The sequence below is a fragment of the Echeneis naucrates genome, chromosome 13 (genome assembly GCF_900963305.1).
Source record: "Echeneis naucrates chromosome 13, fEcheNa1.1, whole genome shotgun sequence".
Taxonomy (NCBI): Eukaryota; Metazoa; Chordata; class Actinopteri; order Carangiformes; family Echeneidae; genus Echeneis; species Echeneis naucrates.
In genome coordinates, this window is record NC_042523.1 from 25,135,290 (window position 1) to 25,374,354 (window position 239,065).

Genomic DNA, 239,065 nt, shown 5'->3' on the forward strand with positions numbered 1-239,065 from the left:
TCTTATTGCCTCGCTGTGTGTTTCTGTCACATTGTGTACTTACAAGGTGAGAGTGAGTAAGGATGTTTTTGTTAAGACGTTGTGAGTGTTGATTTTGAACAATCCCTGTGTTTGGTTAGTATGCGTCAGGAGTTGACACCCTGAGTGACACAACTTCTTAATTTTTACACAGTTCATGATCACAAGCAGCTCATCAATCAAAAGTGAACGTGTTTCAGTGGGAGGGTTTGTTTTTGGCGACACGGGGGAGTTGATGGACTTCAGGAAAGGAAAAAGTTCACTGGACCTTTTGAATCCTCTGATGAACTGAGTTTATACCTGAAAGAACAACAGGTTCTGCCTGTTGTGGTAAAATATGAAAAACTGCTGAAATGAAAGTATAAATAAGGACCACACAGTTAAAACAATGCAGGCACATTAAATATCACAATAATTTAGTGCTAATGGTGTTCTCTGTCTACAGCAGCTCCAACAAACAAAGGCATTAGTGACTTAGTGAATATATAGCAGATAAATTACACACATTGTCAAATTGTGTGTGACTGTAAGTCGTCACTGAGTCGGTCTGTCACCTGAACAAACAGCCACAAGAGCCAGAAACTGAAAATCGAATTGAAACAATCACAACTCGTGAGTCAAACAGCTTCTGTGATGTCATCTCTGTTAGCATTTTTCAAAATAAATGACTTTTCACTCGGTGGCACTGTGAGCAAAACACACCAGTCTGGGCCAGAGTCAATCTCCAAATATTTACGTGGTGCGTTACAGCGATGCCATAACAGTAAATGGTTAAAGAGCAGCCGGCTGCTCCCGGAGCTCCCACCGGTCTCTCCGTGCTATCTGGTTTGTTAACGGTCTGTCCCCGGGGACGCTGTACTAGTTTCGGCTCCACTCGTGTCGTGAACGGTGTCTTCATCTGTGGACTCTTGGTTTGTCTCATTAACTTGGCTCCACATTCTTTCAGGGCTTCATTTCAGCAGCAGTAAATCTGTTTGGACAGATTGGCAAAACAAAAGTGAGGAGATGAAGTGAAGGACAAGGGAGCCTGGATGTCTCCAGGTAAGCCGGTCATTTCGGAGAGCTTTGTTGTAAATGGGCAGAATTGGCTTAAAAAACAGATGTCTCTTTATTGCTGCTGACACAACAGGCATCAGGGTAAAACCCAGCAACAGCAACACAAGAAACAGAAACACAACACGCTACCTCATCGCACCAAAGTAGAGAAACAGTGCCCCGGTCTGTCCGCCCACAGGAAGACAAGTGGGACGAGTTGATTCTCTGCAGGGCAGCGTGTCAAGGGTAACAAGGCTTAAAGCCTCAAGCAGGAGGTGGGAGAAGGCCAAGACAGCATGTCTGCAACACCTTCGTGTCACAGAAGAGGGATTATTAGGTTACCCCATGATCAGTGTACACTGATGCACGCACACAAAAATAGAGACGGCCCTATTAACTGGAGACAGAGCTATTACAGGCACAATGGGGGTGCGAGGGGCTTTGTCCCCCCCAAATCTGGGTCATGATTGAAAATCACATTAGGGAAGAAAAAAGGAAACTGCATACAAATTGGTTATAGTGTGTCTGTGTGTGTTTGGGGGGGGCGTTCCTGGTGTCACCTGCCCACCCCCTTTACAGAGGGTTGTGTTTGGCTGCAGTTTCACACAGCTGGGATGAGACGGCCTTAAACCTCCCTTTGTGTTTCTGTCAATAACGCTGTTTGCTCTCTCAGGAGTCTGTGGCTTTAGCTCTGCTCAGATATTTGCTGCTGCAGCTCCACCACCTACACGACTGGCTGCTGCGTCAGGATTACACTTAGCAGTTTCTGACATGTTTTCTTTTCTCTGCTGTCTTTTCATCTCTTGGCTTTGCCTCCCACTTCTACAGAGTTTGAGCAAACAGTGTCTGTAAAGAAACAGGATGACACAAAAACAAAATGCTTGGAAGTTCACATTAGGATAAATACTGACAACATCAGCTCCTCTATTGTTTAATCACAAGACTGTAAAAGTTAGTGTTTATCAGATATAAGCATCAGATTTCCACCTCAGGAGCCTCGACACTTTTTAGATCTGTGTCCACACAGAGACTTCCAACCATCAGCTGGTCTTCAGAGCTCTTATTCCTCCTGTTGGCTCTTCCTGTTTCCTCCTTAAGCAAAATCAGCTGATCTGGATCAGTCCGACTCTCTGACTCCTTCTGTGTGTTTATCCATCCATTCTCATCCTCCATCTTTGATAGTGACATCTGCCAATCAGAGAGTCTCTGGATCAGTCCTGTATGTTTCTGACAGAATAAAGACAATCAGATATTTGGAGCTGATTTTTCATCATTACTAAGCAGAACTCCTGATCAGATAAAGATAAAAACGACCCAAACACATGAGAGGAACTTTTCTGTGGAGAAGGAAACATTCAGGGTGGCTTCTCTGTAGACTTTGTTCCACAGCCTGAACTGAGTCAAACAGAATCAGATGAGTCTGGATCTGAGGCAACTCGGAGACAGCTTAAAAAGGAGAAACGCAAAACAAGACTGAATGTGGCTCTGAAAGATTTTTATATCAGATCTTTCTCTGTTTAGATGTCCATCTTCACAGAAACAAACAATCAAACCTGCTGCAGGCACCTGATATATGTTTAATGTGGGCTCATTTTCCCATAGAATTCAATACAATCAGACCTCTTTTTACAGCCTGTGGAGTCGCTCCTGATGTTCAGTAGATGGAATGAAGGTTTCACGCTTCACTTTGCAGACCCAGAGTCCAGGTCCAGGTTTTTGGACAGTGGACTCCATCCTCCTGGGAGGGTTAGTTGTTACTTGTGGTTGTGACACGATGTGACTGTCCAGCTCACCTGGTGCAGGACCAGCAGACTCTGATGATCTGGATTTTAGAAATCTTCTCATTGGTTCGTTGGAACAACAGATTTTCTGTTTTGGTGTGAAGGTTTGTTTAGTTCTGACTCACTGAAGTTCTGGACTGAATTCAGACGCCGTCTCAGCCTGTCAGGACAGGAGTCAGCTGCAACACCCAAATACTTCAAATACCTTCAGACATATTCACCTGGTCACCACGACGACAGCAGCATCCCACCACAACACCTTTGGATCACCCTCTCCAACAGAAAACACTAATCTTACTCATTATAACTGACCTTCAGTTGAACTTCTGTGACCTCTGGGAGAACCTCTGGCCCCGCCCCCTAACCCCTTCATCTAAAAAAATGAACATCATGTTGTGTTGAAGACTGAGACCATAAACTCATCAGGGAGGGGGAGGGACATTTTCCCATAGACTTCAATATAAGAGAGGAGGAGGGACAGTTTCCCATAGGCTTCAGTCAAGTCAGACATTGATTGTTTCTTCATGCTCTCATGTCGTGATTGGTCTTTTGGCTCGGAGGACTTTTGACAGCTGGCAGAAGATGTTGAGGTGAAATCAGATCTGAGTGAATTCATCTCAGACGTCAGAGGTTTGTCATTTTTCACAGGAAAAATGGTATCCTGCCATAAAAGCAGCAACACAAGCACAGACACACAAACGCACACTTACTAAGCTGCGCTTTTACCACACAAAAGGCTGTGAGGTTTGTTGAGTGCATTTAGAGAAAGTCTCTGACAAAGTCATGAGAGGGAACGTAAAAAGAGATGGCGGGCTTTGGAAGAGAAGAAACAATGAATGAATAAGCACCTTGGAGCAGCACCTGTTGTGGAGCAGGAGGACGAGGGCGGAGGACGGGCGGAGGACGGGCGGACAAAGAGACGGCTTTGTGCTGCCGGGATAAAGAGCAGCCGAGCCTGTTTGCTTTACAGGTGTTGTCCTGCCCGTCCCGGCCGAACGGCACCGCAGGGACGCCTGGCCTTTGTCTTCTGACACGAACAGGCGGCTCCAGAGCGAGCTGCGTACACTGATGCGTGACTGAACTCCTATTGGACAGAAAAAGACACCTGCATCCGCCACGCTCGCCAACAACATGTGTGATGGACGACGTTTTCGTGTCCGACTCCTGCTGCCTTTAAGGTGAGACGACCTTTGACCCCAGGAAGTGGAGAGAAGAAAGAGGCGTACAAAAACATTTTAGATTCTTTATTTCTGCTGCTTTGAGCTGAAAAAGATGATCTGGATAAATTGTGTGAATCACATGAATATATGAGGGTGAATATTTTCTGTGAAGCTGAGAAACAAAGTAAAGATAATACCATAAATAGAGTTCGTTCAGGGAAAAAGTTTCCGTCCTTCTCAAATGTTTTTTTCTTGAAGTGTTTCGTGTCTGATTTGACTGAATCTTGGCGACAGATTGACAGAAAGTCAGAAAATAAAAAACAAACGAGTCCATAAACAGCCAAATGATGTGTTCAGGTGTCGGCTCTTTTCTCTTCGTGACCGTCACACACTGCCTGAGCTTTATTGTTGTGTGTCTGTCCACACCTCCGTTCACAACAACACACATTAATTCCTACATCAAACGGGGGGCGGTGCGTTTGTGTGCTCACTCTAAGTTCGTATTCAACACTTTCGGAGGCCGATTGAAGTCGGAGCTGTTTGTGCTCCGTTTTCAGTCAAAGAGCTGAATGCTGCAGAGAAAGTGGAATTAAGCTGTTCAAACAGAGATGGGCTGAAGTGTCATTCCCACGGCGAGGTGTGGCGGCGGCTGGAGGGCGTGATGAGTCGGGGCAGGCTCCCGCTCAAACACTGACAGTGTCCTGTTTGATTTTAAGAGCCGCTCTTCTTAAATAGTCTCATCTGTCATCACCTCCAGATTCCACTAAGAGGCCCGGACAAAGAAACGTTCCTGTCAGTACTCTGCCGGGATTTTCCTCGATTCTTCCAACACTTGTGTGCGGTGAGAAAAGGTGTGAGGTTCCAGATGTTCTGTCGCCCAACATCTGCAGAGGCCTCTGTTTCACCAGCAGCTCCACCGGTTGTACTTTTCAGAGGTTTTGTTTTCAGAAATAAATCTGCTGAAGCCTTCAGGCCCCACACGTCCAATATTTACACAAGGCCAGACCACCAACAGCTCCGAGTCATGGCTCCGCCCACCGCCGCTCAACACGTCAGGGCCCTGACAGGCAGCGATTAAGGTCTCCCCTTTAACCCAGAGTCTGTCAGAGCAGCAGATCCATCAGCTGCAGGACAGAAAGCAGGAGATGAGTGAGAAGGTTCAGGCTGAGCTCCTCAAATATTGGATTAGGATTCAAACACGCTCCAGTTCTGAGGGACTTTCCCAGCTCTCATTTACTGGACTTCAGGCTCAGTCAGGCACTGAGCTGACTTACAGTCCCAGCCTGTGGTCCTGGTCCTGGTCTGTGCACCTGTGCTCCAGTTTGTTGGTGCACAGAGTGGGCGGGACCTTTCTCACCTGCTCTTCACCGTCACATCAGATCATCAGGCCAAACTTGCAAAACAAAATATATGAATGTAATATAAATATAAAATCTGGTCTGGATGAGTACAGATATGAGCTAGATCAGAGTTAGTGGAGGTCAGGGGTCGTTAGTGGAGGTCAGGGGTCATTAGTGGAGGTCAAGGGGAGTTGATGAAGGTCAGAGGTCGTTAGTGGAGGTCAAGGGGAGTTGATGAAGGTCAGGGGTCGTTAGTGGAGGTCAGGGGAGTTGATGAAGGTCAGGGGTCGTTAGTGGAGGTCAGGGGAGTTGATGAAGGTCAGGGGTCGTTAGTGGAGGTCAGGGGGAGTTGATGAAGGTCAGGGGTCGTTAGTGGAGGTCAGGGGAGTTGATGAAGGTCAGGGGTCGTTAGTGGAGGTCAAGGGGAGTTGATGAAGGTCAGGGGTCGTTAGTGGAGGTCAGGGGAGTTGATGAAGGTCAGGGGTCGTTAGTGGAGGTCTTTTGTCTGATCGGACTGATGATGGTCAGTTTCTGTCACAAAGTGACGGCTCCTCAGCAGCTCTGAACGTTCTGATTTAACTTCAGATGCTCGATCGGTTTCTGTGGCAGAGAAAAAACTCCTGTTTTTTCAGTTTGGGTTAATATTCTGTTAATAAGATCGGCTGTATCAATTCCTCCTGTTTGTGACAACAAACCTGAATCAGAGCTCGACGGATGAAACAAACAGACGACACGACACAAAGACGTTAAGTGGTTTAATGGATCTCCATCAGACTTCCTCATACTTGGCCTGAAGTTGCATAAATGGCTAATTGCCTGCTTAATTCTGTCCCACTGAGACTCCATTTAATATTCACAACAAAAAGGGCATCAGGCTTCTGCTCGACAAACGGCTGCCACAATCACACTTATAGCCTTAACCAGCTTATGGTGTAAGCACACTAAGATGAGCCCAAACAATGGATGTCTATACCAAGATTAGTCCACTTATAAAACCACGGAGGCAGATTAGGTGTCTAATTCCACTGACCCTCTGAAATAAATCTGGGTTTATTAACCGAGGGCTCCAAACTTGAGACTCCAGCCAAGTTCTGACAGCTGCTCCGGCAGACAGATTGTTTAAGACCCTCAGATGATCCGGTCAAACAATCCTGATCGGCCTCCACGCGCTTAAAGAAATCAATTTCATTAGCTTCTCACTGAGAGAGCAGTCAGTCTGCTGGTTTCCCCCCCGAGATCCCCCGACACGTTGAAAACTCCGTCAGATCATCATCATTATTATCGAGTCAAGACTCATTTCATATTCAGCCTGTTAAGTTTGACTGTTCAAAAAAATCAGATTTTTAAATAAAGAATATTTCACCAAAGATTTTAAATTTATATTCAATGTCACTTCACAAACGTTCCAATAAAACACGCAAACGTTAACAGTGTTGAATTCCCTCAGATGGAAACGTAAATCTGTTTAACTATTAATGAATATTTGTTAACTTTGTCTTTTATTTTCTGTGAAACTTTTCAATTTCAGTTTTCTTAATGACTTTATTGCTAACAGATTGTGTTTCTTTTTTATTGGCTGAATATTTATTTTTATATCTATTTCTGTAATTGATATTAACCTTTAAAATGGTCTAATTTAAATCATCGAACCAAGATAAACAGAAAAGCCAGTGTTAATTAAAAATTCATTTGGAAGTCATTTCAAAATAAGAGCTGACTTTCTCTTCATTATTTTTTATTAGATCTTTTTATGGCCTTTTTCTGTCAGTTAAGATATTCAGGCGTTTGTCTTTTCTATTTTTTCTGTGCAGCTGATTCAAAATTGTTTTAAAAGGTAAATAAATAAATAACTTATGAATAATATTATTAGTCCTTCCTCTGTGTCTGAATTAAACTGGCAGAAATAGATTAGTCTGGGTAGTCGAGGGTTATTTAAGTTTATTGGTCATGGAGATGATAATGAAAGGTCAAAGGTCGGATGGTGAAGGTGTTGGATGAAGCTGTCCTGGTGTCAGAACTGAAGTCCCATCGAACCGAGGCAGCAAACCCAGAGTGGGGCGGAGACAAGTCCTGGGCTGGTGGGCCAGGACTGCTACTACTGAGACTCACACTGTGATGCAGATGGTCCAGGTCTACAGACCGGTTCACAAACAAGTCCAGCACAAAACCAAAGGTGACAACGCAGAAGTCATCTTCATCATCTTCATGTCTGCCGATGATCTAAATGTCTTTAAATCAAGTTTGACATCAGGAAGCTTCAAAGCGTCAAAACTAAAGTGATTTTAGTTTCACACGAAGATTTAAAATATCATCTTTCACATCAAAATATATCAACTTTATCTCCAGTCTGCCTTTTTTAATCATTATAGCATCTAAATCTGTTTGTTAATGACATCTCACTAATGCAGTTGTGTGAAGCTGAAAGAAGTGAATTCAGAGTCAACCGAGTTTAATCTTTAAATCTGAGGTCAGTGAGACCGACCAGATTTATTTTCTCTGCAGTTTGTAATTCTTATGCTGCAAAACTGATGAGTTGTACTTTTACATAATAACAAAAATGTTCATTGTAATAATCATAAAACTTTATTAAACTTCTCAGTAAAATGTTATTTCTTCAAACCAAACAATATAAAACGTAAAGGAAAATAGAAAGAGACAACGTAATAAAAGCTTTGTCTTAAAAAAAAACAAAAAAACAAAAACAAAACAGAGGTGAATAAGTTTGAATAAAGTCTGACTAGCTTTCAGAAGTTTGATTCCAACCGAACCAAGACCTTCAACAACAGCAGGTCTGAGTCTGAACCGGATCAGAAAGCAGATTAAGGATTTACTGAACAACCAGACTCCACTGAAACCAGATTAACCAGCCGGAGGGGATCGACTAAAACGCACCTCCTTTGACAAACAGCACGACTGTACCTTCTGAACCAGATCTGAGGTCTCACTCTGGTCCTGGTCCTGAACCGGATTCAGGAAGTTCAGGATAAAAACTGAAGGTTGGACTCTAGCACAGATAAATACAAGTTTCTTTTTTCCCCCACATTAGCTGCAGCAGCTCTTCCTCTTCCCCCATTACAGATATAAATGCTACCCCCCCATGATGATGATGATGATGATGATGATGGGTCGTCATCATCATCATCATCATTATTATCGCTGCTGTTGTTATCGTCAGCGAAATGTTTTGCTGCAGCTTTAATGATCTGATGCTGAATTAGTCTAATGGGGAACGGCCATTATTCCTGATTCTTTTAACGCTGTCCGGCCTCCAGCTCTGTTCTCATGATGTTAACGAGTCGTCATGCATGATTACATATGAGGGGGTCGGGGGGGGGGGGGGGGGGGGGGGGGGGGGGGGCAGAGAAAAGGCTTTGAACGAAACACTTGTCTCTGCTCGTCTGTGGAAACGATGAACTGAAGTTTGAGCCGTAATGAGACGAGTCACGGCGGTAATCAGCTTTAGTCTCGTTTGTCGTCTCGCCTGCTGAAGATTCTGCTTCCATTAAATCACACGAGCCCATCAGACCTGAACCTACAGCAGAGACCAGGTCCACACCAAAACATGAAAAAATGAAGAAACGATGATTGTTGATGTTAAAAACAGTCTGCGCATGACTTTTTCAGTTTTAATGATTCACACATCCTCAATAAAACACCAGAGAAGAAGCTGATTGGACGAGACGGGAGCTACCCGGTCACATGGCCATAACGTGTGTAGGTTGTGTGAGTCCTGGCTATATGAGGACGTGTGTGTATGTGGGGGGGACTCAGACCAGGCTGTCAGTTTCCTGTTGTGGGGGGGTCCGTCAGTCTGGACCTGGAGAGCCGGTGCACTCTGCCCGTCCTCCTCTTCACCTGGACCCCCTGCTGCTCCGCCTCCTCACCTGCCCTCTGTCCTGTGGCACTGTCCTCAGGTGCCTGTGATGGCTCCACCAACTCTGCCCTTATAGAGGGACCCCGATCAGCTGACCTGTCCCCTTGGACCTGGGGGGCCCCCTCTGGTACCAAAACTACCCTAGGGGGGGACTCTGACTTTGTCCCCGTCTGTGGGTGCCATTGGTCTCCTTCGTCATCTTCATTGTTGAAAAGTTCTGGTGTGTAAAAGATGGTCTGGTCTTCTTCCTGTTCGTCTTCCTCTGCTGACGCCGCCTCACTTTCACAGGGGGGAAGGGTCGTGACCACAGACTGCCCCCCTGTGATGTCACTGGACGTCTCTGCGGTCCCATTCTTCTCCTGTGGCGGGTTCTGCTGGTCCCCTCTGTGCTCGGTCTGATCAGGAACGTCCCGCCCCTGTATGGACTCAGTGGGGGCCTTTTCTTTAAAGATGGCCTTCCTGAAGCTGCTGCTGACGGGGATGGGCGTGAAGATGGAGTAGAGAGGCTGAGTTGTCGCCGCTGCCTGGCAGGAGAGCGGCCCTGAGTCAGAGAAACTGGAAGTCAGTGATAAAACTTAAAACAGGAAGACTCCATAGTCGGCGTGACACTTCACAGAGAGACAAGGAGCTTCAGCTCACGACGTTCGAGCTGAGTTAGAAAGAAAGACGAACGGCGGCTCATGCTCATTAAAACCCAAACAAAGGTCAAGAGGATTTAATTAAAAGCAACAGTCCAACATCTGCTCATCAGCTCGCTCCAACGCCACTCAGGCATGCAGAGACCTTACAGTAATGAGGCAAGCCACTCAACTGATCCCAGCCCACCCCCCTGAGTCGGGGAGGGGGTTCCTGCCCTTCGACCACATTTATCCACCACACAGAATCCAACTGAGCAAACAGCTCAACCTCATCGTGACCCCCGCAGACAATGGCTGCTAACCAACACAATGTGCAAACACGTCATCTCGCCATGATGCCACGCTTGTGCAAACAACACACACCTTCTGATGAGCCCGCTTTAAAGAGCGATGCTGTTTGAAATGTCATAACTCATCATTACTGAGGACAGGAAGTGGACCAGGTCCTGGTCTGAGTGCAGCCTTTATTTTTTTCAGTTTTATCATTTTAAGTATTTTAATTATAAGAAAAAGGAATATTTTGGTTTTCAAGAACCAAAATAAAAAAGATATAACGGCTTGAAAACAGACTTTGTCCTTCGTCTCACCTGCTCTTTGTTTTGGCTCAGTCTTCCACTGGGGGGTCGAGGGGGCACCCTGCTGGGGTTCAGGCCTGTTGACACAAGAGTGAGGCGTCTCGGGTTGTAGGGTCTCGAAGGGATGGTGGTCCTCTGCAGCGGCTGGACGGACACCATGGTGAGGTGAGGCCAAGGAGCAGCTTGCTGTCGCCTGCTGCTCCTGGGAGAACGCCACCAGGGAGCGCATGGCGTTGTCGAAGGTGTCGTGATGCTGGACGAGGTTCCGGACCCATTTGGACAGACCTGAAATCAGACAGAGACAAACGCTCAGCTCCAGCTCTGATGGTGGAGACCTACTGCCACCTAGTGTCCAGGCTGCTGCCGGTCAGACCTGTGATGTACTTGTTGGGGTTGTTCCGGTAACGGTCATCCACCAGGATTAGGGCGCCCCAGTCGTTCCGGTGGCGAATACACCTGTGGACAGATGATTGGAGGCTGAATCTCAGAAACCCGAGACCTCTGTCAGACTGGAAGCTGCAGAGAGGGACTCACCTGCCCAGGGCCTGGTTCAGGGCCCTGTAGGCCTGGATCTCATACCAGCGGTGGCCTGATAGGAGGCCTCTGGACTTACAGTGCTGGTCGTTGTACTTCATCTTCAGCTCCACCTGAAAGCAAAAACATTATTCAGTTAGAGCTCATTTCCAGTTTGATGCATCAAGGAATGAAAAAAAAAAACAACAAAAAATAATTTTCCACTCGACAGCTAGAAGCTCTGATTCATGACCTGAACATCACACTGTCTTCACTAATTAGTCATAAGTCCTTTTCATTTTTCACCCATTTTCTTGTATTGTCACACTTTAGTTTTGTTAATGCTTTAATGGAGTAAGGGGCATGGTTACTGTGTGATTGACAGGCGATGCCACCCAATCATTCCTCCAAAGATGATTTCTACCTGTTTTAATAAAACCAAAATGTCTGATGGTCTGATTGGAGTCTTCAAACTGGCGGCTCTCAGACCAGATCTTCTGAAGTATTTGGGTACGCAGCGTTTATCTTTGACCTTCTTACCAAGTTCACTGATTCTGATTCTGGACTACGGACTTGGAGAATCTGTCACCTGATCCGTCCACTCGACTCTGAACAAGTGAAATGACATTTTGACCAACACACTAAAAGGCAGCGGTGTGCGACATCATATGTGAGATGAGCTTCGTGCATGAAGAACTAATTGGATTAATATGGGACACGAAGGGGGGGGACTGAGTGGGTGAGGTATCTGGGACACAGCCAACCAGACAAAGCCTGAAATGCTGAGGTTTGACTGAGATCCGCTGGGGGGGCAACAGAGGCCACATGGAGGTGGGAGGGGGCAGACCAGGTGGGCTACGTGACATGAAGCATCCGTCCATTTGCATCTGTCACTGCTGGTTTTAGCACTAACCTTTCAGAATTGACAAGTGAAAAGTTCAGCTGGCGTCTGACAGAGGCTGCTGGATGGGCTCTAACTGCTTCTGACAGGAACCGTGTGCTCGCCCTGAGCCACCGAACGAGGCTGCGGCAGGTACAGCCCGTTCCTTCTCATGCATCACCTCACTCCACCCCCCAAAAAAAACAACAAACAAACAAGCAGTCACAGGAAGTACCGAAATGTCGCCACAAAGTTGGACTATGACTAATGGCACCTTGCTGAAGAACCAACACCTGTGAGCAGGACCTGCTCCCTGACCCCGGATCAGTCCGGCGGTCTGTGTGACGTGGACCAGGGCCTGTCAGGAGATCTACAGTCACACTCAGGCGGCCATGTCACAGCAGGTCTGATACATGGAGCCGGATTCGTGGTGAGATGTTTGCCAACGTATGAGACACCAGAGCAGTTAAAGAATCCACTTCTAGACGGTCGGCCGGAACAGAAAGGCCAGTAGCCCCGGGTCAGCCATGTCATCCAAATCCAATCACAGTCCACTTCAGCGTTAGAGCCGTCACATCCCCGGTCTGCACCATGTCACCGTCCAATCGGACATGACAGGCTGCATATGTGAAAAAGCCAATTCTGGCTGCTAGCAAATCTCCCAAATGTGCAAGAAAGCAGCAGCTAGAAGGGATTAGTTAAAATGTCAGGAGATCAGTGAGCCGCTCCAGCTCCATCCGCCACCGCTACCTGTTCATCCCGAAAAACAGACATCTGACCAGCAGGCATGAGTCGCAGCTGAGCGCATCTGTCCCAGCTACATTTGACACAGTGTGTGTGTGTGTGTGTGTGTGTGTGTGTGCGCGCGCACGCCTCTGGCTGTCCAGGACATCTTGTGTCTGTCACTGAGATTCTGAGCGCCTCATCTGTCACATGGGGCTGAGGTGACAGCTGAGTGGCTCATCTTGAAGATTGTGAGCGTCTGTGTGTGTCTGTTTGTGTGCTTACACACTCAGAAGGGCATCAGACTATCACACTCCTTTCAAACAGGATCATGGATCAGCTCAGACGGAGCTGCAGTCAAACTTTCTCTTTCTCAGAGCTAAAACTCTGGATTTAACCTGGCAGCATGTTTGTAATTATTATTATTTATTATTCACCCGTTCAGCCATCGGCCTGGACTGAAGTGAGCACAGAGAGGTTAGAATGCGTTACACTGGAGCTTTGGAAGAAGAAGCTGACAAGATCAACACAAAGAGAACAATAATGTGAACATGATAAAGCTCTCTGCTTGGCTTCCATCATTGTCCATTAGAGGTCATGTGGAGCATGAACCAAGGTTAACAGAAGGACAACGGGTCACAGAGGTTCTCCCTGATTGCTGATTGGACGTTATTGTGAGCGATGATCATTTGAGTTGTGTCAGCAGTGAACTGCAGGATGTCCGTCTTTCTCTAACTGTTGTGGTGGAGAGTTTGTGGAGCTCCATGAACTCTTCAACATTCCTCTGAAATCCTGTGTAGCTCAGAGAAACAGTAATGAAGGGCAGGCTGAGTCCGCCGTTAAACTCACAGATGCTGCATCAGTCGTAAGTGTCTTTTTATTGCTCGTTAAAGCCACTTATTGTCAGACTCACTCACGCAGGCCATGACTGCTTACTGTAAAACATGCCATTGGAAAAATCCAAGCTGAATGTAATTCCACCTTCACTGCAGAGAACTTTACGTTCGAACTTTGATCTTGGTCACAATAACACAACAGGCCAGTAAAATGCTACGCTATGCGCTCCGGCTGTGGCGTTCAGGAGTTATGCGTGTCTGGGAATGTGGACCAGGAGGGATCCAGATCACTGGGGACTTTAAACCTCCAGAAGCTGGGTCACCACCATCCTCACAGCAGGGCTGCCTGCTCAGAACCAACCAGACGATTCTCTGGGTCCGTGTTAGCTCATGTTAGCACAACTGGTGCTAATCTCCTCCATCCGTGTGATCTGTCATCACCATCCCTGAACCAGGACCGTCTCAGTCCAGACTGTTCTGGTCTGTGGTTCTGATGAGGAACCAACTCCTTAAGTCCATCACAGCAGGGACGTCCCTCTCTCTTCAGGAAGCTCCTGAAACCCAGAAGGAGCGACTGGATCTGATCCAATCTGATAGATGTAGTGCTGTGGACAGTGAGGCTGGACTGACCCTTCAGTTTTTGACAGATGGGTAAATTAACATAAATATAAGAACACGTGACAGTTACCAACATGATGAGATTGTTATTGAGAACACAAGTTTAAAGAAAAATAAAACTCAATTTAAAACAAGAATTAACACGTCTGCTGGACAGGAAATAACATCATTGATCAAAAACATGTCAAGTTCTGAACGTCCACTGTGACAGTACGCAAAAAGGCAAAGGGTGAAGAAACCACCAATGAAGGAGGAGTCACAGCAAAAGAGTGACTCAGTGAATGAAACCGTTTTCTGCCCTGAGTTTGTCTTTTTCACATGTTGTCCTTTTACTATTTTTAAGTTGTCTCTGCGTTTCGTATTGATTCTTCTATATGTGTGCGTCTGCTCCCTGTAATTATGTTTAGTACATGTTGAATTTAAAGCGTGTGTGTCAGTAGACTGGTTTGATTGCAGATTGATTAGATGGTGATCACAGTGATCAGATCAGGGAGACGCAGCGTCAGTTTGGAGCTGAACTGACTCTGATCAGTAGAAAGCTCAGCCTCGTGGCTCAGTGTCTCTTCTCAGTGCTGTCTAAGAACCTCACCCCCCCCAGCGCTCCCCAGTCCCCCCCAGCCTCTCAAAGGTCGTTCTATGTGAAGAATCAGTTTTTACCTGGAGCTGATTAAAACGGATTAAACACTGACTACAACTGTTAAATTTGAAGCATCGGTGATTCTCTGAAACAGTGCTGAGCTGTCTGAGGACTAAAATCCGTCTAACATCTGTGTTTCTGCAGGTTTTTAAATCACCTCATCATGAGTTTTTATTTTTTTCACTTATTTATTTTACTAAAAATGTGCATATCTGGTTCTTTTTGATTAACAGGCTGTTAAACTGATTTTAATTCAAGAAAAAAGTTGCCCTTCTTCACATTAAGCTACAGATCATCCACCTGCTCAACTTAAAAAATAAATCTGATGAAACGGAAGCAGCGATGCCCTGAGAGCTGACGGAGGTGAAGCTGACAGCCGTAGCTTCACCACCACTGACAGAACAGGTTAGCGGAAGCTTCAGCATCTCTGACAGGAGGATGAGGAGGAATGACGAGGGGGGGCTCAAACTTAAAGGTCAACTTTATCTGCTCGGGACGGAGTCAACACAGCAACATCGCTTTGGGATTTTATTTCACGGATCACCAAAAAGGATGCTCTGATTTAGTGTGTGTTGATGTCTGTGAGTTACATTATTTGTCTCTGTGTTTCGGTCAAAGCCAGTGAAGTAAAGGTTTTCACAGACAGGGTGGACCTACGGTGTGAATTCTGGGATTTAACCAGCAGCAGCTTGTACCTGCTAACAGCCTAACAGGTCCAGCGCTAACAATCCAGTGCTGTTATTGAAGTCATGAAATATTTTCAGAGCAGCGTTTCCAAAGGCCAAGAATTCTCAGCAACAAATATACAAATGCCCCTAAACACCTGACACTCAGGCTGTTGGTTGAAACGTAATTCTAGTGTTAAACACCACACAGTTCATTAATCCAGATCTCTATCACCATCTGCACTGCCTGCTTCTTCACACTGAACATGAAGGCTACTTTCATCTTTCACATAAACAATTTCCATAAAGGGAGCCAATTACTCTTTATGTAGTTTCCTGTAGCCAGTCGTGTATCTGATTGTTTCTTCTACGTACCTGGAGGTCTTTGATGTTTGGGAAGGGGATCCCGATGGTGATCACGGCTCTTGCGTTGTCATCTGTGAAGTCGAGCCCTTCGCTCACTTTTCCCCGACACACAGCAATCAGCAACGCACCATCTATGACGAAAGAATCACAGGAAAAGACGAGTTGATGAACGGCAAATGAAGAATCATCTTTCATCATTAAATCTAATTCAATTGTCTCAGCATTGATGTCGTACCTCGTCCATCACAGATTCTGATGGCGTTGTAATAAGTCTGAAGCAGTTCATCAAAGTCCCCCTTCCCTCCCCCCCGCGGCTCTGTGATGACGGTTTTCTGGTTCTTCAGCTTCTCCCAGATTCCAGTGTTGTTCCACCGATCCCGCAGCTTCTCCAGCATCTGAGTGAATCATAAGAGGCATCATGGTGGAAATGAAAAGTAAAAATCAGATCACACAGACTGAGGTATCGCTGTTTATCATCTCAAAACACAGATCTGATCCGAAGCTGAACTGATGCTCTTCAGCTGAGTCACGAAATGTAAACGTAAAAAGAACCAGCTCTGGAACGGTGTACCAAAACTCATCCTCCACCTCATCATGGAGGAAGAAACAGTCATGTCATCAGTCATGACTGACGCCACCAGCTGATCTGTCACACACGGTTCTGGTTCTCTTCCAGTTCTATTTCTTTGGGCTGCAAACTGACATTTATTGATAATTTCACTGCAGCAGCAGGATGAACAGACACATTCAGCCAAAAGCATCAAACCATCCAACTTATTGGGCGACACCTCATCACCCAGCAGGCCCAAGAGCTCCTCAGGATGAAGAGGTGGAATATTCTGGACTGGCTGAGTCCATCACATGATCTCAGACCAACTACACCCTGAGAATCATCATCAGGGAAGATACAGAGCAGAGTCCAAGACTGAACATCCTCACATGTAACACCGTACCTCAAGTTCTGAAGTGAGAGACATGGTCCAGTGACACATTACAGACACTTTACAAGTCTGAAACAAAAAGCTTGCAACGGGTTAGGGGGTCAGGGTAGGAGGCATTTAACCCAACATGTTTGCTCCTGTGTCCTCAAAGTTGATTTGTTTATTTTGCTTGCACTTAGACAGCTGACGTGTCTGAACCCCCTCCGTAATAAAAATCACCGTTGTTGTGCTATTGTTAGTACAAAAAGTCAGCAGCTCTCAGGAGAGACACATTGATCTAAAAGCCCTCATGCCACCACAGCTCCACTCATGTCTGCGCAGTGCAGATTATATCCTTCAATAAGCATGGCCTCAAATCAAAGAGCTGCTTCACTGGCTTGGAAATGTGTTGGAAGGGTCAAGTAGAAGTTCTTCTCCTGCAGTCAACAGAAAAGTTCACTGCAGTGTGTCGAGCTGAAGAGTTGGAGCCAGATGAAGATGGAGAAGGACGAGGAATGATTTTTTTATCTTCAGCCATAAAAACATAGTGTCGTGAAGACAAAAACACCAAAGTCAGTCTGACATCACAGTAATGAAATTAAATTATGGGAAGGATTTAATCAGGTTGGTGCTTCCTACCACAAGAGGCCAGGAGGTTTGCATCAATAAAACATTAATACATTCACTAAATATGCAGCGTTACATCGTCAAGGACCTCTTCAAATTCAGCAAACTGTCCTGCAATTGCTTTTCAGTCCAATCTTGAGCAAGAGATGAATAATTCATGTGATGTACTTAAGGAAGATCTACCACCAAACAAAACAGCCATTATCTGCCAGGCTGCACTTGGAAAGGAGCTGAGTCCACGAGGAGAAGAGCTAAGAGGGACAACACAACCAATCCCAAGGCGTCAGGGACGACCACAGCATCGTCTTCTCTGAAGAACGGTGACTGACAGAAACATCATGCGCTTACTTTAATGATAAATGGACATGAGGGGATGTTTGCTCGCAATCAAATAACAGTCCAGTCCAGTCAGTCCAGACTGTCCTGGTAGGTAGATAAAAGTGAATATGTAAAATAATCCTGATGATTTCAGACTGTCTTGTTCTGCAGAAGATAAACTCTGAAGGTTTATATCTGGCTCAGTATTGACTTTTGGGCATCAGTGGGACATTTCAGGTGTAACTTTCTCCTTCTTGTGTCGGTTACGATGAGTGAAACTGTGTGGACGTATTGATGTGTAGTGAAGCGTTTGTCTGTGCAGTCAAATGGATCTTTAGCACCTTCAGCAAAGGCTTTCAACCATGTGAGTGTCAGACGCTCAACAAAGAACTTACAGACGCAAAAACTACAGACACAAGCAGCTCGATGAATAATTCAGGGAGAGCATGTGATAGAGAGCTGCTAAGCTCCTACATGAAGCTGCACATCATGCTGCTCTTATCCAATATTTGACCTCGAACTGACCAACAGAACATGGATAAAAGATGACGACAATTTCAAAAACAACAAACTTGTGAAAACAATAATCCTCCTTTTAACGGAATAAAAATCACAATATTGACCATGACAGTTTTACCTGACAAATGTTTTAGATGTGTGTACATGTATGTGTGTTAATCTTTCTCTTATCTCTTTATTTGCTTACAATTCTATTTTAGTTTAGCATTTTTCTGTCTTTTGGGTGTAAACTGTCACACAATGAAAGAGTCTGTCCTTATGACTTTCATTCCTGCAGTCTCTTCAATTCATGTTTCTATTGCTTAAAAACAATCAATTTAAAACGTCCCAATTACTGACAATAAACTGCTGTAAATGATTTAGATCTTTCAAGTTTTGAGGCATCTCTGCAGAGATGATTCGACTGCTCTTAAAGTGAATGTACATGTATTTATTGTTTCAGTCTTTAACAGGGGGCTCAGTTAGAGGCTACATTAACAGGAATGAGCAGCGTTTAGCACAACAAAGTGTGAATAATTCATCGTCCTTTCTGTTGGTGGTGGAACGACGCTCAGCTCTGTCGGTGACATGATAAAATGGGCTAGATCTTTCTGCCAATTGGGACGAGGCGGTGAACAACAGATCGAGGCAGTGAACTGGAGATTCTCTGGCACTTTTACACTTTCCCTTTCTTCCACCCACTTACTATCTCCCCATCTTTCACCTCGTCTGCATCCACCCCCCGCTGCCTCCCCCTGTCCCCGGTGTCAGTGAGCCGTGTGGCGACACATTGCAGCTCCTCTAGTGCCTGCTGAATTATGGAAGTGCTTTGGAGGCGACGGCATTAATGAAACATGGAGCCAGGAGCCACATTTGGTGGTGGCGAGGGGAGGCGTGTTGTTGCGGTGTAAATTATTCAGTCCCAAAATATCACAGCAACCATCACGCCAAGACCGGCGGCAAGAAGCCACCTGCCACCTCCGGCCTGCTGCCCAGCCCTCGTCTCCTGCTCGACACGTTGCTGACACACTGGCGGTGACAACACAACGTGGCTAGAACACTTCCTGCTGCCCAGAGAGGAAAACAGTCGCCTTGTTGATCGCATTTACTTCTCTACAAAGACACAAGTCGTATTTTAAACGGAGCTGAACACACAATCAGTTAGTTACAGTATGTGAGATTAGGTCAGATTAAACATCTAATAACCTCATCACCGTCGGATTATCATGTCAATTTGTTCACTGAAATTAAAGAACAGTCACATTCAGTGAGCAGAGTTAGCACTAGCACAACTGCTAAAACTGTGTCAGCCACCGCTGGATAAAGCTAACAAACAAAGAAATAAGATACGAACAATGCTAACCACTCTTAGCCGCCTGCTGGTCTGACTGTCTCTCACCTGGAGCCAGCAGGTGGTGGGCGGGGCTGAGGCCTGATCCAGGTCTCTGAACCAGGAATCGGCTTCAGATGCTGTTTTTTAACTTTGTTTTCTCTTTTTACAAGGGAACAACTAATACTAATCGTAGCACAGCATTTTTACTTCATGAGAGTTATTTAGATCAAAAAATGAGGTGACGAATAAACAGATGAATCACTGCAGCTCATGTTGCTGCTGTGGATCAGAGAGGAACCTAAACATGGACGTTGTTGAAGCTCCATCTAACCTGTTTTTAAAGTCTCGAAAATGTGAGTCAGCTCAGTGAAACAGCAGTAACCCTCAAGTTTCCACTGTAAAAACTCATAAAACATCACCTCAGCTCGAAGGACGAACCAGGAAGTTTATCCCACACTGAGCAAATTGACCCATGAATCTAATCTGGTCCCAGACGCAGACAGACACAGTCTCGCTCTTAGATAACTGGACCTCTGCAGCTGTTTGATTGGTGCTGAGGCCGGTGGGCGTTCGTCCTGCAGTTTGCTCTGACTTTGATTTGACACACGCTTGGCAGAGGCCAGGCGCCAGCACCGGGTGCGTCTTCACACAGACAGCGAGGCGACACCACCTAATGGCCCTTATCTCAATCTCCTTTAAAAGCATCTTGTAGTTGCTGCCACTTCTGCAAACCTTGCCTTCTTCTTTCTTTCTTTCTTTCTTTCTCTCTCCCTCTCTCTCTCTTTTTTTAATAAACCATCAGCGCAGCCCCCCCTTCCCTCTCCTGGTCCGTTCCTTTGGCGGCTGGGACCAGACGGCAGGTTCCACTGTGGTTTTAATGGGCATCAACCAGGGGGGTATTAAGGCTAAAGTGCTACAAAACCACAGCGTTGGTGCAGTAGAGAGTGTTTGGACACGATTACAGACAGACTGTGTGTGTCCATGTGTCTTAAAAAAAGAAATGTAGTGAGCTGCTGATGCTCTTGAGTTCCCTATCTGCTCCACAAATATTACTACAATTCATTCCTGAACAGCACAGTAACTATGAGGTGGAGCTGAAGCAGCCTGCTGTGCAGAGGGACACCTCCTTGACCCCGATGGCCTTGCTGCTCCCTCGGTCTCACTGAGCCAGTTGCGTGTGAGTGGCTGATAACAATCACCTAGACACAGTTAACAGGGATGTCTGAAGATGACCTATCCTCTGTGCAGCACACGGACAAACACACAGATCACAGAACAGTCGGGACTCAGAGGCACCAACGAGGCCTCCATGGGCTCCAATTAATACCCCAGCCCTTCATATCCCCTCATCTCCTCATCTTTAAGAGCTGACTGCAGATTAAATATTTATGCATCAGCACAGAGAGAGACAGAAGACTCCTACATGGCTATCATTAATAAGAAAACATCTCCGAGCTCGTAGTCGCTCCTCGGCTGGCATCATGGGCTGACAGAGAGGAAGGTAAAACGAGAAAACAGCGAGGCTCGGTTTTAGCATCAACTGTTCGAGAATGCAAATGGATAGTGAGCCAATGAGGGCTGTGGAGAAATCAAACCAGCGATTGCAGTGCACAACACAAGTCGAACACACTGCACACACGTGCCGAAGGCAAAAACCAAATCTGCCAAAGGCAAAACAACTGAAGGTTCCAATGTCCACTGAAACAGCACTGACGCATCACAGCAGTGTGTCGGTGACACACCGCCTGGTCTCCATGACAACAGGTCTTAGCAGCTGGACCAGAATCTCACCTGTCGGGTCCTGAATAAAGTACCTGTATGTTCCCCGACAGCAAAATCAATAAAACTTCATCTCATCTTTCAGAGACAGATTTCAATTGAGTGGGACAATAAAGTCAATCAATGGAAATCTAAATCTAGTTTGTTGAATTAGTGATTTAGTTGAGTAACCCTTGAAGGCATCAACATAAAAAGGAAAAAAATAATAATAATTAAAAATAAATAAATAAATAAATAAAAAAATCGCAATATAGTAAAATATTTAAAATAAGTGAAAAATACTTAATATACAGAAAGAAACAGAGTTTGTTGTTTTAAGTCTGTACATGTGAGTGGCTGCTGATGATTAATACAGCAAATCAGAAACAGACTAAACGAGCCTTAACATTTCGTTTTTTAAACTGCTTTCGTCTCCTGTTAGTTAAAATTTGAAATCAAATGAAAATGATAATATAAATATTTTAATTGATCGGAATGACTAACCAAAAACTGGCCAAAGTCTCATGTGGACAAACACACGATAAATGAAATCCATTCAGGTCTTTGTGAGCTGATGTGACAGGTGAACTGCAGCAGCTATGAATTATTCATGAATAAAAACGCATAACAAACAAAGGGGGACAAAGTGTCTACGAGGACGCTCTCATTAACTGAAAGAGGATCCACTTCTCTGAGGATGACGCCACTTAACAGGAACCCGACAACTGCCGGAATCGATCAGTGTGGATCTGCTGGAACACACGACACCAGACAGCCGTCCTCGTCCTCCTGGAGGGCACTGGAGCCTCTGAGGACGTGACTGTTCTGCACCATCCAACAAATACCTTCAAGCTACACACTCCAGTTTGTGGTCTGCAGCGCCCCCCAGTGATGGCACCCCCGCTTCAACCCGGTGGAGTTACAGAGTCAGTGATAACAAGAAAAAAAGATTTTATATGAAGATCTGATCCCTGCTCCTGAAAAAACTCCAAATAACAAATAAATTCTAAATCAAGTAAATTATATTTCTGTATTTTTACATTTCTTTGTTTATGTCCTGATATATTTCTCTTTGTTCATAAATGTGTTTCTGTAATATCTCTTTATTTCTGCATTTTACATTTATTGATTCCTGTTTCTGTTGTGGTCAACTCATGTCTCTGAATTAGCTGAGATCCAAAAAAGGAATCCATCAAATAAAGATTTACAACATAAAAAAAGAGCTCAATAAAGTGTGTTCATTGATGCTGAGATGTTCTGGGTCCTGTAGGTCCTGCTCTGCCTATCTCATGTTGTATTTACCTTGTAAGAGGGTAAGAAGCAGAGCACTCCTTTGGCCACGACCTGGCAGACCTGGAGCAGCAGAGCTCCCACCTCGTCCTGGAAGGTGAATGTCTCCGTGTGTTGGAAGGTGGCGCAGAGTTTCCTGCCTTGAGGTCCTGCTCCAACAGTTCCCACCCAGACCTGAGGAGAAGGTGCACAATCAGTTTACACCATGGATTAAATATCCTGCTGTTATTAGGATTAAAACTGAGAACAATCATCAGAGTCTGAGTTCTCACATACGCTGGAGTCCAACCCAACAGTTTTTATAGCTACAACATATTTAATGCCATTTTTAATTCAGTGACTAAAGACCGAAGCCTTGAATCATCCATCAGGTCTTCAGTTACTGAACACTGTAACCAGTTATCAATTTCGGATTGTTTTATATCTCCATCCAACCAAACATAATCGGGCTGGTGGATCTGGATCGATCCAGATGACAGAGTGAGGATAGACTCTGGACAGGGACAGTCCATCACAGAGACAACAAGTTCCATAAGTTTTTGGGATGAACTGAACTATCTTGAGGAATCAAGCACTTTGGTGTCTAAAGACTCAACCACTGACCTGGGATTTGTTGATGACGTGATTGGCCTCCAGCTGGATGGAGAACTTCACCCCCAGTTCAGAGGAGAAGGAACTCATGGGTGAAAGGGTTCCAGATGTGAGTACAATGCTGTGAACCGACCCGCTCAAGTCAGAAAATGCCTGAGAGATAAAGAGACAGAAGAACCAGAAAGAGGCTGTAAAGAAGCTTTTCAGTCATTTAACCCTTTTAGAGTGACCTGAAGGCTTTTCTGTTTCTCATTATAAGATTGTTATTTTTAAAAATGTTTCAGCATATTCAGAATGAGCTGATTCTCACTCCGTAAACCAGAATAGCCTCTCGTGTGTTTGGGTTGTTCTAGAGCTGATCTGAAGTTTCTATCTTTATCTGATCATTGTGCTCATTCATTTGAGCAACAATGTGAAGACAGATTGCAGGAGCACTTGAGGCGAGTTCAAGTTCTGTTTTTATATCTTCGAAGGACTTTGCAGCATCTTCCAACCTCTTACCACAGCAGGGTTCAGGCACCAGAAGCTGAGAGTCAGGACTTCGGTCTTGACACGGATGCTCTGCCGCTGTTTGTAACGAGGCCGAACAAAGAAACCCTGAGCATCAGGGACGTCAGGAGGGACCTGGTTGGTCCAGGCGTAGGTCCTCTGCAGAGCAACACGGTAATCTTCAGCAAACCTGCAGATACAAGAAGCACAACAAACCGTTCAGCTCTAACTTGGTCCAAGGCACTAGGATCAGGATCAGTACCCTCTCTGACCTGCAGTTGTCCCTGTAGAGGAAATCCAGAACCATGAAGAGGTTTTTGAGGACTGTGGACGTAGCTGAGCTGATGGTTGGGATCTGCACCGTGTCTTCTTTACCGTTCACCAGACCAACGCGCTCCTCCTTCTCCAGCACTGCAGATAGACATTGCTGTCACACAGGAAGACAGTGGAACAAAGAACATCACAAAAATCACACTTAAGTATTTTAATACACATAAATGAGAGCCACTGAGATGATTTCACACCATTTGCTGTGTCAAATTTGAAAACCTCTTGTAGGAAGTGGAGCAGGAAAGAAGATGGAAAAAAAAAGAAAAGAGATGAAGGAAGAACAATTAAAGAGAAAGAAAAGAAAAAGAAGAAGAATACAGAAGAAATCCAAAACATGAATCAAATAAAAAAGTGTGACAGTGAATCCATGTGAATCAGCGTTGTACCTTCAGAAGAATGAAGGTCCCTGCAGTGATTCCAAGGCCATGAAAGATCCCCAGCACGTCCTTCCCATTCCAGACTTTACCTGCGGTCTCATATCCCCTGTCACTCAGCTGGTTCTGGCTGTCCTGGATCCAGCTGCACAAGAAGACACAGTTTTTCAGCTGAGCAGCAGATGAGGTGAACAGGACTCATACTGAAGGACTGACTTGATCAGGCTGTAGCAGAAGTTCCTGAGCGGCTCATGTTTGGACGCTCTGATATTGTTCTTCACCATGCCGTCCAGCTCATCCTTGGACATCAGCAGATTGTTTTTGTCCAGCGTGAAGCTGGCGCTCTCCCTCGCACAGTCCTCAATATTATGGGCTTCATCCAGGACAAGGATCTGGCCAGCCAGGTTGATTTCCATCTGGAGTGAATAAAGATGGAAAGGGAGGAGTTAATGTCTCTTCATGTCAAATAATCTGGGACTTCTGGGACTGATTTCCTCTGCTGCTCGTTGGAGACTGAACTGACGCTCTCTCGGATCATTGGGTCCAGCAGGTAGTTGTAAGGGCAGAAGACGATGGAGGCACCCTGCATCAGTTCACGGGCGGCATAGTAAGAGCAGGAGCGGAGACGTTTGCCCAGAGACACCAGGTCCTCGATGTCCCAGGCTTCATGCAGTCCATTGAGCCGGAGCGAGGACTGGTCCCGCATCCTGTGGACAGCATGATAGAACCGACATGACCTGCCCTGAAACACACACAAGACAAAGAATAACTATAACCTTTATTTCTGAGGCACCACAGTGTTTGTGGGTTTTACAGAAGAAAGAAAAGATTAAATCAAATCCATACTGAACTTTAAAAAGAGAACAATACAAATAAAAGCAATTAAAACAAGAAAATTTGCTAATAAATGAAGATGAAGGGAAAGATTTTTTTACACCTGACTCTTCAAAACTGATTTTCAGATAGGGAGCTCCAGGTAGATATTTGTATTATGTCTTGTTTTTTGTGATAATGACTTTTTGCACTCTCTCTGACAGTAACTCGACCACAGACCAGCCCTTTGACTTTCTGACTGTAGACTGTAGTGTAACTGCTACCAGACAAATTTCCCTCAATAATGTCGCCCGAGAGCAGCAATTATCCTGCTACAATATCCACAATTGGTCCAGCAGGGTCTTTCTAACACACTGAAATGTCAAGAACATTTGAGCCAGCTTTTCTTTTTCCAGAAACATGAGACACTTGCAGCCCCTCGTACAGTCCTAAAGTCGAGGCGCCGACTGTAATGAGGACAATTAAGCTGTCAGTGGAGGTGTTTGCCTTCGTGGTGATTGTCTAACTTTTGTCACATGAAATAACTGGCCTGTTTGTAACCCCTGACTGGAGAGGGGTGTCAGTGATGCGCAGTCCTCATCACCTCGGGGGGGGGGGGGGGGGTCTGGTCTGTGTCGGGTTACACACAAAGGCATTCATACACAAAAAATATCACACATTGATAGGCTGATGTTGCCTTCAGTCAAAACACCTGCCCTCCATTTCAACTTGACTTTCTCAAACATGGCTGCGCTCCATCAATCAGCCTTTCACTGAGCAGACAAGCTTCAATGTCTGAGTTCAGCGCAGCTCGCTTCATTCAGAAATTATTACTGCCAAAGTCACACAGTGTTTGTGTGGCAGCGTCACCTACAGCTGTGGCCATAAAGAGCAGGGTGGGACGTGAGATGGACGGAGCGCTGACAGAGTAATTGGGTCCCGGTACATGAGATGGAGCTCTTTTACATGTCGTCTTCATTCACTGTGAGAGTGTTGGGACATGGAAGCTATAACAATGGCTGTAACACCTGAGCACAGGTCACCTGTGAGACACCGTCAGCTTTGATAACAGTCAAAGCGGGAACCAATAAAGAGAAGGGTTAGATTCTTTAAGACATGCTTCTCATTGGCCAGTTAGTATTTATAAGAACTGTCACGGTTCTTCTCTCAGCTGCAAAGAAGTTGATGCTGAAGCAGAAAAACAGCAAGTGTGAAGATCAGAGAGACTTTTAGAAAAACCAGACTGTGATGAAGAGCAGAGTCGGCTCTGAGGGATGATTGGGGTCTGTGAGGACCAGGACCAGGTTCAGGTCCACAGGGTCAGGGACCACTGATAGTTCAACAGGAGAGCTGTTGAAGTTCATGCTGGTTCCGATGAAGGCCATTGCCTCAGTGAAGAATGAACGTATACTGCAGAATTTCCTCTCAGTGAGATGACTGGAAAATAAGGACGTTCCCTGTTCCCTGAGTCTGATCACTTCCTGTGAGAAATGTTCCCCATCTTTAAGACTGGTTGAAAGTGTCCTGATGAATCAGTCCAGTGTGGAGGCAGAGCCCAGATTCAGCCTTCACAATAAAATTAAAACCTCATGAGGTTGCCTCTGTTGCCTTGATACCTGCTCGTGGTTTAAATCCATGGTTTAAGTTCAGGCTATACATTTTTTCATATGTTAAACATAATTGACTCTGTGTTTAGTGTTCAGGATTCAGGTTTTCCTCAACTGCCTGTTTGTTGAGATAAAAGGTGAAGCAGGTTGGGTGTAAGCTCATCTGTCCTTTAGGTGACTTTTATTTGAAACTCTTGTGATCGTTGAAACTGCCACCGCTGAGAAAGTAAAATGAAACCTCTAGTTAACCTGGAAAAGCATAAAGATACCAAATATAAGTGTGTATGTGCTCACTTCTTTGGCCTCCAGCAGGTCTTTGCAGCGTTCATTACGGTTGGAATGAGGCGCCACTTCTGGGTTGACGCAGGTGTGATCTCTGCTGGACAAGATGGTCATGGCCACATCGGAGTACACGGTGCGCTTGAGCTCGTGGGCGATCTGTGTGATCTGTTTGTGAGTCCGAGTTCCAAAGAAGATCTTTGGCACCGTGTTTTTACTGTCTTTGTCCTTCACACCCTCTTTGATGGATGCACATGGGCATAGGGAGCAGGGCTGTGGGGTCTGGATGGAACAGAAACAAAAATTAGTGCAACATCTGAAGGAACAGTAAAAAGCTCACAATCCAGGAGAACGGAAACAGCTCTGCTACACAACAAGCTGCCAATCAGGCCGATTTACAGAACAAAAGAAATCTGATTTATTCGCTGCTTTCTTAGTCGGTTTTATTAGCTCAGTAAATGTTTTAATAAGGAGTTTATGGTCTGTCTCCAGTTTCAGGTCTTTTGGTCGGTGGTTTTACACGGTTTGTGCGAAAGTGGAGATCTGAGGTTTCCCAGAATCCTTCACACAGAAAATGAGACAAGGGGCCACAGAGGAAGATGGTTTTACACTTCCAATCTTTTTAAAATGCTCATGACTTCACATTCTTGGATATACTACACTTAAACTGCAGATCTTACAATATGGCCGACAGCGTCTCAGTATGACGACACCAGACGTTTCCAACTCGTCCTCATTATCTGCAGTGTCAACAGACTCTTTGACATTCGTTTGCTTTCTTGAAGAGACACAAAGAATTAGTGTCCATACATCAGGTGTCCCGTCTTTCTCTGCACCAGGTGACCTTTTCTACGCCTGAAAGTTGATAGGCTGCCATTGTGGTGGCTGGGAAAATGTAGCTGCTTCATAATTAGCCATCCAGTGACAAGGTGCCCCCCCTCCCACAGGTTAAGTGTAGCCGGCACCATTTATGAAACTGATCCTGCTTATGTGTTGAACTCTTTTAAGTGGTGTACTCTTTTCCCGCTCACTGACTCACATACATCATCACAGGATCCTCAGTCCAGGTCCAGAACATTATTATTATTATTCACATTTCATTCAAGGTCTCAAGGACTCTTATAACTTTAATTCTTTACTTATTTATGTGATCTTTTTTACTTACAGGTGACCTAAAAACAGCATTTCAACCCAGACCTGCAGCCAATTAAACCAGAGCTGACAGTTCATTCACCTCGACCACCTTCTCCATTTTCCATCAACCCCTCCCTTATATATTGTGTGTATGTATATGTAAATATGTGTATGTTGAGTGGTTTGATGATTAAAGTCTGTGCCAATGAGCAGGATGATTCCCTGTAAGAATGAACGGTATGTGCCGTCATGCACCGTGACTTCCAAAGGGGATCAGAAGGTAGCACTTCTGACGACAGACAAGTCGCTCAGGTTACCCGCCAGCTCAGATTTTCCAAGCATGTTTGTCCATCAAATATTACAATGTGTGATGGAGTACGGGCCGGAGAGGGCCCTCAGAGAGCCATCTCTCAGAGTTAAGAGGGATAACGAGCCCTGAGCCCATGTGAAAAATAAACAGAGGTGCTGCAGGGCCCCAACACCAGTTCAGGTTACCTTTCTCTTCTGAACAGTTATGCTTCACAGCCTGGGCCTGGGCCCGATCACCTTACCTGCTCCTGCCACATTAAACAGAGCCATCCAAATATCCTGCCCTAAGATGGCCAATAATTACTTATTCATTGGCAGGAGGGGGAGCGAGAAGGGGGCTGGGGCAGAAGAGAAGGGCCACTTGATGAATAGGGGCCCTTGTCAAAAGCTGCAGCAGGAAACAGCTGAAACAAGAGTATCTTTTTACGCGGCTGCCTCCCGAGATGCCAGGACAGCAAGGTTTCAGGCTTGGCCCCGCAACCCAGACCAGACACCCCCTGGACAGGAATGCACAGAACTGGCAAAAGGGGCAATTGGGACACCAGCAATGAGAACATATTGGTTTCAGTAGAACAGCTTCACTTGTAGTGGACAATGTCCTCCGTTTTGGCTGCCAGACAGCACAAGATGTCAAGGAACTGTTCCCTGATTAACAAGGCCAGAGGAGGCATGAAGCTGTACAGGTAGCCCTGCTGACAGAGCTCATGTGGGAGAGCTACTGGGCCAGGTGTGAGGGGGAACAGTGGAACAGGTCAGTGGTGTTACTGAACACCTCCCAGCGTTCACAGGTAGGCTTCTGTTGCCGCGCTGCCTGCCAACACCTGATAGATGGAAATCTCACACTCGGGGGGGGCCAGTCTAAGGGCACAGAGGGGCCGCAGGCAGCCGATCACTTCGTATCACTGGCGCCTCTCGCTGGATGCCAATTTGCTCCTCATTCCGCAGCTTTCAGGGGCCTGGAATTCACTCCAATAAGGGTGGGCTTCAATAACCAGGACCTCAGAAGACATGACACCAAACACCCCCCCTCCAGTGAGGGACGGTGGCAAATATCTGCCCTCCAAAGCACCTGTTTATCCCTTGGGCGCAGTAACCAGCGGGTGAACCCCATTCAATATTTATCCCTGTGGCTTTCACAGATCAGCGGGCCGGGCGAGGCAAACCCTCTTAATTAAAACTGGAGCTTGCTTCAAAGGGCCCCATTCAGGCCGTCAGTCAGCACTCCCCGGACAAAGGAGCCCGGGTCATGTAGCTGCAGGGAAACCAGAGACGGATGCGCTTTTTCGACTTCACTTTCCCTCCTCCTCTTTTTCCACCTCCCGTCATCCGCCGCTCTAAACCCAAACCACACACCTGCAGCTTCAGAGCAGAGTTCGACCACAATGCTGCAACACGGCATCTTGTGTTTGGGCACATGTGATGATGGTCTCCCCAGGAACATGGATTATACAGCAGAAACAGCTTTTTCTACCTTTAAGAACTCAGGGATACTTGATGCACCCGATTTGGTTGCTTCTTACTGAGACAATGAGTTGACACAAGATCCTTCACACTTCATCATTAAGATCAAAAACTGACAATTTACACAAGAAATTATTCATTATCAATGTTCTTGGTGAACAAATAATCAACACCTGAGTGAACGATGAAGACTTTGGCCCTTTAAAACAAAGTTTCTTAGCTGAAACGGTCTCAAATCATTGGTTAATCCAATGCTTCTCAATGATTTTCTGTTACGCCCCCCCAGGAAGAAGAAAATATTTCCCGCCCCCAACGCCTAGTACCATTTGTCTATAAAATTGTGAGAAGTACACCTCTGCATTGTACTCTTCTTATCATTAACGAAAACACAAAAAAAGAAAAGAAAAGAAAGGAATATAGATCACACCTTATTCTAGTACAGCAAAAAAAGTATGATCCGCGGGGGAACATGTGCCCCACTATTTGAGAAGCACTGGGTTAATCAGGTCATAGCCTGGTTAGTTACCTGGATGGTTTTTTCATCACAGAAGGAGAAATAAGTCAGTTTTTAGGTGTTCAGACAGTGAGAAGGTAAGAAAGTACTGAAGTTATCAACTTCCATATACAGATTTATTGATGGAAACAAACCAAAAAAAAAAAAAAAAAAAAAAAAAACTTCACTGTGGCTTCACAGTGAACATATCACTGAATTCTTTTTATTATTTTGTATAAATTAACATGAGATTAAAACAAACCTTCGGGTTTGAGACTGAACGTGAATAAAGACAGAAATGTGGAGCTGTAACACTGAGCTTTGGAATCTATTCTTGATTTATCAAAAATAAATTAAACTGATAAATAAGAACCCTCATTTTACTTTTAAATGAGGGATCCACTAAATAAAACATGAAGTCAGGGACAGTTTTGTTTTTTTAACTATGTTTCCAACTCTCTTTCCAGTGACCTTCAGTGTCACAAACGTGTTGTGGCTCACTTTTCCCTTCATGTGACTCAACTGGTGTAAATATGTTTCAAGATTATTTGTTAGAAAAGATAATCTGTGGATAAAAAGTTCTACTAATATATAGAATTATATTATCCAGGAAAACTGATGATCATGTTTTCAATGATTATTTATTTGCTCACACAAAGAAACTTGCCTCCATAACGAATACACACTTTGTTCCCTGTTTAACAAACAAACTCCATGTTTTTAAATTTAAACCACGACCTCAGTTTGGTGGAGTCTAACGCCATCTGGTGGTGAAGTTGAGTGATGCTCAAAGTGCAGCTGACACAGTGAAACTATCGACTTGAATTGACTTTGGATTGATAGCATTTAGAATGTAAAACATTAACTAAAGTGTCATTATTGTGCATCATATACTCACACCACATGATGATGACGAGAAACCAGGTGCTGAGTTCTTCGTCTCCCATTTTGGATTTGGAGGCTCATTTTCCACTTCATCATGATCATCATCGATGAAAATGACTCCCTGCTCCAGACGCTGCCTTTTCCTTCCCTGAGGAACAAACACAGAAACTTTACAAACTGCACATTTTTCCACATTTGTATTACAGCCAACGCTGAACAATTAATCCCCCCGTGCTGGACAATTTATGTGCACTATCTCAAAGCTGCCATGTGCAATATCTATCCAATATCCAGTTGGGACCAAATCCAGTTCTGTGTGTACATATTTCTTTTCATTACTGTCTTTAGTCATTAGTGCTGTTTTATTGCTTTATTTATAATGTGTAGTTTAATTATGTTTCATTATAATGTTTACCTTATGCACCATGTCTCGAATGCACTATTTGCCTGTTTGTTTGTTACTCCATTCAGGGACATGCAGAATTCCAATATACCTGTTTTTAACTTGTACAAATGGCAATAAACTTTATACATTCGCTACAGTAAATTACAGCAGTGTGTACAAAGTGTCTGTGCCTACCTTCTGCTCAGCAGTACGGATGCGCTTCCTGTCTGGTTGGAAGTCATCATCAACAGAGTGGACAGAAGATTGAAAGTTCTCACATAGTCGAGAAGCGATGGACTTTTTCTTGGGCTGCGATTCCTCCAGTGACGACACTAAGACAAAAATAACGGACATGCTCAGGAAAAATAGCCTGTGACACCACAAACATGTGAAGGGCTCGTGTCCTCACCTTGTTCGTGGGCTCCAGGCACCTGTTGTGCTGTTTCTTTACATGGCAATACAGTGACGTCCACAACATCAAGTTCAGCCCCTGAAGCCCTGCAGGTTTTACTGTGACACACACACTGACAGAAGCTGCTGGTGTCACACTTCTTCCAGCCAGCTGTGTGTTTATCTGGCTGGCTCTTGTCCTCTTCTGGGCTCCCTCCTTGCTGCAGTTTGGCTGTCATCACATAGGAAACACAGATTGAACAAAGACACTCTCAGTCTGTTTGTAGAGTTAATACATTTTAGTGTTAAATAAGTTCTCTCTCCTTGATACAAATCCTCTTTGATCATTGGATGAGATTCTGACTATTTGGAACTGACTGCCAACTGGAATCAGTTCTATGAGTTAGAACATATCAACCAAAGTAAAATATGTTTTCATACAAAAAAAAAAAATGTGGGAAAGAAAAACAAGGTCTTGGGCTGGCAGCAGGCTCACCCAGCCGAGCCTGCTGCCAGCCCAACGCAGAGCAGAGCAAGGCCAAGCTCTTCCCACTTCCTGTGGGACTCTCCAGGAGACAGTGCTGCCCGGAGTTCAGTCCTCGAATGATCTGCAGACGAGACAAACACACAACTATATCAGGCACTTAACCACAGTCACAGACACACAAACTGGGCAACTTCACAACAATGGGAAGATAAAGATCATATTTGTGAGTTTTCTGTGGAGAACTCTTTGTTGAGACAATTCTCCAACTGAAGCTTTCCATCAGTATCCAGTTTCATACAAACCAACTCTGATCTAAAGTCAAGTGAAGGATATTAAACTAAAATCCTGTAAGTCAAAGCAGGCCGATGAGCTGGTGAAGTGGTGACTGTTACTCACTGAATTCATCATGGACAGCTGGGAGGGGTAGGCCTTACAGGGGAACTGGACCTTCACCCCCCCGATGGTGTATTCCACCGGAGAAGCAGCCATGATGACCCCCGAGTCTTTATTCTTCCTCCTGCCTCACAGAGAACACATCTGACGGTCGGTCAAAGGTCAGCAGGCCGAGTTGACCTGTCTCTCGTAGCTAGCTTAGTTTCAATGACACCGAGCTAACGCGAACGGCTAATTTTTCCCGCGTTACTCCGGCTCGTGTCGTTTCTTCTTCCCGGTTTAAACCGGAAACACCGGACACGGAGACCTCCCTCTGAGTTTAACACCGACGCTGACGGACAGATGTTGTTTGTTGTTGTGGTTCTCTTTCACTTTCCTATCTTCTTTCCCGCCCTCAAAAATCACATTTACGCAATTGACAGGAAGCGACACAATTTCCTGCCGCCGCTTTCAGAATAAAATCCTTATTGTTAAACATTGCTGAAGAGGGAAGCAACCTCCGCGTTTTTAATTTAGAAAATCATTCAAAAATAAAGTTTTTACTCACAAATATTTTATCATCCATGTCACCAATGTTTACAAAACGTGAAAACGTTTACGCGTATATTTTGGCGGAAAAAAATAACGGAAATGACGTTAAAAAACGAGCCTTCAAAGGGCCAGTCTGTCTGTTTTGGGTTAATGATGAGGAATGGCTATATGTCGGCAGAACTTTAACAAGATAAACCAAACATTTTAAATCATGAGAAAGGATGCACAGACTATGATGCTGTAAAACTGGCAGCACTACAATTAAGCAACATTCTCAAAAATATAAATGCAGTTAAACTATCAAGTGAAAGGGAAACACATTTAGTGAGTTGAGATATATCCAGCCCTCAGTTCACTGAGCTAATATTTCATATTATTTATTATTTCAAAGCAACAAGCAGAAGGTGTCATTAATTAGAAACCATCTTCTCGCACAGGAACTTTTAATTTCTGAGATCTTTTTATTTAAATATGTTTATTTCCAGATGAGCATCTTTCACATTTGTACTGTACACATGCACTGCTGTTAGTACAGCCATTTGAATTGGGTATTATTCAACAGAGTAAATTAATATTCTCAAAAATAGCATATAAAAACCATACAGGGACCCAAACTAAAGTGAGAGACTGTATTAGCAGAGAGAACATGTCACACATGGGGATTACTGTTCCTCACACACTGTTAATCAATAATGTACAATATTTTTGAAGCAATCCATAATGCTACAAATTCGTATGAGAAATTGCACTTAGCTCAATGTAAATACATTATCACATAAGATTTTACAAGATTAAGACATGTCTGTGTTTGCATGTGTCTTTACACTCTCGTGGTGAATGTTTATTATAAGAATCATACAGTCAAATGTAACAAAAACATCCGAGGTAAAAGAGGACACTCTACTCAGATTAATAAAGATTCCCTTCTTATGGTTGAAGTTAAAATACTCTGATTATTTGTCCTGAAACTTTTCCCATTTACTGTATTTAAGTTTTAGGCTCAAATTTGATTCTCACTACAAGAGAAAAAAAAATCCTATAGTCACACAATAGTGCAAAAATATTCTCTTAAAAAATCCGTGCAGAGTGTATTTACCCACTAAGGAGCCTTGTGCATACATCAGAAACAATACAACTGCAGCTTGGAGGGACAATGGCTTGTAAAAGGACACTCGAGAAGTGGCAGGATAGACTGGTGATGTAAAACAGTCCTGTCGTTAGAGACCTACACACTCATGATGGAGCGTTTCTCTAATTGCCGTGTGGTTGACACACGTGACATCACCAAAACCCCCAGTGCCATTACAAAGGAAGTCAGGGCACAGAAAATAATCAGAATCAGAAACATCTGATCTACAAGAAGTCCTTGTTTCAGAGCTGCCAAACGTTCAGCAAACTCATATGTGTGGAGACAGACTTACAAACTCCTGAGAGGCATTCTCAGGAGAAAGGGGAAAAAAAAAACAAAAAACAAAAAAAACTGATGTGAGCGTGTGTGGAGGAGGCTGACAGGAGGCCATGAAAAAATAACATCAATGTAAAATGTGGATTAATCCCTTCAAACCTCACAGGGGCATTTTTGTACTCTCAGAAATAAGAAAAATGAAAAAAAAAAAAGTAATAATAATAATAATAAATAATTAAAAAAATAATCCAACCAAAAACGACATGCTACTGACACTTATTACATATATTCATTAATAAATATACACAATGTAGTAGCTTTCTGGTTTGTGACTGTAGCAGCACCTTCATATTCAAGACAAAAATCTACAGTGATTAAATAGGATGATAGTTAAAATATGCTTCAATACAGGGTGTGCACACAAAGGTATCTGGAGAGAGTGAGATGACAGCTGTGGTGGAGCTCATCTAAAAGACATTTTCATCTTTAATTATTTTACAGCAAAATAATATATAAAAAATATATATTTTGTTTTAAATGAACAGATCGACTTAATCCTTAATACTCAACTATAAAATGCATAATATTTACGCCAGCATCATTACATACTTATTACAACTGTAACCACAAAAAGGTGAAACAAACCTTAATTTATTTCCGTGACACGTGGAGCAGAGAAGGTTTGAGTTGTGAGGAGAAACATACGGAAGAGGGATGCCACTGGACACGAGGATGAATGTGAGAGGCAGCAGGCTGGTGTGTGTGTGTGTGTGTGTGTGTGTGTGTGTGTGTTTGTTTCAGTACACACACACTGTGGTCTTATTATGCTGCTGTAGAATCGGCGACACATTACTGGACTCCTTCTGTTTTTTCTCTGCGTTGTGTTGGGCCAGCGGCAGTCTGTCGGCAGTCCTGCGCCGGGCTTTCTTAGCCAAGTGACCCGACAACTGTGACGACGATCCGTCAATAGTTCTTTTGCTGTTGGGTGTCCTGCCACTGGGACCAGACTGACCGGGCAGCTCGGTACCGCTGTTCGGACACAGTGGAGTCAGAGTGAACGGGTCAGACAGATTCGTGTGATACAGGCTGTTGCTTCCTGATAGTCCATCCCGTCGCTCCAGGGCAGGGAGGAGCTCGCACACTGAGGAGGGAGAGTCCTCCTCTGAGGACTGCTGCAGGAGGACGGAGCAAAAGAAACAGGGATCAACAACACTGATTTAATCTCGTTCATGCCAGCAACACACTGGATCATTTTTTAAACCTGTCATGTTAGCAAGGCTGTACGGATAAAAGACAACAGTTATTTTGACCTCACAGCATCACTGACTTTAAGTGTCCAACCGACTGTGTCTCTCTGGCATTAAATCTTTAGTTTTAAAAGTGTAACATTAGACTGTGCATACAAGCTGGAAGTTAATTGCTGATTTATCAACAGCACCAAATTAATAAGCTTTTAATACTAATATTATAATTATGGTCAAACAGATTCAAACTGCGACAGTCATGACAAAGGATATTTCCAAAATTTGTCAAACAAATTAAGTCTGATTGATAATAAAGCCTTAAGAAACTGTATGTCTCAGTAGTTGATGTCTCAAAAGTCATTGACAGCCCTCACCTGCAGCAGAGGAGTGTTAGCACGGGACATTGAGGTGGGGGGACCCTGGGACACCTTGGCGAGGTCAAGCAGCACTTCCTCGTGGTGCAGGGTGTCCTGGGAGGTCCCAGGCTCCTGCAGCGCGATCACAATGGCACTGGTGTTATCGGCACGCAACATCCGCTGGCGCCACCTCAGCAGAGCATGGCTGACAAGCTGCCGGGCACTTGAGACGCCACACGATGCCTGGAACAAAGAGGAGTGTCATTACCGTGACGCCACATCATGAGCGCACAACGATGCAGACAGGAAGTTGTCTATCTGTGATGGTCAGATATAAAGATCAAGAAAGGAGTGACTCTCACCATCATCTCGTCGTTGTTCTGACACATGGAGATGGCCTCTTGAGGTGGCACCATGTTCCACAGACCGTCGCTGCCAAGGATGATGTAGCGGTGTTTTTTGGGGTCGAGGGTAACAACACTTGTGTCTGGCTCAGGTGAAACCACAAACTCCCCGCTGTAGAAGTCATAACTCCACAAGTCACCTGATGCAGAGAAGAGAAACTTGGCTGAATGGATCCAAACAATAATTCATTTCCTTTTTCTTTCTGATAATTCTGCAGAAACATCTGCAGAGTTTGATAAAATATCCCAAAGGATTTGATGAAAGACACAAAACAGCTCTGACCAGATTCGTTAAGAATTAAACAAATCACAAATTAATTATAACAAATGTGCGATTTTAATGATCTCAGTCCGTTTCCCCGAGCAAGTTAGTCTTTAGAATTATTCTGTGACTAAACCAGCCATGGATCAGTGCTGCCATGTTAACAGTTGAGCCCTTGAGTGAGCGTCATGATCGTTTTTCTCACCTAGAGCTCTGGCCACTGCCAAGAACGGTATCTGGTCGATGACGGTGCTGCGGCGGACTGGGCCGTTATGACTCAACCGTGGCCTCTTCCAGACGACCCGGTTCACTCCAGACTTCTTAATCACGCTGTTCACGGACACAGAGACAAGAGTTGCTGGTTGAACTGTTTATATTGATATTTTACAGAAAAGGTTAAATTATACCAGTTTAGTTAAAATGAGTTTGATTTAAGGCTTATAGATCCTGCACTTAATGCCCGCTCAGAGGTTACAGGGTCACATGACATATTCCCCAACAATCAGCCATCAGGTTGTGTTTTGTTTTTCTCAGATACAGATAAAGGCACACTGCTATTAATCATCTTTGTTTTCATTCTCTGTCCCTTAATAATATGCAGACTTTAGATGTAACTAACAGGAAGAACCATCTGACAAGTTGGTGCAGCACCTGATACCATTTTGGTCTTTACCACTTTAAATTACCTACGGAATTACAATGACAAAATCAGTGAGTGTCAGTTCTTTGTAACAGTTGATGGAATCATGACAGAACACACGTTTCAACTTGTCAGTCTTTGTGCTAAATCGTGTGTCACAAGGAGAGTTGACGACTTAATTCACTTTGCATTCTCCCAAACACTGAAGAATAATAATCAGTCAACGGCTCATAACATTTTGCATCATGTGATCTGCAAGTTCCACTTGTGTGTAGTTCACAATTCCATCATGCAAGCCTGAACCAAATGCATCCTCTTTATATTTTGTCCTGTTCTCATTCCACAGCTGTAAACCTTACATCTGTGGAGTTTACTCTGTCATGTAAACATAAAAGCTCAGTCGCTGTCAAGCCAATCACTGCGACATCTTATCAGTAAACATGCCACAGACAGTTGAGAGACAATGCCCCTTAATGCAGATAACATTTTGAGCTTTGTAGAAAACAGACACTGGCAGTGCAGGTGAAGAAATATCTTCACATTTACCCAAAACTTCCAACATCTGCCACCCTGTAGTACAGCTGTCACAGTCAATTTACTGTCAGTCTGTGAAACACATTCAACACAGGACCCTGTGGCAGAGAATTCAATTGAAAAGTGCTGCCACATCAGAAAGCACAGCTAATATTAATTTAATAAAATGGAGGGGCAGGGTGTTTTATGCTTTAAGTCCTACCTTCCTCCCAGACCTTCAATACGCTCCCTCTCTCTAGGTAGCTCAGGTTTGTGGTCTTGTGTGACTTCCACTGCTCTGATGAATGGAACTGTGGGGTCGTCCTGGATCCCGAGAACCACCGCAGAATCCCCAACGTGGGCCACATACATGCGGTTTCCTCTGATCACCACCACACTGGCTGTGGTGCCTGATGTGCTGGGAAGGCCCGTCAGAGTCTTTGGCCACTCAGCTGATAACATTAAAGACAAAACCGGTTTAATGTAGTGATCAACAGCCACTTATTCTTTAATATCAGTACCATTGAGTAAATTCAACAACATATATTTGATAGTACAGTAAAATATTGGGTGGAAAATAAAAGCTCCTAAAAAATACCAACAAATTCTCTTTAAAGACTGATAGACTGAGCCCATATCAAGCCTGTGACCTTTGGTCCAGTTCACAGGACCCGGTCTGTCGTGGACCTGGACTTTCCAGTCTTATCAGAGTCACATATGTCCTTTTAAACTGAGTGTTGGCTCCAGCTGTTAGACAGGAGACCTGCCCGGACACATCCTGACACACACATACATACCTGAACGTACGCACGCACGCACACACCTGAACGGACACACAAATGCTGAACGATCGGTTTAATAGTGAGTAAAACACACATATGTATGAACACAAACAAAGAGTGAGTGGCGTTAATGTGATATATTATATTACAATCCCACAGACAATAAGTTCTTTGTTGATGCAGAAATCATTTGCTGTATTATGATTTACTGTGCAGGAGGACGAACAGAATCTGGAGATTCTTCTGGTCAATGCTAACCCGTTAGCCGTAAGCTAACGGAGTGTGAACTTCGGCTGCGGGCCGCAGACTCGACAAAGAGCGACATTTCCCCGCAAACTTCAGATAAAAGTGGAACTCACGGAGTTTTTTCCACATGGCGTGGTGACAGGCGACGAAGCCTTTCCGGATGGCGGCGCAGACGTCCCGGTCGCAGCGGGACCAGAAGCCGCGCTGCTTCTTCATGAAGTCCCACAGATACTCCCGGGCGAACTGCGCCGCTTCTCGCCCTCCGTGGCCGTCGAACACGGCGAAGAACGCCACGGAGCGGCGGGAGTGGCCGGCCGCCGGCGGGCTCTGACCTTCCGGCGGAGACGTTTCCGCCGACGGTCTTCGATCCTCCTCCGGCGGCTCGTGGGTCTCGGTTGGAGGATCCACCGCCGGTCCGGTCCGCCGAGGACCCGGGGAGTCGACTCCCGCCGCAGCGCTCTCCTCCGGCTCCTCACCCGCCGGCGGCTCGCCTTCCTCCGGCTCGGGCTCGACTACGATTTCGGTCACGTCCTCCATGTACTTCCTCCCCCCCTGGTCAGTAAACACGCTCACTCGCAGCAGTAACGCGGTCTCCATCGCTCCAGAAGCAGCTGGCCCCTCGAAGTCCGGATCAGGATCATATAAGAGGACAGCGGAGTCCAGACGGTCCGGATCGGCGTCCGTCTTTGTTTATGTTCGAGCAGAGTAGGCATGCTCCGACTGACGTCACCGCCATCTTCTTCTACGGACGTACGGATGTTTCCGCGTCTGCGCAGCTGCTGCCCCCTACCGGATACCATTATTATTACTAACTTTTATTATGAAATCATGAATGATAACACGTGTTCAATTGTGTCACACTGTAGATAATCATGTTAAAAGAACAGAGCACAGAAGAAACATCAAACATTCAACTTCAGAGTTTGGCTGAATCATTTCTATGAGTATGATGTGTTGGCTTTCAAATACTGAATGTAATGGTAAGATATCTCTGTCAGGCAATCCACAAGAGAGATTCCATCCAAAGTAACAGCTGTGTAAAAATTAAATAAAAGGAAGGGATGCACTAGTGAGGGCGGTGGCATAGTGGTTAGTTCTGTTTCCCCACAACAAGGAGGCCCTGGGTTCAGTTCCCTGCCTGGGGCCTTTCTGTGTGGAGTCTCCAAAGACATCCTGTTTGGGTTTATTGGTGTCTCTAAACTGTCCGTAGGTCTGAGTGGTTGTTGGTCTTTCTCTGTCTCTGTGATGGACTGGAGACCTGTCCAGGGTGACCCCGCCCACGCCCAGAGTGAGCTGGGATTGGCTCCAGAACCCCCCCGTGACCCGGAAACAGATAAGGAGTAGAAGATGAATAAATTAATTATGCACTGATGAGCATTATCAAACCCCTGAAGACTACTGCTGTGGTTGATGGCAAACAGGATATAAAGAAAAACTTAGAAAAACCTGGGTGTTGATGTAACAATGGTTTCTACAAACACCTCCTTGATCCTGCCAAGGACATCATGACATTAAGCAAAGCAATAATGAAGCTATGCAAACAACCAAAATATTCTTTAAAACCAAATCAAATAAACCAACGATTGCACAATGAAATGGCATGTTTCTTTTTTTCCTTTTTTTTTTTTTTGAGTGGTCTTAGTTGAGCAACGAGAAAACTAATACCAAATACAAAACGATAAACAATAAACCAATACAGTTGCTAATTACATAGATGAGCACAATACATTTTAAGATTGTCACACTTTTGGTTTATGAATAGTAAACAATCAGCTATAATGTGAGTATAGTTGCATGCAAATATATTCATCTTTTCCCATAAACTCCCATTGTCAGGAAACATTCAGTGTACATAAAGTAAAACCAAGTCATTTAGACTACACAGGAAATCTTAAATGTATTGACTGTGTAGTCTAAATTACTACATAATAATGTAGTCATAATGACTAAATAATTACACATTGAAGACAATGTTTTGTTTCCTTGTATATATGTTTTAAAATGTAACATCTCGAACCTTAAAAAAGTGAAAAGTGAAAAGTTAAAAAAGAGTGACTGAAGTATGATGTGTATTTATTTAAGTTAGTCAACGGTGAATTTAAAGGTAACCTTAACGGTATTTTGTTGTTTTTAACTTTATTTTATTTTTTTTTTTTTAACTGCACCATGACGTCAGCACGTCAGCGGCAGGGACGTGCGTCGGGACGGACCTGCCGTCGGGTCGACGGATAACCCGAGATGGAGGAGAAAGATGGATATTAAACGGTGAATGTGGAGGATCGGCGGTAACTCGGTGACTGTTCGGGGGTTCGTGTGCTCGGCCCGGGAGTGAATGCTGTTCGCGGACCCGGGGAGGACGGGCTTTAGTCGCGGTGAGGCGGACCCGGGGAGGGCTGTTAGCTGCGGGGTTTTTTCGGAGAGGGAAAACAACATGGCTGCGGTGGAGCTCGAATGGATCCCGGAGACGCTGTACAACACGGCTATCTCGGCCGTGGTGGACAACTACAGCCGATCCAGGAGGGACATACGCTCGCTGCCAGAAAACATCCAGTTCGATGTGTACTACAAGGTAAGAGCCGCCGGTCCGGAGGCTCGGTGCGGGGCTTCCAGCTCCCGGACCGGACCGGTCCGAGCCAGCTGCTAACGCTGACTGTTAGCCGAACAATTTTCCGTCCTGGAGACCAAAAACTGGCTCCTCCGGGGGAGCTAACTTCTGCTAGCCGTTAGCATGCCCTGTCAACCTTCACTGAAACTGAACACAGCTCGACCTTCTGGATAATTTCATCGATGTAAATGAATTGTGTTGTTGTCATCACTCATCCAGCTGTCAGACAGAGCTAAATCAGAAATAGAAGTTCTGACTTTGTTTTTGTTCCAACGACATTAATGGGGTTAATGCCACACTGAAATCAGATGAGAAAACTGTTCTAATTCTGAGCCATAAGCTGTTCCAGGGATTTAGAAACTCTGGCCTTATGAACACAGGTTGTTCTGCAGATGTAGAATCTGTTTCTTCAGTCACAGGAAACGCTAACCTGTCACTAAAAGTTCATTTTGGATTCAACACAGATCTTGGATTCACACATCAATACACATTTATTGTTTTCACAGATTCATGGTACATGTCCAAATTTAGACATAGTGTATTGATGTATAATAAAATTAAACACAGTAAATTGCCTCAGTTATTAACAATATTCATCTGCTCAGGTATAATTAGTCATGCATTTCTGTAGTAAACATTTAGAGCCTTTTGAAAAGTGCAATCGTTTGACAATCATCATGGACCTACACCTGGCGCTGAAGTGTGATGGTCCTGATCCACAAGGTTAGATTTTGACAGCAGACACAGAAAAGAACTATGTTTTTAATACAGTTGATGGAAGAACTTCTTTCATGTCTCAGTAAGCGAGAGAGCAGCATTAGATACTCCTCTTCACACACCTTTACAGATGTCATGGAGAGATTCACATGTCATTGTGAAGCACTGACAAGTCAAATTACAAACTGTAAACTTCCCTTCAGAGGGACAAAATGCCCAGAGAGAAACCGCATGGCATCTATCTGGCCGTGGGGATTCGTGTGATGTAAATTCTGTCATCTGTCCAGGACCACATGGCCTCCTGTGCAGCCTGAAACTTGAGACCATTCACCAACTCTTGCTGAGAATTAAAGTGGACACTTGTTTCATGTGGGTCGACTGGGATGTATGTATGTAAGATTCTGAAATAGCTTTGTGTGTTGAAGGATGGGGGGTCAATTCTTGGATGAATCATGATTCATCCAAAAATTATTTCTTGATGGAGAAAAAACAATAATTGGAAATTTTAAACTCAATTCTCATTTATAACAGCTTTGTGAGAGGAGCCCTACAAATGTGAATGGCAGTGATTAAAACGCTCCTCCCAGCTCCTGCCATGCTTTTGGAATCTTTTTTAGCTTCTGTGAAGCCAAAGGTGGGGACCCAGACAAATAGCTGCTATATTTTAAAAGCAGCAAATTGTTGCAGTTTGAAAAATTAAATCAAGGATCAACATAAAACAAAAAAAAAGAATTTCTTTTATTGTATTTGAAGTTTTTAGTCTCATAGTTTTTATACCCTGCACTGAAGGCCTACACCTTATTTGTCATTGTACTTGTGGGACATTACACGTTGATGCACATTGATATGTAAACATGCTGGATTCTAGCTACAGCTGGTTTCCATCTGTACTCCCTTGGCAGATTAAAGATTCATTTAAAATTTGATGCAACAATAATAATTTTATCATAAAATCAGAGCCCTCTGAATCAAAATTGAATCCAATCATGGAGCACCAACAAAACATTCCATAACTACCTTACAGTGGTATAAATGGGTTTATATTAACTGAGATCTTAATTATAAAGTAAATTTTTAAATGTAACTGTAAAGCACCTGACCTTTGAACTTTCACCTCTGGATTTCCTGCTTCTCCAACAGAACTAATTTAATTAATCTTCTGGGAATCATTTAGTAAAACAGCACCATGATCAAACAATTTCAACATGTTACCATTGTGCTGTAAAAGAGTAGTAAGTTATAAAACCACCATCAAATAATGCGCTAATGACTAATTGAAATGAGACGTAGTAACAACAGCAGCGGCAGCTGGCTACACTCACTGCTGGCAGGTAAAATAAAGCGGTTGGTGTTTGTCCTCGGGTCAGTAGTTGTGCTTTGAGCTAAACACAAACAGTTTCTATCATGCTGATATTACATCTGGAATTGATGTTTTTACAGATTTATTTGTATGAGTGATTGTACAAGGCCAAATAATGATGGACCTTGCAGACTTAAACTATAGTTTTAAATGTCAACATACAATAAAGAAGAAATAGTTCTCTGTTGCCTGACAGTTCAGTTAGTTCACCACAGCTGTCTGATAAATTAGCTCCCTATGAGTGAGTGTAACTTGTGTACAAAGAGCTGAAGTTAAACTTGCCCAAACCAAGTAAAATCATGTCACTGCTCATCTCAGCCCTGAAAAAAAGGAGCTGATCCACCTCAAACTGTCACATTGCACTGACATTAAGGTAGACTTAACCCAGTAACTGCAGCTGGGAGGGAGAGACTGCCATTGTCTCCTATAGACCTGCCATAGAGAGCCATTCAGTGTGACAACTTCCAGCTCAGTGCATTTTGATGACAGACTAGACATCAGCAAATGTATTTGTTTAAACTCCAGAACAGCAGACAGCATTTTCAAAAGCATCACTTAAAACACCCGTAATAGAACCTAGGACAAAAAAAATGACAGATCCACCTCTGAGGCCACAGCTGGGAAATGTTGCCCCCACTTGAATGTTATTAATCTGGAAAGTTAGTACCTCCAGACTCCAGACTCAATATTGTATCTCTAGTAGAAGCATTGACTTCAGTATTGTTGTCAGCTCATCGTTCTCTCCATCTGTGTCTCTTTCAGCTTTACCAGCAGGGCCGGCTCTGCCAGCTGGGAGGAGAGTTCTGTGAGCTGGAAGTGTTTGCTAAAGTCCTGCGGGCTTCAGACAAAAGGTAAAAACATTAATGGGACTGAGCTGCCTGAGAACATCCTGGACACTGTCCACCACAAATGTATCTTCTTATGGATATCAACACTTCAAGTCAAGACTGGAGAAATGAAAATGTGGACCTTTAAAATCAAACTCCATTAAGCCCAAAGAAGAGCCGTATGCTCCCAACCATCAGCTGGTCTTCAGAGCTTTTATTCCTCCTGATGGTTCCTCCTGTTTTCTCCTTAAACCGAAACAGCTGATCCGTCCAATCTGAAACTGATCAGATCTGGATCAGTCTGACTCTCTGACTGGAGCTCTGCTGCTTTTGTTGCCTCGTTTTCTGAGCTATCCTCCCCTATTACGGTGAGCAGAGTCTTTATTGAGTCACATATAGGTTCACCTGATTCTGATTATCTGGAAACTTGGAGACATTTTTTAAAAATTCCAACTGAACACAGAAAAGCCTCAGCGTGGTTCAAAAGAAACAGGAGGGTGAATGTAAACTTGATGGCAAACATTAAAGCCTTGTCCAACCTGAATGTTAAGGTACATTATTGACCCCCTGCCTAGAGTGTTATCAGTGAGCTGTATGTTTTGTCATTGATGAGCTCAGTGTGATGAGAAAGTCTTATCACCTCAGGCAGATAAGCTGCAGCCAGGATCGTTAATTCACTGATCCTCTAAACTGATGTGATCCATGTCGCTGTCCTCGCAGACACCTCCTGCACCATTGTTTCCAAGCCCTGATGGACCACGGTGTGAAAGTTGCCTCAGTTTTGGCAAACTCCTTCAGCCGCCGCTGCTCCTACATCGCAGAGTCTGATGCCCACGTCAAAGAGAAGGCCATCCAGTTCGGCTTTGTGCTGGGTCAGTGCTCGGGGTGGGGGAGGGATGAAAAGTTGAACACAGAAACTATGTGTGAATAATGGGACGTGTTCATCCCAGTGATGTTATCTCGTGTGAGCTGATAGGAAAACAACCTCAGAAAGCAGACACTGAGTCTGTAATGATTTTAGAAATGTTACCTTTAAAAAATTCAAATCTCCCCCAGGCAAATAATTATCTCTAAGTACACCAATCCTAAGTGCCAGGGTGGGGGAGAGGTGATGCTGATCCCCACCGCCTCTGATTTGGAGACAGGTGCAGTAATCAGATGTGTTTTGCCACCAGGTGGATTCCTGTCTGATGCGGGTTGGTATGGAGATGCAGAAAAAGTGTTTCTGTCGTGCCTGCAGCTTTGCACGCTCCACAGTGAGGTCCTCCACTGCTACCGGGCTGTGGAATGCTGCGTCAGGTCAGTCCCATCAGTGAGTCTGGAGCTGACGCCTCCCACTGATAACTGCTAAATTTACATGAGAAATGTTTGTGGAGTAAATTTATAGCCGCTGTGAATGTGTTCTGTATTTGCATCAGATCAGAACCACATTGTTCTGGAGATGAAACAAAAATCACAGACTGATACAGGTTTTTGATTTGATTTGATTTTTTTTTTTTTTTTAAGCTGGGCAGTGCAGAAAATCAGTGATTAGCACTGTCGGTTCACAGTTGTGGGTTTGAACCTCTCTGAACCTCTCTCTTATCAAGGGGTTTCTAAATTCTCCATAGTTATGAATTGTTGTCTCCGTGTGTCAGCTATGCCCAGACTGTGACCCTCACCCAAAAACAGCTGGAATCAGCCCCCCATCAGCCTGCACTGATCAAACATCAGACAGCTCCAGTTCATGGAGCGTATGTATTGAGATTTGTTGTGCTGACTTGAATAACACACTGTTTGTAACACTGACTGTAGATGAATATCTCATACAGGGAGGGGTTGTAGTGGGAGGGGGCATTTGGCTCTTACCCACTTGGAGCTTATTTTGTAGAAATTCATGTTTGGTGTCTCCCTAACCCTTTTCATGCAAAACACCATTGGCCAACAACAGCACAACTGAAACAGAACGACAACTACAACCACTACAGCAGCAGCACAGAAATCCATTAATACAAATATTATTTCACGGCAAAAGCTCACATTAAGGCTAAAACATTGCGCAACACCGTGCACATGTCCAACCGCCCCCAGCACACAGAATAAAGAATGTACGTTTTTCAACAAACGCTCGTCATCCCTCGAAGAACATGGAGACATAAATGGCTCTGTATTAAAAATTAAAATCACATTGTTAAACTGTAAATTGTTTTCCATTTCCATAATGTGAAGGAGACCTGAGACCTGCAGACTTCAAAATAAAAGCACCATAACTTTTCTAAAAGAGCTCATTTCTAACTTATAGAAACAAAATAAACAATTAATTAGTAAAATCTGATAAAATAAATCAGCAGTTTCTATATTTCGGCAAAAAAACCAAGTAAAGCAAGTACAGCCAATGGTAGGTGATGGAGAGCATCCCCCTCCCTGTAACCCACCATGTGCTCATACAACCCCACGTTAAGTCACACAAACTGTCACTTTAATGTGACAGCAAATCAGACAAGGTTTATCTCTGTAGATTCACCTGAGACTTTTCCTCTGTCTTGTGCCTACAGGCTGCTTCATGTCCGTAATGGAAACTGTAAGTACCACCTGGGGGAGGAGACTTTCAAGCTCGCTCAGTCTTACATGGACAAATTAGCCAAACATGGCCACCAGGCCAACAAGGCAGCGCTGTATGGTGAGCTCTGCGCCTTGCTCTTCGCCAAAAGCCACTATGATGAGGTACGGGAGCAGGTTTAATTAAGACAATGTGTCTTTGTTGTACAGCGCAGCAGGTTGTGTTGTCTCATCTTTTGGTGTGTCATCTTGTAGGCATATAAGTGGTGTATAGAAGCTATGAAGGAAATAACTCCAGGGCTGCCTGTCAAAGTAGTGGTTGATGTCCTCCGGCAAGCCTCCAAGGTAACGCTCAGACCGGTGCAGCTTGTTATTTATGACGGACAGTGTTGTAATGTCAGACCTGTTGTGTGAAGACCTTGTCTTTGTGTCGCAGGCCTGTGTGGTGAAGAGAGAGTTCAGAAAAGCAGAGCAGCTGATCAAACATGCAGTGTTTCTAGCAAGGTAACCTGCTGTGTCCCATGAGTCCTGATATCCCTGTTGTCCCTTCATGTCGCTGACTCCAAGTGTGTCTTTGTCTTACAGAGAACATTTTGGTCACAAGCATCCCAAGTACTCTGACACGCTGCTAGATTATGGATTTTACTTATTAAATGTAGACAACATATGCCAATCAGTGGCTATTTATCAGGTGAGGAGCATAATTGTGTGTGAGTTATTTATTCTGTTGTTTCTTTAGGAGCTGTATTGATTCATTCTAAAAATTTGCCCTAATTCCAGACGGCGCTGGACATCAGACAGTCTGTGTTTGGGGGGAAGAACATCCACGTGGCCACGGCCCATGAAGACCTGGCCTACTCCTCATATGTTCACCAGTACAGCTCTGGGAAATTTGACAATGCTCTGTGAGTGCAATGAATCTTACAAACTAATTGCTCCTCCTCAACCAACTGGCTAATTACATTAGACATGAGCTCCTTTATAGATGAAGCACATGATGACTCACTGATGGTGTGCTGTGTTACTCGCTCTACTTGTATTCATGTTACGTAGCCACGTGCCGAGGCATGTGTTTAAAGGCTCTGATGGATTTAACCCTCTTAAATCCACAGAAGTGCACCCACTCCCGAAAATCACTCTGCTCAGAACATTTCTCCACACTGATCTTTGATCTTGAGAAAACCAGAGATTCGAGTCTTTCTATCAAGGCCCAATTTGTTTGTGTAGCTGTCAGCTGCTTGTATACCCAAAGTCTCTGGATCAGTCCTGTATGTTTCTGAGTTTATTGTGTTGACAGAATAAAGACAATCAGATATTTGCAGCTGATTTTTTTTTTTCATTACTACTCCAAAGAATGAGCAGAACTCCTGTTCAGATAAAGATAGAAACAACCCAAACACACAAGAAGAACTTTTCTGTTTTACTAAATGTTTCTGAATATGTGGAGACTTGGAGACATTTTTAATCAGGAAAGCTTAAATGAGACTCTGAAGGGTTAAAAATGACTTTCAGTCAAGTTTAAGATGTTTTTATATTTTGACTCATCTCCTCTAAGCACAAAGGCCCTCATTGAGCATTGGGTAACACTCCAACCTCTTTAGACTCTCATCCACTTTTGCAATGTATGTGCTTGAAAACAACTGTGCTTCTGGAAACACTTGACTTTCTCAGAAGTGTTTATTCTGAGCAGGACCAAGAATGTGTTGCCAAGTTTGAGTCAGTCACTGTGTCTGTCCCTCAGATTCCACGCAGAACGTGCCATAGACATCATAACTCACATTCTTCCTGAGGACCATCTGCTGCTGGCCTCCTCCAAAAGGGTCAAAGGTAAGGCTGTTTTCTGGGACACGCTGGACTGCTGCCCACTGTGTGCAGGGCAGCATCTCACAGGAATTGTGGGAAATTCCACCAACCTCTGTGTCTCAAACTCTGCTCAACATAAAAATGCAGACAAACAGACTGGTGTTGACATATTTCAGAACTGTTACTAATCTATAAAGACGCTGAAAAACCATCATCACACCATTCATCAATAGATTACTGCTTTGTTCACTGAATCAGTTCAGAAGCTGTTTGACTTGAATAAATCAGGGAGAGATGTCCCTGATGTCTCTTTGACTACTTCATAAATATCTTCATGATTTAGGACCAGCTGATGTTACACATGCAGTTTGTTGTTGTTATTATTATTATTATTATTATTATTATTATTATTATTATTATTGTTATTGTTGTTATTATTATTAATAAGACTCAGCTGTTTATCATTTGAAGATGAAGAGTCAACAGTTAATAATCTCTGATTTCCCCATTAGTCATTTATCAGACAGATGACAGACACTTACATATTTAATATTATATATTTGGTTTAATGATAATTAACCATGATACAGTTGTGTTAGCAGTGATCAATCTCTGTTCCCATCAGCCCTCATTTTGGAGGAAATAGCCATCGACTGCCACAACAAAGAGACGGAAGAACGCCTCCTGCAGGAAGCTCATGACCTGCACCTCTCCTCGCTGCAGCTCGCCAAGAAAGCCTTTGGAGAGTTCAACGTCCAGACGGCCAAACACTATGGCAATTTAGGACGACTGTACCAGTCCATGAGGAAGTTCAAGGTGAACCGTCTGTCTGTGTTTGTCCATGTGTGTGTGTTGGGTGTTAATATCTCTGGTAACCAGCTGTGTGTGTGTTTGTTCCCCAGGAGGCCGAGGAGATGCACATAAAAGCCATCCAGATCAAGGAGCAGCTTCTGGGCCACGAGGACTACGAGGTTGCTCTGTCTGTGGGTCACCTGGCATCACTCTACAACTATGACATGAACCAGTATGATGATGCAGAGCGGCTCTACCTGCGCTCCATCGCTATAGGTCAGAGGGGGGGTTGGTGGTGTGAGAGTGGAGTCAACACGATGAGTTTAATATTGTGATGGCAAAGGGGCACTGTGATTGGTTGTTGAACCTCAAGTTTGTTCCAACTGTCAGCCGAGGAGCAGCCATGTTGTGTGTGGCTGTGATGGGAGTTGTGTAACTGTTAACTGTTGTGCGTCACAGGTAAGAAGCTGTTCGGGGAGGGCTACAGTGGCCTGGAGTACGACTACCGAGGCCTCATCAAGCTGTACAACTCTGTGGGAAACTACGAGAAGGTGTTTGAGTACCACAATGTGCTGTCCAACTGGAACCGACTGAGGGACCGGCAGTTCGCTGTGGCCGACGCCCTGGAGGACGTCAACACGACGCCGCAGCAGACGCAGGAGGTGGTGCAAGCTTTCCTATTGGCTCAGAGCTTGGGCCCCACCCGCCCCTGTCTCGGCTGATTTTTTTTTTTTTTTTATGAGGGATTGGGGGAAGAAAGAGACACGTGGGCATCCACCTGATGAGGACAAGAGACGAGCCAGGATGTGATGCTTCAGTTGCGCGTGCACACACACACACACACACATACATTTAGTCATGGAAAAACAGTAGCGAGGACACCATTATCAAACCTCATTGACTCCCACAAAAACCACCGGGATGCAACTTGAGAGTGAAGCGTCACCACAGAAGAAGAGGAAGAAACCCTCAGATGTCCTGTGAGGACGAGGGACCAGCTGTCCTCCTCTGAGTCTCACTTGCCTTTTCTCTTTCAGTTTGGAGCTACAGGACGTATTTTTGTTTTTGTATTCGAGCTGGTGTTTCTCTGAACGCCATGAGACTCGACCATGTTCTCCAGGTCACAGCATCATAATCATCAGTCTGGATCACACATGGACACTGTGGAGTATTTTTGACACTTGTACAGTTAAATGATTGTGCAGATTGTAGACCCCCCCCCCCCCAGGACAGGCCTGTTAGTGAACTACTTGGTGGAATGTGTTGAACCAGTGGGTTTGTTGTTACACAGATCAGACTTCAGTGCTGTTGTGTTCACTGTCTATTCTTTGTTTTTCAACCTACTCCTGATAATAGCATCATTAAAATGCCAATAACTTATATACCAATGTGTATGTTCATGTAGCCCCCCCAGCCTGCCTCCCTTTGATAATGCTTTTCCCCATTGAGCCCTGAATGCAACTCAACACTTAAAAGATAGATATGAAGAGGAGGGAAAAAAGAAAGCTGCTACATGAACAGAGGCTCAGAGCCCCGCCCCTTTGTGTGATTGTGTGTGTCTGTCTGTGTGTGTGTCCACTGATAGAACTCTGGGTCCTCCACTTTTGACAACCAGCCTTACACCAGCTCACAGGTATCTGCCTGTAGACGGACTTCAAAGTGCTAAATAACCTAATATACCCTGAAGGGCACTGTGGTGGGGACCAACAGTCTATATTGGTGTGTGTCTGTGTGTGTTGCCTGCCTGTCTACCTGTATGTCTGGCCTTTCCTCTCCTCTCTGTCCTGTCATATTCCCATCAATTCAAAGTCCCTGTTTTTTTTTTCCCCGTCAGTTGCTCCTGACAGAGCTGAACTGTCCTGGTGCTCACAACAGACTGAACAATCCTGGAAACAACCAGTGAAGTGACATTTAAAGGGCCATTTCACTAAATTCACAGAAACAGGAGCTGGTCCTCAGTGGTTCCCAGAAGCTGGAAGGTTTGATGTTTCAGAGTGCAGGTGAACCTGTTGGCGCTCTCTGGAGGACACACTGTGTAACAGCAGCCTCCACGTCCAAATGACCTCATCAGCATTCATTCTCTGGAATATCATGAACTGCTGACCTCTAACCAACCCAGAGCAGGTCAGGTGGATCCAACCTGCTCTGGACTTTCTCCTGATTGGATGGTACAGTCTGTCAGTCACACAGTAACTCCGCCCCCTAACCTCTCCCCTCCTTCCTGCTCTGTTTCCCTCTAAGTGGAGCATCATTTAAAAAAATTAACATCATGTTGTATTTCAGACTGAGACCATAAACTTATCAGGAAAATGTTTACTGAGGAGGAGGAGGGACATTTTGCCATAGACTTCAATACAGTCTGACTTCTTTTACCAGTGGAGCCGCCCCCTGATGGTCAATAGATAGAATGAAGGTCTAAGGCTCTTAAGAACCGGGGTCCTGGTCCAGGTTTACAATTTGGTCTTTGAATTTGTGTGTGTTCATGTCTGAGATAAGACCAGCAGTTTCAGAAGCCCAGTTGTGTGTTTGTTTGTGGGGACCCTTAGTTATGGAACCACTGATCCAGAACAAAAAAGAAGTCTGAACTTGCCCTTTAAAGTCATTTGGTGTAACCATAGAGATGAAATCTGCTGAGAATGTGATGCCTTCAAGAACCCACTGTCTTTTTAATGAATGAAGAAAAGAAGCTTTGCCTTGCTGTCGCTTCAGTGTCGGACGTCTTCCTCCCCAAAGGTGGAGTGAGGGAGGGGTTCCAGCCTTAGCCACGCCCCCTAAAAGGATGCCTAGCTACACCCTTTACCCCCCCCATATATATCTTCTTCTTGGGTTAGACCTGACTGCTTTCACTGAGGATCACATGCCAGCTTCTTCCTGTGATATCACATTTCCTGTTTGGGGAAAAAGTGTCTAAACAGATCCTGAGGAGCCTGAAGGCAGGATGAAGGAGACATCCACTAACATCTGAAAGGAAGTCAGGTGGCTTAGAGCTGGAGGTCGGGGGTCAGGGGTCAGGGGGTGGGGCCTGAGAGATGGACATTAAAGCTGTGACGTCTCCTTTCCCCTCTAGGGGACGTTTGTCTGTTGACTTGTTACTGCTTCACCATTTAGCTGCGAAAACATTAAAACTTGTACCATTGATCACGAACACCATTGTGCTCTTTTCTCTTGTGGTCACACTCAGACAAAAACAAGACAGTTTGGGACCCCTGAGGGCCCTTTTCCTGATCCCTTGGGGGCCTCATACTGGAACATTCTGTGGTTAAAACAATAAACCCTGTCAACCCCCCCCCCCACAAAGACTGAACAGTGTCTGAGTGTCTGAATGTGAGCCATTCAAGGAAAACCTGTACATTCACCACGGACTAAGTCTGCGTGCTGGGGATTTCAGGGAAGACTGTGAAATACAGCATCGAGGACCTGAATCTAAAATGAATTCACATCCCAGTAAAATGAAACAGGTCACCTATTCAGGTTCATGGTAGATTCAGTGACCTCACTTCCTGTTAAAAGCTGTTCAGACATTGTGTTGAATAATGAACAACAACTCACACCACACATGCTTTCTGTGTTGGACATTTTATTTTGAAGCACCAGTCCTGAACTGAGAATAAACTGGATTATTTCCTGTCATCATTAGAGACTTCTTGTTTGTGCTGATGTGATGATGCCTTTTATTCCTTTCATGAGTTTAAACATTTTACTGACTCTCTTCTGTTTGTTAGATCCTTAATGTGATAGTAAATTATTGATATTGGGGGTTCTCCTTTGGGCTCATCAGTTAACACATTAAAGCTATTGTGTAGTCTAAAGACAGGAGGTTAGCTCCACCCCTTACTCTTCCTCAGCTACACCTCCTATTCCAAATATGGTTCAGAAACCAAGATGGCAGAGGTCCAGGTGACGGGGCCGATCCTGGTTTTCAGTCGTCTCTGTCCTCTGTCAGGTAATCGATGTGCGTCCATATGCACCACATCTGCAGAGAGGAGGAGACCACACTAACAGCTGCTCCGTCAGCAGCGAGGTCATCACAGGTGATCAGGCATTACCTCAGCGGTCAGAGCCAGCAGGCGTCCCCCAGCCAGCAGCGCCGTCCCCCCAGTCTGGACCCAGAGCGGCAGACAGAGCCAGCCGGACAGCAGACCCCAGCGCAGCCCATACAGCCACAGGGGGAGGCAGTGCAGGCCGCTCACCACCCACAGGCCCAGAAGAGTCCGGAACCCTGACGGACAGAGCTTGGTGAACTGGGATTCTTCATCCTCACCACCATCCTCAGCATCTGTGTCATCGTCAGACAGGCTCCTTACCGTTCGCCATAATGGCCTGGATTATTGGCGGGCTGTTGGTGAAGCTGTTCTTCCACTTGCTGCCTCTATTGCCATGGTTACACACAAACACACACCACTCCAGAGCAGACACCAGCCAACCCCACTTCATCACAGCACACAACATCAGTCAGTCACACACAAGCTGACAATCTGTTTACTGACAACACCAAAGATGGAGGAGTGTGTCTGCGTGTGCGCCACCTCATACAGCTGGCTCCACAACATGCCTCTTCCCAGATTGTCCACTACAACATCCATCCAGGCTCCAAACCTGGAGGTCTGGTCCAGCTTCCGGGCCAACCAGCCATCCACTCCTTTGGAAACACATAATGACGTCAAGGACTATAATTGTGACGTGTCAACGTCATAAGCTGACGTCACTTTACCATCCAGAGCCACAGAGGCCGCGTACAGCGGCACGAAGACGGCGGGAGTCCGGAAGGTGCTCCAGGCCGCCAACACCAGAGCGACCCGGAAGAACCCTGAGGGGGCAAATACAGCTGAGCTGTGACACACACGTGACGTACAAAACCACATAACTCTCTACTTTATTCTCACCGACAATATTCGGCCAGTACAGAAAAACGTCAAATTTCATTTCAGCTCAGTGACTCAGTGACGATCCGGAAAAAAGTTCCTGTCCGATCAAAGTCCTCTTTTTGAGGATTTAGTGTGACGTCACGCGGGCGTGTCTTGATTTCGTCACACCCCCGGGTGACGTTTAAAAATGAAACGTCTCGCCAGACTCCAGAAACCAGTCACGGCTCCGTAGAGTTAATCAAACAGCTTTTAAAAGCGGAAGCTATAAACACGGTAAACAGCAGCAGAATGTTGTTCCTGTGTGTCGATGAGATAATAAAGTTTTGAAATTTAACGAAATTAAATTAAACTCCCTTTCTCAGACCGTTATGAGTCAGCGGAAGCGCCACAAGATGGCGCCGCTCCGCCTTCTCCCCAACCGCCACTCCGACACGCGCAGCTCGACGTGCCCGCGCACATCGAGTCCAGGCGGTGTTTTGTGTAATTCTAAAAACTCATTAAAAGTCTTAATGAGTCTTAATGAGCCGGAGTCGAGACTGACGGTTCCCGTCGGTGCTGTCCGTCTGCTGTGACGGGCCGATCAACTGACCTGTGGAGCCGGATCATGTGACAGAATGGAGGCGTCGCTGAAAACATTCACCCGTTCACCGCAGACACAACACCAGGAACCTGCTGCTCCGTAAATGGATTCGGCCGGACCGCTCCGGCTCCGCTCCCCACACCGCCTTCACTTCCTCAGGACAATGAAATGAGGGGAACATGGGGGCCAAAGAGTCGAGGATCGGATTCCTGTCGTACGACGAGGCCGTGAAGAGAGGTAAGCCGACGGCCAGTCGCTAACCCCGCCGCTAGCTTAGCCGGATGTCTGCTACAGGCTAGCCCGGTCCGCAGGGGCAGGACGGCCGGACTGCACGCTGCGGTCTGGGGCTTTAAGTGTCCCCGGTGACCGAGGAGCCGGGACGGCTGTCAAAACAACAACACACGGCCTCTGCCGCTCCGCTGGGGTCCTTTACTGAGTTCGGCCCAGAAACTCTTCAATAAACTGCCTGGATTTTAATTAGCTGTTCAGGTTAATGTTGAGCTAAGCTTGCAATTCAGACCGTCGCCCCCGAAATAGACTCAGTTTGGCTGCGTTGCGAAGCGTTTCCTTATCTTTGAACCTGAAATTAAATGGAGATAAAGGTCGATATGTGGATTAATCCCGGCCCGAAGGGAAGTTTTCTTCATTAAGAAATCGAAACAGGACTGACAAGTATTTTCTGAAGCGTGTGTGTTTACTCATCAGGAATGACACCGTAAATTAGCAGATTTTTAAACGGAGTATGGTGTGACGTTTTCTATATATCTGTCAAAGCAGACGGGGGGGGGCTGTCATTTGTCACAGCTGTTGTTCAAATGGCCTGCAGTGTGTTAAATTTGTGTTGTGTTTGTCTGACAGCTCGGTGCTGCCGTTAGCTCGTTTCACCGCAGCTAGCTTCCTGACAACTAGCTGGTTCCTCCGGAGGGGAAAGCCTTGTTCGTTTTCTCTGTTTGTCTCTTTCTGCTCGTTTCGGCTCAAGCTAATGTCAGTGTGTGTGTGTGTGTGTGTGTGTGTGTGTGTGTGTGTGTGTGTGTGTGTGTGGTTTGCCCGTTTGTGCACTCTAACATGGTGTTGTGAACGGTGTTTGCATGTCTGCCTCCTCAGCGGCCTCTGAGCTGCAGCTCCAGACTCTTGTTGCTCTCCAGGCTGAAGGAGGGAAAGCTGATGTTTATGCACTTATGCAAGCTGTGGGTGAGCCTTTATCAGGAAGCACATACACATCTTATCCCTAATGGCCTTCTTGTTGCACTTTACTCCCCGGGCTGGCAGCAGCTGACCTCTGTCAGTCCGGCTGTTACACATTGATCCAGGACGCTGTCCCCTCTGTGGCTCCACTCATTCACATCGGCTGAACCATGATGGTGGTGGTGTCACACAGACAGCAGGTCCATGCATGGCTAACTATGACCTGCTGTGTGCGTATTCTCACCTTCAGGCCCATTTTCAGGGTGGTGGCCTTTTTTTTCAAACATTCCTCAGTCTAATTGCCGTTCCCACACTCATGATCACGTGTAACCACTTAAACTCAGGGTGGTGGAATTATTCAGCCATCCAGTCTTATCTGACCCGTCACATGGCAGTACTCCTAATTGCCACAGTGGCCAGACTGTAGCCATTACTGGGTCAGTTTTCAGGGAGTCTCGCCCCATTAGGATGATGGTCAGAAAGCATCCTACTGGAAGAGCTTTGACGTGTTCCTGTCGTTAGCTGAGATCCTCTCAGCATCGAGTTATGAGATTGAGTGTATCTTATCTGTTCACTTTTACGGTTTCTGTCTATAAGTACTGGAACACAGTGAAACTACAGTGAAATTTGCATTATTTTTTTTCTCAAAGGTTCCTCAAGTGACAAATGCTGCTAATGCTCAGATATTAGCCTCAACAAGTCTTAGATTAATGTTTTCTGATATATTCTAATAAACCTGGATCTGTGCTAGATAGGTTTGTGCAGTATAAAAGTGATGAAATCAGTTACAATAAAGATTTTATTGTGATGGATAAGAAATGAAAAAGTTTCCATGTTGATCAGCGATTCAACTGTTGTTGCTGGTGTTTGAACACTATACATTCTTTAGCCTGGGCCAATAAATACTCACATAAAACTGAGAGCAGAATGAAGATGACACATTTCTAATGTTGTGAAATTATCCAGAATGTGAAGTTTGATTCTGTATTGAGTAACTTTGAGGTTAATGTTCACAGTCGTCTCCTTCTTAAATGGTAATTCACAGAGATGTGATTGTCCCTGCAGCAGATAATACCTAATGATAATGTTCAATTACCAAAACCTGTCTGACCTTGCCAGAAGTGTTCCTGCTTCGTTTTGTAACAGCCTTCCACAGATGCACACTCACAGAAACAGTGGTGACGAAATAAATAAGTTGATCCATCTGTTAATATTTCAGAAGTACTCTGTAATTCAGATGTAGACTGATTGTGGTGTTGTTTTACTACAGTGTAGGGATACACACAAACGTGTTCACAGCATTGTGATCAAGTTTGAGCCTTCCAGTCTGTAATTTGTCTCTTGGCTGTCTCTTTGAAACAAGTAGAAACCATATTTGGAGGAGAAGGTGGAGCTGAGGAGGACTGGGGGACATTTTCCCATAGACTTCAATACAATCTTCCTTCGATTTACAGCCAGTGGAGTTGCTCCCTGATTGTCATTAAATAGAATGGAGGTGTAAGACTCTTCAGCTTTGGCTTCACTTTACAGACCTAGAGTCCAGATCCAGGTCTATGGACATTCTGTGGTTGGAATGAATCAGCTGACCTCTGTTTTTCCCAGAAAGCCTCTGGAGGAGCGCTCCAGGGCATCAGACCCTTTGTGGTCCACCACTTTGTAGTGTAATCATGCAGCTCCCGTGGTCAGTGCTCTGACAGTCACCTGAAGCTGCCTGTCCTCCTGTTTGTTTAATGGTGGATGTCAGCAGCCTCATCAGCCTGCTGATGGACCGCTGATTTGCATTCTGGCTCTGTGTCCTGGATTTGGATGTAGATTTGACTGCTGCTGCCACAGAGGCACCCAGAGTGGTGTTTGCTATGGAAACATGGGCAGGTTATTGTTGAGATTGTTACACGGCAGCGTATCACTGTGGTGCATTTTCAGTTTGGCTGCAGATAGAGAGATTATCTGGATGGAGTTAAACACTGTGTGTGACCTGCAGGGTGTGTATGTGACTTGAGTTATTCAAAACCTCAAATAAAAATATCAGAGCTTTTTTGAGACTGCTGGAATATCTTTTTCTTTGACAAAGGACTCTATTGGTAAGTCATCAATGCTGGTAGAGTCACAATAAGGATTTTCTTTTTTTACATTTCTTTGTATTTTATGTTTAAAACTCTCCCAGAATCATCTGATTTTCTGATTAGTTCAGACTCTGTTCTCTGGAATCAGGGAGAGAAGCTCAGAACACAAGGACTAACTAAAACACACACTGAATGTTTTTTTTTTTATTATTATTATCATTATTATTATTATTTATTTTCCAAATAAAACTGTGTAAAGCAGAATAACCAAAGAAAAGTTCCTCTGATGTGTTTGGGTCATTCTACAGCTGAGCTGAAGTTTCTATCTTTATCTGATCAGGAGTTCTCATTCTTGGGAGTAGTAATGATAATAAATAAGCTCCAAATATCTGATTGTCTTTATTCTGCTGATCCAGGACTGATTGGCTGTGGCATCACCCACCTGAGCCGAATGACAGTTTCACTATATATCATGACAATCGGTAAAATATTACATGAACTCTAAAACAAACTGAAATCACAAAACTAATTTATTTTTATTTATTCTTTTGGTGAAAACAATAAAAACTGATTTAGCTAAAGTAATTGCACACCATAAGATCCTCCTGGATCAATAATTGGTCAATATTATACTCTTTCCTACTCAATACGTTTTGTTTTTTTTTTCTCTGGTTTCTGAGCTGACAGAAACTCAGCTGTATTATGATAAAACTTTGATCTTCCACTTTTAACTATTATGATCTGCACAAACACACATCTTATAGTGGACTCTTATCTCAGTGTGAACAAAGAGCTTTTAATGACATTTGAATATTTACCAGCTGGTTTCGTTCACACCTTGTGAAACAAACAGCAGATTATATGAGAACAACCAGGCAACAGGTTTTCAGATGTCTGCTAGAGTTTCAGCTCCTGTAGAGTCTCCATTTCCCGTCTCTGGCCCAAAAATCTACTTTTAAACAAAACTATTTACATTTACTCATTTGGCAGAAGTTTTAGCCATTTACATTTTTCTTCACATCTGTTGTTTTTGAAAATCAAGTCAAACCAGAGCAGTTTATCTTAAGAAGGGGTGAAATGACTTGTCAGTGATTAAAATTAATGCTGGTTGATTTTCTGTTGTTGGATTCATCAGTTTCAGATGTTTTGTGTAGCTCAGAGGATGGATGGGTGGATAAACAGGAACAAATCGTGTAATGTCAAACCTAAATATGTAAAATGTAAATATGAAGAGCAGTGATGTGGCTGAAGTGTTCAGTTAGCAGCATAGCAGGCTAGCTGCTGCAGCAACAACATGAACCTCAGAGGTCAAACTACAAACAAACACAACCACCACAAAGTTGCATCCAGGAATTAGTTCACACAACAACAGAGTCTCTGTTGCAGCATCTGACCACACAAGCTTATATGAACTTCACTGACGCACAACATAATGAGAACAACGCACAATTGCATTAGAAAGCTGCACAGTGAAGCTTGAACCAAAACAGAGTTCAGGTCAGAACCTACACTGATGTGAAGGATGAGTGACGACCCCGACACTTAATTATTTCCACCTGTGATTCAGGTGCAGCTGAAGTGTCACTCTGAAGGTTTGTGGATTTGGTTCATTTTTTTCTCTGTTCATATAAATCCATGAGGACGTTGGTGGTGGTGGTGAATGTTTGGTTCGTGGTCGCAGGTGAAATGAGCTTTTCAGGAACAGGGCAGTCAGTGTGTTTGTGCTTGCAGGTCTTTCTAGTGCAGCGTGACTGAAAGGTCAGCAGGACTCATGTGAGTCCAGGAATTGCATTCTGCTCCAGAAGCCTCTGGACTGGATGTTTCCAGTGTCGCTGATGACAACGACAGCAAGTGTGGAGTCACAGATCAGGGTTGGCCTGTCACTGCGCGGCTGCCATGTTGATTTACAGAAGTGGTCGCATGGAGGGAACCTGCCGGTACTGTGTGTGTGTCTTAGACCACAGGTGTGTTGCAAAAAAGCTCAGCATGCTACTGTAAGTTGTGGTCCCAGGCCTGTTCTGGGGAGGACTGCAGTAATCAGAGCTATTGTCCCCTGAGTTGAATGGTAACCAGTGCAGTTAATGCAGCCCAGTGTCCACCCATCGTATCACAGCTCTACAATGCACAGAGTGTTCTCCATCATTTGGATTCCTTTGTTTTCATCCTCCATCTAACTGGGACAGTTTTGTCGTCATCCCTCAGTGCTATCTGTCTTTAGCTCAGCTCACTAGTACAGTACAACAGTTATCTCTAATTCACCAGCTTCACGTGTTCTTTATTTACTGTGGAGGTCTGAAGGGGAGAATTCTGATCCAGAGCTCATCAGCTGAGTCTCAGATGTATCATGAGTGATTGGTTGGTTGGTTGGTTGGTTGGTCGATAGAATATCTGTCTGAACATCCTGCTGAGCTGAAAACTCTGATTGTGTTTTTGCTAATTTTCCCTCTGAGGACTCAGATCACCGTTTTCTCCTAAAGATAATAATAATCGATGGTGAAAATGATGAATTTATGTCTGATATTTGTGTCTTTGTGCAACTTTTGACCAGATCAGGATCTGGATCTTTCTTCCATCCTCTGACTCTGTGACCTTTTGACTGAACCGTTACTGTTTCACTTCTGTATGCTGTCCTGATCAGATAAAGATAGTTGGACAGTCAGGACAGAATTGGCTGAGGTGGAGATGATTCTGAACGTGAGGAGACTTGGAGACATTTCTTAAAAATCGCATCTGCGGAAGGAAAAGCAGGAACACCTTCTGGATCCGCCTCTCAAACCCCTGATGACCTTGTCATCTCTTATTTTTGTAAAGTAAATTTGCAGAAAGGACATGTGTTTATGTGCTTGACTGTTTGTTCCCAACAGTCACCAGCAGAAACTCCAGAAAGTCAATGAACTGCTGCTTTACATAACCAATAAAACCATGACATGGTTTAAAATGTCTGCTCCTGTGCCCGGAACTAAGTAGAATTCTTCCTTTAATGTAATTCCAAAAAAGCCCTGACTGACATCACACAGTCCCAGAGCTGGTATTCCCAGCTGGTTTTAAGGTTCAGTTTCTGAAACCAGACTGTGAACATTTCTCTGAGGACTGAGACCTTTGAGACTTTTACTGGATTAATGTAGAACCTGGACCTGGTTTAGAATCAGAGACCACATGGAAGTCTACCTTTAGACCAGATGTACAAGGGCAACTGTAGTTAGTGTGTTTGTGTGTGTCTTGCCTCAGTCATATAGATAAAGTTGTTTTTATTCTCAGCTGATTATAGAGGTCATTTGTGCTCTTATCTGTCCGTGTTAAAATCACATCAGCTTTGGTTTCTCCATCCATGTTGTTTAATATGATTGATTATTTTTCCACTTCAGTCTCTTGGTTCCTTTTCCATCCCTTTTCTGACCGTTTGTGGGTTTTTACACTTCAAGAGCTGTTTTGTGTTTGAGCTCAATAAACTGACGTTAGGAAATCAGCCTGTGAGAAGTTAAAGTGGCAACAAAGACAGAGAATTACAGGTTATTTCCATAATCATGTATGAAGTGTAGGTGTAGAGTCTGTTTATGCTGCTCAGGAAAAATCACTGAAAAAAAATTGGAATTTCCTATTTTCTTTCTGAACCACGAAGGAAGCACAGTCATTTCTCTTCCCGTGTAAAACAGACCCCTGGACTCTGCTGCCCTCTACAGGCTGGAGTCAGAACTGTTCATTCCAGCTGTTACTGATCTGTGTTTATTATAACATAGTTTATTCATCTGCAGTTTTTGTCAGTATAACATTAATATGATGGATTCACTGTCAGCTCAGTCCATCATCATCGTCACTGTCACATCCCTGTCAGAGAGACAAAGACATTCCGATATCAGACACTGTCCCCTCTGTCATCTGGTCTCTGCAGTCACTGATGTGGAACTGAAGCGGCTGAAGGATGCTTTCAAAAGGACCAGCGGTCTGTCCTACTACATGACCCAGCAGTGCTTCTACAGGGAGGTACTGGGAGATGGAGTCCCCCCCAAAGTGGGTGAGGTGAGTCACACCAGTGAGAGGGAAATCTGATTGCTCGTTCAACAGGACTGGATTTGTTGTCCGTCTCTCCTCTGGAGCCTCATGGTCAATCAAAACCATGTTTTTAATTTCTTGGGTACAGGACAAACTCAGACTTCCTGTTTGGGTTTTTTTGTTTGTTTGTTTGTTTGTTTTGTTTTTTGGGTCTTTTGTTTGTTGCTTTTGGTTTTTTGTTTGTTGCTTTGGGGTTTTTTGTTTGTTGCTTTGGGGTTTTTTGTTTGTTGTTTTTGGGTTTTTTGGGGTGTGTTGTGTGTGTGTGTTTGTTTTTTCCCCCTCAGAATAAAAGTGGGCCCTCATACTGACTCACACTTGCCTAAGTCAGTATTAGTTCAGCACTCTGTCTCTGGGCTTCCCCCACGGTTTCAGGATGAATTCAGGTTTCGGATTAAATGAACACATGTGAAGACCACAACATCTGGGCCAACAGTAGCAACTCAAACAATGCTGACTGAGTTTTTCGTTACAGGGTTTTTATCTTTGGACTTTTCAGGCCTGACTTTTTTATTTCAGTAAAGTGACAAGTGTGTAGTACTTCTCATTAAAGCATCATCGGTTTATTTCCACCAGAGGACGGACTTTCCCTTCACAGACACACTCAGTGAGACAGGCAGCTTCTCTACCAACAAATCTACATATATGAAGAATGACATCCTCATAAAATAGATCCATTTTGAAGCTGAAGTTTTGTCTCTTCATTAGTATTTCATTTTCATTCAGTCTTCAGTTTTCATTGACTCAAAAACAACTGTTTTTTCTGAGAATTAAATATGAACTGTCACCTTTCTGTGGGCGTTACCCATCAGACTGTGAGCCCTCCTTTTTAAGTTGCATCAGACCTCTATCATGTTTTATTGAAATCTTGAAACTAGAGACTGAGACCATAAATTCGTCACATCTTACATTTTCCCATAGACTTAAATGCAATTTGACTTCTGACATCATGGAAGGTTGACAGTTGGTTAAATTGAATAAAAATCTTACAGGATCAATATTTCTGAAAATGTTATAATAGTAACACTAATAATTTGAATAATTGTAGTTTTCTCACATCATGCCACCCATGAGTCATTTTTAAAAACAGAATATTTTTTACATAATTAAAGGAGGAAGAAGACTTTTTTTTTTTCAGTGGCAGTCAATGATCTGCAACAGAGGCTATTTTGTGGAAAAAAGCATCCTATGACTCACTTCCTTTCCTTTCCTTGTTAGTTTTCACCACACGTGGACTTCAGTTGCAACTTCATCAGTTCTCAGACTGCAGACTCACCTCGTGTGTTCCGTCTATTCAAGTCTATTGAGTCTGTTGTCGGTCCTGGTTCTTATCCTGTTCTAGATCCAGATCCAGGAGTCTGCAACTCCTCTTTGTTTGACAGAGAATCTGCTTCAACCAAAAACACTATTCTGAAGCAGAAACATGAAACCAAAGTGATGTTGCGATTTGATATCTCACGTTTTACTTTTTGGACACGGAGCTCCTCACACTGCCACAGGTCACCTCTGATGGAGGACTACAGGAGATCTACAGTAAACTACAGATTGTACACATAGTCCGTCATAAAAGATCATTTTTATTCAGATAAAAATGTTGAAACGCTGGAATCAGAATCATAGCTGAGCAGTCGATTCTGTCGCTACTCTGAAGATTAATAGACTAACAGTAAAGTGAGACTTTGCCTACATTTCTGACTCGTGTGTGTGTGTGTTTTGTGTTTGTTTTTTGTTCTTTTTTTTCAGGTTATCTACAACTCATTCGGTGGCTCATCTAAAGGGCTGCACTTCAACAATCTGATTGTGGGTCTGGTACTTCTGACCAGAGGAAGAGATGAGGAGAAAGCCAAATGTAAGTTTGTTTATTTGGTGGCTTTTTATTGACCTCTGATCGTGTGACAGGATGAACTCTGGACGGACGAACACATCTCCTTTAAAGAAGGTCCCCACAGGTTCAGGAAGTTATAAACTGAATATCTGATTGTTTGAGGGCAGAGACAGGACAAAATGTGAAGTGTGGCAGATTACAGGGGGGACAGTGAGACATGGATCAGGACTCGCATGCTCACTGGACCAGTATTTTAGGCAGAACCTGGTCTTCTTCCTCTTTCTCATTCTAATTCTGGTACTGCATGAAGTCTGATCCATCAGGATGTTATCAACACTAAAGCTTCCATTGTCCACTGGAGGCCTGACTTCCTGTGATAAGGCTGTTCTGACTGTGTGTGTGTGTTCACAGACCTCTTCAGCCTGTTTGTCAGTGATCTGGGAGGATACGCTGCCAGAGAAGACATAGAGGCTCTTCTTCAAGGCCTAGATGGAGAAGTACCAACATCCCTGAAGAAATGTTTCAGTGAGGTCAGTGAACGTCACATCCTGTCTGTCGCCACAGAGACACTTATGGGAACAAACACATAAAAAAAGTGGTAATTACAATAACTTCAGTTTGAGCATCACTAATCAGCATAACTTTTACTTCGTATTTAAAAACACAACTCATCATGTTTGTTTTGTTTCCTAGTTTTTTAGTTTGAAGCAGGAGAAAATTGTGATATTCAGTCAGAACAGTGAACAGACTGATCTGTGACATCCAGCCTTTTGATTTATTGATGCATTTTCATTGTTATAAATACTCCACCTATCAGAAGATGTCATGATCGGTCACTACAGAGTCACAGACCTCCCCCCAGGCGCAGCAGGGGTCTGGGAGCCGGTCTGGTACACCAGGGGATCAACAGTGGAGGAAAACCTCTATTGTTACATCTCTACATGAATTTATTTTTCTCATATATTCATATAGATTGAGCTATCACAGTTAAACAGACTTTACTGATATACAATAGTTTTCACACATTATTCAGTTCACGCCAAAATTAACCAACAGTAAATGTTCACTTTTCAAGTCCAAGTCAGATTCTTCCCTCAGAAAAGACTCAATTAATTAATCAATGAATTGTGTGTCTGTGTGTTACCAGGGCGATAAGGTGAACTATGAGCGCTTCAGGAACTGGCTCCTGCAGAACAAGGAGGCCTTCACTTTGTCCAGGTGGCTTCTGTCCGGGGGGGTGTGTGTCACGCTCACTGATGACAGCGACACGCCCACTTTCTACCAGACGCTGGCAGGCGTCACTCACCGTGAGTCCTCCCACAGAGAGTCTGTAAAGAGAAGGAAGTTCATACTTCCTGACAAAGACAGAAACACACCTTTACTGTCATGACTCTTTAAACATTATTAAACCGTCACCATCACTCTGACTGACATCAGCAGTTAAACTAAGATTTCCCAGTTTTTGTCCCTTTTCAGCTCTGCCCACTTCAACCAATTAACACTGCATTTTGGGGATCTGTGTTTACACTTCAGGCTTAAAATGCTAAGAGAGAATGTAGCAGTTCGTAAGATGATAGGTCAAACAGATAAACCCCCCTAAACCACTGAAACCCATGTTTTGTTTTGTTTTTTTATAATCGTCCTCATTTATAATACAAATGTTTGCCTGTTTATACCAGAAAAACAAAAACAACTTGTGTATCTCATCGACCGCAGGAAACTGAATACACCATGTTTGACAAACTCCATTAAAGTCCAGTTTTCAAAAACACAACTTTATCAGTAATTCAACAATGTTTATGTTCAAGGTATTAAAAAACATGCTGAAACATTTTTAAGATCACTGCCCCCCACCCCCCCACCCCCCCCAAACTCAAAAAATCCAAAAAAAAAACCAGAAAGCTTAAAGTTCAGGGCCAGTCACATTTTACAGTGACCACACAAAGAATAAAAACATACAGTGACTCTTTTACAGTTTCAGACCAAGTAAATTTAGCCGGCTTTATTTTGCCAATTAAGGACAGAGAGCTGGAAAGAGCCTGAGATGGACACTGCCCTTTAATCTTCTCCAGGTTATCCTCTTAAGTAAGAGTGTGTGTGTGTCTGTGTGTGTCTGTGTGAGAGAGTGATTGACACACTCCTGGTTCATGACACTGTCCAGAACGAGAGCGTTCAGATTAACTCGTGACAGAGCTGATAGCGCCGCAAAACGTGTTTGCCTCCGACTGCAACACATTATCAGTTGGAATAAACTCTGTCCGGATGGGATAGCGTAGCCTTTGGCTTGCGGCCGCCGCAAGACATAATTTCCCATGACTCCTGGCAGCTGTGGCGACACCTCTACAAGGATGTTCCCTGGATGATGGTATGGTATCTCTGCTGTCACTCGGACAGAGTCGCCCCTCTAGGTGCGTACAAGGAAACCAAAATTGAGCTGACGGACTTTCAGATGTGACCAACTTTAATGTTCAGTGTTTGTTGGTGGTGTTATGTTCAACCTCCAACTGGCATTATTGAACCAGCAGCCTTTTATGTAATAAGTTCTTTGGTTTAAAGAGAAACACGGTTTAAACCTGAAATGATGTGATTCAACTAGTGTTAAACTGTCAGAGAGTTGTGCTTTCTTTCTCACACACTCTCCCTCTATGACCTGGATCTAATATTCCCTGATTTATATCCACCTCTTTCAAAATGACAAAAAGCTGTTTTGTTTTGTTTTTTTTTTTAAGATGTTTGCCCTCAGTGTAAGACATACCCAGACAAAAAACAGTTTTCATTCTTCTACCTCTGATCCGTTTCTGGGTCACAGGGGGTTCTGGTGCCAATCCCAGCTCACTCTGGGCGAGGGGGCAGGGTCACCCTGGACAGGTCTGCAGACAGAGACCAACAACCACTCAGACCTAGAGACAGTTTAGAGTCACAGATGAACCCAAACAGGATGTCTTTGGAGGCTCCAGGCTGGGAACCAAACCAGGACCTCCTTGTTGTGGAGCAGCAGAGATAACCGCTATGCTGCCATGCCACCCTCATTTTGACTTTTTGGGGATAAATTAAGTGTTGGGATGGTATCTCTGCGTCAGGTGTGTCAGAAAGTATATCTCTGAAGATCTCTGAACGTCTCTGTATGTCTGCAGACTCCTGCAGCACCAACCCTGTTACGATTCCGACAAGATTCTGAGGAGTTGATCAATAGCAACGTGACCTCAATTCCTGAACCATCTTTTCTAGAAGCAGGAGATTAAGCCTCAACCTCTGGGTCTGAACCACGAACTGAACCTTCAGGCCCTGTCCAGACGACTAAAGTCCAGCTCCAGCAGGGAGCCAGCCCCACAGACTGCCATATTAAAAATCCAACAGCAGAAATCAGCCTCTTTCTGGTCTCTGGAGATCGTTTTGTTTCTTCCTTCCTTCTCAGCTGTTTCCTGTTTTTTAAGGTTAAAGTGATGGAGGATAGGGGGCGTAGCCTTTTTGATTGACAGCTGGATAAGCATATGATAGCCACAAACAAACATGAACTCAGGTTCAATGTCTTCTCTTTGATTAGCTGTGAGTTAGTCGCGGGGCTGTCAATGCCAAGATGGCGGTGGTGCATCAGCTCAGTCTGAGGGTGGCATCACAGAGGCGGCGTCCATCTGACGACCACAGAATCAAAATGAAGCTGCTGCCGTGTGTGTCCATGTGTCCATGTGTCCATCCTATGATGTATCTGTTGCATCAGCTCCAATGACCTGAATGCAATCTCTGCTGCCCGCTTCAGTCCATCAGCATCAATAATTGATCAGTTATTTCCTGCTGAGGATCCATTCCGTCCCTTTACGTCCTGAATCATTCATCTGCTGCTCCGAGCTTCCTTTTAGTCCGTTAAACTTCTGTGGCAGATAGCCGTGAAGACGGGACTGAATGCTTGCTGGTCAGAGGACACCTCCCTGAGTGACCCAGACCCTGGAGAAGACCCTCTCTCAGATTACCTCCCTCCTCAGAGAGTCAGCTTCTAAGCAGGTCCAGGACCCAATGGAGCTGGTGGATCTGTCAGGCATCAAGGGACCTGTCTGTTTTGACACCTGTCTTATGAATCGGCTCCATGCCCGTGGCTAGCTGGTTAACCACTGAATCCTATTAGCTTAATCTCTGGATTAGCCTGTTGGAGGGAGGAGGCCAGTTCATCGACCCTGCCAGTGTCATCTGCTATATTGGTCTGATCGGCATTCAATACAAGATGAGTCAGACGGCGTCCACCTGGTGGTCACCATTACATCACCATCATAACCACAAACATGTAATGCACCAATGAAAGAAAATTATTTCATTTTTATCGGAAGTAGGTTCAGAAGATGGAGCCAGAAATTATCAGCTGACTCTTTTAATTATCACCTATCAAAAGACTTATTGGTTTATTGATTTTCAGCTTCTACCTCATCACATGATCCAGAAAGAAACAAATGGAAATTATCATTGAAACATGACAAAAATAACAAAAGATGTCAGCAGTGAAACATAATGGAGGTTGAATGATTTGAGTTTTATTAAAAAAGGTGAAGCAGATCATTCCATTTGAGAGGACTCGTGCTGTATTGCATTTTATTTACCTAAAGCATCTGAATTGATCAAACCAGACTGTCTATAAATGTGGATGTGGACACCAGGAGCAGGCCTTAGTGCTGTCCAATGCCTTCTGGCTCCAGATAGGTGACCCAACGGACTAAAATCAGTCTATATCTAATTAATTTCCATGAACAAACAACTTCAATAAACTCCACCTGGTTTTCCTCTGACTCTTCTTCTTTTTTTTTTTTCCTGCAGTGGAAGAGTCGGACATTATTGACTTGGAGAAACGCTACTGGCTGCTGAAGGCCCAGTCCAGAACCGGCCGCTTTGACTTGGAAACGTTTGTCCCTCTGGTCTCTCCTCCAATCCACGCCTCACTGAGTGAAGGTGAGGCGTCACCCATAACGTTATGACCCTGACAGGTGACGTCAGTAACGTGAATTATTTGGTTGCTATCGCACCTGTCAGGGGGAGGGCTATATTCGCAACTTTGGGATGAGCTGGACCTTCAAGTCCAGATCCAACAGCTCAGCTTCAGAGGTCTAGAGGAGTCCAGATCTGCAGGGTCAACCGGGCATAATGTTCTGGGTGATCTGTATAGACAAACATGGTGTTTCTTCCTTTAATTCTCAACCTCATCGGTCAACGCAGCCTTGTAAAAAGACTAAAAGATATCACCTGTGTGTTTGTTTTCCAGGTCTGTTTCACGCCTTTGATGAAAATCGTGACAACCACATCGACTTTAAGGAGATCTCCTGTGGACTCTCAGCCTGCTGCAGAGGGCCCGTCGCTGAAAGACAGAAATGTAAGCTGCACATTGGCTCTGAATCATTACAGATAAATAAAACCCAGAAGCTTTGGATAATTACAGCGACATGTTTTATCACAAGAAGCCAAGTCTCATCTCTGCAGCGGTGAACATATTGGATTTCCTGCCAATAGACTGAGCTGCAGAGGTTTGTGTTGTGTTTCATAACCATGTTTTACTTTCTTTTTCTGCCAGTTTGCTTCAAAGTGTTTGATGTGGACCGTGACAGTGTTCTGTCCCGAGATGAACTCCATGAAATGGTTGTGGCCTTGCTGGAGGTGTGGAAGGACAATCGCACAGACACACTCCCCGTAAGTTTAGCTCCAGATCAGCTTCAGTGAAGCTCTGAGGCCCCCAGAGATCAGGGTTGGACCTGCACGTTGAAGACATATGACATCAAAGAACCAGACTCAGCACAAAGTCGATGATGATGTTAAAATATGCTGTTCCCGTTTAGGAGCTGCACAGCAGCGTGTCGGACATAGTGGATGACATCTTAAAGATGCACGACACAACCAAGGTGACTCTGTAGTCTGCATTCTGTCTGTCTGATTTCCTCCTTTGTGGCGTCTATTATTTTTCATCACAGTTTTATTTGTAATATGATTATATTTATAACTTTGAGTAGTTCCAGTCTCACAAAAAATGTGCTGATGTTTCCCTCCACAGATGGGTCACCTGACCCTGGAGGACTACCAGATATGGAGCGTGAAGAGCGCTTTGGCCAATGAGTTCCTGAACCTGCTCTTCCAGGTGTGTGCACCCCCAGGTGTTCAGGCTTGATTCCTGGTGAACATGAAATGAGGTTTTTATTCTTCATCTTTTCCAATTCCAGGTCTGTCACATCGTCCTGGGCCTGAGACCAGCCACTCCTGAGGAGGAGGGGCAAATCATCCGGTATGTGCCTGTCCTCGTTACCTGTGCAAGCCTCAGGGGATCAGTGGTTGGGCCTAATGGTCTGTGTGTGTGTGTGTGTGTGTGTGTGTGTGTGTGTGTGTGTGTGTGTGTGTGTGTGTGTGTGTGTGTGTGTGTGTGTGTGTGTGTGTGTGTGTGTGTGTGTGTGTGTGTGTCCGTGGGTGCGTGGGTGCGTGTGTGTGTGTGTGTGCGTGTCCGTGGGTGCGTGTGTGTGTGTGTGCAGGGGCTGGTTAGAGAGGGAGAGCAGACATGGGCTGCAGCAGGGCCAGAACTGGTTCCTCATATCAATGCTGTGGTGGCAGCAGTGGAAGGACTACGTCAAATATGTAAGTTTAAGAATAGATTTAATGATGTTGCAAGCCGTCACCGTTCACAGCTGAAGCTCCCTGTCATGTAGCCAGGAAGTTGAATATGATGCTTTTAATTTTGTGCCTTTATGTTGTCAACACTTTGGTTTATGATTCTTGTAGACTTTGTGTTTACTAAGTTTATTTCACTGACTGGCAGTCGTGTTTCCGCTGAGCTTCCTGATATTAACATTTATCTGAAAGTGATTCTGCATGTGTCAGTAGTGCTTTGGTTTAATCTATGTTTGTGTTTTTTCTTTTATTTTAACATTTGAAGCACAACATGAGCATTTTGGCGACCAAGTTTTGATTGTGGTCACAGTTAACTTCCCGCTGTGACTCCAACTGAGACGACGCCTTATTAATCCTGATGTCACTTTAAACAATGACAGGGAAGTCCCTGCTGTTGTCTTCCTATCCAGGAGCACAAGGGCATCGTGGTGGAGCAGCCGTCCATCCTCAGCTCACTGCGGAGTCCGATGGCCACGGCCACCATCGAGCCCGCCCCCCCGGACAGACTGGGAGGACTGGGAACCTTTGACCTGGTAAGCCCCACCGAGGAGAGGTCACCGGACGCTGTGTCCAGCGCATCTGAGGCTACAGAGACAGGTCAGTCAAACACACTTCGCAGCAGAGGACGACTCACAAAAGCAAAAATGGAAAAGAATTATTTTACTCATCTTAACCTAGTTCAATTCAAAAGTGGGAAGGGAAAATATAGTGGTCTTTATCCATCCATCCATCCATCCATCCATGTCCCAGCAGCCCTGAGCCCCCAGGCCGCCCCCTCTGCCACAGAGAGCTGTTTCGCCCGTCAGCACAACGTGTCGGACAACAACAACCAGTGTTTCTCAGCAGCCAACGGCCACTTCCCCTCCCAACTGATGGCACAGAGACCTGGAGCCATCGACAACCAGCCACTGGTCACCACCGACCCCATGAAGGTGTGTGTGTGTGTGTGTCTATGTGTGTCTGTGTATGTCTTTGTGTGTTCCCCCTCCTCTTCCTCCTCAGTCTTATCTCTTTATTTAACTGTAATGGTCTCAGTCCAGCAGCCTTCCATAAGGACACTGCCTGTCTATCATCAGTTCCTGGAGCTGAGTCCTACGTGTTGAGGTTCTGATGTTTGTGTTGTGCCCCCTCCAGGCCCCCACACTGACCATGGAAGGCGGCAGACTGAAGCGCTCCCTGCAGCTGGTGCCCAGCAGAGACTTTGAGATGGTGCCAGAGCCGGTGTGGCGGGCGCTCTATCACTGGTATGGCGCCAACCTGAGCCTGCCGCGGCCGGTGAGTGAACACAGCATGAGCACAGTTCATTCACACAGCAGCTTTCAGGCACAGACATTAAAACTGCTTGGACATGCTTAAAACAGAGCAGTAAGACAGTGTTAAAGTGTAATTTAACTGCTGCAAAAACAAATAAAATGTTAAAGCCATTTGCGGCCGGTTCTAACCATTAAGAGAGACAGTAGGATTCCAGCCAATGAAATGAGCTCAAACTCTGTTATGGCTACCTCTGTCATCAGGTGAAATTCTGTCCACCTGAGTTTGAGCAGTTAGCAGTAGTTGTGGTATTTGTGTATTTGTTCTCCTCATCACAACCCGGACATGATGATTGTTCAGACTTAATGAGTAATGACCGACTGAACTGCTAGAAATTTGTGTTTCAATCCAACAGGCTGTATGCAACCTAAAGATTTAAAAAAGTTTATTAATTTTACTGTTTTACTACTTAAGCTGTTTTTAAACCCCCCCAGGTGATCCTGGAGAGCAAGACGGGCCAAGCCGAGCTGGAGCTCTTCCCCCGCTATGTCCTTTTCCTCCGCCAGCAGCCGGCGACACGCTCCCCCCAGTCCAACATCTGGGTTAATATGGGTATGACCAGCCTGCGAATGTTCCCACCGTATTTACCCCCAGCAAGAGGTAATGTAAGCCGGCAGCAAGACTAGAGCAAACCGCCGACAAGCGCTTCATTGAGCAAACCTGCACCCCCTCAATTTAATCCTCCTTTTGTGGACTGATTCAGCTCATTCGGGGCTCCGGAGTGGGTGGTGACATGAACCAGTTCATAAGGGAAATGACTGCTGTCACAGAATAATTCAAACTGTCCATCTTCACAGACTTTGTTCCTTCTCCACATAAAGAAGGAAACTTTAAAATGTCCAGAGACAAGACATTTAAAAAAATCTTAAGAAAAACTAGAAAACAAACAAAATGAAAGAACAACAGCAAAACCAAAAAAGGAATATTATAATTAGATCGCACAGGAAGACTTTACTAATAAATAAGTCTAAATAATACCTGAACATGAGCTATATCTGCTTTATGTAGCTCGTTAGATATTTGGGATATTAATGTGGTTAAATATCAGCAACAACAACAAGTAAAGCTTCCCTTCTTTAATTTTACAATGCACAGCAGTTCACAAAGTTACAAAAATAAACCGTAGTTCCGGAGTAATCAGGTTGGAGACGTCATCATCTCATCACATCAGAGCAGAAGGAGACTTAATTCCGGTCCACAGAACGCCGTGCTGATCAGCTCTTCATGTTGTGGTGGAGCTGAACTACCGGTCTGTGTGGATGGACGAGTCTGCAGAGCAGAGATTTACACTTGAAAATCAGATATTAAAACGAATAATTTTCTCAATAATCGTCAGCGAATTCCAGCTTTGTGTTGATTTAACAGGACTAATGTTGGTTGGTTTGTATAATCAAAACCTTGTTCACTAAGTTGATTGAACAATCACGTTTGCACGGACTGACAGAATACGCCCTTTTCTTGCTGCTTCCTTACAACTAATCCTCAGTCGACACCCTGCTGTTGTACATTCCTGTGATTGTTTTACATCTTTAAACTCATGATGATTTCAATCAAGGCTGTTATTTTGAAACACTTCAGATGGAGATAGCTGATCAGTGATTGGTCCTCTCTGTGTCCTCACAGGTAATGTGCCGTCCCCCAATGCCCCCCTGAAGAGGGTGTTGGCCTACACAGGCTGCTTCAGCCGCATGGCCACCATCAAGGACATCCACCTGTACCTGTCCCAGAGACTCCGCATCAAGGAGGAGGACATGAGGCTGTGGCTGTACAACAGTGAGGTCAGCCCCCTGACTTTGGCCGTTCGACCCCTGCTTGTTCAAGGGGTGTGTGCAGGCTTTGCCTGATTGATAATTCAGCCTCGGCTCTTTAACGCTGGTTACTCAGCCAAAAGGAAAGTTTCCGATGATTGACTGTTCTTCATTAGTCATCTGATCATCTGGACCAAAAAAATTAACTCCAGAGGCTCCAAAAGGATTTTATGAGTTATCTGGTTTGTGTTCACTGAGGGTTAGGGTTAACCTAACCCGAGTATAAACTGCAGCGTCCTCCTGTCACAGTCTAAATTTATGATCCTCTTGGTCTTGTTCTCATAAGTTAAATGAAACCAGGATCTTATTGCTGTTGGCAGCTTTAATCTTCTAAGTGTTAATAAAATAAGTTTGTCCTCATTCTACAGAACTATCTCACCCTCCTGGACGATGAAGACCACACCCTGGAAAGTCTGAAGATCCACGATGAGCAGCAGTTAGTCATTGAAGGTTTGAGATCCCCCCATCAATCTGCCCCCCCACCTCCCCTCCCAAGATAAAATGAGCAAACTCTGATTGATGGCTTTCCCTCCACAGTCAGAAACAAAGACATGAGCTGGCCTGAGGAAATGTCCTTCATCGCCAACAGCAGTAAGATGGACAGACACAAAGGTAAGTGAGCAGGTGATCACCAGGTGTGACCTTTGACCTTTGGGATGTGCTCTGATTGGTGGATTGCTCACACATGAGGTAGATGATTGGTAATGGAGGAGGACTTCTTGACTTTATGTTCCTATGTTTAATATTTACAATTTTTATTTCTTTTTTTCAAATTCCTTACATGTATAAAAATGTATGAGAAATGAAACCTGGATCTGGTTCCAGGTCTAATTCTGTTATGACTGCTGTGTCCTTGTCTTTTCGTACAGTTCCTACAGAGAAAGGAGCCACCGGTCTCAGTAATCTCGGCAACACCTGCTTCATGAACTCCAGTATTCAGTGTGTGAGCAACACCAAGCCGCTGACAGACTACTTCATCTCAGGGAGACATCTGTACGAGCTGAACAGGTGCTGCCCCGCCCCCTGCCCGTCTGCATCCCTGCTGCTCTGAGCGCCGTCTCTAACCGAATGCTGTTGTTTCACAGGACCAACCCCATCGGGATGCGAGGTCACATGGCCAAGTGTTACGGCGACCTGGTGATGGAGCTGTGGAGCGGCACGCAGAAGAACGTGGCTCCGCTCAAACTCAGAGTGAGAACTGGACCGCCTAAATCCTGTTAATGTTTTTACCTGTTTTTACGAGCAGCCGTTTAAATCCTGTTTGTGATGTCATCACTTCCTCTCCAGTGGACGATAGCAAAGTACGCTCCGCGCTTCAACGGCTTCCAGCAGCAGGACTCCCAGGAGCTGCTGGCCTTCCTGCTGGACGGTCTTCATGAAGACCTGAACCGCGTCCACGAGAAACCCTATGTGGAGCTGAAGGACAGTGACGGCCGGCCTGACTGGGAGGTGGCATCTGAGGTCTGAGAGCATTCTCTTCTTCTACTGTTTAGTCTGTTAAAAATTAAAATCATCTTTGGCTGAATTGTGTCACTACTGACCACCGGCTCCGCCTGCTCACAGACGATGAGGAGTCAGTTGAGCTGATTCTCTTTTACCTGGTGGTTTGTTTGTCAACGGTGTGCGTGTGTGCGTGTGCGTGTGCGTGTGCGTGTGCGTGTGCGTGTGCGTGTGCGTGTGTGTGTGTGCGTGTGTGTGTGTGTGTGTGTGTGCGCAGGCCTGGGAGAACCACCTCCGTAGGAACCGCTCCATTGTGGTGGATCTGTTCCATGGTCAGTTGAAGTCCCAGGTGAAGTGTAAGACCTGCGGCCACATCAGTGCTCGCTTCGATCCCTTCAACTTCCTGTCTCTGCCCCTCCCCATGGACAGCTCCATGCACCTGGAGATCACAGGTGAGGCCGGAGCAGGACTGTGAGTTCCGGTCTGTCCTGACGCAGCCTAAAGCCTGTGTGGTGTGTTTTCAGTCATTAAGCTGGACGGCTCCACGCCAGTTCGCTTCGGCCTGAGGCTCAACATGGACGAGAAGTACACGGGGCTGAAGAAACAGCTGAGTGAGCTGTGCGGCCTGAAGCCGGAGCAGATCCTTTTGGCCGAGGTCCACACCTCCAACATCAAGGTACTGCGAGACTGACAGAAGACGTCACTGAGGGTGGACTGTTAGGGCTTTCACCTTCACCTTCCTCTTCCTGTGTTCCTGACCAAGCTGCTGTCTCTGTGTTCAGAACTTCCCCCTGGACAACCAGAAGGTGCGTCTGTCTGTCAACGGCTTCCTGTGTGCATTTGAGGTCCCGGTACCGGGTTCACCGACATCGCTGAGCTCCCCCACCCTGACAGGTGAGCTGCCCCCTCCCCTCGTGTTCAGGTCAAAGGTCAGTCTAAGCGGCAACACTCACCATGGTCACGCCTCCTCTTTCCGCCCTCAGACGTCACTCCAATAGCCAATGGCTCCACTGCCAACGGTCACCTGAGCAACAAGCCCATCCTCATCCCAAATGGCGGGCCCAGCGCTCTGATGCCCAGCACGCCAGAGACACTGCTGGCCAATGGGGTCAGCAATGGACACATCACCCCGGTGCTGGACAGCCCCTTCATTGGCTACATCATCGCCATGCACAGGAAGATGGTGAGAGCAGGAACAGTCTCAGCTCCTGACCCTGACCTGTCTCTGGAATGACCTCCATATTTCTTTGTCCACCTCCAGATGCGTACCGAGCTGTACTTCCTGTCGGCTCAGAAGAACCGGCCCAGCCTGTTCGGGATGCCCCTGATAGTTCCCTGCACCGTCCACACCAGTAAGAAAGACCTTTATGACGCCGTCTGGATCCAGGTGTCCCGACTCGCCAGCCCGCTGCCCCCACAGGAAGCCAGTAACCATGCTCAGGACTGGTAGGTCCAATCTGATGCCGGGGGCAATTGGTCTCTTTTCAAACGTACGTGATCTGAACCTGAATCTCCTCCGCAGCGACGACAGTATGGGCTACCAGTATCCCTTCACTCTACGGGTGGTGGGGAAGGACGGGAACTCCTGTGCCTGGTGTCCCTGGTACAGGTAAGACTGCACACACACACACACACACACACACACACACACTTACATTTGACAGTGATGTGTGTGCGTGTTTGTGTGTGTGTCCAGGTTCTGTCGGGGCTGCACAATCGACTGTACTGAGGACAGAGCGTCTGTTGGAAACGCCTACATCGCTGTGGACTGGGACCCAACTGCCCTGCATCTTCGCTACCAGACCTCCCAGGAGAGGGTGAGAGACACACACCTGCCTCATTGATAAAGTCAGTGTCATTTCAACACTCAGTGTGTCCGTCCCATCAGGCTGTGAATGAGGTGATGATGAGATCAGACCTTCATCACCAGGCCCCTTTAACAGGTCCTGTGGGTTCACATCTGACCACACGGTGTCGCTGATTTGCTCAGTTAAATCTGTGAGATCCAGCAGATCTCCTCATCTCCAGGTTGTCCTGGTCTTCTGCTCTCCTGGTCTTTTTCAGATAGTGGAGGAGCACTGCAGTGTGGAACAGTCCCGCCGGGCCCAGGCAGAACCCATCAGCCTGGACAGCTGCCTGAAGGCCTTCACCAGCGAGGAGGAGCTGGGTGAAGATGAGCTCTACTACTGCTCCAAGTGCAAGACCCACCGGCTCGCCACCAAGAAGCTGGACCTGTGGAGGCTGCCGCCCATCCTGGTCAGTGGACTCGGACTGTGTGGGACCAGAGCTCTGGTCTTGTGGGGTATGCATGTCTGTGAGTGTGACATTGGCTCTTCTCTTCAGATTGTCCACCTGAAGCGCTTCCAGTTTGTCAACGGTCGCTGGATCAAATCCCAGAAGATCGTCAAATTTCCGCGGGAGAGTTTTGACCCCAGTGCCTTCCTGGCGCCACGGGACCTGGAGCAGCACTGTCTCCACTCCCGCAGCGAGAGCGAGGACCTGCTGAGGGTCGGAGAGGACAACCTGTCCTCCATTTCTGCCCCCGCTGGCTTCTGCAACCTCAATAAAGGTACCACCTGTTCGACGTGACAGTGAACTGAAATGAGACGAGCTGAGCGGCACCTTTGACTGTCTGTTTTCCCAACAGCCTCCCCCGCCTCCAGCAGGAAGTCGGCACCGTCCCTCAGCCGGACCAGCAGCCCCTCTGGCAGCCCGAAGAGCAGCGGAGGCCGTCGGCCTGGCCGACTCCGTCTGCCTCAGCTGGGCAGCAGACACCGTCTCTCCAACAGCAAGGAGAACCTGGATGGAGCCGTCCATGCTGAGGCAGAGCCACAGGAGAACGCCACACAGGCTGACACAGATGGAGGCGAGGGGGTGGGCCTTCCTGCATCAGGAGACACGGTGACATCGGAGTCATCGTCCAGCACCGAGGCATCCAGCAGCCACTGTGACGTGGTCCTGGTGAACGGAGACAGTAACGGGCTGAGCTCAGACTGCAGCATGGAGAGCACCATGGACCCCGATGGCTCACTGCTGCAGCACAGAGAGATGTGTCTGGACGCCATCTACAACCTCTATGCAATATCAGTGAGTCACAGTGACCTTTGACCTCAACAGCTTCTGTCTGAAACACGTGTGAACCGTTTCTGTTCTTCTGCTCAGTGTCATTCAGGAATCATGGGAGGAGGCCATTACGTGACGTACGCCAAGAACCCCAATAACAAGTGGTACTGTTACAACGACAGCAGCTGTAAGGTGAGACCGCACGCCACAATGCACACCTGCCTTCATTTACAGAACTTGCGAGACGAGGCGGCAACAGTGTTTTGCTGTTGTTTTTCCTGAAAGTCAGTGAACACTTCGTGTCTGAGAAAAGCTACTCTGTGGCAGAACAGTGTTCTCATATTATGTTTGTTTACAAACAGGAAGTGCACTCTGAGGAGGTGGACGCCGACTCCGCCTATATCCTCTTCTACGAACAGCAAGGCGTCGACTACACCCAGTTCCTGCCAAAGATCGATGGCAAGAAGATGGCCGACACCAGTAGCATGGACGAGGACTTTGAGTCCGACTATAAGAAGTACTGCGTCCTCCAGTGATGTCACGTCGTCTTCCATTAGCCAGCAGGACGCCTGCTCCGCCTCCTCGCCAACCCCACCCCGCTCCTGCTGCTCTGGGCGGAGCGCACCAGACGCTCAGAGCCGGATGGCACTCTGTCTCTTTTGCAGCACTTTCTACACAAACTTTTAGATTAGTGCAAAGGTTGCCATGATGACGGCGACCTGGTGAAAGCACTAAGTTGGTGCACTTTGATGAGCCCAATAAAACAACCCCTCTCCCCCGCCCCCCGTGTGAATACCCTTCACCATCACATACATGCGACATACAAACATCTCTGAATGTATGGCAGGAAGTGATGTCACTTTGTTGTTGTCCGTTTGTCACAAAAACACATTCACACCTGGAGGTGACGTGAGACCAAATGATGAGGTCCAGGTCTGAACACACGGATCCAGATTCAGCTTTGGACTAAATGAGCGCTTGTGTCCTGAGGTCGAATTCGCTGCAGCTCCACGCCGAGTTGAAATCTTTAAAGAAGGTCTTCTCAGCGTTGCTGAGGAAAACAGGTCGCAGGCTACCTCATCACTTCCTGCAGTCGATCAGCCAAAAGCCCTGCCTCCCTCTGACAGTATTAAAAATAACAATAATAATAATGATAATAATGAAATGCCTCCTTCCTGAGTAGGAGACATGGTACACATTTCAGGAACCTTCCCCTCAAAATAGGCCCCACCCCCTCATACATCCTGACGTCCACAGGAAATGAGGCGCTGTCTGCCAAAACTTCTGCCAAATATCAGCTGTGATTGGTGCAATGATCTGTGTCCACAGTTAGCTTAGCACAGGTGCCATGAGTTTAGCAGAAACACAGTGAACATTCTTCTTCCTGTTTTTATAAGATTGATTTTATTGTTTTAAGCCCCCCCCCCCCCCCCCCCCCCCCCCACAGTGAGGAACCAGCAAGTATCAGGAGAATTAGACCGAAGTCTGTACAAGTCAGGTCGCCACAGCAGAACCAAAGATACCGTTTGGCTCCTACATTACCGAGAATGCAACTGACGACATTCAGTAGCATCTAATGTAGTCTGACCCTTGAGTGGAGATTGGGGCGGGGGGGGGGGTCTGCTGAGGTCACGCCATACCCACAGACACAGAGGGAAGTCCGGTAATCCTTCATTAAAGTCCAGGACCTGCAGAGACCTGATGTGGGAAGTCGGTCTGGTTCAGTTAATGTTGGCAGCTCCCCAGTTGGCGGTTCCTCTTCCTGTTTTAGCCCCGCCCTTTTGAACCCCCACTGAGCTTTCACTCAAAGCAGATGACGACATCATTAGACAAGGCCATGTGATTCCTGGCTACCAGAGAAATGGAGACTGTCTGAATGCACTTTTAGCTGATTCGTCTGAACTAAAGAGGGAGTCGCGTTTCAAAGTTTAGCATTTCCAATATGAAGCCAATAACTGATGCATTTTGATTAGATGTAGAATTGAATCCTGTTTGATCAGAACGCCAGTCAGATCTGAGCTCCATCTCACTTCCTGTTTTCCTCTGAAGGTTTTCTGACTTGAGGTCAGTCGAGGCAGACGTCTAATCACTGTGAACAGACGACTCCAGCTTGCCCCACCCCTTTTAGCTGCTGTATTTATGAAGGTGGTGTCGTGACGGAGAGACGTCTGTCACTGAGTGAAACTTTATTTTCACTTTGCAAAGAGTACGTTTGTTGAACAAATGGAAATGTACATATGAGTGATATTTATGTTGACCCCACCCCCCCGAGCTGCACACGACCACGTCCAGTTTGTGTCCGTGTTCGTCATCACGTGGCTCAAAGGGAAACTCCACCTCTTCAGAACCTGACTGGTATCGTTTGCTTTGTTTAAAGGTGCAATAGCTGTCAGCTTCTTTTCTTCTTTGGCTGTGAATGTGCCGTCAAGCAGCAGCTGGTGTAATGCTAAGCTAACCGCAGCTGTGGCTGAAACTCTTTTTAAATTTGGGGTTAATTTCAGCACAATTTCCAAAATCCAGGAACAACACAACTGTAAATCCAACACCTGAAGCCCCTCCCCCTGGCTCCAGAAGCCCCGCCCCCACCGCCAGAGGAATAGTTCAGTGTTGCAGGTGATGTCTACTACTACATCTACTACTGAGCTGCCTGTCAGTGTCTGTAGCCTTTTATTTAAGTTCAGATCTGAACCAGACGTGTTTATTTAAAGAACTTTTTTGTAAAGTGTTTGCTGAGAGAACGTGACGTTGCACTGACATGAAAACATGTACATAAACTGTGTTTTGTAAATAAGCCAATGAAAACCATGTATTTGAATATGAACTGTACAAAATGCTGTACCTGTAGTTGTATATGGAGTGATAATGTTGATCTGTAACTAAATACCCAAGCAAACAAATTAAATTCTGCAGACAAAACGACGAGTCACCTGTTTGTGTCCTGATGCAGATTTCAGCTCCAGTTGGTTCAGGATCAGGATCAGTTCATCAGCTGCTGTGTCTCCAAATAAAAACACTGAAACATTTAAGAAAAGAAATCTGCCCTGTTTCTGTTTGTCCAGCTGCTGCTTCCAGAAAAAGGTCAGACTGTGGTGAAGTCAATGGGAAAATGTCTCCCCTCCTCTCTGATGAGTTTCTGGTCTCAGTCACTAGTTTACAGTCTTCAGTACAACATGATGTTCATTTTTTAAATGAAGCTCCATTTAGAGGGAAACAGACCAGGAAGGAGGGGAGGGGTTAGGGGGCGGGGCTACTGTGTGACTGACAGGCATTTGAGTAATTTAAACTTCAATTTAAACAAAATTCTATTAATCATAATATTATCTTCACTTGATCTTCTCTTTCATACGTATTCTGGGCAGCTGCTCAGTCTGAAGATGCTTCTTGTCGTTTCCTGTCGGGAAACGACAAGAAGCCTAACCCTTCTGCTCGTCTGCAGAGAGGAAACCACACTCAGGGTCTCTGAGGCCACTTCCTGTCTGTGTCCTATGCACCATCTGAGCCGGCTTTTCTTCTGATCCAGACCAACTCACTTCAATCAACAAGAAGCAGTTTGTCTGTTTGGCAGATCTGACTGATCCTGATCCAGACCAGCACCAGTGTGGCCTGTGTTTGAAATCACTGAGCTTTGTGGATTATTTCATTTTTTATCTGTTTCTTCTTTTATTCACATTAATGTTAATTTATTGTTCAAAATGAAAACCTGAAAACGTTGACTGTTGTGGATTTGTTGAGTCTGACTGTGGCTCAGGAGGCCCAGCAGGTTGAATTAAAGGCATTAAATGGTTCGATCCCCAGAACCTGCAGTGGCCGTTGATTAGTTTATTATTATTTCCATTGAAACCACCTTGAATGACGAGACCAGAGAAGTTCTGTCGTTCAGGACTGAAGGTCTGGCTCTTGTCTGTCAGACCCGAGGTGAGTCCTCAGGCGGCGACACTGAGCTTCAGGCTGCAGCTCAAACTCACTGCTGCTTCTGTACATTTCCCCTTCGTCTGTTGTGGTTGACAGACAACAAACGCTGCTGACAACAAGGCAAAGGTTAGAGCTTTCACACAACTCAGGTCCAACTGTGGAGGGTTTCAGCTTTTCAGAAGAGCCAAGTGAAATAAACCAGATTGGACCAGGACCGAAGAGCCAGCTGGTCTCTGATGGACTGAGAACAGGTGAGAATCAGGTGTGAGTCTGGAAAGTCCATGTGTGTTGTTGTGGTTCGGCGTTGACGGTATCTTACTGATGGTCTCATCCAGGCTGACCTTCCTGCTGTCGACCTCAGCTAACCTCCCATGATGCCACAGAACTCCACCTGTCCAGGTGAGCTCCAGGTGACAGCTGACAGTCACATCCAGCTGCTGGCAGAGCTGAAGGTTTGTGTCTCTTTCAGGTGAGGTTATCGTCTTCATCCTGACTGGACTCCTCTCCTTCAGCCTCCTCATCTTCCTTCTGCTGGGCATCGTCATCTTCTCAAAGTAAGATCCCGAATCTGTCATCTGAACCGTTTGAAATCTGAGAAGAAAAACTAAAGATGAAGATCTGAGACTTCATTTATAAAACTGTGTGTAGGATCGTTCTTAAAAGTGTACGTACGCCCAAAAGCCATGGGTCAGTGTTTGCTTCGGGGGGCCCACACTCTCCTTTCAAGTTATAGATCACAACCTTTGCGTGGAAAGTGGCGTATGCCAGTTTCAGTTTTTTGTGCGCATGCCATATTTATATTAGGCCCCAGAACATTTTTAAAGAGATTATAAAACTGGTCAGTCTCATTTTCTGGGGGGAGTTGTTTTAAAGACCTGAGGGGCCCGGTCTCCTCGATGAACTCACTGAGGCGTTCAGGATGACAAATGAGGTGTCAGTGAACCTGAGATGTACGAAAGTGAAAGTCCAAAGTCTTCACTGTCACAAATAGATGCCATTAGCTGCAACTGTGGTTTTCCTGTTGTGTTACACTGAAAACCAAAGACCCAAATACAAGCCTGCTGTTTAAAGGTCCATCTGGTCTAAAGGTAGACCTGATTGTGGTCTCTGATTCTAAGTCCGGTCCAGGTCCTAGTATTAGTCCAGTTAAAGTCTCAAAGACCTCGGTTCCTCAGTTAAATTCTCAGCCTAGATTTAGAAACTGAACCTTCAAACCTGTCAGCACTTGTGATGTCACAACAAAGCAGTCACACAAGGCCCGCCCAACCTGGCAGAATTTAGGATTTTTGTGTAAAATCTTTATTCCTGTAATATTTTAAGCAGTCTCAGGCTCGGATGCTCTCTCCTGATTGGCTGACTGAGCTGTTGTTCCTGGACACAACGCTAGAAAACTAAACTGAGATAGATTTTGGTTCTTAAAACCAGAAACTGATCCTCTTATGGATCTCAACACTTCAAAATAAAAGGCTGGAGAACTTAAAACATGGGCCTTTAATATGAAATGTGTTCGTGTCCAGGTATCGTTCTCTGCTCCGGACTCTTCGGGAGGTGAGGGGGAAGCTGGTGCAGCGTTCTGTCCCTCAGCTGGAAACACCCATCATTCCTGAGAGGTTGACCGTGGCGGTGCAGCAGGGGATGGAGGCGGAGCAGGACGAGGAGGCGGAGCTTCCTCTGGGGACTCTCCTGCAGAACAGCAGCACAGTCAGGTCCTCGTCCAGGAAGCTGTGGAGAGGCCTGCAGCAGGTACAGACGTCCCAGGGGCTAAATCCTGGAGGTGTCGGGTGGAGCTGAGCAGCAGTGGTGGGTGTTGGTATTGTTAGATGTTCTCCTCCGTGTTTCCTCTTCAGGGTCCTAATTTCTCCAAGTCAGACCTGAACCTGCTGCAGCTGATCAAAGCGGGAAAGGAGGGCGTCTTCTATCAGGCCCGAATGAACAGGGGGACCTGCAAAGGACACAACATGCTCACATGCAAGATCAGCAAAGAAGGTAGATCTTCAAACTTCAGTCTGTTCAGCCTGAAACTGACTTCGATGTCGACTTCACCAAAAACGACCTTCTCTGAGTTTTCAATCCCATCACAGAAAAGTTTTAACGTTGGTTAGAGGTGACAGCTGAAACCCCCGTCCTGTCCTGGACGCAGACTCTTTTCCACCCCTGAAGCTGGAGATGCTTTAACAGACCGCTGACCTCAGACACTTTACACTTCAAAACAGAATATTTTCATTTTATTAAATGTGACTTTGCATTCCTCTGCTCAGGAGTCCGTCCCAAACATGTGGATATGGAAGTTTCCATCATGAGGAAACTGGCGCACCACAAGAACATCCTCCAGCTGCTGGACTGGAACACCACGGAGGGTGAGCAGTCCGTTCCCGTCTGATCTGTCAGAGTTTCCCTGAGACACACCGTCAGCTGTTTCCTGTCCGCAGAGCCGTATGTCCTGATCATGGAGTACGTGAGCTACGGCACCCTGAGGACCTTCCTGCAGACCAACAGAGGGAACCTGTGCACCAACTCGGAGCTGCAGAGTCTCCTCACCATCGCCTGCTACCACATCGCTCTGGCCATGCAGCACCTGCGCTCCAAAATGGTGATGTAGAGTTTTGTATCTCACCCACCGTGATCCGACACTCACACTTGACGCTGATTGGTCCGTGTGGTCCTGGTGCAGATCGTCCACTGTGACCTGGCTCTCAGGAACATCATGGTGAACCGGTTCCCCTGGGAAGTCAAAGTGGCTGAGTTTGGTTTGGCCCGCGACTTCACACGTCTGACGAGCCGCCACAGCAGTCGGTGGAAAAGTCCACGGGTGAGCCGCCGTAAGCTGGGACTGACCTCAGACCACTGACCAGGAAAGCCTCAGGTCCTGGTTCTGGCTCAGGTCCTGCTCCTATTATTATCCTATATTATTGAAAGCATCTCAGTGTTGTGAGTCTGAGGCATTGTGTTGCTCACCTGGAGCAGCAGCGGGTTCCTCTGCGTTGGTATCCACCTGAATACTTCAAGAACAACCACTACGGCTTCAAAGGAGACGTCTGGGCCTTCGGCATCGTGCTGTGGGAGATGCAGACGTTTGGTGAGCCTCACAACACTTTCAGTACAGTGTTGTTGGTGTATTTTATTTTGAAATGCCGTCCACAGGAACCTTACCGTACCCGGACTTGGAGACGTCGGAGGCCGTCATCTACCACATCTGTATCGGTCATAAGAACTCCAACCCCGACGGCTGCAGGCCGGAGATGTGAGTCCACCTGATCAGCCATCAGCCTAGATACAGTTCAGTTGGTGATGTAGTTTTCATCGCTTTTCAAAAATCAGTTCAGGCAAAGATGTCAAATCAACCGTCTGTGATTTTCAAATCAGTGGATGTTTCATCTCAGGTCTGTCTCTCAGGTGTCTCAGGTCTGTCTCTCAGGTCTGTCTCTCAGGTCTCTCAGGTCTCTCAGGTCTCTCAGGTGTCTCAGGTCTGTGTCTCAGGTCTCTCTTTCAGGTGTCTCGCTTCTCTCAGGTGTCTCAGGTCTCTCAGGTCTCTCAGGTCTCTCTCTCAGGTGTCTCAGGTCTCTCTCATGTCTCTCAGGTCTCTCAGGTCTCTCAGGTCTGTCTTTCAGGTGTCTCAGGTGTCTCAGGTCTCTCAGGTCTCTCAGGTGTCTCTCAGGTCTCTCAGGTGTCTCTCAGGTCTCTCAGGTCTCTCTTTCGGGTGTCTCAGGTCTCTCAGGTCTCTCTCTCAGGTGTGTCAGGTGTCTCAGGTCTCTCAGGTCTCTCTTTCAGGTGTGTCAGGTGTCTCAGGTCTCTCAGGTCTCTCAGGTCTCTCAGGTGTCTCTCTCAGGTCTCTCAGGTGTCTCTCAGGTCTCTCAGGTCTCTCTTTCGGGTGTCTCAGGTCTCTCAGGTCTCTCTCTCAGGTGTGTCAGGTGTCTCAGGTCTCTCAGGTCTCTCAGGTCTCTCTTTCAGGTGTGTCAGGTGTCTCAGGTCTCTCAGGTCTCTCAGGTCTCTCAGGTGTCTCTCTCAGGTCTCTCAGGTGTCTCTCAGGTCTCTCAGGTCTCTCAGGTGTCTCTCTCAGGTCTCTCAGGTGTCTCTCAGGTCTCTCAGGTCTCTCAGGTCTCTCAGGTCTCTCTTTCAGGTGTGTCAGGTGTCTCAGGTCTCTCAGGTCTCTCAGGTGTCTCTCTCAGGTCTCTCAGATGTCTCTCAGGTCTCTCAGGTCTCTCTTTCGGGTGTCTCAGGTCTCTCAGGTCTCTCTCTCAGGTGTCTCTCTCAGGTCTCTCAGGTGTCTCTCAGGTCTCTCAGGTGTCTCTCAGGTCTCTCAGGTCTCTCTTTCGGGTGTCTCAGGTCTCTCAGGTCTCTCTCTCAGGTGTCTCAGGTCTCTCTCATGTCTCTCAGGTCTCTCAGGTCTCTCAGGTCTCTCTTTCAGGTGTCTCAGGTGTCTCAGGTCTCTCAGGTCTCTCAGGTGTCTCTCAGGTCTCTCAGGTGTCTCTCAGGTCTCTCAGGTCTCTCTTTCGGGTGTCTCAGGTCTCTCAGGTCTCTCAGGTCTCTCTTTCGGGTGTCTCAGGTCTCTCAGGTCTCTCAGGTGTCTCTTTCGGGTGTCTCAGGTCTCTCAGGTCTCTCAGGTGTCTCTCAGGTCTCTCAGGTCTCTCAGGTCTCTCTTTCAGGTGTGTCAGGTGTCTCAGGTCTCTCAGGTCTCTCAGGTCTCTCAGGTGTCTCTCTCAGGTCTCTCAGGTGTCTCTCTCAGGTCTCTCAGGTGTCTCTCAGGTGTCTCAGGTCTCTCAGGTCTCTCAGGTCTCTCAGGTGTCTCTCTCAGGTCTCTCAGGTGTCTCTCTCAGGTCTCTCAGGTCTCTCTCTCAGGTGTCTCTCTCAGGTCTCTCAGGTGTCTCTCAGGTGTCTCAGGTCTGTCTCTCAGGTCTTGATGAGTCCTCTGACTCCACAGACTCCACATCATGCAGGACTGCTGGAGGGAGCCGCACACGCTGAGACCTTCATTCAGCGACATCATCCACATGTTGGAGGACGTGATGGAGAGCGACGCAGTAAGAACCATCAGATCTGAGGGGGGGTCGGGGGTCTCTGTGCTCTTCAGGCTGGTCCTTGTTTTTCAGGACTATGTGGACGTGTTGAGCCCGGAGCTGCTGGTCAAAGACGGGGCCGAATATCACGAAGCTAAAAGTCTCCGAGCTGCCAGCATCACTGTGGAGGATCAAAGCCCCATCTGAGCAGCTGGGGGGTAACAAGGGGGGGTAATGTCCTGTAATAAAGAATATCATATAAGAAGAAGAAGAAGAAGAATTGTCACTTCATTTTACTCCTATTTTGTTAAGTGTATATTTTGGTATCGATGTTCATTTTGACTTAGTGCTTTATCTTTTATTTGCGATATTTACTCATTAATGATCGAATGAACGGAGACTCTCCAGGGTGAGCCATAAAGAGGATGAATGAATGAATGAATGAATGAATGAATGAATGAATGGTTCTTCCCCTTCTCTGGTTTCCTAAAACCAAGTTGGCTGACACACAAATGACAAACTTCAGATTCATTATTTTGTTCATGTGTTCCAAAGAGAAAACGTGTTTGTCAGAAGACAAAGGACAGAGAATGAACTCGTTCCGTTCTGTGATTGGATGAAGTTTCTGTTGTTCTTCTTAACGATAAAAACATTAAAGGTCTCATTTGTTGATGGAATTATGTTTTCTAACCCTAACCCTTACAAAAAATATCTGTGCGCGCTCTCGTGACGGGCATGCAGGACATGTCCCGCCCCGTGTGAGGAGGGGCAGTGCGGCTCCTGGCCCCGCCCCTCGCCACCCTGTCAGCCAATGGGCGTCGTATTTTAGGAAAACATGCGTTTTTACGCCACAGCGGAGCTCGAACCCGGACCCTGGACCCTGGACCGTGATCCGGGTCAGACCAGGACCTGATACCATGGCGCTGCGCGCTCTGGAGCTGCTGTTCTTCTTCTACTTCTCCTCTCACATCCCGATCACCGCCATGATCGACCTGCAGGCGCTGCTGCCCGCACACCTGTTCCCGCAGCAGGTGAGTGCCGCGGTCCGCCTCTCCGACCGACCGTGAACGCCTCTGACTGTTTGTCTTGCAGCTCCGGGATCTGCTGGCCTGGTACGGTGAGGCGTTCAGGGACCCGCTGGTCCTGGACCCTCCGGGGTGGTACCGGTCCCTGGTCCTGTGTGAGGCGGTTTTCCAGACTCCCTTCTTTCCCGTCGCTGCTTACGCTTTCTTCAAAGGTCAGTGTGTTTCCGCCAGACTCCGCTTTAAAACGGCCCGTTTTAAAATGTTTCCGCCGCCCCGCCGGAACTGTGTGTGAAAGTCTGAATGAATGACTAATCTGAATGTAACAGGACCAGCTGTCAATTCGGTAGTTTGTTTGAATTTGTATTGGCATTAAAAAGGCCCATTTTAGGGTTGATTACTGGCATTGACTCTTAACCAAGCCGCCACTAAAATTGAGTTTTTTTAAACGGAGTTTGGTGCAGTTTAATTCTGCCCCCTGCTGGAGATTAGTTACACTTACATCGAAAATCAGAGGGAGGATTTCAGGAAGCTGCAGTTTGCAACTTTTTTCATTTGAGATATTTTAACAAAATTTATCTGACTGTGCAAACCAGGACCCAGACTTGGGTTTGTGTCCTGGGTTTTTGTTCAGTGTCATCAGAGAACTTGGACAACACCTTGATGCTGACTTTTATATTCCATCTTTATTTTCATGTTGTTGAGATAATTCAGGCTGTGATTGGATCAGATCTGTCACGTGAGCAGTAGACCCAACAGGCTGCTGTAGTTTAATCTACGGTTTGACATTCATTTAAATTATTAAGAATCATTAAGACTGTTGTTATTGGATCGACTTTTTACCAGCCTTTTCTGCTGCCTGGATCTCTGTGTTTCCTGTCAGGTGGCTGTAAGTGGATCAGGACTCCGGCCATCATCTACTCCACGCATGTGGCCACCACGCTGGTCCCCATCCTGGCACACATCCTGCTCCATGAGTTCCCCATGACGCCCCACCCTGGCCCCCAGACCATGCAGGAGCGCTGGCTGCTCGTCTCCGTATACGCCCCCTACCTTCTGGTTCCTGTGCTGCTGCTGCTCACCATGCTTCTGTCCTCCACCTACAACTCCACCGCCGGACCCCCGCAGGCCAAGAGCAAGAAGAAGAACTGAGATGTCTCTGGACTGAAGACATTTTTCTTATTGAACACGTTTGATCACTCGTTCATGTATGTTTTTATCAGTTCAGTGTATTTATGAATGAGTCTAATAAATGTCAGTCACCCACATCTGCCCGTTAATATTTGATGCATGAATGTGCTCTGTATTCATTAATGTTCATTTGATGTTGTTGAATTTAACTTAAGAAAAATAATCTGAACTGACATTAATGAAACTTAATCAAATGCTGATATCATTTAATTAATTCATCACTGCTGTCACAGACTGCCTGTAAACCTGGACCTGGACTCTGAGTCTGAAAAGTGAAGCCAATCCTGAAGGGCCTTAAACCTGCATTCTATCAAATAACTATAAGACTGTATTAAAGTCTATGGGAAAAGCCCCCCCGTCTCCCTCCTCTTCAGTAAACATTTTCCTGCTGAGTTCATGGTCTCAGTCTCGAGTTTAAAGTCTTCAATACAACATGATGCTTCATTTAGAGGTAAACAGAAGGGTGGGATAAACCCAGATAATAAACCTTGTGACACCTTCCAGGTTCTCAACACCTATTCACACCCAGCTAGTCTTAGATATCAGCAATATACAACAGAACACAGAGTAACACACTGAGCTCTGGTTAGTTCATCATCATAATCGGATCCAATACAACATTAACAGGTTGAATTTGAACACTAACACCGTTAACATCAAAGTAACTGGTTGTAAGTGATGAAACAAGATATTATCAGTTCATCTTTCACTCGATAAGCTGGCGTCTCACAAAACCTTTGTCTAGAGACACATCAGTCCGGCTTGGCAGGTCTTAGTGTCAGCATCATGTTCTACATCTATCAGATCAGACCAGATCAGATCCAGTTGGTCCTTCAGGGTTTCAGGAGATGGACAGAGGGACATCCCTGGTTCTTCATCAGAACAGTCTGAACTCAGACCAGAAGAGGATAACCAAGACCTGGACCAGCAGCTTGGTGATGGACTGAATCAGGTAAACTCACTGGTTTAAGAAGGAGGTAATAGATGACTGAACCAGCTCAGTGGACTGGACTGGGAGGTGGTCTCTTGACTATCAGCCCTGTTGGCTAAGCATCAGTCACCTTTGTTCACTGTAGACTTTGGAACAGACTGCAGCAGCTGTAAAGATTTGTCAGAGAAATCCTCTGGACTCAGAAGGTTAAAGCTCAGGACCCGAAGGAGGTCCTGGTCCTGGTCCTGGTGCAGAGAGGCCTTCAGCCTGGACAACCCTAACCCTACCAGAGGGGAAGTACTGCAGCGGCTGTAGGAAGAAATGTCTGAAAATGGTCTGTGTGTCTTATTCACAGTGGTACAGTGTGATGTTCACCCAGCAGCTCCTTCTGGCAGACAGCCGTTAGGTTGTTGTTGTGTTGTTGTGTTGTCTTCACACAGCATCTTTGTGATTCCTGTCTTGTATCTGCTGTATCTTCATCAGCTTGTGATGTTTTTAACCAGTAGGAGGCATCAGATCTAAAGAGCGAACACACAAACTGCAGTCCAACAATAAACTCTCCTACAATTTACACTTTATCAGCATTGTTTGGCCACAGCTGAATATTGTGATAACATACACACCGTCTGTGATTAAATAATTTATATATTTTTATTTTCAGGTTCCTGCTGCTTTTCATCAACTCCTGGAGCTTCAGTCAAAAACCTCTGGACATCCAACAAACACATGAGCATATTTTAAACTGTATGCTCAGCTTTCAATACAAAGGACAAAAACAAGACACACCTGCAAATAATTACATAAAGACATACATTCAAAATAAACAAATGCACTGATGCATAAATAAATAACCCTGGTCCTTCTGTCACTTTCAGAGTTTATTCATTTTGTTTTTTTAATGATCCACCTTGTGCCTTTAACGTCTGACAACTTTCTACCTATGCATCGATTACGAATTGAAAAGGGTTTTATTAGTAATTATTATTCTCCTACTATTAATTATTAAATTCTTAAAAGCATCAGTAAATAGATATTTGATACAGAAATACTTAGAATGAATAAATAAATGTAGAAATACTTTAATAATAAATAATGTGAATCTGATATTTTATTCCTCATTAATGATTTCTCCTCCTGCAGGCGGACTAACTGCTGCTGCGGAAGGAGCGGACTACAGCCGTGCCAGGCGGAGGGATCGTGTTTAAAAACGGCTCGGAGTGCGCGTTCTCGTTATTGTTCCCGCGAGCAGCCAGAGGAGCTGCTTGGTGATGACGTCACAGACCGGGCTGACATCACGGCAGAACCGGCGGTGTTAACGGGCTAACGTTCAGCGGAACTCGGGGATTACGGCGGACAGCTGACCCAGTCCGACCGAGGACCGGACCAGGACCGGCCGCAGCCCGGTGTTGGATGCTAACGCTGACGGGTGTGAACGGGAGCGGGTTGAATCCGGTACCACCGGACCGGGCCTCGATCTTGTCGGTAACATGTCGGCGGCCGGAGGCGGCCATGGCTCCGGGACCAGCCCCGCGGATCAGCCCCGGTCCGCCTGACGGAGAGTCGGTGTCTGCAGCCGCTCCGGGTTTCTGGTCCGGTCCAGAAGGCTCGGCATCATGTAGACCGTCCCTCCGAGCTGGTTCGGTGACCGGGGACACACAGTGTTCGTGAGGCGGGACTGCGGCTCTCCGACCGGGACGGCCGGACAGCCCGGCCCGCTTCAGCTCAGCTCTGACGTTACAAACATCCCGACACACACTCGACACCTGAACGCACCATGTGCCCACAGCATCTCCGCTCGATGCGTTAAAGTCCGTCAGGAAAATACAGCTGCAGCGCACAGAGCAGCATCATCGGTGGATTATTTGTTTCCGGGGAGGAGACGGCGGTCAGGCCGAGCAGCAGAGCCCAGACCCGGCTGGACCAGCGGCACAGCACGATGGAGACGGTGGGGGACTTTGAGTACAGCAGGAAAGACCTGGTCGGTCATGGAGCGTTTGCTGTGGTGTTCAAAGGGAGACACAGGAAGGTAATATCGGCTCATGTTTTCCTCCTCAGCAGCTCCATCTGAAAATCTGGGTCAGTGCAGAATGCAGAATGCAGTCCTGCAGCCCCAGGTGTTTCTCTTTCTGTCTGGATGCAGCTGATGTTGTGCAGCAATGCTGTAACAGCTGATTGATTGTTATCAAACCTGCATGGCGTCGGTTGTATAAGTGTGTTTATGGGTTTGGTTCATTCATGAATGGGATGAGTCAGGCAGCATTGAATGACTTGCTGACGTACTGGGGGGGGGGGCTGTTTTAAGGATACAGGTCTTATGTAACAGCTGCACCAACATCATCCACTCATTCAGTCCGAGCCCTGAACATTTTTGTCCTTCATCTAATACTCAGAAATTCAGTAAATCCATTAGATGAGGTGTGTTTCTGTCGGGACACCAAGATAGTCAGTTTGTGTTTGTTTGTGTGACTGAATGAAAGTCACATCAGAGCCCCCCCACCCCCATCAACAGCTTCTGTCTGTAAATGAAAACAACGCCTGCTAGCCACATCCATGCGTTCCTCAGATATTAAAACTCACTTGGCATGTGATCGATATTGAAGTCTGATCATCCGATGCCATTTAGCCTATTTATAGAATTATTTCCACCCGGGAGGTGCAGGAAGGCTGGAGCCACCTGCAGCTCCTGTTTCACTGTCATATCAGGTTTTTGTGGGCGGCAGGACAATCAGCTAATTGTTTTAGAAGTTACGTTTCATATTTAACACCACCGAACAGAAAAGAAAGCCTACTAGTTCAAATTAAATAATTCACTTCGCAAATTGTGTGGATCCATCAGGAGATTTGAGGAGTGTCCGTGTGAAAGACAGAATGAGTCATGGTCAACTGACCCAGATCATCACATCACTCCAGCAGCTCGTTCACTAGTCAGACGGTCTCTGGTTCGATCCCTGGCTCCTCCCACCTACATATTTGCTTAGTGTATGAGTTACTCCTTATCCATCCATCCTCGTCCTCCATCTTTGATTAGTGATGTCTTGAGTCATGTCTCTGCATTGGACACTCCTATTGGCTCTGGTAGGTGATGTCACAGCCAATCAGAGTGTCTTATTCTGTGTTAAACCTTTCTTTGGCTATTCTGCTTTACACAGTTTTTATCAGGAAAAGAAGGAAACATTCAGAGTGTGTTTTTAGTTAGTTCTCGTTTTCTGAGCTTCTCTCCCTGATAAGCAGATTCATTTGTGTTTAGGTCTGTCACAGTCACAGCAGATGCTAATCTCTCTGTAGCTCACACTCCTGTAATCAGCTGTGATTCATTAATGGGATCATCCTTTATTCTGGAAAATGAGTGTCAGGGCACCAGCGGAGCCATCTTGTTGGTCTGATAGTGCCCCCCCATCCCCCTTTACATGACAGTCCAATCGGGGTCACTTATTCTTTGTTGACTCCGTTTCTGGGTGAAGAGTCGCCTGCTCTGTCACACTTGGCCGAACAGATCGTCAGTGAGCTGGTGATGGACAGTTAGCTGTGTCATCCTCAGAACAAGAACATCTCGTATTAACCCAGATCCATTTGGAGAGCCTGTCCTTTTATACCCAGAATTCCTTCCTTTCCTTCCTGTCTAACTGACAATGTCGACTTCAGGGGTCACACTGTCTGTGTTTGTGTCCTCAAGGGCAGAGAAGCCGTCCAACTCTGCTGGCTTGATTTCTGTTTCCTCAGTCTCTTTGCATGTCCTCAGGCTGTGCAGCTCACGTGAGCTCCAGCAGTCTTTTTATACCCCTTGCAGGAGCTCATCGGGAAATATTATATCAGTGCCCCCCCCCCTTTGGCTTTTAGTGTAAATGGGTTGGCTGCTGTTGGAGCTGCCATCCGGGTGCCTCATCATTCAGCACAGAATAAACTCAACTGACCCAGCGTTACAGGGACGGCTACAGTTTCCTTCATCTTTCCAGACATCCCTCACAGTGATGCTTACAGTGCAGTTAATGAGACTCACACACACACACACACACTCATATATATATGTATATATTGTCCTTGTCACATTGTATAAATCTCAGCTGGTCTAAGTATTGGGGTTCACGCCCATTGGCTGAGAAAGACCAAGTGCATGTGTGATGAATCACTAAAATCAGACTTTCAGATGGCTTTCATTTAAATCAAATTGTTTCATAATTCTATTCAATAAAAACGTATTCAGCCGAAAACTGATCGTCAGCTTTTATTTTGACAGTTTGTGTTTCGACCTCAAGGTTTAAAAAAACAAAATGTCTCACATGGATGTAAGTAGAAGCTACAATTTACATAAACCCTGAAGGCCTCATGTTCTGCAGTGACAGTGTCTTTATGGGAGGTGTAAAAGGGTTTATTCCAATATGAGGGCCCTTCCCCACTTGGGGAATCCTCACGTTTATCCTGTTTAGCTCTCGTACCTCATATTTAATAATCGTACCTGCAGATGAAGCAGACGGCGGTCTTCACTGTTGACTGTATCTGAACCTTCTGCCCTGTTCTCCACAGAAGACCGACTGGGAGGTGGCCATCAAGTGCATCAACAAGAAGAACCTGTCCAAGTCCCAGATCCTACTGGGAAAGGAAATCAAAATCCTGAAGGTGAGCACCATCCCTCTCTGTCTCTGACTCCCCTCCTTAATGACTGACCCTGTGAGGGGGGTGTCATCTCTGAAGGAAGTGAGCCATCGCCTGCTGTCCTGAATAAATGCTTCTTGTTTCTGTTTGAACTCAGGAGCTGCAGCATGAAAACATCGTGGCACTTTATGATGTGCAGGTAAATCTTTATAAATCTTTGCTAAGGTAAAATGGTTGGATGATTGATGATCTGCTCTGCTGCTTTAATAAAATGTTGAGCCAGTTCTTGTGGGCCGTGATTTCTCAAAACAGACTCCATCAAAATACTGAGCTGGAACTGAAACTGCACTTTTCTTGCATTTCTAAGAATAGACTTTACAAGATGACGTCACTCGGACCAAACAGTTGCGATGCTGTGAGTGTTGGAAGGGAGGATCTGGTGGATCAGGGTGCACAGATGCATTACACTGGTCAATGCTCTGATGTTAAATCACTTAAATAAATCAAACCAAAGAAGTGTTTTGGAATTGAATGCTCCCAGAGGCAGAATATGAGCACATACTTCTCAGAGCTTCCTGTTGTTGCTGGTATTTGATGTTGTTCTGTTCTCTGTACTCAGTTGGGGTGGCTTGTTTCTGACTGACGGTGTGCGTTCTGAGAGGCTGCGTTTATGTGGTTGTTTGCAGCCACACAGTAGAAGCAGATGTTGGTGTTTGTGCTGAGCAAGGACTGACTTCATGTCTCAGCGGAGTCTGATCCAGTCTTCAAGCTGCTTTTCAGTTCTGTTCACCAGCAGACTTAAGGGCTGTGTCACCTGGTCCTGAACTGGATTTGCAAAGGCAGGACGGAGGCAGAAAGTGTTAAAGTGATGATGCAGCACTTCCCACATAGTCCTGCTACTTCCTGTGTTTGCGTAAGTCCTCCTACAAGGACCAGTCCACTCGTCTCCTATTCCCTCCATCAATCCTGCTGATGTAATAACCTGATCCAGAAGAGTCCAATCTGGACTCAGTGAGCAGGGCAGCGTTTCCAAATGTGTTAGAGCTGATCTTTATGTCTATACTCAACACAATTTGCTGAAAACTCAAAGAAAAGTGACATTTATTTATATAGAGGGACACTTTCTGCACACACAAGCAACAATCTTCACATCTTCTTCTTCGGCTGATCATGTTTTGCTGTTGGAAGTGTTAACTGCTGTTAATAACTGTTTACTCAACACAACAGGAAACGTAACCGGGGCTGTTGGTGTGACTGTCCAGTCTTGTCTGGCCTCTATTTTTAATTAGAAAATACAGAGATCTCCACGTGTGACTGCCAGGTGACTTTGATTTTCCAAGAACTGACTAGACAGTCAGTCCAGTTTAATAACTGAGCATCTGTGTGTTAACCCTCTCTATACAGCTGGTCTTCAGAGCTCTTATTCCTCCTTTTGGCTCTTCCTGTTTCCTCCTCAAACAGAATCAGCTGATCTGGATCAGTCTGACTCTCTGACTCTTTCTGTGTGTTTATCCGTCCATTCTCATCCTCCATCTTTGATAGTGACGTTTAGAGTCACGTCTCTACATCGGACGCTCCAATTGGCTCTGGTGGGTGATGTCACAGCCAATCAGAGAGTCTCTGGATCAGTCCTGTATGTTTGAGTTTATTTTGTTGACAGTCAGATATTTGGAGCTGATTTTTCATCATTACTGCTCCAAAGAACTCCTGATCAGATAAAGACAGAAACTTCAGATCAGCTGTAGAATGACCCAAACACACGAGAGGAACTTTTCTTTGGAAAAGAAGGAAACATTCAGAGTCTGACGGAAACAGTTGAAGCTGAGCTGATTTTAAATATGTGGAGACATTTTTAAAAATAACTTTATAAAGAAAAATACAAAGACATGAAAAAGCAGAAAAGCCTTAATGTAGCTCTAAGATTTAAAGCAGTTATAAAGGGAACAGTTGTCTGTGTTGTAAAGAGTTTAATTAAAAACAGTGGAAAGACATTCAGACTCTGATCTGGTGTGAGTCTGCAGATGTTCCTCCCTCAGCCAGCAGGTAGTTTACCTATTTGAAGCCTGATAATAATGACCTTTCTGATGTGAGTGTTGGAGACACTGAGGGTGGATACTGATACTCACCTGCATCAGGTGTTGACTGATTTCATGTCTGGCTCATAAAGGGTGAGACCTTTTAATAAGAGGGTTGATACGGAGGGTCGTCTCTGGGTCACATACTGACACAACCACCTCCGCTTTAGTGTCAAGTCAACGTCAAAGGCCCTTGTTTGAACACACACCAGGAATTTTTCCTCCTGTTTCTTTAACAGCAATGTAATCTCAAAAATGCCCATTTATATTCACCATGAAAACCGAGAACAATTCATGTTAACTCGAAGACAGCTGTGTTATTGCATATAATGATCTAAAGGGACAACTGTCAACAACTGTTTTTTTTTTTTTTTTTTTTTTTTTGGACAATTTGTAGAAAAGCAAACAAAAAAACCCAAAATTTTTCTCATACCATGAGATTAATGATCATTTCTTTTTAAATCCACAATTCTCCTTTTTTTTTTTATTTCATAACTTATCATTTTTAATTTTTCATGAAACAGTTTATTCTCTGTTTGTGTTCAGTTGGCTGTGAAATTGGGAAGTTGTTAATGTGGGAATACAATCTCCTGAGTCATAATGTGGGTGTTACACGCTTAAATAAAATCCAACACACCTTCTGTTATCTCTGCTGCCAGTTCATGAGGTGAAGCTGAAGAGAGAGAACAGACTGACACAGGACACCTTATAATTATCTCCATCTACCTCACGCTGCTGCAGCTTGTTTAACATTAACGGCGCTCAGCCTCGTGCTGAAGACCGTCATTAAGCTCCCACAAAACTTCAGCGCTGCGACTCAGGCGCCGCCTGTCACTCCCGCCTCCAGCTCTGCAGGATTTAATCGATGCACTCGTCTATTCTGAGCAGCAGGTAGTTCACTGCTGATTCACAACCTGCATTCATAAAGACTGGAGGAGCTATAAAATAACCACACACTTCAGCTTGTTCAAAGGTTCATGTCATTGGATGGGAAACACTGCATGAAGTAATTTAACCAAACTAAATATAATTTTCCAATAATTATACTGAACACCGTTGAACATGTTGAAGTTTGAACTGTTGAACAAAGTGGTGAGAGTGCAGCTGGGTGCGAAAATTGTAGTAAACAAATCAAATGTACAAAAGGACATAAGTAGATCTATTTCCTCAGTTTCCTCCACACACACACACAATGAAAGGCTCAAAATCTTTATTCAGAAACAGAGCCTTAAAACCAGTCGTCAGGACTTCCTCAACTTTGTGATGTCACAACATAGCAGTTAGTGTGTTCAACGGTGCTCCTAAGTCCCTCCCCACGAACGTTCCTGATTGGCTGACTGACCTGTTGTTTATCGACTTCTGCAGTGAAGCCTGAGAGAAGACGATTTTCGATTTCGTAAAGATGCATATCTGTTTTCTTCTGGACATCGACCCTCTGACCATGATCATTCATGTAATCTGAAATTATCATCTGCCAGATGTTGCTAATTGTCCCTTTAGATCATTATATGTAATAACAACAACACAAGCATCTTTGAGTTGTAACAGGAAGTATTTGTTATTGGTTTTCTTGGTGAATACAAACAGGAACATTAGAGTTGGTGTTAAAGATAAACAGGAGGAATAATTCTCAGGAACACTGTGTTCCCTCTGCGAGCCCCCAGCTCTGTGTGTGTGTGTGTGTGTGTCTGTCCTAATTACACAAGGTATAGGTATGACATGTCAGGCTGAGAGGAGGTGCTTCATGTTCATACTTTCAAGAGCTGAATGAGTTTTCCTAGAAAAAGCTGCGGTTTGACTCTCGCTGGCCTCCGTCCACATTCCTTCACACAGCTTTGCTTTCCAAACATTTCAGCTCAGAGAGAAAGAGTGATTGCTCATAAGGCACAGTGGGAACATGAACCTGGTGCGTTACATGTTTGATCCCCTCAGCTCACGTGTCTGCTAAACCTGATGACATCATGATTCTATAACTGAGTTCAAGTGAAAGAGTATTAAAGCTGCAGCTTCACTTACACAGATAACACACAGTCTGTGTGTTATGAGGCCATATCAGCAAATCTGTCCCCTGACGAATTGTACACCTGCAAAATAATCAACATCCCTCTGTACTCAAGACTGAGTCACTGAAAACAAGCAGCCCGACCTTTTGTCCTCGGCACATGATCATTGTTTACATGTTGTGTGTCACAGTCATGTGTTGGAGTGTGTTGCTCTCAAACAGACTGCAGTTTACACAGAACAGTCTGGATTATGTTTATTGCTTGGGTGACAAAAGTGTCAGCTCTCCACAAATACACACCCCCCTTCCCAGAGCAGACACTCACACACACACAAACATACACATCCCCATCCCCCATATTGTTACATAAGTGTGAGCTCCTGGAGTTGGAGAGTGACGCAAAAACTGAACGATGAACCAGACACTGTTGTTGTGGTTCACATGCTGACTCCTGGCACCATTGAGTGTGTTTGTTTTTGTGCTACCTTGTGTAGTGTTGTTCCATTTCACGAACCCTCTTGTGTGGCTTAAGATTTAGTCTATAAACACCACAACAGAGTGACAGAGGTTCATTGTTTTGCTGTCGTTTCAGTGCCCAACTGCATGTCAAACAGTTACAGTGAACTCCTAAACCCTAAACCCTAGACATTTGTGTTCTGTGATTGGATGATAATGTGTCTCTCTCTTCCTGGTCTCACTACTCTCCCCCTCCCCCACTCCGCGCCAGACTGCAGGAAACATCCTGATTACGTAACTCCCCCGCCCCCCCCAGATCAGATACTGGTTGCCCATCCCCCACCACCACCTGCCCCAGTTGGAAGTCCCAGTACAGGATTGGAAAAGGCTGAGCTGCTTCACTAACCAACCAGACGAGCCCATGATCATGATGCCCAATGAGGGAGCGAATGTGGGGTCGACATCATTGTTTCTGTCTATCTAGACTCGAACACAACCTGCAGTTTTCAAAATAAAATGTCCAGACTCCATCCCTGCAGTTTTCAAAATAAAATGTCCAGACTCCATCCCTGCAGTATTTAAAATAGAATATTTAGAATTTAACACATGAACCGCTCCTTCTGGTCCACGTTGGTGTCTTTTATACAGAGTCCCTGTCCTGTCTACGAGGCTCAAAAGGGCTTTTATTTGAAAAGGGCTCGAGCCTCAGAGAAATAGTGGGTTACTTTGATTTTTGTTGCCAGTCAGTGACTGAATCTTCAGTGACTCTGAGAGAAAAATCCGGTTGTTAAACTGAAACTGCAGGATGTTCAGGGCACAGCTGATCAAAATAAATTTAATTTTTTTTTTAAACCACAGACACAGAACCTGTTGTCAGATGATGTGGAAACATGAGCCTGCTGTGTGTAGAATAGCTAACATAGTGATGGCAATCATCACTGATTTAGTGGCATGAACGCTTTCTTGCTCTTTTATTTCTTTCACATTGAACTTTAGCTCAGTCTGCAGCTTTAATTCTCTCACGTGGAGCAGATAACTGATTTAACTCCAGCCAACAAGTTCTGGTCCATGTTCATGTGGGGGGGGTTGCTTATGTGTGAGGTGATGCTGACAGCTGCCTCGGGATAAACAGATTCTCTAACTGATTCTGTGTCTGCTCTGTTCCAGGAAACACCCAACTCTGTTTTCCTGGTGATGGAGGTGAGTCATGAAACTGAGCTGTCAGTTCTGTTTCTTTGGATAATTGGACATAATTAAGTAAATTAGTTTCTTTACCAAGTGATGACAATGTGTTAAACATCTTACACAATTACACTGAAAGGTTGCCCCACACCCCACATCCTTTTGTGTTTGGTGACGCCCTCCCCACCAGTGTCGCCCCACCTTTCTCCACTTGTAACACAATTTGGCTTCAGGGAGGAAAACAAACAAATTCAAATTCAAGTTACTCACTTAAAACAGAAAACTGTTTTGATGCCTCCATCTTCACAACTGACTGAGTTAATGAGCCTGCTTACACAGATACTCATGAACTCATTGAATCATGCTCTTGTCTGTTGATGAGTGTGGATCTAACTGCTCCAATTGTTTGTGTCTCCACACACACAGTACTGTAACGGAGGAGATCTTGCCGACTACCTCCAAGGTGAGCATTACACTAATCTGTGACGCTAATCACATGCAGACAAACTCATGCTGCAGCTGCTGTGATGGTGCGTTAAGGGTGGTTAGTTTGAAGAATAATGTAACTCTTTATTGTGTGCGTGTGTGTGTGTGTGTGTGTCTCCATGTTTTCCATGTGGGGGATGTGTATGTGTGGGAAACACAGCAGCTTTGTACAAAGAGTCCCTTCTCTAGTTCAGAGTCAGTCAGCACACTGTTTATCACTGTGATAGTTAATGACAAAGGTCAGTTTAACATGAAGTGGTGCATGATGGGAAATTCAGTCCCAGAAAATTAAACCCTAACCCTAACACAAATCAAATGAGTCCTCCTCTCTGCCTTTGTTTGGTTTATTAGCTTATCTAAACTCTCTCACATGGTGCTGATTGTGTTGCTGCCTCAACACTGTGCTTTTACATAAAACTCCTGTCCTACATGTGCACATATGGGTCATGGTCAGGGCGATCTGAGGGAGGACCTCAGTGACACAGCCGATTATGAACCCAGAACAGAGTGTATTAGTGATCAGCTGGTTCTCCATCCTGACCTTTAATCTCAGAGGTCGTGTTGTTATCAGAGGAGAGCTGAACAACCACTTTTCATTACTTTTCACTACGTAAGAGGTCCTTCTGCTGGTCTTTATAAAACCTCTGTGGTGGGCTGAGAGCGGCTCACCCTCAAATCCCAGATTAATGTTGATAAGCTGCTGGTTTGATCTGTATCCTGTAAACACAAAGGAGAGGGGGGAAGATTAGGTTCATTTCACTCTTTAACTCAGGATTATTATTCTGCTGATTATCATCTCTAATCAAGAGAAGTTAACAAAGAAGCAAGAGCATAAAAGGTTTTCATTAAAGCCACCATGATGTCACCTGTCGGACTGGAGTTGCTGTTTAAACCTCCACTTTGTAATTTATCAGTCATCCAACTTTGGTTTTGAAACCAGTAATCAGGATAGAAACCAGTACCTGGACTCTCTCACACAGTCACACAGTAGCCCCGCCACCGAACCCCTCCCCTCCCTCTAAATGGAACATCATTTAAAAAATCAACATCATGTATTTCAGACTGAGACCGTAAACTGATCAGGAAAACGTTTACTGAGGAGGAGGAGGGGTATTTTCCCATAGACTTCAATACAGTCTGACTTCTCTCTACAATCAGCGTACTCTGCTCTTACAGACAGGAAGCTGGCGTCTCACTTTTGATTTGTTACTGATGGATTTTATCTGCTCTTCCTGTAGCGAAGGGAACTCTGAGGGAAGAGACTCTGAAGGTTTTCCTGCAGCAGATTGCTGCTGCCATGCGAATCCTCAACAGCAAAGGAATCATCCACCGGGACCTGAAGCCCCAGAACATCCTGCTGTCGTACTCGGGTCGCAAGAAGTCCAACATCAGTGGCATCCGCATCAAAATAGGTAAAAGAACCAGATTGAAAAGGTCAAACGGAAAGGAGGTCATTTGTCATAATCATTATGGAGCTCAGATTTCTACATTCAAATATAAATATGAAGACAGGGAAGCCCCTGTTACGTTAGCTGAGGACATGCTGGTTGTGAAACTTGATTGGTGCCTCAGAGACTCTGAGGTGATGGATCAGCTCCCTGCAGGTCGTAGCTGAGACATGTGGAGCAGAATAAACTGTCCCCACTCAGGACATCTTGTTCTGGAGGGTTGTGATTAAAATGAGTCTGGCCACACTGTTGGTGGTGATAACAAGCTGACTGCTGTGTTTCCATCCCACAGCTGACTTTGGCTTCGCCCGGTACCTGCAGAGCAACATGATGGCTGCCACACTATGTGGGTCCCCCATGTACATGGTCAGTGTCTAAAATAACAGCAGATTTCAGCCATCTTTAAATTCACCCCTCAGCCTTCTCAGCAGTTTTCTGCATTACACTGAAGCCCATGTGGCTGTGACTTGTGACCTCTTTGCCCTTAGGCACCGGAGGTCATCATGTCCCAGAACTACGACGCCAAGGCTGACCTGTGGAGCATCGGGACAGTCATCTACCAGTGTCTGGTCGGGAAGCCGCCATTCCAGGTTAATGCTGTGCTCCACAAACCATTGATGAGTGTGTTTCTAGATGTGTGTGTCTAATCTCTGGACTCATCTTTCCAGGCCAACAGTCCTCAAGACCTGAGAATGTTCTATGAGAAGAATAAGAACTTACAACCAATGTGAGTCACCATGAGTCAGCCATGACGCATCAAATTTATCATGATTGGTTGAAGTTTTAAATCAGAGCCTTGAACAGACATTTAGATCAGGGTCCTCAGAGAATCAGGACATTGACATTCACATGTTCTCATTTCCCAGCATCCCAAGGGAGACTTCCCCGCAGCTCAGTGACCTCCTGCTGGGGCTGCTGCAGAGAAATCAGAAAGACCGGATGGACTTTGGTGAGTGCTGACATCACAGTGACATCACAATGCATGTTGTTTTTCCATGTATCCTGAAGTCTGTGAGTAAAATCTCTCTCTCTCTCTCTTTCTCTGCAGACACATTTTTCAGCCACCCGTTCCTGGAGCCATCATCCACCATTAAAAAATGTGAGATCACTTCCTGATCAGGAAACGTTGATTCTGCTCGTTGTCAGTCTGAACCTGACAACATGATTGTTGTGTTTCTCGTCCTCAGCGTGTCCGGTGCCGGTGCCCAGCGCCTCCAACACAGTGACGGATTGTTCCTGTGGCAGCTCCCCATGTATCCGATACAACTCACCCCCTGTGAGTTTCTGTGACGCCAAACACTCATTCAGGGTTCATCTTTCTCATTTTCCTCTTGCAAAGTCAAACTAAATAATAAAATATATATATGGAAAATATAAATATATGACACATAAGTATATACTTGGGCCTGGCTCAATCGGGAGCTTATTTCAAAGAAATTATTTTGGTAAAAAATGTCTAATGGTAATAAAACATGAATCCACTGCTTCACACAGACTGATGTCCAGGCAGGGAAAATTAACTGAACCTGTTTCCTGCAGCCTGATCTTCCTCCACAGACACACAGCTCATCTCAGAGCAGGGAGGATCCATTTCCCACGATGCCAGTGTTTTTCTGTAACCATTTGATGACATCAGTTTGACATTCAGCTCTGCTGTCTGATCGTATAAATCAGGAACTACAGCTCCTCCCTCTCCTCCCTCTATCTCAGTCTCTCCCCGACATGCAGACTCTGGCAGAGGACGGCCTGTCGTCCCCTCCACTCGGCCCGCCCAACTTCCTGCAGCTGTCCAAAGAGTCGGCAGGAAGCACCAGCAGCAAGAACTCGTCCTGCGACACTGACGACTTTGTCCTGGTGCCTCACATCTCCACCGACAGCTGTGAGTGCTGATACACTCAGGTGTTCTTCCCTGTCGGTCCCTGACATGGACCAGTGTCTCAGTCTCAGGGATGTTGGCTTCCTTTAAGGCCCTTAGACTTCTCCAGGCCAGGAAATGAAGATGGTCAGTAATCTTCTCAGTTGGACAAATGGGCAGAAGTCACGCGACATCATACATCTATGTTGAAACTCCATCGATACGAATGTGTTCACTAATGGGTTTGCGCATTTAAATTAATAATTTTTCTGCTGTTCTGCTTTTTAACTCTGTCTTATGACAGCTGTGTGTTTCTGAACCACAATGAGCAACATCTGCTCTGCGTGAGCTGCATGATGAATAGACAACATGTCAGACACATTTACTATGTGACACAGACACACACAGCTGGCCCTTCACTCAGACAAAGGACTAAGTGTGTATGTTCTGGTTGTGAGACCTGCTCCACCTTCATCATTTTCTGTCCTTCATTCCTTCAGATGACCAGCCAATGGGAGCAGGCCGCCGACTGTCCAGTGAGTTCCTGATGTGTGGAGGGTGAGTACTCTGCCTCTATTGGGGGCTGACAGCCCCTGTTGGACCAAATCTGTAGGGGAGTCTCAGTTTGGGATATAGTATTGTAGCATTGAACTAATGTGAGAAGTTCTGTGGAGGATTCAGTTTCACATCTCTAGTTTTTCCCGCCGTTACACCTTCATTGTACAATGCAGCTCCTGCTGCCTAGCAACGCTGACAACACCACATAATCAAAATCATCAAAAAGAGTCGTCTCTGTCAGCCATTTTTATTATCAATGTGCTGAATCATGGGATATGTTTGGACTGTGGAGGATCCACCTGTTGGAGCCTCTGCGATGGCCAGACTTACACATGAAGGAGCGCTTTGAAATGCGACAGTTGGCCAATGTGACACCATATTGTTGTTTATTACCCAAATGGCTGATTAAATTGGGCTGTTTAAAGGTGAGAAGTCTGTTTTTCTGATGTTGGCACCTTAAATTTTTCATATGTGAGGTCAAAGTGTGTAAAGCTTCTGTGGATGATGTCATTGAGTCTGACTGATGCTCGGTCACTGCCTTTATGTGTTTTCATGTCAGTAAGACACACACACACACACACACACACACACACCTCTGTCCCCTGTCTGAATTAGCCTCTGAGCCAACAACAACAGGGAGGTGCTGAGCTAAATAAAGCTGCTGACCCACCGGCCTCAGGATAAGAATAGGCTCTCACACTTCGCCAACACACTGACTGTTATTATGGAGCTTCGGCTTCACAGATGAAAACATGTTCCTCTTCCTGCTCTGGTTGAAACCCCATCAGCACTTCCCTCATACTCCTATAATACCTATAAATCAGATCTTTTGCATCTCACAGAAAGATTAAAACCATGAGCTGGTCAGTATCTCAGTACTCTGACCTGAGCTGAACTGCACTGAGTTTTTGGTTTTTGGTTCTTAAAACCTTAACATATCAACACTAACATACACAACAGAAACACAACAAGTTCAAATACAAACCTTTAATTTAAACTGTGGTCCTTCAATTCTTTAAATATGAACTAAATGCTTCATTTACAAAACTGACTTTTTTCAGCAGCAAAATGAGACATAATCGGGGAAAAGATATTTTTCTTTAATTCCTGAAATATCTTGATACCAGGTCTGTTTTTATTCATTTTATGACCTGATTAGCACTAAAGTTGCTGTTCTACTTCTAGGCAGCTTGACATTTGCTGTTTTGTGTAAATTCTGTTCGTTACAGTATTTTTTGTAAACAACTCTGGTCACCATGGTGAAGCCACCACTTGAGCTCGTGTCCATGTGTATGTTCGATGTACAGGGACAGATCAGATCTAACTGTCACTGTCTTCTCATGAGTAAACAGCCTGAAGCTGTACCGTCCTTTTTTTCCCCCCTTTGTTTCTGTTCTGCCCCCCCAACCACCCACCCCGTTCCTCCGGTCTGCTGCTCACTTATTCATTACAGGAGTTCTGTTTCACAGGGGGTGGACTCATCAAAAGAAAATTCTAAAAAGACAAAAACTGAAATTGGACCTGATTAAATGTTGAAACAGTGGCTGTTGGGGAAAAATCAGGTCTGTGAGTTTCTCTTTGTCAGTTTGCCTCTAAGAGGCAGCATCTCCTCTCTCCATGTGAAGCCTCTTTGTGATCAATAGTTCTTCTTCCTGCCCATTAGGACGACGCTGCTCATTCAGGTTTCTGGATCAGGATCTGGATCTGGATCCGGTTCTTTGTCTGGACTTGTCTCAGTCTCACGTGTCCTCTCTCCCTCACTAGCTGTACATCGTTACATAATACTGGTTTCTAACTGGTGCTGTTCTAACTGCCACTTCCCCCTCCCTCCTAACTCTATATGTAGCATATATTGGGGGTGGGGGGAATCTGTGACTCTGTCATGACTTTATGTTCCAGAACATTTTGTCTCCTCTGGAATAACAAAAGAATGTAAATCAGCTTCCTGAGCTCTGTACACACTGAGCACGGACTAACACGTGCCATTGGCTGGCCCCGCCTCCAGCCCTGCCCCCAGCAGGGTAAGCTCGAAGTCGATTGGTCCTCCCTTTGTGTTTACATGAAACGCCGGCCCCCCCTTTTTTTTCTCCTACTGACTGAGCAGCCAGACTTAGCTTTAGTTCCTGAACTCGCTCGTGCTCTGAGGTAAACAAAGGAATCAGACTCCACATTCAGATCCTGATCCCAGACACCCCCCCCCACTTGACCTGGACAGCCTGAAGATGTTCTGCAGAGATGGACGGATCAGCCTCGGGTGGACAGGCTAACTCTCCTCTCCTTGCTCGTCCCTTTCAGGCAGCCGCAGTCCGTGCCGGGACAAACCCCCATGGTGTCCCCACGGGCAGAGACCACCCCCATCCCCGTCCCCACCCAGGTCCGCAACTACCAGCGAATCAAGCAAAACCTCTCCAGCAGCCCGACCACCACGCTCTACAGCTCCCCCAGGTAAGAGCTGTCTGCTGTCAGGGAAGTCCAGGTGAAGGTGATGAAAGGACAGGAAGTCATTTCATCAGCTAAAGTTACATCAGACACACACACACTGCCCCGATCTGGTGTTGGGAGGATTTGATATGAAGACAAGGTGGTGGTGGTGGTGGGGGGGTGGGGGGGTTTGAACAGGTTACTGTGGACATTAATCAGCTGGTTTATGTTGTTAATGTGCGTGTTGTGTTGACTACAGCTGTGCCCTTTGTTTTTTTTTTTATGTTGGTGAAAATCAGGATCAGTTTAGTTCAGTACAGAACTACAGAACAGTAAGCCTTTTTTAACAGGAATTTTTTGTGTCTTCCATTTTGTGGGTTTATTTTGACGGGATAGTATAGATACAGGAAATGGGACAAAGATTGTGGGGGGGGGATACCTGCATCAGGCCAACATGGGGTTGTGATGATGACCTGCCACAGACGTCATGACGTTTTACAACCCCTGACTTTTCCATTTTCCTTTTTTGTCATGATGGAAGATGGACGGGTTGATTTATTCCATTTAGTCTTTTTTGTGCGCTCAGTAACTGAATTTGTTTTCCAGGTCTGGCACTGTGAGGCGCTCTAACACCAGCCCTATGGGGTTTCCCAAAGTGGGCTCAGGATCCCCCATCTCTGCTGACATCCCTCAGACGGTTGGCCGGCGTCTGTCCACCGGCAGCTCCCGGCCCTATTCCCCCTCCCCCCTCGGTAAGGACGAGACATGACATGTCTTTTACAGACTGTTGACTGATGCTGATGATGATTGTGTGTTGCAGTGGGGACCATCCCGGAGCAGCTGGGTCACTGCTGCTGTCACCAGCAGAGCCACGAGCCCCGCAGCCGGAGCTCCTCAGGAGGTCAGTTCACAGCTGAACTACACCTGGTTGCCACGGTAACACTAACATTAATGTCTAAACAACACCAGCAGGAACTAATTTCAGACTGTGGAATCGCCCTTCAGGTTCCCCCGTCCCATCCTCTCAGCTCCTGGGGGCTCGGCTCCACAGCGCCCCCACCCTGACTGAGGTTTACCAGACCAGGCAGAAGCTTCACAAGCAGTTGTCGGACCCCGTCCAGCCTTCATCCTCCTGCAGTCACTCCCCTCAGCTCGGCCGACCTGCCAACCTCGGCTCCTCCCCCACCAAGCTGCTGGGGTCCTCCCCCCGGACATCTGACTGGCTGCAGAAGTCCCCGCTGCCCACCATCATCGGCTCCCCCACCAAAGTGAGTGGCACTTAGTCATTCTACTGTTGCTCTCCAGACAGTCCCGTCACTAAACTCAAATTATTTCCTGTCAGATCACTTCGGCACCGTTTAAGATCCCCAAGACGCAGGCGTCCTGTAACCTGATGGCGCTGGCTGACAGCCCTGTGCCCACCAAGACGCTGGCAGATGTTCGGGATGTGTGCGCTCACCATTGCAGCCCGTATGCCGGTGGGCGTCCAGCGGCCCCCGAGGCCAGTCGCACCTTTGGGAGGTAAGACTATGAACCGGATCGTCTGTCTGAAATGTGACACATGATGTTTATCAACCAGAACCAGATCTGATCAGACTCTTCAATTTAATAAGAATTTACAGTAAAATTAGTCTATTAATGAGAAGGAGAAGGATGGAAGCCCAGAAGGCTCATACAGTCTGATGTACATGAGAAAATAATATATATGAAACATTCACATTAATATATTGATATATATGTAACACATTAATTTAATATTAGTTTTATAAATGTCCAGAAATAGATGTCGCTGGTCACCATGTGACATCAGGTTTTTTCTTGTTTGGCCCCTCAGATCTGTGAGCACAGGTCGTTTGTCCGAACAGCCAATCAGAATCACTCTGGGTGGTCAGGCCTATCAGGGCAGCACAGACAGCCTGAACACGGAACGGCCCATGGACACGGGTAAGAGCACGCCATCGATCAGCTCATCATGTGGCCTCAGGTTGGCTGGTTCAGATTATCATTAACACTTTTTGCTGCAGCCCCTGCTGGACCTGTTGGGCTGCCTCAGGGGGCGTCAGCGAGTCCCCGCACTGTTCTCTTCACTGTGGGTTCACCGCCCAACAGCAGCACCCCCCCAACCTGCAGCCACCCGTGCACCCGGCCTCGCACCACCTCAGGTGAGCGTGAGCAGTCAGATGCAGGAAGATGGGGTGGGGTCAGTGTCGGTGTCACAGGTTTGATAACAGCTCTGTCTCTGTGGCTCAGTGGGTTCCAACAGCTCGGCTGGCTCACTGTGCTCCACCAGTGGGCGCAACTACGTGGGGTCTCCCCCAGGAATGGCCATGGGCTCCTCACCCCCAGGGGGTTTTGGCGGTGGACAGCTGGTCCCGGGGGCAGATGGGGCACCCAGCAGCCTGCGCTACGTCCCCTACGGCACCTCCCCTCCGAGCCTTGAAGGATTCATCACCTTCGAGGCGCCTGAGCTGCCAGAGGAAACGCTCATGGAGGTAGAGTCACATGGTTCAATCTCATTGTGTCGTGGCATTGTTTCTTTTTGTGTGTGTGTTTTGTTTTTGTTTTTGTTTTTTTTTAACCTGAACTGACTCCGTTGCAGCGGGAACACACCGACACACTGATGCACCTGCGCATGATGCTGTCCTTCACTGACTGCGTCCTGGAGATGGCAGCAGTTCGAGCCAGTGGGACAGAGCTTGGGGCCTCGGCGGCGTCGCTCTACCCACCCCAGGACAGCGTGGTCGTGGACCAGATAAGCCAGCTCAGCAAAGAGTGGGGGTAAGGAGCTCAGAGGGATTGTGTGTGTGTGTGTGTGTGTGTGTATGTGTGTGTGTGTGTGTGTGTGTGTGTGTGTGTGTGTGTGTGTGTGTGTGTGTGTGTGTGTGTGTGTGTGTGTGTGTGTGCGCACACTGTGCCCACTGTGCCTGTGCTGCCCCCTACAGGCAGGTGGAGCAGCTGGTTCTCTACATGAAGGCGGCCCAGCTGTTGGCCTCCTCCCTCCACCTCGCCAAGGCTGAGATCAAAGCTGCCAAGCTCAACCCATCTACCGCCGTCAAACAGGGTGAGCCACATCACTGGGACCGAGGAGGTAAACAGTCTGTTAGTGATAAAGACTAAACTCCTCCTCTTCCTCTCAGTGGTGAAGAATCTGAATGAACGATACAAAAGCTGCATCTCTCTGTGCCGACGGCTGACCGACAAACTCAACCACTTCTTCTCCGACAAGCAGCGATTTGTGGACGAGATCAACAGCGTCACCGCGGAGAAGCTCATTTACAGCCACGCTGTGGAGATGGTGAGCCTCACAACAGACACGCAAACACCTTCAAAGCTCAGAGACTAGATGGTTCTAGATTCTCATCACATGTTGCTGTCCTGATGTGGTGTGTGTGTTATTTGTGTTGTTTTTGTTGTGTAGGTTCAGTCAGCAGCTCTGGATGAGATGTTCAAACAGACTGAGGACATCGCCTACCGGTACAGTAAAGCTGCCATGCTGCTGGACGGTCTGTCCAAGATCCTCCAGGACCCGACGGATGTGGAGAACGTGGTCAAATGTGAGAGCACAATTCCTGTTTGTAGCTTCACACTAATTCTTCTGGAGCGATGACCTGGAGATCAGACATGATGCACTGAGCAAACTGTCCTCCGTTGTCTGTTGTTGTCCGTCTCTGTCCAAAAGGGTTTGTGTTGCTGCTGCGCCTTCAATCGGAGTACATTTTTCCATTCTAATGAAAAGCGGGGAAAGTGAGCAGAGTCTGAATGTTCCTGTTTGAGCTGCAGTCGGCTGTTTCTTATCCATTGACTCTTGTGTGTTTTTGTGCCCTTTCCCTGCAGACAAGGCGAGCGTGGACCGCAGGATCTCAGCCCTCTGCTACTGCACAGTCACACTGTACGAGTAGACAGTCACGGACAGGCCCGGACGCCATCACAGGGACCACGTCCTCAGACTGTTGCCTGCCGTTTCCCTCTGTAGCAGTTCGAGCACTTTCCATCTGTATTTATCATCGTTTTTATTTCCTGCATCACACACAGATGCAAAAAGTCACAACCAAAGACGGACCCACAGACTGAAGGCTGAAAATAGATGTGGACCGGATTCATGCACTTTCACGTGCATTCCTTTTTGTATGGGTTATGAACCAATGTTCCTCCATGATTTTAGAGTATTGTTTGTTTTTTACCAGAGGAGGAGACGAGTGAACTGAGACTCCAGCCGTCCATCTACTTTAAAATATGGTGTATGATGATATCAGCAATTATTTACTCTGTTTAAGTTGTTCTTATTTATTGGTCCAGAAGAACAAGGATGTTTGAGTCTCCTGCTGGTCATGATAACCTGAAGTATTGGAGCTGAGGAGGAAGACCAGGAAGAATGAAGGGACGCTCACTGAAACAGAAACACAAAAACAGCCACAAGAGCAAACCGGCCTGTACAGGTTCTTCATTTTCATGTGTTGTCCGCTCAAGCACTTTACAGCAGGCTGAGAAATGTGAAGGAGGAAGGGGGTCGAGGGGGTGGGGGGGTGGGAGGGGGGGTCACCTTCAACACTCAGCTGCTTAATGTTCCCAATCAGCAAGTTCCCTGCATACATTTCCCATAAGGCAGAGTGAGCAGGGGAAAGTCAGGAAATGAAATGGATGCCCACTGAGGAGCTTAGACCCAGTTCAAAGTCCACATTCTGCAGGATCTGGTCTGCCATAGAGACCGTCATAGACCATGAAGGCTTAACTGAAGTGACAGGGCCTGGCCCATGCTAGTGTCAGAGGGCAGCTCCTGTTGCTTAGCAACCCAAAATCTTAAAGGTCTGCCAGAACAATCAGCTGTTGGAGCTGTCGTGGTCCAGCACCAGGACTCATCTGAACCGGGACACCGCTAAAGATACCTGATAATATCATCAAAGTCGCCCCAGCTCACATGAACCAGTGTTATGCTCAAGGATATTTGGTGGACTGTCCCTTTTAATTCCAGCCGCATCAGTTGGAGCTGAAGCCTTTCTGCTCTTAAATGTCCCATGATCGTGTTGCATATTGAATGCAGCACAGCCCAACTGTCCCTGCTTCTTCTTCTCTGTAGAAGTCAGACCACACACAGTGGCCGGTTGAGAACGACGGGGGGTGTCACATGGTCTGTAGGTCCCATCACCTGGGCAGGTGTTCACCTCAAACTGATCACTCAAATAACCATTTTGGTTTTATTGAATAACTACAGCTTTCTAAGTTCAGTTGTTTCTGTAGCTGTTTTTTAACAGAACTTGATGTGTGCAGACTTGTATATATTTGTATGTTCATGCCAGAATTCATGCTCATGTTTTTGGGACTGCGAGTGTGCGTGTGTTCATGATTTGAGTTTTGGGGGTCGTTGCGAGCACAAATCTTTATATGTACATAGATGAATTTGATACATTTTCTTCAGGCCTGCTGAGGCTCCGTCAGGAAGCTGTCGCAGCAGTTTGAGTCAAATAAAAAATCTGTGGCAGCTCTGAGAACTTTCTACCAGGACTGTTCGTGGTCCAGATCAACACCCTTTTGTTCAGTTTTTCTGACATCAGTGATGACGTCTGATTTTCTGCTCCTTTCCCAAAATGCAGTGACTTGACTTGTCACAATCTGCACTGCCCAACCCCCCAGTCTGTCTGCTGTCCCCCCAACGCTCTATGTACTGTATGCACGTAAGAGTGTGTGTGTGTATATATACGAACACATATATATGTATATACACACATACACATGCACTTGCCAGGTGTGCATTAAGGCCAGTGGAGTACAGTGAAGGTAGAAAGGAGGTGCCTTCTTCTTGTTAACCAGACAGACCTGCTCCTGTGTACAGGTGTGAATACGTTCTTTCTCCGTGTGAAAAGGTAAACTGGTTCCCAGTGGACTCTGGGTCGGGTCTTGGGACGTACTGTTGTTTTTTTTCTACACATATCTGGCTCTTGGTTTCCGTCAGCCACGTGAAGCCTTTCAATGCACAGACTGAAGAGCGAGATTAAAGCTGAGAGAAACCCACTGGAGTCTGTGTTCTGCATTGCTGTAACTGAAGACAGACTGGTCTTAGGTAAAGCATGGGTACCCAGTCTGTATATTAGAACCCGTAGAACCCATAGAGTCTTGAATGTACCATATCCTGTTGTTCCTCCAGCTTGACCTGAATGCATCTTGAAGAACCCTCACTGTCAGTCACAACCCTGAAAATGCAACTTTCCAAGCAACAAATTTTTCAAAGAGAAATGTCAATGTTCTCCTTGTGTCTCACCGATGGGTCTCTGTTCTTTATGGAACTCAAATAATCTTTGTTATTAAAAGGATGAAAAAGGAAGACATGCTGCTGTGTGTCAGCATTTTTCTTTTGTCTGCACATTTACCAGAAAATTTATTCCATGATTAACTGACAGTTATGCTGAATGATAATGGTAAAAGTAACAACCTATATTTGTAAAGTAGCTTTATAGAAGAAATTAGGCTCAAAGTAGTTCACATCAAAGCAATAATCTGCTTTGCATATGCATTCTAGTTTTGTGGAAAAGTGTAAAATTACTGGAATCATCCGAAGCTGAAAGGATCTTCAACTCTGAGACAGACCGGAGTCATGGGACGGATATTTTATCAGGTGAGCTTCACTGAATAAGTAATTAATAACTAATGTGAGGCAGAGAAGTAAAACAATGTGTTTACTCAATAGGACTCGTTAAATGTTATTCATTAGAACCTAACTTTATTGGTTCTTTAGGACAAACTTCAGTTTTTAATCCTTTATTCTCCTGTTGTTCTTCTTACGGTGGGAGGGGTCTGTGTCACTGTGCGGTGATCTGATTGGTTCTGTTCTTCACTGACAGGCCCACCGACCAATCGGTCGTTATGACGGTGTGACAAGGCGGAAGTGGCCTCAAAGCTTTGGAGGACTACCTGAGCGGTGAAACTCAGCTATTAGCTGAACACTTAGCTCCGGCGGTCAGTGCGACCCGCTAACCACCGAGCTAAAGTGAAGCCACAGTTATATGACTTTATATTATATGAGCTTTTAGCATCAGTTACATGTCTGAACAGCTCTGTCTCTCCAGGATGTCCCGGGAACAGCTGGTCGTCCAGCGGGCCAGGACGATTACCCCCAATGTGCTCCAGTGGGTGGTGGAAGTCAAACAAGAGGTACTGCTCTGTGTGGGCTTCTGGTCGATGCTGAGGTTCCATCCTCACCAACTGAACTGAACTTGGGACGGAGCTGTATGAGACTCTGGGCCTGGAGGGGGAGATCAAGCTCGCCATAGAGAAGCTGGCAGAGTGGGCAGCTCCTCAGCCGGTGGAGAAGAACCTCCTGACCATATCAGATGAGGTGTACATCCAGCCGGAGCCCCTGGGGGTGGTGCTCATCATCGGGGCCTGGAACTACCCCTGGGCCCTCATGCTCCTGCCCCTGGTCGGGTTAGGGTTAGGTACAGGTACCACAGACCCACACTTGTATGTCACTTTATTAGGAACAACTGGACATGGTCTGTTAATGTGTAACATATCGATGACCTATCTGACGTCACTTTTCAGGTAATGCAGCAGCAATAAAACCATCTGAGGTCAGCTCCCACTCTGCCAAGGTTATGGAGGACCTTCTCCCTCAGTATCCGGACAAAGTGAGCTTTAGTGCAGTCTTTTCCCTCCTTCACATTCAGTGTGAACGCTCAGTCTTAATGACCAATCAACCTTGGCCCGGGATCTGTTCCCGGTGGTCACAGGGGGCGTATCAGAGACCCAGGAGCTGCTGAAGCAGAGATTTGACCACATTTTCTACACAGGAAGCAGTGCGGTTGGTAAACTGGTGATGGAGGCCGCAGCTCGCCATCTCACCCCGTTGACCCTGGAGCTGGGCGGGAAGAGTCCCTGCTACATCGACAGCAACTGTGACATCACCATTGCATGTCGGTCAGTATGTTTTTAAAGTGTATCCCGTTCGGACTGAATTCAGCTCTGTGGTTCTGTGTCTGACGTCATGATGACGTTCAGGGCTGCTGGTCTGACAAAGACATTTGTCAGTAAGTTGTTTTTGTTTTTTTTGTTGTTTTTTTTTCAACAGTCGCATCACTTGGGGAAAGTTCGTCAACTGTGGTCAGACCTGCATCGCTCCAGACTACATCCTGTGTGAACCCTCCATCCAGAACAGAGCCGTGGAGGAGATCAAGCAGAGCATCAAGGTTGGGCTCCAAGACTTTAATCCCCGACCAAAGTCAAGAAGACCTGGACCTTGAAGTATTTTTGATCTGAAGATGGTGTGATGTGTTCAACAGGAGTTTTACACAGATGATCCGAAGGCCTTTAAGGATTATGGACACATCAATCAACCAGCAACACTTCCGGAGGGTTCTGGGTCTGATGGAAGGAAGCACAGTCGCTGTGGGTGGACACAGTGACGAGTCTCAGTGCTACATCGGTGAGTCCAGTTTCTGAAGTTCTGGAAGAAGAATCCAGCTCTGTGACTCTGACTGGCCAATCTTGTGAAGACACTTTAGATTCTTCACATTTACACCTTTAATTAGTTTTCTTAAAAAAAAAAAAAAACAGGATGACTTTCTTCTTCTGAGTTTATATCATCATATAAAAATTTTTGATGTTTAAAGAACAAAACTGATGAATGGAGAAAATAGTTTCAGGAGAAAATTGATTGATAATATTTATGTCATGAAACTCTTCTGTGTTGTTAGTTGAACCGTTGACGGATGGTGTGTGGTTACATATTTGTCCCAACTCTCCCGCAGCTCCCACAGTGCTGAAGGATGTGAAGAGGGAATCCAAAGTGATGAAGGAGGAAATCTTTGGCCCGCTGCTGCCCATCATCACAATGAGTGGTGTCAACGAAGCCATCCAGTTTATCAACGAGAGGGAGAAGCCACTGGTCGTCTATGTCTTCTCCAATAACAATAAGGTAAAGAAGTCTCCAGCAGCTGTGAGTTTGTGTCACTCTGCTCTGATGTTTCCTGTCTGACCATCAGCTAATTAAGAGGGTCATCGCTGAGACCTCCAGTGGTGCTCTGCTGGCAAATGACTGTCTGGTCCACTACACCATCAGCGAGCTGCCATTTGGAGGCGTTGGTGAGTAAACATACCTTTAGCTCCACCCCCTCATCAACCAAGGACTAACTCCTCCCCCTCCCTCTCAGGTAATAGTGGTATGGGCTGCTACCGTGGCCGCCACAGCTTCAACCAGCTCAGTCACCTACGCAGCTGCCTGATCAGGCAGCTGAAGATGGAGGTGGTGAACAGAATGCGTTACCCCCCTCACACCGACAAGAAGCTGAGCTGGGCCCGATTCTTCCTGCTCAAGCAGCTCAATGTGGGCCGGCTGTTCCAGCGGCGTTTGTGGTTCAGGTAACTACAGTAAACATAAACAGGAATGTTTCCTGGACAATAAATCTGTTTTCATACAAAGAGCTTCAACAGACTGAATGATAAACCTTATCAGAGTCAAACGGTAGACCTCCTGCCGTCTGCTCAGAAACACAGTATGAAATAGAAAATACAGCAGGTGTCCCATAAACAGGACGCTACAGCGACACGGGTTTGATTTCCACCATGGCATTCCCCTCTCATCTTTCCTTCTCATCCATTCTATTGAATGAAGCCAGAAACGCCTAAAAATAGAAACACTTTGGGCCTTTAAACAATCTGACTCCATCTGACTTCACTTTATCAAATCTTACTGAGATGAGCACCATTCAGTTCATAATTCCAACAGAACCTGCTGTGGATCTGATTTGGGGTGTTTCCTGAGTCCTGATCAGTGACAGGAGCCTGATGGGACAGCGTTCACTTCACATGTTTTTGGAACAGCACTGTGCGTTTGTGTTATAACAGCAGCTCGTTTGTGTAATGACTGTTTAAATGACGGAACACGTTTTCCCATGAAGAGCCGACATGAGGACTTTGCTCCACATACCCACAATCCCACAGGCCGGTCCCCCCACACAACAATGGCTTTTTGACCGTCAGACAATGTGTCCTCTTGTCCAGGAAGTCCTCGCCACAGAACGCCCCTTCATCTACCCTCCCTTTAATTACCCAGCATGCTCTACTGTGCTCTGTAAAATGCCCCCTTTTGTTTTAACGCCCCCCCTCTGTGTTGACTGCTGCTGTTAACAGTCAAACTGTCTGTTTCTGTGTCCCTGCAGAGGTTCCTGCTGCGAAGCTGAGGACCGGACTCTGGTGGTCTGAGCTGGACCGAGGGGATCCTGAGACCACCAGCTGGATGAAATGGACCTTATTATTTCACGTAGACACGTTTGGCATACTGATTCTGTTACATTAAATGTTCTGTCTGAGTTTTATTGTTGAACATCATTTTTATTTAAATAAATCCTTCAATGTTTTCATTTAAGCTGATGAATGAAATCATCACTGGACCAGCAATGCCAGTTAGACCTTTATTCCTGATCATATTTATTATATCTGCCATTAAACATCAACTAAAACATTGATCATAATTAATTGTCTTATTATCTTAACAGTGGAATATTATTTACAGCTCAAGGCCACCAAGTTTATCCTGCTGAGCTCAGAGACATTGACCTGAACTACAGGCTGTAAAAGAGTGTGTGTGTGTGTGTGTGTGTGTGTGGGGAGGCGGATCTTGGGGGGGGGGGGGGGTTGGGGGGGGGGGGGGTCTTATGTTATGAAGTGTCCCAGTGTTCCCGGTCACAGTGACTGAGCCTCCTGTAAACTGACCCCAGATCTGCAGCAGGACCGAGTTGGACACCTGAACCGGTCTGGGATCAGATCAGTCCTGGATCAGCCGCTGCTGGATGTGTTTCACCTGAGCTGCTCCAGACTGGTGAGTTTCCCTCCTGTCTCTCTTTGTTTGACTATTTCTGTTTGTTCGGTTGAAAACTGCTGATTTAAAGCGACGGGAGACTAAATTGACTCAAATTATTCAGCATCTAAAATAAAAACAATTGTTCTAAGTCAGATGACGTAAGATAGAAAACAAATGGACTATAGATCTGTGTTTATTCTCTGACAGCTGACACTGTTTAATTAGTTTAAACAAATTCTGTGTTTGACTCATGTCAACTCACTTTGAAAATAAGTAACATTTTCACAACACATCCTAATTAAAGTTCTGTATAAATGTTTTGAAATACAAGTTAGAAAATCTATGACAGCATTAATTCTGCCTTCACTTAAAGTCAGCAGAGGTTTGATGTTGATTCTAAATCAGGTCAAGGTTCTGTATTAATCCAGTCAAAGACTCAGAGGTCTCCGTCCTCAGAGAAACTCTCACAGTCTGGATTCAGGACTTCTTGGACTTTGTGATGTCACAATGAAGCAGCTGTAAAACTACAGAAATATGTCTTTAATATGAAATATGAGCCTGGACTATAATCTCAATTCACCTTCACAGTTTAAACTGTTTTGAAAATTTTGTGTTTAAAAACACGACCATACTGCTGCTTTGTGGGTCAGTTGTGTTATCAGTAAACTCCAATTTGCTGTAGAATAAGACAATGATTGACTTGGTCTTGTGTGTCTGTTGTGTGATAATAATATAGTTTATGGAATATACATGAGTTGTGTTACGACAGCAGAAGGAAATCCAGCAAGGTTATTTCTGGATATTTTGGTTATTTGTTTTAATGACATCTACTGGTGATGTCACAGACTGAAACCTTTTTGACCCCCCCCCCCCCCCTTCTGAATGTGTAGGAGAATCTATGGTGGGCTGAAGGTAACATGAAATCCTGAAGGTCTTCTGTAGCGCTGGACTTTGACCGTTCTGGACTCCTGCAGGAACATGTTGCTCATGCCACGTCTCCTGTATTGGCCCTTTAAGTCTGTAGTAAGTGTTTAAAAGTGTTTACCTGGTTTGATTCCCTCAGGTGCCACTTCCTGTTGTCACACCTGAGCAAATGGAGAGGCAGGCAGTGCTGCGGGCCCGAGAGGCCTTCCTGAGCGGCCGGACTCGGACTCTGGAGTTCAGGCTACAGCAGCTTCAGGCCCTGCTGACGATGATCACAGAGAAAGAGGCGGAGATCTCCACGGCCCTCAAACAGGACATGAACAGGGTGAGTTCAATGGTTGCCGAGCATTCCACGTGTGGTGCCGTGTGACTGAAAGGAGCTTTGGTTTCCTGCAGAGCCAGTACGACACACCGCTCCTGGAGCTGATCAGCATTGAGAATGAGATCAAGCTCGCCATAGAGAAGCTGGCAGAGTGGGCAGCTCCTCGGCCGGTGGAGAAGAACCTCCTGACCATATCAGATGAGGTGTACATCCAACCGGAGCCCCTGGGGGTGGTGCTCATCATCGGGGCCTGGAACTACCCCTGGGCCCTCACGCTCCTGCCCCTGGTCGGCGCCATCGCTGCAGGTAGAGCGCCAACCTGAGTCCAGTCTGTCAAGATGGAGCTCAGTGAGATGTTCCCTCCGATTAGAAGGCTGAGAAATGAAGAATGGAGACATAAAGAGAGTTCATCAAAGTCCAGGCACTAATAAAGATGATGAAGGTGTGAGTCAGCCAATCACAGCTGATTCCACCTGCGAACAATACATGCAGGTAGAGGACAGACGTCTGCTCCAGACACCAGTCTCACTGTCTGGACCTTTAAGGTTCTCTTGTGTGTAGACAGATAAAAAGATGCCAGTTTTCAGTCGTTTGGTAAAATAATGTGATAAATATTTTGGAAAACAGCCTTGTGCGTTTTGGTTGTTGTATGTTTCTCAGCAGAAGTCTGAGCTGAGTGAATGTGGTTTGACTTCTCGCCTTATCTCTGTGTTCCCGCCTCTGCATGTCCGTCCTCTGTCCCTTCATGACGAACCTCCCATTCTCTGCAGGAAACGCAGCTGTGGTGAAGCCGTCGGAGCTGAGCGAGTACTCTTCCCTCCTCCTGAGGGCGCTGTTGCCTCGCTACCTGGACAAGGTCTGAACTCTTGATGTGAATGTTGTGATGTCATACAGGGACACCAGGAGACGGGACATGTCCCACATGGACTGTCAGATGTGGTGTTTGTGGAACTTCTGCCTCTCCTAGTTTAGTCTTGTGCAGTTTGTTTGTTAAAACTTGTTCATCAGATTTTGGGCCTCCGGTTTGTCACAGACAAAGACATTCACTTAAAGCTCATGATGTTTCTCTGCTGACAAACTTTTCTTGGAGTCAGGGTGAAGGTCCTCTGAGCAGCTGTGTCCAGGACGGACAGGGACCTCTGGGTGTCCTGATCTCCAGGTCGATCCAGCACCGTCACTAAAGCAGGTCATGGTTTTCTGGTCTCCAGGATCTGTACCCAGTCGTCACCGGAGGAGCGTCAGAGACCCAGGAGCTGCTGAGACAGAGGTTTGATCACGTCTTCTACACAGGAAGCAGCTCAGTTGGAAGACTGGTGATGGAGGCCGCAGCTCGCCATCTGACCCCAGTGACCCTGGAGCTGGGCGGGAAAAGTCCCTGCTACATCGACAGGAACTGCAACATCAGAACGGCCTGCCGGTAAAACACAGATGAACATGCCGTCACTTTAACCTCCCACTGCAGCAGCTCCTCCTTCGCCTCAGCATGAACATCATCATAAAGATGAATCTGAGTCTGTATTTCAATTACCGTATGTAGCGGACTGTTATATCAATGAACAGGTCTATTTTCATACACAAAGCTCATGATAAAACAAAGTGAAGACAGTACGTACCATATTACAAAAAGTGACGGAGGTAAGCGTTCTGTTCTCTGATTGGTTTATCGTTGCCATAGCAAACACCTGAAGTTAGTGTGACGTTGGGACAACGTTGTCTCCCAACATTTGATGATAATTGGATGATTATATGGATTTGAAAATTGGGTTTAGGTTAAAAACCTAACGTTGGCTTGACGTCTGATTATAGTAAGGTAACACTGAATAAATGATGGCTGGTGGTTGGTTGTCAGCACAACATAATTAGTTATCTAACGTTGAAAAAAAAACACAAAATTGGTTCGAGGTCAGTAAGCACAACAAGAATCCATACATAAGGCACACTGTCGATTTTTGAGAAAATGTAAGGATTTTAAGTGCGCCTTATAGTGCAAAAAATATGGTATTTATTTCTTTTTATTTCAATTTAAAAGTAAAAAGAAACCGACACCTTTGTTAAAAATTGTTGTTTGTACATCTACCTGGTTTGTGTGCAGACGGATCACTTGGGGAAAGTTCGTCAACTGTGGTCAGACGTGCATCGCTCCAGACTACATCCTGTGTGAACCCTCCGTCCAGGGCCAGGTGGTGGACCGGATCCGCCGAACCCTCCTGGTAACCTTCAACACCTGGACGCTTTAATTCTGCATTCAGGCTCCAGCTTGATCTCCACCTTTTGGTCCACCACAGGAGTTTTACGGAGCCGATCCGAAGTGTTCCCCAGACTACGGCCGAATCATCAACCAGCGTCACTTCAGCAGAATTCTGAGCCTGATGGAGGGCTACACCCCCGTGGTGGGCGGGCAGAGCGACGCCTCTCAGTGCTACATCGGTAAGAAACGTGCTCACAACCCGTCACTTCAGATGCAGGACTCCACAGTAAGGACTGGTCCATGTCTGTGTTTGAAAAGCCCCAACAGTGCTGAAGGACGTTCCCCCCCACTCCAGACTGATGCAGGAGGAGATCTTCGGCCCCCTGCTGCCCATCGTGACGGTCAGCGACATGGACGACGCCATTCGCTTCATCAACGAGAGAGAGAAACCTCTGGCTCTCTACATCTTCTGCTCCGACAAGAAGGTGATTATATCCCTCCAATTTTAAATCTTCACCGTGTTTCCCAGACCGACGGATGTAGGTGGCACTGTTTCTAGCTGTTTCTAGCTGACAGGATGTGATGCAACAGAAAGACCTGGACTTAAACCCCCACCTCTTTTTAGGCTGTGAGGAGGATGATGGAGGAGACGACAAGTGGAGGAGTGACGGTCAACGATGTGATGATGCACTACACACTCAGCTCGCTGCCATTTGGAGGCGTTGGTAAGAACTGGCCTATAGGACTCAACATACTGTCACAGAAACACAGAAATACACACAATAAACCTGGACCTGGACTCTGGCCCGGCCTGTCGTCTCCTCAGGTCACAGTGGGATTGGTCGTTACCACGGCAGGCACAGCTTCGATCAGCTGAGCCATCAGAGGGCATGTCTGGTCCGCACCCTGGGCATGGAGAGCGTGAACTTGGCCCGGTATCCTCCTCAGGACCGGCGGCGGGCGCGCAGGGCTCGGATGGCGCTCAGGTCGCCCCTGATCGACACGTCAAAGAGGACTCTGGTCTGGGCCGTGGTCGCCACTGTCATCGGCCTCGGCCTGCTCATCACCCTCGTGGTCATCCTGCTCATCGCTGCTGGTCTCAACTGCACCTGCTGGTACTGGAGAGGCTTTTATAACTAGAGACACCGTGTGTTCCAGGTGATGGACACAAGAATCCTGTTTTCTTTAACAACGTTTGGATCTAACTTTATTTGCTGTGTTTCTTGTCTTTGATCTGCAACCAAGAGACAAAGTTTCAGATTCAAGTTTCAGATGTGTTTCAAAGCTGCAGATTCAACTTTGATCGCAAAGTGAATTTTAAGAAAGAAGTTTGTTTTGTTCTCAATAAAATGATTGTTGATATAACTCCACATGTTTTCAAAGATTATCATGAAAGGGTCTTTTGCTCCATCCCTTTTGTTGAACTTCTGTAGAAAACTGGTGTTCTTTAACTTAACTGGCTAAAAGTTGGTAAGAAACAGAAGATTAGAAATTAATGTCAACAGGAATCGAACCTGGTTCTCCTAATTACGAGGTGTCTCAAGTGTTAGTTGATCAGTTGTTGAGTTCAAGTCCTGCTGATGACATCACAGTAAGACTTCCCACTTCCTGGCCCATCCGTTGTGTTGGACCAGGACAGGATTCAGTTCCTGTGATTCAATTTACACACAAGTTGATTTAATGTTGAAAAGCACTGATATCACTTCCTGTGAAACACTGAACCATCTGGACTTGGACTCCAGGTGAAGCCAGTGCTGAAGAGCGTTAAAGCTGCGTTGTATCTACTGGCCACCAGGGGGCGACTCTGGTTGAACTGGAGACACACAGGAAGTGAAACCAACAAAGGAAACAGGAAATATTTCAAAATAAAACAGGAAAAGACAAATGTCCATGCTAAGAATATCCCTGTGTTTTACAGAATATTCCCCTCTCACTTTAAAATGTTGCTATGGCAACAGCTTTGTTTTATTTTTCTGTTAACGCAGACTTCATGACCAGCAGGTGGCAGCAAAGAGCTTCAGATCGGAAACATCTCATGAGCTTTTCTGAGAAGCATTTAAAACGTTCTCTTTAAGCTGCATTCCAACAGAAGTGAGATGATTTTGAGGGCGTGGCCTTGAAACACCTGTAGACTCAGAGTCACCTAAGAACTTCAGCATCAGATTGATTTCATGTTTTTTCATGTTCATTAACTCACCTGTTAACTGATTAATAAACCCTTTCACTGACGGGTCCTCATGGCTTCAGTTTGTTCTGGCTGTGACTGACTCATCAGTGAAGGACCTGCAGCTGTGAGATCAACACGTGTGAAGAAGGATTGAGATGATGAGGGGGCGGGGTCTTGTCCTTTATCTGCCCGGTTCTTCAGCGCATGATTCAATCATGGACTCTAGGAAGTTGTTGGTGTGTGGTGTCGTGCTTCTTTGTGTGAGGTTTAGTGACACTCGAGTCATCAGTGGGAGAAAGCCAACCCACTGGGGGGTGGAGGTACGTAAGCCTGCACAAGTGGAGGCACCAGCAGAGCCTGAGAGAAGACACTCCAGGCTGTCTGATCTGCACGCCGGTGGGTTCCAGGTGAAACTCTGGCCCAGTGCTGAGCCCCTTTCCTGGAGGTTTCCTGAGGATCCAGTAGATTCAGTGAAGAAACTTCCTGTGAGGTTTGAACGGCGGCAGCCGGACACAACCAACCGTGTTGCCGTGCGATGTGGAGAGAGCAGAATCCAGGTGGAGGTGAGCCAGGACCTGCTGGGCCTGGGTTGGCTGGTGGAGCCGAATCAGGTCACTCTGGGTGGCTGTCCAGTCACAGATGTTGACGGTTGGGCCCACGTGCTCGTCTTTGAGTCTGAGCTGCACAACTGCAACAGCATGTTTGCGGTATGAGGTTTTACTTCCTGTGGTTGAATCATGTCTGATGTTGGTGTCCATAAAAGTTGTGTTTTTTTTTTTTTTTTTTTTTTTTTTACCCCCCCCAGATGACAGAGACTGCTTTCATTTATGGCTTCGCTCTGGTCTACAACCCAAAAGTGCTGACAGGAAGTCCCATCACCCGGAACCAGAGAGTCGTGATCGGAGTGGAGTGCCACTATCCGAGGTGAACTCGAGTCTGAATCAGACTCTGAGTCCCTGTGGGACCAAATCAACTCAATTTTGTTTAAGACCAATAAAAGTTTTAACCTTCAAGTTTAAACAGTTGCGTTTTAATCGTTGGTGCTAAAGTCAAAGGTCAAGTTGCATCAATAACAAAGAACAGCTTCCAGACTGATGGTGCTGAGGTTGGGTGTGTGTTTGTGGTGTGTGTGTGTGTGTGTGTTGTTGTTGTTGTTGTTGTTTTTTTTTTTTTTTTTTTTTTTTTTTTTTTTTTTTTTTTTTTTTAAACAAGTATGGTGAAACTGAAGTTTCAGAGTCTTGTGTCAAACCAGGATGTCCTTGAACTGCCTGCTGCTAATAACTAGACAACATTAAGGTCAACAGCTCAGTGACATTAGAGTTATTTAAAAAAAAAAAAAAACTCTCCAGTTTCATTGTTGGTGACAAAATGACCTTTGACCTACAGTTTTTTTTTTTTTTGTTTTTTTTGTTTTTTTTTGCACTTGAGTGAATAACATTTAGCTTTGTTTACAAGAGAAAATACACTGCAGCTTGTGTGATGCAAAGATGAAACTGATCAACAGGTGTCTTCTAGAAACTACAGAAGACGAAGCCCAGTTTTCATCAAAACCTAATAAAATGAGTGAGGAAAAGGAAGTGATCTGCTGAAACAACCAATCACAGATCAGTCAATGAGCCTGAACTTGGAGAACCTTCAGGCTCCAAGTTTTATGCCTGGGAATCAAACCCAGAATCATCCTGCTGTGAGGAAACCACTGCACTGCTGTCTGACCTTCAGTCCACATCAGGTTTGATTCCTTCACTTCCTGGCCGGTAGGTTGAGGCGGTGCAAGCTGGGTAATGGAGCTGATGACAGAGTCCAGTTGTCTGGGCCTGCAGTCGGACCTGAATGGAGACAGAACGCAGATCCAGCAGAGATCAATCAGACTGTTTGTGGGTCACAAAGTAAACATCACAGAAACAGCTGTTTCTGAAATTGGCTGTTTATATTTAACCATGAAAGACTGAAGCTGGGTCACATGATCCATTTACCTTTGGGTGCATATGTGTGTGCATCTGTTGTGAGTCATTGTGTGTATAAAAGATTAACACATCAGTGGACTGCTGTCAGATGTTGTGTGGACATCGACCAGTTTGGATGTCCACCGTTTGACCATCTGTCAGGCAGTTCATCCACAGACAGACCAAGCCTCTGATGGTCATTAGTGCATTGATCCAGCAAACAGAGACACACGATTTCCTGTGGCGGGAATTTTCCGTGAGCTGCTCTGACGTCAGTCTGTAAACAGATGTGACATTTTGTCTTTTGTCCAGAAAAAAAAACACAAAGATAACGATTTGTGATATTTACAGATCTGAGTCATTTCAATTAAATCTATAAAAAAGAAACTGTTACCCCCCCCAACACACACAGTGCTGTACATGTAGTTGTCATAGTTACAACCATGTACTTTCCTTCATCACCACAGTTACCATAGTAACAGTTGTGTCTTCATTATGGAAAAAACGTGATGTGCTGTTTAAAACATAACTTTAAGGTGTGATGACATCACACAGGTATGATGTTCAGTCACAGGAGACTGTTGTCATGGCAACAATCTGTGACAGATCCACAGGCTCATAATTCTGTTCACAGTCTGTGCTGAGAGTCATGAGAGTTTATTTCTGGAAAGCAGGACACACACTGTCCAGAGAATGTCTTAAAGGTCCACCCGGTCGGAAGGTAGACCTTCATCTATATTCTGAATCAGGTCCATGTTCTATATGAATACAGTAGCAGTATCAAAGTGCTCAGTCTTCATCCAACTGCTAACGCCACACAAGTGTCTTCCTATTTCTGTGATCAGACGGCAGGAAGAGATCAATCAGGTCCAAAATAGATTCACTTCTCATCAACTTTCTCCAGAAGAGTCAATCATCTTTATATTTTGTGTGAACAGATCGGATCCTGTCCTGTCCATCCTCTCACTTCACTGACTTCCTGTCAGAGACAGTTATGACAGTTAACAAAGACTCTAATCCCCGACAGTCTCAGTGTCAGCAGCAGTTCAGTCAAAGTTCACTTGTGGACTCAACATGTCCTCTGTCTTCTCTCCTGTGGTTGTAATCCTCACTGTTGGCGAGGACTCGTGGATGTCTCTGTCTGGACCTCCGTTACCCGAAGATCTGAGTCAGTATTCAGCTGATCAGAGGACTTTAGTTCTGCTCCTCATTTAGAAGAATCAGAACCAAACAGATGAGTCAGCAGCTCCTTTCAGTTAATGAATGAAGGCCATCCTGCTAATGCTTGATGGGAAACCTGAGGATGATGATGGACGTCGACAGGAAGATCAGTCTGACTGTGAGGGACCTCCGTGGGAGGTGGACACTTGGAGACAGAGACGTTAAAAAGATATAAAGACACAAAATAATTATATTAAAGACATTTAGGACAGCGCTTTGTATTTTCAAATAGTAAGGACTTGTCCAGTGGACAGCCATCTTGTCTCCGTTAGGATCTTGAGGATCTTCACTGTCCACTATTTGTCCTCTGCCGATGACGCCGTGATGAAGAGGAGGAGGAAGAACAGCAGTAAAACCCTGCAGGATCAGTTTCTGTGTCGCCTGAAGCTGATTAGGACCTAATGAACATGTTTCGTCCGCTCGGAGACTGGACTTGGAGACAGAATCTCTGACACTGCACAATCATCAGGTCCTGATTGGATGAGTTCCTGTCCTGATTGAGCTCAGGTTTCAGCGTTGAGGCTGCAGAGCTCCCAGGAGCTTCGGCAGGACGGGGGGGGGGGCAGCAAATACAATAAAGTGTCAGGGCCAATTAAACTGAAAATGCATTCAGTGCAGCTCCATGTTTGGTGGCTTTTTTGCTGCAAAAGGATTCTGGGAAAGTTGATGCCGATCATTTTGCATAATGTAAAAATGTAGCTGTCTGGGTCAACATAAATTCTGGAGCATCAGACTCCACCCGGGCCATTATGGCCATTAATCCGACTCTGAAGGTCCGAGCCGTGGAGGGCTGAGTGACGTTTTAATGGAGGGCAGCGCTTAGTGATCCATCACATCAGCCATTAGCCATTAGCTCCACATTTTAAGGTTTTAACACAAAGAGATCGCAGCCACGTCACAGCTGACAGTCCTAAACATTAATATGAGTTAGAGGCCTCCAGCGTTAATGCTCTGAGTAAGTGAGAACGAGACCAGAGACTGAGAGCAGAGACTCAGACCGAGAAACTGTCTGTCCTGGACCTGTCAGTCTCTCAGGGGACAGAACAAGTCTCTTCATCTTCCTCTTTAGTCCCTCGGCTCATATGCCAGCCTCACCACCTTGCTGTCTGAATTGTTGGATATTTAGGCCAAAGCTCCTTCTCGACTGGTGATGGATCAGAGCAGGTGCAGAACTTCAGATAACACTGAATGGCCTTCCTGCTGCTGTTTGAATTGTTGACTCAAGAGGAAGTGAAACCATCGCTGGAAGTTGGCATTCATTTAGAAACACATTTAGAAACATATTGAGAAAGACATATTTAGAAACAGGTAAGTTTGTGTGACATCCTCTTTGGGGGGGGGGTATGTGTGTCTGTTTTGACTTTTTTTTATGCTTATTTGATTTGTCATCAGACAAATGTTTCTTCACTGATTCATTCAAACTGAACTAACTTCTGGTCTTTATATGATCTCTGACCTCAGCACCTCGACCCTCCCAGGGAAGATGGTCATTGTTGGACACCTACAGGTTTCCTCTCATTTTCTCATGGCCTCTGTAAATGTCTCCAAGGACAGTATTGTCCAAAACTCAATGGTGTCAGAATGAAGTTGGTTCCTGCTGTAGATGAATCACAGCTGCCTCATCAAACTGCTGCATGTTGTTCCGGTCGACACTGAGCTGACTGTGTGTTTAGAGACATTAAAGTGTCCACTCTCCACTGACTGTCCAGATATTTGCTCAGGACAAATCCAAACTAATATCAGATGTCAAATCCAGAGGGTCCTGAGGAGCAGGATTCTGAATTTGATCACATTTTAATTATGATCATTGTATAGAAAACGGCAGTATATCTGAGAAGCAGCCCGAGGATGAATCGAACTGACCAGTGTCAGTATCAGCTGAAGATCTTTGACTCACTTGTCTCTGTTGATGTTTCGCTGTAACTGGAAGCAGAATGTCCACTTTAATGGCATCATTGATCACTGGCCATCTTCTCTCTGTCGCTGACTTTCATCACCACCAGAAATATTTCTGAAAACAGAAAAGCAATCTGTTGTTGGGAGGTTTCATGTGGCCGTTGGTTCTCCTCTCCTCAGAGACAGTGCCGCTAAAAGCACATCAGGCCTCAGTTTGACCTCCTGAGCTTGTCGGAGAAACCAGCCTGAAAAAGCTGTCAAATCCATTTATGAGTGAGTTTATTATTGGCTGAAAAATCTGATTTAGAGAGCCACACAATCAGGATGAATCAGTGACGTCATCCGCCGCTCTACAAGCACCTCACTGTCTGCCATCTGGGTTTTTGTTAATCCAAAAGAAACCAAGTTTGGAGGGAAAGTTCAGTCTGACTTGCTCTGTGCTCTGTCCTGATTGGGTTATTCAGTCTGTCAATCACACAGTAGCCCCTCCCCTCCTTCCTGGTCTCTAAATGGAGCATCATTTAAAAAATAAACATATTGTACTAAAGACTGAGACCTCAAACTCATCAGGAGTCATTATGAAAACAGCTAAGTGACGAACGAAGTTTCTAAAAATGAATTAAAACATATAAATAGCCAACAGGTTCTTTTATTATGTAGTAAAACGTGTTTTATCTGACATTGAATATTTAAACTGGCAAACTTCTACATGTTAAAGAAGAAACAGTTTTAGGATTATTTCTATCAAATAAAGTCATTTCAAGAATGAAAAATAAAAATCCCCGTCCTGTACTGTTAAATCCACGTTAGTCCCGCCCAGCGGCCAGGACCAATCAGCAGCTCCGACACAGTGTCCGCCCTGAGGCCCGGACCAATCAGAGCCCGTGTTACAGCAGTGAGCAGTGAGTTGTAGCGGTCTGGTCCGGATCTCCTTCAGTCCACCGAGCCGTCCCGGAGCTCCCGGAGCGGCCCGACCGCTACAAAATGTCCGGAAGGTGAGCGTGGAGGCCGGCCACGACTGTCCCGACTCGGTGCTGGATCCAGCGGAAGTTTGGAGGCCGAAGCCCCGGGTCCCCCGAGCCGTGTCCGCGGCGGTAGGTAGGTGTTCGGCCCGAGTCCAACGTCCGGGTCCTCCGATCCGGAGCTGCGACATTTACAGGCGGTCCGTCAGCGGGCGGTTCGACCGGAGCTCCCGTTACATAACCCCGAACCCCCGGTATGTAAGAGGAAAGAGCCACATTACCGGGAACAAACACCCGGAGCTCCGATACCTGACCAGCGGGGACATTTTAGGACCGAGCCCGGTCCGGCTCTGGGTGTGGACCCGGTCCAAGTCCCGGGCTCAGGTTTCCCTTTCATTGAGTAAAAAGACGTTATTAAAGCACGAATGCGGAGACTGAGACGGACCAGCCGAACCGGACTGAGGATCCAGGACCCGCTTTAATGCAGTTTGGGGTCAGAACATAAAACGGTCTGGCCTGTGACTGATCTTCAGCAGCCAGACGGACAGAACCGGTCCAGCACCTCCAGGGCAGGGGGGGGGGGGTGACCCCCCCACGCCGTCGGTTTCCGTGGTGACCTGATGTGTGTCACAGTGGTAAAGTGGGAGGGGCTTCCTCATCCTGCATTAATATTCACTCACCAGGTTTGGCCGACGGGTCCAAATCCTACAATTCCCATAAGCCTCAGGTGTCGTTGCTATGGAGACGTTGGGAGCTCTGTTGGTGCTGTTAAATGTTAGCTTTAGCCCCTTAGCTTAACAGAATTTTATGCTCCATGGTTGGCTGTGTTTTGGTAAAATGCATCTTGGGAGTCGTAGTAAATGTTTACTCCAAAAGACGATACTCAGTCGTTCCCGGCTACTTTGAGACCGGCCTCCAACTTTCTGATGAACGCTAGAGTGGCCTTAATTAAATCAGGAGGGTCCTCAGTTTCATTCACCTGAAGGAGGAGGGACATGTCCATACTTTGGACAAGGATGGACAGGAGGCTGAAGGAGGTCGTCTACACCCTCCCTCACGCAGCACCGTCCTTTCATCCCTCCCCAGGGTTAAGTTCCTGAACTGGGACTGAAGGAGCCTGCTGAGTGACGGGGGGGAGCCTCTTCCTGTTTCAGGCCTTCTTTGGGGCAAGACACCACACTTCAGCAGATACTTCTGCAACACACACACTATGTAAAATAAAACACTAACAAGCTTCTTTACCATCAGTTTGGTCTCCAGAGCAACAGTCCTACACTGATTGACTGTGTCACACGCTTTACAAATTGTATTCATGCTGGTTGACTAAAGCCTGCTCTTGTGCGCACACACACACACACACACACACACACAAAGAGGCAGATTTACTCCCCCGTCTTCTCAGTCGACCACTTTACTGATTAGTGCTGTCGTTGTTATTTACAGCCCCTGTGTTGTGCTGCTGAGTGTTCCCTTGCAGAGTTGTCGGCCTCACCAGGTGAAGTTGATTTATCTGAGTGTTGTGTAGCTTAAACTGAGGATATTAAAATCGATTGTGCCTCAGTGCACTGAGCATGTTCAGATACACATCTGCTGTGGTCTGGAGTGTGAACAACTTCCTGTTTGAGCAACAAGTGAACTAAGGCTTTAGTTCATTGGAGGAAATAATATAGATCCTGTTTGAAATGATAAAGTCTGACTTTCCTCTCTAAAGGAGAAATTGATGGCTAACGATGATGATGATGATGATGGAGCTTGTTAACCCTCTTCGTTCCACGGGAAGTGTCTCCTCCTCCATCAGCTGGTCTTCAGAGCCTTTATTGCTCCCTGATGGTTCAATCTGTTTTTTCTAGATAATCACTGCTTCCTGACAAGCTCTGGTTTTACCGCCATCTTTGGCAGTGATGTCTAGAGTCTCATCGCTATGTCGGACACTGCCATTGACTCCAGTGAGTGATGTCTTATCCAATCAGAGACCTTGCTTTCAGCTGCTTGTTAGCCAAAGTCTTTGTGGCTCATGTATGACCACATAGTTCATTTTCTGTGTCATTTTAGTGGAAGCACTACTGACATGATGTGAAGTGTTTACAGACAAGCAGCAGACCAACATATGATGTTTGTTTACATCGTTATAAAGAGGTCTCAGACTTTTGGACCTGTGTGTTGAACAGAAAAGAGCTGAGGAGGAGGAAAACTCGATGATGATGATCATCAGCAGTTGTCATGGCGAAGAGGGCAGTGGCTCTCTGGACTCATTATGAACTCACTTCCTTCAGTCCACCAGTGAAGCTACAGGTGTGGCCATGTGATTGATGATGGGGTCTGAGGGTCAGAGGTCAGAGGCCTACAGGAGAAGAAGTTACCAGACCAGTCCTCAGCTGGCTTCCTGAGCAGGCCTTGGTTTAGCTTTGAGAAATGGGGAACACAGCTCAGGTCTGATCCACCAGAGTCTGCATCTGAAGACTGACCCAGAGCCACAAAGAGTCCTTCAGCTCCTCAATCATGATGCACCTGCCGGCACTTTTCATGCCCATCATATCCCATAGTGCACTGCTCTGATAGCAAGCACAGAGCGAGCATGATGACGAGTGTGTCTGTGTTTCAGCACAGTTCAACAGTGAAACGACCTGAAAACACCATGTCAAGTGTCCTAGTGTTGCTAGGCAACAGGAGTGCTTTGTAATGCAACTGTAAAGGCAGGAGGCTCCTGCAGACCAATGTCACGGTTGATAGCACCATCAAAACAAAGAGCTGTTTTTTTTTGTCATTTTTGCGCCATGGTCAACCAGTCACAGAGCTTTTGTCATTGAGTCATTGTGATGTCACAGTGATTTGTTGTGAGGTCAGAGTGGACCCTCTTTCAGTGTGATGTCACAGTGGACCCAGAGTAAACTGGTTTATGTGGTGAACCTGATGTTGATGAGAACTGTATTTGCTGATGTCATGGTGACAGGAACGTGGGGGTGGGGAGTCCGGGCTCCACCCCCTCTAGGTGACAGGCTGAGCTCAGTGATTGGCTTATCTCAGCTGATTTGTGTGTTAGACGCAGCTTCATTCATCATTCATCAGTGCTTCAGAGAATTATATCCTGGCTGAAAGGAAGACCAGCATAATCCTGGTTCTTGTTTTTCTCTATTGGACCAGGTTTGTCTCCTGATTAAGTGCTGATGTGGTCTGGTTTCACCGTCGGTCCGTGGAGAGCAGCTGTCTCCTCCTCTGCTTCCCCTAATAGATCAATGGGGAGCTATCCTGTGAGGATCCAGTGTCGGTAACAGGAGCGAGGAGCCGCAATTAATTTAACACAAACACGTTTCAGCTTTGGTGTGGGAGGAAACGTTAGCTGGCCCAGATCTCTGACTGAGGAGCCTGTAGTTTCTTTTATTCTGAAACACATAGAAACACCCAAAGTGCCGCTCCTCCTGGACTAACAGTGGTTCATGTTTCTCACTGTACATGTTGAAACGAGCCTCAGAGACAACCTGATGTCTTGTTCCAGACATTTTCAGCCGTCAGCAGCACCGTGCGCCAAAAGAGGAGGAGACTGTTACTTTCAGGTGCCTAACTATTTGTTACTGTAATAACACTGGTATCAAACAGACTAGGTGTAGACGCAACCTCTGGGTCTGTAAAGTGAAGCCAAGACTCCACTACTGTGTTCGCTGTGAGGCCTCCCCACAGATGGATGTTATTCACTGAGCCAAACATGCTCAGACAGAAAAACATTTCTAAACATAGCTCGGCCTTCACAGACCCTCAGACTCCTACATTCTGTCAGGACATTGAACACAACTCAGCAGTTTTTGAAGGGAAGGAACAAAGTCTGCTTAAAACATGATCATCATGTGCTGTTCAGGGTTTATGAAGTACAAACAAATAAGATCAGCCAGTCTTAAAGGAGGGAAACAGAAACAGTGGCGTTAGCAGCAGCTAACCTTTCATCACCCCCGTTGCTATAGTAACACTTATGTTTATGTGAAGGTAAATGTGGTGATTTGTTCAGGATGAAGAAGAGGAAGGACGGAGGTGGAACCTCCAAACGGATTCTTGAGGCTCTGAGTCTTGTTGGTCAAAGAATCCCTATTTTCAACATTTCCATGGCTTTGCCATCCTTCACAGATGGAAAAGTCTTTTCCTGTTGAAGAAAATCTAGTTTCTTTAAACTGCCGCAGATCAGAAAATCCAGGTCAAAGGTCGCAGACTGCCAACATTCCTTCTCCTGGTCCGGTTGAACTGAGAATAAACTCAAACCAGACCCAACATGTGGTTTTTGAGTGACGCTGCGGTGAACTGACCAGCCATGGCTTATCAGCCTCTCCTCAACAAGGCCATCTAGCCAGCGAGGGGTCACCATGCACTCACCAACCCACAAACAGCAGCTTTGACTTCCCAACAACAGAAGAACAGATCTGTCTTCTCTGTCTGTGGACGTTGAATCTTTTCTGCAACACTTTAGTGTCGGCTCTAATTCAAGTCACACAGAACTAAATTACACAGTGATGCTGGCTCAGCATCAGAAGGTCTGTTTGTTAACAAGTCACCAAGTTTTGTCCTCAACAAATGTTTTCCCTGTGGATCTGCAACATTTTCAGTAATTACAGAGTGTCATTTCAGCTCAACCTCAGCTGACTCAATAAAGACTATTCACTGTAAAAGTGGGGTTGTTCCTTGTAGAGACGTGACTCAAGACATCACTATCAAAGATGGAGGACAAATTAGGACTTGTTAGAAAGAGTCGAAGGTTGAAGTCTGGATTGGATCAGTTTTTGTTGTTGACTAACTGTCTTTTTTGTCTCCAGGCCTCATGGAGCTGAGAATTCCCCACCTGCTGTGCCCCAGGGAGCTCAAACCGTGCCCGGGTCCCAGTAAACAACCATAAACGGTGGGAACCTCAATTACCCGTCAGTCCCTTTTCCCACCCCTCCCCCTAAATTACCCCAGTAGTGATATTGTCCTCGACTGTCTGTGGCCTTCATCATGATTGGCAAGCTGAAACAGAACTTGCTGGTGGCCTGTCTGGTCATCAGCTCAGTCACGGTCTTCTACCTGGGCCGCCACGCCATGGAGTGCCACCATCGTATCGAGGAGCGCAGTCAGCCTGGCGGCATCCTGCCTCTGTCAGCCCTGGGAGGCAGCATGCGGACGACCTTGCGAACGGGCCAGAATCTGAGCACGCCTTTCATCTATAACAAAGACATGCCACTCATCTTCATTGGTGGTGTGCCCCGCAGTGGGACCACACTGATGCGGGCGATGTTGGACGCCCATCCAGAAGTACGTTGTGGTGAGGAAACCCGGGTGATCCCACGTATCTTGGCCATGAAACAGATGTGGAGCCGCTCGGGTCGGGAAAAGATGCGTCTGGACGAGGCGGGCGTGACAGATGAGGTGCTGGACGCCGCCATGCAGGCCTTCCTGCTGGAAATCATTGTCAAACATGGTGAGCCTGCCAACTTCCTGTGCAACAAGGACCCTTTTGCGCTGAAGTCACTCACCTATCTGGCCAAAATCTTTCCTCATGCCAAGTTTGTGCTCATGATCCGTGACGGGCGGGCGTCGGTCCACTCCATGATCTCACGGAAAGTGACTATCGCTGGCTTTGATCTGGGCAGCTACCGGGACTGCCTGACCAAGTGGAACCGTGCCATAGAGACCATGTACACCCAGTGCCTGGACGCGGCAGATAAATGTCTGCCAGTGCACTACGAACAGCTGGTTCTGCATCCGGAGAAATGGATGAGGACGCTACTGAAATTCCTTGATGTTCCTTGGGATGATGCTGTTCTCCACCACGAGGAGCTCATTGGGAAAGCTGGAGGAGTTTCCCTCTCCAAGTGAGTAACCCAGATAATGCCTTCATTTCCTTTTTCCTTTCCCTCCCCCTCCTCCAAACCTTCAGGACCAAAGATGTGATTAATCAGTCAATATACCTTCAGAGTTTTCAAAATAAAATGTCTCAACTTCAGTACAACCCTGGAAACAAGTTGAAATAAAAAAATAGAAGAAAAACCAAGTTAAAAATTAAATAGTGGAAGAGTTTAACATTTAAAAACAAAAGGGCTTCTTAAACATGGCCTTGTGGGAAACTTTCCCTTCACTCTCTCTTGAACTCATTTCCTGCCACTCTTCAAGCTGTCCTATGAAATAAAACCAGAAAGGTAAAAGAAACTCCCATCCCCCCAAAAACATAAATAAAGTATTTTGGTGATTGAACTGTTTAAAAATGTAAGTTTCATGGTAATGTCTTGTGTCATGGTGAGTCGTTGGCGGCCATGTTTAATTAGATGGAATCTGAGTTCGGTTAAACTTTCTTCTGTTGGCTCCTTTTGTTGTCACAGGAAAACCGGATTGTTGTGTTTTGTGGTTGTGTGTCTGCAGCTCTGCGCTGACACTGATTGATGTTGCAGCTCTTTAATTTGACAGTAATTACAACATGTGACATCTTCAGGAATAGATCCGGTCTGTTGCTGGCCTCATGATGTGGATCTGTCAGCAGCTGTTCAAACTGTGAGGTCACACGGTCCACAGGTCCTTTAATATTAAAGGACAGTCTTCAGCAAATGGTTAGCTATCTGCTAACTGTTGCTGGAGACTGTCCTGGTCCTGGTCCCTGATCCTGGAACCAGTTGGGAGCTGAGCCACCATCACCAGCTTCAGACTGATGATGATGATGGGCGGAATCACATTTGGAGGACCTGCAGGGAGACAGGAGGAGGAGCTAGCTGGTCAGCTGAGACATCACTTCTGTGTAGTGTCTCCTGAATAAATGAACTAAACAAAATATGAATATTCAGACGCAGTTCCTCTGCTTGTAGCCAGATTGTATTGAAGTCTATGGGAAAGTGTAAAAGAGCAGCAAGTTGACAGATTTCTGAAGTAGGCACCAAAATGGCAGAAATTCTCACAACTTGGCATCAAGACTTTCAGAATAAAATCAGAGTAGAAATGAGGCCCAGATCATCAGGCGTCTCCTTCCCTTTAAACTGCATGCCAAATGACTGATGAGTAGGTGATAATTTGGCCGAAACTGTTTGGTGTCTGTGCTGATTTTCTGCAGAGCTGCAAAGTCAGGAAGCAGTTCAGCACTGCCTCGGTTCCTCAGATCTGCAATAGAGAGGTGCTGATTCGTGCCAGGCCCACAAGCTCCACGTGGTGAACAGGAACCAGTATACATCACATTCCCGCAGCAGGAAGAATGAGCTTGGACATGTTCCCATCTCCTGAGTAGTTGCTCAGCCTGGGGGGTCGAGTGTTAGCAGCGTGTCAGGCCTGAACACACAAACCTCTGGCCTTGAAACACCGTCCTGTTTTCACTCCATCTAGAGTTTGAACCTCCTGCGGTGATGAGCCGACTCATTGGACCAGCTGAAGTCTGCTCCGTGTCAGCTGACTCTCCTAATGGCCAGGCCTGGTATCAGAGTTGTTTTGGTTTCAGTGATTTGGAAGGCTGGCCTCTGGAAACTGTTTAGAGGGGTGCAATCCTCCTCCTCTGTCTGAGCCCCCCCCCAGCCTGTTCCTGCCACGTAGAGCTCCTTTCAGATTCAGTTTGTTGTGGTCCACTCATGGTTTTTATTAAAATGCTCCATTGAGCCGTTTCTCTCCTGCTCATGACCCTGCCTTCTTCCTGAAGTTTCCAGGAGGACTCAGATTTTTTCTTTCCCTTTGGTTTCCTCTGACTGAGAAGAATCTGAGAACAAACAGGGAGCAGAGATGATGTGGATTAAGATGTAGAAAAGGAGTCTCCTCCTCCATCAGCAGATCTGGATCAGTCTGACTCTCTGACTCCGTCTGTGTGTTTATCCGCCCATTCTCATCCTCCATCTTTGATAGTGACGTCCAGAGTCACATCTCTACAGATGTCAGGATGCTCCGGTGGGTGATGTCAAAGCCAATCCGATTCTCTGGATCAGTCCTGTATGTTTCTGACTCAAATATGCTCAAAGTTATAAAATGTTGGTTTGTTGGAAACATTGAAAGTACAATCAGATCAAACTGTGATGGAAGCTGGTTGGTTTAGATGTCGTGACACCACTGACTCTCAGTTGTGCTTTTGCTGCCTGACATTTGACAGGAGTCTCGTGTTAAGGATTAGTTTGGACAGGGTCTTACTCCAGAGGGTTAAAGTAACTCAGCTGTCAGGGCTCATGCTTTAACCACAGCTTCAAAATAAAACTCAACCATAAACTCAAAACAGCTTCCTCCCAAAAGAAACCACAACCAGCATATTCAGTTCTGGTTCTGACGTATCCTGGTCTGGGACTTCTGAGGAAACACAGTTCATCCAAAATATTTGAGCAGGTAGCTCACTTGGTGGAGCAGATACCTTCAAGCTGGTTCCTCAGGGACCAGAACTTGATCTCAGCCCAGATGCTGTCTTTCTCAATGTCACAATAAAATATAAATTCATGTAAAGAAATTTCTGTTCTTCATTGAGCCTTTGTCTGCTGTTCTGGCACAAATTGATTTAAAATCAGATTCAGGAAAATTTGCAGCTCCTTTGATGTGTATCTGTTTTTTCTCTTCTGGTTTTAGTTCAGGAGGTTAGAAAAACAGTTTGTGGGTCAGACTGAGATTCTTGAGTCCTCAGCTCGGAGATGAGGACAGAGTCCTGAACTTTTCATCATCATGGTCATTGGTTTGTGTGCAGCCTCCTTCAGTCATCATTCATTCAACGTGTGTGTTTAACAGTTTGAAATGGAAAAACAAACACTAGGCCCAAACAGACTACAAGTCTGCACAGGGGAGGGGAGTTAAGAGCTGCTTGTAATCCAGATCCAGACCTCGGCCATTTAGTGTAGGAGGCACCGCTCCACAAATCAATCCATCAGATCAAATATTAATGATTGGAGACCTGAACCAGAGCCTGCTGAGCCCGCTTGGTGGAGACTCAGTTCTGTATCTGACAGCCCGGACAGGACCAGATGAGGTGGAGCTGAGACTTCTGGACATGTCAGTCAGCAGCAAGGAAACTGTCACGCACCTGTCATGCAAAGAAGCCGCACCCAGAGTCATACAGTTTAAAGACACCTGAAACCTTCATTTTATCTGTGGACCATCAGGGGGCGACTCTGTGGGGGAGTGACAGGGCTCAGGGGTATTGTCCCTGTTCGGGTGTCACCGTGAGAGCCAGGTCGACATGACCCTGGTAAAAGCAGTCAGACTGTATTGGAGTCGATGGGAAAATGTCCCTCCTCCTCCTCAGTAAACTTTTTCCTGATGAGTTTATGGTCTCAGTCTCTAGTTTAGTCTTCAACAACATGGCAGGGCTACTGTGTGATTGACAGACTGTAATACCCAATCAGGAGAGAGTCCAGAGCAGGTTGGAGACCACCACCTCCACCACCTCCCAAGCTTCACCCTTTCTTCCAAATTTGGTTTAATCATTGTCACATTAAAAGCTGGAGGTTATTAAACAGTGTGATTGGTGAGTTGTTGAGGTTGTTTGTTGTTGATCAGTAGAGCAGACTGTAAAAATAAAAGATGACTACTGCCCGCTGCAACCACTGCCCCTCGTCTCTATCCACATGAACATCTCCATCAGCCCCGGGGCAGGACTTCGTCTCACCATTAACATCAATTTTGATTGAGTGGAGGCTCTCACTCCATTACCCCCCCCCACTGTTTTCAGCTGGGGGTGATAGTGAACACCACCTCGGGTAGAGGAGGCTCTGCATGAATAATTAAAGAGCTGGAGGCCATAAGGCCTCATCCTGAAGGGAAGTGGTCATGTGATGAAATGATGGATGAAAAGGTTTTTTTTTTTTTTTATCACATCGATATTAAAGAGGAGAAGAGTCAGTGCAGTGAAGCTGCCAATGAAGATGATGATGATGACAGGAAACGGACGTTTATGAGCAGCTTTTATTGCTTCTGTATCTGCTCTTCAAAACAAACATGGAGTCGATACAAACTGAATCTATAAATCATGTGAATTAAACAAAATCTGTCTGAGACGAAAATGTTAAAACTGGATTTGGTTTTGAATTAAATATCAACAGTGTCCTTGATTGACTGATTTGATTTAATAATTTCAGCTCAAACTGGACAGTGATCCATTTAACAGCTCTGGACTCAGGGACCCCCTGACCCGGTTCAGGATCTTTCTTGTCATCATTTTTACCTTGGGACCTGTTAAAGGACTCAGTCAAACTTAAAACCAGGGTCCAGTCAGGACCAGTATGGCTCAGACCACAACCCTTCTGTCCACTGATGGTGATAATTGAACTAATTATTGGCCATAATCCAATGATTAGTCTCCTCTGTTTGTTAATTATGCAATTTGAACTTTATTGAGATGAATTTAAATGAGATGACCTGTCACTTTAGCTCCTCCCACATATTTAAATCAGATTTAAAGTGACAGTGACAGTTTCCAGCCTGCTGAACTGCAGCTCATCTGGCACAAACACACTGAAGCTGTTTCCTTAGCCACTCAGTTGACAGTGAAATGACTTGTGATTGTTTGTTTGTGTGTCGGTGTGCACTACCTCTAACATAGTAGTGATGCTGATCATCTTTGTCTTTATCACTTTACTCTCAGTGTAAACCTCTCAGGTCTTGATGGGTTCACCTTAAGTGATTCCCTCCCCATTTGAGGCAGAGTGCATGTTTGGACCGTGGCCCGTCTCTCAGAAACTTTCTCCACCGTCCTCTTGAGAGGACAAAACCAGCTCAGTCTATTAATCATGCAGGAGACTCTACCCGGACAGTGTAAAGATTCAATTGCAAAGTAAATGGATTAGAAGAAAGTGAATGGGCTGATAGAGGTATGGACTCGGACAGCAAACACAGGAGCCTGCAGATAGTAAACAGCGAGTGTGAGAATATCCTCCATCCATCTGACCTCTTCACAAAATGTATTGGTTTAAAATCATTAAAGGTAGATCTCCAGGTGGTCTCTGATTCTAAATCTGGTCCAAGCTCTATACTAATCCAGTTAAAGTCTAAAAGGTCGCAATTCAGAGAAACCCTTACAGTCTGGATTCAGAAACTGAACCTTAAAACTGGCCGTCAGGACTTCTGCGACTTTGTGATGTCACAACAAGCCCTGCCTACCTGATGTGTATTCCTTAAAGACTTAATAGTTGTTTGTTGACAGAATCAAACGTTTGTTTGTGGCAGGAGGTTCGATGCTATAAAGTGTTGTGGAGAAAAGCTGAGCCCTTCAAGTCGGCTTCACTGTTTTTTTTTTTTAAACATCATGACCTCCATGACGGTCCAGGAGATGGAGGACAGGCTGTTCAGACTTCAGACCTCGGTGTGTTGTGAATCAGACACTGAGTACTGATTATTGATCACTGCCTGTCAAAATTGATTGATGTGGTTGAAAGGTCAGGAGATCAAACCTGAGACCTCCTCAGGAGACTTCCTGTTTCAGAAGCGTCTGTCTGTCTCCTCAGGGTGGAGCGCTCCACAGACCAGGTTATCAAACCTGTCAACATGGAGGCCCTGTCCAAATGGGTGGGGAAGATCCCAGCGGACGTGGTGAGGGACATGGCTGTCATCGCCCCGATGCTGTCCAGACTGGGCTACGACCCCCACGCCAACCCCCCCAACTACGGACGGCCTGACCCCAAAGTCCTGGACAACACCAGAAGGGTGAGTACTGTGTTTCCTAATTAACTGCAGGCTCCAGATCCTGAGACCACATTCACAAGAAAGGTAGATTTTACAACCTCCTCATGTAAGAGACACAGAAGAGGAAGATGAGACGTAGATCTGCTCTGGAACGTGGATCAAACATAATCCACATCCCCTCAGTGAAACCAACAGAAACCCTGCTGGTTTAAATCTTCAGTCTGCTCTGTCAGCCATTTTGTTTTTTTGACACCTGCTCTGCTCTCTCTTGATTGGGTGCTGCAGTCTGTCAGTCATTCAGTGGCCCTACCCCCCTAACCCCTCCCCTTTCTGTCTTGCATCATTTAAAAAATGAACATGTATTTCACAGTGAGACCATAAGCTCATCAGGAAAATGTTTACTGAGGAGGAGGGACATTTTCCCATAGACTTCAATACCACCTGGCGGTTTTATGTTAAGAATTGTCACTCCCTGATGGCCAGCAGATAGAATGAAAGGTGTAAGCTCTTCAGAGTTGACTTCACTTTCCAGGTCGACAGTCTGTGGTCGTATGAAATCTTCTGATGACATCACTACAGCATCATCAGGGCCAGCTTCAGCTTGAGCTCTGTTCCTGTTCAGGGTTCAATCCTCCAGAGAATTTAAACATGGTGGTCTGCCGTGGAGCCGTCCTGTTTAGTCTGATTGGTCGATGCTGTGTGTGAGTTGTTGAACCGATTGAATATTCTGGACAGAAGGTTGAAGTGTGTTTTCTTTTGTTAACCATTCACCTTTTTTGACCACCTTCATGTTTCATCCTCCAATCAGCTTCTTCTCTTCGGCGCTGATGTCAAGCCCTCATATCTTGTGGAAGCATCTGCTATTTTTGGAGCGGACATGTTTTATTAAATTCTGCTCCTGCAGCCGAGCAATCAGGTGACGAGCTTCAGGACACAGCTCCCTCATTTCCTCTTATCTGTCATTCTTTTAAAGCAGCCTGCTGCTCAGATCCCAAAACCGTCAAAGTGTTGAAAGTCTCAATGAAAGCTCCGAGGTCTGCAGAGGTCCGTTTATGTTTTAACTAGTTTTCCGTCTGCTCTCTGGAGGAACAACAGTTCAGTCAGCCAATCAGAAGAGAACATCTGATCCAGGTCCAGGTCTATATTCTCAGCTGCACGGATCCAGAACTTTCAGTAGGGTTGGGGTTGGTCCTGGACCTGGAAGACCTTTGAGTCTGGACTTGATTAAGGACCAGACTTTTGTCTGGAACCCAGTTTGAGCTGATCCAGTTTTGGACAGTTTTTTCCATAGGGGGGTTGTGACTCTGATGGAAAACATTCAGAGATGGGAATGAGGGAGGTCTGACCACAAACGGAGGGGAACTGGAGACTGGGAGGCGGAGCTTCAGACCTTAAAGGGGAAGAAACTTTAAATTACTTAACAGGATGTTGGTCAGAACCGGATCATGTGATCATCCTTTATGTTCACCTTATTGGTCCATTTTCAGCTACTGTTGAACAGGAAACAACTGGGCTCTGTCCTCAGAGAGGACCAATCAGCTTTCACTTCGGGGTCACATGACAGAAGGAGCCAGTTACATACAGACTGTGACAGGGTGCTGGTGAGAGGGTGAAGATGATCTGAGTCTGTCTGATGTTGTCACCTGGAGCCAGCTGCTGGTGGGCGGAGCTAAGGCCTGATCTATGTCTGGGTGAGGAGGTGAAGCAAGAAAATCAAAAGATTTAAAACAGGAAGCTAATTTAGAGAACTACAGGAGGTGACGAGGGTCAAACTTCCACTAGGGCGAGACACTGAGACACAGTCTATTTTCTGACATTTTGTCCTCTGGTATGGACACAGTAGATCATTTACAGTGAGGAGCCCCCCCAGCTTTATTTCCGATCAGCAGCAGGAGACAGACATGTCCTGCTCTTTCCAACATGTCTGTGCTGTTTGCATTTGCATTGCATTTAAGAGGCAGCAAACATCCATCTGTATGTCTGTGTGTGTTTGTGTGTGTTGGCTCCTCCTCTGCTCTCTGACACAGTTAACTCTCTCCAGATATGGAAACATTGTGTAGATTTATGTTGTGTACATCTGCAGAGTGTTATTGTGATTTGTGGCTTCAAAGTTTACTATACTGTTGCGCCTCCCCTCCCCGGCTTGGTTTTCTGTTTTTTCTTCTTCTGTGGTCTCTGAGTTCTGAGCAGCTAAAGGCTCTGGTGTGTTGATGTGTCGTGACTGTGCTTCATGAGTTCAATGCTCAGTATCAGTATCCTGTCAAAAATGGAGTTTTACTTGTGAAAACCGCCCAGTTAACTTGTTTTTGGCCTGTGACATGACGCTTCACCCTCCTCCTCTGGCTGCTCCAGGTCTCAATGAAGCTTCAGCAGCTTCTTTTGCCTTGGAACAACATTTCCCATGTGTCATCAGTTCTGCAGACGTTTCCATTCCATGGTTATGATGCTACAACGTGTATTTCTTGTTTCCATGGTGATGACTGTACATGTGACTGACGCTCAAAAACCAATACTGGATTTGTGTGAACCCACGAACCCAAACAGCTGCTTCGAGTCATTGCTCAGTCTTCATTTTCTTACTGTTACTTGGTGTTTGGCCATTCAAGTTCATCTGAGATGGCCACACATGTGGCAGCCAGCCGACAGCAGCTGCCTGATTAAGACACACGTAGAAACACTCCTCTGCAGCCGGGCGATGGAGGCTCAGACTGAAGTGCTGTGTGGATTAAAATGAATCCTGCTGAGCAGCTGCTTCTCATTGCTTCAGTGGACAAATGTTTGTTTGTTTGTTTGTTTTTTGGACAAAGAGCAGTCTGAGAAAAGGCTCATATTGATAAGATCATTGATTAATATCTGAAGTACTGGTCCTGATCAGAAAATGGCTGCCTTTCAGTCTGTACATCACTTTTCACACAAACTGGATAGATTATCATCGTTATTGTTGCAGACTTTTATTTGACTGAATCCCATTGAGATACCAATCTAATTTTCAAAGATTCAAACAGACAAAAATTATCAGTCAACTTCAATAAATTTCATTTCGTGTTCAGGTTTAAAATGAGGAGAATTCTGTAGCTTGAATGTTATAAGCCTGAAATCCAGAGGCTGTTTACACTTTAGCTTTCTTTAGATATATAAATCTGAGTCAGTGTGAACAAACTGATCAAGGCTGGTTTATTTATAGAGCGCATTTCATACACAAAGGCAATTCAATGTGCTTCACACACACAGAGAACATCCAGAGAAACGAACATTAACACACATAAAATAATTCAATTAATTGATTAGAAGAATGTGTAGCAGTTTGGATGAGTTAAGAGAAGTGCAGAGAGGCTTTCATTAAAAAGAACATGAAATCAAATGTTTTCAGAACATTTCTCTCCTCATGAGAGAAAGTATCCACATTTGGTGGTGATTTCACCTCCACCGGCTCTTTGTTCCACTTTTTGCAGCATAAAAGCTAAATGCTGCTTCTCCATGTTCAGTCTGGACTCTGGTCTGGACAGCTGATCCTCAGCTCCTGGTCTGGGTCTCGGAGGCTGTAAATGAGGCTCACCGGTCTCTCAAAACCACAATCAATATGTTTTAAGTGGCGTTTCACTTGTTCTGATCCCTGGTGAGAGATTGAGGATCAATAAGTTCTCAGATTCTGCACACGAACAATGATAATGAGTGTGTGGACAGATGAGGGGCGTCTGCACTTCTTAAAACCACAGATATATGGATAAATGTATCTCCACACAGTGAAAAGTCCAGATGTGGACCTTTTAATGTTGGCTAAACTCAAGCAGCCAAACAAGAATTGAGCAGAAGTGAACCTGAATAAAGTTCTGATGTTTTAAGCTCAGCGCAGCCAGTCCAGCAGAGAGGGGGGAGGCTGTCTGGCTGTCAGCTGACACCCCCCCTCAAAGACTGTGGCTCCACACTGGCAGTTTTTCAAACACACTGAGCTGTTACGGTGCCCGGTAATACTGAGACCTGGACCCCCCCATCCGACTGCAAGGGGGCCGCCTGAGGTCGGCTCTCAGCGCTCAGGAAATATTTAACATTATATTTAATACCCTTCCGCCCGTTCAGACCTTTCAGGATTTTCTGTAATATTCTGTTTTACTGTACAAACAAAGCTTCGTCAGGTTCAGCTAACCCTGTTCAGCTCTGATGAGTAGACATTCTTCTGGGAGTCTGACAGGAAACAGCTGGTCCAGGTCCTGGTCCTGGTCAGAGCAGCCTGGTTCTTGTGCCCCAGCTGAAGGCTGTGAGGTTTCCCGCCCTCCTGAGGAGGTGGATCCTGGTACAGAACCAGAAGGTGTCTGCTCCCTCTGTCCTTTGATTGTCCTGCTTTTTGCATGTGACCTGGAGGTCTGGTCCAGATCTGGTCTGGATCTGGTTCATGTGAATCAGAAACATGTGCCGGCCTCCCGTCACTGCTGCTGGAATTGATTTCAGATTACGTTCAGTTTTTGGCGCCGAGTCGGCAGCGACCAAACACGTGAAGTAGCATGAAGACACGCAGGCGCTCAGAGAGTCCAAGTCTTAAACACTGGAGCCTGGGAGACCTGGATCTGGTCCTGCTGGTCTGTGGGGATCCAGGGATCACTCAGACATTTAACAGTTTCAGTTTGATACTGAATGTTTCCATCTGTGAATGTCTGCTCTGTTTCCTGAACACACACTTCAGTTTTTCATGTGTTCGTCTGAAGTTGATAAATTTGTGGCAGAAACAGATTCTTTTTAAAAACGTCAGCTTCCTGTCCTCTCTGTCGGGTGAATTCCTCTGATATTCAGTTTCCCTCCATCACAGCGCCACATTCTTCTTCTCTGACCTTTAAACCAGCAGCCAGTAAACCCCTCCCGTTTTTTCCAAACCTCCTCAACAAACCAAACGCTCCTGAGAACTTCACTGTCAGCTGATCATGTCATTTTTTTACATGAAATATGCTTTCATCTTATTTACCAAGTGATTAATGACTAAGATCCTGAAAGTGCTGATCAGTAAACGTTCTCCGCGGTCCTGATCCAGATGATGAGTTCTAAACCTGGTCTCTGTTTTCCAGGTCTTTAAAGGTGAATTTCAGCTCCCAGATTTCCTTAAAGAGCAGCCGCAGGTACAGTAACTTTCCTGCCTGTTGTCGAGCTTTTCTTTTCTGGAGCATCTGACAGTTCAGAGTTTCAGGTTCCTGCTCACAGTTCCTTTTTGTTTTCACCTGATTTCTCACCATCTATGGCGGCCTGTTGTTTTTGGTCTTCAGGGTGTTTTGTGTGTTTCTTTGTGTTGTTTTTGTGTGTCGGTTCAGCCTGTTGGCTGAAGAGCCACTCTGCCCTCTGCTGGTAGTCAGAAGCATTTCCATCTGTTTTCTTCATGTTTTTGTTTAACGCCTCTGATGAGCTTTTTATTTGCTTTCACTGATTGGTTCACTGAATGGGGGGGTGGGGAACTTGAATGTTGTGATGTTTCCTGTCAGACTCTGCTGATGCTGTAACGTCCATCTGATCCTCCACAGATCCAGAAGTCTGCAGACAGACCCAATCCCAGTTAGGATCAGAGTGGCACCCAGGTACGTTTCAGAGACTCATTGAGTTGATTCATTAGTTTGAGCTGTGCAGCTATTTTGGAGACTGAATCAGGTCTCTGACATGAATCTGATTGTTTGGGACCTGACAGGATCCTGAAACCAGACCAGGTCCCGACAGGATCCTTAATTTGTGTGTCATTAGCAAAAACCAAAGTTCGATTCACATTTTCAAAAAATTAAACGTATTCGATACTTTGAATGTGCCATTAGAACAAACACAAATGAACCTAAAAAGAGTTTTTCATCCACTTCATCATGGTGTCCATGTTTCAGGACAAGCTGCAGCAGAAGAACCATCATGAACATCATCCGAGCATCGATAGTTTAGAGGTCACATGACCACACTGACGGGCCATCTCCTTGATCAATAATCATCTCCGGAGAACTTCCAGCCTTCATTGTTGTTCTGAAGTTCTGCTGGTTCTCCACCACAGAATGCCTGCTGATTGTTATTTGGTGTCACATCCACTCATTGATTTTTAGAAACTCTGGCTATTTAGAAATCAACTTTGATCTTGATCCTATAAAAAAGCTGCTGAGCTGAAATCACAAGTATTTATGAATGAAAAATTAGCTTTTGGAAGATGCAATACCTATTTTAATGTTTAATGTTTTTTTCATGCCTTTGTATTGTGCAATGTCATGGGTACTGATCAGTTTAAGTATCAACCGTGATAAATACTGCTTTTTTTTATACCTTCTGTCGATCGCTGTCTTTTCTGGTTGAGGAAGGAATCAAGGAAACAGTTGCGGGTATGAAAGACACAGATGGTTGACACGAAGGGGAAATGATGGAATTTCTGTGCTTCTTAATGATCACCTTATAGAGTTGGTACATCACTGTGAATAAAGGATGTATAGTCATCAGGTGGATCTAAATTCTAAAGGAAAACAAACACCAACTCAATAGTTTTCTCTGGGAGGGATAAAAAAACAAAAAAAGAGCTAATGAGTGAAACGCCACAGAGCAGAGATCAGAAAAATATTAACATGAATCATCTGATGAATGAAATGACAAGTATCATAGTTCTGCAGCAGCAAAAGGAACTACAGCAACACAGCACTGAACAACCCCGTATTTAATAATACGTTACATTCAAGGCAAATAATACATCCTCACTGACACATGCTCAGCAATGCAATCAGCGACTCTCCACATAAATAGAAATCTGAAATCTTTGTCAGTGCACAACATTGAGAAAGAGGAACACTTAACAGTCAACGTGTAACATCGTCTGCAACATTCTGCATTTCTGCAAGAACACATGTCCAACTACTGCTGCTAAAACCAACATAAAAATAGATCTCAAAATAAGTTATATACACAAACACACACACATATATATATATATATATATATGTGTGTGTGTGTATGTCCTGGTGGTTTTCATAGAAATATTGGGTTTTCAGTTCATATTTACAGTAATATAGACTTTGATGGATTTTCTCAAACGACAGAAATTGCACAGTAGTTAAAGAATCCAAGGTCACCATTTCCAAAAATAGTTTACATACTTAGTAAACAGTCAGTCTTCAAGATGCAGTATGAAATCGCACATCGTCATCATCATGCCACAGAGGGGGCTGTTTCAAGGCTTTGGTACACAATGTCCTGATTGGAAGAAGAAAGCTCTGCTTCGCCCCCCCTCCACCAACCCTCCACCATCACTGTGGCAGCAGAGCGGGGGAGGGGGAGCGTCTGCAGTGAAGTACATCCACACCGCTGCCCAATCCCGGCATCGAACCAGTCAATCGGAGAGCCTGATGACCACAGAAAGCTTCAGGATTGGGGAAGACTCTTGGCACTTGAATCACAGGTGCAGGTCCGTGTTGGACAACCAATCATATGCAGCCATGTTGGAGATTTTACAGTTTCACAGAGGCGGTGAGGGCGCAGATAAAGGGTTGCTGGGAGGGGATGGGGGTCGGGGTGAGTATCAAAAATGTCCCAGAATCCTTCATTACATCCTTTCAATGTTCTCTGTGCTGTTACTGTGAAGCCAAAACTGACAAACACTGATCCACTGAAGAATGTTTGGTAACACAACTTCATTTTCAAGTGACCTCAAGTCCTGGACCAAGCCCAACCAGGTCCACACTGACCTGGTCAAGACTGGAGGAGAAGATTCAGTTTCCTTATGGACCGCTGCAAAACGCTTTTCCTGGCATCCCTAAACGCACCAGCAGCTTTCACATAAGTAAGTGTTTGTGTGAAAAATAGATGATCTTATGATCAACACACACTTCATGAAAAGACCATAACCAACACACAACATGTGACTGGTGTGTCTGCCAATCCAGAGACTAACACTGATCCACAAAGTTGCTGCTTCACCATCAACACAAAGAAATCCAATCTGAGCTGGAAACGTTTAAGATTCACTGAATAAAATCATGACAAATGAAAACTGACCCAACAATAACTAAAAGATCACTCCATCCTGAAACTGACAGTTTTCTGCCTTTCTTTAATTTTTACATAAAACAATAAAAAGGATAAAAATGTCTCCAAGTTTCGACAGATCCAGAATCAGCTGATTCTGTCTCATCAGTTTCCTTCTTCTCCACAGAAAAGTTCCTCTCATGTGTTTGGGTCCTTTCTGTCTTTATCTGATCAGAAGTTCTGCTCATTAATGATGAAAAAATCAGCTCCAAATATCTGATTGTCTTTATTCTGTCAACACAATAAATTCAGAAACATACAGGACTGATCCAGAGACTCTCTGATTGGCTGTGACATCACCCACCGGAGCCAATAGGAGCGTCTGATGTAGAGACGTGACTCTAGACGTCACTATCAAAGATGGAGGATGAGAATGGACGGATAAACACACAGAAAGAGTCAGAGAGTCGGACTGAATCAGATCAGCTGATTCTGTTTAAGGAGGAAACAGGAAGAACCAATAAAAGCTCCAAACTGGATCTTGATGGTCTCAACATTTTAGATCTGAGGAGTCCGATTCAGGAAATGTTGGTTTTGGTCTTTTCAATGGATCGTTTAACAAAAGTAAAAAATTTTCTAACACCAGCAGATTCAGGTGAAGTCTGAAACATCATCAAATTAAAATTTTCATTTATCTTCAAATCAAATTGACTTTGTCTTTATTTATAAAACAGAGCTGAGTGAAGATTCAAGCTGCTTCACAGCAATAAAAAGAAATCAGTGAATGATCTACTGAAGTTGGTTTCACACTGCAGGTGATACAATGTAAACAAGTTAAGGTTAAATAATTTAGGGTTCATCCGCAGACGATACCAAGTCCAGATTTAAACCTGTTCAGGTGAGAAAGGACAAAGATGAAAAGCTGAAGAGCTTTAAACCTTCATTCTCGCTATTGACCATCAGGGGGAGACTCCACTGGTTGGAACAGAAGGCAGATCGTATTGAAGTCTATGAGAAAATGTCCCTCCTCCTCCTCAGTAAACATTTTCCTTATGAGTTTATGGTCTCAGTCTCTAGTTTACTGTCTTCAATCCAACATGTTCATGATGCCCCCCCCCCCGAAGGCCTGTGTGCTTTTGTCATCAGTGTTGTGCTCTTTCGTGGAACAAGTGTTAAACTGCTGTGACCTCTGACCTCAGAGAAGGCAGCTGCAGTTGGTCCTGACAGTTTGGCCCCTGGTGGCCCCCACTGAAAGTCACAGGCACCACCTCAGAAAAAGTGCAACTCAGGCTGGGACTGATAAAGGCAACATCTGTGTGATAATAAATTTCTGGAGCTAAAGGGGGGTGGGAAGTGGGGAGGGGGGGGTAAAAACACACATGCTAGTTGTAGAAAACACTCATGAAAAGGTAGTTGGCACAGTTCATTTGGTCACTAATGGAAACGTCTTCGTGGCAAAGTCTTCTGCTCTGTACCGTCCCAACAAGAAACTGACAGAGCTGATGTGTGTGTGTGTGTGTGTGTGTGTGTGTGTGTGTGTGTGTGTTTGTGTGTGTTTTCATGCACGCACACAAGACTCACAGTGTGATCAGACTCACAAGCATGCAGACAAATCCACATGTCTGGACAGACACCATAATCAATGTAAACAGATCCAGACCAAGACCTTCACCTGGACCCCTGGACCTGGTCTGGAGAAGTGGAGGTCCGAAAAACTGAACGAGGAAGAGCTCCTCCTCCTCCTCGTCACTTGTTGTCCATCAGAGACTGAACTCGGTGCACTAGCTCTCGTGCTACCTTCAGGATGTGTTGGACATCGTGACGCTCGGCCATCTCTGTGGAGTTTACATCACAGACAGGAAGTGATGTTTGTACAGCCACAACTACACACACAGCAACATACAACCACAGACTCTCCATTTTAGAAAAATTACAAACAGATAAATTAGTAAGTAAAACAATCTTTAATTTAAGATCAAGATTTTATTTTTTTAGAAATATTAAGCTTTTAATTTAAAATGAATATTTTAGGGGACTTTTATTTTGAATTTCTCATGAAGGATTTATTTATTCTGCGTTAACACTCCCTGAACACTAATGATCTCATCCCTTCCTGATTGGCGGTCAATGAACTGGATAAAGATCCTCTAATCCAGAAGATAACTCATTACGACCCGTGACGAAAACAGGAGCCCTCCTTAGCCTAACAGTCTCCATGACAACCAGCTTCATTTCAAAGTCAAATGCCAGTGACTGTGTGTTTGACAAATGAGCTAATTAATCGGATGATTTCCTTTTTCTGGAGCAGACAAAGTTTAATAGGATGATTCATCCTTGTGACACACAGCGAGCGGCGGCGTCTCACCATTAAAGAACTTGATGATGTCGGTGAAGTCCATGTTGTTGTCCATGATGATGTCACGGTAAACTGTGACCAGGGCCAGAGCCAGGAAGAGGACGAAGTGCTGCGAGGAAATCCTGGGCGCCACCCAGATGACCTCCCACACGGCGAACACGTCGTCATACAGGAGCTCTGAACACACACACACACACACACACACACACACACACAGTATAACCATGAGCTCTAAGCACCGTCTCACCCGTCTCCAGGTGAACGTGTTGAGAGCCACCAACACTGATAGACTGACAGGAGTGGGAGGTCGCAGGTGTACTAGACCTTGGTTGCCATGGTTACAATAATGAACCCATGGAGTACAACATGATTGTTACTCCCTCCGTTACAATGGTTACTATAGCAACAGTCATGTCTTCAATTCAGTTCAGGAAAAGATCAGGTGATTTGGGTAAAAAAAGCTCTTCACCGTCACCATGACAACAGAGGTCGTCATGGTGACATCATGGTGGTACGACCTGCAGCAAATGGTCATGGATCGCAGAAACAACATAAACTGCTCATCTCACACAGGAATTTAACGCAGCTCTCCTCCTGATCTGGACTCTTTCCCTTCAGTACTGTCACCATCACTACGACCACCAGGTGTCGCCTAGCAACAGAAACTGACGATGAGGTCATAATAACCTGCTGACGACTTAGGATGCACTTGGACACATAATGAGGAGGACACAGGCGAGGAGACAGGTGAGGAGACAGGAGAGGAGAAAGGAGAGAGGAGAAAGGAGAGAGGAGAAAGGAAAGGAGGCAGGAGAGGAGAAAGGAGAGGAGAAAGGAAAGGAGGCAGGAGAGGAGGCAGGAGAGGAGAAAGGAAAGGAGAAAGGAAAGGAGAAAGGAAAGGAGACAGGAGAGGAGACAAGAGAGGAGAAATGAGAGGAGACAGGAGAAAGGAGAGGAGACAGGAGAGGAGACAGGAAAGGAGGCAGGAGAGGAGACAGGCGAGGAGAAAGGAAAGGAGAAAGGAAAGGAGGCAGGAAAGGAACGAGGAGAGGAGACAGGAGAGGAGAATGGAGAGGAGACAGGTGAGGAGAAAGGAGAGGAGAAAGGAGAGGAGGCAGGAAAGGAGGCAGGAGAGGAGGCAGGAAAGGAGAAAGGAAAGGAGAAAGGAAAGGAGACAAGAGAGGAGAAAGGAGAAAGGAGAGGAGATAGGAGAGGAGACAGGTGAGGAGAAAGGAGAGGAGAAAGGAAAGGAGGCAGGAGAGGAGACAGGAGAGGAGACAGGAAAGGAGGCAGGAGAGGAGAAAGGAAAGGAGGCAGGAGAGGAGACAGGAGAGGAGAAAGGAGAGGAGACAGGTGAGGAGAAAGGAGAGGAGACAGGAGAGGAGAAAGGAGAGGAGACAGGAGAGGAGAAAGGAGAGAGGAGAAAGGAAAGGAGGCAGGAGAGGAGAAAGGAGAGGAGAAAGGAAAGGAGGCAGGAGAGGAGGCAGGAGAGGAGAAAGGAAAGGAGAAAGGAAAGGAGACAGGAGAGGAGACAAGAGAGGAGAAATGAGAGGAGACAGGAGAGGAGACAGGAAAGGAGGCAGGAGAGGAGACAGGCGAGGAGAAAGGAAAGGAGAAAGGAGGCAGGAAAGGAACGAGGAGAGGAGACAGGAGAGGAGAATGGAGAGGAGACAGGTGAGGAGAAAGGAGAGGAGAAAGGAGAGGAGAAAGGAAAGGAGGCAGGAGAGGAGGCAGGAGAGGAGAAAGGAAAGGAGAAAGGAAAGGAGAAAGGAAAGGAGACAAGAGAGGAGAAAGGAGAAAGGAGAGGAGAGGAGAAAGGAGAAAGGAGAGGAGATAGGAGAGGAGACAGGTGAGGAGAAAGGAGAGGAGAAAGGAAAGGAGGCAGGAGAGGAGACAGGAGAGGAGACAGGAAAGGAGGCAGGAGAGGAGACAGGCGAGGAGAAAGGAAAGGAGAAAGGAAAGGAGGCAGGAGAGGAGACAGGAGAGGAGAAAGGAGAGGAGACAGGTGAGGAGAAAGGAGAGGAGACAGGAGAGGAGGAAAGAAGGAGAGAGGAGAAAGGAGAGAGGAGAAAGGAAAGGAGGCAGGAGAGGAGAAAGGAGAGGAGAAAGGAAAGGAGGCAGGAGAGGAGGCAGGAGAGGAGAAAGGAAAGGAGAAAGGAAAGGAGAAAGGAGAGGAGAAAGGAAAGGAGGCAGGAGAGGAGGCAGGCGAGGAGAAAGGAAAGGAGAAAGGAAAGGAGAAAGGAAGAGGAGAAAGGAGAGGAGAAAGGAAAGGAGGCAGGAGAGGAGGCAGGAGAGGAGACAGGAGAGGAGACAGGAGAGGAGAAAGGAGAGGAGAAAGGAGAGAGGAGAAAGGAAAGGAGGCAGGAGAGGAGAAAGGAGAGGAGAAAGGAAAGGAGAAAGGAAAGGAGAAAGGAGAGGAGAAAGGAAAGGAGGCAGGAGAGGAGGCAGGAGAGGAGAAAGGAAAGGAGAAAGGAAAGGAGGCAGGAGAGGAGACAGGAGAGGAGAAAGGAGAGGAGACAGGTGAGGAGAAAGGAGAGGAGACAGGAGAGGAGAAAGGAAAGGAGAAAGGAAAGGAGAAAGGAAAGGAGAAAGGAAAGGAGACAAGAGAGGAGAAAGGAGAGGAGAGGAGAAAGGAGAAAGGAGAGGAGATAGGAGAGGAGACAGGTGAGGAGAAAGGAGAGGAGAAAGGAAAGGAGGCAGGAGAGGAGAAAGGAGAGGAGAAAGGAAAGGAGGCAGGAGAGGAGGCAGGAGAGGAGAAAGGAAAGGAGAAAGGAAAGGAGAAAGGAAAGGAGAAAGGAAAGGAGACAAGAGAGGAGAAAGGAGAAAGGAGAGGAGAGGAGAAAGGAGAAAGGAGAGGAGATAGGAGAGGAGAAAGGAAAGGAGGCAGGAGAGGAGACAGGAGAGGAGACAGGAAAGGAGGCAGGAGAGGAGACAGGCGAGGAGAAAGGAAAGGAGAAAGGAAAGGAGGCAGGAGAGGAGACAGGAGAGGAGAAAGGAGAGGAGACAGGTGAGGAGAAAGGAGAGGAGACAGGAGAGGAGAAAGGAGAGAGGAGAAAGGAGAGAGGAGAAAGGAAAGGAGGCAGGAGAGGAGAAAGGAGAGGAGAAAGGAAAGGAGAAAGGAAAGGAGAAAGGAGAGGAGAAAGGAAAGGAGGCAGGAGAGGAGGCAGGAGAGGAGAAAGGAAAGGAGAAAGGAAAGGAGAAAGGAAAGGAGAAAGGAGAGGAGAAAGGAAAGGAGGCAGGAGAGGAGGCAGGAGAGGAGACAGGAGAGGAGAAAGGAGAGAGGAGAAAGGAGAGAGGAGAAAGGAAAGGAGGCAGGAGAGGAGAAAGGAGAGGAGAAAGGAAAGGAGAAAGGAAAGGAGACAGGAGAGGAGACAAGAGAGGAGAAATGAGAGGAGACAGGAGAAAGGAGAGGAGACAGGAGAGGAGACAGGAAAGGAGGCAGGAGAGGAGACAGGCGAGGAGAAAGGAAAGGAGAAAGGAAAGGAGGCAGGAAAGGAACGAGGAGAGGAGACAGGAGAGGAGAATGGAGAGGAGACAGGTGAGGAGAAAGGAGAGGAGAAAGGAGAGGAGAAAGGAAAGGAGGCAGGAGAGGAGGCAGGAGAGGAGAAAGGAAAGGAGAAAGGAAAGGAGACAAGAGAGGAGAAAGGAGAAAGGAGAGGAGATAGGAGAGGAGACAGGTGAGGAGAAAGGAGAGGAGAAAGGAAAGGAGGCAGGAGAGGAGACAGGAGAGGAGGCAGGAGAGGAGAAAGGAAAGGAGAAAGGAAAGGAGAAAGGAAAGGAGAAAGGAAAGGAACGAGGAGAGGAGACAGGAGAGGAGAAAGGAAAGGAACGAGGAGAGGAGACAGGAGAGGAGAAAGGAAAGGAGGCAGGAGGGGAGAAAGGAGAGGAGAAAGGAAAGGAGAAAGGAAAGGAGGCAGGAGAGGAGAAATGAGAGGAGAAAGGAAAGGAGGCAGGAGAGGAGAAAGGAAAGGAGAAAGGAAAGGAGAGAGGAAAAAGGAAAGGAGAGGAGAGAGGAGAGGAGAGAGGAAAAAGGAAAGGAGAGGAGACAGGAAAGGAGGCAGGCGAGGAGGCAGGAAAGGAGGCAGGCGAGGAGACAGGCGAGGAGAAAGGAGAGGAGAAAGGAGACAGGAAAGGAGACAGGAGAGGAGAAAGGAAAGGAGGCAGGAGAGGAGGCAGGAGAGGACTCACCTCTCTTGAAGTCCAGCAGGAACCAGCGGTAGCAGAAGTAGAAGTGTGTGTAGTCCCCGTTCTGCTGCATCAACTCAAAGAGCTCTGAGTCCAGAATCTGACAGAGAGGATACATTACACAACTGACACACAACTGAACACAATAAGCAGACAATAATCAGTCACCTGGATCAGTGACCTCATGTTGGCGAAGTGTGTGTCCATGGCGCCACCATTTGGGAAGTTCTGACTCATCCTCTTCATCAGCTGAGTGAAGCAGCTGTAGGCCAGACACTCTGACACACACAGACACACACAGATAGATGAACATTACGTTCAGCTGTTGTCTGTGTGTGTCCATTGTGTAGTGGACGTTTCCTCACCGTCATCCATGATGACCATGAGTGGAGCCAGCAAGTCACACATCCCCTGGACGTATCCCATCTCCAGATGCTCCCACACATAACTGCATAGAAACAGACACACAAAGACCCACAACAGCTTCACACTCTGCTCAGTGCTGATGACTGACAGTGTGTGTAACTGCAACTGTTTGTGTATCACTCAGGAATAAACAATGTCCCAACCTACACATGGTGTTCTGCTGTTGTGTTTCAATGTTTATTTCTGTGTGTTGCATGACTTTGGATCTGAAAGCTCAACAAACACACAACATACGCAGGTTTAATGTCCATTGTGTGGGAGCAGATAAAGACAGGTGGGGACAGATAAAGACAGGTGGGGACAGATAAAGACAGATAGGAGCAGATAAAGACAGGTGGGGCAGATAAAGGCAGATAGGAGCAGATAAAGACAGGTGGGGACAGATAAAGACAGATAGGAGCAGATAAAGACAGGTGGGGACAGATAAAGACAGATAGGAGCAGATAAAGACAGGTGGGGCAGATAAAGACAGGTGGGGACAGATAAAGACAGGTAGGGACAGATAAAGACAGGTGGGGACAGATAAAGGCAGATAGGAGCAGATAAAGACAGATAAAGACAGGTGGGGACAGATAAAGACAGGTGGGGACAGATAAAGGCAGATAGGAGCAGATAAAGACAGGTGGGGACAGATAAAGACAGATAGGAGCAGATAAAGACAGGTGGGGACAGATGAAGACAGGTGGGGACAGATAAAGACAGGAGGGGACAGATAAAGACAGGAGGGGACAGATGAAGACAGGTGGGGACAGATGAAGACAGGTGGGGACAGATGAAGACAGGTAGGAGCAGATAAAGACAGATAAAGAAAGGTGGGGGCAGATAAAGACAGGTGGGGACAGATAAAGACAGGTAGGAGCAGATAAAGACAGATAAAGAAAGGTGGGGGCAGATGAAGACAGATAAAGAAAGGTGGGGGCAGATAAAGACAGGAGGGGGGTGATGAAGACAGGAGGGGGGTGATGAAGACAGGAGGGGGCAGATGAAGACAGATGAAGAAAGGTGGGGGCAGATGAAGACAGATAAAGACAGGTGGGGGCAGATAAAGACAGGTGGGACAGATGAAGACAGGTGGGGGCAGATAAAGACAGGTGGGGACAGATAAAGATAGATGAAGACAGGAGGGGGCAGATAAAGAGAGGTGGGGACAGATAAAGATAGATGAAGACAGGTGGGGGCAGATAAAGACAGGAGGGGGGTGATGAAGACATAAAGACAGGTGGGGGCAGATGAAGACAGATGAAGACAGGTGGGGGCAGATGAAGACAGGAGGGGGGTGATAAAGACAGGAGGGGGGTGATGAAGACATAAAGACAGGTGGGGGCAGATGAAGACAGATGAAGAAAGGTGGGGGCAGATAAAGACAGGTGGGGGCAGATGAAGACAGGAGGGGGGTGATAAAGACAGGAGGGGGGTGATGAAGACATAAAGACAGGTGGGGGCAGATGAAGACAGATGAAGACAGGTGGGGGCAGATAAAGACAGGTGGGGGGTGATGAAGACAGGAGGGGGGCGATGAAGACAGATGAAGACAGGTGGGGGCAGATAAAGACAGGTGGGGGCAGATGAAGACAGGTGGGGGCAGATGAAGACAGGTGGGGGCAGGGACGTCGCACCTGCACATGATGTTACGCAGCTTTTCCAGGTTCGCAGTGGTGAAGTAATAATAGTTGCGGTCACATCGTTGGACGTCTTTGTCGATCCGGTGGAGGTTCAAGGCGACTGTGTCCAACAGCTCGATCTGTTCAGAGGACAAACCAAAGAAAAGGTTCATGTCCCCCAGGAGACACAGATCTGGTCCGATCCGGTCCGGTGAAAGTTTACATACTGTGTAGGATGACAGAGACGGTGAGCTTCCATCCGTATACATTCCATTGGTCACCATTTGGTCCAACTGAGCACAGAGCTGGTCCTCGCTCAGAGAGTCCCGCCCCCTGCGGACAGGCAGAGTCCCGCCCTCGTCTCCGCCCCCCCCCTCCTCCTCCATGCTCTGGCTGTCATCGATGCTTGACAGGATTTGGGAGTGAGCTGAGGTCACCGAATAGTTCCTGGAGGAGGGCAGACCCGAGTCGGGGGAGTCGAACTCCACCAGAGGACGCTCCTCCTGAGGGGCAGCAGGAGGGACCACAGTGATCATGGTTGGGGTGCTGTCCCCTCCGCTGGGGGTCTCCTGGCTCCCAGCGTCCGGCTCGTCCACCGACATGAACACCTGAGGATGACGCAGGACAGTCAGACAGCGGAGGGACAGATCGTCCACCTGGTCTGACGGCGTACTCACCTCGTTGCTCAGGGTGGAGTCTCTGTGGACCAGACGCAGGACGTGGCTGTCGATGCTGCTGCCTGATGACAGCTTAGCAAAGATGGCCGACTGCATCTCCTTCTCCCGCTGTTTGACAATGACCTCACAGGCCTTCCACTCCCGCATCACCTGCTGGTAACGTTCAGACACCTTTGCATCGATCTGCAAGAGACCAGAGTGTGTGTGTGACTGTGTGTGACTGTGTGTGTCTGTCTGTCTGTCTGTGCGCGTGCGTGCATGCGTGCGTGTGTATCTTGGACCTGGCTCATGTCCTTTTTGCTCATGCCGAATTTGTAGTGTCCCAGCAGAAAAGGCCACACCTCCTTCCTGATGTCATGCTGTACGCCGCCATAATAAACCAGCCGGATCAGCTCCAGCTCCTTATAGTTCTACACACACACAGAAGAGGAAGAGGGTTAAGAATCGAGGGGAAAGTGACGAAGTGACGAAGATGCTGAAGAACAATTATGACTTAATGAGACTCATCAGAGGAGCCATCTGACCTCACTGTGAGGTCACTGTGAGGTCACAGGTGTCCTCTGAAACATTCTTCCTTCATTGAGTCCTAATTCAGAGGAAACAGCGTCATGATGACGAGCCTCCACTTTAACTGAAGATCTGAACTGTCCTGATGTGTTTTTTTTTTTGTTATCGCTTCACGCAGCAGTTGTGTAACTGTCAAGCCTGATGTGTGCAACACACAACACACGGGCTGTATTGTGTTGTGCTTCGTTTCATCCTGGCCACGCCCACCTTACAGTCCTTCTGGTATTTGCTCCAAACGTCTCTGCTGAGGCCTCCGGATGCCTCGCAGGGAGGAACCATGCTGTGATTGACCAGAGCGGACAGGTGAGTCCGCACGGTGGACAGGTGACGACAGTAGGCCAGCCCTGATGGACACACAGACACACACACTGTTTTATAATTTGTCTACAGCTATAATTTTATTGTTCTGTCAAACAAACACATTTCTGTAAAGGAACTGTTTCTTAATAACACTGTAAATTCATTCTGTTGTTATTGCAGCTCATTTTTATGTAACATTATTCAGACAATGTTTTATTAATGTTCTGTTTGTGTGTTCCACCTTTTTATTGTGTTGAGATAAAAAGAGTGTGAAAGCACACAATAATTAGTCCATCCATGTATTAATTAGCATAAAACAGCTGTGATGAATGACATGGACGGACTTACATCCATAAAACGCTCTGGAGACGATCTGTTTCTTCATGTTCTGACACAGCATCTTCAGAGGAACCCTGGAAGGAAGAAATGGTCTCAGTTATCACCATGGCAACCAGCAATATGGCTGCTCCTTTGATTGTAGCTGGACAGAAACTGGCGACATAAAATGTTATTAAAAAAACTCAAATGCAAATGCTGATTCTGTCTGAATAGACCTGAAGGGACCCAAAGGGATCTGAAGGGACCTGGACAGGAATCTCAAACTGATACTGAGACATTGAGACACAGGGACACGTTCAGGGTTCAAGTGCCTACGTGTGAATGTCTGACGGGTTGTGTGTGCAGGTACAGCCAGACGGGTCATCCAACGACATGTTGACATCAGCTATGGTGCAGGATGGACACAGGGACTCGTGAGCGGTGACTGCCGTGTGTTGCCATGACGACGGGCTCCCTCCAAAACCCTGCATCTCCATCATGTCCCCGTGGTCTAAACCGAAGAGAAGGAGAGTGAGAAGACAGAGAGGATGCCTCAATGGACGAAGCTGGTTGTCTCTGTGGTTAAATCCGCTTCACTGACTCTGCCTGTCTTACATATTATGACGTTGTCCCTCAGCTCAACCAAAAGACATCTGTCCTTCATCTGACCGCTGATTCATGACATCAAGAGATGAAGTGATGTACATTTTACACGTTACATGTGAGAGCTGGAAAAAAGTGGGAGAGGAAACCAAAAGCGAAGGGGACATTTGAGGAAGCAGGAAGTGTGTGGTGGGAGAGACAGGCAGAGAGGATGCTGGGAGGCCATGCTGGTCAGACCATTCAGAGGGAGAGCAGAGAGGAAGGGTCCAGACAAACGGGAGACAGGAAGAGACAGAAAATCAGCTGAGAGGACGGGGGGCGGGGCTGACGCTCAGGCCATGCAGGACGCATCAAGCCAGAACAAGGGACAGACAGAAACAACCACACAAATGGACACCAGGACACGGACACAAGGGAGGACAAATCATAAAAGTTATTAAATAATGCTCTTCACCTTAATTCTTCAGGTTGGAGCTGATGACCTGTCATAAATATGAAGCTGGCTGTCGTTGTTCAATAACCCCCAAAAAAATTATATTGAGAACAGAAAAAACAAGCAGAAAGAGCGTCGGAGTCAGACCGCCATTCGCCGCCCCCCGCCTGCTATTTTAGGACTAAATGTGATCAGCAGTAACTCCGCCTACATCAAGATGCCACGTCTCTACTACTGCGGAACCCCACAGCACCATAATGAGAGGGGGCGGGGCATGGGGCGGGAGGGGGAGGGGTTAGTGAAGAATTACAGTGAACAGCATTGCAGCAAACGACAAACAGAGAAACAACCAACCAAGGTGAGAGAGAGAGAGAGAGAGAGAGAGAGAGAGAGAGAGAGAGAGAGAGAGAGAGAGAGAGAGAGAGGTCAGAACAAACAGGACTGAGGTTCCATCACAGAGATGCAGAAACACAGAAGGTTCTCCAGAAAACAACAAACAAGCCAGAGTTCTCATGCAGAACCGTCAGGCACAGAGAGCAACACACATGAATCAGGTCAAACTAAAGAAGTGCCAAAAAAAAACAAAAAAAAAAAAACAAGCAAATTATCAAAGCGATTTTCAGCCATGACAGCGTGAACCCAACAGTGCTGAGGCATGCTGGACAACCCCTAACTGGACGTGGACGCCCTCAACTCCCACAATGCACTGGGGCATGAGAGGCCTGGATCTAGATGGACACCTAAGGAGGTTTGAGCCTGTAGACGAGTTCTGTAAACACACATTAAGTGGGAGGAGTCACCACTTGGCACTGTTAGATGTCAAAGTCCAGAAACTCCTGAATTCCTGCAAAAGGATCTGACGGGAAGCTAAAGTGTGTTAAACTGTTAAAGCTGTGGAGGGTCAGACTGGACTGTGAGGAAGGGTTAGCCCAGTCAACCCTGACTGGATTAACCCTGAGCCCCCCCCCCCCCCCAGCGTGATGTCATCAGTCTGCTTCTGTTTGAACCTCCACTTTAGAATTTCCAACTTGGTCGGCCAACTTGGATGTTAGAAACCAGTAGAAACCTTCTTTGGAGGAGAAGGTGATGTGACCTGCTCTGTACTAACCCTGACCCTAATAAACCTGATAGGTTGGTACAGTCTGTCAATCAGCAGCTCCATCCTCTAATCATCCCGGCTCCATCACCGGTTCAGATGTTCTGTTAACCCCCCCCACAGACTGCCCCCCCCTCAGACTGTCGGACTCAGCGTCAGGCAGTGAACACACAGGCAGACGCAGCTAGTGGTGAGGGAGGTTGAAGCTGGGGAGAGTCAGGTGGTGTTTTCAGGTGAGGGGTTCAGTAAAAAGGGGGGGGGGGGGGGGGGGGGGGATCAGGTGGTGTGTTCAGGTGATAAAAACCTTTCAGGACATTTGGGTCTGTGAGGTTCCGCGAGCAGATCATTGAGATCATAGCATGGAGTCTATCTTCCTCTTCCTCGTCATCGTCCAGCGACGGTGCGCGGCTGCCCGTGGAGTGGTGGTAGTTTATGGTGACTGCTCGCACCAGCGGGAACAGAGAACACAGTTAGAGCAGAGCCACCCATGCCCCTCCGCAGGTGCATCGTGGGAAAGACCGCACAACACAACCACATGGTGATGACAAGCTCCAACAGAAACACTCACTGAGTCAAAACTCGTTCTGCTACTCACTGGCGTCGTAGCGGTATCCGGGATACACAATCCGGAACACGTAGTCAGCTGCTGTCTGCTCCTCGCCATTCCTGTCCTGGTCAATGAGGCGGGCGGCGCTGCTCCGCTTCCTCAGTTTAGGGAAGACCTTCCCCTGAAGGACGCACATCAGAGCAGACTGAGTCCACCACAAAACTGTCCAGCTGAGCTATTATCTGATCTCTGAGTCTAAAATCCTGTCCCAGTCCTGGCCGTGTCAAACCCACCTTCCCTTTCTGGGACCAGAGGGGGGGCTCTAGCTGCCCCCGGGGGGAGAGACCGGTCTCCAAGCAGGACAGGAAGGCCAGGAGGTGACCCCCAGGGGGGAAGTGGAGCGGCGGCCGCTGGATCCCATCCTGACTAACAAGAACCAACGTCCCACCACAGTCCGCTGAAAAAACATCAAAGAAGAAGAGCAAGATGGAGGACACACGCTGGTAGACAGAGCAGGACCTCATCTGGACCTGACAGCAGCTGGACTGATGATGATGATGATGATGAAGCAGACTCACGTCGTTGGTGACAGTGAATACAGACGATCTGCCGCAGAGGAACCGTCAGGGCGTAGTCCCAGTAGATACTAAGAGAAGAAGACAAGGAGGAACCTCTGTGATATCACTGTCAGACAGGGAGGGGGGGGGGGGGGGGTTCTGGGGGCAGGGTCTACCTCTTCTCCAGGTCACAGTCTCCCAGAGTGCCATTGATGAGCTGGTTGGGCGTCCACTTCAAGGTCAGGTTGTCGCCAGCCTGGTGGAGCGACAGGTAGCCCCGTAACACCTCCATGTCCTTCTTCTACCAAGGAGGAAGAGGAAGAAGAGGACGTTCAGACTTTTAGACTGAGTGGACCGTTAAGACATTTTTTATAAAATAATATATAAAAAACATTATTTTATCTGCTCAGGACAGAGATTTAGACGCTTCCAATACCGTCTCCATGGCAACATAAAAACAGGTTCAATGAGATATTATGAAACATCTCTAAAACAAGGCTCATATTTGATCATATAGGCAGTTCTCTCTGTGTGTGTGTGGCATTGTGGGAGGTAAATATGTTATTTGTTCTCAGACTCAAACATATTGGAGCTATTTGGCAGCACAGAGAACATCAATGGCAGAAACACATAGTATACTGTGTGTGTGTGTGCGCGCGCAGATAGATAAAAATGAGCATCATTGCAGTTTGTCTTGGCACCAACAGAAAGCAGATCTCAGCAGCTTCAGGGACAAACAGTGTCACTGATCTTCAGTCTGACTGAATTAGACTAAAATATGATGGAAAACAGGATCACATGATACACACTGCCTGTATTCATTAAAAATTAACCTTTATTGGATCCAACAATTAACTTAGTTTATGAATATTTATGAATGTTCTTCTCATTAATGTTTCCTGAACATCTCCTCTCATATATATATATATATATATATATATATATATATATCTTAGGATGCTCCTTTGTAATATTCTCCCGTACCGGCTGCACCAAGACGTTGTTTTTTCCGTAGAGAAGGTGAGTTCTGGAGTTCTGGTGCAGAGACTCCACGTATTCCCGGGCTGAGGCAGCAAACCGGTCCTCTGCCATGCTGCCACTCGACTGCCTCTTACGGATCTGAAGCAGAAAAGATTTCTGACCAACTTGTACAACCAACAACTTCTGCAATAACTTCCGTCCCACAGGCCCTCAGTGATCACCCACCACCGAACACCAATACCAGCAGGACTGAAGCTGCACACTCACCCCCAGAGCGGGCCGGTGGCCGGCGGCGACGTCCTGACTCCGATAGGCTCCGTGGATCCGGTGTCGCTGAACCAGCTCATTGGCTGAGGGGTCAGTCCAGAGATGGTCTGAGGTCTTCAGTTTGGTGTACTCCAGAGCACAGGGGCCCACTGGAGACACAACAATACACCTTCAGCTGTTTGTGTGCGGATATCCCCCCCCACCCCCAGGTCGACAGGCCAAGTTTAGCACTTCCTGTTCACTCATTTATCAAATAAAGGTCCATATTTCAACTTCTCCAGTTAAAAACCATCTCAGGGTAATTTGACATCCCCTCTCCGGAGGAACAACAGGTCACTGAGCCAATCACAGAAGAGCATCTGATGACATCACATCATCGACCTTTAGTTTGTATGGACCTTTATGGACTACATCAGCAGATGTGAGATGACACCTGGTCCTCTCTTTCAGAGCTGTTGGAGTTTTTATTATTTCCACAGACTTTTTTAGATTGTTAGTGATTAAAGAAGAAACCTGACGCCAATTAGATGTTATCATTTTTGACAGGGATGGTCTGATGGGGACGGTCTGATGAGGACGGTCTTACGGGGACGGTCTTACGGGGACGGTCTTACGGGGACGGTCTTACGGGGACTCACCCAGCAGAGCAGCCAGGATTGGTCCAAACACGGAGTCGTGCATCAGAGCGTCTCTCTCGTAATATTTACTGCAGAGAAAAGTCAACACAGCTGAATTGTGGAGTTGGAAACTTCTGGCTGGTGGATTTATGAGGAAATGTGAATTTGAAATCAATGAGGTGAAGGTGGATCTGTGACAACTTTCTGAAGCTGCTGCATCTGCATCTAATTTATATGCCCGGGGGCTTATAAATCCACAAATAACTTAAATAATGTTCACAACCAAGCAGATCCTGTTCAGTTTATCCAAAACAACAGCAGACTCTTATCAAGCAGGTTTCAGATAAACCTGTTGGATGTTTTTTTGCAGATCTAGATCAGATATGTATATACATATAAATATACATTATATCATGATTTGATATCTTGCGGTTCAAATCAATCAGATTTATTTATATACCGTCAAATCAAATAAAGTTATGGTTGAGTCTGAGCATCGGATACCTGCAGTTGTCAACGATGTGCTGTACAATCTGGTCCAGGACTTTCTCAAACAGAGCCGTACGGACCCAGATATGTTTAATGGCCTGAGGCGAGAGCGGCTGGGGGGCGCGGCTGGTGGTGGACGAGCCCTGTCTCCTCAGAGATTCGTGTCCCAGACTCTGAGTCCTCCTGCAGGACAGAGACCACATCAGTCTGACATCAACAACACAGAGCAGCTGAGAGAAAGTGACATCATCACACCTGGAGCAGCAAGCATGAATCACAAAAAAAAATCTTTATTTTCATTGGCTCAGATCCTGGGATCAGTGCGGGACAGAGTCCAGTTCAGTCCAGTCCAGATCAGACTCTGATCTGCCACGCATGTTTCTGTTCTAGTGCCTGCTGATTCCTGTTTGTGCAGAACACGGAAGGAGATGCCTGATTTCACTCATTCGGTCTGGGGCTAAACACACACACTGTAGCCTCCAAGAAGTCACGATGTTAGATTCCCTTGGCAGTGAAACAGGGAAAGAGAGATTTCTGCATTAGCCTCCATTTGGGGAGAGAGAGAGAGAGTGTGTGGTGAGCAGCAGCATCAGGATGATTCAAAGAGAAGGTATTTATTCAACCTGTACATTAAATTCACTTCTTTTTGTGTCTTGTCTTGTTTTGATGAGATTTTCTCCTAATTGTGAAACTGCTGTTTTAAAATGATTAAAATTGAAACTAATATAGTAGATTATTGTACCTTCAGTCTGTTAGCTGATGTATCGACTTCGTAAACATTCTGATTGTCACAATTGAATAAACCAACTTATCTTAAGTTAAAAATTTAAGTTGATATAAAGTGGACCAGTGGATCAACAGCTGCACGCTGATTCAGCTTATCTGATTTATCTTGCTGACCTCTGACCTCTTTGGTCACATTTTCAAGGAGGTGACGGTAAAGTCCTCCAGAACATGGTGACATGTTAGGATTATGGTGTAAATCTGGTTGTAACCATGACAACATGGATCGCCCAATGGTGATGAAACCCAGATCACAGCCTTCACCTCAACCATGACACGACTGTTACCGTGGTAACCATAATAATTGTGATAAAACCGCAAACTCAAACATCTGAGCACAGAGACCTTCTCTCCCCTCATTCATAGTTGGGGGGGGGCTTGAAATAGGAGGGAAGAGAACACACACACACTCACACAAACGTACAAGTAGTCCAGTCCTGCTCCATCACTTTGGCTCTCTCTCTCTTTGTTTCCCATCATGCTCTCCGTCTCCACCACCAGAGGCACAATACACGTTGCCATGCCAACCACGGTAAATGAGAACTGGAGCCCTGAGGTGAGATGACAGTGAGAGACGAGTGGGGGGAGGGAACATCCCTGAGTGTGTGTGGTGTATCTGGGGAAATAAAGGCCAATGAGATGTGACAGGTGGTATGAAGACTGTCGAATGGTGGTGTGATTTACATCACAAAATGCAGCCACCATGTGAGGTCCTGCTACACATTCTGTCAGCGTTTTATTGTTTGTGCATCAGCTATGCAGAAGCGTGCATGTGTGTGTTCCTGTTGCTCTGAGTTTTCCCTCCTCCATTTCCAACCATACTCAGACAGACTGGTCCTCGTGTCTCAGGCTAATGGACAATTAATGGGGCTGTAAACGGCTGCAGACAGCAGTTCACACACACACCACCCCCCTCAGGCTCATCATGGTGTGTACACAGATCACTCAGCTTCAGTCAGCACTCGACTGAGTTGTATCTGTTGCAGATAAAGGTCCAGGAACACAAAGGTTCAACATTCACGGACTATAAAAGATGAAAATCGTGTCAGAGAAGCAGCAGGAACCTTGACCCTGATTAGATCTGGACCTGGACTCTGACCTCAGAATCTGGAACAGATAAAGTTCTGACCTGGTGATCTCAGCCTGCTGCTGCAGCTGCTCCTGGACTTTGCGACACACCTCTCCAGCCAGGTCGTACACTTTACCGACTTTGGTGAAAAGGGCGGCGATCTTGTCACTGCGGAGGAATCCGGCAGCTCGTCTCTTCAGGAGGTGACTGAGACAGGACTCTATAGCCGCTGGAGAGAGAGAGAGAGAGAGAGAGAGAGAGAGAGAGAGAGAGAGAGAGAGAGAGAGAGAGAGAGAGAGAGAGAGAGAGAGAGAGAGAGAGAGAGGGGGACAAAGGTAAATAAAAAAAATGAAGAGTCAGATTCCACATTAGATCAGAACTGGACCTGATTTCTACATGATGATGATCGTCAACCAAACAAATGACAGAAAACAGATTATCAATTACTGTATTTTAACACCGAACACCAAATATTCGCTGACAGTTGACAGTCTAATGTCAGAAACACTGGTTGGACTGGTCTCAGTGGTCTTAATCTGCCTGTGTAGTGACAGTATACATTGACCAATGAGCAGCTGCCTCTGTCATCGTTGCATAAATGTTTGGCTTTAATGAGTTTTTGAGGTTGACTCTGTGATAAGTCAGAGTCCAGCTCCTCGGCCTCTAAACAGCTTTAATCATCCGACTTAGAGAGGACTGTGCATGAGATGAGTCTCCAACAGAGCATGAAGCTCCACAGAGAAGATATGAATCCTCTGGGTGTTGTCCTCTACGAGTCTGAGCTGGAATTGCCAGAAAATAATGACCAACAAAAACAACAATTCTTTGTGATCCTGGAACTCTGCTGCTTTATGAGAGTAATAGCTTGCTTTTATTGCTGGGAAGAAGAAGAACTGAGAGGCTGGAAGGCCTGAACACGACCAACCTCCTCCTCAATCTGCTGTTCTCCACAAGGAAACTTCTTCTTATCTCTGATGAATCATCACAGCCTAACCATTATCTCCATAATTGATTTCATATTAGAATTAAGGAAAATGCGCAGAAATCAAAATAAATGTTTCAATTTAGGCTCAGCTTGAGGAGGAATACAACCAGATCCGGTGCTGATCCGAATCCTGGTCTGAATCCTGAACCTCAGAACTGACACTCCTGAACCAACAAGAATCTCTGAGAATCCCAAACTGAGCTCAGATCAACAAGACGAGTCTTTAAATCCAGGTCATGACAGAAGGCGGCTGCTCAGGGGTCACCTGAGGTCCCCTGAATTTAACGACAAACATTTTACATGAATAAAATTGAATTAATAAATTGAACTAATTCATATGTTTATCAGCTGATATCTAAATATGTGATATATTGATTTGATTATTGACTGATCAACTTTTAAAGGAAGAAGACCAAATGTTTGTGAATTTCAGAAAATAAAATGAGTCTGACTTGATTTAATGATAAAATGAGTGATAGATGATGTTGGAGGACTCTGACTGACAGTCAGCACAGATTATTATGATTTTGAATGTTGAGTCTGATTGTGCTGACAGAGAGGGAAAGTGTGTTTGAGTCTGTTAGCTGATCTAATGAACACTGAGCTACTCAGGCAGCATGACTCATCTCACTTGTCTCTCAAGTTTATTATGTGTCTCAGATTTGGACATTTGTGTCCCTTCACAACTTGTCTTCAGAGATAGAGAGAATCTATTTTCACCAGATCATTCAAAAACAGTTGGCCAATCTGAAGAGAGGTAAAATTACACAGAGATGCTTTTGGGGTCTTAAAACCACAAATACAAGTTCTTGTATGGTCTCTTCAAAATAAAAGTTGAAATATGGATGTTTAATTCCTTCTCAGTTAATCATGGAATAAATCTTGAGTTATGTAATATTAATATAAAGATCCTTCACACAGTGTGTGATATAAATACACTCTGGATTATTTTCGTCCACATCCTCAGGTCTGGATGAGTCATGGTTTCAGGTCCAGACTCCGAAAGACGACAGCAAAACGAGACAGAGGACAGATACTTTAGGTGAGAAGCAGCGGCCACATAGAAATTACAAAAAAGCTGCAGAACAGGTGACGATGCTATGGAAGCCCAGAGACACAATTGGGTTTCTTTTGCCTAGAAAACTTTTCTTTTTATATTCAAGTAAGGAAGGAAGAAAGCAATCTGTAGCTTCTGGGTTTTTGCAGATTAAAAGAAAATCTTATTTTTCTTCTATTTTCTCTTTCTCCTACCAAAAAAGGCAACAAGGAAAAAAAAAAAAAAAAACAGCTGGATGATCGACCAGGTCGCATGATCCACTGAGCAGGAAACAGAAAAAGAGTCGAAATAAAACCAGATTCATTACAGTCATTTCTCCTGAAATTAAAACATAGAGCACAAATAGAATCATGATTCTCACCAACAACAAACTGAGCTAAATTTAAACTCACTGCTGAATGAAAAATCTGATTCATTCCCAGAAATGCGTGAAGCAGAACAGAAGACTCAGATCCATCAAAGATCCAACCTGATGTCCGTCATCCATCCATCAATCTAAATCTAAAAAGTGTTTCAGTGATGGACGTCAAGTTGAGTCTAAACTGAATCAATGAATCAGACAAACAGACAAAGTAACAGGAGTGTGTGTTATCAGAGTCCTCTGATGGACTTGGTGTAAATGGACTCGGCCAACTCGGTCTCTGGGGGGGTGGTCATGGGGTCAGACAGGTTGGCATGGCAACTGTTTTGCATCTGCTTTCAGTTGCCAGAGGGGATGTGCAGAGAAGTGAAGAGCTCAACATTGTCTTTCTTGAGCTGATGGAGAGAAGCTACCCCCTCATCACATGACCAAGGAAGGGGGCAGGAAAAACATAATTATAACTGAGATGACTCAGAGGAAAGTGGGAAAGAGACAGGAAGGCTGGACGAGGGAGGAAAGGAAGATGAGAGACATGAAATTATCCCTGAGGTTGGTGTGTTCAGGGTCCAACAGTGTGTCAGGGTCCATCAGCTGTTAAATGATTCTTCTGATGCAGCATCATGTCACATCAGAGACTCAATCTGTCCTGTGCTGTCCTCCGTGTCAGGAAGATCAAGTTTTTGCACAGCAAATTTCATTTTCCCCTGTAAATCACCGTCTCAACCATCACATTGTCACAGAAAACATCTATCCATCCATCCGTCCCTCCGTCCGTTCATCCATCCGATTTGAGATGAGGAGGCTGTTTCTGTCTGTAGTGATCGAAGACCCGTCCGTCGTTCGTAGCAGCTCATTATGTCACCACAACTTCTATAATGAGCCCATTAGCCTGCCCCCCCCCCCTTAATCTAATCACATTCTTTTCAAAGCCACAATCACTGTTTCCTTTAGTCCTCTTCATTCAAATGAGGATTTCTGTGGTTAGCAAAAATGCTATGCTAACTCACAGTTTAGTGTAAACATGGAGTTTTCAAAATAAAACGTTCCAACCTGTATAGATGGAGGGAGCAGGGCGCTCAGAGGTCTGACATCATCCCACAGTAATTTTTACTTCCTGGTTCATTTGGAGACTGATGTTATTTCTGTCATTTTATGATCTGCAGGTCTTCGATTTGAGACATTAAAGTTCAGAGAACACACACACACCTTGACTCCCCTGTCCATGAAGTTAATGAGGTGAGTTAAGTTCTCTGTTTAAATGTAGTGGAAAAGTTTTGGACTCCTACACACACAGTTACACAACAGTTGGAGCACACACTCAGACACACACAGGCCAACAGCCAGATAACGGCAACAACCACCCACTCTGATTGGGGGGGGACAGGAAGTGAAAAAGAGCCTTAGCCACTTTACAATTTCTCAGACAACAAAGGCTTTTAAACTGACACTTCCTGTAGAGATGCGTTCAAACTGACACGACCTGGTCCTGGTCCTGGTCCATTAAGGGTCAGTGGAAACCGAACTGAGCCAAGCTGAAGTTCTCAGTTTGTCATTTATCTGTCGGCTATCTTGCCTATGGTAATAGACGTCACGTGACCCCATCTATGATTGTAGAAACCTGGGCCAGGACTCTGAGGACACGGACAGGACAGACTGACAGACACTGTCTTTGTCCTCAACTGACTCTAGAGTCACCACCACCATAACAGTCTAAAAAGTTATAAGCTTGAGCAGCCAATGAACCAGCCCATGTTACAGCGACAACCTACGGGGCGTGGAGCCAGCCACAGGTCTGATCACATGACTCCACAGACATGAGGGCGTTCAGAGAGGTGAGCTCAGAAGGGTCAGAAACATGAAGTCAACAGTTCATTCACTGGTCAGTTAAATGTTTCTGGATTTATAATCAACAACATTTGGCTTGAAAGAGTTTAGATTCTATATAATTCAACGATGTTTGAAAGGAAGTCAGAAAAATGAATAAAATCACCATTAAAGTTTAAATATCTGTTCAGGAAAGACAAACAACCTTGTTTATTTTGAATTCAGAATAGTCAAAACTAAGATTAGGTGAACAGAGCTGATTGTTATCACCCTCACACACACAGACACAGACACACACAGGGCTGTGAAAGCCTTTCCATTAGCTTCACTGTGATTATTAACTTTCCACTGAAGCAGAACAGTCAGACTCAATGACGTCAACAAGTGTCCTTCATGGAGAAGCAGCAACAAGTCACCTGCTGAGGAGCTCAACACGTGTCTGTGTGTGTGTGTGCGTGTGCATACTCACTGCACAGAGCGATGATGTGGCTGCTGTCTTCGTGGACAAACTTCTTTGTCACTGCTTCCTCCATAATCTGCTTCACCTGAACACAGAAGAGTCCATTAATGCATCATCATCGCCCCCACCACCATCGCAGGGAGACAGGAAGTGAGACAGGACTAGGCAGGGACTTTCAAATTAAAATAATACTAAATTGTTGAATTTAAAAGAGAAGAGTTCATCCTCAGAGATAATTAAACTGATCTCTGTGTTCTGACAGCTTTCTGTCAGACCAGCATGAACTTCTTCAGCAGCTCTCCTGTTGGACCATCAGTGGGCCTTGACCCCTGAGCCTGTGGACCAGGTCCTGGTTCTGGTCCTGGTCCCTGCAGACCCAGATCATCCCTCAGAGCCGACTCTGCTCCTCATCACAGTCTGGTTTTTCTCAAAGTCTCTCTGATCTTTACACTGGACCGTTTTTCTGCTTCAGCATCAACTAAATGATCACCTGATAGGCCCCGCCTACCAACAGGTATCCATGGTAACCTGATATAGGCCAGCAACTGATTAGTATCCATGGTAACCAGACACTAAACTTTAACCCCTGGCTCGTTGGTGGATCCAGATGACTCAGAACTTTTTGTCCATTGATGTGGGCAAACTGCATTTTTATCAATCGAGTCAGATTTCCAGATCTTCAGGATCTCCGTTTGCGGAAGTCTGATAACGAGGAAGTGTCAGAGCATTTAAAGGTCAAAGGTTAAAAGGGTTTAGTGGGAATGTGGTCTAACAGGTCGGGGTCCAGAACCTCTGGTCAGGACACCAGTTCGGTTGGTGTTGAACCAAGAGGCTGAGTTACCTGTTGTCACAGCTGCTAAGCCTACAGAAGGGGCGGGAACAGCTGGAGGTGAAAACCCTCGTAGACCAGACTGTCACTGATTTGAACCAATGACCGTCCTGCTGTCACTCAAACCTCTGTCCCCTGGTGCACACCTGTGCTGAATTCCAACACAGAACTTCCTGTGTTTTCTGAACATCTAAACCAGGATCAGGACTCTTTGAGGTTCAGACCTCAGAGACGATAATCCTGAGAAACCAGGGACCAGAGACCAGAACCCCTCTGCTCAGACTGACACTGGACCAGATGAGAAGGTTCAGGTGAGTCCGACTGATTGATTGACCAGACCAAAGAGGGGGGTGAAGATGGGAACAGAAAACTGATGCTCATTCAAACTTCGATATTTTCCAATTTTAAATCTCAGCAGCTCGTTCAGGTTTATCTGACATTTTATCATAAAATCAGTTCTTCGCACAATCAGAGCAGCGTAACATGACACACAGTGGACATGTCGCTTCCTGGAGACAGACGGGGACAGGATGCGGTCCTACCTCCCGTTTGACTGTCCACAGCAGCTTCTCCTTGTGCTCCTCGTCGGTCTGTCCGTCCATGTCTCCGTCCGTCGGTGAGCCCGAGGCGGTTGCGTGAGTCCGGAGCTCTGAGTCCTCTGATCCGGCTCCTCTGGTGCGTCCTCGCTTCCTCGCTCCTTCCTCGTCTCCTTCTTCCTCGCCCGGATTGACGCAGCCTGACGATGACGTCAGAGTATCCGCCTTCCTCCCGCCGGCGGATCAAAGGAGGAGCAAATCAGCGCAGCTCACTCTGACCCCGCCCACTCCGCAGCCTCCAACACACCTGGAGCTTCCGTTTTTTTATTTATTCCCCCCTCAATTATTTATAGACCGAGCCTTGCAAGGGCGGGAAAGCTGTGCGCACACACAGGGTCTTCCTCAATGATGATGATGCTGGCGTGCTACACAATAGATGACGTCACAGTGTCGTTATTACGCTTACTGCTTGCGCCACCATGTGGCCTGAAGCTGCAACAACAAGTGGACCTGGACCTGATCTTTCACTGGAGGTAGTGAAGGACTTCCTGAGTCCAGGTCCCGATCCGACTTCAGAGACTCCAGAAGCAGCTGAAGCTAAAAAAAAAAAACGGAGCTTAGTTTAATGATGTTGAAGTTGAGATTAATCCAGGTTTTGTTCTAGATCAGAGGTTTCCAGTCAGTAACTCTTAAATTGGATGCTAACCTCTGACCTTTAGTACAGTGGCCTAGAGGAGACAAAACGCAGACATATTCAGAAAAACAAAAAAAACACACACACGCTTACTTCACAATTAATTTATCATAATCATGTATTATACACATTAGAAAACTGGTGCACTCTAATAACTTGTGTAATAAAAGCATATAAATTACATAATTCATGTTGGCTTCGAATAATTAATTTTGAACATTATTAAAATCACCATATGAGCAGGGTTAATATCTAAATCATAGATACTGTTTTTCTGTAAATTTTTTTTGGATGAATCACAGTCTGAAGGAACAAAATTCAAAATTCAGTTAATATGTTTTTAAATTCACTCACTGAAAATCAAACAGCTAAAACTGCCTACACATTCACCTGATGATTTTGTTTTAATGTCATTCAGCTCTGATTTCTTCTAAAAATTGAGAAGACAAACAGTTTTATAACATTTTTTTATCTTCACAGCTGGAAAAAAGGCATTAAGGTCAAACTGAAATCGGTTCATCTTTGGCAAACAAAGGCTGTTGAAATGTAGATAAAGGGAAATCCTCCTCTGCTACGGTTGGAAGACCATCTCATTTCAGAAATATTAGTGAGGATTGTGATGTCATCTGAAAAGCTGCTCTGATGATTATTATTAAATCATGATGGACAGACTTCAGATAGTTGTGGCGTCACTAGGATGATAAAAAGTGTAGAATCTGAACATCAACAGACTCCATGTTTGAATGTTCATCATCTAACGTCAGTCTGGAGTTTTGGGGTTTCAGCCTCAGTGTCCCAGGGGCCGGTCATCATACGTGCTGTACCGCTTCACATGGATTCGCCGAACACGCTCACGAAGCTCGCTCCCTCCTGGCCCCTCTTCCTCCTCGCTGTGGGAGCCACAGTTGTTGTAGCTGCGACGCGTGGCCTCCAGCAGCGAGTTGTCGGGCAGCGGCATCGTCTCATACAGTAGCGTGTTCAAGGTCTCCTCGTAGATGCGAGCCTCAGGAAACTCCACCTAACAGAAACAGGAAGTCTATTCAGCTGTTTGACCTGGTTCACATGATTGAACCAATGAGCGACACAAACCTCAGGATCAGTCCTGTGGGGACAGGTTGACAAGTTTGTTTGCACAGAGAGCAAGAGTTAGCATCAGCACAATCCCGAACACTTTCAGCCACTACCGGTTACTAGCTAACAAACAACATTAAGACTAACTATGACTGAGCCATCTGATGGTCTCTGGTTCTGGTCTCAGAGTCCAACAGAGGCAGTCCTTCAGAGGACGTGTTTGGGTCTTCAGTGCGGCATTGTCCACTATGCTAAAAGAATGTGACCACGTGGTCCAGACCACCTCTGAATATGAACTGGACTGATCACCTGAGATAGATGTTACCTGGTCTGATTAGGATCTTCAGGAAGATCCGGGACCCTGGACATTCACATACATACAAATAAATCTGAATCTAACTGAAAACAACTTCAAAAAAAAAAAAAAAAAAACATCACAAACATTAGGATGACTTCCTTTCTGCTGACCTTGGTCTGCTTTTTTTCTGTAGCATAGACGATGGAGGTGCAGCAAACCTCAGCCAGTTTGCGGCTCTGACCGTAAAAGGACCAGCAGCAGATCTCGTCTCCAATCACATCTTTGATGAAGAGGACGCGGCTGTTAAAGCTGAGAGACAGCCGGTCAAACAGCTCAATGTTCTTCAGCAGGTTGTCATCAGAGTTGCTGTGAACACACATTGGAGTAAAGTGATGCGATGGGGGAGTATTAGTGGAGGCAGCTGCCCGAGGTGGACCTTTAAGTGGAGCAGGACTCACCTGGTGTAGGAATATTTGTTGTTGCTTCTGTTATAAACCAGCTTCACCACAGGCTGACAGAGAAACAAGAGATTAAACTCAGGTTGCCACTGCTTTAATATCTAAATGTAACAAATATGAATTAACTATATTGACTACATAGACATCAGAGTCCAAAGTCCCAGTTTAGGGTCTGAACCCTTCATTTAAAGACTAAGTGTCAGCTCACAGTGATGTCACTATTGGTCTTTGAGGATTCTTTATAAATCATCCATTTACACCCAGTGGAGTCACCCCATGATGTTTATTTCAGGGGGCGGGTAAAGTTTCTGGATCTTCAGATCAGAGTCCAGGCCCAAGTTAGAAAAGTCTTTGTTTCAAGGCCAACTGAGTCACAGACACACTTCGTGGTGCCACTTTAACCACATTTGTTGGACAACACAAGCAAATGTTAATGTTAACTTTATCTTGGACACGCCGCTAAATGAAAAGCATTTTAATGATGAAGAACAAACAGAAGACAGGTCACTCAGCGTTCACCTTGGTGGAAGACTGGATGAGTCTCTCCTCTTCCTTACTAGATGTCACCACAGGTATAACACACAGAGGATGCTCTTTGTTTCCCTGTCAATAACAAATCAACAGAAACTGCATGTTAATGGCTTCATGGGTAATTTAAACTTCTTCACCCTCATTAATTTTACTTTTATTCTGGTTTAAACCAGACAGAATAAACCTACAAAGAATATAACACTGTAACAAAACCGCTGCTGTTGTGCTGACAACAAAAATAAACACGCTTAAAATAATAACCAACACCTTGAATGATCAAAATTAACATGGATCGCTTTAACACTTTAAAAAGTTTAAACACAGTTGGATAAAAGCCTGAGAAGCATCAACATGACGCCAGTGTGGAGAAGCTGAAACTCATTAATTTCAGTTGATATGTGATATGATGATGGTGTGTGTTAGCAGATCAGACACCAGATGATAAACAAGACCAGAACAAACTGATCTAATGCGAGACTGCTGTGAACACAGTGGGGTATTGGACCTGTTTATTTGTTAGTGTCAGTAACTTCTCAAGTACCAGTCAGTGTGTGTGACTGACCTGCAGGCTGTTCTGACAAATTTCCACCAGACCATAGAGGAGGTAGTACTTTGCCTCAGCCAGCAGCTCCAGGACAGCTTGGCGTCCTTTGGGTAAGATGACTGTGCCATCACGCAGGTAGCACAGGATGGTGCCAAAGTGTTTCCCACTGCGATCAATCAGGATCCAACCTGAATACAAACACAGCACCATGTTGGGAAATGTACACAGTCAGGAGCCAAACAAGACTCTGACTGGCCATGACTTTTTAATTTAATTTCTGTTAATATGTTTTATTATGTATTTAATCTTAATGCCAGTGATAATGTTCACAGATATTTTCTGGGGGGAGGGGCAGAGTCACAGCATTATCCGGATTTTAGCCACGACATACAGAACGTTTTGCCTCATTTAAGAGATGGATTACCTTCTTTATCTGTGAACACTTCCTTCTGTCCACTGAACATGGCCTTCAACATGGACTCCTGCCTGGTCAGTATCTGCAGTGTGGTGTAAAACAGGGTCCCCCCAACATTAAGCTGGACATACTTGTTGCCAAGGCCAACCGCTCCTTGATAACTGCAGGTCTTGGTCTTGGGAGAAGCCAGAGGAAAAGCTGTGGAGGCGTGGTGCTGGGGCAGGCAGCTGTCCCCGGACATGACCTTGCGAAGGTAGATGACCACCCTACAGACGGAGGTTCGGAGGTCCCCCGCCGTGGTGACAGCTACTGAAGAGGTTGCACCAACCTCTCAATGCTACAGATCATTCCTGAGAATAAATAAATAACTAGAGCCATGACATGAAGCTGAGGTTGTCAGTGGAGCCACACAGGTCTGGGATCGGAGTGTTTAACTGGAACAGCAGGAACCTCCATGAAGATGTGAACCTCAGAGTGAAACACCTACTGTGTTTCCCTTAACATTACACTGAGAGAAGTTGAACAGGAGGCATCAATGAAGTAATGGACAAGTTATTACAAAAGCTACAGTGACAGGACGTTTACTGAGATGAACTTGACCTATTAGTAGGTTTCCAACCTCCAGCAGATCGGCTGACAGAAGTGGAACATTGTTGTCTGAATGAACACATTCTGTTGACAGAATTACATGATGAAATTATTTTGGAGTGTCAGGTACAATGATGTCAAGTACTCTGGTTCGCTGAGGGATCTGATAGTTAAACACCAAACAGAATGTGAACCAACTGTAAACTCGACATGTTGTTCAGACTGAACTCCCTTTAAAAACTTGGCCTTTTAAATGTTTTGTGTGTGGAGTCACAAAATCCAACTTTGTATCAAGTTGTTGAGTAACTACCAAATATGTACAAAGTTCTGGTAAGTCCGGTCACTTCTGTTGTTCACCAGGACATACTGAGGGACAATCATCAGTTAGTGCAACTTTGCTGCTTCCTTCGGAGGGCGGTTATGCTAACGAAGCTAACGAAGCTAAAGATGAATAAAGTCTCCAAATTTCATTTAAACTACGCAAACTAACAGCCAACAGTTTCAACATGTCGTAAAATCTCTGCTCAGATTTTCACTGATTATGAATGAAGCTAGTAACAAGCTAAACTAACATTTGTAAAAGGCTCAAAGTTGTCAAACCATCTAACTGTTTCCAGGGGGGGTCAAAAGAAAGCTGACGCCGCCCGGAAGTCAATACCTACCGGCCTCTCCGAGCTGTTTCTGCCCGCAGACATAGACCAACCGCCGGGTCTGCGACGGGACCTCAGACCACAGCCGAAAAACGGAGGGACAGAAAATGATTAAAAACTTCTCCAACGTCTTCTTCTCCACCACCTCCTCCGCCTCCGCCTCCTCCCTCTTCTTCTTCTTCGTCTTCGTCTTCTTCCGTCAGACTGCAGGTGTGGAGGGGAACTGCTGCCCCCCCTAGTCAGTGACGCGCATCAACCGAATAACCGCCAGCCTGGTATTGTCATATCTAATATCTAATTTCAATGTATATATGTATATGTATTTATGTATCTATTTCGTTTTTATTTTTATCTTTTATTTCTGCCTTTCCCTTGTCCTTGTTGAAACACTGGAGTCAAACTCATAGTATGCTCACATTGCGATAAAACAATTTATGATTCTGAAACAAACCAGAAAGGAGAGGGGTTGGGGGCGGGACTTTTTTTGATTGACAGGTGGCACCACAGACTCCGGTCTTCCTGTTCAGTGCTTTCATATACTTCAGAAAAACAGTTTCACACTCACAGCGTGTGTGTCCTTGCTCCTCAGGGCAGTTTGATGGTCCAGGTCCAGTTCTCTGTCCGGTGTGGAGGAGCTCTGCCCCCCCTCTTCCCCCCACGACTGTCCGCTGTGGTTGTTCATCCATTGTCGGAGCTCCGTGTCAGGTTAAAAAGGTAAAGTCCTCCATTTTGTGTCCGATGTTCGTCTGAATGCTTTAAACACGGAACGCTAGCTTCAAGGGCTAGCGACTTGGAGCTAACTAGCTGAGTTCATTTCGCTGTTTCAGTTCAGAAAGCTAAGTCTGCCGGACAAACGGAGAGAATTGGCTTCTCTGCAGGATTCTGAGCCTCCAACGGTGTCCACGTTTAGATTATCAGCTTTATTCACTCAGGGAAGTTCCGTTGAAGCTTTTCATCTCCACACAGTCAAACGTCTGGTAACGCTAATGCTGACATTATCAGAAAATTCCCGACGTTAGCATTCTGCCAAAGGTCCAGTTGATAAAGTTTTAACATTCAAAAGGAGTCAGCGGCGCATTGCCATATGGAGCAGTCCAAACAAACTGGCCTCGGCTGACGTCACGGACACGTAGACACGTTTGATCCGTTATTCAGATGGGGCTAACTTTATTTACACTGAATATTGGCCCCCTTCGGTGTCTCCTCAGGGGCCAGGGGCCATGGCTAAAGACCCGTTAGCAGAGGGAGGCTTTTATTTTGATGAGCTCAACAAGCTTAGGGTTCTGGAGCCAGATGTGAGCCAGAAGACCTCAGAGCTGAAGGAGGAGTGCAAAGACTTTGTGGACAGTAAGTCCCCCCCCCCCGGCACACACACACAGTAGCACAGGAAGTCAGAAGCATAATCTTCTTCTATTTTACAGAGATCGGCCAGTTTCAGAAGATTGTTGGAAGCCTCATTGAACTGGTTGATGAACTGGCAAAAGAAGCAGAGACAGAGAAGATGAAGGTGAGTCTTAATGGTGGAAGCTCGTTGGGGGGTGACCTTTGATCCGGACTGGTTGGAACCGGGTTCACCTGAGCCCAGTCAGTCTCAGATTCATCCCGTTCTTATCCTTTAGGCCATTGGAGCCAGGAACCTGCTGAAGTCAGTGGCTAAACAGAGAGAAGCTCAGCAGCAGCAGCTTCAGGCTCTAATCACAGAGAAGAAGATGCAGCTCGAGAGGTGAACTAATACTTTTCTGAAGTAATGTCTGAACAGTTTAAATGAATGAACACTGGGATAACATCTTTAATTATAACAGACAGTCAAACTTTGGTCAGCTCATTAAGCTCATTAAGTCAGTAGGTGCCTCTTTAAATGGCCACTTATTGCTTAGTTTTATTACAAAACACTGGTGAGATTGTGTGTGTTTCCTATCTTAGGTATCGTATCGAGTACGAAGCGTTGTCCAAAGTAGAGTCTGAGCAGAATGAGTTCATTGACCAGTTCATCCTGCAGAAGTGAAGGCGTGACCTCCCACTGAGGCAATGGTGTTTCAAGAGTGCCTGTCCTGTTTCCAGAGGGTTCCTCTGCTGCTTCCACTCCGCTCAGCAGCTGGAACTTCCACAAACCTGGAACATTAAGTTTTGTTCACACTAAATATCTCAGATCAGCATTAAAGGCAGTGGAGCTCTTCATACAAAGGAATATTATTTATACTATTTATACTGAAGAATGGCTGTATATCTAGTTTTTATTACTTTTATATCAATTGAAATACTGCATGTGCATGCATTTGTAAATACATTTTGGTTTAAATGACACAGGAAATAATAACTTCCCAATCTGATCATCTGTTTTGTTTTGTTTTTTTTTTTTCCATCTGTTTGAATCTCATTATCTGTCATGTTAGTTTATGACAAATTCTTATACTAGAAAAAAAATACAGTAAATTGCACAATAAAATGTTCCAACTTCTGCTGTGAGGAGCATTTATCAGTCTGTCTTTAGTTATAATTAACTTTATATGTATCCACAAATGATTAACAATAAAAAAAAAATAAAAAATTACATTTCACAGAAAATAAGTCTGAGTAGAGACTTAAGAGCAGTATCCGATTAAACTAAAACTGAACAGGAAGCCCTTAGACTGTGATGCTGTCTGCCAATGACACAGTAGCACCGCCCCCTAATCAATCCCCTGCTTGGTGCCAAACAGCCCTGACCTGCTGAGGCCTGGACTGAGCCAGACCAATTCGGCCCTTGTCATTAAGATTTCCCATTTCTCCCGCTTCTTACATCAACATTGACGACAAACCCTAACCACCCCCCCCTCCACACTAACAGGAGCCATGATGAAGATGAAATAGTCGTCATAATGTTTTGCCTGAGTTGTCTTCATCTAACTAGGGACTTGTCCTTCACTCAGTCAATAAGAAGCTGGTCTGTAATTCTTCTGTAACTACTTTTATTACAAACAAATACAATCAAACTAAACAGTATTTATTGAACTGACTTTGGACTTTTGGCGTCTCTGTGGCTGTTTCCTTTACTGCGTCCATGCTCACAGTAACAGCAGGGATGATGGCGAGAGGTCCAGCCTGTCCATAGCCTGTCACCTGTTTTGCTCCTCACTTCTTCTTTGTGTACTGCAAACACAAGAAAAATAAATGTAACCATTCCTGTCTTAACACTATATAAATGTTTTTGTTTATTAAATATTTTACTAAATATCAACATATAAAAGTTTGCATGATGTCCATTTTTATGACCAATCACCAAGACAAACATCCAACACGGCTCTCGCTGTGTTGCAGTTCCTCCTGTTCAGCCTCAGCAGGATATTTTGTGAGGGTCTGATTCAAATGCTCGTCATCCGTACTTTATCTAGGATCCAGTCAGCGTCTGTAATTGCTCTTTGGATTATCATTTGTATCCTCTCTGGGTCATCTTCATCTGAGTGACTCCTGTAACCCTGGAGACATTGAGAAAAGCGTCAGTATCTTAATCGGTTTACTGTGAAAAGCTTGGTTTAGATGAGTCAAATAAAATGTTTCATGAAGTGAACTCAAAAACAATCAGTAATTACCACACTCTACTAGATCTAGCTTTTCCACTTTGCAGATTTGTTGTAAATAAAAGATTTATAAGTCTCAAAGATAAATGATAAAATAGGTCATAATGTTATGGCTGCTCAGTGTAGATATTTTGATGTGAGCAGAAACTGAAACATAACATTTAATGTTTATATTTGATTTCTGGAAACATGCAAACTGTGCAGAAAGGCCTTTGGGGTGTTTCAAACAAAAGGCCACAACATTAACCACAGACTATTCTGACAGCAGAACTGACTTTAAAGCAAAATCCTGCTCTACAGCTGCAGATGTATTCAGCAGCTGTGTGGATCTCATTGTCCACAAACTGTCAATAGGCAACCCAGAAAATGTCACGTGACAATACACAAGTTCCTACAGAACTGTATCATTAGCATTCAGTCTTGGGCTTGGGGTTTAACAAAAGATTCTCCATAGTAAAACGTTCATGATGTGACCAGATAAGCATTTTTCCTTTTAACAATGGATGCCTCCGAAGACGTCACCTGTCTGATGGCGTGGCGATAGTGATGCTGCATTGCTGGAGTTGGCAAAAGTTTGCAGCACCTGAGCAGGTACCGATACAGCTGGACTGGTGTATGGATCAGCTGGGCTCCAGCCAAAGGCGACATCCCGACGAGGTAACTGCTGTCAGAGAAAACATTCGGATTAGAGACACCATTATCTCTAGTAGCAGTAGTAGTAAGGAAGTATTTCTTTGCCACTGTCGCCAAGTGCTTGCTCATCGGGGGATCTGTTGGGTCTCTATAAATAACTTTATAAAGAGTTTGGTCTAGACCTGCTCTATATTTTAAGTGCCTTGATGTAATTTTGTTATGATTTGGCGCTATACAAATAAATCTCATTTGATTTGATTTGATTTGGCTTTGTATTTTTCCTGCCACAGATGTCTCAGGTACGACAAAGTAATGCAAGTCTGCACCAGTTTCAGAGGCAGTGACCTCTGTGTTTTTGCACCTGACACTTACAGGTAATAACACGGCACTGTTGAGTCAGCAGATGTGGAAAAGCAACAAATTCACATAAAACAAATTAATCACACAGAGTAACTTCAACTGGACACTTTCATTTAAAAGTAGAAACATGTAAATTTTCTCAAACAAATAGCCTAAATTACTTCAAGTCTGTTTTTTTTTTCGCAACGACCTGATTAATAGGATTTTAATGTCTGAACCTGCTGCGGTCTCTGTGTATTAAAAGGTATGAGACCTCCATTAGCAGCCGGTGCTAACATTAGCTTCTGTCTTGTTAGCAGACGGGGCTAACATTAGCTTCTGTCTTTTTAGCAGCCGGTGCTAACATTAGCTTCTGTCTTGTTAGCAGACCGGGCTAACATTAGCTTCTGTCTTTTTAGCAGCCGGTGCTAACATTAGCTTCTGTCTTGTTAGCAGACCGGGCTAACATTAGCTTCTGTCTTGTTAGCAGACGGTGCTAACATTAGCGCCTGTCTTGTTAGCAGACGGTGCTTACATTAGTTTCTGTCTTGTTAGCAGACGGTGCTAACATTAGTTTCTGTCTTGTTAGCAGACGGTGCTAACATTAGCGCCTGTCTTGTTAGCAGAATGTGCTAACATTGGTTTCTGTCTTGTTAGCAGACGGTGCTAATATTAGCGCCTGTCTTGTTAGTAGTGTGGCGGGAGATAAATGATGTTTTTATCGGACAAAGAAAAAAAGAAAAAACACCAACCAACGAAGAAGATGTGAACTGTGGTCAGGCTGACGTCATCATCCTTCAGGTCACCTGATCAGCCTCCACCAACATGGATGTGTCGTCACTTCTTCCTGCTCTTTGTTTTGTTAACTATTTATCATATTTTAATCGTCTTTCTGGCTCACAGTCATCTTTTGGCAGATGCGCGTCGGTAAAGTGTTTGAACCATATCAAACGGATGAAGTATAGCAAAGATCAGGAGGTCTGCTGAATGTTTCTGTTGAAGGGTCTGTCACCGATAAACATCCCCTGATATGCCAGACATTAAATACATTTATTCTATATTTTTGTGCTATTCTTTCTCATTCCATTTCAAGAATTTGACTGTTTCTGTGACATTGTTTGATGTGTAAATCATTAATTAGGAAGATTCACAGCACTTTATAATCTGCAGCATCAGCAATGATCATTAAGATAACCTGACAGACTGAACATCATCAATATCGAGGAGCCTAACCCTTCACTGCAGGATGCTTTTAATTGTTTTTTTACCCCAACCCCAACATCTGGAATGAGTAAATTAAAAAACAAAACAAAATTTTGCACCTCAGTCGCCATTCGTGTCTCATTAGGATCCTACAAGTGAGCTGTGAGTGGAAGTTGGTGTGGGACAGACCAGCACCAGGTCTGAATCCAAACTCCAGGTCTCAGGTCCTGTTGGAGAACAGAATCAGCTGCCTTGTTGAGACTTTAGCTAAGTGAAGTCCTTATCCTTATTGCTCAGTGTTGATCTGCCCTTTGACCCAATAAATAATGTAAAATACCTGAACAGGAATAAGGCAGCATAAATATGCAGAACATGGCAGATACTGTATGGGAGGATCATCACAAAGCAACAACACAGAACCAAGTGACTAAAATGATAATTTTATTGGCTCAGGTCAAAGGTATTTTTTTTTGCGTTGAGCATCTACATCTGATTTGCATCTTCAATAATGTAAAGAAACATGTTCATGTAACCAAATATTATCCCTTGACCCTCTATTACAGTTTGTTTCCTGTGTGTCAAGATGGGCAAACTGGTTTCACTTTCTGATCAGAAACAGGATCTGACGATCAGAACATTTGGAGGTTGGCTAATCAAGTTTATCGTGAACCTGCATCAGCTATGTCAGTTTTTTTCACCTTCTATCTTCACTTTTATAATGATACTGATATTCAGGCCCTTGAAGGTTTCTCAGCAGGAGAGAAGACCGGAGGTCTATTCAGGTGAAAAGTGTTGTTTCTGAAATGTTGGATTTGAAGACACTTCCAGATGTAAATAATCGAAACGCCTTCCTGAACCAGCTGTAGAAAAATGCGTATATCAACGGGTTGACGGTTGAATTCAAGTATCCCACCCACACAAACGTCATGAACAACAAGGGGGGGGTTGAGTAACCGAGGAAAGGGTCAATGATGTTACAAACAAAAAATGGGGTCCAGAAAGAAAGAAATGCGCCCATTATGACGGCGAGTGTTTTGGTGGCCTTGGTCTGACTCGGGGTTGATGCGCCGGTGGTCCTGATGCTGCGCAGCTGTTTCTGCGCCACCAGGAAGATCTTCAGGTAAATGCCGAGCATCATCACACCTGGAATGTAAAAGGAGAGAACTGATGAGACTGTGCTCGACAGGCCACTCTGGAGCAGGACACACCCCCCCTCACACGCCACATGGTTGTAATAAAACTCCTCCACCCCCCAAATATTTAGTTTCAGGAAAACCATCCCGAAGCCAATGAGAACTGAGACAGACCAGCTGACCCCGATCATGCTCAACACAACGTTCACCGTGATTCTCTTGCCGTACAGCAGAGGCTGACAGACAGCGTAGTGTCGGTCCAGTGATATGAAGGACAGATTCAAGATGGACGCTGTACACAGAGTGACATCTGAGCTCAAGTAGAAGTTGCAGAAAAGGTTGCCGAAATACCAGCAGCTCTCGACACTTTGGATCATACTGGGAAACATGACCAGCAACCCGAGAAGCAGGTCGGACACCGCCAGCGACGCCACCAGGCAGTTGGTGGGACTGTGGAGCTGTTTGAAATAAGCAACAGAGACAGTGACCAGCAGGTTTCCACAGACGGTCAGGACCACCGTGGCACCCAGAACCAGGTAGAGCGTGATGCGGACAGGTAAAGGATAAATGGTCCGCGGACACGAGAGGTTTCTGGACTCGTAGCATAAAACTGGCTCCATCTGAGATGAGAAGAAATGAAGTTTAGGTTCATCATTTAAAACATCACCTGAGCTGAGATTAACGGACTTCACCTGTTTGTTGCGGAGCCAGTCCCAGTTTATTAGGATGAAGGTGGGGTCACAAGCTGGACAGGCCACCAATCTGTCACAGGGACACAAACCAATCAGTTCAGACTCACCAAGCTGCTGATCTGTGGGGCTCAATGGAGCCGCTTTTTGATGGTCCAGGTCGAAAGACGGTGTGTGTGACTCCACTGCAGTCAGTGTTTTGGAGGTTTGATTATTTTCTGTGTTTAAATCTTTAACAGAGATCAATTAACTTTTTTTTCCCTAATCACATTCATCGCGTTGTGCTGTTTGAGCCTTGTTGCACCCTTGTCGTCAGCAGCTTCTTACTTCATGATGCTGTTACTTTAAGGAAGTGAAGGACATGATTCGTCTCTGAACAGTTAATTCGTTAAAAGCCATTTTCTTCACAGTCATTAAATTCCTAATCAAAATAATTCAGTAAAAGCTGATGTAACAATTGTGTGTTGATGTAACCGAGTTGTGTCTTTTAGTCTAATAACGTCATGGCTGACAAGCTGTTTTTTCAAAATGGACAAAATTTGCACCAAGTTTCACATTGAATTATACTTTAATGGGAAATAAAAAGATTTTTCCTGTAACAACTTTATAATTAATTTGACCCTTATAAATATAATTTATAGTAATAAATTCTGAGTGTTGGTGCTATGTTCTATGCTAAATACAACTTATTAACTTTGATTAAATATTATATCATAAATAAATAGTTTTATAATATTACAACCAGACCATACTCAGAATACTATGTTAGTGACACAAAAATATAAATGTAATAGTGAAAATTTACATATTTCAGATCTCAGTGTTCTCAAATTCAGTCCGAATTTTTACATTCAAATATATATTATGAAAGAAAAGTTTTTATCATCTTTAATGTTCTCGGTTAATCAGATGCAGGAAGTTTAAAATAGATCAGTTTGGAGAAACTGAGGTCTCCAAAACATCAATCTTCTGAAAAATCTCAGGATAAAATAACTTCAAATTTTGATAATATGTAATCATCCACATGAATGAAATATTTTGGATTAAGGAGCAGAGACAGATTCTCCACCTCAAAGCAGCTTCATGATTCAATAGATGATTTTATTCTTGACTGCAAACCTGAACCTGATCATGTTTTTTACATGCTTCAGTAAAAGATGATAAAAAGAAGAATAGTCATGTGAGGATCAACAATAAATTTCCAGTCAGGTCAACATTAACATCGTCATGAGGACTCACCTTCAACCAGCTGGACACACAGCAGTCTGTCCAGGTGACGACAGGCAGGTAGAGGCTAAATACAGGAAGGGGGGTAAGATGGGGGATTGGGTTGTCCCACTGGACGATGTCCAGCAGGAGATCAGTCCAGGAGGAGTGAGGGAAAGTTTGGGGAAACTCTCTGCATCCTCATGAGTTTCAAACGTCACATTGACAGAAAAACAGTTTTGAATTTTATTTTCTATAAAATCTTTCTGTGGTTTCTGTTGACCTGACTCCACCAGATGTGAACATCCTGTCCTCATCTGTCTCACCTTCTGAATCTTCAGCTGACTGTCTCAGGACATACTGGCTCATTTACAGCAACTACGAAGACAAAAGTTTAGAAATATTTTCATTCATCCTTCATATTGTTTCTATAAAATAAGATGACTACAAAACCCCAGAGTTTTCAAAATAAAATGTAGAGTAGTGATCAGCAAACAGAGAAGAGGCCAGTTTAAAATGAAGACAGTGGAAAAGGATGTCACTGTGAGTGTGTCTGGGCCCAGTAAACACCAAATGACTCACACCAGGATTCTGGACTCTGAAGGTCTGGAGATCGAAAAGGAAGCCCAGTGTCAGCCGGTGAAAGCTCCACCAGCAGCTTCTTTCTGAAGAAGGCTTCTGATTTAGAGACATTTTTCAGCTGATCCAGCAGATTCAGACTTGTTTCCCTCAACAAGTAACATGAACGTTTCTTCACCTCCAGAAGGTCAATGGTTTGTTAAGAGACGGGACTATATCTCTGACACGTAGTCCAGAATTTGATCCAACTCAGTGTCTCCTGGGATGTTTTGGACTCAAGGTCTTGACTCTTTACTGAACAAACAAAATTATGTCTCAATTTGAGAAGTTCCTCAGAAGAAACAGCTCATTAAAAAGTTCTAGTTGTGTTGATGGATCTGACACAAACACCAATTAAATGTGTGAATGATGTCTGGAGGGGACACAGTCATGTGTCCATGTCCTGTCTCAGCTGTTCACACCTCCGACGACCGGGAATTTGTTCCCGCCATCAGCTCTTCATCCAGGGAGCTCATTAGTCATCAGTCAGTGACCTCATTAAACACAAACATCAACATTCACGAAAGTTTGATATTTATGAAGCAGTTTTTGGTTTTAGTTTCATTGTTAGTGAAGAAATCCAAAGTTCCTTAAGAATAACTACAAACATTCACAATAATAAAGTGATATTCTATTATAGTACCAGTCAAAAGTTTGGACATTCTTTTCGATTCAGATGAATACCTATACTGTAGATTATGTTATATCACAGTTTAAAGTTTGTACGTCTGGCCAACAAAACAAAGCTTCAACCCTACTTTTAGTTGCTAACCGTTTCACTAACCCTGGCATGACATCACGTCTGTGCTGATGCTGTTTAAATACAATCAGAATTTTGTTTTGTGTTGTTGTTGCTGTTGTTCCCCATCTTAGAACATGCTGGAATGCTAAGGTTCCTCCACCAGGAAACTTCTAATAATTAGTTCAGAGAAAATATCCCATTAAACTTTTGAGATGATCGTGTGACCTGAGAGCAGGTCAGCAGTTATAAATGTAATAGACAATGTAGATGAAACCTTCTTTACCTCTGAATGAGCTTTTGGACGGAGCAGTCCGGTTCAACAGGTGGCACCAGAGACACATGACACATTAGAGCTGGATAAACAGGAAAAGAAGGGAAACCAGCAGGAGGATCCGATGATGATGGTTCAGAGAACATTTGGAGTTGAAATAGACACAGGAACTGTTTGATAAAGTTATCACATTGTGGTTATGGCACCACTTACAAATTGGTTCTGTTGTCATGGAAACAGAAAAAGAAAACCTTGAGATGAGGGGAAAAGAAGATCCAGCAGGTCAGACATAAATCTGATTAATAGTTTTTTTTATGAACAATAATTTACATCTTACAAAATGAAATAATTATTTAGGAATTAAAGTGAACATCAAGTGTTTACTGTACACAGACTTTACAATCATGCTGATCTAGAGTTGATACATTCATTACATTTACCACAGTTATTTGGCTTGAGATTGTTAATCCAGGGTATATTCTGTGTGTGTGTGTATGTGTGTCCCCATTTAGCCTTACTTATATGTACTGGTGATTCTCATCCAATGATGTTTGCGACAGCAGTTCAGACATTTCCTACTAGCTTGAGCTAACAAGGCTAACAAATCCATCATTCAGTTTCCAGGTCACGGGGGTTCTGGAGCCAATCCCAGCTCACCCTGGGCGAGGGACAGGGTCACCCTGGACAGGTCTGCAGTCCATCACAGAGACAGACAGAGACCAACAACCACTCAGACCAATGAACCCAAACAGGATGTCTTTCGAGCCCCAGGCCGGGAACTGAACCAGGACCTTCAGAGAGAACCACCGTGACACCGTGCTGCCTATATATCCAATAATGCAACAAAAATCTGCCTGTTGTGTTGTTGTGAGTGCTTGTGTATGAGGTTGTGTTGTATTTCCTCTGTTGTCAGACTGATGGTCTTTTCCAGGTTCAATGCTTTAAGCTCTCAAGGCCATCATAGTTCAGCAATGTGTTGTGTTGTGTTGTGTTGCAGTGTTGTGCAGTGAAATGAACACATTAAAACTTGCCCATGCAGCTGTTACAGTACGTGTTACCTTTAGACTGGTTTCCCAAAGCTCCTAACCAATCAGAGAGCTTTGCTCCTTGCGTTACACACCAGGTGTGTGGCCAATGACAAAATGTCACTACAAATTAATGAGACATGCAGCATCGAGTTCACGAACGAGTACTTTGATCACTGAGACCAGAACATCCAGGTCTACATGACAAGGTGTGGCGTCCTGGTTGTTCTCAGAGCATTTAGGTCCTCCTGACTCACTGCCTCCCTTCGCCGCTCTCCCCCATCTGATCGTTCCAGTTATTGGATGAGCTGGACATCTTCGGGGTGGGACGTCTCCCGGTCCTCAGACCGACCCTGGCTCCAGACACCAGACCCCCTCCACCCTCCTGGGCTTGTTGGATCCTGAAGACCTCTCTCAGGTTCTGGGCTCGGATCTCCTTGCTGTGGATCTCCTCCACCACTCGACTGGGGAACCAGCCCCGCTCACCGTCATGGAGCCGCTCGCCCATCATCCACCCTGAGACAGAGGGGACACAACACCTGAGCTTCAGCCAGACAGAGACAGAAAAACAGGAAACATAATATCTCAAGTAGGAAGTACTTGTTCTGTATTTTTTTTTAAACTAATTTTCAGAAGATAAAGACAGATTAACGTTCACACCATCGTCTGTTCTCTCCAGCAAGTTCAGGATGTCAGCCATCTCAATGGAGAGTTCATCAGGCTCCTGAGACGAGTACGACTGGATACACTGCACCTGAGGAGAGTCTGAACAGCACACACACCCTGAGTTCATGTCTATGTGGAGGCTGCATGCGTCCAGGACGTTGCCTCACCTGGTTGATGAGCGCTGGTGGACATGAAGCGTGTGCGTCGGTTCGGAGTGAGCGCGCACATCCACCGAAGTTTATCACTCCTGTTCACACATTGACATTGTGATCAATAACCAGATCAAGTTTTCAATTTTTAAATAATCAAAACTGTCAAATTGATCAGGCAAATAAATATAGAAATGTGGTTTCTGAACTAACCCAAACCGGACTAATGGTTCTGAGAATCCTGATCTGACTCTGATACTCACATGCTGGCAGTCTTCAGCATGTAGCTCACTGGACGTTCTTCTTGGTTCTCCAGCAGCTTCAGAACAAAGATATTGGCTAGAAGTTGACCCTGGTCCTCATTGTCTTCAGTCCTCAACATGGCCCGAGTGCATGAGTCCAGGACCTGGAACTTGTCCCCACTGACAACAATTTGGTATAAAGTTCAGTGATTGGCTTTATCATGTCCACCTGATGTATCTTGCAGGATCACAATGTTTAGTCACACATGAAACTGTTCAGGTACAAATCCAGATATAACCCAGTGTCCCTAATAAACTGACCTAGAGCTGCGTTTGGTGACCAGCAGCAGGTTGTTGAACAGGAGGAGGTAAACCGGCTGACAGAGCTTTCGGCTCTTCATGGTCCTGGTGGTCTTCGGTCCAGACATCAGCTGCACTTCCCCTTTCTTCAGCAACCAGCGTGAGTGAGAGATGATGGGCACCGACTGCAGGGGTCAAAGGTCACATCAGTAGAAAGAACTATTGTATTTTTTGCACTATAAGGCGCACTGTTGGAGGCTCCTCTTCTATGGAACCAACTACCAGTATTTAGTAATTTTCAAGACCAGGCTTAAAACTTTCCTGTATGACAGAGCTTAAAGTTAAAAAGTTAAAGTCCTCTACTCTTTAGCTATGCTGCTGTAGGCCTAGGCTGCTGGGGGAAGGACTGAGCTTCTCTGTCTCCCCCTCTCCCTCCCTCTCCCTCCCTCTCGCTCGCTCGCTCTCCTTTCCTCCCCCCTTGCATGCTCTGATGAGAATCATGCTTCTTTAAAATCCATGTTTCTCCCAGTTCTATACATTCATACTGCATTTACTAACCATGTTCTGCCAAAGTCTCTGTCTCTCCCAGTTCCTCTCCTCTCTCTCCCTGTCCTCATCCTGCAGGTGGTGACTCATCACCATCCCATGTTCCTGCAACACCTGCTGGTCCCATATTTCATGAATTCTGTACTACAGCTCAACTCCATGAACTTCATGCAGCAACATGTTCCTGCCTACACCCCCCCCCCCCCCCCCCTCCAATGCCTGTCTCTCTCTCTCTCTCTCTCTCTCCCACTCTCAACCCAACCGGTCAAGGCAGATGGCCGCCCCCCCTGAGCCTGGTTCTGCTCGAGGTTTCTGCCTCTTAAAGGAAGTTTTTCTTTGCCACTGTCACCATGTGCTTGCTCATCGGGGGATCTGTTGGGTCTCTTTAAATAAATTTATAAAGAGTTTGGTCTAGACCTGCTCTATATGTAAAGTGCCTTGATGTAACTTTGTTATGATTTGGCGCTATACAAATAAATCTGATTTGATTTAACTTAATTTTCTCAAAAATTGACAAGTTTTCTTTTCTCAAAAATCGACAGTGTGCCTTATGTATGGATTCTTGTTGTGCTTACTGACCTTGAACCAATTTTGTGTGGTACACTGCGCTCAAAAATCTGTCCGAATGTTTTAGTGCGACTTTGGTAAGCGACAAAGTCGCTCTGCTTGACAGATTGTTGGAGCATTCCCAGCTGACACAGGGACGTTGTGTTAACGCTGGTCCCTGGTTGGATATGAGTTGTAACATCAGTCAGCGTTAGATAACTAATTATGTTGTGCTGACAACCAACCACCAGCCATCATTTATTCAGTGTTATTTATTCAGTGTTATTTATTCAGCGATGCGCCTTATGGTCTGCAAAATACGGTACACATTTCCTTCCCACAGTCCAGGAAAGGCTGAGACCTTTGATACTACTACATTAATGTAGAACCTGGACCTGATTTAGAATCAGAGACCACATGGAGGTCTACGTTTAGGAAAACACAGGAACAAAAAGAGGTCACCTTGGATTTAAACTCCAGAGTTTTCTCAATGCTGATCAGCTCCTCGGTCCGGCTCATCTTCCTCACTCCTTCATTACACTCTTTAACAATCTGAGGACGACACAACCATCATAGTCGTCACGTCCTAACGAGAAATGACCATTTTCCAGAATCTGATAAACTGTATGAAGTAAACATGTCATATAATAAGTTGTCCTCTCTGAACAGCTTCTGCATCAAAAGGTGAATTAACAAGATTAGCTGTGTAATGAGATCATTTCCTGTTTGCAGTGATGACATGGATGTTTCCTGCCAGGTGACTGGTCAACGTAGTGTTCTCTTCTCACAATCACTGCCTGTCGGACCCCAAACATGACCCCTGGCCTGACCTCTTGCCCCTAGCTGGCCCCCCACTCACCTGCTCCAGCTGCTGATGGGCCTTGATGGCGTTGGCCTCCCTCGGTGAACGTTCCTCAGCTTTCTTTAGGATGTTCTGTTGGACAAAAAAAAGCAAAAGTGTCAGCAGTTTATCAACTTGTCCTTTATACCCTGCGTATCTGACTTTTGTTGACACCAACTTGGACAAGTAGCTTCAGCCTGGTGATTCTCTGGAAGGGCAGGATGAGGAAGGAGGTGAAGGACAAGCCCCTGACTCGAGGACTTTTCTCCAGAGCGGCCATGGCTTCTCTGAACGCCTGGTTTCCCTCCCTGGACAGAGACACAGAGACAACACTGTTAGTCCATCCCATGGACTAATGGTGACTAACTGCTGTCTCAGTTTTCCTGAAGGACGACACTCGACATCAAAATACACAAACACATTAACTAAAATAATGGAATAATCCATCCCAGTGGAGGAGGAACCTGAAGTTCAGCTCCACCAGTTCAACCAGTTCATCAGAGTCTGGAGGCTGCAGCTCGCTCCACATCCTGGAAGACTCCTGGTGAGCGCACAATTTCCTGTTTCACCTGTTTCCTGTTGCTCAGGTCATATGTGGGACAGGTAAGGCCTCGCCCGTTTGGCTCATTAGACTGTCGGACATGACCAAGCTGATAAATGTCACATAAAACAAATTGCTGCTGACAGGACAGATATGGGTGAGTTTCTGCTTCCTTCAATGGTTAATGAACAACCACAGATGGAGGGAAACATGATTAACAGGACTCACTTTGGTGTTTGAATCTTTCTGATCTGAACAGCAGACAGTCTACTCCTAAAGTTTTTCTTTTCTTGTGTGTTTCATAAAAGTTTTTGACAGTAATGACTGTCACACCCTGCGATGCGGCTGCATTAGGCCATACCCCCGGCATGTGTGGGAACCTCAGGCTCAGGTATGTGAAGTTAATAAAGACAACATGAGCATAACATTCAGAGTGACCACACCCCGACAGAAATAAACCTGTTGGTTGAAGACATTAAAACAACATCCATGAATGAAGGAGACTTTTATTCTCTCATTTCCTGCCCGTCTAAAGGTTGACATTTATCCACCAAATATAAATGTAAAAACTAAATTTCCTAATATATATTATTTTTTATGTTATTCCCTTTTAATTATTCACTTAAATCTGAAGTGACTGTGATTAATCAATTACATAAATAAAATGACATATTTCTCAATTTTCTTTATTTGGGGTAGATTGTTTATTCATATATTTCTTCATTTAGTTGTTTATTTACATCAAACATTTTTATGTCTACGTCTTTCAATTAATTTATTTCTGTATGTTAATTAGGTCCTAACTCAGTCTAAAATCTAATTGGTCATTATAGTGTGAGTGTTGAATGTTGAAAACATTCAGTAAGTGATTGCACGTCAGTGAATAACTGATTTCTTCACCTATTTAAATGTTTGCTTGCTACATTACAAAACAAACAAAAACAAAGTTTTTTCTCACTCATTGTATTTGTTGATGTGTTTCAGGTTATCTGATTGAAGCAGCTACTCACAGGATGCGTCTGTAGTTCTTCTCCTGATAAACCTGGTTGATGACGTATTTGATGAAGACGCTGAAATGCTCGACTGCGTGATGGTGAACGATGTCACACACGTCAGAAATCTGGATAGACTCCTCGATCCGGTGCTCCAGGTCCATCAGGAACCTGCAAACATTCAGAGTCAGGAATCATCAGGAGATGAAGGAGATGTTGAGATGTTTGGTCTTCGTCCTACCGTTCACTGGCCTTCATCACCTCCTCGATGTTGGAGAACAGGAAGTGCATGTCTGATTGGCTGAGGGTGTTGAACAGCAGAGGGTTTCGGAGGAAGTGTGTCTCTAAAATCTCCAAACTTTTGTAGTACGATGCTTCAGATGTCACCAGCTCAAACATAGCCTGCAGACAGGAACCAATCAGGAGGCCCCATCAGTACAGAGCAGTGACATCATATCCTGTGTTAATAACACACAGTCTGACCAAACAACATATTTGTATACTGATGTGTGTGTGTTTGTGTACACATTGTGGTATTTGATGAGATTTAAAATTACTTGATTTTCTTCTTTTATTTTTACAGTAGTTGGTCTTTTTACTGATGTCGTGAACATCCCTGCTCACCCTGACGTCACCCTGACCCCAGAGTGACCCCAGAGTGACCTCAGAGTGGCCCCTGAGGATCCTTGGGTGACCCCTGGAGAGTGACTGACCTCCTGCATGATGATCTCTTTGGGAGATAACTGTGTCAGGAGGCCGCTGGTCTGGACTGCCTCCAGGTTCTGCCACAGGTTTAGAGAGTGAGTGCTGTTCCTCAGCTGGAGCTGCAGTGCTGGGGGGGACGAGACGCCGGACTCTCGCACCACAGTCCCTGATGTGTCCCTGGGGGAGACGCTGTCTTGCTGTCGCCGCTGTTCAATCTCCTGCTGTTTGGAGGTGTCGCGGTACTCCTGGTACAGGAACGCTGGAGAGTCAAAAGATAACGAATGGTGAGTTTGACACAGGCCTGCTGTTGCATCAGGGGTCAGAGGTCACAGAGGGAAGCCTCTAATCCAACACAAAATAAGGTTTTAGCAGAAGAAAGTAGCCAGCTCAGAAGTGGGCAGGACTAAGATCTGGCCTAGGTTGCCAAGTTTTAGGTGGGTTGAATGTTTGCAGATAAGAACAGATGCTGTATGAAGAGGGAAGGTGACTGAACAACAGGAGCCAGTTACATAATCTGCCTCAGTCAGATCCTGCAGTTTGCTTTGGTGGGCGTAGAGCTGGACTGAATTATATAAGAGCTGAAGAAATGTACAGAACTAACATGATGCTGTTGATCTGTTTGTTCTCCTGCAGGTAAAGTACAGTCTGCAGTAAATTTGGAAGAATAAGCATCTTCCTAGCATGTCCGTGCTGAGCTGCGCTGTGGTGGTCGGCCTGTCGACACTCAGAGATTTGCAGCTGAAGCTAGTTAATAGATCATAGATCTGTGTTTGTGCAGGCTGTAGGGGCTCTTTCAGCTCTGGGGGCTGCAGGTGGGTGGAATATCTCTGCTGCTTTCCTCACCAATGTTTTTGACGATGTTGAGGCCGTGGCAGATCGTCTGGGAGCTTCCTCCATTGCTCAGCAACCTGTAAAGGAACCACAAAAGGAAATCCATGTTTTGGCAGATGGAGGGATCTTTTCTTTTATCCTTCATGATCATGCAGCAGAGATTCTCTGCTTGTCTTCTCCAACACCCATATTCAGTGATTTTATATATTTCATGAAAATCTATCATAAAATAAAAAAAAGCCTTCTCTCCTCCACAGTCGCACTGAGTCTTCAAGCAGTCCACCATCTCCAGCCAACATTGTGTCAATGTTCAGTCTGTTTGTTGCTAATCAAGTGAAAGTCCTGACCGTCTGTCACAAACAAACCCTCAGTCTGAGTGTTCGGTGTTATCTGACCTGATGTTGGCGTTCTCCTGGTCCGCTCCATCACATCTGGGCTGCTGTGTGCTCATGGCCGTCCCTCTGACCTCCTGCACAGTACACGCTGCAGCAGTTTGCTCAGACAGCTTCTTGATGTCTCCGCTGTGAACGCCGTGAGTCCGGTAAATGATCATGTCAGCTGGAGAATCTCTGAGCTGGCTGCTGGAGGATCCGTCCACGCTCCCTCCTCCCACTCCTCCTCTTCTCTTCTCCACAGCATCCCTGTTGAACAGAGCATGTCTGCTGCTGGGCTCCCCATCGCTTGGCAACACAGCTCTGGAATGATGGAACTGTGGGGAAGGCTGAAGTCTGCATTTGACAGAAGAACAAACCTTTTAGTGTGTTTTTGTGTGTTAAACCTCAGCTGCTTCTTGTGCTTTTGTTTTCCATTTATTCAGTTTTAGCATGTAGTTCAGCATCCTCCTCATCTTCATCTTCATCATCATCAGAGGGACAATCTTTCCATGCAGAAGGTCATTGAACATCAGGATATACAGTCTGAAGCTAAAACCTCCATCAAACTTATGGAACTTTGTGACATCACAACAAAGCAGGAACTGCATTTAAGTCCAACTCACCTGAACACATTACCCAGTCTGGTAGGATTTAATTTCTCTGAAATCTGCTCTATTTTTATTGAATCAGTCAGAAAACCTTCAGCCAATCAGAAGAGATGATAAATCCTCAGAACTCCTGAGCTTCAGTTTCACCAATAAGCTTCTGATTCCTGTTGAGATGTTTGGCTTCTGTTCTTCAGAGCACAGATAAATCAGGCTGATTTCATGACTGTGGGACTTCCTGCTCAGACCTGGTCCTGACAGCTAGAACCAGGTTGTGTTAGACCTGCACTGAAGCTATTACAGCCCCCCCAAAACTGAGTAAAGCAGAATAACCACAGAAAAGGTCCTCTCATGTCGTTTCTGTCTTTATCTGATCAGCAGTTCTGTTCATTAATGATGAAAAATCAGCTCCAAATATCTGATTGTCTTTATTCTGTCAACACAATAAACTCAGAAACATTCAGGACTGATCCAGAGACTCTCTGATTGGCTGTGACATCACCCACCGGAGCCAATAGGAGCGTCTGATGTAGAGACCTGACTCTAGACGTCACTATCAAAGATGGAGGATGAGGATGGACGGATAAACACACAGAAGGAGTTGGAGAGTCAGACTGAATCAGATCAGCTGATTCTGTTTAAGGAGGAAACAAGAAGAGCCACCAGAGAGCAGCTGATGGAGGAGGAGACTCCTCCTGTGGGACATTTAACGAACTAACAAGGTCCCAGTCTTTCTCTGGTTGGATGAAAAATGCCTAAATGTCTCTCAAGAAGAATGTTTGTTCCGGTTGAGTCTGGAACAGGTGAGTTCACCTTCAGGTGTGTCTTTATCATGGCCATGATAAGCCTGACGAATCAAAGTGTGAGCTGCTTTAAACAAACACTGAGCTGGTTTGTTTTCTGGGTGGGAGTCATTCGGACACTGAAGGAACCAAAACTCACCGTCTGTCCCCAGGAAGCAACGGAGACTTCTGAGGTACAGGTGGTCTGCTGGACAGACTGTGGTCCACATCAGGTCTGGGAGAACCTGGAGACAGAGACAGAGAAATGATTTGTTTTTACGATCCATAATGAGGAACAGGAGAACTACAGCTCTTATCTTTCTGCTTCAGTCACTGCGACACTCTCCGTCTCTATGATGAATATAACTCATGATGAGACTCAGTGGATTTTCTGTCTAACTGAATACAGTCATTAAATACACATGTATAGAAAAGAAAAGTCAGAGGAGAGAAAACTTCTTCGCATCAAGAAAGCATCTTATCAAAGATTAAAATCAGATTTGACATGATAATGAATTGCTGTTAGTTAAAGGTAAGTAATATATGACAATGACAACACACATATATTCAAAAGAGATAATCAGTTATTTATAATTATAATGACACAAATCATTATCATAATAATAATCATGCTTATCCTTATCCTGAGTGATCTGATTGGAGCTGATTTTTCATCATTAATGAGCAGAACTCCTGATCAGATAACGACCCAAAACGAGAGGAACTTTTCTTTGGAAAAGAAGGAAACATTCAGGGTGTGATTTTAGTTAGTTGTGGTTTCCAGAGAACAGAGTCTGAACAGAGTCAAATAGAATCAGATGAATCTGGATTTTTGGAGATTTAACTGGAAAAATTTGGATGAAAAAAATTCATGTGAATATGCTTCTTTTTCACGAAGAAAAAGTCTCTATGACAGACTAAAATTTTTTTTTCTAGTTTTAACAAATATTCAATAAGCAGCCTCCGACTGCAGCTTCTGTAGAAAATACTTAACTGTTGAATGTGCGTCAGCTGTCAAAAGCTTCAGTTAAATATGATCTACAAACAGCCAGACTGACAGAAAACACTTTAAACTGTCTCAGCTGTGAATGAAACAACAGAACGTTTTCTCTCATCTGATTTCATGTTTCCTTTGGGATCTTTCAAATCGGAAAAAAAGGCAAAACCCGTTTTCTTTTCAATCACTAAAACAAATCTCTTCATACGTGAATGTTGTGTGAGAGCCAACAGTCACCACTGTAGAGTTTCCTGATTCCAATTATTGTGTATACACAATTACATAACGTGAATAAGACAACGCTCAATCATCCTGAACTCACAAACGGATCATTTCACCTTTCACCTCCTCCTGCTTACAAAGAAACCTCATTTCAGATTATCACATTATTACAGATGCACTTTATCAGCACAAGATTATCAGAGCTGATCACAAAATCTGCATCAGTAATCAGGATTTATGTTGGTGTCAATCCTCACGTTCTTCAGCTTCCTTTAACTTCAGATGCTGCTTAGCTGATGGCTCTTTATGGCTGAGGTTGTTTATTAAGGAATGACTTTGATCAAAGTCTGAACTCAGACACTTCGAGGCGAAACTTCATGTAAGTTTCCTGTTGCTCTACAGGAAGCTGAGCTCTGCAGAACTCAGAGGGTGTCTCAGTCCTGGTCTGTGTACTAAGAGGCCTCATCCAATAAACAGACTCATTATTTCAGCCAAATTCAGGGATATGGACATGGTCAAAGAGTGCGTGTGGAGGCTCCGCCCCCTGATTTACTGATCACTGGGGCTAAATTAATTGATGAGGTCACTGACTCTTGACCTATGAGGTGCATATTTCGCTCCAGTTAGAGACAGCGGGTGTTAGCTTGAACCAAGTGAAGCATTTACTTTTTCATCCATTTTCTTCAATGTCTTTAGAGGAAAACGAGACAGAGGACACGTTGACAAACCATGTCCAAATATCACAAAGGGACAAAAGTCTAAATCCTATGACTCAGCGTCATACTCAGCCAACAGCTCTAGAGCGGTCGGGAGGAGACTCGACTCAGACCAACCAGAATCGAACCAGAAAACAAAGTGAAACCACGACAGAAACTGTGTGCAGTTTTCAATGTTGGTAAAGTTCATATTTAGTTGTTAATAGTTAGTTGTTAATATTTATTTGCTGCAGTGACACGAAGTCTCTGTTTTCACCTGGAGGTCAGAGGTCGCGCTGCAGGGCGCTCAGGTATCACACAGACTATTGTTCCGTTCAATATAGAACCAGTTTCTCAGGTTATTTTCTGTATTCTGCTGATGGAGAGAACTACTGAGCCTTTGTTCCGCTTTCAAAAAAGACAGCATCTGAAAGGTTTGACAACAACAACACGACTCCATCAACAGTGACGAAGCCTAAATGTAGAGGACAGATGGGGCCGTCCAGGCCTGGGGGGTTCTTACTGTCACGCTGCTCAGAGGCCAGCCTCTTCTTTCTCATCGAGCGGTAGAAGCGGGAGTTCCTGCGGATCGTCTGTCTGCTGAATGAGACTTTGGAGTCGTCATCATCGTCTTCGTCGTCATGGCTGGAGTGCACCACGGCCACCTGATGCTTCTCTGGGGTTTCCTGTGACTTCTGCCCCCACTTCCCCCTGAACAGGGCAGTCACAGACATGGTGCTGCTGTTGTCCAGTGTCACTGATGAAGTTTGGAAAATTCAGTTGGACTTTGAGGAAAGAAAGAAAGAAATCTTTTATAATCAGCCAGAATCCAGGAGCAAATCCATGTCTGAAACTGAGAACTGAGAAAATAAATCCAGGATCCAGTCAGCTCCAAGCTGGGACCTGGAGGCTGTGCTGCTTATTTCTGCCTAAGCTGTAATTATTGCATTTATGATTCTCTCCTGCTCTTTGTCCGTCCCTCCCTCTGTCCTCCACCCTGTGACGTGCAGACATTCCTGAAGTCAACCTGGTCTCACCAGCCTTCTCTGCTCAGAGTCTGTGGTGGAACCTGAAAAGTCACCTGATGACAAATCACAGCTTGTCTCTCGTTCAGGCTCATATCCACATTCAGGAAACCGTATTAAAAAATATAACATTGTACAGTTGGAGGCTGTTTCTGTGTGTTAGAGGATTGTGGTTAATGTTTGTGGCACAGTTGAGCCACGACGTACAGAGTTTTATCTCCAGTCAGCTGACAAGGAGAGTTTAAAGTTCACTTTCTTTTTTTTTTCTGTAGTAAAGCAGTAAACCAGCCTTTCAACCACAGAAAGGAACGACCACATGAGACTGAACTTCTCCTTGTTGCCCTCTGTTGAGGGATGAATGAGCTTTTGTGTGGACTTTGTTAATGCATAGTTATGTCACTATAAAACCCCTTAAACCACAATCCCCCCTTAATTTGCTCTTAAAGGAAAAGACTGTTTTCTCTGTTTCTTTATTTCATTCATTGGTCCATTTCAACCTCACTTTAACCTTTCACAATCAAATCAGATTGGTTCTAAATCAGGTCCAGGTTCTACATGAATCCAGTGAAAGTGTCAAAGGTCTCAGTCCTCAGAGTCTGGATTCAGAAACTGAATCTTAAAACCAGCCGTCAGGAGCTCTGTGACTTTGAGATGTCACAACAAAGCAGTCACTGCCCCCAAGCTCCGCCTGCCTGGACCTGCTGTCCAACCTAGCGGGATTTGATATTTTATTAATTTTTGTTTTGGTGTTAGCGATAGCCACAGTACCATATATCTGAGGTTAGGCGAGCTGAGGCAACAACCTTTACAAGCAAATACTCGTCTAAAGAAAAGAATCTGATTGGCTGATTTGAAGAATGAAGGATTGTGGGTAAATTCAAGAAATAAACAAAGAAAATAAATGATAAATTCTACATTTGGATTCTTCTGTTCAGGACTTTCACAATAAAATCAGAGCAGCGACTAAAGGCAGATGGGGGACTGGCTCCACCTGAGCAGGTTATTCAGATGTTTTCATGAAGTCTCGTCAGTTTACCTTCCTCTGAAAAACTGACTTTCTTAATAAAATTAAAGTTAATGATACCAGAGTCCATTACACATCCACCGTAGTAAAATATTCACAACTACGCATCAAATCAAGGAGTTGGGAACAGTTTCATTCATTCAACCATTCATCCTCAACTGCTCATCTGCCTTCGTGTCGCGGTGGTGCAATCCCAGCCACTGGGCAAGGGGTGACAATTTAGAGTTCATTAATGGATTTTTTGTTTTTTGTCTTTCTACACCTGATGCTCGTCCCTCCATCGTCTTTCTGGGTGGGTCAGTACAGTTTACAGCGTAACAAACTGAATATTTATTTCTGATGGACACAACAGGATGTTTTCATCTGAACTGCCTGTTAAACTGTTAATTTGTACAAACTTTTTGTTGTATCTGATTTACTGACAAAGGCTCATTCCAGATGTTGATGACATCACCAGAGAAGCAACTCCCCTCTGAACTGCTTGTGATTGGATGAAACAGTGTGCTTTATGTGAAGGTGGAGCTTCTGCTGTGTCTTCAGTGCTCTCCTCCTCAGCTCAGTCTGTGGTTCTGTCCTGATGGGGGGCCTGTCTCAGGACCAGTCCTGTTTTCCAGACTCTAATACCTCCTGTGTTGTGGCTCAGTTCAGTGTGGTGACCAGGATCGGCCTCTATCTGCTGTTTGCTTCAGGTATCCTGGTCACCACTTTAGGGAACTGCATTGTCATTGTGTCCATCAGTCATTTTAAGCAGCTGCAGAATCCCACCAATGTGCTGGTTTTGTCTCTGGCTCTGGCAGACCTTCTGGTGGGTGTTATTGTGATGCCCTTCAGTGCCGTTCGGACCGTTCGTGGCTGCTGGTTCTACAGCGATGACTTCTGTCTGCTGCATTCTAGTTTTGATATGTTTCTGACCAGTGTCTCCATCTTCCACCTTGTTTGCATCGCTGTGGACAGACAACAGGCGATCTGTGATCCTCTGCATTATTCCAGGAAAATAACCATGTCCGTGGCCTGGATTATGGTCTGTGTGAGTTGGGCGCTGGCTGCTGTTTACTCCTACGGACTTCTGTACTCGAAGGCCAATGTAGCAGGTTTAGAGGAGTATATGGCTTCAATAAACTGCCTGGGCAGCTGTAACCTCCTGTTTAACTCTCTCTGTGGAATATTGGACAGTGTTGTCTGTTTCTTCTTTCCCTGTGCTGTAATGGTTTGTCTGTACACTAAAATCTTTATTGTGGCCAAAGAGCATGTGAGAAAGATTGGAGGTACGGTGATCACCAGTGACGGAGGACGAGCTGGGCTGGTTAGACAGTCTGAGCACAAGGCAGCAAAGACTCTGGCTGTTGTTCTCGGGGCGTTCATCTTATGTTGGCTGCCTTTCTTTACAAATTCTATATTTGATGCCTACACAGGCTTCATCACACCTGTTGCCATCTTTGAAGCCTTTGTGTGGTTGGGTTACTTCAATTCCACCTTAAATCCAGTTATTTATGCCTTTTTTTATCCCTGGTTTAAAAATTGTTTTTATCTGATTGTCAGTCTGAAAATATTTGACCCCTACTCTTCAACGGTGACGGTGAATGCACAGACACACTGAGGACAGAACTGTTATTGGATTAAGAGCAGCTTTTCTGTTCCCCCCTCCGACATCTTTTTATTTTAATTTCAGATCGTACCTGACTGCATGTTAGAGTAACTGTCCCTTTATAGCATTACTGTGGCACCACTTTATTGCTTACAGGTAATTACCGTCCTTCTTGTAATAACAGTGATCATTATTATATCATTATTAATATGTTATTAGTTTTATTACAATATGATATATTATTATTATTGAATGTGTTATCACAGTACATTCATGTTATAGATTAATCATCATGCACCAACATATTATTAATTCCAATATAAATGGAAGCTTAATGAAGCTTGACAGTCATATGTATTACATAAGACCAACGAGGTGCTGAGTCAGCCTGCAGTGAATCCTCCTCTGACTGCAGGAACAGAATTTTGAGTGGATCTGACTGTTTCAACGGTTCTCCCAGCAGGTGGTGTCTTTTCCATCATGTTGATGTTTGTGACATGAAACTGGAATAATCCGGAAATATGAATGATTTTCTCCCTCAAGTCACCAAAGAGTAGCCCAGTTTATTGTACAATTGTTTTAAAAATAGAATCATTTAAAATGTCATGTATGCTTTTACATGCCATGATATAAAATTAAATGTTTTCAATAAAGATTTTTTTAAAAGAATAGGGAAAAAAAAGCTATGCTGCAATGAAAGTTATTGGAAGTGAGTCAAAAATCTGTCAAAGCAATAAAGTAAGCTTCATTAATCTTCAAAAACACAATGAAAACATGCTGCCATGATCCTTTATAGAAGCATTTATATCATCTCCAGTGTTGGGTAAGTTACTCAGCAACTCAGTTACAAATTAAACAAAGTGGAGTTTACAAAGTAAAGTAACTAGTTACTTTACTTTCAAGTAAATGTTTAAATGCTTAGATGTGTCTGAATTTGGAGCTGGTTGGAGCTGCCTCCATCCCTCTTTAATGGAATTTAAAATACATGTGGATGTTCAATTATAAGATGTTTGAGTAAGTTTGAATTACTTGACACCGACCTGGAGGCTCTTCTGTCCAGCATAATGTGCATTTTAAACAATTCCAATCATTCTGTTAATTTCTTGGAGGGAAAAGTAATTACTATACTCTTATTTAAAGAAAGCCACTTTTGGATTATTTGGGCCATTCCTGTTTCTCGTTTACTGACTCACTTGTGTCGTTCGTTGTGTGGCCGACTAGTGATGTGTCATTCGTGAACGATGCGTTCATTTTGAACTAGACTTTTGTATGACTCAGGAGTAACAAGAAGTCATCTCAGTGAGTGATTCGTTCTTTTCCCCTGGTCCACGCATGCCACAGATTTGTTCATGAACAGGTCTTTCTGCCGCATATCCTCAGTGTAGCAGGGAGTGAGTCGTTCATGACTCATATTTACGGGTCTTCGGGTCTTTCATTCATTATTCATGTGGTTACAGCAGTGACATGACAATCCTGTTATTACTGGTGAGGAGAGCTATCTGACATTAGCACAAAAGTTAACGTTAGCTATGTAGCTATGGGATGGAAGTTAAATATGCATTTTTGTTGGAACAAATTAATACATTACGGGTCTTTAGTGACCAGGTAGGCTAAAGCAGCGGTTCCCAAATGGTCTGCTGTGAGAGGAGTCCAGGTGTGCCGTGGGATTTTTATGAAAGCTGTAATCAGTTGCGTCATTAGGCCTATTTTAGGGGGGCTGAAGCCTCCCTGGAAAGGTGATTGAGACTGATTGAGTCAGGAATCCTCCGAAGAAAAACTCACTTTGAAAGAGGGCAGAACGAACAGAGCTATGAATGGACTACACAGTGAGCTCCCTCAGTTTTGGTTGGCTTCTGTGTCAGAGTATCCAAACATCTCCCTACACGCTCCTGAGAAATGTCTTCTTTTCCCCACCAATTATCTGTGTGAGCTGGCATTCTCTGCTCTGGTTTACATTAAGAGCAAGAGGAGATCAAGTCTCTGTTGAGCAGGATCTATGAGTGGCCCTCTCCTCAATACCACAGAGGATTTAAAAAATCTGTGCACACGGCAGGCACATGTGCCTCATTAGTTTGCAAGTAAAATGTTAACTACAATTTTGTGTTCAGCTAAATGTTAAATGCACTGATATGGTTGCAAGACATTTTGCACAACAAATAGTTTTAGTTCTCATTGCATTCCTTTTGCTTAGAATTCTAGAACAAATGTTTGTTTTTCTAAAATGCATACGCTGTTGATATGCACAGCATTTACTGAAAATCAATTCTCAATCAAAGAGCACCCCTTTCAACATATCCACAAAGATTAAGTGTTTCCTTTGTATTACACAATTTTTACCTTTTCTAATCAAACCTGTGGTTTTGAATGCATGTTCTATTGACTTGAAGAGAAGTAATTTTTGATTGATATTAATATTTAGTCAGTAAATGATGAATGACCATCATAGTTTGTCAAGTTTTATTTAGCATAACTAAATTAAGATAGTGCTGACAGTGATAATGTGTGTGATCAAAGCTATTTTGCATGGATATGTATGCAGGTGTGCCTGTATAAACCACTGGGCTAAAGTCAACAGCCATCATAGAATGAGAATTTTTTAATGATCGGTGGAGCACTTTCCTTCTGGCAAATTAAGTAATCAGTCATTTCACCTTCACCAGGCTATGCCCCAAAAGGGTGTTGAATAGTTTAATAAAAGCAAACTTCTGTATTATATGCCAAGTGAAGCAAACCATGCTGCTCTTCAGTGTTTGAAAGCCGCACTTTTTCAGTCATTTCTCAAAAAACCGCTGCAGCGCCTCACTGGTTCCAATGAACGAATGAACAAATGATTCGTTCAAATTATCGAGCAAGATTAAAAGACTTGAGTCAGTGAAAAGATCCGAACTTCCCACCACTATGTCTGCCATTGCGTGCTATCGAATTTCTGGCAAATACACCCGCCCACCTCGACCTCTGATTGGCTCACTGTGAAATTTTACTCCACCTCCGCCAATCGTCATCTACGTGATTGTCTCGTGCCCACTAACCAAAGAACAGTAAAACAGTCTCTGGTTGGTCTGATGAAAAATAAAACTACTTCAGTAACAGTAACCAATTAGATTACTCATTACTGTGACCCTAACCCTCCATATCATCAAATATTTCTTAGATACTTTGTTTGGTCGTTGTTGAAGACAATGTATAAATACATGTCAGGACCAACTTGCAGCATCAGTCAGGTATTTTTGTATCTCTGTGTATTTAAATTAAATTTGTATTCTTTCTTCGATTAAACTGCTGATTTTATTAAAACCTTCATACGTGCCAGCAAGCTCATGCTTTTATTCTGAAAGGGCGTACCGGATATCTCTGTGTTTGTGAAAGGACGGGCGGTCCTGATTCTGATTCTGATCCTGGTCGGTGAAAAGGAAGTCCAATGGCGGGCAGCAGACTGGAGAAGTTCGGGACCGTTTTCAGCCGGTGAGGCCGAGTCGATGTTAGCTTCGCGGAGGCTAAAGGAGTTAGCATGCCTGAATGAAGGACGTTAGCCGGAGCCGGTTAGCATAGCACGTGTAACTGAACACAGGACAGAAACTGCTGCTAATGTTAGCATTGTTAGCATGCTAACGTAAGAACGTAAGGAAAATTTCAATTGTGGAGCAAATGAAGCGACAATGACAGGGGATATACCGAGACAGCTAATGAAACACCCAAGTTAAACCAGCTCTTGTGGTGGTGATGATGAGACAACAGAACTGATTATACTGACTTTATGGTCTTGTTTCTCCTCCACTTCCCTTTTGATGAAGTCTATGGGAAAATGTCCCTCCTGCTCCTCAGCTACACCTTCACCTCCAAACGTGGCCTCTACTGGTTCTGAGAAACCAAAATGGCCGACAGGTCTGAAGCTGACGGTGGGCTGATATTTGCAGTCAGGAAGCTTTATAAGAAGCAGGTCTGGTTTGATGTAGATGCTTCTGTTATGTGAATAATCATCTAGGCAATAATCTGATCAACAGGATTAGAGACCTGGTGCGTTCTGGGGTCATCAAACCTTCAGAGAGACCCGTCTGGTACGATGTTTACGAGGCTTTTCCGCCAAAGAGGGAGCCGCTTTACGTGAAGCCGCATTTCAGACTGAGCTCCAGGAAACAGGAGTCGGTACCTGAGATCTTCTACAGGGAGGATGATGTCAGAGCGTGAGTTGGCCGCTCACGGCCTGACACGTTGACCTGAGCTCACCTGGACTGTTGTCGTCAGTTCCACTTACCCAGAATTCTCTCTGTCTTTCAGGAAGTTCTATGAGCTGTATGGGACGGGGCCACGGCCCCTGGATCTCTCCAAAGCAAACTTTGTTTCTACGTGCCAGAGGTTTGTGTCATTAAAACAAACTTAAGTTGAATGGATGCTTCGAGGAATATTCTATTCTAATATTTTATTCTGCCTCTGCAGGTTTGTAGAAAAATTCTCAGAGCTGAAGAGCAGCAGTGATCTGGACGATTCTGCTCTGTTTGAGGAGACGGGGAAGATTTTACTCTCTGAGGGCGTCATCCTGAGGAGGAGAGGAGCTCCTCCTGTAAGACTCATCAGACATCACATAGACCAGGGCTGCTGAGCCACGCTTATCTCTGTGCTAACAGCAGCTCCATTGCTAACTTCGGGGGAGCGGGGGGTGGCACAGGGGGAACAGTAGAGCAGGTGATGAAGCTTTACAAAGCATGCTTGTCTCAGACAATAAACCAGCTCTGCCCGGATGCCATTATCTCCTTTAAGGTTCCAGACGGTGTTGAAGTTCAGAGCTTTGCTTTCACTGTTAGAATCCCAGTATTATCCTCAGTGACCTCCATGTTTGTGTCTGTGAGAAGTTGAAGTTTCAGATTTTCTAATTCAAGACATTTTGGTCCATTGTCATTACTCCAAAGATTCCTGATTTGAGCTGCAGTAGTCCAGTTGGATCAGTGTGTTGATTTATGGCCTCAACATTTACCCCATTAAACCCTCAGACCGAGTCAGAGGATGTGGAGACATTTTAAAAATGCTCCAGTTTGTATCCAGCAGATTTGTTTCCTAACACTTTGAAAGAGGGCAGAAGGACCCTTCAAATAATAATGAATGATTAATACAAAAGAATAAGTGACGAAACGGCAGCTCTTCACCTTCTGCTAAAACACAACTAAGATTTAGCAGAGGCAGAAACTCTGAATCCTGACAGACTCTGGTCTGGTTTCCCACAATGCTCTGGCAGAGGACCCCCTCTGACCCAGGAGAGACGTTCCGGTTCTGCTGTGCACGGAGGGAGCTGCATTATCTGTAGCTGGTTTGCTCCAGACATCTCATAACTACTGCATTTGTCCTGCAGGTGGCACCAGAGTCCAGGGACCAGGTCTTGGACCTGAAGTTGACCGACATGTTGGCTGAGCAGCAGATGGTGGACAGCACGCAAACACGATAGACTTCGGAAACTGCACAACCAATTGACATGATGTGATCCCTAACAGAGCCTGGTCCCGGTCCTCCTGTAGAAAAAAATATTTAACTGTGACCATGTCAGAACCAGTCCATCAGGATGTGAACCAACTTTGGAAACTTTCTGGAACTGGACTCTGTGAAGACCAGCTTCGTGTTTGATGCAGCATCTGCTCACAGGATAAGCTAGGGGGCCGTGAACTGATGACAATGAGCCCAGGTCATCCTGCGGGCTTAAGGAGAGTTGTTATAGAACAACTGATAATGTGAAATTAAATATATGATTTAAAACAACAGGTGGTTTTTGTCTTTCTGAGCGAGAGGCAGGATCCTCACTCCAAATCGTGCTGCGACCCTAACCACAGTCGGGCTCATGCGTAGGATCAGTTTATTCTGTGGCCCTGCCCACACACTAGGTTGTAACAGGAAGTGTGTCCGGTGTGAAAACAGCAGCCAAATCAACCGTCAAGAGTCACAGAGCTGACTTGTGGCAAAGGATGCGACTAGATCCTGGCCCACCTCAGTCAGGGACCTGGTCCAGGACTACCAATGCCACTCAGGACCATCGTCAACACATCACATCCATGTTGACTTCCTCATGACATCAGTTGGCTCTCACCGGCAGCAGAGAATAAGAATTAAGGCAGTAATAATGAAAATAATGTGAAGGCAGAGCTCGTTTGTGGTAAAAAGAAAAGTTTTTCTTCATTCTGTAAATTGGAGAATTAAGGAAAACAATTAAAAGCTGCAGCTCTTTCTGTTTGTTTCGACTGCAGTTTTCCCACAATGCAATGCTTCAACAAAATAGCTTCAAACTGCAGATGTTGTAAATATTCATCTTCTCTAAATGTCCACCTTTTGACTGAACCTCATGGTCTTCAGAATATTCTGAACAGATTTGGATGTAAAACTAATTGAGTTTTTGGTTCTTTACATCTCTTCATATGCATATGAGCCCATCAAAATATAAGTTGGTTGACTTCCTGCTCCAGCCCAAACGCTTTCACCTTATTAAAGAAAGAAAAGCACTTTTTGTCATGTCCAAACTCTCAAGTAGTCCACACCACCCTGGGGACATGAAACCAAGCAGAGCCCCCCCAGCATTGTCCATCCACAATCATGTTTTATCATTTTCTTTTATTTAGACAAACCCAAATAAAAGGCACATAAAACATCGCTCATGTGTTTACATAATTATTCTGAATGGACATACATTTAAAAAAATGTAGGAATGTTTTACCTTTCTGCTAATCAGAAAGCCTAACCTGTATATACAAAATTACCATTGTTAATGTTCTAATACAAAAAGATTTATAAAAGGTTATTTTTCTTGCATGTGTCTGTCATAACTAACATCTTCTGAACTAATGGTTTGTACAAAGATATACATTCATTTGCCTTCACATCTGCCAAAATCAAACCAACTTCACAGAAATGAATCTTCAGGTCAAATCAACTGTTTTCACATTAGGATTCAAATTAAAAGCTCAAAGATCAATTCATATCCGAAGGTCGTTCCTGAAGCACAACGACAACTTCTTAATCATTACTTAAAAAACCCAAGCTAATCACAACATGGTTTGGTTGCCAGATCTATCTGGCCCCAAGGGGCCGTCTGAACTGATGAAGGCTCCTTCAAAAAACCATTCCAGCACAGCAGATCTGGAGGAGGAAGCATCAATGTGAGGAAAAGTCTTGTGAAGTATTTCAGGCACACTTGTTTACGGCCACTGGAGAAGGACAAATGACGCCACACTTCCTGCCATCCTAATTTTTTTAGTGTTTTGTTTCATTAAAGTCTCTAAAAGGCTCTAACTTGGACCTACACGCTTTGTTGTCCACATGCAACGCCACAAAAGTAGAAAACAAAGATGGGACACAAATCCAGTTCCACGATCATAATGCCACTCCACATCTAAGCGTTTCCCTTGGTGGATGTGCAGACGACAGGCGAACATCTGGACGTGTGTCCAGCTGTAACAGACACCGTCGCCACATCCCTCCAGACTGAAATGCCCTTAAGTACCAATGCTCTGTAGTGTGCTCATCCTACAGTTTGCTCAAGTGCTCCAGTTCCTGCACTGAGAGAGGACCCTGAACTACACACAGGCCTCACATTTACACAACTGCAGACTAACTGACACAAACACACACTACGGGACTGTGGGACAGTGTGTGAGTCTGGACCTATCAGGACTGAGATCACAAAAAGACTAACACATATCCTCTAGACCCAAATGTCCTGTAAACCTGTTCAGTATGTGACCACATTTGTGTGTGTGTGTGTGTGTGTGTGTGTGGAGGGTGTGTCAGTCTGTCGTGATGTCAGATTAGAGCCCCACCCCTGAGATCACAGAGGCTGTGACTGCTGACCTTGGTGGCTTCATGATCTCAGCCTCCATTTTCCAGTACAGACAACTCAAAACGACTGAACAGGTGAGACAGATCCAGATCACTGAGGACCGGATCCCTGAACCAGGTCTGACAACAATACAGGCTGCTGACACACAACTGCTGCTCCACGTTCATGGCAACGCAAGAGCTGCAGGAAACCCATCAGGAGGGCATGGACTAGACTGGATCAAGTTAGATCCAGTCCAGTCCCATCTGGTCCAGCCAGGTCCTGATGGTACAGCTGCTGCCTGTGGTTACAGCCTGACCCTCCACAGGTCAGACGCAGTAAACTAGTGTCTGGTGTTGACAGTAATGTCAGTGTGACATCACTGCGTCGCTCCATAACCTTCCTGAGTCGCCCACAGTGACAGATCCTACTGAAGGAAACATCATCCGCTCCACGCAGGAAACTTTGGGACCGAGCCTCACTGCAGCTCTTTGACCTCTACAGGTACAAAATGTAATCATGTGACTTGTGGTAATACTGCCATAAAAGGGTAAAACCTGGGACACACCCCCTCAGCTGTACCTTCGCCCATCACGTCCTGTATAAATACATTAAAAAAAAGTCACAAACATCCAGCAGTGAGGAGTGACTGGTTTCCAGCAATTTAAAAATACAGACGCCAGAGGAGGGGTAGCTCCACAGTATCACTCACCCCTCCAGAATGGAAGCTTTGTTTGTTTTTGTGAACTTTAAAATACACAAACTATTAAATACTGATAAGTCCTCTAAAATAACGAGAAAAAGAACATGAAACTAAACACGTCCACTTCAGGAGCCCAGGTATAGTCAGGTCACACGATGCTCAGCTGAGGACATCACCTGCACATGACCCATTCATCTTTCAGTGGCTGAACAGGTAAAGAAGAAGCTCTACCAGCCGTCGCTGTCCACAGCAAGTGATGCGTTCACCGCTGCAGTGAGCTAACCGTCAGGAGGGTAAATACAAACTCCATGCAGCCACTGAACGCATCATAACTGCCCAAGGACTGAACACGTTCACATCAGCGGAATCAAACTGTTCACCAGTAAACTCTGTTATCTGTTCATTTCAGGGCTCATGGGAAATTGAACTGCATCAGCAGCAGTGCATGCTGGTTATATACCCCCTCCCCCCCATGAGGAAAACGGTTCTCTAATTTCATTTTTCAGTGTAAAAGTTTGAGTTCAGGTGTGAGATCCTCATGTCTTTGGTATAAAGGCTCAGTGACACCAAACAGGTGCGTCAACAGGTAAAAAAATCTGTTAACTGAGAGTACAGGCCAATCAGGTGAAGCCCCGCCCCTCCCCAGATAATCACCTGTTGTCACATGACCACAGTTCCACCCGATGGTCAATTTTCACTTCCTCTAACATGACGCAGACACAGGCCTGACTCTGTTATTGGGCAGTTAAGACATCACCTGATGTGGATGTGTGGTAGAGGGGAGGGGTGGTGTGGGGCAGTTCTACCAGGGGGGGGAGGAAGGCAGGACTTGGGATAGAAAAGGCATGCTCTCCATGGGCCTCATGGCGATGTTGAGGGGCCCGGTGATATTCATGGGCATTGGAGTGGTGATGGCGACGGGGTGAGCGATATTCATGTGCGCCGTCGTGGGGATGTTGACAGAGGCCAGGTTCACGGGGCCTGTGATGGTGACGGGGTGCTGCAGATTGACTGGCGACGTGATGTTGACGGTGCTGGTGGCGATGTTCATCTGAGCGGCGATGGTGACGGGGTTGCTGGTGTTGCCACCGCGGTTCATGGCCGAGGTGATGGCTGCCGAGTTGGTGACTGGCGTTGTGGCGGCCGAGTTGCTGTGCACGCTGTTGGCATCTGTTAAAAACAGACATGCATGAATTTATGGTGGGCTGGCTCGGTGAACAAATTTCCCTCCAACACAGGACGGCAGTCTTTGGCCAATAGGCTGCTCACTGAAAACATCAACATGTTATGAAAACATGATGTTACTGTGGGAGAAGGTGAAGAAACCAACCTACCTTTGAGACTGTTGTCAATTAGGACTTGGAAGGAGTTATTTAAAATCTCTCCTACCGTCAACTCACCTGAGGGGTAAATTCAAAAAGCAGGATCAATAGACCAACCAGCTGACTGATTCAACAGTGACATCATCAACCACATCTGAGCCTCAGTGTCTGAGCTGGACTCGCACCACTGCAGGACCAACTGAGTCCAAAAACCACTGAGTCCAGGACCAGGGAACAGGTGCACAGAACACCTTGAGTATAAAAGTAAAAGCAGATTTAAGGTTTTACTTTTGCTTGACTGAGGGAATTTCCTCATGTTGTTGCACAGAATCTCTTGAAAATATTTCTTTAGCTAAGAAAAAAAAATAAAAAATAAGTGATTTGCCACGGTAAAATTTGGTTGTTTCCATGGAGAGTCTTATCTGGCAATAACATGTTATCACTTTAGTGAAGTCGGTCAGGCTGCTCTCTGAACTTCACACTGTTCAGGCAGTCAGCATTTGACCTCTGACCTGAGGACAGGAAACACCTATACCTGAGCAGAGGTCATGTGACATCAAACTGCCCAGTTTCATTCATGATGGAGGGTGGAGGATGAAGTGGACTGTTCCAGATCAGATAGGTCCACATCATTCAGGATCCATGAAGTCCTGAATTTACTGATTTTTAAGTAAGACACTAAGATCAAGGAAAACCCCTACATACTTAAGTGAACATTTAAGGTAAAACAGTGAAGAGAAGCCGTAAGGGTGTTTTGTGCAACTACTTATACTTCATAGAGATCTTAGTCACATCTTCATGAATTCAAGGTGATTTGTGCAACAGACCCCAGAACGTCACGGCTCAGTCTGGCTTGCAGTCATTACATGTTTTTATTATTTTTGACTAAACTGTGCATGAAAGATCTGAGTTATGAATCGGTCTCAGTCTGGCCTCTGAGGCTCATGGTGGACCCAGTCTGAGTGTCATGGTCCAGTTTGTGGTGAATTTTAATGATCTACTGATCCTGCTTCATGAACTTTGACCTGACGTTAGCAGAAGGCTGAACTACACCGGTCCTCACAGAACAGGAGAGCTGCCGCTACAACGTGAACAAAAACTGGCCACTTGTATTTTGCTGGTTTGCAGGTCATATTTGAGTGTTAAGGGGTTTCTGCTACTAGCTACTGGATTACCTTTTCTTGGCCCTGAGTGGTTCCACTGCCAGTCACTTAGGCCTATTCAGAAATACAGACACATGGGGTTACAATAGCACAGGGCAGCAGTGCTGTCATGTGGGAGTCATCTTCAACTGGGTGTTCAATATTCAACATTTATTGTGGGCTTGACTGTTGTAGTTCGGAAAAACAAAAGTTGATCCACCTGAAGATCAAACAAATAATACTAATAATAATCGCTGTGAATCAGAGTTTTTCAATGATTCAGGTTATTAAAAAGGGCTTAACTGTATAAAAGCAGAGCAGCTGAGTCTGTTACAGACTAAATGAATCGTTTTACATTACTAATAACATTAATGCAAACCTTCATGTTGTGAGGATTTAGAGCTATATATCTATATATAGATATATAGATATATATATCTGTGTGTGTGTGGAGGATTCACATAAAAACAAACACAAAGAAAGGAGCGAGATACTCTGACTCATCTTTTGTTGTCATCTGCTGGAGAACATTAACACACCAACATTTATACAGCTGCTCTCAGCGGCTCCAGAGGGCGGTGGGTTTTAATCTTACAGACTATTTTTGCTGTGCTGGTTGCAGACTCCTCACTGCAGACAAACTAAACTTGTCTTTATTCTCACTGTCAGACTTTGTGTTCATCATCCATCCATTTAATTACCTCTGTCATGTCCTGAGACTGAGATGATGTCTGCAACTGATTTATCTGTGACTCTTTTAAATATTCATTCACAGGAAAGTTTAAAACTAAAAGGTAAAAAAGACAAATGAAGCAGCTTCATATTGAGATCAATGTTTCTCCATCAGTGCTGTGTGGATGCAGGAGGAGTTAGCTGCTAATGTTAGCACAGCCCGTTTCTCTCATGACTGAATGTGGAGCAGTTGAACTGGTTTATGTGTAGAACTGAAAGCAGATGTGTGTCCTACCTTTATTGTTACAGGGGTTGCTGAAACTGGCCTGGCCATGTGTCTTGAGGTGACTCGTGATGTAGGCAGCACTTAGCATTTTGCCACAGATGTTGCAGGTCACTTTGCCTTCGTGCCTGATCATGTGGGAGCGCAGACGGTCTTTGGTAGCGAAGGCGGAGGTGCAGGCCTGAGAAAGACAAATCGGTGAACCTTCTGATGAGAATTCTAACACTAACACTAACACACACACACACACGGCAGAAAGTAGTGAGTTGTAACCTACAGTAACTGCACTGGTCTGGTTTAACCTCAGTGATGGCACTGTGGGCATCAATAAAACAAAGCAGAGGACTCTTACCGTGACTTGGCACTTGAATGGCCTCTCTGAGGAATGGACATGTTTAACGTGACAGCTGAGGTGATCAGGTCTGTGAGGAGATGAGAAAAATATTAGTGCTGGATCTTCAGAATCATTCACATAACTAATTAGAGTGTTTTATATCATGAAGCAAAAGATTACAGCTCAGCCTAGTCACTATTCCACGAGACGGGTTCACATACCTGGAGAAGCCCTTCCCACACACAGAACAGATGTAAGGCTTGTGGACGCCGCCGTCGTGAGAGCGGACATGGTAAGTCATGCGGTCCTTCCTCTTGAACCTCTGCTGACAAATAGGACACTCAAACGGCTTCTCGTCAGAATGCGACAGCTTGTGGCGGTTGAGGTGATACACGTCTCTGAAGGCTTTCCCACACATGTCGCAGCCGTGGTTCTTCTTCACTGGCTTCGGGGGCTTTTTGGGGATGCTCTGCTGCTGTTGGTGCTGCATTGGAGTCATGATACTGGTGCCTGTGGATGTTGATGTGGTGGCTGTAGTGAGGATACCAGCTACAGTGGTGATGTATGAGGCGTTTCCACTGTTCTCACGTGGTACAGTGGATATAAGCGGGACCATGGTGGGGGCTGTCTGCGTCTTCTTGGGCCGTGAAACCATCTTGATTCCAGTGTGGCAGGACTCATGCCGCCGCAGGTGGTAGCTGTCTCGGAAAGCTTTGTTGCAGTAACCGCAGATGAAGGGCGTCTTTGTCTTAGGCTCCTTTTTGACCACTGCAACAGGAGGCCCGCCGCCTCCCCCCGCCCCACTGGCCACATTGTCCTTAAGAAGTTCCGCAGCACTAACGGGGGGTTTCTGGTCCAGAGGAATTGGCAGCACTGGTTTCTGATCAGGAGGCTCCGTCCCAGAGTTGAGCAAAGGCAGGAGGCTGTTCCCGGCGACCTGGTGCTGGTGATGCAAAGCCTCATTGGCCTGCTGCAGAGACAGAGAGATAAACCACATGGAGCACCAAGAGGTCAAAGGTCACGGGACAGATCAACTGAATGAAGACAACAAATAGTAGAATGTGCTAATAAACCCAAGCTGTTTGATGTTGCAGTTAACCAGAGTTGAACCTGCAGTTTTTCTATAACCCCATGAAGAATGTGTCTAACGTCTGAGCCAAAATCTACAGAAGAAAGTTAAGGTGAGGAAGAGGCTGGGTGTGTGTGTTAGGTTCTTGGACCTAATAAAACTATTGACTCTTTATAGGTTTTAAGCTATTAAACATGAAATCTTCAACATCTAGTTACGTCACATAAGACTCCAGCATGATTTTAACAACTCCAGACAGCTGGAGACAGGAGCAGGTGTGTGTGTGTGTGTGTGTGTGTGTGTGTGTGTGGGCATTACAACATGAAAAAAATTTGAGAAGCCAAAATAACAAAAATTATGTAGATAACCGAAATGTTCTAGTGAAATAAATAAAGCAGTGACAGGCTCAGAAAATTCAACAGCAGTTTAAAGAAAATGGAGGGAGGACATCTTAAGTCTGCAGCTGCAGGCAGGCATTGTCTGATTGGTCACGGTAGATCCCCCATGGGATCGGTGTGGGGCCGGTGGGGGGGGGGGGGGGGGGGTGTTATATGAATATTTTGTCCAGAGAGAGAAAGCCGAGATTCACATTGTAACCAGCAACTTAACAACAGGTCGGCTTGGAGGCTTGTGATTCAGGCGCCTTGTTCCTCTCTGTAATCACCACTGGGCCGGGTTAAAGACCTGACCCAGGGCCTTTCAGGTTCAGCCAAGCATCCCAACCCAGTCACTCACTGGGTGGGGGTCTGAGGGGGCAGGATCCCAAGTGCTGCTTCTTCCCCCACTGTGTTCTTTTATGGATGACACAAATCCAAGTGCTGATGCACTTATGGCCCTCGGGGGTGGTGGGGAGTTGGAGGGGGTTCAGCTGCCGACCATCCCGTCTTGGTGCGGGCAGCCAGTGTTTTAGCATGGTGGAGAGAGCCAGGGGCCGTCACAGGTTGTCGACTCGTTTTTGTATCCTCCACACTGTAGCAGCTCAGACAAGAATCATTACTGCAATTAGCATTTGTGAGCGTTTGAGAGTGTGTGCACGGAGCCAGAGACGCTGTTCTCAGCCACATAACGACCGGCTGCGCCATCACGCCGCTCCGATGAGTTTGATATAAATTGGCTGTGAAGGCTGAGGTCCCTCCAACATAATAGCACTGACAGACAGTTAGGAGCATGCAAATCAACAACAAACAGCACAAATGGAGCTACTCAGGTTTGTTTCCACCCGTCTGCCGGGAGGGAGAGGGATCTACCACCAGAGATCAGTGTGGACCGATGAATCTGCTGTCTCTGAACGAACCCCAGGCTTTAAGGCTTCCCGGAAAAATACCGCTCAGCTGCAAATGATGCTGCCACTGATGAGCCGTGTAAAAAGAAGAGGGAAATGGGAAAACGTCACAGCTCTGTGCAAATATCTTATTAATCAGAACACAGCAGCAGTTTAGATGTAAACAGCAACCCCAAACAACCTTCATTAGATGTTTATCAATCAGGACGAAGCGGAGCCTTGGTCAAACGTCTGTTTGTCTTACGTCAGCTGCAGGGATGATGGACATTAAAGCATTAACGTAGCAAAGGACCACGGCAACTGGGCTGAAGATTCAGTTTTAACCTAAAGGTCAAAGGAGACGAGTCCTTAACAGGCAAATCTGGGACTCAGAGACATCATGTCCCATCATATGATGTGCTAAAACTGGTCATACGACTGGATGACGCTGGTGGTTGATAGTTGGTGATGACAAGTTAAAACTCAGTGTCAGTTTGTTTGTTTTTCTTCTGAGCAGCTGTTCTTCAGATGTGTGATCAGAAGCTTTTATGCCGCTAAAATCAGGACGCTGCGCCATCATCAGACAGAAACAGAAGCTCTATGTCCCGACAGACTCAAATGTCCAGCAGCTTTGAATCAGACTGGGCTCACTCAACATTTGACACCACCAGAAGAAACCTGGACCCTGGGTCTGTAAAGAGAAGTCAGCGATTCAGTGCCTTAAACCTTCATTCTATCTCCTGACCATTGGGGGTGACTCCATTGGATGTTAAAAGCAGTCAGATTGTATTGAAGTCTATGGGAAAATGTCCCTCTTCCTCCTCAGTAAACGGTCTCAGTCTCTAGTTTACATTACAACATGATGTTCATTTTTGAAATGATGCTCCATTTAGAGGAAGGAGGGGAGGGGTGTTGTTGATGTGGAAACATCCAAGTGTGAAACTACCTGGGGTGTTTCTGTGCCTCCCATCAGAGACTGTGAAAGAAGTGATGGGATTAAAAACAGCAAAATGGGCTCCTGCCACAATGAACCCCCGCATGAATGACCACAGACAGGAGCAGCTCTGGTCCAACACAACAGAAGCACAGAGATATTAGAAAGCTGGAGATTTCTCTGGTTATAATTTACATCATTTAACACATCAGAAAGGAAAAATGATTCAGGCGGTGAGCAGTGATAGTTTCTGAGGTCAGGTCTGCAGAAGTGTGGGTTCGGCTGGGTTCTCTCTGACAGACTCACTCACATGATCTGGATTATTTCTGATTCCTTACAGATATCGGCTGTGAGCGTCACCTGCTCACCTGAGCAGATTGATCCAGAGAGTTTCCACAGTGCAGAAAAGTTGACAAGAAACTGCACATGTTCGATGAAGTTCCTCTAAATGAAGTTGACGGTGACGGTCCGTTCGGGTCCGGGTGCAGGTCTCCGGGTTTAATCCGGTTCACACGGTAAAGTTTGGAGGACTCCCCGTGTCCGCGTGCTGGGAAGCCCCGGGTCACGGCGTTAGCCACCGCTAACTTCCCGGTAACGAGCATCTCCCGTCCCGTCTGTTAAACGAATCCGGCCTGCCGGTTCACAAACGGACTCGGTGGTAGGACTAACGGATCTGGTGGTCCACAAAAATCACCGACTAACGGATCGTTATCTGCGGGCGGACGAACAGAGCGCTTCGGTTAGCTAACCCGTTAGCTACTTAGCTTAGCATAGCTACACGTATGAGCTCGACCTTCTGCTCAACATGCTAACGCGCGCAGCAGCAGCAGCAGCAGCTCCGTTGATCCCCTTCACGGTTATTTCGGAGCGAACCGTCACAGATCCCAAACGGTGAATCAATAGCGAGTAACGAGTGTGTAACCCCGTCCCGAAGGGCCCCGGGAGACCCTCCATGGAGCTCCCAGCCGGAGAGCTCGGCTTCGATAGAACGTCTTAGCTGTTGGCTACAGCGGAGCTAGCAGCGTTAGGCTAACGCTAACACCTTTGTTTTGCTTGGCTAACTCTAATTCGTTTAAAAAGTGATCTGAAATATTCGGACAACAACATTTACATTATCTGGAAAACACTCATGCAGTTTGTCAGATGCTGGTAAACTATGCCACTTACCTGAAACAGAAACGTACTCCAGCTCGGCTCCATCGCAGCACTTTGGCTAAAATCTGCAGGAAACCTCCAACGAACCTACAACAAAGCAGCTGAACATGGCAGCTACAACTTCCTGTCCCCCCGGGGCTGGACCGAGACCGGGGCAATCCAACTTTACACACAATTAATACAAAGAATTAGGCGTTTCCATAAAATATCAAATCATGACAAAAACAGAAAATCTTTCACTAATAACTTTATTTTTGACTGAAATCCGGTTCTCTGTAATTCTGTCTGAAGAAAGAGATGAAACAAAAATAAATAAAAAGCTGAGACTTATTTTTTAACAATAAATTGCGCATGTATTTATAATTCTTAATGAGCAACAATGCAATATTTGAATAACACCTTTCATACAGAACATGCCTCTTCACAATGACAGAATGGCAGAATTTATATATATATAATAAAACAATTTAAAATGGATTACAGTGGAAAAATAAAAACAAGTCACAACAACAGAACCTCTTTGTCCTGACGGACACAAACGCACCACAGGTTTGGCTGTGTCTATCAAACAGAGTTTGTCTTAGCTGACAACAAAACAACATCAGATATCTGTTATTCCAACCACAAGGACCTTCCTGACAGAGTTTAAGTTTTTATGAGAAAAGACACTTGAAAGCAAATCTGATTCTGAATCGCCACGTTGGAGTCATTAATGAGAAAGTTAAATTTATAGACACTGAACAGGAATAACCACCAACACCGACCTGATGATGGCGCCAGAGGAGTCTTTATTCCTGGATAAACTGTTTTCTGAGGTCTCAGAAAAGACCAGAACAGAAGCATGAGTTCAGGTCAAAACCAGAACAGCTAATCCAGACTCAGTCTGGATGAGATCCGGGTCTGACATAAGTAGTTCAGTGTTGTTCTAACATGCCGAGCCTCATCCAGCCTTTTACTCAGGTGATGGAGCATTATCCCAAGGGTCACAGGTCACATGGTTCACATGGTCCCTATCCGGCACAAAGACGTGGAAGAGGTTTAGGACCTGGACTGGACTGGTCTGATGGGATTGTGAGGGATGTTGAGGAGCGATGATGTTTCATCTGGAAACAGAAGGAGAGCTGTTCTTCTCTAACTTCAGCTTTTCAGTCTGCCTAATACTGAAGTTCAACAGGAGCCTGTATTGTGTCGTCATTCCAGTTGGTTCCATATGTTCTTTGTCAGGATTTTCGCGGCCGTTCAGAAAAGGATCCCCCCATTCTGTTTTGAAATCTTTGTTGGACTGTACATTGGTGGCCTTTGTATCGGCGCAGCACAATGACAGTTCAGATGGATCTGTCTGGTCAGCCTGCTGACCCTAACCCAGGCTCCACAGGGTCCATGTCATCCACGCTGTCACATTAAAAATAGTCATGGCAGAGGATTTATTCTGGAGAACTTAAGGCTGAATTCAGGTGAGTTAAAGCTTCTTCTGTCTGAAGGTTGTAGTCACTCATGTGTCAGTGACATCATGTCCTGTAACCATCTGACTCAGGTGCCAACAGTAATGTTCCTGTTGATGCTCAATAACAGAACTGCTGTTCTCACAGTGCGTTCTGGCCCGCCAGAGCCTTTGGGACTGGGAGGTCCCAGCAAAAAGGAGAATTGTTTATTTCAATATAATTTAATCAATGAGGAACATATAGACAGAATATGATGGAGAAAATCTGATCAGAGAGTTTCACGAAGAAAGAAATTGATTTTTTAGAAGGAAATACATCTTTTAAAATATTGAAACACTCAGCATTTTATTTGAGCTTTAATATTGACATGGCGGTTTTATTTGCTCTTTGTTCACACAGTAAAAGTGTCACCAAAATTGGAGGAATGGTAGTGCGAATTAATTTTTGATTTTCTCTAAAATACTGTTGATCTCTTGAGATTCACAAATCTAATTTGAAGCTTTACATTTTATCTTTCTAAGGAGCTTTAATGATTTCCCAAATACTGTCGATGATCAATAACATTTCATATGACTTTGTACAGTGTGAAGAAAGAAAACTCTCCCTGGTATTGTGACTGAACCTCTGCTCTGTCTCCAAGGTTAAGCCATGGGGGACTGGTCCATCCTCGGCCGCTTCCTGTCTGAGGTCCAGAACCACTCCACGGTCATTGGCAAGATCTGGCTGACCATGCTGCTCATTTTTCGGATCCTGCTGGTGGCCCTGGTGGGCGATGCCGTCTACAGCGATGAGCAGTCCAAGTTCACCTGTAACACCCAGCAGCCCGGATGCAGCAATGTTTGTTACGACACCTTTGCTCCTGTGTCACATTTGAGGTTCTGGGTCTTCCAGATCGTACTGGTCTCCACCCCGTCCATCTTCTATATTGTCTTTGTTCTGCATAAGATTGCCAAAGATGAGAAGTTGGACAGCCAAACAGTTCAGGATACACAGAGGCCACCCAGTCAAAGCCAAGGCCACATGAGAGAGCACGGCATGGAAGCCCTGAGAGTCAGCATGCCCTCCTACTGTCCTCCATACAGGGAGGGGTGGGATGTGGGGGAGAGGGACATTGTAGAAGAAAGCTTCCTGCAGGAGGATTACAGCGAGGTAGGGGAGGACCCCACTCAGCAGTCCAACCAGGTTCTGCTCATCTACATCCTTCATGTTTTGCTACGATCCATCATGGAGATCACCTTCCTGGTGGGCCAGTACTTCCTTTTTGGGTTTGAGGTACCTCACCTGTATCGCTGTGAGACCTACCCTTGTCCTACTCGCACAGATTGCTTCGTATCACGTGCCACAGAGAAGACCATCTTCCTGAACTTCATGTTCAGCATCAGCCTGGGCTGCTTCGTGCTCAATGTTGCAGAGCTGCACTACCTGGGCTGGGTCTACATTTTCCGCATCCTGTGCTCCGCCTGTTCAACCTGCTGCAGCCCGGAGAGGGATGTGGTCCAACTCTATTCCAAACACAATCCCCTTCTGCTGCAGCTCAGACACTCTCTGAGGAGCCAGCTGGTCCTGCAGACCCCAGCAGCCATGGCCCTGGAGAAGACTGGAGGTCTGCTCACTCGCGCACCCGCCATCTCCTTTGAGACCGACTCCACCGTAGAATGCACCTCCAGGAGAAATCCAGACAGCAGAGACAAGGTGAAGCTGAAGCTGGCCAACATGGCCCGGCTGGGACGGACCAAGAAGTCTTGGCTGTGAGATGGGTCCCTGAGGGGACATTACCTCAGTTGTGTAACTATCACATTCTTTTGGACAACAGATCGAATTCTTAATGCAACGATGTGGCAGCGGAGACACAGCAGACACCAGGATGGAGCTGGTGGTCCCTGATGGTGAATGAAGCACATCTGACTATCCTGTGCAGGACCCACAACTTTTTGTAATCTATTTTTTTTTTTTTTTTTACCATAAAATCAACCTTAAGGTTTAACCCACAAAACTTCTTCATAGTTCAGTTAAACACTTTTCTGACTGAGTTTAATAAAAACATTAATTCTTTAAGGTCCATATTGTAACTTCTCCTGTCTTTTATTTTGAAGGGCTGACCTAGATTTCTGGTTTCAGGAACCAAAAACTATCTCAGTGTAGTTTTCCATCTGCTCTCTCAGTCAGAAGCTGTAGAATAAGGTCGATCAGTTCACACATTAATGATTTTATTATTATATAGATTTGACCTATTTTCCTATTTTCCTCCAAAGTATTATATTCACTCTGACGTTCCTCTTTTGTTTTAAAGAAATAAGACAAACAACCAAATCTTTCTGTAAAAAGTTTGGGGCAGCAAAAGAGCTGTCACCAGGGGCGCTGTCCATCTAGCTGTCTGGGATTGGTTTATAATAAAACTCAAACATAAACAGTGTTATTTAGTTCAGTATATAATGCAAACAAAATGTTTTAAAAGAGTATAAAAAGTATAAAAAGAAATAGAAGAAATTAAGTATAAACATATTATTTGTAAAAACTCTCAGGTGAGACATCAGCCACCCCTAAATTGGACTGTACTACTTCTTCACCCTGATGTTTGTTGGCTTACCTGGACTGAACCGCTGTAGGTCTGATTCAGTTTGGATGCCTCCTTGAATTTCCTGTTTTTTTCTCGGTGTCTGTCAAAGTAAAAGCCTGCTCAGGTGAGCCAAGTGTTGGAACTCCTCTGACCCATCTGCTGGTCTCTGATTCTGGTCCGAGTCTCTGTTGTTTCCTCTTCCGACCATCTTCAGTCTCTCTCTGACACTCAGAGCCAGGAGCTTGTGGGCTGTCTAAGGGCTGAACCAGGAAGTCAATGATCTTCAGAAACATGTTAAAGGAAAGTGGAATCAGAGGATCTATTTTCTTTCGACTGCAGGAAGTTGAAGGTTTGTGAAGATATTACTGAAAAATTTGTCAGAAAAGATTATGAAGAAAAATGATCTTTTAAAAACAAACCAGTCCTTTTGCATTTTCAGAAGAAATATTTAATATAACAATTCATAGATATTATGATCATCATCATCGTTTCAGCAGCGGTGTATCACAGTTGTTGTCCAACCCAAAGAAAAGAGGTAATGAAAGATAATCAGTCATAAAAATGCATGCACATTCCTCAGCAGTGTGAAGCAGCAGGTCCGACCTGGACTTGGTCCTACTGGTCCACCCAGTTTACTAAGATTCACTAGATAAAAAGTGAGTGGTTTTATTCACAGGTTGTGAGGAAGCTTCTTCGGCTGTCATATGGTATGAAACATGAAATGCAAATGCATAGAGAGAGTGAAGATTCTTATCTTTACTAAGATTCAACTTTACTAAGATTTACTCTGTAAACTGTATAAATACTCTGTGACCCAGCGTCAGGTTATTGTGCTTTTACACCTTCAGGGTGTGACGTCATAGACCTGATGACGACATCACAGGATCTTTATGTAACTGTTGACAAAGCTACAACATCATAAATTGTTGAATTGTGCCATCTGAAGACACAGAGTTGGACATGTTGAGTCCGGGCTCAGGTCTGAACATATCCCCGTATTCATTGCTCTACTATTGGAATCTAGAGCCATCTGTTAATGTGTGTGTTTCAGCTCGGTTTAACTGTTCAACAAGTTCCTGTGGAGAAAGTTATGTTTGTCTTGGTTGCTGGGCAATGGGAACCATGCTTTTTGGCAAAAGGAAAGCTGGAAACAGCTGGTGACATCTCCGGGATCTTGGTATCCCCTGAGTGATGAACCTGAACTAGGACACTTGTCTCATGTCCCTCACATTCATGATTGTGGTTTGAAGGGTTAGGGATATTGGGGTTGAATCACTTATGGTCTTAGGAAGTGATGAAATCACAGGAAGTTGGTTGTTCCCTCAGCAGTTGAGGGTGAATATTTAAGCAGTTCTTAAGATGCCAGATTTTCACTGAGTAAAGACTTAAAGGGGATCCTGTTTCTGCTCTGAATTTATTCTGAAATTCCTGACTGGACGCTATGACATTTCTGCTACTTTGATGAGTCTGTCAAGTGCTTCCATTTACCTACAATCTTCTCTTCAAAATGTCAAAAGTCAGTCTCTACTACAAGCTTTCTTGTCCTCTGCGATCCTGGTCTGAGGTTGGCAATGGTGGTTTGGCTTCAGTCTGGGTCGAATTTCTCCAACAAAAAAGGCTGAGGCAGCAGACCAGGACCAGAGCAGTTAGCTAGCTGTTGAGCTGTGAAATGGTTTGTTAGAAACTGAACTTCAATATTAAACATCTTTTCACGATCCATCTGTCAGCTAATGAGTGATGCCACTCAGTCGTTGTTTGAAAGTGTGTTTTGTTGTTTTTTGGTAAAGTGTTGTTTTGAGGCGATAAATGATAAATCAGGCACCTTTAACTTTAAAACCACGGAAATGTTCTGTTAAAAAACTGAGAAATAAATGAGTAACTTTCCTGTTGAAAGGCAAAGACACAATAATCACTGAGTGAGAAAAACTTCAGTTTGTTACTTAGTCCAGACATCCAGAGGAAAACGAAGATGCTGTCAGGCCTGCGTCACGAACGTGGCCTTGATGTGTACTGAGACCTGAGATGGGACAGGATGACCGATGGGCTCATCACTGCTGCTCGGTGTTAGGGGACAAGCTGAAGGCCTCCATGTTTGTTTCCTCAGAGACAGGACCACTTCCTCTCTAAGAACCTGTTCTACACTGGTCCACAGGAACCAGAGTCTGAATCAGCTTCCGATCCGCTCTTTCAGAAGAAGAACCTTCTGAGGAAGCCAAAACTAAACAGTTTCATTCAAGAACAGAATCAGTTGGAATTCAGATCACAAAGCTTGTCTTTTTATGACAAGAGTTAGATTCTGATATAAATTTGGATTTAGAACCTGATTCTGATTTCAATCTTGATTTAAACCCAGATTTAGGTCCAGAGTTTTGCTGCTGAGGTCTTATTGTGGTTCTGGTGGTTTTCACAATCTAAACGTTTGTGAGGAAACAGGAAGAAAAGCAGAAGTGATGAGTCGATGTCTGGCACGGATGAGATGAAGGGGGTCACACAGTTTCTCCTTTCACTTGCTCGTTGTTGTTGAGACCTGGTGAAGGTTTGCTCCTCATGGCCTCTGTGCCCCCCCTTGACGTCTCCTGGAAGAAGAGGTGGGGCATCCACATAGACATGATGATCCGTTTATACTCCCTGCGAAAGTTCTGGTTCAGCAAGCCGTAGATGATGGCGTTAAGGCAACTGTTGAAGTATGCCATAAAGTAGCTGACCACGAACAGCCACTCGGGGATACGAGGCGCCACTTCCTCTGGGTTGATGGCAACAGCGAGCCCGATAATGTTGAGTGGCGCCCAACAAATGGCAAACAACACGAACACCACGAACATGGTGATGAAGTTCCTCAGGTCGCTGGGCTTGATGCGTTGGCGGACCTCTGACCTCACCTTCTGCCTCACCTGAATGACCAGGATCCAGATGCGCAGGTAGCAGAAAGTGACCACAGTGATGGGCACGAAGAAGTGGATGACCACCACCGTGATGGTATAGGATGCACTGACTGTTTGTGCAAATGTGCAGGAATAGATGCGCTGGTCATAGCGCAGAGAGCCCACGAAGAAATTGGGCACAATGGCGAGGACGGTGAGCAGCCAGATGAGTGCCACCAGCAGCAGCGTGTTGCGGCAGCTGTACAGTTTGTCGTAGCTGAAGCTGTGGCAGATGTAACAGTAACGGTTGATGGCGATGCCTGTGATGCTGAAGATGGAGCCAATAACACTGAGGCCCATCAGGAAACCGCTCACCTGAGACGGACGAATGGATGGATGGACAGATGAGGTTCTATGCTGAGCTTCAGGCTAAGTAGCAACTAATCCAACATGGCCGACTTTTATGGACTGGACTGGAGGAATACACACAAATACACTAATACACACTAAATTAATACAGGCTAATATACACAAATACACACCATTACTAATACACATTAACACGTGTGAAAAACACCCTAATTCAATATACAGATTCAATTCAATGATCTAATCTCTCATGATCACAACATTGACCAGATGTTGCCTAGCAACAGAACTTGACAATATTATTTGCTCTGCTCTGAGCTCCTCCCTGGGTCGCCTGTTTCATTGTCTGACCTGGGGGTCCAAGGTCACAGTCAGATGCAACTCACCTTGCACTGGGTCTCACCCAGGGACCACCCATCATGGAAGATGGCATAGAGCACCAGGGGGTAGGGGTAGAACGCCACCACGAGGTCAGCAAAAGCCAGACTCACCACAAAGACATTTCCTATAAAGGAGGGAGAGGCCTGAGTCATGTGACTGGAAGTGTGACACGCCTCTCAACCACAACAACCAATTAATTAACACCAAACCAGACGACACTCAGAAGCTGTCACTGATCCAGATCCTGATCCGGTCTCACCTCATCACTGACTGTCCTTTCTGTCGTTGTGATGTCACAGCTGGCTGATATATAGATTTGTTGAACCATTCATGAACAGTTAACAGGGTTCTATCACATCGAGCTTGGGGGCAGATTGGCACCTGTGGGTTTAATGCCCCACCCCCCTGATAACTGTCTGTTTGACCTACAAGAATGCCCCCCCCACACACACACACAAATATACAGTAATAAATCACCTCTTTCCTCTTGTCACCATAAACCACCTCCTCCCCTTTTGTTCCCCCCACCAGACCTCTCCACTCTACTTTATAAACCCCCCCCCATTTAAACACTGGATCCTAGTCATGGAGACTGTTCTTCAATCCTGCAGGAACTCAGATGATTGATGGTGGCAGTCAAGTACAAGAAGGGGGGGCTAGGATCAGGACCTGGAGAACTGGTCCTCAGAAATGACATCTGGTTTGTCAGGACTGTGGTCAGGGGAGAGTTGAGGATGATGAGACTGATGGAGACGGACTGAAGCTGCTTCCTCCTTTCTGGTCCTGTTTCCTGACTTGACCTCTGACCTCTGACCTCACTCAGCATCAGGTCCTGTGGACAGGATGTTGAAGTCTTATTGTAAAACCTGAGTCTGTTTTTTTTTTTTTAAAAAGGTCCAACAGTCTAAAGATGGAACTTCATTTCTGTGATGAGAAGGCAGGTCTTATAAAACCAGTTAACCAATCAGAAGAGAGGATCTGATAGAGCAGATAGAGCAGGATCTGATAGAAATAGAGCAGAGTTCAGTTAAACACTCAGAGAAATCAAAACATATTGGATGGTTCTAGATGGGTGGGACCCAGAGGTCCTGACGGCGGATTTAAATGTTCAGTTTCTGAATTCAGGCTGGGAGCATTTCTCTGTGGACTGACCTTTGAGACTTTCACTGGATTAATACAGAACATGGACCCATTTTAGAATCAGAGACCACATGGAGGTCTACCTTTAGACCGCATGGACTTTTGACTTAAATTACTAAGTAGCATAATTTAAACACATACAGTTTATATGTTTTATATGACATTCTTTGTTTTTTTATTTGTGACAATTAAGAATCAATATAAAAAGTTTAAATGCATCTAAAGTTAATAGTTAATGCTTTACACATGTCAGCCCCCCCCCCACCACCCTGCAGGTTCCTAGATCAGCTCTCAACCTCTATGGTGCCTCAGGACTGAACGTTTAGGAGCTGCACCATAAAGGGAGGAGTCATGTGTCTGGATGAGGACACAGATCTGAGACAAGTTCAAATGGGTTAGGATTTAGAGACATCCAGTGACAGAACTAATCAGACTCTGGAGCTGCAGAATCACAGACAGTAAATGTTGAACGAACTGAGACCTGAGCTGGAACTGCAGCCACAAGAACCTCCATCAGAACCTGAGAACCTTCATCTGTTACATAGCTCACTATGTTTAGGATTTAGCCTAGCCTGTTGGTGTAGCTACGTCATGGTTTCAGCTCATGTCACTGAGGATGTTTGGCTGATGCTGTGTCAGATTGAAGTGTGACTGATGTGAACCCGTCACCGTAGTAACTTCTGACTTCTTCCAGCAGGCATGTCGTCTCTGAGGACACAATCAGAAGATTTTACCCCGTCTGTGGTGGAGGGATTCAAAAGCCCCTTTGCTTCTCAGGGCAGTAAAACCTGCCTCCACATGAAGGACGGTGCATCATAAATTCTTCCTGCAGCGATGTTGAGTAATAACTAAAGAACGACTGCAGCGCAAACGCACAACTGGGTCACACTTGAGAGTTTGTGGCTTATTTAGTTCAGCCTCTTTCAAATGCAGTTTAAGATGCAGATTCACAATGACACAGTTTGTGGATACCCAGCTGAATTACACTAACAAATCTCCAGCACCTCCATTCAGATTGAGCTAATTCTACCTGAGGATAATTTTCTTGGCCATTTTGCAGTTTGTCAAAGACCTAGGGATTTTACAGAAGTAATAATTTCTTACAAAGTAGATTTAGACAGGGCGAGAATTGCAGACATGTCCCAGCAACAATTACTGTCCTTAATCCACTGCAGAAAATGACAAGCAGCCGACACACTGACAGCTGGAGTCTGGGATTATTGTCAGAACCAAGAGTGAAGAGTCTGAGAGCCGCAATGAAGAAGAGGAAGACTACGATGATGATGATGATGATGAGAATGAAGATGAGGATGATGAAGCAGCTGGGTGTTGAATTATCTGCCAGAATGGAAATGTGTTTTTGAATAATAACAAAAAAAATATTCATAAGAATGTTTCAGTTATTTCAGTTATTGAACCTGGAGAAACATGAGAGAGACTATCTGTCTGTCTGTCTCCCTTTCTCTATGAGTCTGAGCAGAGCATGCTGACAGTGGTCAGAGTAGAATTCTATAAAAACAATATTAATTGTGTGTATTTCCGTGTTTAGTTAGGTGTAAGTTGTTTGTTTAGCGTGTGTGTTTATTTGTTAGTTGTTGTTTGGTGCTTTTGTGTGTTTTTGGGGAATTTGCCGGCTGGGCTTTGTCTGGCCGGTGGGTTAGCATGGCAGGGAACTCCGCTGAGTTCTTCTGTCTGTCGCAGGAGCTTGGTGTTAAGGTGGTCTGAGCTGGGACCAGACATGCTGCAGGTGTTCCAGGAGAGCCTGAGGACTGGACTGCTACCTCAGAGCTGCAGGAGAGCCGTCATCACCCTGCTCCCCAAAAAGGGTGACCTGCAGGACCTGAGGAACTGGAGGCCGGTCTCCTTACTGTGTGGGGACTATAAAGTCCTGGCCAAAGCTCTGGCCCGGAGGCTCAGAGAGGTGATGGCCGAGGTCGTTCATGTGGACCAGAGTTACTGTGTGCCCGGCAGGACCATAAGTGGCAACGTCACTTTAATTCGGCACATTTTGGAGCTCTCCGGCTCATTGGACATGGACACTGGTCTTATTTCCATAGACCAGGAGAAGGCTTTTGACCGGGTCGAACACCGGTACCTGTGGCAGACGCTCGGTGCTTTTGGGTCCGGCCCAGGTTTCATAGCCGGGATCCAGGTGCTGTACCGTGACGTTGCCAGCATACTGAAAATAAACGGTGGTCTGACTGCACCTTTCTCAGTCCAAAGGGGGGTGAGGCAGGGGTGTCCTCTGTCAGGGATGCTGTACTCCCTGGCCATAGAGCCCCTGCTACACAGGCTGAGGGGGGGGGCTGGGGGGAGTGGTCTTCCCTGGATGTCCCGCAGCAGTTAAGCTGTCAGCGTACACTGAAGACCTGATCGTGGTTTTAAATACACAGAAGGACATTTGTGTTTTAGAGGAGAACGTGGCCCTTTTTAACAAACTGTCTTCAGCCAGAGTGAACTGGAAAAAGAGCGAAGACTCCAGGTCTGGTCCTCTGCTCAGTGCAGGAGGACCAGCTGCTCTTCACCGACCAACTGACCTGAGCAGTTTGTGTGTTTGGTTTGATAAGTGAATGAAAAGTTGCCTGAAAGATCTAAATTTCCCTCCCTGCCTGTCTCTCTGTACAGGTAAACAGGGGGGGGGGGCAGTCCTACCTTGATGTTTCAGCCATGCTGGACAGGAAGATTGTTGGTTCTGAAGGTGATGAAGTCTGATCCTCCAACCTTCATCCTCTCACATCTTCAGACTTCTGCCACCAATCATCATCTATTCATTAATCCGTTAATCTCTTCATTCATCATTCATTCATGCACTCATATATTCATCTGATTAAGTTTTCCCGGGGGTTTCAGTTCTGGGTGTCATTTCACTGCAGAGCCACACACACACACACACACACACGCTCTCCTCAGTGTAACAATGGCTCTCAGCATCTTACCCGCATTCCGTAGTTTTCTGTTCCGGATCACGGAACCGATGACCAGCAGGTTCCCCAGAACATCGACCACTGTGGTGAAGATCAGGACGGCGGCCAGCACCATCACAGCCCAGGCAGGACGAGCCGAACGCGGGCCGCGCTCCGGGCCGTGATCCGTCCGGTTCTTCAGCAGGGAGTCCTCCGGTGAATCCATAGCCACCCCCCCACCTCCCCCTCACTGTCCGGGACCGGTCTCCCTCATGCGGCTTCTCTGTCTCAACAACCTGGGCGTCTCTGAGCCGAGAGACCGGGATGAACCGCCCCGTCCTAGTGCTGTTCCTCCTCAGTGCCCCCCCCCCCCCCCGCTCTGGGACCGGGAGCCTCCTCTGGCATTCAGCTGCTGTCTGACGACATCAACACGTCACCGACACGTGACACAGCTGTTATTAATTATCAGTCACTAATTGACAGATTCATGTTTGATACCGAGAAGACCAGCAGAGCAGAAGAACAGAGAGGACAACTTCTTCTTCCTCAGTTCCTTTAAAGGTCCGTACTGGACTTTCCTTTTGCTGTCGTCATCATTATTAGGACGCTAAGATGTTGCCTAGCAACAGAAACTGGTCCTGAGGTCTTGATGACTTGCAGCCTGGACCTGCAGTAATGAAGCGTCCTGGACTCACAGCCTCAGTAGTCCCAGACTCCACTGGTCTTCCATCAGAGGTTTCAGATGGGTTCTGCCTTGGTCAGATCAGGCTCACCACTGCAGTCAGAACTGGTCTTAATAAAGCAGGACCAGTCCCTGATCACCTGAACATACATCTGTTTAATGCTGATGTGGCTCAGTATGTCCCCCTGCTGGGCTGAACCGATAGAGTTGAAACATGCTGTGATCTGGAGCAAAGTCAAAATGCCCTTCCAGGCCACTGTACTGCTGCTCAGTGTAAACAGGAAGAAGCTGAATACCTGTTAGTGCCAACCTGTCAGATAAACAGGAAGTCCCACTTCACATTAAATACTTAAGTATTCATTTTCTCAGTCTGTAATAATCATGTCAGATCATGACATCAGCAATGACATCACTGAGCACGTTCTAAAAACACCTCCTGCACCTGCAGCCAAATCCAGCCAATGGCGGATGAGATGTTTGTTACCTGCTCAGACCAGGTCATGGAGCATGTGGGCAGTCAGATGTGGTGTCATCAGAGATGCAGCAGCAGCGTGTCACATCAGGAAATGCAGACTGTGTGAAGACCTTCTATGACACTGTGGTGGCAGCAGCCATCTTTTATGGAGTGGTCTGCTGGGGGAGCAGCAAGAGACTTGACAAACTGGTCAAGAAGGCCTGCTCTGTCCAGTCATCCTGCTCTTTCCTACCACCCCCACTGAGTCAAGGGGGCATCCCTTGACTCAGTGGGGGTGGTAGGAAAGAGCAGGATGATGCCTAAGCTGTCATCCATGTTGGAGAACAACTCCCATCCCCGCAGGACTTCTTAAGAACACTGGAGCTCCTTCAGCGACAGACTGCTTCACCCAAAGTGTGTGAAGCAACGATATCGCAGGTCCTTCCTTCCTGCAGCCGTCAGACTTCACAACCAGCAGACCACACACAAAACTTTTTAAACTGACTGTACTGTAAATATTTTGTCTCCCTAGTACTACTGTAAATACTTTTTATATTACTTGTTCATGTTGTCTATACTGTACATTGTATTTATTGTCTAATTCCATTTCTTTTTCACTGAAGCCCGCTTTTGCTGCTGTAATACTGTCAATTCCCCTACTGTGGGACGAACAAAGGAATATCTTATCTAATGAACCAGCATCACAGTAGCTCCGCCCCCAAACCCCTCCCCTCCTTCCTGCTCTGTTTCTCTCTAAAAGGAGCTTCATTTAAAAAATGAGCATCATGTTGTATTTCAGAGTGAGACCATAAACTTATCATGAAAACGTTTACTGAGGAGGAGGAGGGACATTTAACCATAGACCTAAAACTGCTGGGTTGAAAGTAACTCAAATTTGGTGAAAATGCTAACCCAGTGCTGGTTGCAAAAGCAGACCGAGCCACCACTAGGTTTTTTATACTCAGCATGTTAGGTAGAAAATTTGACCCAGCATGCTGGGCTCATGTTTTTACTCAGCAATGGGTAGAAACAATGTTGATGAGTTAAAGCTACCAAGAAATGGGTTAAAAAACAAAACTAAAGTTCTGGGTTATCAGGTTACCAGCTATCACTGGGATTAAATAAATACTAATTTTATTACCAAATTTTTGTTAAGAATGTTAAATTTAATTTATTTAATCTTTAATCAATTTGAATTTGATATAAATTACTATGAAAAGATTAAAAAACAAAAATTAAATACTATTCCAAATATTCCTTTATAGGTCATGAAATGTTAAATTGACTTTTAACACTCATATTAAGTATAAAACTGGCCAACAAGTACACAATTTATAAAACTGTATTTTAAAACGTCTAACAGTGTGTCATGAATACTTTAACTTGACTCTTGGAAATACCAGAAACCCATAATTCTTATCGATATAGGCAGCAGTCCATTAGGGCAACACACATTGAGATCTGATAGTGGCCAAAACTGCAAAAATAAGACTGACAAACAGTATACCATAAATACTTTAACTTGAATCTTGAAAACTTACTAAACAGACTTCATGGAGACTTGAATGAGGAAGTCACTCACTTCAAAATACCAGAAAATTATCATCTATCATTCTGACACTGAGACACACGGCATACCTCTAGCAACTTTTTTAGGTGATGCTGAAATTTCAGCCGTGGCCCAATAAGAGGAATGAGGGAGGTCAAGCAGTTTCCATCGAGCAGAAAGAGTCTGTCTATCTGTTGAGCTGCAAAACACAACGTGACATACACTGAAATCAAACAACTGTGTAAAAATTTAGTTTTACTGTTTTCACTGTATTAGGTCATTCATTCAACAAACTGCCATTGATGGATTTGCTTTAAATATGATTACATACCTTCAAAGGTTGGGATCAACTCTACCAGGTTCCACTAATGAAGCTTCTCCTTGACAAACTCATCCATCTTTCAAAAATTTAAATTTTCAATTTCAAAAAACATTTTAGTGCCACTCTCACAGAAATGCCAGAATTCCAACACATCTTGCCATAAACCTTTAATTAAAAGTTCTATCATCTTTCATGTGTTTATTCTGTTAAGATATTCTATATAAAATCAATATGCTTACAACTGCGTATGGAAAAATATAATTGTCATTCACTTGATTTTAAATTAATATAACTAGAAGCTTACTCGATGATGAAATAACAAATGCAATCTCCTTGATTAGGACATAGGTTACGAAAACAGAATGTGGAATTAGTAAAAAGCAGCGGACACAGCAAACATACTGTAAGTAACGAATCCTTGCCTTTCCTACGGTGACCATATTTTTATTTCCACTCAGCCCGGCCACAAGATGGCCTACGATTCTCGCAGTTTACTTAGATCCCTTATAATTTTAATATATTTAAAGTTTATATGTATGGATAGAATATTTTGCTATATTACAAACTAAAGACAGAAATTCAGATAGGCTTCTCAGAGGTTACTGAACATTCTTTATTATGCCTCAATTGTTTTAATATATTTCTATAAATGTAAAATCTCTGGAATAAAATAATGATTGAAATAATGTCTCTTCTGTGTTCGAAAATTCAACGTTTCACAAAGCCTTTTTATGTTTCTCTGTGTCCATATGAGCACCTTTATTGGACACAGACACATCTGTACCAGCTCTGCACACGGTGCATTCAGCCTCCCATTTGTCCCGACCGGGTCGGTAAACTGGGAATTCTTTCCGCAGTTCATCCTGAACTCTTCAGCTGCTCAGCCGCTGTCTGCTGCTGAGTTTGGAGATCCGCCCACAGGGATGACGTTACACACCGGGGGGGGGGGGGGGGCACACACGTACACACAGAAAGAAAACTGGACATTATCATGAATTAATAAAACCACCGGAGGCTCCGGACAGGACATTGGTGTTGGACATGTTCGGGGAAAAGAGGACGTGTTCGAATCTCGACAATGCCGCCCCTCTCAAAAAGAAAGTATTCAATCTGAGGAGGCTGGCTTCCTGGTATAATGCCTTAAAGCAGACATCAAGGAAATTAGAAAGAAGCTGGCATTCCAGTAAGTCAGAAGAGTCTCACAGAGCCTGGAAAGACAGCCTAAAAACTAAAAGCTCTCCGCAGTGCTAGAAGTTCATATTACTAAGCACTCATAGAAGAAAACAAGAACAACCCCAGGTTTCTCTTCAGCACTGTAGCCAGGCTGACAGAGAGCCATAGCTCAGTTGAACCAGTGATCCCCTTAGCTCTAAGCAGTGATGATTTTATTAACTTTTTTACAGATAAAATTCTCATGATCAGAGAAAGAATTTATCAGCTCTTGCCTACGTTAGATAAAAATCTCCTACTGAATACAGCAACTCCTGAATCAGCTGCGATGCCACTTTTACATCTGGAATCATTCTCACCTCTGAATCTCTCAGAGCTAGCTTCTATAGTTTCATCATCCAGACCGTCAACCTGTCTATTAGACCCAGTACCAACTAGCCTCTTTAAAGAGATCTTTTATGTAATTGAGCCGTTCATTCTAGATTTGATTAATCTGACTTTATTTCTGGGTTATGTACCTCAGGCACTTAAGACCGCGGCCATCAAACCCCAGCTTAAAAAGCCTAATCTTGATCCAGATGTTTTGGCAAACTATAGACCCATATCGAACCTTCCATTTATTTCTAAAATCATTGAGAAAGCTGTAGCAAAACAACTACACGAGCATCTGGATGGGAACAGTTTGTTTGAAGAGTTTCAGTCAGGATTTAGAGCCCATCATAGCACAGAAACAGCTGGTTAAAGTCTCCAATGACATTCTAATGGCTTCAGACGATGGATCAGCCACCATACTTCTCCTTCTAGATCTTAGTGCTGCATTCGACACCATAGATCATAATATTTTACTACAGAGACTGGAACATGAAATTGGAATTAAAGGAACTGCACTAAGGTGGTTCAAATCCTACTTATCAGATAGACATCAGTTTGTTCATGTTAACAACAGCTCCTCCTCATGTACTGCAGTCAGTTATGGAGTCCCATAGGGTTCAGTACTTGGACCAATCCTCTTCACTCTTTATCTGCTTCCTCTAGGCAACATTATTCGAAAACACAGCATCAAATTCCACTGCTATGCAGACGATACTCAGCTGTACCTATCAATGAAGCCAAATGAAGTCAGTCAGATAGTCAGACTGCAGGCATGTCTTGAAGACATAAAAGTCTGGATGACTGGAATTTTTTACTTCTCAACTCTGACAAAACAGAAATTATTGTACTCGGTCCTAAGCACCTCAGAAAAATACTATCTAATCATCTAATCAGTCTGGACGGCATTATTTTGGCTTCCAGCTCCACTGTAAGAATCCTTGGAGTAATTTTTGACCAGGACATGTCTCTGTCTCTCCCAGTTCCTCTCCTCTCTCTCCCTGTCCTCATCCTGCAGGTGGTGACTCATCACCATCCCATGTTCCTGGAACACCTGCTGGTCCCATATAGCATGAATTCTGTACTACAGCTCAACTCCATGAACTTCATGCAGCAACATGTTCCTGCCTACACCCCCCCCCCCCCCCCCCCTCCAATGCCTGTCTCACTCTCTCTGTCTCTCTCTCTTTCTCTCTCTCTCTGTCCCACTCTCAACCCAACCGGTCAAGGCAGATGGCCGCCCCCCCTGAGCCTGGTTCTGCTCGAGGTTTCTGCCTCTTAAAGGAAGTTTTTCTTTGCCACTGTCACCATGTGCTTGCTCATCGGGGGATCTGTTGGGTCTCTTTAAATAAATTTATAAAGAGTTTGGTCTAGACCTGCTCTATATGTAAAGTGCCTTGATGTAACTTTGTTATGATTTGTCGCTATATAAATAAATCTGATTTGATTTGATTTGATTTGACGTTTGGTCAGCCGAGTTTACTGGGTTACTGTGGGGAAGACCCCCATGAGAAATAAAGTGATAAGTTACTGCTCTGATAAATAGAGTGAAAATCGCACAGAGAAACGAGAACAGATGTGAACACACTTCACCCACTCTTCTATACAGACAGACTGCAGAGTTTAGAATAGCAGAATCATTCTCAGATGAAATAATTACACACTCCTTACCAGGCTGAGCCAAAACAGCACTGCACATAGTAACATGACACATGTTTTAATTCAATACAGCACACACAGCCGGTAAGTGAGCGAACTTTTTATGTGTGTTATGGTTAAAAAGTACTGACAATAAGAGACAACTATCTGGCTACTACATTAAGCTACCAAAAGCAGATTTTGTAATACCTTAAGTTTTCTTACCATTTCCTATTTAATTTCTTCATTCAATCCCCCAAAGTTCAGGTCACGTGGCTGTGGTGCTTGAGCTCTCATCCTCAGGCCGCCCCGGTCCAAACTCCAACCCTTTGTGCTGGGTCATTTTATTTGACCCAACATGGGCCAAATTAACCCACTTCATTGAAATTTAATGCATCAACTTCAATACCAGGGAGGAGGAGGGACATTTTCCCATAGACTTCAATACAAAATGACTTCTTTTAGGACCAGTGGGCTCACCCCCTGATGGTCAGTAGAGAGAATGAAGGTTTAAGATTCTTCAGCATTTCCTTCATGCAGGATCTAGATGATCATTTGAGTTCAGGTTTGACTGTGTTGATCA

The 239,065-nt window shown here is 45.3% G+C and overlaps 22 protein-coding genes across 55 annotated transcripts; 12 read left to right on the forward strand and 10 right to left on the reverse strand.

The window, feature by feature from the left end:
* Positions 1–4,979: 4,979 nt before the first annotated feature.
* brip1 (BRCA1 interacting helicase 1) lies at positions 4,980–33,208 on the reverse strand. Of its 3 annotated transcripts, XM_029517462.1 has the most exons (20): positions 32,827–33,208; positions 32,440–32,551; positions 31,963–32,175; positions 31,749–31,885; positions 31,182–31,316; positions 26,902–27,168; positions 24,711–24,929; positions 24,404–24,603; positions 24,200–24,332; positions 23,756–23,910; positions 23,496–23,673; positions 23,007–23,147; positions 22,416–22,577; positions 15,895–16,054; positions 15,669–15,790; positions 10,956–11,068; positions 10,795–10,877; positions 10,434–10,706; positions 9,108–9,749; positions 7,804–8,866 (listed from the first exon to the last, which is right to left on the reverse strand). In XM_029517462.1, the coding sequence occupies exons 1-19, from the start codon at positions 32,917–32,919 to the stop codon at positions 9,115–9,117; spliced, it is 3,531 nt and encodes a 1,176-aa protein (XP_029373322.1). In that variant the 5' UTR covers positions 32,920–33,208; the 3' UTR covers positions 7,804–8,866; positions 9,108–9,114. The 3 variants fall into 3 exon arrangements, with proteins under 3 accessions (XP_029373323.1, XP_029373322.1, XP_029373321.1); XM_029517463.1 differs by lacking the exons at positions 7,804–8,866; positions 9,108–9,749 and adding an exon at positions 4,980–5,118; XM_029517461.1 differs by having other exon boundaries at positions 7,804–9,749.
* Positions 33,209–33,803: 595 nt separating this feature from the next.
* Positions 33,804–39,932, reverse strand: ppm1da (protein phosphatase, Mg2+/Mn2+ dependent, 1Da). The gene is made up of 6 exons (XM_029517346.1): positions 39,320–39,932; positions 38,402–38,630; positions 37,231–37,355; positions 36,722–36,903; positions 36,378–36,602; positions 33,804–35,931 (listed from the first exon to the last, which is right to left on the reverse strand). The coding sequence occupies exons 1-6, from the start codon at positions 39,801–39,803 to the stop codon at positions 35,557–35,559; spliced, it is 1,620 nt and encodes a 539-aa protein (XP_029373206.1). The 5' UTR covers positions 39,804–39,932; the 3' UTR covers positions 33,804–35,556.
* A 1,473-nt stretch (positions 39,933–41,405) lies between these two features.
* appbp2 (amyloid beta precursor protein (cytoplasmic tail) binding protein 2) lies at positions 41,406–51,230 on the forward strand. Of its 2 annotated transcripts, XM_029518284.1 has the most exons (13): positions 41,406–41,775; positions 44,651–44,739; positions 45,436–45,587; positions 45,891–46,014; positions 47,250–47,418; positions 47,509–47,598; positions 47,690–47,757; positions 47,839–47,944; positions 48,034–48,158; positions 48,995–49,080; positions 49,682–49,872; positions 49,959–50,124; positions 50,308–51,230. In XM_029518284.1, exons 1-13 carry the CDS (start codon positions 41,539–41,541, stop codon positions 50,568–50,570), a joined length of 1,866 nt encoding a protein of 621 aa, XP_029374144.1. In that variant the 5' UTR covers positions 41,406–41,538; the 3' UTR covers positions 50,571–51,230. The 2 variants fall into 2 exon arrangements, with proteins under 2 accessions (XP_029374144.1, XP_029374145.1); XM_029518285.1 differs by lacking the exon at positions 44,651–44,739.
* Positions 51,231–53,410: 2,180 nt separating this feature from the next.
* LOC115052904 (uncharacterized) lies at positions 53,411–55,579 on the reverse strand. Of its 2 annotated transcripts, XM_029517368.1 has the most exons (6): positions 54,732–55,577; positions 54,560–54,655; positions 54,375–54,487; positions 54,153–54,276; positions 53,895–54,067; positions 53,411–53,821 (listed from the first exon to the last, which is right to left on the reverse strand). In XM_029517368.1, the coding sequence occupies exons 1-6, from the start codon at positions 54,769–54,771 to the stop codon at positions 53,768–53,770; spliced, it is 600 nt and encodes a 199-aa protein (XP_029373228.1). In that variant the 5' UTR covers positions 54,772–55,577; the 3' UTR covers positions 53,411–53,767. The 2 variants fall into 2 exon arrangements, with proteins under 2 accessions (XP_029373228.1, XP_029373227.1); XM_029517367.1 differs by having other exon boundaries at positions 54,560–55,579.
* On the forward strand, positions 55,133–81,641 carry usp32 (ubiquitin specific peptidase 32). 5 transcript variants are annotated; one of them, XM_029517361.1, is made up of 34 exons: positions 55,133–55,530; positions 62,431–62,558; positions 64,332–64,437; positions 64,825–64,943; positions 65,561–65,720; positions 69,214–69,345; positions 69,656–69,763; positions 69,962–70,077; positions 70,224–70,286; positions 70,436–70,519; positions 70,602–70,663; positions 70,905–71,007; positions 71,421–71,637; positions 71,791–71,972; positions 72,175–72,315; positions 72,786–72,951; positions 73,975–74,129; positions 74,528–74,609; positions 74,697–74,771; positions 75,029–75,167; positions 75,245–75,350; positions 75,447–75,620; positions 75,877–76,051; positions 76,124–76,275; positions 76,382–76,493; positions 76,583–76,782; positions 76,861–77,045; positions 77,122–77,208; positions 77,296–77,416; positions 77,664–77,855; positions 77,943–78,168; positions 78,247–78,686; positions 78,762–78,854; positions 79,025–81,641. In XM_029517361.1, the coding sequence occupies exons 1-34, from the start codon at positions 55,473–55,475 to the stop codon at positions 79,196–79,198; spliced, it is 4,833 nt and encodes a 1,610-aa protein (XP_029373221.1). In that variant the 5' UTR covers positions 55,133–55,472; the 3' UTR covers positions 79,199–81,641. The 5 variants fall into 5 exon arrangements, with proteins under 5 accessions (XP_029373221.1, XP_029373222.1, XP_029373223.1 ...); XM_029517362.1 differs by having other exon boundaries at positions 71,794–71,972; XM_029517363.1 differs by having other exon boundaries at positions 71,451–71,637.
* An 824-nt stretch (positions 81,642–82,465) lies between these two features.
* Positions 82,466–89,856, forward strand: tmem97 (transmembrane protein 97). 5 transcript variants are annotated; one of them, XM_029518467.1, is made up of 13 exons: positions 82,471–82,825; positions 82,910–82,973; positions 83,044–83,128; positions 84,092–84,317; positions 84,422–84,560; positions 84,833–84,931; positions 85,004–85,164; positions 85,246–85,383; positions 85,539–85,650; positions 85,716–85,815; positions 87,493–87,592; positions 87,662–88,599; positions 89,474–89,598. In XM_029518467.1, exons 2-12 carry the CDS (start codon positions 82,946–82,948, stop codon positions 87,773–87,775), a joined length of 1,302 nt encoding a protein of 433 aa, XP_029374327.1. In that variant the 5' UTR covers positions 82,471–82,825; positions 82,910–82,945; the 3' UTR covers positions 87,776–88,599; positions 89,474–89,598. The 5 variants fall into 5 exon arrangements, with proteins under 5 accessions (XP_029374329.1, XP_029374328.1, XP_029374327.1 ...); XM_029518466.1 differs by lacking the exon at positions 89,474–89,598 and adding an exon at positions 88,661–88,800; XM_029518469.1 differs by lacking the exons at positions 87,662–88,599; positions 89,474–89,598 and having other exon boundaries at positions 82,466–82,825; positions 85,716–85,850; positions 87,493–87,590.
* Positions 89,857–91,960: 2,104 nt separating this feature from the next.
* On the forward strand, positions 91,961–113,791 carry ulk2 (unc-51 like autophagy activating kinase 2). Of its 2 annotated transcripts, none has more exons than XM_029517288.1 (27): positions 91,961–92,738; positions 95,234–95,326; positions 95,460–95,501; positions 101,003–101,035; positions 101,444–101,480; positions 102,742–102,915; positions 103,244–103,317; positions 103,440–103,541; positions 103,620–103,678; positions 103,818–103,900; positions 104,000–104,050; positions 104,139–104,227; positions 104,662–104,830; positions 105,307–105,364; positions 107,660–107,809; positions 108,392–108,537; positions 108,606–108,686; positions 108,791–109,053; positions 109,128–109,306; positions 109,620–109,729; positions 109,810–109,947; positions 110,036–110,277; positions 110,385–110,563; positions 110,728–110,846; positions 110,923–111,080; positions 111,204–111,339; positions 111,620–113,791. In XM_029517288.1, the coding sequence occupies exons 1-27, from the start codon at positions 92,649–92,651 to the stop codon at positions 111,682–111,684; spliced, it is 3,120 nt and encodes a 1,039-aa protein (XP_029373148.1). In that variant the 5' UTR covers positions 91,961–92,648; the 3' UTR covers positions 111,685–113,791. The 2 variants fall into 2 exon arrangements, with proteins under 2 accessions (XP_029373148.1, XP_029373149.1); XM_029517289.1 differs by having other exon boundaries at positions 95,237–95,326.
* Positions 113,792–114,687: 896 nt separating this feature from the next.
* LOC115052869 (fatty aldehyde dehydrogenase-like) lies at positions 114,688–118,237 on the forward strand. Its single transcript, XM_029517290.1, is given in 10 exon segments — positions 114,688–115,237; positions 115,319–115,404; positions 115,567–115,693; positions 115,845–115,962; positions 116,056–116,103; positions 116,105–116,198; positions 116,524–116,690; positions 116,758–116,857; positions 116,926–117,133; positions 117,934–118,237. Coding segments are annotated over 8 exon segments (879 nt in total). The 5' UTR covers positions 114,688–115,237; positions 115,319–115,404; positions 115,567–115,592; the 3' UTR covers positions 117,977–118,237.
* A 217-nt stretch (positions 118,238–118,454) lies between these two features.
* Positions 118,455–123,365, forward strand: LOC115052820 (aldehyde dehydrogenase, dimeric NADP-preferring-like). 2 transcript variants are annotated; one of them, XM_029517184.1, is made up of 10 exons: positions 118,455–118,592; positions 119,638–119,823; positions 119,895–120,126; positions 120,591–120,676; positions 121,029–121,237; positions 121,913–122,030; positions 122,106–122,247; positions 122,327–122,493; positions 122,634–122,733; positions 122,835–123,148. In XM_029517184.1, exons 2-10 carry the CDS (start codon positions 119,668–119,670, stop codon positions 123,146–123,148), a joined length of 1,524 nt encoding a protein of 507 aa, XP_029373044.1. In that variant the 5' UTR covers positions 118,455–118,592; positions 119,638–119,667. The 2 variants fall into 2 exon arrangements, with proteins under 2 accessions (XP_029373044.1, XP_029373045.1); XM_029517185.1 differs by lacking the exon at positions 118,455–118,592 and having other exon boundaries at positions 119,668–119,823; positions 122,835–123,365.
* Positions 123,366–124,390: 1,025 nt separating this feature from the next.
* On the forward strand, positions 124,391–125,176 carry LOC115052534 (zona pellucida sperm-binding protein 3-like). The gene is made up of 2 exons (XM_029516687.1): positions 124,391–124,882; positions 124,981–125,176. The coding sequence occupies exons 1-2, from the start codon at positions 124,391–124,393 to the stop codon at positions 125,101–125,103; spliced, it is 615 nt and encodes a 204-aa protein (XP_029372547.1). The 3' UTR covers positions 125,104–125,176.
* A 4,961-nt stretch (positions 125,177–130,137) lies between these two features.
* On the forward strand, positions 130,138–148,037 carry tpst1 (tyrosylprotein sulfotransferase 1). 3 transcript variants are annotated; one of them, XM_029516799.1, is made up of 6 exons: positions 130,138–130,333; positions 134,991–136,025; positions 141,591–141,789; positions 146,823–146,873; positions 147,270–147,323; positions 147,615–148,037. In XM_029516799.1, exons 2-5 carry the CDS (start codon positions 135,169–135,171, stop codon positions 147,303–147,305), a joined length of 1,143 nt encoding a protein of 380 aa, XP_029372659.1. In that variant the 5' UTR covers positions 130,138–130,333; positions 134,991–135,168; the 3' UTR covers positions 147,306–147,323; positions 147,615–148,037. The 3 variants fall into 3 exon arrangements, with proteins under 3 accessions (XP_029372659.1, XP_029372660.1, XP_029372661.1); XM_029516800.1 differs by having other exon boundaries at positions 130,138–130,329; XM_029516801.1 differs by lacking the exon at positions 146,823–146,873.
* Positions 148,038–150,124: 2,087 nt separating this feature from the next.
* sgsm2 (small G protein signaling modulator 2) lies at positions 150,125–173,816 on the reverse strand. Of its 2 annotated transcripts, XM_029516797.1 has the most exons (24): positions 173,655–173,816; positions 172,293–172,368; positions 167,657–167,825; positions 165,760–165,927; positions 165,277–165,344; positions 164,639–164,787; positions 164,375–164,509; positions 163,567–163,691; positions 163,412–163,479; positions 163,127–163,290; positions 162,882–163,014; positions 162,591–162,725; positions 160,491–160,665; positions 160,185–160,249; positions 159,744–159,880; positions 159,251–159,379; positions 158,970–159,152; positions 158,520–158,900; positions 158,308–158,432; positions 156,631–156,713; positions 156,434–156,543; positions 156,269–156,365; positions 152,090–152,257; positions 150,125–151,559 (listed from the first exon to the last, which is right to left on the reverse strand). In XM_029516797.1, the coding sequence occupies exons 1-24, from the start codon at positions 173,712–173,714 to the stop codon at positions 151,471–151,473; spliced, it is 3,192 nt and encodes a 1,063-aa protein (XP_029372657.1). In that variant the 5' UTR covers positions 173,715–173,816; the 3' UTR covers positions 150,125–151,470. The 2 variants fall into 2 exon arrangements, with proteins under 2 accessions (XP_029372657.1, XP_029372658.1); XM_029516798.1 differs by lacking the exon at positions 162,591–162,725 and having other exon boundaries at positions 151,471–151,559.
* Positions 173,817–174,437: 621 nt separating this feature from the next.
* Positions 174,438–179,574, reverse strand: tnfaip1 (tumor necrosis factor, alpha-induced protein 1 (endothelial)). Of its 3 annotated transcripts, none has more exons than XM_029517215.1 (7): positions 179,463–179,574; positions 177,669–178,009; positions 177,263–177,432; positions 176,689–176,772; positions 176,170–176,222; positions 175,882–176,077; positions 174,438–175,360 (listed from the first exon to the last, which is right to left on the reverse strand). In XM_029517215.1, exons 2-7 carry the CDS (start codon positions 177,898–177,900, stop codon positions 175,130–175,132), a joined length of 966 nt encoding a protein of 321 aa, XP_029373075.1. In that variant the 5' UTR covers positions 177,901–178,009; positions 179,463–179,574; the 3' UTR covers positions 174,438–175,129. The 3 variants fall into 3 exon arrangements, with proteins under 3 accessions (XP_029373075.1, XP_029373073.1, XP_029373074.1); XM_029517213.1 differs by lacking the exon at positions 179,463–179,574 and adding an exon at positions 178,910–179,054; XM_029517214.1 differs by lacking the exon at positions 179,463–179,574 and having other exon boundaries at positions 177,669–179,017.
* On the forward strand, positions 179,398–181,358 carry ift20 (intraflagellar transport 20 homolog (Chlamydomonas)). The gene is made up of 5 exons (XM_029517229.1): positions 179,398–179,611; positions 180,106–180,244; positions 180,319–180,404; positions 180,517–180,620; positions 180,821–181,358. Exons 2-5 carry the CDS (start codon positions 180,118–180,120, stop codon positions 180,900–180,902), a joined length of 399 nt encoding a protein of 132 aa, XP_029373089.1. The 5' UTR covers positions 179,398–179,611; positions 180,106–180,117; the 3' UTR covers positions 180,903–181,358.
* Positions 180,100–184,233, reverse strand: lyrm9 (LYR motif containing 9). 12 transcript variants are annotated; one of them, XM_029517226.1, is made up of 5 exons: positions 183,962–184,146; positions 183,460–183,475; positions 182,977–183,115; positions 182,157–182,352; positions 181,734–182,026 (listed from the first exon to the last, which is right to left on the reverse strand). In XM_029517226.1, the coding sequence occupies exons 3-4, from the start codon at positions 183,100–183,102 to the stop codon at positions 182,239–182,241; spliced, it is 240 nt and encodes a 79-aa protein (XP_029373086.1). In that variant the 5' UTR covers positions 183,103–183,115; positions 183,460–183,475; positions 183,962–184,146; the 3' UTR covers positions 181,734–182,026; positions 182,157–182,238. The 12 variants fall into 12 exon arrangements, with proteins under 12 accessions (XP_029373077.1, XP_029373086.1, XP_029373084.1 ...); XM_029517224.1 differs by having other exon boundaries at positions 182,977–183,118; XM_029517217.1 differs by lacking the exons at positions 183,460–183,475; positions 183,962–184,146 and adding an exon at positions 180,100–181,009 and having other exon boundaries at positions 181,894–182,026; positions 182,260–182,352; positions 182,977–183,449.
* A 1,174-nt stretch (positions 184,234–185,407) lies between these two features.
* Positions 185,408–186,382, reverse strand: LOC115052535 (trace amine-associated receptor 1-like). The gene has a single exon (XM_029516688.1). The coding sequence runs from the start codon at positions 186,380–186,382 to the stop codon at positions 185,408–185,410; it is 975 nt and encodes a 324-aa protein (XP_029372548.1).
* Positions 186,383–189,582: 3,200 nt separating this feature from the next.
* On the reverse strand, positions 189,583–201,271 carry ngef (neuronal guanine nucleotide exchange factor). Its single transcript, XM_029517927.1, has 15 exons — positions 200,871–201,271; positions 198,594–198,678; positions 197,068–197,400; positions 196,685–196,749; positions 195,850–196,100; positions 195,378–195,538; positions 195,155–195,307; positions 193,782–193,911; positions 193,622–193,696; positions 193,225–193,314; positions 191,692–191,855; positions 191,392–191,550; positions 191,147–191,226; positions 190,974–191,078; positions 189,583–190,829 (listed from the first exon to the last, which is right to left on the reverse strand). Exons 1-15 carry the CDS (start codon positions 201,079–201,081, stop codon positions 190,567–190,569), a joined length of 2,325 nt encoding a protein of 774 aa, XP_029373787.1. The 5' UTR covers positions 201,082–201,271; the 3' UTR covers positions 189,583–190,566.
* A 1,702-nt stretch (positions 201,272–202,973) lies between these two features.
* On the forward strand, positions 202,974–203,993 carry LOC115052536 (trace amine-associated receptor 13c-like). The gene has a single exon (XM_029516689.1). The coding sequence runs from the start codon at positions 202,974–202,976 to the stop codon at positions 203,991–203,993; it is 1,020 nt and encodes a 339-aa protein (XP_029372549.1).
* A 3,190-nt stretch (positions 203,994–207,183) lies between these two features.
* Positions 207,184–210,622, forward strand: mrps23 (mitochondrial ribosomal protein S23). Its single transcript, XM_029517432.1, has 6 exons — positions 207,184–207,202; positions 207,348–207,443; positions 207,983–208,162; positions 208,257–208,334; positions 208,416–208,539; positions 209,323–210,622. The coding sequence occupies exons 2-6, from the start codon at positions 207,400–207,402 to the stop codon at positions 209,413–209,415; spliced, it is 519 nt and encodes a 172-aa protein (XP_029373292.1). The 5' UTR covers positions 207,184–207,202; positions 207,348–207,399; the 3' UTR covers positions 209,416–210,622.
* On the reverse strand, positions 210,547–220,758 carry LOC115052938 (vascular endothelial zinc finger 1). 4 transcript variants are annotated; one of them, XM_029517428.1, is made up of 7 exons: positions 220,658–220,758; positions 216,448–217,196; positions 216,245–216,314; positions 215,905–216,073; positions 214,971–215,012; positions 213,808–213,873; positions 210,547–213,643 (listed from the first exon to the last, which is right to left on the reverse strand). In XM_029517428.1, the coding sequence occupies exons 1-7, from the start codon at positions 220,688–220,690 to the stop codon at positions 213,276–213,278; spliced, it is 1,497 nt and encodes a 498-aa protein (XP_029373288.1). In that variant the 5' UTR covers positions 220,691–220,758; the 3' UTR covers positions 210,547–213,275. The 4 variants fall into 4 exon arrangements, with proteins under 4 accessions (XP_029373288.1, XP_029373289.1, XP_029373290.1 ...); XM_029517429.1 differs by lacking the exon at positions 214,971–215,012; XM_029517430.1 differs by lacking the exon at positions 213,808–213,873.
* Positions 220,759–222,735: 1,977 nt separating this feature from the next.
* On the forward strand, positions 222,736–223,839 carry LOC115053066 (gap junction delta-2 protein). Its single transcript, XM_029517630.1, has one exon. The coding sequence runs from the start codon at positions 222,736–222,738 to the stop codon at positions 223,837–223,839; it is 1,104 nt and encodes a 367-aa protein (XP_029373490.1).
* A 3,198-nt stretch (positions 223,840–227,037) lies between these two features.
* On the reverse strand, positions 227,038–232,524 carry LOC115052538 (melatonin receptor type 1B-like). Its single transcript, XM_029516690.1, has 3 exons — positions 232,332–232,524; positions 228,261–228,379; positions 227,038–227,880 (listed from the first exon to the last, which is right to left on the reverse strand). Exons 1-3 carry the CDS (start codon positions 232,522–232,524, stop codon positions 227,131–227,133), a joined length of 1,062 nt encoding a protein of 353 aa, XP_029372550.1. The 3' UTR covers positions 227,038–227,130.
* Between the last annotated feature and the right edge of the window lie 6,541 nt (positions 232,525–239,065).

Coding starts and splice junctions, on each gene's coding strand:
- brip1 (XM_029517462.1), bottom strand. CDS start 32,919: ATGGCTGCTTCTCCGGTGGAATACACCATCGGGGGGGTGAAGGTCCAG. Junction 24,604..24,710: donor ACCCAATGATCCGAGAGAGC/GTCAGTTCAGTC, acceptor TATTCACTCCAG/ATGGAAATCAACCTGGCTGG. Junction 22,578..23,006: donor ACGTCATCAACAAATCCCAG/GTCAGTGGTTGA, acceptor CCTTCTCCTCAG/GTCTGGGTGGGAACTGTTGG.
- ppm1da (XM_029517346.1), bottom strand. CDS start 39,803: ATGGAGACCGCGTTACTGCTGCGAGTGAGCGTGTTTACTGACCAGGGG. Junction 37,356..38,401: donor ATTGAAGGTCTGGGAGGAAG/GTAGGACTTAAA, acceptor GTCCGTGAACAG/CGTGATTAAGAAGTCTGGAG. Junction 36,904..37,230: donor GGCAGTGGCCAGAGCTCTAG/GTGAGAAAAACG, acceptor TCTCTGCATCAG/GTGACTTGTGGAGTTATGAC.
- appbp2 (XM_029518284.1), top strand. CDS start 41,539: ATGCTGTTCGCGGACCCGGGGAGGACGGGCTTTAGTCGCGGTGAGGCG. Junction 44,740..45,435: donor CTGCGGGCTTCAGACAAAAG/GTAAAAACATTA, acceptor CTGTCCTCGCAG/ACACCTCCTGCACCATTGTT. Junction 46,015..47,249: donor GCTGTGGAATGCTGCGTCAG/GTCAGTCCCATC, acceptor TTGTGCCTACAG/GCTGCTTCATGTCCGTAATG.
- LOC115052904 (XM_029517367.1), bottom strand. CDS start 54,710: ATGTGGTTTTGTACGTCACGTGTGTGTCACAGCTCAGCTGTATTTGCC. Junction 54,277..54,374: donor TGTGGAGCCAGCTGTATGAG/GTGGCGCACACG, acceptor GCTGTGATGAAG/TGGGGTTGGCTGGTGTCTGC. Junction 53,822..53,894: donor TGCTGGCTCTGACCGCTGAG/GTAATGCCTGAT, acceptor TCCTCTCTGCAG/ATGTGGTGCATATGGACGCA.
- usp32 (XM_029517361.1), top strand. CDS start 55,473: ATGGGGGCCAAAGAGTCGAGGATCGGATTCCTGTCGTACGACGAGGCC. Junction 65,721..69,213: donor GCTGGCAGGCGTCACTCACC/GTGAGTCCTCCC, acceptor TTTTTCCTGCAG/TGGAAGAGTCGGACATTATT. Junction 70,078..70,223: donor ATCGCACAGACACACTCCCC/GTAAGTTTAGCT, acceptor GTTCCCGTTTAG/GAGCTGCACAGCAGCGTGTC.
- tmem97 (XM_029518467.1), top strand. CDS start 82,946: ATGATGCCACAGAACTCCACCTGTCCAG. Junction 82,974..83,043: donor ACAGAACTCCACCTGTCCAG/GTGAGCTCCAGG, acceptor TGTCTCTTTCAG/GTGAGGTTATCGTCTTCATC. Junction 85,816..87,492: donor GACGGCTGCAGGCCGGAGAT/GTGAGTCCACCT, acceptor CTGACTCCACAG/ACTCCACATCATGCAGGACT.
- ulk2 (XM_029517288.1), top strand. CDS start 92,649: ATGGAGACGGTGGGGGACTTTGAGTACAGCAGGAAAGACCTGGTCGGT. Junction 104,228..104,661: donor TCCGATACAACTCACCCCCT/GTGAGTTTCTGT, acceptor CCTCTATCTCAG/TCTCTCCCCGACATGCAGAC. Junction 104,831..105,306: donor TCACATCTCCACCGACAGCT/GTGAGTGCTGAT, acceptor TCATTCCTTCAG/ATGACCAGCCAATGGGAGCA.
- LOC115052820 (XM_029517184.1), top strand. CDS start 119,668: ATGGAGAGGCAGGCAGTGCTGCGGGCCCGAGAGGCCTTCCTGAGCGGC. Junction 120,127..120,590: donor GGTCGGCGCCATCGCTGCAG/GTAGAGCGCCAA, acceptor CATTCTCTGCAG/GAAACGCAGCTGTGGTGAAG. Junction 121,238..121,912: donor AACATCAGAACGGCCTGCCG/GTAAAACACAGA, acceptor GTTTGTGTGCAG/ACGGATCACTTGGGGAAAGT.
- LOC115052534 (XM_029516687.1), top strand. CDS start 124,391: ATGGACTCTAGGAAGTTGTTGGTGTGTGGTGTCGTGCTTCTTTGTGTG. Junction 124,883..124,980: donor ACTGCAACAGCATGTTTGCG/GTATGAGGTTTT, acceptor TACCCCCCCCAG/ATGACAGAGACTGCTTTCAT.
- tpst1 (XM_029516799.1), top strand. CDS start 135,169: ATGATTGGCAAGCTGAAACAGAACTTGCTGGTGGCCTGTCTGGTCATC. Junction 136,026..141,590: donor GGAGGAGTTTCCCTCTCCAA/GTGAGTAACCCA, acceptor CTGTCTCCTCAG/GGTGGAGCGCTCCACAGACC. Junction 141,790..146,822: donor TCCTGGACAACACCAGAAGG/GTGAGTACTGTG, acceptor TCTGTTTTCCAG/GTCTTTAAAGGTGAATTTCA.
- sgsm2 (XM_029516797.1), bottom strand. CDS start 173,714: ATGGACGGACAGACCGACGAGGAGCACAAGGAGAAGCTGCTGTGGACA. Junction 162,726..162,881: donor CGGATACCGCTACGACGCCA/GTGAGTAGCAGA, acceptor TGGTGCGAGCAG/TCACCATAAACTACCACCAC. Junction 158,901..158,969: donor ACTCCACCCTGAGCAACGAG/GTGAGTACGCCG, acceptor CGTCATCCTCAG/GTGTTCATGTCGGTGGACGA.
- tnfaip1 (XM_029517215.1), bottom strand. CDS start 177,900: ATGTCCGGGGACAGCTGCCTGCCCCAGCACCACGCCTCCACAGCTTTT. Junction 176,773..177,262: donor TTTGTCAGAACAGCCTGCAG/GTCAGTCACACA, acceptor TGTTATTGACAG/GGAAACAAAGAGCATCCTCT. Junction 175,361..175,881: donor CAGAAAAAAAGCAGACCAAG/GTCAGCAGAAAG, acceptor TGTTTCTGTTAG/GTGGAGTTTCCTGAGGCTCG.
- ift20 (XM_029517229.1), top strand. CDS start 180,118: ATGGCTAAAGACCCGTTAGCAGAGGGAGGCTTTTATTTTGATGAGCTC. Junction 180,245..180,318: donor GTGCAAAGACTTTGTGGACA/GTAAGTCCCCCC, acceptor TCTATTTTACAG/AGATCGGCCAGTTTCAGAAG. Junction 180,621..180,820: donor AAGAAGATGCAGCTCGAGAG/GTGAACTAATAC, acceptor TTCCTATCTTAG/GTATCGTATCGAGTACGAAG.
- lyrm9 (XM_029517216.1), bottom strand. CDS start 183,336: ATGAGATTTATTTGTATAGCGCCAAATCATAACAAAATTACATCAAGG. Junction 182,353..182,976: donor ATCGCCACGCCATCAGACAG/GTGACGTCTTCG, acceptor CAATGTCTCCAG/GGTTACAGGAGTCACTCAGA.
- LOC115052535 (XM_029516688.1), bottom strand. CDS start 186,382: ATGGAGCCAGTTTTATGCTACGAGTCCAGAAACCTCTCGTGTCCGCGG.
- ngef (XM_029517927.1), bottom strand. CDS start 201,081: ATGTCTGTGACTGCCCTGTTCAGGGGGAAGTGGGGGCAGAAGTCACAG. Junction 191,856..193,224: donor CTCTGGAGTTTAAATCCAAG/GTGACCTCTTTT, acceptor TGACCCCTGCAG/TCGGTGCCCATCATCTCTCA. Junction 191,551..191,691: donor GTCACCAAACGCAGCTCTAG/GTCAGTTTATTA, acceptor AATTGTTGTCAG/TGGGGACAAGTTCCAGGTCC.
- LOC115052536 (XM_029516689.1), top strand. CDS start 202,974: ATGGGGGGCCTGTCTCAGGACCAGTCCTGTTTTCCAGACTCTAATACC.
- mrps23 (XM_029517432.1), top strand. CDS start 207,400: ATGGCGGGCAGCAGACTGGAGAAGTTCGGGACCGTTTTCAGCCG. Junction 208,163..208,256: donor AGGGAGGATGATGTCAGAGC/GTGAGTTGGCCG, acceptor TCTGTCTTTCAG/GAAGTTCTATGAGCTGTATG. Junction 208,335..208,415: donor TTTGTTTCTACGTGCCAGAG/GTTTGTGTCATT, acceptor CTGCCTCTGCAG/GTTTGTAGAAAAATTCTCAG.
- LOC115052938 (XM_029517428.1), bottom strand. CDS start 220,690: ATGGAGCCGAGCTGGAGTACGTTTCTGTTTCAG. Junction 216,074..216,244: donor CATTCAAGTGCCAAGTCACG/GTAAGAGTCCTC, acceptor TGTCTTTCTCAG/GCCTGCACCTCCGCCTTCGC. Junction 215,013..215,904: donor CAACCCCTGTAACAATAAAG/GTAGGACACACA, acceptor ATTTCTGAATAG/GCCTAAGTGACTGGCAGTGG.
- LOC115053066 (XM_029517630.1), top strand. CDS start 222,736: ATGGGGGACTGGTCCATCCTCGGCCGCTTCCTGTCTGAGGTCCAGAAC.
- LOC115052538 (XM_029516690.1), bottom strand. CDS start 232,524: ATGGATTCACCGGAGGACTCCCTGCTGAAGAACCGGACGGATCACGGC. Junction 228,380..232,331: donor CAGAAAACTACGGAATGCGG/GTAAGATGCTGA, acceptor CCTCCTTTATAG/GAAATGTCTTTGTGGTGAGT. Junction 227,881..228,260: donor TGGGTGAGACCCAGTGCAAG/GTGAGTTGCATC, acceptor CGTCCGTCTCAG/GTGAGCGGTTTCCTGATGGG.